General features: G+C 45.9%; 5 protein-coding genes and 1 long non-coding RNA gene across 83 annotated transcripts; 4 read left to right on the top strand and 2 right to left on the bottom strand.

Moving 5' to 3' along the window:
• The first annotated feature begins 6,674 nt into the window (after window positions 1–6,674).
• On the top strand, window positions 6,675–85,544 carry Ulk2 (unc-51 like autophagy activating kinase 2). Of its 22 annotated transcripts, XR_015630546.1 has the most exons (29): window positions 6,675–7,277; window positions 8,342–8,434; window positions 10,903–10,944; window positions 21,538–21,570; window positions 22,546–22,582; window positions 24,831–25,004; window positions 26,108–26,181; window positions 29,800–29,901; window positions 30,874–30,932; window positions 32,737–32,819; window positions 34,402–34,449; window positions 35,833–35,921; window positions 41,377–41,548; window positions 50,669–50,729; window positions 53,691–53,828; window positions 57,802–57,947; window positions 60,050–60,130; window positions 61,670–61,956; window positions 62,208–62,395; window positions 62,702–62,808; window positions 71,378–71,527; window positions 74,204–74,412; window positions 77,841–78,019; window positions 78,682–78,800; window positions 79,079–79,236; window positions 80,346–80,481; window positions 82,560–82,625; window positions 82,722–82,849; window positions 83,015–84,935. XR_015630546.1 is itself a non-coding variant. In XM_087571801.1 (28 exons), exons 1-28 carry the CDS (start codon window positions 7,188–7,190, stop codon window positions 82,778–82,780), a joined length of 3,180 nt encoding a protein of 1,059 aa, XP_087427927.1. In that variant the 5' UTR covers window positions 6,675–7,187; the 3' UTR covers window positions 82,781–84,935.
• Window positions 85,545–91,253: 5,709 nt separating this feature from the next.
• Window positions 91,254–126,311, top strand: Prpsap2 (phosphoribosyl pyrophosphate synthetase-associated protein 2). 50 transcript variants are annotated; one of them, XR_015630149.1, is made up of 13 exons: window positions 91,276–91,368; window positions 93,190–93,241; window positions 96,614–96,731; window positions 96,970–97,120; window positions 98,199–98,251; window positions 100,413–100,479; window positions 104,050–104,222; window positions 107,956–108,071; window positions 112,476–112,531; window positions 119,480–119,628; window positions 121,248–121,348; window positions 124,404–124,550; window positions 125,664–126,311. XR_015630149.1 is itself a non-coding variant. In XM_087569443.1 (13 exons), exons 4-13 carry the CDS (start codon window positions 97,002–97,004, stop codon window positions 125,820–125,822), a joined length of 1,110 nt encoding a protein of 369 aa, XP_087425569.1. In that variant the 5' UTR covers window positions 91,276–91,368; window positions 93,190–93,241; window positions 96,614–96,731; window positions 96,970–97,001; the 3' UTR covers window positions 125,823–126,311. The 50 variants fall into 50 exon arrangements, 41 of the variants coding, with proteins under 41 accessions (XP_087425568.1, XP_087425591.1, XP_087425584.1 ...); XR_015630146.1 differs by having other exon boundaries at window positions 93,045–93,241; XR_015630147.1 differs by lacking the exon at window positions 93,190–93,241 and adding an exon at window positions 91,756–91,891.
• An 8,097-nt stretch (window positions 126,312–134,408) lies between these two features.
• Slc5a10 (solute carrier family 5 member 10) lies at window positions 134,409–184,751 on the top strand. 4 transcript variants are annotated; one of them, XM_087571797.1, is made up of 15 exons: window positions 134,409–134,599; window positions 142,431–142,502; window positions 142,882–142,986; window positions 143,331–143,390; window positions 143,529–143,633; window positions 149,069–149,174; window positions 149,413–149,493; window positions 150,751–150,956; window positions 153,518–153,653; window positions 179,116–179,223; window positions 181,230–181,380; window positions 183,532–183,700; window positions 183,787–184,002; window positions 184,252–184,309; window positions 184,552–184,748. In XM_087571797.1, exons 2-15 carry the CDS (start codon window positions 142,488–142,490, stop codon window positions 184,662–184,664), a joined length of 1,629 nt encoding a protein of 542 aa, XP_087427923.1. In that variant the 5' UTR covers window positions 134,409–134,599; window positions 142,431–142,487; the 3' UTR covers window positions 184,665–184,748. The 4 variants fall into 4 exon arrangements, with proteins under 4 accessions (XP_087427923.1, XP_087427925.1, XP_087427924.1 ...); XM_087571799.1 differs by having other exon boundaries at window positions 184,421–184,748; XM_087571798.1 differs by lacking the exon at window positions 134,409–134,599 and adding an exon at window positions 137,239–137,542 and having other exon boundaries at window positions 184,421–184,748.
• Window positions 148,801–173,731, bottom strand: Sack1g (scaffolding CK1 anchoring protein G). Of its 2 annotated transcripts, XM_087569190.1 has the most exons (6): window positions 173,653–173,731; window positions 172,773–173,378; window positions 162,306–162,473; window positions 156,059–156,183; window positions 154,170–155,433; window positions 148,801–151,386 (listed from the first exon to the last, which is right to left on the bottom strand). In XM_087569190.1, exons 2-6 carry the CDS (start codon window positions 173,295–173,297, stop codon window positions 151,024–151,026), a joined length of 2,445 nt encoding a protein of 814 aa, XP_087425316.1. In that variant the 5' UTR covers window positions 173,298–173,378; window positions 173,653–173,731; the 3' UTR covers window positions 148,801–151,023. The 2 variants fall into 2 exon arrangements, with proteins under 2 accessions (XP_087425316.1, NP_001417231.1); NM_001430302.1 differs by having other exon boundaries at window positions 172,773–173,731.
• On the bottom strand, window positions 184,749–203,911 carry Grap (GRB2-related adaptor protein). 2 transcript variants are annotated; one of them, NM_001025749.1, is made up of 5 exons: window positions 203,770–203,911; window positions 196,371–196,468; window positions 193,329–193,451; window positions 187,578–187,746; window positions 184,754–185,757 (listed from the first exon to the last, which is right to left on the bottom strand). In NM_001025749.1, the coding sequence occupies exons 1-5, from the start codon at window positions 203,845–203,847 to the stop codon at window positions 185,572–185,574; spliced, it is 654 nt and encodes a 217-aa protein (NP_001020920.1). In that variant the 5' UTR covers window positions 203,848–203,911; the 3' UTR covers window positions 184,754–185,571. The 2 variants fall into 2 exon arrangements, with proteins under 2 accessions (XP_087429542.1, NP_001020920.1); XM_087573416.1 differs by lacking the exon at window positions 187,578–187,746 and having other exon boundaries at window positions 184,749–185,757; window positions 203,770–203,887.
• A 20,895-nt stretch (window positions 203,912–224,806) lies between these two features.
• On the top strand, window positions 224,807–230,981 carry LOC134480802 (uncharacterized). 3 transcript variants are annotated; one of them, XR_015631691.1, is made up of 3 exons: window positions 224,807–225,523; window positions 227,083–227,257; window positions 230,776–230,981. It is a non-coding gene; the product is annotated as an uncharacterized LOC134480802 (long non-coding RNA). The 3 variants fall into 3 exon arrangements; XR_015631692.1 differs by lacking the exon at window positions 230,776–230,981 and adding an exon at window positions 228,328–228,684; XR_015631693.1 differs by lacking the exon at window positions 224,807–225,523 and having other exon boundaries at window positions 227,209–227,257; window positions 230,823–230,981.
• The last annotated feature ends 17,548 nt before the right edge of the window (window positions 230,982–248,529 follow it).

The following is a 248,529-nucleotide window of genomic DNA, read 5'->3' as shown; positions in this document are numbered from 1 at the left end:
CCATTTTCTTTGTGTCTCTTTTGTTTAGAAATTTTGATACTTCAAATAGTTTATTTGGGAAACATGCTCTTTTGAATCTCACCAATGTTTGTTTACAGATATTCTTTATTTTAAACCCTTACAAAAACATCATAGCCTGTCTTGTGAAACATACTTTTCTGAGCTAAACTATATGACAATAGTAAAAATAAACCACTCATATTCGTGAGAAGAAATTACGTTTTGGGGTTTTTATTATTGTTTATTTGAGACAGGGCCACTCTATATAGTCCTGGAACTCACTGTGTAGACCAGGTTGTGAGCAGAGATTCACCTGTCTCTGCCTTGCTTAAAGGCCTGGGTCTTAAGCATGCCAGACTCCATTGGGGGTTTTTTTGCCTTAGGGTTCTTCCTGTGCACACTGACATTGTGTCTATGTTTCCTAGGCTGAAACTTATTATTAATAATCTCATTAGAAAATGTACACTGGGGGGGGGGTTGGGGATTCAGCTCAGTGGTAGAGCGCTTGCCTAGCAAGCACAAGGCCCTGGGTTCGGTCCCCAGCTCCGAAAAAAAGAAAAGAAAAAAAAAAAAAAAGAAAATGTATGCTGGGAATAGTGGAGCTCACTTGTAATTCTAACAGCTGAAGGGAGGATACAAGACAATCGAGGCTGTTCTTGAACTCTCCTGATCCTCTTGCCTCCACCTCCCAAATGCTGGGGTTCCACCAGCATTTGATGGGAGAAAGAAAGAGACAGACATGGATGAGGAAAGAGTATGTACACTTGGCTGCATTCCTTTTTTAAATTTTACATTATTTTGCATGTGATTATATGTATGTATGTGAGCACTTGTATGCTACCAAGTGCATGTGGAGGTCAAAGGTCAACCCACAGGAGTTAGTTTAAGTCTTCTACCTGGTAGGTTCCAGGCATTGAATTCAGGTCACTCCACTCAGCAAGCACCCTTACCTCTCTTAGCCCCTATCTAGGCTGCCTTCTTTTAACTTTATTACAATGGGCCTTTGTTAACAAGTTGCTATGCATATAGTCCTAATTAAACACTTCCTTAGCAGAGTTCCTCTGCTTTTACCACCCCACCTCTCCTTTTATGATGAGCCTAAAAGTCAAACTATATGTGCTATCTGCATGTGCTTGGCCTGAGGACACAGGTGTGATGAAGTTTTACATTAGGAACCCAGAGATGGCATGTTAATACTCTTGAAATATCCTTATGTTGGAATGTAACTTTAGTGACATGATATACAAATATCTTAAAAAATTCCTGTGTTAGAGCATTGGTTCCCAGCTGGAGCTAATCACTGAAAGGCAGATCGATAGTAAGAGCTCTGACCTAATCAATTGTTGGTCTGTTGATGGATGTTTAACTTGAATGTATTGTTATGGGAATTCAGTGGTTGCAGCAAACTGCTTTCTGGAGGCACACATGTGGGGATTGTCCCTAACCCTTCCCTCTCTCTTTCTTAAGGCATAAAGTGAGAAGCTTTGCTTAATGTCTTAGGGTTTTACTGCTGTGAACAGACACCATGACCAAGGCAAGTCTTATAAAAGTCTGGGTTACAGGTTCAGAGGTTCAGTCCATTATCATCAAGGTGGGAGCATGGCATCGTGCAGGCAGACATGCTGTAGGATCGGAGAGCTCCACCTCTTCTTCCAAAGGCACCTAGAAGACTGGCTTCCAGGCAGCTAGGACAAGGTTTTTAAAGCCCATGACCACAGTGACACACTTACTCTAACAAGGCCACACCCACTCTAACAAGACCATATCGCCTAATAGTGACACTCCCTGGGCCAAGCATATATAAACCACCACACTTATCTACAAACCCTTCTCTAGAAATGCTGTACCTCATCCAGAAATAATGGAGCCTCTGAACCAGGGACCAGGAACCAAATGCAGATCTCCATCCTCTGAAGTTGTTTATTGTGTTTTTTTTTTTTTTTTATCACAGTAACAGCTAACACAGGCAGTTTGGAAAGCTCTTCAATAGGACTTTCATGGGGTTGTGGATTGTATCCCAAGACAAAAACAGAGACAAAGATCTATGTACACAGTGCATTAGGTCAGCAAGTGTCATCTGAATAGAGAGGGGACCTGCAGGAATCTGTGCTGCTCCAGAAGAATATCCAGATCAGAGGAAGCATCCCAGCAGGCAGCATTAAACCCGGCCATTCTGGATACAGGCCAGGTTCTCTGTGACCTATGACCCAGCTGCTGAGCTTGCCTTTAAGGCCTTGATGTGGGAAGACTGAAAACCAACAGGGTCATCCCTTGGGCTTGGAGTCCTGCACTGAACCAAAGGAGAAAGTGAGCTGGGCACGTCCATTCAAACTCTGTGCTTTCCAACATGTATGCCATGTGTGACTGAGGAGCTACTTCAGGCTCCCTTGGAGGTGACTTCCCTGTCATGACACTCTGTAGCCTGGAACTGGGAGCTACTGAACCCTTTTCTCATAGCATCCTCAGTCGGGAAGCAGAGGATGACCAATGCTTGTGCTTAGCTGCCGCCTTCTTCATGCAGACCAGGAAACAGTGCTGCCCACTTTAGAGTAGGCCTCCCCTCTTCTATGAACCTAATCAAGATACTTCCTCATAGGCCTGCAGGAGGCTAATCTAACCTAGAACACACACACACACACACACACACACACACACACACACACACACACACACACACACACCATACCATACCATACCAAACAAACAAAAACCTACCTCAGTGGTGTGCCTAGAGGCTTGTCCCTGATTCCATATCCTGTCAGGTTGACAAGAGGTTCTGTCACACTTCCCCATTTCATTGCTTTCTACTTATTCAGATATCTTACATTGACTTCGGTGGAGTTTATAAGTGGTGACATACCCTTGGTATGTCTAGCTACACGAAGCTAAAACATTCGGGCTCAGCTCACTTTGGGGAGTGGTTGGAAAAGAAAGGGAAAATCCTGAGGGCACTGGTTGGGGAAGTGCCACATAAAGTTGGCTTTGATACCACTCTACTTTTTTTTTCTTTTTTGATGAGTTATTTTTTTATTTTTTATTAGATGTATTTCTTTACTTACATTTCAAATGTTATTCCCTTTCCCGGTTTCCTGTCCATAAGCCCCCATCCCCCATACAGGTGTTCCCCTTATCCACCCCCCTTACCGACCCCCAACCCCCCTGCACTGTGGGTCCAACCTTGGCAGGACCAAGGACTTCCCCTTCCACTGGTGCCCCAATAAGGCTATTACAACCTTTAAATAGTACTTTGAATATACTAGATAATATTCCAAGCAGTTTATACATTGAGTTCATCACTTCTTGGCCTTTTGGCTAAGATCAAGTGTACTATACAATGAGTACATTTCCCAATACTTTGTGTGTGTGTGTGCGCGCCATGTAGTATGGATGTTTGCGGAAGCCAAAAGAGGGCATCTGGTCCCCTGGAACTGAAGACACAGGTGGTTTTGAGTCACCTGCTGGAAATTGAACCTGGGTTCTCTTGCAAGAGCCTTAAAGGCTCAAAACCACTGAGTGGACTCTCCAGCTCCCATCATTTAAATTTCTAGACAGCCCATTGAAGTAGTGGCTGTCCTTATCCCCAAATTATAGAGGGGGACACTGACACTTCAGACTGAAATGGTAAAGAACTTGTACAAGGTCCTACAGCTTTGCAAATCCATATTCACGAAGATCTAGCATTCAATGAGAGTCTTTATATTAAATCTGTAGACTATCAACTGCACACTTTAGAGATAAGCTGCAGAATCCTTCAATGAGGTAAGAAATCCACTCTTCTTTTAAATGGAAGTGTAGAGTTGTTTAATTAGACACCTGCTTTTGAAGGCTCCTAATTTTCATGTTTAACACAAGCACCCGTGTTTGCAGGATCGGTGGAAGTGAGCAGCATGGGAACAGAAACCCAAAGCCCCCCATTTTGGGAGTATGAGGAAGGAAGGTGCCACAGCCTGGATAGAGTTTGTTCCTTCTGAAACTCACGGTAAATGTAGTCTCCCTAAGGAGAGCTAGGACCAGGGACTTCAGAAGTGAGTATGGGTCTGGGTAGTAATAAATGTTTAAAAAATCCCATTGCAGGGTTCCTTCCTTCCCGCCTTAGACCATTTATGTTCCAGGATAAAAGGCACACATAGCCTTTTCATTTTTAGATGTGTCTTAGGCAGCGCAATGGCTGGGCAACTGCCTGCCCTCCATATTGTTAGAATCTACCTTCCCATCGATAACCCCAAGCTATCACTCACGATTTACTGTGTTTCCTCTGAACTGCTCTCAGCTCCAACCAGGCAGCTCTCTGGCCCTTTGTCCCTGAGCTCTTCCTCTCCCTCCTGTACATTCTTCCTCTTCTATATCAGTTCCTTTCTCCTCTTCCCTCTCCTCTTCCTCCTTGTTCCAAGCCCAGGAAACTTAAACCCCTATGTCTCTTCTCCCCAGTTACTGGCTGCTGGCCTCTTTTTACCAACCAGAACTGGGGGACAGAGTCTCTCAGTATCTTTTGTGCAGACAAACAGTTTTGGGGGACCCAAATTAGCATTAGAATTCAAGGAGCATTGAGCAAACCCACTACAGTTCTGTCCTCAGGAACAGACAAACCAGTGGGTGAGGTTATTAGGTTAATATGTTGCCTTCTGGGTGGGTCTGCTATAAAAGTAGCTAGGGAGGGCCTGTGAGATGGTTAGGACACAGGTGCTTGTCATGTCACCAAGGCTACCTAACTGAGTTCCACCCCCAGGTCCCATATGGTGGAGGGAAAAACCTGACTCCTGCAAGTGATCCTCTGACCTCCACATAAGGGAGTGAAAGCACACACACAATAAATACATATATTTTACAAGGTGGTTAAGTGTTGGAGCTAGAACTCAGTGGCAGAGAACTGCTTAGCATGTGTGAAGTCCTAGGTCTGATCCTCAACACCTAGGAGAGAAAAAAAGGTCCAGCTTGCCTAGGTCCCTCATACTTCCTGGATCTCATGTTAGGATGCTTTGAGATACCTTGTGCCACTTCAGGACTCTGTCAGCAAGAAAGTTGTCACCAGATACAACCCTCTACTGTGGACAAGAACTACAAGTTTAAAAAAAAAAAGAAAAGAAAATCTAATTTACTGTTATGATTTGGGGTTTGGATGGTTTGAATGTGTTCCTCAAAGTGCTGGATGCTTGGACCTTGGTGTGGTGAGATGTGAATTGAATTGAGAGACCATGACATTGGTTCTTCTGAGAGTGAGTTGTTATTAAGGAGTAACCCTGGTCCCTTCTCAGTCTCGGGCTTCTCTGCCCTGTGATCTCTGTTCCATCATCCCTTGTGAAGCCCTTCTTCATGAGCTCCTTATCAGAGCTGGTGCTTTGCTGTTTGGGGTGTAAGCTTCCAAATTGTGAGCTACATAAATCTCATTTCTTTACAAGGTGCCAAGCCTGGGGTGTTTTGTTCTAGCAATAGAAAATGGACTTACCGAGTCTTTTTTTTTTTTTTTTTTTTTCCTTCTTCAGGAAAGTGGACCAGAAACATTGCTTTCAGATTCCTGACCTGCCTCAAAGCTGGAGGTTTTTAGGACCCCTCCTAGTTGTCAAGATGCGTTTTAGAGCGCTGGCTGGAGAGACAGCTCAGTGGTTTAAGAGCACTGGCTATTATTCTATCAGAGGACTTGGGTTTGATTTCTAATACCTACAATTGTGGCTCACAGCCATCTGTAATTCCAGTCTCAGGAGATCGACACCCCCATCTGACCTCTGCAGGCACCAGGTGCACCTGTGGTGCACATATATGGGTGCAGGCAAAACACCATACACATAAAAGTAAAATCTTTAAGGATGGGAGGAAAGGGGGTTGGGGGTTTAGCTCAGCGGTAGAGCACTTGCCTAGCAAGCACAAGGCCCTGGGTTCGGTCCCCAGCTCCGAAAAAAAAAGAAGAAAAAAAAAGGATGGGGGGGAAGGAGACACAGACAGACAGACAGACAGACAGACAGACAGACAGACAGACGGGCGGGCGGGCGGACGGACGGACGGACGGACGGACGGACGGACCGACGGGTTTCAGGGGCAGGCAATGAAATTGTGATGAGGTAATTAGATAGCAACATCCCCAAACCTGAACACACACTTAGGTGTGGGGTATGTATATTGTTTACCATGGTTTTGTAATGCTTCTTTGAGCAAAAGTTGACAAATCATTTTTCACCTGAACAATTGTAAAAGAGGAGGAAAAAAAAATCTGAGGCAAACTGGTAGTTCACTGGCGTGAAGAAGGTTGTCGATAGAAAGAAGATTCTAAGCCTCTTTTAGAAGTCTAGAGACCCCCCCAAAAGGCGCAGGTCCCAGTCACACCTATCCCTTCAGTGGGTTGTCCAGCAGCTTGCGGTCTGGATTTGAAAGGCCGCTCGCTGAGTTTTTGTCTTCTATGTCTGCACCCCCTCAGCGATTACCCCGGCCAGAGTTCAAGATCCGCCCCTTAGAGGGTGGCTTCAGGTCAGGGCGTGGCGGGCTCCAGCTAACCGCCGGCGCCGAGCCGGCCGCCGGTTCCTAAGCAGCCGTCGCCTCCCCGGCTCGCCGACTCGCTCCAGTGACTGCAGATTCGCCCCGGTGCCTGGCGCCGCGTCCCGGGGCGCGCACTCCTTTTCTCGGCGGAGGGAGCAGGACTGGGGTGCATCGTCCTACAAGACGCGCTGACGTCGCACTGGGCCGGTAGTCGGCGCGGAGCGGCCGGCGCGCGCGCGTGCGTTGGGTGCTCCCGCGAAGCAGGCAGGAGTCGCCGCCCCGGCTGTGCGGGTTCCAGGGCGGCGGCCCCTACACAGCAGCGCCGTGGGCGCAACAAGCCGAGGCAGCCGCACCTGCGGGGATGGCGCGGCCCCGGCTCTGCACCGCTGTCGGGCGCGCGGGTAGCTCCGGGTACGCCCTGTGACGGTGGCGGTGCCTTCGGCCGGGCAGCGCCCAAGTCGCTTGGCCAGAGCCCCGCGGCCGACGGCGGCCCGGGCCATGAGGAGCGGCCGGGCCCAGGCCTCGCTGACCCCGGCTCCGCGCGGCGACCCGTCCCGTTTCCGCTCCGGCCTCTCGGCATGAGTGTCCGTCCGGGCCCGGGGCCGTGGCTGCCCCCATCCCGCCGCCCGCGGGCGCGCTTGGGGCCCTCGGGCCGGCGGTGCTGATCTCCGCTCTCCGCCACGCCTGCCCACCCGAGCGCTCTATGTCCCGGGGGCGCGGCCATGGAGGTGGTGGGCGACTTCGAGTACAGCAAGCGGGACCTCGTGGGACACGGGGCCTTCGCTGTGGTCTTCCGGGGGCGGCACCGCCAGGTGAGCGCCGCCCGCCTGCTTGTCTGGTGCGAAGCCGGGGAGCCGGCGCCCTGGTTCGGGCCTCTGGGTTGGGCTCCCCGGGCCGGCCTGCCTTTGTGCTTGCTGTCACTGTCGCAGGGTTTGTTTTGGAGGCCAGAGCCGCTAGGCTGAGCTCCACCTACCGACGGGCGCAGAGCCACTTATGTTCTTCCCTGACAGTGTGTGCTGGGTAACCGAAGTGCTTCTCCGGGAAGCCACTGGTCCCGAAGCGACTAAGACCCCAGTGCTTGCACAGTATAATGTGCTTGTCCGGGTTGCGGGTTGCTGGACCTTTGTCCCTTCTCCCCCACACTGGGCTTTCCGGAGCTTGTCACCTTTACGGTAGATAATTGCACACCCAGCGGAAAACGGGCGCGTTTCCCGTTAGTCTGAAGCTTTCTCAGACTAGGAGGTATCTCGTTCCTCTGTGTCTGGGGGTGCCCTGTCGTATCCCTCCCCCTTTTGAGTTAGACCAACGCTAAGTGAGAAAGATAGTTAGACTCTAATAATAACAACATAGAAGCAAGTTCAAGCCTCAAAAAATATTTTCAAGCCACTGTTTCGCAAATAGGTCACACTAGGTTATAGAATCTAAAGAATTTGAGAAAGCACATTGAAACTGGAAATAAAAAAAAAAGCTTTGGTTGTTCTGTTTGTTTCTAGAGGACCAATTAAAAAGGAACTATTTCTTATTCATTATGAAATAACTTAAAATCCAGGAAAAAAATAAAAGCAGTGTAATCCAGTTCATTGAACTCTATCACTTCCCAAGTTTATTTCTCCATAAGTCTTATGCGACCGTAAACTTTTTTTCAACTGACCCTATCTGGTCTTTGTACTTACTACTTTTAGTGGCTGTGCAGTAGGACATTGCTTTGTACTGTGTGGTTTATGAAATCATTTTTTAGTTTGAGATTTGAGGTCTTTGTCATGTTTTCCCAGTACCATATATACATTGATTTGCTAAAAATATATTTAATAAGTTTTGTTGTTGTTGAGTTGTTTCTGTCATGATTTTCAGGCATAACACTGTTTTTCCGTTTTAGAAAACTGATTGGGAGGTGGCTATTAAAAGTATTAATAAAAAGAACTTGTCAAAGTCACAAATTCTGCTTGGAAAGGAAATAAAAATCTTAAAGGTATGCTATTTTAGAATACTATCATATTCCGAGTTAAAAGTTACCCTGAGTCAAAAGAGCATGTTGTAACATCCTTTGAAGTTTGGTAGCTGAATTAAAGTTTGGTAATTTTTAGTTGCTGTTCATTTTTGCTTGCCCCATTTTTGTTTTTGTTGTTGTTTTTAATTATTCAGTATTTTGAAGCTGTCTTCAAGGAATTTTTATCTGTTTACTTTGAGATAGAGTCTTGCTATGTGACCTTAGTTGACTTGGAACTCACTGTGTAGTCCAGGCTGGCCCCAGACTCAGATTTGCCAGCCTCTGCCTCTGGAGTGCCAGGAAAGATTGTATGTATGTATGTATGTATGTATGTATGTATGTATGTATGTATCTGTGTATCTATGTATCTATGTATGTATCTATGTATGTTTTTCAAGCCTGGGTTTCTTTATATAGCCTTGGCTGTCCTGAAACTCATTCTGTAGAACAGGCTGGCCTCAAACTCCTAGGTCTACTTACCTTTGTCTCCTGAGTGCTGGGATCAAAGGTGTTTACCACCACCACCACCACTGAGCTGGAAAGATTTCTTTTCATGTATGTGTGGAAGTATGCACATGAGTCCAGTGTCCAGTGGACGCTTTTGGAACCCCTGGAGCTGGGTACAGGTGCTAGGAACTTGAGCTCTCTGCCAGAGCATCAAGTGCTCTTAGCCATTGCGCTGCCTCTGCAGCTCCTTTGAGGCTCTTTTAAAGAATGTTTGTGACTCTCGACCAAACAGAGACTCTGTGAAGACTGGTTTTTAACTTCGTCTGATTTGAGCTGTTGTTGGAATGCCAGGCAGATTTAGTCGGTATGTTGTTCTTTCTGCCGATGTCCGTTATCATACACCTGTACCAGTAAGTTTTTGGGGAGCAACAAGAGAAATTGGTCCCCCCCCGCCTCCCTTATAAATAGAAGGGAGTTTTATTTATTTATTTTGCTTTTTTGAGACAGGGTTTCTCTTTGTAACTGCCTGGTCTCTCCTGGAACTCTGTAGACCAGGCTGGCCTCAAACTCACAGAAATCTTCCTGCTTCCACCTCTGCCTCCATAATTGTTCAAATCAAAGGAATGTGCCACCAGTGCCCAGCTGGAAGTTATTTTTTAGTATTATTTACTTTGGATTTATTTATTTTATTGCTTTATGTGTATAAGTGTTTCTACCTGCATGTATGTATGTATGTGCTGGTGCCCAGGGAGACCAGAAGACATTTGTTGGACTAGAGTACAGACAGTTGTGAGCTGCCACGTTTTCTCTGGCAATAGAAGCCAAGTCCTCTGTAAGAGGAGCAAGTACCCTTAACTGCTGAGCTACGTCACTAGCTCCAGAAGAAAGTTCATTTTTAGATCAGTTCACACCCTGTAGCATCGTCAAGATGAGATGCTTTCAAGAGGAAAACAAAAGAACCTGTGGTCAAATAAATTTGGTAGACTTTGTCTACTGAACATTTGAATAGTTACAAACATTCGGCTCACTAAAGAAAGGGACATTTCTACTGGTTTTTGTTTACTTAACCCAGTGTTTCCCATACTGATTTTTTTTCACAGAAACATCATCTAACAGCTGCTTTCCTCAAAAGTATTTTTGTGGAGGATTTTTGGTAAGAATTACAGTACTTGGGATTGGAGGAAAGGTACACCAGTTAAGATCACAAGAATTCTTTGAGCTATGAATTATGTTTCAGGCAGAAAAAGGTTTCTAAAAGCAAACATTGAAGACTAGTAGATAGTCTGCAACCATATTAATTATGGCATTTGTTTGACAAACAACAATTCTCATTAGGAGTAGCCGCTTTTTCAGAGGCCTAGTTCAATTGCCAGCATCCACATGGCAGCTCACAGCTAGCTGTTCATAGCTTCAGTTCCAGGAGCACTGACACCCTCTTCTGGTCTCTGCACCCACATGGTAGACAAGATAAAACATTTAAAAAAAAGAACTGTGGGGGCTGGAGAGATGGCTCAGTGGTTAAGAGCACTGAATGCTCTTCCAGAGGTCTTGAGTTTAAATCCCAGCAACCACATGGTGGCTCACAACCATCTGTAATGAGATCTGATGCCCTTTTCTGGTGTGTCTGAAGACAGCTACAGTGTACTTTCTTTTTTCTTTCTTTCTTTTTTTTTTTCCGGAGCTGGGGACCGAACTCAGGGCCTTGCGCATGCTAGGCAAGCGCTCTACCACTGAGCTAAATCCCCAACCCCTACAGTGTACTTAATAAATAAATAAATCTTAAAAAAAAAAAAAAGAACTGTGGTAAAAAATATTTAGGTCTCAGGTAAAGTCTGATCAGACACATTTATTTTTGTTCTGTTAGACTGACTTTTCTAAGCCATTAGTAAAGGTGTCATGTGCTACAGGTAGTATATGTGTGTATAGAAGTGAGTTTTATTTGTGTAGTAGAATATATTATCAGATTATATAATAATGTTTTAAATTCTTTATTTCCTTACCAGGAACTTCAGCATGAAAATATCGTAGCACTCTATGATGTTCAGGTACTTTATTTTGGATTTTCTTTTAAAGTTAAAATTTTAAAAAAGTTCCTTTCATGTGGATTTAAGTGAATTTTAATGGAAATTTGAAGCTCTCTTAATTCATGTGGAAAAGACGTACAGTTTGAATTACATTAAATTTTTTTTTAATCTTTAAAATTGCATCTATTTGGGCTGGAGAGATGGCTCAGTGGTTAGGAGCACTGACTGAGTTGCACAACTAAATGTATTAACAGTTGCAAATACACTGGGGTGGGTTTGCTTTATACTTACAGTTTACATCAAATCTAACATTTCTTTAGTGAATGTAAAGACTGTTGTAGTCCACTTAAAATTAGGTAAAGGCCTTTTTTTTCCTTATAAAAGCAGCATTTGTAAATCATAGAAGTAGAAGAAAATAAAGTTAATGAAAACAAGGATGCTGTACACATTTACTGTGTGTGTATACAGTGTTTGTGTTTGTGCAGTGATTGGCATAAAACATGCTTGAACTGTGTTTTATTTAGATAGGGAATCTGGATTCTAAGGTCAGTTTTTTTGTTTGCTGTTTTGAGGTGGAGTTTAAAGTCATCTGAGGCAAACTTTGTAGTCAGAATCATTTTTGGGAGTCTTCTCAAGAGATCTACTTTGGAGAGAAGTGGAGCTCTCTGATGTATAGTTAGTTTGCATCTCCAGGCTCTATGGCGCTTTCTGAAAGGTCCTGGTTTACATGCTAGAGCCTGCATGGCTAATGTGTTGGGTGTGAGCACAGGGACAGAACAGCTTGTTCTTAACATGCCGACTCCAGGGGAGACTGGTGCATATGGTCTGCCTTTCTGTCTCCTGTCTTACTTCATCTGGACAGTTGAATTCCATTACAGTAAACAGATGATTGGTTGATTCTGTTTTGTTTCTGGTGAAAACTTTTCTGTCTGTTTTTTAAATTATTGAGATGCATTTGTTGTGCAAGCCCTTTGAGTGGCTGCCATATGCAGTCATTATCCTGAACACAGCAATAAAAGGATGGGTAAGCTCTTGGCCTGCTGTGCTTAGCCTTAGTGGGTGATACAGAGTGGACCGGACCCTTGCTCATCTGTCACATCACAGGACAGGACAGACAACTAAACCTGGGCATCAGAGGTTTGCATTTTCCTTTTATACACAGTAATACATCCTTTCTGAAGATGTCTTTGACTTTGGGACTCGGAATGTCTAGCTCAAACACCATGAACAGTGTTAGAGACTTTGATTATAGAATATGACTGTTCTCCCCTCCACCCCCCAAAAATCAGTAATGTAAACTCACATGCACAAAAAATATAAATATCAGCATGACTAGATATAATTCACCTCTTCATTTGTGAAACTCAAAGCAACATAAAAAGAAAGAGCAAAAAATTTTCTCAAGTTAAACTAAATTCATATCACCATCTCTAACTGAAATGTCCCTTCTCCTCGAGCTTTTCGTGTAGCTTGTATCCTGTGGATAGAGGGCACTGGGTGGCGCAGGTTGGTGCCCAGTACAAAAACTGGTAAATGAAATTGACTCCTCGTCTAGCATGCTTAGAGGGTTAGAACATCCTGACAAGCAAGAACAAATTTACTTTTACTTAGATGTTTTTTCTCAGAAAGGAAAAACATTTTTAGTACAGGTTTTGTTTGTGGAATGAGCTATCATCAGAAGAAATATAAACAAAATCAAAGTCTTCAATCTGTGAATTCTAGGTGGCTGCATGAAGGGCTTTATTATCCATTTGTACTCCCAGAACTAAGGTATAAAATAAACAAGTATAACCTTTGGCTACCAAGTAGCCAGTCTCGGCCTGATAGTGTAGATTTACTTCTTTGATTCTGTCTGTCCATGAGGGAATAGTATGTTTAGAGACTAATAAGCTCCATTGTGTAGACAGGAGGGCCACTTCTACTGACCTTCATGTTTGGAGAGCTGTGTGAAGTTATAAGCTATGTATAAGCTGTTTCTGTTTAAAATATTTTTATATTTTTATTTTGTATGTGAGAGTTGTGGTGGGCCTATGGTGGTCAAATGACAACCTTCAGGAATTGGTTCACTTCTGCCACCTTGTGGATCTCAGGAATTGAACTCAGGTTGTCAGGCTCAGTGACAGGCACCTTCACCCACTGAGGTGTCATTGGCCTGAGTATGTTTTTATAGCGCCCACATTTTCCTTTCTTCATTCGTTTGCTTACATTCTGTCCTTTCCTTACCCCTTGTGAGGGCACTCAAACATATGTTGAGTACATATGATCTGCCCTGTCCTACGCTCACAACTTGTGACGGTGTTGTAGTGTAGAGGACACTTAGAGGAAACATATTTCCCTGTAATTATTATGTTCAAACCATCAACATTGTCAGAGTAACAAATTAGAAAAGAAATGACTGTTCTCAGATATAAACATTGTTTGGTGTATTTCTTTTAGAAATTTATAAATAAAACAGGTTAACCCTTAGTTTTTATACCTTTAACTGTGAGAAATAATTTATTAACAGTTTTTGTACAGAAAGACAATGTGTGTTTATCAAGTGCCTTCCCTCCCCATCTCTGTATATCTCTGTCTGTCTCTTCTCCAAGGTCCCTTCATCAGATAGGCAAGGCCAGTTCCCTTGGTAGCGAGCCCTGCCTGCTGTTCTTTCTTGCTGTACTGAGATTGTAAGTGTGTGATGTGTGGATCTGGGCTTGAATTCAGGTCCTAGAACCCGTAAGACTCAGATTTTTTTGAGTCTTACTATGTTGCTCTGGAACTCACTATGTATACCATGCTCTGCCTCTGCAGGCACGTTTTGTGACTTTTGAAAAGATGCAGAGAGAGTGACTAACGTGGGGAAAACCAGGGCAGCACGCGTAAGGGATGGTGATAAAGGGATGTCAAGGAGCATTACAGGCATTGATCTGAACAGAGCACAGTTGTTACAATTAATTGAACTGTATGGTTAAATAAGACTGTTAATGTATAGAAAGTATGTGTATTAAATGAAGAAGAGGGTGGTTGGCATTTATAGTGTCAAAAATACTTATAATACAAAAGTAAATTTCTATTTACGAAGCCACCCAGACTATGATCTGCTGTTACAGTAGCCAGGAATAACCTGAGAGCCCTGAATATAAGAAACCTAGACTAGAGTATTGTTTCTACAGCAAGCTCATTGAAGATCTGGTCCATGTGAACACAGTTACCCTCTTCACAATAACGGGCAGGATTGTACCCTACAGGATACGCAGAGATCGTCCAGTGCCAGGTATCCCTAAGGAAAATAGCACTAAAGATTATAGAAATGACATTATTTTTCTTCTTTCCTGTGATAGTCTATAGAAGTTGCCTGCAGGTTAGAGAATGAATTAAGAAATGTGGCAGAGGGGCTGGGGATTTAGCTCAGTGGTAGAGTGCTTACCTAGGAAGCGCAAGGCCCTGGGTTCAGTCCCCAGCTCCGAAAAAAAAGAACCAAAAAAAAAAAAAAAGAAATGTGGCAGAGCCAGATGTGGTGGTAAACATCTTTAATTGCAATACTAGACACAGAGGCAAGTGGATCTCTAGGTGTTTGAGACCACATAGTAGGATTCAGGACAGCCATTGCCGCGCAGAGTGACCCTGTCTCAATACAAACAAATGTTACAGAGGAACTGGAAGTTTTTCTTTTAATCTTTGTTAGTAAATTGCTTTCTGCTGCTTCTGTATCTTGCTGTTGTTTTCTCCATTTCTGTCTGAGTTATGTAAATTCTGCTACAGAGAACCACTTGGTCCTGCTGTCTAACTTGTAAAGAACTCATTTTTTTTTGTTTTTTTGTTTGCTTTCAAGAAAGCTTTATTTACCACATACATTTTAAGAATGCACTGGGGGCTGGGGATTTAGCTCAGTGGTAGAGCGCTTACCTAGGAAGCGCAAGGCCCTGGGTTCGGTCCCCAGCTCCGAAAAAAAAGAACCAAAAAAAAAAAAAAAAAAAAAAAGAATGCACTGTATGTAAATGAAGCGAGATCTAAAAAGCTTTTCAAATATGAAGCTAAAAACTAAACTAGTAGCATGTCTAAAACCCAAACTCTAAAATGTTTAAAAACATTTATATTAGTTTATTCTTATTCCTAAAAAAAAAAAAAGTTCACATTTCAAGTTATAAACTTACCTCAGTAGTGTACGTGTGAAATGGTTGAGAAACAAGAGGAACAGGTAAGATCACAGACAGCAGGGCCACTGGTGCTTAACTGGCTGCCACCAACACCTGTTGTTAAGGTAGTTGCCATGTTAAGTTAGTGCATATTTTTTCCTTTTACTATTACTAGTATTGTTTTTGAAAATATTTTTTTCCAGGCACTTGAAAAATACAGTAAGAACATGGGGTCAGCGTTCCATCTGAAGACTTCCATGTCAGTCGGTGGTGGCAGGAAGGAAAGCACTTTTTTCCTCACACAAGTCAAGGGATGAGAACCTGATGCCTTTAATGAGGTCCCTCATCCCCATGGGCCCGAGTGGGTGCAGCTTCTGAGTGAGCCCTCAGAACACCATACAGCTGCTGCTTTATGCCACGCAACAGGATGGAGGGATGCTCAAAGGCCTTAGCAGGCACTAGATAATTTTACAGAATAGTTAAATAAATATTTCTTATATATAAAAATCCATCCCATCAAGATAAGAGGAAGACATTTGGGAATCTCTTAATTTAAAAACAGAAAATTATTTGCTAAGGGCATGATCCTACTATTAATCCAGAAATAAGAGTTAAGCCTATTAGCAAAACTCTGGAGGGAAGAAAAATCTGATGGACTCTGTTATGCCATAAAATACAACCATGCCTCTGTTACCTTATCGCTTACTTCACATCCTGGACCGAGCCTTTTAAAAAGATGCAAGTTGGGTTGGGGATTTAGCTCAGTGGTAGAGCGCTTGCCTAGCAAGCGGAAGGCCCTGGGTTCGGTCCCCAGCTCCGAAAAAAAGAAAAAAGAAAAAAAAAAAGATGCAAGTTGATGTAATTCATAAAAGAGATGACGATATTATCATTTCACTGTATTTTACATTTACTGCCAAATAAAAGCCTTAAAACAGGCACAAAACCCTAACCCTGCCTCTGTGCATTTACTCCCCCCCCCCAAAAAAGCAACACTTTTAATAACATTGAAATAAAATGGCTGCATTTCGCATTACACTACAGGCCACAAGCTTTGGCAACACAGGTGTACGAGCAAGCATCAGAAGTTATTTACAAACTCCCTTAACTCCTACAGGTTCTCCTCTTGGATGGATATGCCCCCTGTTCGCCTACCAAATGCAGGGCGACCGAGAGAAACCCTGTTAAACACACACAGTGCTTCTAACATCCCTGATGACAACAGGCATCCTCTAGGAAACGCAGAAAGGCAGCGAGAAGCTAGACTTCCTGTTGACAAATCTTGAAGGTCTTGTCTATAGTCACATACATTCTTGGTCTCTAAAAACTCAGACTTCAAAAAAAAGCCAAGAACTCATTTTTTAAAAAATTAAATAATACATCTTTAGTGTAAAAACAATTCAAGCTGTCTAATAATATAAGGCAAAACAAGATAGTTTGTTCTTGTATCATTTACTTGTTGAAGAAACCTCTGGTGTATCTTATGTCTAGTTTTCTGTCTTATATTTATTTTACTTTGTGTGTAGACTTGCTTGCATTGCGTGTATGTGCACCACATGTGTGCCTGGTGATGGTGGTCAGAAGGTATCAGATCCCTTGGAACTGGAATCATAGGTATTTGTAAACCTCCATGTGTGTGCTGGGAACCAAACCCAGATCTTCTGCCAGAGCAGGAAGTGCTCTTAATCACTGAGCCATCCCTTCAGTCCCTGCTTTTTCCTTTTTAGTACATGTGTGCTCGTATACACACACTCGGCTTTCCTTAAAAACAATGGAGGTCCAGCCAAGGGCTTTGCATATGCTAGGACAAACTACGTCTCTAGGCTAGCTCTCTCTTCCTTCTCTTCCTCTCTTTCTTCCTCCTCCTCTTCCTTTTTCTTGTCTTCCTTTTCCTTTTCTTCCTCCTCTTCTTTTTTTAATTGACTCTATATTGAAACTATCTTTCCAAATCAGGATTACTTCATTAATTGTATATTATTTTCACCAAAACACTTCCCTTAGAGCCTCAAAGAAATGGAAAAGAAGACGTCTTGTAGTTTCTTTACCACATTGAAGTAGGTCTTACAGAGGCCTTCTTTAAGATGTCTGTCTGGTTGTTATGGGAAACACAGATCTTTAGCAGATACTGCCAGGGAATTGCTTCACACTCCTCCCAGCAGGTGTTTAAAGGTTCACTTGCTCCACATTCTTGCTAATTTTAGTTATTCTGGTGATTGTATTCAGTTAGCATTTTTAATTTTTTTTTCGAGACAGAGGCTTACATAGTCCAGGCTGGCTGCAGTCTCACTGTGTAGCTCAGGATGGCTTGGGACTGATTTCCTGCCTCTGCCTCTCAATTACCAGGGATTACACAGTGCACATCTTTGCCTACTTTCTAGTTACTTTTTTGCTTTTGTTTTTTTTGTTTTTGTTTTATTTATTTTTTAAAAAAGATTTATTTATTTTATTTGAGTACACTGTCACTCTCTTCAGACACACCAGAAGAGGGCATCCGATCCCATTACAGATGGTTGTGAGCTACCGTGTGGGTGCTGGGAGTTGAACTCAGGACCTCTAGAAAAGCAGTCAGTGCTCTTAACCGCTGAGCCATCTCTCCAGCCTTCTGGTTATGATTTTAATTAGTATTTTTCTATTGACTTTTGGTTCGAATATGATTTTAAATTTACTAAACAATTAAATATCTTTTTGAAATTTCCATGGAAGTTTCTTGCTTATACATTGGATTGTCTTTTTATTGTTTGTTAGAAGTCTTTTATTGGCATTACTTTTAGAGTGTCCATGTGTATGCACGTATGTGTGTGCCTTAGGGAGCCAGAACAGGACAAAGGATTCCATGGAGCTGGACTCACAGGTGGTTGTGAGCTGCCTGGCTTGGGTGTTGGGAACCAAACTCATGTTTCCTGTTAGAGGAGAAAGCACTTGTGATTGCTGAAACATGTTTTCCAGCTCTGTAAATAATTTATCTTAACCCTTTTGCCTTCTTTATGTTTATTTGTTTAGTGTGTGCATGTGCACGTGTGTCCATACATATGAAGAGGCCAGAGAACCACTTAAGATGTTATCCTCAGGAATGTCTTCATGCTTTGAGACAGTTTCTGTTGGCGTTCACAAATTAGGCCAGAGCCATTTGCAAGTAAACTTTTATAGCAAGCTCCTTTACCCTCTGAGCCATTTGCTGACCTCAGAAAATTTATTTCCTCTACATTTGATTTTTCTTACTTGCTAAATGTGTTTTCCACATCCTTCCTCATTTGTCAAGAGAGGACGGCTGCTGAGGAAGCAGGCGTGTGCCAAATGTTCCACGGTGGGATCTGTTGTTCAGTCTCATTCCTTAGCAAAGAAAAAATGGCATCACCACTTTAGGATAGGTCTATAGACCTTGGGATAAAAGAATTGAAGAATTGGGCATAATGTGGTGTTCATTCCCCCTGGCTGGGATTAAGGATGTGTACCACCACCACCAGGCTTCCATTCTTTTTGTCTGGTTCTCTTGAGAAATCAGGGAAGCACATTACCCTAAGTCACTGACTTTCTTTTAGATATAACTTCACCCTCAGGTCTAGCATTGCAGTGAGTGCCCGGTGGTGATGGTGGCGGCCCCCTTGATACTCACTGCTGGGGGGCCAAGGGAACAACTGGAAAGGGGCTACTTGACTTCCTGTCCTGATGTACCAGCTTCTATTTCTGCTGTGGGTGAGCTGAGACTTAAAGTTAGTAGTGAGTTACTGTAATGGTGAACAAAGAGAGGCTATAAATGCACAGTGGAATTGAGGAGGATCTTATCTGTGGTGCTGGAGATTGAACAAGGGGCTCATGTATGCATGCCAGCAAGCACTTCGTGAATGATGTACTCCTATGCCAAAGTTTGTATTATTAAGCTGAGCAGTCAAAATTGTTTGTAGAATGGTGTTAAGTTTTTCAGATTCTTAACTAACTTCTTTAGGTCTCTGTTGTAGCTGCAGTGTGGACAGTGTAAAGTCGCTTTCTGACTAGAGCTGGTCACTCCCTTTCAGATGCCCTCTTTTGTTTTCCCATGACTGCTTTGTCTTTGAATTTTGGATCTTGATGAGGTTAATTGCTGCCTGTGAAGTGTTGTGTTTTGAGTCATTTCAGCACTGGCTATGTTAAGCCATAGGGCCAGGTCAAAATTAGCATTGCCATTATTTTAAATGTAATAAAAAATAGCCATATATTTAGTCTCTGAATTAGTAACCAAGCAGACTTGAAGCTGTGTAAGTGTGACAGTTTGTAAAAATATTCAAATTAATTTTCTTAAATCTTTAAACATATTTTGTATACTGTAATAAGACATCTTGGTTTTACCAAAAATTCACTGATAATATGGTTGTCCTAAATAAGAGTTTGCTAGTGTTGCTAGGAAGAGAATAAGCCATTTTGCTACTGAACTCAAACTTTTCAGAGTGGGAGCACTTCTCTGAGGACTGAGTAAAGCCTTCTTTCTTGTTGACAAATGGTACCATCCGTTTTATTGTGGTTGGAGACAGGTCTTGCTGTGTTGATGAAGCCTTGAGCTTGTGGTGCTCCTCATGTGTCACTGGGTTTTTTTCTACTGCCTCTCGACATCCACAACACAAAGGTGGTTTATTCTGTAGTACCCTCTAAACAGATTGATAACTACCTCAGTGTCATCAAAATCAATTTTGGCTATGCAGAGCCGATGCTTAAAACATTGTCAAGAAGTTTAGAGCTGGAGGAATAGCATAGAGAGTCCTCAGACCTGGGTTCCATCCTGAGAGTGCAGTAAAATAAAAAGGACAAGACTCTTTTTGCCTGAGAATTCTAATTTTACTTTCTGATGAATTTTTCTGAGTTAAGTTTAATGATGAATGAGTGTATTTTTTATTAGCTCACCATTTTTTTAAATTGGATATTTCTTTACTTACATTTCAAATGTTATCCCCTTTCCTGATTTCCCCTCTGGACCCTCCTATGCCTTCCCTCCTCCCCCTGCATCTATGAGAGTGTTCCCCTGCCTACCCACCCACTCCCTCCCATCTCCCCACCCTGGCTTTCCCCTACACAGGGGCATTGAGCCTTCACAGGGCCAAGGACTTCTCCTCTCATCGATGCCCAATAAGGCCATCCTCTGCTACATATGCAGCTGTATCATTGGGTAATCCAAGCTTTTGGGCTAATGTCCATTTATGAGTGAGTGCATACCATATGTGGCTTTTTGTGATTGGGTTACTTCACTCAGGATATTTTCTAGTTCCATCCATTTGTTTATGAATTTCATGAAGTCGTTGTTTTTGATAGCTGCATCGTGTAGATGTACCACATTTTCTGTATCCATTCTTCTGTTGAAGGGCATCTGGGTTCTTTCCAGCTTCTGGCTATTATAAATAAGGCTGCTATGAACATAGTGGAGCTTGTGTCTTTGTTATATGTTAGAGTATCATTTGGGTATATGTCCTGGAGAGGTATAGCTGGGTCTTCAGGTAGCACAATGTCCAATTTTCTAAGGAACCTCCAGACTGATTTCCAGAGTGGTTGTACCAGTTTGCAATCCCACCAATGACAGAGGAGTGTTCCTCTTTCTCCGCATCCTCACCAGCATCTGTTGTCATCTGAGTTTTTGATCTTAGCCATTTGACTGACGTGAGGTGGAATCTCAGGGTTGTTTTGATTTGCATTTCCCTGATGACTAGCGATGTTGATTAGGTGCTTCTTGGCCATTTGATATGCCTCAGCTGAGAATTCTTTGTTTAGCTCTGTCTCCCATATTTTATTGGATTTTCTGGAGTCTAACCTCTTGAGTTCCTTGTATATATTGCATATTAGTCCTCTATCAGATGTAGGATTGGTAAAGATCTTTTCCCAATCTGTTGGTTGCCATTTTGTCCTATTGACAATGTTCATTGCCTTACAGAAGCTTTGCAATTTTATGAGGTCCCATTTGTCAATTCTTGATTTTAGAGCATAAGACATTGTTGTTCTGGTCAGGAAATTTTCCCCTGTGTCTATATGTTGGAAGCTCTTCCCCACTTTCTCTTTTATTAGTTTCAGTGTATGGAGTTTTATGTGGAGGTCCTTGATCCACTTGGATTTGAACTTCGTATAAGTTCATAAGAATGGATTCATTTGCATTCTCCTACATGCTGACCTCCAGTTGAACCAGCTCCTTTGTCAAAGATCAAGTGACCATAGGTGTGTGGGTTCATTTCTGGATCTACCTGCCTGTCTCTGTACCAACCATACAGTTTTTATCACTATTGCTCTGTAATACAGCTTGAGGTCAGGGACTGTGATTCCTCCAGTAGCTCTTTTATTGTTGAGAATTGTTTTCCTTATCCTGGGTTTTTGTTATTCCAGATGAATTTGCAAATTGCTCTTTCTAACTCTATGAAGAATTGAGTTGGAATTTTGACGTGGATTGCATTAAATCTATAGATTGCTTTTGGCAAAATAGCCATTTTTACTATATTAATCACTTTTTAACCTTAGCGTTTAGTTTTTTATGATGTTTATGCTTATTTTCTAGGAATTACCCAACTCTGTCTTTCTGGTGATGGAGGTAGGTATTCTACCAGTGTTGGCAGTAAGTATTAATGAAGTTGATTGGATGATTTAGATTCTACTTCATAAAGATTGTAACATTTAAGTGTTTTAACTAGATAACTTTATAAACAACCTTAACAGAATGGTTTAAATTCATTTTGAATCAATGTTCTTATTTTACTTTTTGTTTTTTAAAGCTAAAGTAAAGTTTTTTGGCTGGGCGTGGTGGTGCCTGCTTATAACCCCAGCAGAGGCAGGGATAGGAGATCTCTGTGCGTTTGAAGCAGCCTGATCCACATAGCAAGAGTCCTAGGACAGCCAGGGCTGTATAGTAGAGACCTTTTTGCAAAAATAAATAAATAAATAAATACATACATACATACATACATACAGTATGTTTTATTTACTTACTGTGTGTGTGCGCGTGAGAGAGAGAGAGAGAGAGAGAGAGAGAGAGAGAGAGAGAGAGAGAGAAAGAGAGAGAGAGAGAGAGAGAGAGAGAGAGAGAGAGAGGCTTTCTTTAGTTTACTTGGCTTTGGTTTTGGTTTTCAAGATAGGGTTTCTCTGTGTAGGCCTGGCTGTCTTGGAACTGAAGGCTGGCCTTCAATTAACAGAGATTTACCTGGTTGAAGGCTTGTGTCACAAAAGCCCAATTCAGGAAGACGGTCAAGCATTGCTCTCTACATTGTCACCCATCATGTTAGTTCTGGGGATTCAACTTAGGTGACAGGGCACCCTTACCTGCTAGCTCACTCTTTTTGTAACAAATTATTTTTAAATATAAAATGTTTTTGTTACTGTTTTTCTTTGAGACAGGTCTCACTGTGTGTTTTAGCTGTCCTTGAACTCAGAGATCTGCTAACCTCTGCCTCTCAAGTACTGGGATTAAAGAAGTATACTCCCTTATATATGGCTATGAAAGACTTGATTACAATCACAACAACAGCATCTTTTGAAGTTAATTAGCTTTTTTTTTTTTTTCACTTATCAGTATTGCAATGGTGGAGATCTGGCAGATTATTTGCAAGGTAATTTTATTGCTACACTTTCTTATTTGTGCGTGTGCGTGTGCGTGTGCGTGTGCGTGTGTGTGTGTGTGTGTGTGTGCGCGTGCGTGTGTGTGTGTGTGTGTGTGTGTGTGTGTGTGTGTGTGTGTGTGTGTAGGTACCCCATGGCACACATGTGGTTAGAGGAAAATTAGCGGGAGTACACTGTCCCCTTTCACCATGTGGGTCTCAGAATGGAAGTCATGTTGTCAGGTTTGGTGGCCTATACCTTTTTACCTGCTGAACCATCATCTCACTAACCCCGCAAGGTAAATTTATGTGTATTTATCAATGCTCAGTAAAAGGAGTACACTTAATTGAGAGGCATTTGTGAAATGCTGCCTCCATGTTCCAAACTTGTCTAGAAACATTGAATAAATACTGTGTTTAACTTTTAGTTATTTTGCTGACCAACTGGTTCTAAATTTCTAAACTCACACACAAGTATTAACCATTTTCTCTCTGACAGTGAGGAAGAGGTTTAGAGGAGAGGCTTTTCCCCAGGAGGGGAGAAACCAAATAAGAATTTCTTTTCTTTGCAAGGCACACCTGGCTTACCATTACTAAGCCATTAGTTCCTTTCATTTCTTTAAAAATTAAAACTGGGTGGTGGTGGCTGCCACAGGTGCATGCCTTTAATCCCAGCCCTTGGGAGGCAGAGGCAGGCAGGTCTACAGAGTGAGGTCTTGGACAGCCAGGACAACACAGAGAAATCCTGTCTCAAAACAGCAACAACAAAAACACCACCAACATCCCCCCTCCCCCCCCTCAAAAAAACCCAACAACTCATGAAGTAGAAGGGGAAGTTGGAAGAGGAAGGGAGGGGGAAGGTAATGAGGGGTGATAGGCTCTAAATCATTATGTACATATACAATCCTACATCAGAAATAAGACTCAACCCACAACCCACAGGTTGAGACCCCTTTGGGGGTTTGTCTTAGGGTTTCCATTGCTTTGATGAAAGACAAAGACCAAAATGCAAGTTGGGGAGGAAAGGGTTTATTCAGCTTACACTTCCATATTGCTGTTCATCACCAAAGGAAGTCAGGACAGGAACTCAAGCAGGTCAGGAACCTGGAGACAGGAGGTGATGCAGAGGCCATGGAGGAGGGCTGCCAACTGGATTGCTCCCCTGGCTTGCCTAGTTGGCTTTCTTATAGAGCCCAGGACCACCCTCAGGGATGCACCACCCACAATAGGCTAAGCCCACCCCATTGCACTAATTGAGAAAATGCCTTACAGCCAGATCTCATGGAGTCATTTTCTCAATTGAGGCTCCTTCTTTTCTGATATCTCAATTTAAAGAAGTTAAAAATAGTAGCAACAGTCAACTATTTTTTTTTTTTTTTGGTTCTTTTTTTCGGAGCTGGGGACCGAACCCAGGGCCTTGCGCTTCCTAGGTAAGCGCTCTACCACTGAGCTAAATCCTCAGCCCCAACAGTCAACTATTTTAAGTTTGGTTGTACATTGTATGGTAGACCTTTTGATGTTTCCAACTATTAAACCTACTGTTTCATATTATCACAACTACTTTGTAATTCAGCCTCATACATGGGGCAGGGCTTGGAATTTACCTCCTTACTACTATACCATGCTATTAGCCTGCAGTCTCTCTGTGTGCTGTGATAGTCACTGAATAGTGATTACAAAAGTGGAAACATGACTTAATGTCTTCACTTATGAGAGATCCTATGTGGGGCAGGAGTACTGTGGCCATGAGAGTTAAGGGAAGGTAACACTCTACATAGAAACCCCACAGTAAGGACACTGGCCACAGGTTCCACACAGGGTTTCATGAGCTGCTTGGTATAAAACTTGAACATTTTTCCTAGGTGTGACCAATGTGAAACAACTTATTTTTTGAACTAAAAGGGACATTTGCATTTGTTGAGCACCTCTTGTGTTCAGAGATGTACCATAGGAACCTTGACTAGTAAAAATAGCAAAGAAAAAAGGAAAAAGATACCAAAAATAAAATGACAAATCAGTTCTCGTTAACAAATCAGGTTGTTTTTTATTGTTTTTTTTTTTTTGTTTTGTTTTTGTTTTTTTTTTTTTTGAGAACTTTGTTGTCTATTTGGATTCTGCTCGTTATTAACAACAGGAGTACATGGGAGTCCCGGGTTCTTACTTGTTTCATGCCCTCTTTAGCAGCTGAATTATCTTAAAAGGGTGAAAGGTATTTGATTTTTGTCTGTTAAATTATTCGTGTGATTCCTTTTCTAACCAGCTAAAGGAACTCTGAGTGAAGATACTATCAGAGTGTTTCTTCATCAGATTGCAGCAGCCATGCGAATCCTGCACAGCAAAGGGATAATCCACAGGGATCTCAAACCACAGAACATCTTGTTGTCTTACGCCAGTCGAAGGAAGTCGAATGTCAGTGGTATTCGCATCAAAATAGGTAAATAGCCACTTCTGCTTCATGGAAAGGACATTTTTAAGACAGTACTTTTGCATCCTTTTAGTTCAGACTTGTTAGACTAATGGATTTTATTAATGCCGTTTTGAAATTGTTACAGGATTCACAGAGATCTGTTTAGATATGTGACTCTTTCTTAAGTCTAATAAGGGCCAAAAGCAGAGCCTGCTTCGCTCTCTGTGTGGGGACTGATGCAGTCAGTATACTTATAGACAGCAGGTTCTGATCCTGACCCTGCAGGCCTCACTCTGATGTCCAAAGGATCTCCTCACTCAGCCTTTGCCGGGCGTTTAGTGCTCTGGCAGTGTGCGAAGCTATTAGTAAAGAGAATTCAAATTCTCAATGTGGTATGATTGCTTAATGAGACCTACGTTAATAATTTATTGTAAGTAGTACTTCTGCTTGCAAAGATTGAGGATCCTTGGTTAAAAGTCAGTAGACTTACACAGTTGACTGTTGCTACTGTTTTTGACTTCTTTTTCTTTTTCTTTTTTCTTTTCTTTTTATCTTTATTAACTTGAGTATTTCTTATTTACATTTCGATTGTTATTCCCCTTCCCAGTTTCCGGGCCAACATCCCCCAGCCCCTCTCCTTCCCCTTCTATGTGGGCTTCCCCTCCCCATCCTCCCCCCATTACCACCCTCCCCCCAGCAATCACGTTCACTGGGGGTTCAGTCTTGGCAGGACCAAGGGCTTCCCCTTCCACTGGTGCTCTTACTAGGCTATTCATTGCTACCTATGAGGTCAGAGCCCAGGGTCAGTCCATGTATAGTCTTTGGGCAGTGGCTTAGTCCCTGGAAGCTCTGGTTGGTTGGGGTTGTTGTTTGTATGGGATCTCGAGCCCCTTCAAGCTCTTCCAGTCCTTTCTCTGATTCCTTCAACGGGGGTCCCGTTCTTGTTTTTGACTTCTTTAAATTGAGATATCTACTTGTTTTCTTTTGGTGGACAGATTTTTTTCAATAAACACTGTTTTTCACAGTTCTTTTGTGCCTTCTGTGTCTTACAGAATTATTTAATATATATATAATATATGTAAAGTGTAAACAAACTGTCATTTGTTCTTTTTTTTAACTTTGTGAAACAGCTGACTTTGGTTTTGCCCGTTACCTACATAGTAACACAATGGCAGCGACACTGTGTGGATCCCCAATGTACATGGTGAGTGAGAAGAACGTCTGCATCCGATCTGAACCGTGATTTAATTGTTGTTAATTATGTTAGCAATGATGAGGTCACACAGACATCTTACATCTTGCTTAGTAGACTTAAAAGTTGTTCCACATTTGTTATTGGGTTTTAAATCTTTTAAAATTTTATTATTTTGGGGCTGGGGATTTAGCTCAGTGGTAGAGCGCTTACCTAGGAAGCGCAAGGCCCTGGGTTCGGTACCCAGCTCCGAAAAAAAAGAACCAAAAAAAAAAAAAATTTTATTATTTTATGTGAACTAGTTGGTTTTTTTGTTTTTTTGTTTTTTTGTTTTTTTGTTTTTTGCCAGCTCAGAGGGTATCAGATCCTTTAGAACTGGAGTGTCGGGCGGTTGTGACCATGTGGGTGCTGGAATTGAACCTGGAAGAGCAGCCAGCTCTCCTAACTGCCGAGCTATCTCTCCAGCCCTGTTTTGTTTTGTCTGTCTGTCTGCCTTCCTTCCTTCTTTCCTTTCTTCCTTCCTTTATTTCTTTATTTAGAAACTGGGGCTCACTATGTAGCCATGGATGACCTAGAACCTACTTTGTAGATCAGGCCGGTTTAAACAATCTCTGCCTTCTAAGTGCTGAGATTAAAAGTGTATGCCACCATGCCTGGCCCTGGTTTTATAGTTAAAAATTAACTATTATAAAAATCCCTATGTATTGGTCATTTTGTTGTTGTTGTGGTGGTGGTGGTGGTGGTGATGGTGGTGATAAAATACAATGACCAAAAGCAGCTTGTAGAAAGAAGAGTTTGTTTTGGCTTATGGTTCCAAAGGGGAGCCCATAGTGGTGAGACAAACATGGCAACTGGCAGCTGGAGCAGGAAAGGAAGCTGACTGGTCACATTATATCCATAAACAGGATGAGAGGAGAGAACAGGAAGTGGAGTGAAGCTGTTATCACTCAGAACACACCTCCAGTGACACACTTCCTTCAGTAGTGCTCCACACCGAAAGTTCCCTAATCTCCCCAAATAGCACCATCATCTGGACACCAAGTGTTCAAACACATGAGCCTGTGGGAGACATCTCTCAATGAAACCACAACACCCTCTTAAATTCAACTGAAAATAAAATTTCAAATAATACTGTCATAGTATGCCTAAATGTGCAGTAATTGAGAATACTTATAAAAGCTCGACTTTAATCTCAGCCCTTGGGAGTCAGAGTCAGATCTCTGAGTTCGAGGCCAGCCTGGTCTGAAAGGTAAGTTCCAGGACAGCCATAGCTACACAGACTGACTCTGTCTGAAAAACAAAACAGCAACGAAATGAATGAAAACGTATGCCTTTCAGTTACCTCTGTTTTTATAAAATAGGCTTATCTTTTACATGATGTCTGTCTTAACAAGTTTTCTATATTGTAGAAGTTATTTTTTTTAGCTCCACACTTATGCTGAAAAATAATCTTAGCAATTTATCCTTTGATAATGTATAGTAGGTTATGAAACTTAGAAACTAGTGTGAAGTATTAAGCTTAGAAATAATTATGGAGCTGTAGGATTATATGAAATAAATAAATATGACTATCAGGAGAAAGAAGTGGGTGGATCTTCGAGTTTGAGACCAGCATGATTTACATAGCAAGTTCCAGTCCAGCCCAGGTCTCACAGTGACACAATGAGACCCTGTCTCAAAACAAAACAAAATTCCTATTTCAGTTCTAAGTTTGTACCCTCTAAAGTAAAATTAACTTTGAGTACTGGCAGATGTCTGAAATCTCAGAGTGCAAGAGATTGTGATGGGATGATGGTGAATTCCAGGTCAGCCTAGACTGATGAGCACGCTCAAGCCTCATAAGGTCAAAACATTTAGATTCTGCTTCCAGGTCACGAGAGCTAGGAATGAAAAGTCTTGTTTGTTTTTAATGAGGTTTACTTTTTAAACCACAATTTTATTGTTTATATAAAATAAACTCAACACTTTAATAGAATTCTAAAACTTAAGTATGAAATTAGGTCAAGATCCCAGCTTGGTAGCCTATGCCTTTAATCCCAGCACTTAGGAAGTAGAGGCAGGAGGAGCAGAAGTTAAGGCCAGTCTGTGTTGTGTATAGCAAGACTGTATCTCAAAAAAAAAATCTAGTTTAACCTTGATCAGAGTATTTTGGCTGATTATTAAAAAAGGTTGACCGGGCTGGAGAGATGGCTCAGCGGTTAAAAGCACCGACTGCTCTTCCAGAGGTCCTGAGTTCAAATCCCAGCAACGACATGGTGGCTCACAACCATCTGAAATGGGATCCGATGCCCTCTTCTGGTGTGTCTGAAGCTACAGTGTACTCGTATATAATAAATAAATAAATAAATAAATAAATAAATAAATAAATAAATAAATCTTAAAAAAGGTTGACCATCTGGGAATATAGCTCAGTGGTGCAGCCCTGGGGTTCAATGACCTGAACCATGAGGAGGGTAAAAAGACTCAACTGAGATTTACTAAGGGGGAGACAGGCAGACAGACAGATAGACAGACAGAATATGCATGTGTGCAGCAATTAAGAGCACTTACTTGTCGAGAACTGGATTCAATTCCCAGAACTCATATGTGGTGTCCATCCATCTGTAACTGCAGTTCCGGGGAAACCGACACCCTTTTCTGGCCTCTGAGGGCACTACACACAGAGCACATTAACACACATACAGGCAGAACATCCACAAACATAACATAAAATGGAAAAAACTTTAAGTCTACTAGGAACAAGTGTTGTGTATGCAAAATGGTTTCCCATTAAGTGTAGTTTATCTCTTTAGCATTTGTTTGGTTGATTTTTTGAGGGAGGTGAGTTTTATTTTGAGACAAGGTCTCTTTATGTAACCGTGGCTGGCCTGAAGTTTGCTTTGTATACCAGACTGGCTTTGAACTCATGGAGATCTGCCTCCTGAGTGATAGGAGTAAAGGCATGTGCCACAGCAATGGTGTGGTGTGTTTTGGTTTTGGTTTAAACTTGATGATGTTGACAAGCCAGTCAAAACAAAATGCTGTTGGTTTTTGTTTATTATTATTGATGAATTAGGGTCTCTCCCGTTTATGAGCCCCCAGCCTTCCAGGTGCTGGAATTACGAACACGTGCCTCTGCACCTGACCGCCTTTGCTTTAAACATAGTTTTCTTACTGTGTGTTGTATTATAGTTTGCTTTTACACAAGTTTTTAAATTATAGAAAAATATAGGGGATAATGTAATGTGTATCTACCATCTATATTTAACAAAACATTTTTCTGTTTTTGCCCTGATCTCTTAAGAAAAAAGATTTGGGTATCCAAGTCTTTTTTGACTCTTCCCTGATCCTAATTATATTCTCATTTCTCACCTTCAGGGATTTTCTGACCTGTGATTGGTATATATTTTTCTTATTACTAAAATACTCTAACTATATTTGGTATCCATTATAATATATAGACGTTTGTTTCTTGTTTTCATGCAACATTGAACTATAATTTTAAGTTCCTGGCAGTATCATTCTATAAGGGTAATATCACAGTATGTTAACATTTTTATTTAGTATGATCAGATCATTAACAGTGGATCAATATATGCACATTAAGGCTGTAACTAACACTGTTCATGTCTCTTGAATTTTTGTGAACAGGCTCCTGAGGTTATCATGTCTCAACATTATGATGCTAAGGCAGATTTATGGAGCATAGGAACGGTGATCTATCAATGCCTAGTTGGAAAACCACCTTTTCAGGTAGCCTGACTTTTTCTTATGTCCTTGGTTCTAACATCTTCAAATTTTGCAGTGGTCTTTGATTTGTTAAATAAGGAATACTTTAAAAGCATTCAGGCTCCTCTGTGGCTTACTTGATTCTGTTACAGTTAATGCTGTGCATGAAGTCTGTTGGATGTTTTCCCAGCTAGTGGAGTAGAGTCAGGGCTAGCAGCTTATGATGAGTGGTGATCAAAGCTCTATCTGCTAGCTTGGTTTGGGGGTCGTGGAATCCAGGTGAGGTGGGAGCACAGAAACCCTGTTTCTCCCTCTCCATTCCTGGTGCTTTGTGGGTGAGGGGGAGATATTGAAATTCTGCATCTGTGGTCCTAGTCTCCTTTTCCTACTAAGAGGCTGACCTTCAAAGGATACACCAGTTCATATTGTCAAGCTCTAACTTTTAGTTTCATTAATTTTTAACCTGAAAATTATAACAGTGAAATTATTTCTTTGTAAAAAGAAATCAGTAAAGCAGTCAAATTACTTTTTTTTGCATTCCCAGTGTGGTTTGTTTGTAGAGGCAGTCACTAATCCCAGCCACTCTTCCTATAACAGTGCTGCTGTTGTGGAGAGACAGTATTGGCAATAGACTTCTTTTTTTAGTCCCTGGAAAGTCATAAGGTAAAGCACATTTAGATTATACACAATAATAATGTACTTATTGGGTAGGTCAGGTAACCTCCAGAATGGCAGCTTTTCCATTTTATGCTCCTTTGAGTGCCTGGCCTATTGTACCGAGATGCTCAGCATTTGCATACCATCCCTCAGCATTTGCGCATACCATCTTAGAGGTTTTATCAGTCTTCTGTGCCCCACAATCCACCTGTAAACATCCATGGCCTTCAGCATCCGCAGCCACAGACATTCGACAGTAGGAACATGAGTGTCAATCATGGATTTGGAAGTTTTGCCCCTCTCTGTTTAGAAAGTTAACTTTTTCTTCTTCTTAAATAGGCTAACAGTCCTCAAGACCTAAGGATGTTTTATGAAAAAAACAGGAGCTTAATGCCTAGGTATGTGATTAGATTTTACTTAAAGTACACTAGGTTTTACTTTAGTTTTTTGCTTTTTTTTTAATTTACTTGGTTATTTAGATAAGAGTCTTCCTCTGTGGCCCCTTTAGACTCAAGCCCACAGTCCTCCTACAGGGAGGGGTATAACCATCATTCCCATCTGGTCGGGTTACTATTGTGAATACAGTGGTTTTTGTATTTTTGAATGCCGTGTTTTGTGCATTTCTCTTAATGAATCTTTCAATTTATAGTAATGTTGTAAAAAGGAATTAGAAAGGTGCTAACACATCATAAATACCTAGGTAGTATTGTATCATATGTTATTTATCTTTTTATTGGATAGTTTTTGTTTGTATTTTAAATTTTATCCCCTTTCCCAGTTTCCTGTCACATCCCCCTATCACATCCCCATCTCCCTTCTTCTATGAGGGTGTTCCCCCACCCCTTTCTGCCTCCCTAACCTGACATTCCCTTACACTGGGCTCCAGCCATGGCAGGATCAAGGGCTTCTCCTCCCACTGGTGCCCAACAAGGCCATCCTCTGCTACATATGCAGCTGGAGCCCTGGGTCTGCCCATGTGTACTCTTTGGGTGGTGGTTTAGTCCCTGGGAGCTCTGGTTGGTTGGTATTATTATGTGTTATTTAAGAGTTATTGTGTATTTTTCCAGTCTACTTTGTGGGAGTTCTTTACACATGCTTGAGAGAGAAAGTGTGTGTGTATGTGTGTGTGTACAGTTTAAGATAAATTACATTTTGAGTTGTCTTTTCTTTTCTTTTTCTTCTCCTTTTTAGATTGGCTCTTTCTGGGTAGCTCAGGCTGTCAGGGTGACCTCAGTTCAGCCTTCTGAATGCCAGAATTACAGACATGTATCACCATGCCTGGCTGCTTTTTTTAATTCTATATTTCAAATGTTCAACAGTGTGTTTATCCTTCTTGTTAGCTACATAGTCTTATAAAACTAGATGTTCTATCCTGTTTTCATTTTTTGCTTACTACAGCGTGAAAGTGTGGTGATCATACTCTACCATGCTTTTTTTTTTTTTAGAATTTTACTGGAAATATAATTGTTGAACTGACAGACAGGTGTACTTTCTTTTTCCTGTTTGATGTTAAAGTGTAAAGAGAATACCTTTTCTCATAAAGGAAAGAAGACCAATTAACCTTTTAATTTACATTTTTCTGTTCATTAATAGGGTTGGTTCATTTTTATTTGCCCTAATGTCTTTACTAGTTTGTGGTTCATGGCATGTATGTTCTTGTTCTTCATTTTCAGTTGTTTTCCTATTTTAATATTGGCCTTTGGAAATTATTCCATGTCAATTGCATTTATAATTAAGCTTTGCTCTCTCTCTTTTTTTTTTTTTTTTTTTTGGTTCTTTTTTTCGGAGCTGGGGACCAAACCCAGGGCCTTGCGCTTCCTAGGCAAGCGCTCTACCACTGAGCTAAATCCCCAACCCTTTGCTCATTTCTAGACAGGACTGGAGGAGGTTTTTTCTTGAGAGAATTTTATACCAGCTGTTGATACAGGCTGTGTTAGAACTGAGGCTCTGTATTGTAGCAGATCCTTGTAAATAAAGTGTTCAGCACATGCAGAGGTCTGTTCACGAGCTGTGCTGGTCATTGTCAAAAGGTAGTGTGGCCTTTCTTTCCCTCACTTGAAGGCATGAAGCTTTATCAGGTCTTCTTGTTCTAGATGGAATATTTGTGAAAGCGACTATAATATTTTTATTTATCAGAATGAAGGCAAAAATTATGTAGTTAAATACATATAAACTCACTACTTACACTGTCTTTTACTTCAGTATTCCCAGAGAAACATCACCTTATTTGGCTAATCTCCTTTTGGGCTTGCTTCAAAGAAATCAGAAGGACAGAATGGACTTTGGTAAGTAGTAATTGCAAGCTTTGCGTATCTTCTTATTTTGTATTTGCTGAAAAGATTATATAGATTGCTTTTGATTTATCCTTTTTGCTTTTGTTTGTCTTTTTGTTTGTTTTTGTTAAATTTTGTTTTATGGGACAGGGTTTTTCTGCATAGCCAACCCTGGCTGTTGAAGAACTCCCTCTGTAGACCAGACTGGCCTTGAGCTCATAGGATCCACCTGCTTCTGCCTGATGAGTGCTGGGATTAAAGGCGTGTGCCACCACCACCAGCTTGATTGACTCTTTTCCTTTCATTATTCTAATAAACATTCATCAAGTGCTTACTGTGCTCCAGGAATGTGGGATAGAAAAGAAAACCTGTGTTCTCAAATGATAGATAGTCCAGAGGAGGAAAGAGAGATAATGAATGAATTACAAACTGTAATTGTATGTCGTATAAAAAGTGCTAGGTACTGTGCAAAAATAGAAGGACAAGATATGGAATAGTCGGGGAATTAAAATTTAAATAGGGTAGTCCATACGAGTGAAGAGTCAATCAACCTGAGGTGTGTGGTACGGCTGTGGGAGGAGAATGTCAGGTAGAGGGAAGAATTCATGGGGGAGCTTTGAGCTGGGAGCATGAATGGAAGCTTGAGATCCTGTGAGGAGAATGGGATGGAAGTCATTAGAAGGCTTGAGCAGGGAAAAGTGACCTGATGCTTTTAGAAGGTATCAGTCTGGCTGTTTCCTTAGAACAGACCATGTCATTGGAAGTCCAAAGCTGGGAGGAGAGTGTAGCTCAGCTGGAGTGATGGACGTGAAGAATAAAGCAGTTGAGATCCAGACCTTTCTAGAGGCGGGGGTCAGTGTTTACTAATCGTTTGTTAAGGATCAGGTTAGAGTAACTCTGTGGGTTTTGGCCCAAGCAGCTGAAAGGATGGCCTCTCAGTTACAGAAATAGAGAAGCTGTAGATAGAGAGAACTGTGGGGACCAGAGGAGGACTGTGGTTACACTTGTTACTCCTACACTAACGACCACATAGCTAAGTGCAGATGTCAGGAGAGAGCTGGGCCCAGGAAAAGTCTAGGAGATGTTAGCCAGTGGGTGATAATTACTATCATGGCCTTTCTAATTACTACTTGAGTTTTAGTTATTTTCCTAATGGTTGTTTTGGGATTACGAGAGGTTTTTATCACATTTACTTTGTATAAATGGTACTTGCGTTCCACTAAGTGTGAAAACTTCTGTTGTGATTCTACCTCATCCTCTGCAGTGTGCTGAAGTTGTACACAGTACATTTGTGTCATTTAAACATGACATAGTCCACTGGCTAGTGTGTTATGTAGTCTTTTATCTTTATAGAAGGGTTGAAAAAGAAGACATCTAGCTAAAGTCTTACTATTAACATATACTTACCATTCCTCATATTAATATGGATTGAAGTTACTATTTTATATTTTTTCTGCTCTGATATATTTCTGTTTCTCTTTGCCTCTTTTGTGATCTTATTGGTTAGTTTACCTAGTAGTCAGTATCTGAGAAGACGTCTCTCCAGCCTTAGTACACTTCTCTTTAACGATTGTATGCTCATGTCTCATTACAGAAGCGTTTTTCAGTCATCCTTTCCTTGAGCAAGTTCCAGTTAGAAAATGTAAGTTCCCATTTTTACATACTTTTTTTTGTGTGTGTGTGTTCTTTTCTTTCAGAGCTGGGGACCGAACCCAGGGCCTTGCGCTTCCTAGGCAAGCGCTCTACCACTGAGCTAAATCCCCGACCCCCATACTTTTACTTACAGAGAGTATGCAAGCTAAAAGACAAAAAATAATATTTTGAAACCCAAAATTAATTTTAATGTATTATTCAAAATTCCTTAAGAATTCTCTATGTCTATAATTATATTTGTTCAACAACAGTATTTCTTTCTATACCTAAGTTAAACAGGATTAGTAACTGCTGCATTTTTATCTAAAATTTTTAAAATTATTTTTATGCTCTGCGTGTGTTGCATGTGTTGCATGTGTTGTGCGTGTGTGCGTGTGTGTGTGTTTTTTGTGTGTGTGTGTTTATACATATGTGTGTGTGTATGTGTGTGTGTTTATACATATGTGTGTGTGTGTGGTGTGTGTGTGTGTGTGTGTGTGTTTACACATACAGAGGACAACGTGTAGGAGTCAGTTCTTTCCTTCTACCATGTGAGTCCTGTGTGATCAGACTCAAGATTGTCAGATGTGGTGGCAGCACCTTTACTCATTACGAAGTCATCTCTCCAGCCCAACTAATGCATTTCTGGTTAACTCTTAACTTTTTAAACTAAAATTTAAAAGTATTTATCTTTGTAATTATTAAGTATGTCTTTTGTCTGTGTGTAGGTATGAGTGCAGGTGATCCAAAAGAAGGGGTTGGATCCCTGGGAACTGGAGTTACAGGTTCTTGTGAGGCAGCTGACATGGGCCCTGGGAACCAAACTTAACCCTCTTAACTGCTCTTGCATTTTATTTATTTAGTGTGGTGTGTGTGTGTGGTGTGTGGTGTGTGGTGTGTGTGTATGTGTGTCCGTGTCTGTGTCTGTGTGTCCGTGTCTGTGTCCGTGCATATGCACTCATGTGGAAGTTAAAGGACAACTTGGTTCACTCCTTTCACCATGGAGTCCAGGGATTGAACTCAGGCGGTCAGGTTTGGCTGCAGGCACCTTTACCTGCCGAGCCGTCTTCCCAGTCATTTTTCTTTTCTCCTCCTGCAGCCCCAATAGTGTTTCTCTGTAGCCCTGGCCATCCTGAGACTTACTTTGTTGACCAGGCTTGCCTCAAGCTCGGACGTTCACGTGCCTCTGCTGCCTGAGTGCTGGAATTAAAAGCATATACCACCACCCAACTCTTTTTTTCTTTCTTAAATGTTTTGTTATATTTTTGTCTCATCTGTGGGAGCACTGATGAATAGCTAAATGCAAACTTTTGGTTAAAACTAGGTTGTTGTCTAGACAAATCTGAAAAGCCACTACAGAGAGTGCAGTTCTTTTCCTGTCTTTCTTCCCCAGCTTGCCCAGTCCCAGTGCCTGTGTACTCCGGCCCTGGCCCTGGAAGCTCCTGCAGCAGCTCGCCACCTTGTCGCTTTGCTTCTCCACCAGTAAGTTGGGTTTTATTAGAAATTATTTCAGAGTTAGGGCCTTTGTTCTTCTAGTGGGTGTGTTTATGATGCAGCTGAGGTGTAGGAGAAAGGACATCAGAGTTGATCAGACAGTCCTGACTTTGGGTCTTTGCTCCCTTGCTGTGTAGTTTCAGGAAGTTTCCCTAGACCCTTCTCTTCTAACAGACATTGTTACTTCACCTCCTTGTGCCGTGTGGGGATTCAGTGATCCATGCAAACAAAGACTCTAGGGGTGGAGAGGTGATGACCAACTACTGTACACTGCCAAGGTTCCTTTTGCATAGGTCTGAGGAACGGAGGAACAGCCTTGGCACTCAGTGTCACTGGCTTCACTATGAAGCTCTTCAGCTAATCCTCTCATGGCTTTGTCCTCTTGAGTTTAGCTTCTTGATCCTCAAGGGCTTCTGAGACTCAGTTCATAACTTACCACTCTAGTCTCTGTTTTACCTAGCTTCTTTCTTTGTTACACTAGCCCTCCTTCTAAGTCTGTACCACAGCCTATGATCTTGAGACATTTTACGTTTGTAGGTACTGTGGGAGCTCTTGTGTCAGCTGTTGTATTGCACACAGTGTCCAAGTAGGCATGGAGTTTTGACTTCTGAGAAAGATATGGGAGCTATAAAAGAAGGCAACTGTGGTATTAGCCAGCTGAGACAACTTAAACGTTTAAGAGGAAGCGTCAGAGTTCCTGTACCCCATATTGACCTGGTAATGGATGAGTGCTTTAGTGCTTTAGTCTTTCTGAGCTTGTTGGTTTCTTCTGTGTGAAGTGAATGCAGCATACTTCCTGTAATATAACTGAGCATAAGCCCGGTTTGTCTAACACTCAACAAATTTACAAGCAGTGCCAACGACTGTTACTGTTTTCTTGAGAAATCTAATAACCAAAGCTGAAATAGATGTAAAACAAAGCCTGTTGCTAAAAAATGAGTTTTAGTTTTAAAATCATCAAAAAGGGGCTTGCAAGACGGTTCAGCGGTCAAAATGTTGGGTGTGCAAACATCAGGACCTCAGTGTAGACCTCCCACATCCATGTAAGATCTGGGCATGCAGACACACCGCCTGTAACCCCAGCACACCCCAGTTTCAGAACAGATTCCCAAGGGCTCATGGAACAGCCAGTCTAACTGAAACAGTGAGCTCTAGGTTTAGAGAAAACATGATCCAAAAGTACAGTAATAAATGATACATGAAGGAATCCAAAGCCAACCTTTAGCCTCCAAATGCACACACATGGACCAAAAATAAAAAAAGAGAAAAAAAAGAGCTGGAGAGTTGGGTCAGTGGATAAGAGCACTGGTTGCAGGGGTTGGGGATTTAGCTCAGTGGTAGAGCGCTTGCCTAGGAAGTGCAAGGCCCTGGGTTCAGTCCCCAGCTCCAAAAACAAGAACCAAAAAAAAAATAAATAAATAAAAAATAGCACTGGTTGCTCTTAAAAAAGACAAGGGTTCAATTTACAACACCTGCATGGTAGTTCACAAACTCCATGTTCTGTAACTCCAGTTCTGGTGGTTCCTATGTCTTCTGGCCTCCATGGGTATCAGTCAGTCAGTCAGTCAAGTCAGTCAGTCAGACAGACAGATAAATATCCATACAGATAAAACTTAAAAATAAATAAGTAAATAAAAAAGTTAAAGAAAAACCCCTGTTTCTTGTACAACCCTGCAATATAAACCAAATAGAAAAATTGCTGTGTTCATAAGGCTTATATTACATTTCTGTGAATTTGAAAATTTGATAAAATTTGAAGAAATGTTTGTTCCTGTGTCTGTCTGGAATACTTGGAGTGGGAGAACCAAGCCCTAGACATATTAGTTACTTATCTTACTGCCCTGATAAAATGCCTGGAAGAAGAAGTGTAAGGAAGGAAGGCTTTATTTTTGCTCACAGTTGTGTAGCTCAGGAAGCAGAGATGGCCATGTGACAAGCTATAGCCTAAGACTACTCCTATGGCCGACATTGTCAGCTAGGCCACATCTCCAAAAGGTTTCACAACCTCCCAAGACAGTGCCATGAGCGAGTGCCCAAGTGTTGAAACACTAGCCAGTGGGGGACATTTTACATCCAAACCATAACATTCTACCATAGGCTCATGGTCATCGCTTAATGCAAAATGTACTCCACCCAACTTTAAATGTCCCCATAGTTTTAATGTTCAAAACACTGTTCTAAAGTCAAAGTCTTTAAGACTCAAGGTGAGTCCCTGTGAAATGAAAAAAAAAATACGTTCAGTGCTTCCAACCTATACTGGTCAGGGTAAACATGTCCTTTCAAAAGGAGAAACATGAAGCTACATATGGAGGAAATGGGGTCCAGAGTGAGGCTGGCACTGTCAGGACACATGTCAGACCCTTCACTTCCGTCTCTTCATCTAGGGTTCATGGTGGTATCATCTGGGCTTCATCTCAAATGTCATCATTAGAACTTCACCTCAAAGGCTTCAAATGAAAGGCACAAGCCTCCATGTAGGGAACCTGACCTTCTATTCCTGGTCCTCAGCAGCTTCCTTAACCTTTCCATACACCTCCTCCCCTATTCACTCTTCATGGCCGTGCCTGAAAAACCAGTGCCGGCTGGGTAATGCCAACTCCAGTGTAGCTTGTCCCCTTAGACCTGAGCTGGAGTGACCTCTGAGTGTCTGACTAGCTGACCTGGGAAAATAGTTTTCTAGAAGGCCCTACTGGAATGGGACATCTAAGAGACTCTTATTATTCAGTTGCCCCTTTAATGGAGCTTTTCAAAACAGTTTTGTGTTGTTGAACCATGTAACTTTTCACAGATGTGATCTTGCCCTCCTGTTGCTTTTCTTACCTTCTACCTTCAGAATGTATGAGGTAAAGAATTTGAGTAACTGAAGATTAATGATTTCAGGAGACATCATTAGAAGTGAGGAGGGCTGCCTGCAGCCTAATATAGAGCACTTGGCTTGGCTTGTGTGCATGAGGTCCTCAGTTCTCTCCCTACCCCTGAAATCCACAAAATTAAAAATGAAGAGGTGGTTAAAAAATAAAAAAACAAACAAATAACCCAAAAAGTTGGGCATAGTAGCATACCACTTTAGTCACATAACTTGGGAGAAGAGGCAGACCAATCTCTGTGAGTTCAAGGTCAGCCTGGTCTACATAGTTGAGTTCCAGGACAGACAGAGCTACACAGTGAGACCTGTCTAGAGAAAAAAATAAAAAAAGGAGAGATAATAACCAGAGATTTGAGATAGGAAAAACAAAAAAAGAAAGAAAGAAACACGTTTATGTAAAAGTCAGAATATAGGGGCTGGGGATTTAGCTCAGTGGTAGAGCGCTTACCTAGGAAGCACAAGGCCCTGGGTTCAGTCCCCAGCTCCGAAAAAAAGAACCAAAAAAAAAAAAAGTCAGAATATAAAGAGAGAATAAAGTGTCAGGACCTGATCTGTGTCATGAGGATCTAGGAAATGGAATACAGAACAGCTTTGGATGCAAGAGAAGCATCACTTTGAACAAGACAAGGAAGGCAAGGTGGATGCAAAGGCTTTTGAACAGTAGGGGAAGAAATTGGAATTCTAAGTCACTGGCAGGAAATGACAGAGCAAGGCTCTTGGGTCACATCTCAGCTTCATTAATGTCTAATTGTGTAATATTGGGAAAACCACCTAACACTCTGAGCTTTTATTTTTTAGTTTATCTAGTTGTGAAATGGAATTCAGAATCCAGCTAGAATCAGAGCTGAGCAGAATAGTTAATGCTTGTAATGTCAGTCCTCATTTTCTCTTCGCTTTACTACCTTCAGAGTGTTCAAAAGGGCGGCAAGGAAATTTTTCATTATGTATGAGACACACAGAAGGACATGGGATTGTTTGCCACAGGTTCCAGCAAGAGATCTTGTTTCAGAAAACCAAGGTGAGGGAGCAGAGATGGGTCAGAGTGAAGAGCACTTGCTGTCTTTCCAGAGGATTTGAGTCAGATCGCCAACACCCATGCTGGGTACCACTACCTGTAACTCACTCCAGAAGATGTTACACCCGCTGCTGGACTCTGCAGGGATCCACGTGCACACAGTGTACACACATTAGCACACATACACATAAATCCAAATACATTTTTAAAGAGGAAGGTCAGGGCCAGTGGTACATGCCTTTCTTTTTCTTTTTCTTTTTCTTTTTTTTTTTTTTTTCCGGAGCTGGAGACCGAACCCAGGACCTCGCGCTTGCTAGGCAAGCGCTCTGCTGCTGAGCTAAATCCCCAACCCTGGTACATGCGTTTCATTTCATTACTTGAGAGGGAGAGATTGAGGGAGAGGTTGAGGGAGAGGTTGAGGGAGAGGGAGAGGGAGAGGGAGAGGGAGAGGGAGAGGCAGAGAGACAGAGGCAGAGGCATCTCAGTAAGTTTGACACTAGCCTTGTCTACATAGTTATAGGACAGCAGATGAATGGCTCTTGGTGAAAAACATCGGAGATTGACCTTTGATCTCTTGATACACATGCACTGCACACACCTTCACACATGCTCAAATGTGCACACACACACACACACATAAACATACACATAGAAACAAATGTGGTAAAGTGTTTCTGAGACTTATTTCATTTTAAATGACATTTAAAGACTCAGGAGAAATGAATTGGGGGTTTAAGGTCTGGATTTAAAGACCTTGATGTAGGACTTTTTTGTTTTTTCCTTTTCTGAAATACCAGTATTAAATAGACTTGTGGAGACTCGATACAACTTATACATGTGACTGATTTAGAACCACATATAAGGCATTTCAGTAGAGTTATCGCCAGAGTCTTTGAGCGGGCAGATGCCAAAAGATACATAGCGGTTTATGCCTAAGTTGTTGTTTAAATGTAATTGTATACTTCTCTTCCTTTCTTATCATATCTCACACAAACCACATCTTCCTTTAAATAACAAAAACAAAAGGAACACATCCATACTTGTAAGGTTGTTTAAATCTTTCTGCGAGCATAAACTTGTAGTCTAACAGACATTATCCATATTGATATGTCTGTCCTTGTACATAACATTGTTTTTGCTTTTCTGAGTGCAATGTTTTCTTCAGTATGTCTAGAACTTTTAATGCACAGTTTGGGGTTAAAGTCACTAGACATTATATATTTAGTCATTAAGTAAATAGTTACTTAGTGTTGCTTTGCAAGGCCATGAGCTGGGACTGGGGAGGTTGCAATGATAAAACACTTCTCCAAAGTTTCAGGTGAGGTAGATATGTACATGTGATAAATGCTACATTTTTAAGAATCATTCTGTAAATCTTCCTGCAAACATTTTAAACTGCTTTTCTAAAAAGAAAGATCTTCAGAAAAGTGTGTGTGTGTGTGTGTGTGTGTAAAACCTTAGATGGACATTTATTCCCACTTTTATAAAAGAAATATTCTTTAGACTATTCTGACTTGCACTTGATTATTAGGACAGTTTTAATTTTATGTTGTTAATTTTAGTCCCTTCCAGATATGCAGCATATTCAGGAAGAAAACTTATCCTCCCCACCATTGGGTCCTCCCAACTATCTACAGGTGTCCAAAGATTCTGCCAGTAATAGTAGCAAGAACTCTTCTTGTGACACGGATGACTTTGTTTTGGTTCCACACAACATCTCGTCAGACCACTCATGTGAGAATCTTTTCTACTTGTACACATTATAATTTTTAATTTACAAAATTTAAACCTCAATGTTACAACTTGTTGTGTAGGGCACCTTTACAAATGAGCATTTATTTAGTTTTGAATTCTCAGAATTTTATACCTACTTTTCTAAAATATGTCTAGTGATTTTCTATAGCATAGTATTTTTGAATTCTGAAGGTAATGAAAATGTTTAAAGAAATAATCTCACATTATGCTCACATCTAAATAGAAAGAAACAGAAACCAGCAGGATGAGCAGGTGTCTGTAAAGAGATGATGCGATTAGAGGAGTCTAAGAGTCAGAGGAGACTTCTTGTTTTGTTTTGTTTTGTTTTGTTTTGTTTTGTTTTGTTTTGTTTTTTTGTCTGAGAGGATTCTTTCCTTCTCCCCATTCGGACATCAGACTTGCACTTTCCCTGTGTCAGCCCCTTGAGTCCTGGGATTACTGTGGGTATGTACCACCATACTAAATTTTAGATCTGTAGGGAGTAAGTTTGGAAGGGAATCCAGGTTAAGTAAACTTGGCCAGTGCTATGTAGAATGGTGCAGAGTACCAGAAAACCCAGAGACAAGAGAAGTTAGGCAGAACCGTGTGCAGGGGAAACAAGCTTGCTGTGGTTGGGAAGGGAGTAGGCTCAGGGGAGCTAGAGCTTTGGTCCTGCTTATGTGTAGGACAGGTTGGCTTCAGGGCTACTCAGTTGTCCGTCACCCACTTAGTTTACTAGGTGCAGCTCCCAGGCACAGGCTTGGGTTTGCATTTGCCAGGTCATAGGTCCCAGCCTGAACAACTGAAAGGAAAAGGAAAACAGAGCACAACAAGTGTCTGTGCACTTTAGAATCAGTGCTGTAAAAACTAGGGAGTTACCTTTAACTGTCACCCTGAGGTACATGGTTTTATCTCATTACTAGAAGTGTCTTCGGGTTCCTATTCCTGCACAAACATCATGACCAAGAAGCAAGTTGGGGAGAAAAGGGTTTATTCAGCTTACACTTCCACATGCTGTTCATCACCAAAGGAAGTCAGGACTGGATCTCAAGCAGGGCAGGAAGCAGGAGCTGATGCAGAGGCCATGGAGGGATGTTTCGTACTGGCTTGCTCTCCCTGACTTGCTCAGCTTGCTTTCTTATTAGAACCCAAGACTGCCAGCCCAGGGATGGCATCACCCACAAGGGGCTGGATCCTCCCCACTTGATCACTAATTGAGAAAATACTTTACAGCTGGAGCTCATGGAGGCATTTTCTTATCTGAGGTTCCTTTCTCTGTGATAATTCCAGCTTGAGTCAAGTTGACACAGAAAACCAGCCAGTACAAGAAATAATAAAACTTTTAAAGTTATGAAATATTTCAAACAAAATATTACAGCAGAAACTCAAATCATCCCCATGGCATGTATGTGTCAGTATTCTCCTGTATTTATTTTAAACTACTTTTCCTACTAGATAGGAAAATACAAGTACATATAAAGTCTCTTGTCTCTTTTTAATATTTTTGGATCTGTATTTTTCCTGTAATTATTTTGATCCCTCGGTCTGTACCTGGATTCATAGAAAACATGGTATTTTTGTCTTTTCTCTGTTGATGTAAATGGTATAGAGTGTTTATTTCGATAGCTTTTCCTATTTTTGTTGTGGGCCTGGATGAATGTCTAATCATAGACTAGTTCTTCTTCTTTGGTTTTGTTTTGTTTTATTGTTTGGTGTTTCAAGACGGGGTTTCTCTATGTATCCCTGGCTGTCCATGAACTCACTCTGTAGACCAGGCTGGCCTCCAACTCACAGAGGTCCACTGCCTCTGTCTGGCTTCCTTGTCCTGGGATTACAGGCACATGTATGACTAGTTGATTTTAATGTTCAGTTTAACAGTATAACTAAAGCCCAGTTTGCCTATTTCCCTACTGATCTACATTAGGTTATTCCACCATTTTCAGAATTTCTTTAAACCAGGTGTCTTATAAAATGTTAAGTGCAGAGTTTTTCTGAACTATCAGTATCAAGGAGCTGTGCCTGTGACCTCTGTTGTGCTGCCAATGGTGGATTTTTATTTTCTTTTCACATTTTACTTTTTTTTATATGTAACTCTACCTGCAATTATCTTGTAGATCAAATAAAGATGGAAGGATCTGGTGATTATTATTTATTTAGTCTGCGTGCCTAATTCCTAGAGATCAAAATAATAATAGTTTTCATGTTCACTTGTCTATCTTATGGTACTCAGCATCGGACTTGGGTCGTCAGTGTTAGTAGCATACCCAGTTTCAGAATCTTAATTGGCATAAGCCAACATGATGATACAGCCTTCAATCCCTTTCAAACCCTTTACTTTCTTTATTATTTTTTAAGTGATTCTTATTTCATGTGTGTGAGCATTCTCTCTTCATGTATGAGTATGTACCACGTGTATGCCTGGCGCCCACAGAAGCAAGAAAAGGGCACTAGATTCCCTGGAACTGGAGAAAAGAGTAGTCGTGAGCTATATGGATGCTAGGAACATAATCAGGGCCTCTGCAGTAGTAACCATGCTCTTAACTGCCCCACAAATCCTCTTCTTAACCATGATTATACAACAAAATAGGATTGCACCAGGATATAAGAACTTGTACAGTTCAAACTCTGACAAATAAATAAACCCAGCAGAAAAATGCTAAATATTATAGAAGATCTTGACAGGAATCTGTTGTCTAGGACTCAGTGAACAATCAGCGAAGTCATTCCTGCTGAAGTTTGACAGCATCAGTCTGAATCTGATCTTTCACAAAGTCAGAAGTATTCTAAGTACAGAAAGAGAACAGCCAAAATTCTCAAGGAATCCAGTTTCAATTGGTGTCATAACTAAGGTCTTTTTACCTTAATCTTTCTACAGAAGGAATTCTAGGAAGTAACCAGTGCTAAGGGATTATTTACCACTTTCTGTGCTCTGCCACCCCATCCAGACTCTACAAGGGCCGTGGCTTTCAGACAGCCATGTAGCTCCTTCAGCCCTTTGTAACTGTAACCAACCTTACCGGGGAACATTGACTAGGCTTTATAGAGCAAAGCATTGGCTAATTCTACAGTAGAAATAAAGTCAATTAAGAGTTTATTTTGTTTTATTCTTAGAGACAGGGTCGCTTTGTATCTTGAAACTTGGATTTATAGACATGGCTGGCCTCACCTCAGAGCTCTGCCTGCCTTTGTCTCCCAAGTGCTGGGATTGTGTGCCACCATGAGCAGTTTGAAAGCTGTCTTTTAGCCAGGCGTACTGTGAGGCACACCTTGAATCCCAGTGCTTTGGAGGCAGAGGCCGGTCATCTGACTCTCCAGTAAAAGTAGGGGCTTATGGAGGACAGGTGATTAGTGGAGTTTTGACTGATGTCTGACTCACAGTAGGTCCAGTAGATCCCTGAACACATCCTGTGGTCATTTCCCCAGTTCCAGAATGTATAGTTGGGATAGTTATACTTAGAAATTGGCTGAATTCTGACATTGGTTGCCTGATCTGTGGAGTGAGGGCTGTTATGGTTGGAAAGACTAAATAGGAGCCTTTAGAGCTGCCTTTGCCAAAGAAGATAGTGAATCAAAAACAGTATTGTATTCCTGGAGGAATCGCAGAAATCACTGCCACTATCAAGGACTTGAAAGATGCAGGGGCAGTGGTTCCCACCACATCTCCCTTTAACTCTATCTGGCCAGGGTAGAAGACCGATGGATCATGGAGAATGACCATTGACTGTTGAAAACTAAGTCAGGTAGTAACCCCGTTTGCAGCTGCTGTACCAGATGTAGCTTCATTACTCGAGCAAATTAACACATCTGGTACCTGGTATGCAGTTATTGATCTAGCAAATTCCTTCTTCTCAGTACCTGTCTGTAAGGACCACCAGAAGCAATTTGCTTTCAGTTGGCAAGGCCAGCAGTATACCTTTATAGTTTTGCCTCAAGGATATATTAACTCTCCTGCCCTGTGTCATAGTTAGAAGGGCACTTGATCATTTGTCTCTTCCACAAAATATCACACTGGTGCACTATATTGATGACATAATGCTGATTGGACCAAGTGAGCAGGAAGTAGCAACCACTTTGGACTCATTGGTAACACATATGCGTATCAGAGGATGGGAAATAAGTCCACCATTCCTCGAGGTGACCAACCAGCAACCTGGTGGCAGGTTGACTACATTGGACCACTTCATCCGTGGAAAGGACAACATTTTGTTCTTGCTGGAGTAGATACCTGTTCTGGTTATGGATTTGCCTTTCCAGGAAGTAATGCCTCTGCCAAAACCCCCATTCATGGACTTACAGAATGCCTTATCCATCATCATGGTATTTCACACAGTATTGCTTCAGATCAAGGAACTCATTTCACAGCCAGAGAAGTGCTGAAAGAACCTGGCTCGAGTCTCAGGATGGTGCGCTCCAGGAAACACCGATCCCGGACGAGCCCCCAAATGAAAGATCCTGAAGAGAGACCCTTTAATTTCTAAAGTCGCGGGAAATCGCGGACCTCAGACACAGAGAGACCATTTTGGATGTAATAAGCAAAGGCGAGGTTTATTATGGAGATCTATTACGGGGATCTCCGGGTTGACACATATCCTGCGCAGGAGACAGAGGTGTCGACCCCGAAGCTCAAAAGTCAGGGGTTTATATAGGGAAGGCTAGGGGGTTTGGCGCGGTTACACAATTGGCTAATTTCTGGCGCGGCTATAAGTGATTGGCTCATTTAAACATGGCAGTGAGATTACAGCACAGCAGGAGAGTACGTATTGACTGGAGCGTACAGGATTTTAGAAGCTAGGGGCGTATCAGGGTTTGAAGGACATCTGGTTAAGGTGTAACTCTGAGTAAGCTGGGGGAGGTGCCCTTCTGCCAGATGGTTTGAGTCAGTCCTGATAACTCGGGCTGGTTCCTGCATACCTTTTTTTTTTGTTTGTTTTTGTTTTCTTTTTTTTTTTTTTTTTCAGAGCTGAGGACCGAACCCAGGGCCTTGTGCTTACTAGGCAAGATCTACCACTGAGCTAAATCCCCAACCCCATTCCTTTTCTTTATCTTTATGGTCTGTTAGTCCTAGCGGCAGGGCGGGGCTGCCTGGACTTGCTTTTCACAGTGTTTAGCCCTGAGTCTGTGAATTTTGAAACTTACTCTTTTAACTTCATATTTTTAAACCTTAAATCTGTATAATTTTCCTTTCAGTGCTACAGTGGGCCTGTGATCATGGAAGCCACTGGTCTTCCCATGTTCCCCATCATCCTGAAGCAGCTGGTCTGGTAGAAAGATGGAATGACCTTTTGAAGACGCAGTTACAGTGCCAATTAGGTGGCAGCAGCATGGAGGGCTTGGGCAAAGTTCTTCAGAAGGCAGTATATGCTTTGCGTCAGTGTCCGATATATAGTACAGTTTCTCCCATAGCCAGAATCCATGGGTGCAGGAATCAACTCACTATGGCTCCTAGTGACCCTCTAGAAAAATTTTTGCTTCCTGTCCCCACAACTAGGTTCTGCTGGCCTAGAAGTTTTGGTTCCAGATAGGGGAGTGCTCCTACCAGGAGCCACAACAAGCATTCCATTGAACTGTAAGCTCAGACTTCCCCCTGGTCATTTTTGGCTTCTAATGCCCTGAAACCAACAGGCTAAGAAAGAACTAGCAGTGTTAGGAGGAGTGATAGATCCAGATTACCATGGGGAAATTGGATTGCCTCTCCACAATGGAGGTAAGAAAGATTATGTCTGGAGTGTAGGAGATCCCTTAGGGCGTCTCTTAGTACTACCGTGTCCTGTGATTAAAGTCAATGGGAAACTACAATAGCTTAATCCAAGCAGGATGACTAAGGACACAACACAGACCCATCAGGAATGAAGGTATGGGTCACTCCTCCAGGAAAAGAGCTAAGACCTGCTGAGGTGCTTGCAAAGGGTGGAGGAAATACAGAATGTGTAGTAGAGGAAGGTAGTGATAAATACCAGCTAAGGCACCAGTTGCAGAAACGAGGATTATAAAGTGATATGAATGCTTTTTCTGTTTTATTTTGTTAAGAACACATTTTTCTCCCAATTTCTTTAACATCAGTTGGTATTTAAGTATTGATACTAAAAGAATGTTCCCAAGGGACATTGCGCCATTGTAAATTTACAAATGCATTTGGGATTGTACGAGGAATAGTAGTTGCATCATGCTAGGCGGCGTATTCATGACCTTGTTATTGTCTCCTGTGGACATAACATATTCGTGTCAAGTTGACAAGGGGTGGATAGTAGTGTCTATTCCTGGTTGTCAGCTTGACCATATCTGGAATGAACTACAATCCAGAATTGGAAGGCACCTGTGATCCTGATCTTGAGGTTGGGAGATACAAGTTTCTGACCTGGATCTTGGTATAGAGATCTTGAGGGGGTTGGGGATTTAGCTCAGTGGTAGAGCGCAAGGCCCTGGGTTCGGTCCCCAGCTCCGAAAAAAAGAAAAAAAGGAAGAAAAAAGAAGAAAAAAAAAGATCTTGAGGCAAAGTAGCTTTGAGTCGCAGGAGCTGAAGGCAAGGAGATCTCTGAGTTCAAGGTCACCTGGGACAAAGCAAGTCCCAGACAGACCAGGCATGGTGGTACCCACCTTTAATCTGGAACACACCTTCTGCTGGAGATTTACATAAGAACCTTGGAGGAAGGAAGAGTCTCTCTTTTTTGCCTGCCTCCCTGCCTGCCTCATGGGACTGAGCCACCACTAGATCCTGGACTTCCATTCACAGCTGCTGCTGACCATTGTTAGGGAGTTGGGCTACAGACTGTAAGTCATCAACCAATTCTCTTACCACATAGAGACCACCCATAAGTTCTGTGACTCTAGAGAACCCTGACTAAGACAAGATCTTTTTTGGAGGTTTTTTTGTTTTGTTTTGTTTTTTGTTTTGTCTTTAGTGATATAAAGTCCTAAAGTCACTTGAGATAACTTTCCCAATTGGATTAAGTTAAGTTACCAAGTTGATAAGTAGCTAAGTTATTTCCTTCATGTTACTTTGGGTTTCTGGAGATTATTTCTTATTTCTTTTAATTTAATTTAATTTTATAATTACATATAGTCAAAACTTAAAAAGGCAAAGTACTTTTTTTTTAGATTTTATTTTTAGTTATTTGTATGTGTAGGTGGGAGAAGGCTGTGTACATGCATGTAGTGCCTGAGGAGGCCTGGCTAGAGATAGGATCCCCAGAGCTGGGGTTACAGGCTTGTATGCCGCCTGGTGTGGGTGTGGACCAAGCCTGTGCTCTGGGAGCAGTGGATGCTCGTGCTCTCCGAGCACCGAGTCTGCTTAGCCTTGAGTGTACATTCTCGCCTCTTCTTCCAATTCGTTTTTCCACCCTGTTAATTGTGTCTTTAAAGCAGACTCCTGTCCTGCTCCACCGTGCTTTGACCATCGCTTTTATTTAGTCTCCTTTGTCACACTATCTGACACTAGCATATCAGGTACCCTGACTTTTGGGTGTGTGTTTGTGAGAGCGGGACCTGAGGTGCCAAATCAATGCAGCGCGTAGTTCAGGGTCCTTCACAGGAGTTTTTGTAACTCTCTTTTTTGTTCTGAACATAGGTTGTCAGAGTGGTTTATTTTAAAAATATATTATTTGATATATTATTATTAAAAATAAAAATATATTACTTGATATCTGAAGTGAGTGTAGCTGCTGTATACAGAGATGGATGAGAAGATCAGGAATGCCTGTGGTATCTACTACTGTATTCAGAAGAGCAATATCTCAGTCAACAAGCTGTTAAATCTGACAGAGGTTTAATACAAGAGGATGGGACGCCAACATTCTGTTGAGCTATACACTGCTTTATAACCAATTTATATATATTGTGAAAATTGTGTGGTAAAAATCACTCAGCCATTGAGAGACTCTTTCTCAAAAAGCTGAAACTGTAAGGCCACGCTCAGCCTGGTGTGGTGGACCTGACGTCCCCAGCTCAGCTGAGCTGGAGGGAAGGCGGGGCAGATCGTGACTTGGGAAGGATCCTTGAATCTGTGACTTTTAAGTGCGGGCAATGTAGTGAGGCACATCTCAACAACAAACAAAAAACACACACACACACACACACACACATGTGCATACACACACGTGCACACATACACGTGCACACATACAATTAATTATACAAAACTGAGAAAGAAAAGGAAATCATAGAACACATGGGCAAAATGATATTGGAAACAGTGCCAATACTTCTCAATGATCTATAGCAAGGAACCTGATAAAAGTATAATTCTATACATGGTAAATAAATAGTGAAGAAATATATAAACATAGGAACAATATGGAACTTTAACTCAAAAAAACGATCATGGGATGTGCTGAGCCGTGCCCAGCCACTGCCTACAAACAATCAGAAAAGAGGGTTTTTCCCAGGCCTGCAGTTAAGGTTCAGCCAAGAGAAATAAGTTCTCATGACTGAGTGGTAGATTTGTCTAAACTCATGAAGAAAGATGGAGCCAGGCAGCCAGCCGTGACAGTGCATGCCTTTAATCCCAACAGTTGGGAGGCAAAGACAGGTGGGTCTCTGTAAATTGAAGCCAACTTGGTCTACAAAGTGAGATCCTATTTACAAACAGACAAGGTGTAGGTTGGCTTGGAGGGAATGGGTGGGTCAAGTGTTGCAGCCTCTGTGTCTAGCTGGGTGCAGTTTCTGTGTTTCTTGTAGAAATTGAAGCATAAGAATTAGACAGACATGGTAGCCAACCCTAGCACTCACAAGGCAAAGGCCCACAGATATTGATGAGCTTGAGGCCGGCCTGACCTACATAGAGACTTCCAGGATAGTCAGATGTAGAAAGACATTGTCTCAAGAAACTAAAACAGGGCTGGAGAGATGGGTCATTGATTAAGAGCACTGTCTGCTCTTCCAGAGGTCCTGAGTTCAATTCCCAGCAACCACATGGTGGCTCACAACCATCTGATGCCCTCTTCTGGTGTGTCTGAAGACAGCTACAATGAACTATTATATATAAAATCATCTTTTTTAAAAAAAAGAAACGAAAACAACTTTCCCTCTTGTGTATTCAGATTATTTCTAAACCATCATTTTGGAAGAGATTATTTCCCTTTGAAGCATGTGATTATAATGTGATTGGTTGTTCTTTCTCCTCAGATGATATGCCAATGGGGACTGCTGGCAGACGGGCTTCAAATGAGTTCTTTGTGTGTGGAGGGTATGTTTCCATATTTTACTACAAGAGTTTCATCTTGGGGCGGGATGTGTTCAGCTGGTAGTGTGCTTTGCTAGCGTGCACAGAGGTGTCGGTTCCACGGAGGACCACATAAGTGAGTTCTGGGGCACACCATTGTAATCGTAGCACCTAGAAGGTTGGAGGGAAGCAGTTTAATTTTAAAAAGATTTTTAGTAGTTTGTTACTTCGGTGACTTTATTAAATTTTTTATTTAATTTTTGCTTACAATTTGTTTCTTTAAAAAAAATACCTTTTTGTGTTTCTGTATATAGTTGCAGTGCTAGAGAATAAATCTAGAGCCCTTCAATGATAAGCAAGTTCTGTACCACAGAACTATATTCCCAGGTCATCTTTTGGTTTTCATTTTAAAGACAGTTTGTAAGTTACCCAGGCTAACTTTGAACTCAGTCTGTAGCCAGGCAGACCTTAAACTGGAAACCTTGCCTCAGTTTCCTAAGTAGCTAGGATTTCAGGCCTGTATCACTAAACCCATTAAAACAACTTTTCCTTATAATAACAGATGCATAAAAATTGACCCTCTTAAGCACTTTGAAGCTTATAGTGAGAGGGTTAAATATAGTCTCGTTGCTTTGTAGCTTGGTTAACCCTGGCATTCACTGGAGTGACAGATGTTACAACCCAATTTCCCCCACTTCCTAGGAGTATATAGTTATTGATATATTGTGTGCCCCTCAACATTGGTTTTATAAATTGTGTGCTTTTGTCAACTAGATTCTGCACAACAATTAAAGCTGGATTTTTTTTTTTTTTTCGGAGCTGAGGACCAAACCCAGGGCCTTGCTCTTGCTAGGCAAGCGCTCTACCACTGAGCTAAATCCCTAACCCCTTAAAATTGGGTTTACAATTTTAGTATAGTAATGCAGAGCATGTGAATGTCCACATGCTTACCTACACCCTTATAGACTCCCCCTCTTTTTTTGAGGCAGGGTCTCTGTAGCTCTGGCTGCCCTGGAACTTGATTTGTACACCAGGCTGGCCTCAAGCTCACATAAATCCTTCTACCTCTGTCTGTCTCCTAGTGCTAGGGTTAAATGTGTGTGCCAACACACCAGGTCCACCTTTGTTTTTATGGCTTCTTATTACTGTCTGATGTCTTTTCAGTTTATAAGCCAGCCTTACTAACTGATCTTCAAAGGCTCTCCTGTCTTTCAATGACAACCTAAAAAAATAAAAAGTTGTCCTTTTAACATAGAAACGTTCTATAGGCAGTAAATCTTCTCTTTAAAAGGGGTCCGGGGGTGAGGGTGGGGATTTAGCTCAGTGGTAGAGGGCTTGCCTAGCAAGCGCAAGGCCCTGGGTTCGGTCCCCAGCTCTGAAAAAAAGAAAAAAAAAGAAAAAGAAAAAAAAAAGGGTTCGGGGAACTGGAGAGATGGCTCAGCGGTTAGGAGCACTGACTGCTCTTCCAGAGATCCTGAGTTCAATTCCCAGCAACCACATGGTGGTTCACAACCATCTGTAATGGGATCTGATGCCCTCTTCTGGTGTGTCTGAAGACAGCTACAGTGTACTTATATATAATAAATAAATATCTTTAAAAAAATAACATGAAGTCTTTCCTAAACATTTAAACCTTTTAAAAAAGTTATTTGTATATGCAAGCATTGTTCAGTAATGAAAAGTGTGTGAGTAAAATTTGAATATATTCAGAAAATATAAAATCTAATTAGCTCCTTCCTTTTTTTTATTTCTTTTTGTGGTTTTTCTAGACAGAGTTTCTCTATGTAGCCCTTGCTATCCTGGAACTCAATCTGTAGACCAGGGTGGCCTCAAATTCAGAGATCTGCCTACCTCCCTTTACCAAGTTCTGGGTTTAAAGCGGTACACGATCACCACCCAGCTATCAAAAGCTTCATTAATACAATAATCTTAGGTTATTAGAAGTATAGTAACAGTGGAGCAGTACATCAGAGGCACCTATCCCTGCCCCTAGATCATCCTCTGTGGTGTGACTAATGTCCTAAGTGAGCACCATCTCTGCCTGTGTTATGAGGGCGGGAGGTAAACAGCACTGAGATCTGTAGAGGCAGAAGACCTGCCTTCCTACTTCCCACACCTCCTCGCTGCTGACTGATCTGCGTCAGTTTGCAGACTGCAGCCGTGAACAGCAGTGAGCGAGATTGATTCACCTTACTCTTAAATGTGGGCCTCCTATTAACTGTGCTGGAGAGTTGCATGATTTAAATTCAAGCTGAAAGCTCCTTGCCAATGCTTGCTTCATTCTGTAAACTTTGTAAACATTCCAGTTATCCTTGCCTTTGTAAACATCCCAGTTATCCTTGCCTGTGGATGTCCTGTTTTTTACTTGGCATAAATTCTTTCTTGTATAGTAGTGAATAACAGGATGTGAATAGATGAAACCGTTTCACCAGATACTGAACTTTTCCTCTGGGTGTAGAGGAACTTTTTTTTTTTTTTAGATTATTGATGCATTTCTTCTTCCTTTTCCTCATTCTCTCATTCTCTTCCTCTTTTTCTGCGCTCTCTCTCTCTCTCTCTCTCTCTCTCTCTCTCTCTGTGTGTGTGTGTGTGTGTGTGTGTGTGTGTGTGTGTGTGTGTGTGTGTGTGTGTGTGTGTGTGATGTGCTTTTTCCAAGCAAGGCTTATTTTCTCTGTTCCTAGCCTGGGTCTTAGAGATCCGTCTGCTTCTGCCTCCTAGGTGCTGGGGGTCAAAGGTGTGTAGCACCTGGCCAGCTTTGACATAGTTTTTTTTTAGTACTCAACGTGTGTATGACTGCTAGGAGAGTTCTTGACAGATGTGAGTTTGGGTTACACTTTAAAAAAAAAAAAAAACAAAACAGGATTATTTCTTATTCACATTTTAAGTGATCACTTGCCTTTCTAGAACTTTCTCTAAATATCACTAGCAGATCAACTGAAAGAAAATTAGTCTGACTACTCTTCCTTTCTTAAATTATGGTGGCAGGCAGTGTCAACCTACTGTGTCACCTCACAGCGAAACAGCCCCAATTCCAGTTCCTACTCAAGTAAGGAATTATCAGCGCATAGAACAGAATCTTATATCCACTGCCAGCTCTGGTACAAATCCACATAGTTCTCCAAGGTAAGCCAGTGTCTTCCTTCTTGTTATTTGTCTGTTAGGTTCTGTTGTTGTTGTTGTTGTTGTTGTTGTTGTTGTTGTTGTTGATCGAAAGATTGTGATTAATATCACACACATGTGTTTGTCTAAACATGGAATTCCTGAGGAAGAACTAGGGCTGGAGATGCAGCTTAGTTATTTACGCTGACCTTCCAGGCACAGTTGAGCCCTTCGCTCACTTGCAAACACTGTGTGCTCTGTGGTGTACTTGTATAGTCTTGAATGGCAGAATGCCATCAAATGGTGAACTTTTTCTGTTGTTGTAAAGGAACTTTTATTTTTAGATTAAAAAAATAACTAGGCAAGATGGCACATTCCTTTAAACCTAGCCCTTGAGAGGTAGAAGCTAGAGGATTAGAAATTCAAAGCTATTCCTAACTCCATAGAGAATTCAAGGCCATCCTAAACTACTGGAACTCTTGTCTCAAAACAACAAAACCAGCCAATCATGGTGGTGTGTACCTGTCATTCCTGAAAGAAAAAAGCAAACAGAACTCCTGAGTTCAAGGCCAACCTGTGTCTGCAGGCCAATCAGTGAGATAATTTGAAATAGAGAGATCCTATCTCAAAATATGAGAGGGGGGGTTGGGGATTTAGCTCAGTGGTAGAGCGCTTGCCTAGGAAGTGCAAGGCCCTGGGTTCGGTCCCCAGCTCCGAAAAAAAGAACCAAAAAAAAAAAAAGAAAGAAAGAAAATATGAGAGGGAGAAAAAGGAAGAAGAACTTGTTTGATAAATAGCATTTCTAGTGTGGCAGGTCATAACTATCACCCAAACACTTTAGAGACTAACACAGGAAGTTTGACAATGTAAGGCAATCTGGGCTACATATCAGAAAAAATAGGAAGGGAAGTCTTTCAGCTTCAGCAGATTTTTTTTTTTCTTTTCTTTTTTTCGGAGCTGGGGACCGAACCCAGGGCCTTGCGCTTGCTAGGTAAGCGCTCTACCACTGAGCCAAATCCCCAACCCCTCAGCAGATTTTTATGTGTGCGTTCCATGAATAAAATAAAAAGATGTTCAGCGGTGACAGACTTCACTAAATTTCTGGAAAAGAAAGATGATGGAAGCCTACCTCCTCAGAGCAGAGCGAATGTATTCAGGATTCTGACAGAATGGGAATCACTGTATCCCATAGAGGCCTAAATCTCAGGGAACTCAGGTAGCACGGAGAAGGGAACTAGCCATTCAGTTCTGGCAAGTTGCTCTTACGCATCTACACACAATGAGGTAGACATTCTTCATGCACAGTTTCTGCATATGGCATGGCTTATTGTTGTACCAAAAGGTGACAAGCAAACCAAGTGTCTGCCAGCCTTTCCATATTTGATTGACTGTAGTCCCATCTACAACAGTAGAAAGCTATGGCGCAAGGTGGTGGTGCACACCTTTAATTTCAGGGACGCTGAGGCAGGCAGATCTCTGAGTTCAAGGCCCAACTGGTCTACAGAACAAGTTCCAGGACAGCCAAGGCTACATAGATAAAATATATCTCAAAAATTAAAAAACAAAAAAGAAAGTTATATGACTTCTATTCAAATGAGTAACAACAGAGCTAAGGCTGACACAGAGGGTATAGTAGAGAATGAAAAAAATTGTGAGTTTTGGGTCTGTTCATAGAGCCCGTGGGTCAAAACTTTGATAATAAGACTAGGGCATCGTTTGCTCTTCTCATTGTGTTAGTAAATGCATCGATGGTGAGGAAAGCAGAAATGAATAAAACTGCTTGTTTCCTAACAGAAATTGATAAATCGAGGTCGTAACCTGCATGTGCACTGTCTTTGTGATCTTTACCACCACATACAAAGGAGCAAAAGCTACTCTTTGAAAGTCACAACTCCTAGAAATATGCTACCCAGTATACTAATGAAGCATGTTTGTAATATAGTAAATAGTTGCCATAGGAAAAGCATTGCATGATTGGGTTGCCAGCTAAACTAGCCCCATTTTCACTGAGCATTCTTTATTTTAAAGAATGACAAGGGGTTGGGGATTTAGCTCAGTGGTAGAGCGCTTGCCTGGGAAGCGCAAGGCCCTGGGTTCGGTCCCCAGCTCCGAAAAAAGAACCAAAAAAAAAAAAAAGAATGACAAACTATGGTATAGGAATAGAGCAGCCATTTTGTCAGAAATGGACTAAGTTTTTTACTTGGAAGGAAATAATGAGGATAAATACCAATAATGAGTTCAAACAAAACCAGAGCTCTGGAAAACACACTCTCCACTGTCATGCTGACAGGTATTGTTAGTTTTTCGTCCCATATTTCTGTTTGATTGACAGTGACTTCTTTTAGATTTGTTTTATTTCTTGTGTGTATGAATGTTTTGCTTGCATGTATGTTTGTGCACCACTTACAAGCCTAGATGTTGGAGGTCAGAAGAGTGCGAAGGCGTGGATTCCCTAGAACTGGAGTTAGAGATGGCTGTCAGCTGCCGTGTGGGTGCTTGGACTCAAACGCCTGTCCTCTGCAAGAACAGAACTGCTCTTTGTCTTAAATTCTGAGCCATCTCTCTAGCCACATAAAATGGCATTTTGTTATAAATGTGGCTTTTTGATATAGTATAATGTGTCAGTGTTTGGATTATCTGCATAATTCAGTGAATCAGTATTGTCCAAATTGTGTTAAAAATTCTGCACAAGGGGTTGGGGATTTAGCTCAACGGTAGAGCGCTTGCCTAGCGAGCGCAAGGCCCTGGGTTCGGTCCCCAGCTCCAAAAAAAAGAAAAAGAAAAAAAAAAGAAAAATTCTGCACAAATTAAAGGTTATCCAAAGTGCTGATACTTTTTAAGTACAATATTATTCATGGAGAGTTTCCGATTGTATCTAACTCTTTATAAACCACTACTTGATGGCATATAAAAAAAAGTTCCGCAGTTATCTGAAAAAGCTACCAAAATACTTTTGCTTTTCTATGACATATCTGTGTAAGTTTGGGTCTTCATACACTTCACCCAAAACAAAATATTATATAACAACTTGATTGCAGAAATAATAATAAAAATTCAAATGTCTTCTATTGAGCAGGTAATAGAGATTTTTCAGAAGGATAAAATACCATATTTCCCTTTTATTTACTTTCTTGGAGAGTATGTTTACCTTTTGTGATCTTAGGTTAAATTTAATGTGTTATTTTTTAACCTAAAAGCTTTGTTTACAAATAGCAAATAGCAGGAGATAAGTTGATTAAAACTATCTGGAGCTAAGTTGTTTTCCAGAATATAAAAGAAACTAGACCTGAGTCCAGGCTAACAGTGATTAGTGTGCCACATGTCACTTAGGAGTTAAAAGCTAATGGTGCTTGGTGTGCATTCAGGGCATGGGTGAGCTCTGAAAAGATCCCCAGTAATTAAGAATGGTGATAACCTTCATAATAAGATAGAGAAGCACAAAGGATTGGATAGAAGAAAAGGGGAAACTTTCTTCCTCCTCCTCCTTCTCCTCCCCCTCTTCTTCCTCTTCCTCCTCCTCTTTCTTCCTCTTCTCCCTTCCCCTCTCCCTCCTCTTCTTCTCCCTCCTCCTCCTTCTCTCCTCCCCCTCCTCTTCTTCCTCCCTTCTTCCTCCTTTTCCTCATCTCTTCTCTTCCTTCTCTTCCCCTCCTCTTCCTCCTTCCACTTCTTCCTCTTTCTCCTCCTCCTCACCTCCCCTTCCTCTTTCTCATCCTCTTCCCCTCCTCCTCAGCTGCCTCCTCCTCCTTTTTTTATAATTAATTTTTTTCTGTGACCAGATCTCATTGTGTAGTCCTGGAACTCATTCTGTCTTCCTCAACCTCCTAAGTTCTAGAATTAAAGGCATGTATCATCACAGCTGCATTTTTTATTTTTGCTCCTTGTAATCATTATGTGTCTTCCACGTGGAATGCTGTCAGGAGTTAGCAGGACAAAAATATCAGAAATAAAGTTCTGTCCCAGGTCCTAGCAGATAGGAAGTAATTCTTTTTCTTTTCAGATCTGCAGTGGTACGAAGGTCTAATACCAGCCCCATGGGCTTCCTCCGGGTTGGGTCCTGCTCCCCTGTACCAGCAGACACAGTGCAGACGGGAGGACGAAGACTCTCGACCGGCTCTTCCAGGCCTTACTCACCATCCCCTTTGGGTGAGGAGAATTGAATGCAGTCAGTTAAAACCTGTTTCTTCCCTGTAACAAATCTGATAAAGTACATTCTCAAGGTCACGATAACAGTGCCTTTAAGCAAATTATAGAACATACTCTATCTGTTGTGCTGTATCCTTCTCCCAAATTCACCTTAAAATTCTCTGTATTTGAACCTGGGGGTGGCTTAGCAGTAGCTTGTCAGGGAAGCATGAAGACGAGTTCAGATTCCTCAGGACCACAAAATGCTGGATGGGTTTGGCGACCTACATGTAACTCTAGCCTTAGAAGGCCTCCCCTGTCAGGCTGGTAAGTTCTGCATTTGATTGAGAGACTGCCTAAAAGAATATGGAGGAAGAATAATCAAGGGACACACACGAGAAAAAAAGGACAAAAAAATCTCCAATCTGTATGATTACTGTTGGAAATATAAGAACGTATCTTTTTTCTCAAAAATATCCTCATCCTAGGGGTTAGTTTAAGCCCTGGATTAAAATACACAAAATGTTTCCCCTACTTAAGTAAGACGAGTGAAGATTAATTAAAATACAACAGCTCTGGATCACATTCACAAGAAGGTTGACAGCTCAGAGTAGGAATGTGTCAGCAGCTTTACACAGATCTTCCTACTTAGTGGTTGCTTAAGAAAGCCTGAAATAAACAATACTGGAAACTACAGCAAACAGAAAGATGAACTGCATTCTAAGTGAAGCTAAGAAGCATAATTCTGAAGTCAGAGTGTATAAGGGAGGCCAAAGTACCCAGGTCTGTAGTATCTCCTGCTGAAGTCCTGAGACAGTATGGAGACGGCACAGAAAGGCCTCATCTGTAGTCAGAGACCGGTAGTGGGTTTTTAAAAGTTTAGGTACTGAGGAGATGGCTCGGTGGGTAAAGTGCTTTCATTTAAGCATAAAGATCTAAATTGGAATCTCTAAAACTCATGCAATAGCAGTGTGCATCTGTAACCCTGCACTGGGGAAGGCAGAGCAAGGAGACACCAGGGGCTAATTGGCCAGCCACTGAGCTCCAGGTTCAGAAAAACAAATAAGAGAGTGAGAGAAGACAATGTCAATCTTTGGCATCCATATTTATATACCACGTAAAAGAAAATGTAAAGAGCCTGTTTTTAGCTAAAAACAAAAAGTTTCATCAGATCAAATCTTAGCCTCCCTTCACTCCTACAGGAACCATTGGAGCATGCTATGGTCTGCAAAGACAAGATCCAAACCTTTTTTGTTTTTAAGATTTATTTATTTAATATATATGAGTACACTGTAGCTGCCTTCAGACACACCAGAAGAGGGCATCGGATCCCATTACAGATGGTTGTGAGCCACCATGTGGTTGCTGGGAATTGAACTCAGAATCTCAGGAAGAGCAGTCAGTGCTCTTAACCCCTGAGCCATCTCTCCAGCCCCCTAAACCTTATTCTTAAAGCTGTAAGGGCCCATTTCTTTACTACTTGGGCAGAGCTTTTTTTTAATCGTAGACCTGTCTTCTGTTGTGTAAGCACTCTGAAAGCACTCCCTTGTTTATGGCAGTGTATGTTCATGGGGATGTGGGTAAGAAGGCAAGGAGATTGTATAGGGAACCACTGGTAAAGGCCAAGGGAAGAAGGGTCAAGAGACAGGGAAGGCTTTAGACAAGGTGTAGAGCTTGTTCAGGCCTTGGAGAGGAAGGGAAACTTAGGAAAGAGTCTCAGACTATAGCAAAGTGTAGAAAAGAGTCTTATCCAGACTACCAGAATAGCCCCCAGCACTGAGTTTTCAGATGGATTCCTTGACCTTTTCAGCAGGCATAGATTTATCATTGGTTGGTATCAGCCAGCAGGAGCCTGACCTCAGCACAAACGTGATATATAAGGACTACAGCTGGCCTATCAGCCAGCCCCATGGGACCCATTTATTCAAATGCTGGTACTTCTGCTTTACATACCTACTGTTGGGGACATTTATTTGGTTTTGGTTATATAATACTTCTTAAATCTCAGCCTTCCTTTTGCTGATTAGAATTATATTAATTATTATAGACTGAGCAGCTTGTGTGTGTTGTCCATTTCTGTCCTATATAGTTTTTAAGTAATTTTCATTTTGTTCCATTCCTAGTTGGTACTATTCCTGAACAGTTTAGTCAGTGCTGCTGTGGACATCCTCAGGGCCATGAAGCCAGGAGTAGACACTCCTCAGGTATGAAAACATTTTATAAGTGGATTTGAGTTATATTTTTTCCAGTCTTATAAAAAAAAACAGAATTGGTATGAAATAGTTCCTTTCCTATACTGTTTTTTTAAATTTTGGTTTAATGTTTTTAATATATTTAATATCTCCTTGTGGTTATAAGATTCCTTTATGATAATTAACCTTAAGAAAACAAGGGACTGGGTGTGTAGCTCAGTTTGTAAAGTGCTTGCCTGCCATGCACAGAGCCCTGGTTTCAGTCCTCAGCACCATATAAAGCCATGCCGCTAATCCTAGAACTCTAGAGGATTTTGAAGTTCAAGGTAATCCTCAGTTAAATAGTAAAGTTAGCAGCCAGCCTGGGAGATAGGAGACTGCGTAAAAAAAGAAAGGACAGACTTTCAGAAGTATGTATGTGCATGTATGTTTATTGTTGTGGTATTGGATAATGCATATTCCTGGAAAGGAACATGTAAATCATATACTATTATAAGTCAAATTCTACTGCATAGACATATGGACATATAAAGAGTTTAATAATTAGAGAAATTTCATATTATTAAAAAAACTCATTCTTTCTCTTTAATTTTGTATTTTCTTTAAAGTAACATTTAAGTAACTTTTTCTGATCATGATATTTATCACAAACTTTACTTTTCTATTTAAGTTTATTTCTCTAAAAAGTAGAATAATGTTTTAATGTCAGGTATAGAATGTGATCAAGCAGGAATGTTTCATAGCAAAGTTCCAGTTGTGTTTGTTTGTTTGTTTGTTTGTTTGTTTGTTTGTTTTTTAAAATGGGGTTTCTCTACTTAGTCCAGTCTGTCTTGGAACTCCTTCTTTACACCTGGCTGCCCTTGATCTCAGATCATTCTGTCTCTACCTCTAGAGAGTGCTAGGATTAAAGACATGCGTTAACATGCTTGGCTTTCAGTTAAGTATTTTCTTATGTTGCTGTAATGTTAGAGGTTTTTTTAGTCAGTTGGTTTTTTGTTTGTTTGTTTGCTTGCTTGTTTGAGACAGCGTCTTGCCGTGTAAAGACTGGCTTTGAACTTGAAATCTTCCTACTTTAGCATATTCTCTATGGGAATTCAAGTATACAGCACCAAAGCTGGCCTCAGTGGCTGGTTTAGAAAAGAATACTTTAGACACTAGGAACACTTGCATGTTCTTAACGCTATCAGGAATAATTTGGTTTGCAAGAAACTTAAGAAGATGTCTTAGTGACCTTAAAGCTAGTGGCCTTTGCTTGACAACAGCACAGTTTATATGGAAAAGAGATGCCTACTCTCCTCGGTATTTGCACTGCCTGCCCACATGCCTGCGTGTCTTTCTGTGTATGTCTCCAACAAGGTAAAGTACCAGAACCAACACCTGAGATTGTTCTATGATCTCCACGTGCACTCCCTGAGAGACTGACCAGTCCTCAGACACACACACACACACACACACACACACACACACATGCACACCAATTGCCTTTTTCATTTTCTTTTTTATCTCTGCACTTCTCTGTGGGTTTTAATGTTGTCTTCATTTTGTGGATAGGTTCTCCAGTGCCACAGACCCAGTCACCACAGTCACTCTTACTGGGTGCTAGACTGCAGAGTGCACCCACCCTCACCGATATCTATCAGAACAAGCAGAAGCTCAGAAAGCAGCACTCTGACCCTGTGTGTCCATCCCTTGCCGGGGCTGGATATAGTTACTCACCTCAGCCGAGTCGGCCTGGCAGCCTTGGAACCTCTCCCACCAAGCATATGGGGTCCTCTCCACGGAGTTCTGACTGGTTCTTTAAAACTCCTTTACCAACAATCATTGGCTCTCCTACTAAGGTATGTTTTATACATATGAACTCTGGTACTTTATGAAAGGGTTCATTGTGAGAATAGTTACAATTTTAGTGAACATTTACTGTTCAGAAAAGGAAGTTGAGCCTTAAAGAGCTTAAATGAATAGCACAATATTGCACAGATTATAAATAAAAAGCTGGTATCTGGATCAGCATCTGTCCCAAGTCTGCACTCAACGACCAGTGCACCATGTTTTCTGCATCATATTAACCAGCTTACATATGTCTCTTTAGACTACAGCTCCTTTCAAAATCCCTAAAACACAAGCATCTTCTAACCTGTTAGCCTTGGTTACTCGTCATGGACCTGCTGAAAGCCAGTCCAAAGATGGAAATGACCCTCGTCAGTGTTCACATTGCCTCTTAGTACAAGGAAGTGAGAGGCATCGATCTGAGCAGCAGAGCAAGGCGGTATTTGGCAGGTAAAAGACTATTCTCTCTTTAGCCTTTTACATGAAAACTAATCCCTACCTAAATCAATGCATTCTCTTATTAAAGCAATAAGACACATTAGTTTAGTAGGTGGTTTATGCCATGTAATTAATATCTACCATATACATTTGGAATTTATAAAAATTACAGATTTTTCCTGTAACTGCATAGAGCTCTTCATGAGTTTCTCGAATAAACTCTTTATTTTGGTTAGGAGAGTTTATTTATACCCTGATTTATTTTTCATCTATTTCTGAAAAAAGGCACCTTCTTATTCATGTCACTGTTCTCCTCAGATCTGTCAGTACCGGGAAGTTGTCAGAACAACAGCACGTAAAGGCACCTTTAGGTGGACACCAGGGCAGCACAGATAGTTTAAACACAGAACGACCAATGGATGTAGGTAAGAAGTTTTTCTTAGTTTGCTAACAGGTAATTTGTTAGCATATGCGTAATTTATTGCTTTATCACAAGCTTGGAGGCTGGCTTAAAACAGTACACATATTTTTATATAGCTATAGCTCTGTCATCTCTGTCATCTTTTCCTTCTCCTCAGTACCTGTCAAAACAAATCTTACTCAGTGCTCTGTGATGGGAAGGGCTTGTGACCAAAATGTTATTGTCAGTAGGAACATCCTGGCCATAATTAGCCTAATTACAGTATTCCCAAGCATTTCTTTTATAGCTGCTGAATCTCAGAAATATCCAGTTAGTGAGACCCATGAACCTTTCAGATTTTCTCCAGGGCTTAAATCTGTTGACACCCCTTTCTATATTATTTTGTGAGGTTTGAGTTGGACCTCTACAGGTACTCCTTGAATGAGACTCACTGAAACGGTAATCAATGCAAAAACAAGAAGGGTTTTATTGTTCCAGCACTGTGGGGCCGCCCCACTTTAAGAGAGAGAAGACTCTGAGCAGACTCTAACGGAGTTAGATACCTTTGATAAGGACAGATTTCAAACAATAAGGGCAGAATTTAATAACTAGGCAGGGTACTATTAGTGGAGTGAAGCAACCTTCAAACTGACCCGTGGTCAGTGGACCGTTTGGGACTTTCCAAGGGGGGTCAGTTGGGGAGTCACAGGTGGCTTTGTTTGACATTTTGGCTTGTAGTTGTTCCAGGAACTAAACTAGCTCTACCCTTCCTGGAAGGGAGGGGTCTTTGTGCTCAGAGGTTTGTTGTGGAATTTTCCCACTGGCCTTAGATTGACCCCAAACTCTGGCTCTTTGAATTTGAACAAACAATAAACAACAGGGAGATTCCATGCCCTAACCCAGTCTTGTTTACAATTAAATTTTCTGGGATGGATTCTAGGAATCTCTACATATACCTAAATTTTGCAATCTTTTATAACCTTATTTTCTCTGGTGATTTGGTTTTTGTATGTTTGAGTCAGGGTCTCTCTACATAGCCCTGGATGTTCCTCTAACTCACTGTGTAGATGAGTACTATTCAACAAAACTCACAGAAATGTACTTGCCTTTGCCTCCTGAATGTACTAGGATCAAAGGCGTGTTCTATTGTACCTGGTTCTCTATTGTCTTTATTGTATTCTCAAAAATATGTGGGCCAGCAAATTACCTGACTGGATTTGTTTTCTAATCAGAAAAGAACAACTCCTAACAACCATAGGATTTGATGTGTCCCTTCATCCTGTTCTTGCTTATAAGGTGTCTGCAGTACGTGTTATGTGCTTTAATCTAGGCATGTCCCGTTTACATGCATAAAGTTGGATATTAACTTTATTGAGACAGAATAATCACTATGCAACCCTGCCTGGCCTGAAACTTGCTAGATAGGCCAGGCTGATCTCAAATTCATGGTTATTCTCCTGCCTCTCTGCCTCCAGAGTTCTGGGATTGCATGTGTGTCACCACACCCAACCCTTGACCTTCTTTACTGCTTTCTTGTGTACTAGTTTAATGTCACATTTTGATATTTTGTTTCTTTTTTTCAAGACAGGGCTTCTCTGAGTAGCTCTGGCCATCTTGGGACTCACTCTGTAAACCAGACTAATCTCAAACTCGGAGATCAACCTACCTCCATCTCCTAAGTCCTGGGTTAAAGGCGTACTCCATTACAATCAATTTCAAATTCACACTAAGTTAATCTTGGTAAAGATAGAGGAACTTGCCCTCTACGGACCAATTCTCATTTCTCTATCAGTGCTATCATTGTTAGTTTACGTATGACATGATGTATTCTTTTCAGATTTTATTTTTTATGTATATGAGTGTTTTCTTGCATGTATGTGTTGTGTGTGTGTGTCACATTTGCCTGGTGCCTAAAGAGCCCAGAAGAGTGTGTCAGATCCTCTGGAGCGGGACTTGCAGATGGTTATTTTCCATCAGCCACTTAGGGCATCACGGCCACCTCTGACTTCAGCTTCACTGTATCCTCTGGCCTTCTGGGGCACCTACAGTGTGTGCACACACAGATATACATATAATTAAGAATAGTAAAAATATTTTTTAAAGTGAGTGAGTTTTAGAAAGGTAATTTACATTAGGAGCTCACTGCACTATTTTCTGATTTGCCATCTTTGGTTGTGTTTAGTTGTGTGTATAGATCTTTGTTTCTATCCAGTGTCACTTTGTTACTTAAATACAGCTTTGTCTCCATCTCCATTCTTGTGGTATTAGCAAATGTACCAGGCATTTGCTTATGTCACAGGTTGCTCTAACAACAGGATTGTTATTCTATTTTAGAATTTTTATTTTATGTTTATGAATGTTTTGCCTTCATGTATATATGTACACTGTATTTATGTGTGTTGCTCCTGGGTTTTTCTTTTTTGATGGCTGTTAGGTTGATTGGTTACAATTTCTTGGGTTTTTTAAGACAGTGTTTCTCTGTGTGTAGCCCTGGCTGTCCTGGGACTCAATTTGTAATCCAGACTGGCCTTGAACTCAGAGATCTGCCTGCCTCTGCCTCTCAAGTGCTGGGAATAGAGGTGTGAGCCACCACTACTTGGTGTAAGAAAAAGGGTTTTCATAAATACATAATTATATAGGTAAGAATTTTAGAATTTATTACCAAAATTATATGCATCTATTATCAAAAGTTAACATACGTCAAAACTTAAATACTAAAATCAACAGGGCTGCAGAGATGCTCAGCCGTAAGAGAACCAAAAAAACTTCTAAAACACTGAAAATAGCATACATGGAGCCACTTGGTTAAGAGAATCATAAATAAAGCATAACTGCATAAATTAGCACAGGGCCACTGCAGGGGTCTCACAGCTGCCTCTTGTTGCTATTGTGTTGTGCCTAAATGCCACAATTATCTGCTGAAAATGCCTCCTTACTCTAATAATAGTTTTTTTCTCCAATAAATTGTGTATCACAATACTAAGAATACTTGGAGAAAGGACAGTCTCTTCAGTAAGTGAGCTGGACCATTCTTTCTCACCATACGTGTAAAGTCAACACAAAATAGACCACGGATCTAAATTAAACACTGAAAGGCATTGTATAGGCAAAGAACTTTTTGGATAGGGCCCCAAAACAAGCCAGGAGTTGTATCAACTAAGAAGCCTGCACAATGAAAGAAACTTAATCTGACTGGAATCTGAAATTCCCTCTATAAATTCATATTTTCAATATGAATCTTGATAACCCAGTGGTCATTCTGTTTGTGGAGGTTCTGGGAACTTTGATAGGAGAGCACACCTGCAAGACACGAATCATGGATAGAGGTTCTTGGGGGGTGTATTATGCCTTTCTCCTTCCTGTCTTGCTCTCCACTTCCTGATCCTTGGTGATATGAACTGCCCCTATCACGTGGCCCCCACCATCGTGAACTGCTAAAGCAACTTGTAAGTGCTTATTATAGAAGGACGGTGGCTGGGCTGTAGCTCGGATGTAGCATCCTTCCCCAGAACTGTTCAACAGTCCCATTACTGGGAAGATATCCAAAGGAGATGAAATCACTATGGCAAATGTTTAGGGATCACTGTCCACAGTAACCAAGTCATGTAATCAACTGAGGTGTCTAACAAGGAAGAAAACATGGCACCGACATACATGGAATATTGTTTATAAAATAATAAGATAAGACCCTGTCATTTATGGCAAGAAGCATAGAACCAGATGTTGAGTATGTTGAGTGAAATAAGTCAGGCATAGATAGGCAAATGCCTCGTTTCTTAAGGTTGAGCACAGAGTGAATAGACCAGAAATCCTTAGAGTATAGGAAGAAGATAGAGAATTGGTACTAAAATGCAATTAGCACTAAGAGACAGTAGAATATCCATACATCCTGTGACGTGTTAACTTAACCATAGTCTTATTTTTAGATTTATTTATTTTATGTATGTGAGTACAATGTCGTTATCTTCAGACACACCAGAAGAAGGCATCAAATCCCGTTACAGATGGTTGTGAGCCACCCTGTGGTTGCTGGGAATTGAACTCAGGGCCCCTGGAAGAGCAGTCAGTGCTCTTAACTGCTGACCATCTCTTTCTCCAGCCTGTATACTGCTCTTTTGATTACATACTTTGTTGCTTTATCACTAAATTCCTAGACTCTTTAGTTCTGCTGAACTATCTACTGTTGAGTCTCTGTATCGAATTTGATTTCTGCTATTGTACAGTCATTCCTCCTTACTTGCCAGAGACTCATTTCAAGACTTACCACAGATGACTGAAACCATGGATACTGCAATACCCTTTTTATATGATGGAGTTTTTTTCCCCCATACATACATGGTAAAGTTTAATTTGTAAATTAAGGCTAGTATGAGTTTAACAATAACCAATAAGCAAAACAATAATATCAGTATATTATATAGATGGCAATATGCTACAGCACATACTCTTAATAGAAGCTATGTCAATGTGGTCTCCCTTGCACTCTCAAAATACTGTGTTGTCAGAGACTTGCCTTTCTTGTGCTAATGTGAGATGTACTTAAAGAAAGCACTTTAGTTGGGCAATGGTGTATAGGATTCTTTAATACTAGCACTTAGGAGGCAGAGACAAGCAGATCTCTGAGTCTGAGGCCAGTCTGGTCTACATGATGAGTTTCAAGCCAGCTAAGGCTACTTCATCATCTCCAACTCTCATTGTTGGTTGTCACTGTTAAGTAGCATTAGAGTTTTTTTGACTAAAACACTAGAATGACAGCTAGTGAGCAGGTAGCATATACAGGAAGGATGTGCTGGACAAAAGATGCTTCATGTCTTAGTGTATGAGTCTGTGATGTTGCTCAGAAGGAAAGCAATTCTACTTCAGAATTCCTTACTCTCCACTTACATTTACAGCCCAGTGAGTGAAAATTGACAGTGTTTTAAGATGATTTGAACAATGTGTCTGTTCTTAACAGTTTCCAGATATCAAGTGGTTATGTAAAAATAATTTTTCTTGGGCTGGAGAGATGGCTCAGTGGTTAAGAGCACCGACTGCTCTTCCCAAGGTCCTGAGTTCAAATCCCAGCAACCACATGGTGGCTCACAACCATCTGAAATGAGTCTGATGCCCTCTTCTGGTGTGTCTGAAGATAGCGACAGTGTAATCATAATATATAATAAATAAATAAAATGAAAAAAAAAACAATGCAAAAAAAATAATTTTTCTTCAGTATAGTTTTACTGCGGAGTAGGTCTGTGAAGGAAGGAGCTCTTCATGTGAATAATCTAGAAATTGTTCTTCTCAGTCACTAGGGATTGGGAAAATATTTTGAAAACAGCTAATCTGAGTGACCACTAATTTGTTTAGTTTTCTTCTATAAAAATTATATTGCATAATAGTTTTACATACACATGTTATAATTTAAATCCAAGTTATTGGTTGTGAAACATTTATTCCCTAAGGATGTTTACCACCCATCAGTTTTGAGAGTTCATGTTCTTTTTTCTCTTGAACTTTGTTAACATTTGTAATCACACATTTTTCTTCTTTAACCATGAACTCTCAGTTTGAGGCAATGAAAATTGTTGATAATAGGGAAAACTTCAAACCTTCCAAAAAATAGTAACATCAGTGGGTCTTAAAGTACAGTAATAAACATCCGTAAATACTTGTTTTCTGAAATATTGATCTCATATGTAGCCAGGGAGGACCTGAAATCCTGATGGGTTTACGTCCACTGCTCTGTGCTCACAGTACAGGAGTGCTCTGCCGTGCCCTGTCTGACCTTAAGTACTTGATGCAGTAGAAGCCTCACAGACATTACCCTGAATAGAGTACCTGCCTCATTTTCTAAATGTTTGAATGTTCTTCACAATTTCTACTGGCATTCGCTTACTCCCTGGAATATCGAAGTGCTCTCTAGTTCTGTAGTGCTCTCCTGTAGACAGGATGGGCATTGCAGGAACTTCCTTTTGTATTTGTTCAGGCTTCTTAGATTTGGAGGCTCACCACTTGAAAGTCATTACTCAGAGACTATATAGTTGAAAAGAAAGAAATCAGTTTTAAGTATGGACTTCAGAAGACAGAAGAGGATATTGTCCTCAAATCTGTTCCTTATGGGGCCTGGACAGATGGCTCAGCAGTGAAGAACACGTATTGCTCTTGCAGAGGACCCAGACTTGGTTCTCATCACTCACAGGCGGGCTCACCACTGTAATTCCAGTTCCAGGGGATCTCCATACGTTCCTGTATGCTTGTACATACAGCCAGGCACACATGCATAAAATAAAATAAATATTTTTAAAACAACATCTTGGGGAGCACAGTACAATCACTCACTGTCATATTAGGGAAGGGAAAGTTGAACGTGCAGTGATCAGGGAAAGGATGTGCTGTGCCAGCGTCCAGGCTTCATGCCCTCCTCCTTCTAGAGAACACTTGCAGTAACAATTAACCTTCCTTTTTCAGGCCAGTCTCTGTGATAAACATGTTAAATTCTTGCACAGTAAACAAAGTTCCACATTTAGTTAAGGAATAGGAACAGAAGGCTATGCGTGCGTGCGTGTGTCTGTGTCTTTGTGTGTGGTCATATTTCAGTGTTATCCAAAGTTGTTCTGTGCTCTGTACATGGAGACAGAAAGCTTCCCATCTGTAAGTTGTGTGTCTTTTCAGTTACTTTCTTTGAGATAGTTAACCTTCAGCTAAAGATATGGACTAAGGAAAGACAACATAATTAATTGTTTGACACTGAACTGTGCTAATTTCTTAGGCATCTTCAGTCAAAGTTGTTATCTGCCCAAAGTTAATGGGAGACTTAATAGCATACTGTTTAGCCTTTTTTCTTCTAAAACAGTATCCCTTGCTTTGTAGCTCTGGCTGGCCTGGAACTTACTATGTAGACGAGATTGTAGTGTTAGGAATTGAACTCACAGCCTTGTCATACTAGGTAAAGTGTATAGAGCATTGACTCTATCCTAACCTTTCAAAATTAGTGATTTATAGGGGCTGGAGAGATGGCTCAGTAGTTGAGAATGTTGGTTGCTCTTACAGAGAACCCAGGTTCAGTTTCCAGTACCTACATGAGAGCCCAAAACTGTTCCTAACTCTAGGTACAGGTGATCCAGCACCCTGCTCTGGCCTCCAGTAAGCTCCAGGCACATGTGCAGTGTACACACAGAAATCTGAACAAACCTCTCCTACACTTAAATAACTTCAAAAATCACTTATGGTCATGTGAAGGCAAGCCAAACTAGAAGTCTTATGTAGTTCCCCTCAGTTATAAAGTCTCTTCTTTCATGTTTGATATGTATTGTAAATTTGACTTTATTATTTGGTCCCATAAAGGTACTAATTTTTAGATGTCTGAATGTGGAAAGGCTCTGAACTAAACTTGCTGATTCTGCATGCTTTGCTGGATGGGGAACTTTTTACCAATCTCCATTTAATCCAAGCTCACCCCATCAGCCCCAGCCTGCTCAGCACCTGCTTTACCTGGGCTTCCTTTCTCACAGGTGTGAGGGTCTAGTCTGAGTGGACATACTTTGTTTAAACTTTTATGTCTTTCTAATCTCTGTTGTTTACCTTTGTGTTTTCATTGTCTAATTTTCTAATTATCAACAGATATAACCTGCAATTCAGATATTTTCTAACTATCCAAAACATTGAATACTGGGCTTTGGTGTGAATATTCACATAAATAGAAGAGAGGTATTACTCTAAATTCTTTTATTATGGAATTTTTTTCTGAGATAGTGTCTCATAATATAGCCCTGTCTGGCCTAGAATACTATGTAAACCAAGCTGCCCTCAAACTCCTGGAGATCTGCCTGTTTCTGCCTCCGAAGTGCTGGGATTAAAAATATGACACATCAGCCATTTGGTGGTGGTGCACACCTTTAATCCCAGTACTCAGGAGGCAGAGGCAGGTAGATCTCTAATTTCAAGGTTAGTCTGGTCTACAGAGTGAGTTCCAGGGCAGCCAAAGGTACAGAGAGACTTACCTTGAAAAAAACAAGTGTGACCCACCACTCCCGACTCTTTTAATTATATTTAAACTTTTTATATGTGTGTGTATGTATGTGGGCATGTACATGTCACTACATACATTCATGTTGAAGTCAGAGGAAAGCTTACCAGGGGCAGTCCTCCTCTACCCTGTGGATATTCGGAATCAAATGCAGACCATCAGCTTTGGCGGTGAGCACTTTCACATTTCACCAGCTCACTGACACTCTAAAATAAGTATTTTTCCTTGGAAATATTATATCGAATAATCTAATCTTAGAGTGAATGTCAGAATTCTAAAAATTAATATTAAATGGGGCTGGCGAGGTGGCTCACCAGCTAAGAGTGCTTACTGTTCTTACAGAGGATCCAAGTGTGCCTCTCAGCATCCACAGCTCACAGCTGTCTAGAACTCCCAACTCCAGGAAGATACGACATTTCCAGTCTTGGTGAACACCTATAACCATTTGCATATAATCTCCATTGCACACACATAATTAAAATGATAAAAAATAAATGTTAAAATTAATAAACGTCTGTTTCCTTATATTACAATTACATACAGGCATACTATGAATGTAATCTAATATCTGGTCAACTTTTTGTTGTAGCTCCAGCAGGAGCCTGTGGTGTTGTGTTGGCATTGCCAGCAGGAACAGCAGCAAGCGCCAGAGCTGTCCTCTTCACCGTGGGGTCTCCTCCACACAGTGCCACAGCCCCTACTTGTACTCACATGGTCCTTCGAACAAGAACCACCTCAGGTAAGACTCGCTTGTTGTAGTTCAGGACATGGTGTGACTAGTTCTGATGATGGTGTAGTGAATTAGACAAATCCCTCACTTCTCTAGCCTTTGCTTTCTGTCCCCATAAAGTGATTATAGCTGTTTACCTCCCTTAAAGAGTTATGTCAGAAGTAAATGAGGTGACATGTTAGGGAGGACTTTGTAAAGTTAAAGTAATATATACTCTATGTATATTTCCGTGTGTCTGTGTGCAACATAACGGTAAAATGTGACCTCTCCATGAAGAGATAGACGTGCGTGACGTGTTTGTATTCTACTTCACTCTTCAGACTGAGGTCTTATTTTAGCAGATCTAATAAATTATTGGAAAATATACTTTTTAATTTACTTATTGGGCAGCTCAAAATTGATCCCAAGGCTCTCCTACATGCTGGACAAATGCTATACCACTGAACTGCATTCCCAGTTTCCCCAGCCCCTTTCACATGGATAACCTCGAACCCCTGATCTCCTCCATCTACCTTTCAAGTGCTGGAAGTGCAAGCGTGTGACTTGACACCCTCAATGCACCACCATTTAAAATCATTTTGTATGCATGATTATTTTGCCTGCGCGCACGCACGCACACGCGCGGACACACACACACACACACACACACACACACACACACACACACACACCTTTCTTTTTGGGGTTTCCCAAGCTGGCCTTGAGTTTATTTACAGTGTAGTCCAAGCTGGCCTTAAGTTGAGCTCCTCTTACTTACTTTAGCTACTAGTATTACAGCACATGCCACCAGATTTGGTTTAAATTTTATTTTACTTTTGTGTTTCAGGTACCAGTGTTTGTACTTAATCCTATATTTTTAAAGTCATCCATATTATCTAAGATGTCTACTAATACTAAAAATTAAGAAAGTATTTGATTAAGGTTAGAGAGTTGACTAGTGGTTAAGAGCATTGACTACTCTCCCTGAGGATCCGGGTCTAATTCTCAGCATCCACGTGGTCTCTCACAAGTGTCTGTAACTTTAGTTCCAGTGGATCCAGTCCCTCTGTCCTCTGCAGGTACCTGCACCATGTGTGCAAACCCACATACAAAATTTAAAATAGTAGAGTCTTTTTTAAAGGTATTAAGAGTGAGTTTGAAATGATTGTGTCTTAACTATATGTGCTGTTTTCGTGTCCTCTGGGTTCTTGTATTCCTAATAAGCTACTAATCAGGGTACTTGTAAATTAGTAAGGGAAAGATAAGATAATGAAAGGTAGAGCTAAAGCATTATTTATAGATACTCAAAAATATTCCAGGCTAGCTAGGTCTGCCCAGAGTGACCCTGTCTCCAAACAAAACAAAACAAAACAAATTCTTCTTTTTCTCCTCCTTCTTTTCCTTCTTCTCTTTCTTCTTCTTCTTCTTTTTTTTTTTTTTTGGTTCTTTTTTTCGGAGCTGGGGACCGAACCCAGGGCCTTGTGCTTCCTAGGCAAGCGCTCTACCACTGAGCTAAATGCCCAACCCCCTTCTGCTGCTGCTGCTGCTGCTGCTGCTGCTGCTGCTGCTGCTGCTTCTTCTTCTTCTTCTTCTTCTTCTTCTTCTTCTTCTTCTTCTTCTTCTTCTTCTTCTTCTTCTTCTTCTTCTTCTTCTTCTTCTTCTTCCTCTTCTTCTTCTTCTTCTTCTTCTTCTCTCTCTCTCTCTCTCTCTCTCTCTCTCTCTCTCCCTCTCTCTCTCTCTCTCTCTCTCTCTCTCTCTCCCCCTCCCTCCCTCCCTCTCTCTTTCCCCCCTCCTCTCTCCCTCTGTCCTCTCTCTCCTATCTCTCGGGGGTAGGGGAGGTGTCTGACTATGTAGACCAGACTAATTTTGAACTCTCACAGATGCCTGCCTCTGTCTCAGAACTGCCTGGAGTAAAGACTTTGCCCCCATGGCTCAGCTGTATCAGCAGTTTTTCCAAGTATAAGTTCAGGGCTGATGTGGTTTAGTAGGAATGCCTAATGCTTCTTGAGAAAGCTGTGTGGCCAGTCTCAGGAGAACTGTAGTGAATAGTAGGTGTAGTGGCACCTACTTACATCCAGCATTTGGGAAGCAGAGACAGGCAAGTCTCTTGTTCTAAACCAGCTTGGTCTATAGAGAGAGTTCCAGGACAGCCAGGGATACATTGGAAGATCTTTTCTCAAAAAAAAAAAAAATGTTTATAATGTTTACACTTTGAAATTTCCATTCCTACTTTGGAATACTCATCACATAAAAATAATTTAAGAAGAATTTTTTTAGTAATAATTTGTAATACAAAAAAAAATCAGCAATTAAAGTTTTCCCAGATATATATACACTGTATACGTAAAGCTAGTAAACTACTGAGCATCAGCTGCATTTTTATACTGATCAAGTCTGTGAAGCATAGAGAGAGAAATATTGTGTATTATACAAATTTGTTTAAAATGGAGTGTGGAAAACTGGAGAGGCTGATTTCATCTTATTTACATGTGCATGTGTATGTGTGTATGTAAAGAGAGATGTTCGTCTATTTACATGTGTATGTGTGTATACAAAGAGATGTTCATCTATTTATAGAGCGAGGGGCCTGGGACTGTAAGTATCTTCTTTGTCACTTCAGTAGGTAATGTTCAGTAGTGAGCAGAGTGAGTGTGAAACCCTTCTGACTGACCGTGAACATGTGCTACGAGTATTTTTTCTTTGCAGTGGGGTCCAACAGCTCAGGAGGCTCCTTGTGTTCTGCGAGTGGCCGAGTGTGTGTGGGCTCCCCTCCTGCGCCAGGGTTCGGCTCCTCCCCACCAGGAGCAGAGGCAGCTCCCAGCCTAAGATACGTGCCTTACGGTGCTTCACCACCCAGCCTAGAGGGTCTCATCACCTTTGAAGCCCCTGAACTACCAGAGGAGACACTGATGGAGGTAGGGAAGAGGTGACAGGGATGTGTGAGTACATTGTTGATCTGATGTGAGTATCCTAGTGATGAGGTAAGAACAAACCATATCAAGTATTTCCAATTTCCAATTCCCTTTTTAGTTTAGTTTAGTTTGTTTGTTTGTTTGAGACATACTGTATAGCCCTGGATGTCTTAAAACTGTGTAGACAAGGCTGGCCTTGAACTTACCAGTGCTAGGAATACAGTTCTGCACCACCTATGCTCAACTCTGTTTCTAAGATTTTTTAAGGTTTTCCCTAGAAACATAACTTTTTTATCCTCAAAACTTATTCTCTTTTTTTTTTCTTTTTTCTTTTTTTCGGAGCTGGGGACCAAACCCAGGGCCTTGCTCTTGCTAGGCAAGCGCTCTACCACTGAGCTAAATCCCCAACCCGTTATTCTCTTTATTAGGTAAAAATAATGCATCTAAACATAAATTTTAAAACAATGCCAGTCTATGGACAATTTGACTAATGTGAAAGGAAAGTCAGTTTTCTTTAAGAATGTCATCTCTGTCACTCCAGTGGATGGCCCACACCTAGAAGTATATAGACAGCAAAAATTGGAGTTGGTGGATTATTTTTTAAAAAGTAGAAATGAAGATTGGGAGATAAGGAGGCGGGAATGGATCTGAAAGGAATTAGGAAGAGGAATCAGTGGTAAATATAATCAAAATACATTGTATGAGATTCTTAAAGAATTAAAAATATTAAATTATAAAATAAAAATAATTATGCCAACATGATGGCACGTATAGCAGGGTTTTAAGTTTGAGGCCAACCTGGGCAACAAGGTAAGACCCTATGTCAATTAATAGTAACAATAAGTCACAATACCAGGTTAGCCATTCACATAGAAATATCCCTGCTTACGCAGACTCGAAGCTTATACTCATAGATCAGGGCTTTCTCTCTGTGGATCCAGTTCTGCTTAAAAAAAAAAAAAAAAAAGCACACACTACGTGTCATCTGCCCTAAGGAGGATCTAGAACCACAGGTTGCTGTTGTGACTTTAGAGTTGTTCTTCTCAGTTCCTCCCTCCCAACTTAAGGACAACTGTGTTTTGGTGAGTATAGCCCAATACACTGTTATACAGCAGAGAGACCTAAGAGATGCGAGTGTTTTATTCTCCTGTCTCAGAGAAACTTGGAAGGCTGGGGGAGATGACTCAGCAAAGTGCTTGATGCACAAATACAAGAACCTGAATTTTGGTCCCCAGAACCCACATTTTAAAAAAGAAAAAGACAGACTGACATGGCATGCTTGTAACAACAGCCTTGAGTGAGTGGATTCCTGCCAGTCAGTCTGTCGGGATCACAGATTCACATTTAAGGGCTGATCCTGTCACAAAACATAAGGTATAGGCAGGGAGAAGGCTCAGTGATTTAGAACCCTTAAGACACATTAATGAGGACCAGAATTTGGATCCCAGCATCCAGGTTACAAACCAAGTATATCCCCCCCCCTTTCACACACACACACACACACACACACACACACACACACACACACACACACACACCTGTAATTCCAGTTTTTTGGAGGATGGGAACAGAGGGAAACACGGGGGCTTGCTGGCTTCAAGCCTATCTGAGAAAATAGGAACCCCAAGTTCAGAGAAAGACCCTTCCTCTAAAGAATAGGCAGAGAGTGGGGGAGGATGCCCAACATCCTCACTTGACCTCCATGTTCATGTAGAAGTGAGTGTCCACACATACATTTACATTCACAGACACCAAAAATACGAATAATTGTTTTAAAATACAAGTGGATACTGATCAAGGAAAGACACCCATACTACTCCTCTACCACACACATAGTAGAAAGAAATTTTTAGTCTTATTTGAGATTTTTTTTTTTTTTTGGTTCTTTTTTTCGGAGCTGGGGACCGAACCCAGGGCCTTGCGCTTCCTAGGCAAGCGCTCTACCACTGAGCTAAATCCCCAACCCCACCCTTATTTGAGATTTTAAAGTTCATTTATAACTAAAGAAGAAAATTTTAGAACAAACTTGTTTTGAAAGGACATCGTTTAGAGAGTCTCTCCATGGTCTCATCAATAACTAAGTAGGTCACAGAAAATCAGAGCTTTGTTGTGAATTACTCTTAACTAAAAACCACCCCAGAGGCTGGAGAGATGGCTCAGTGGTTAAGAGCACTGACTGCTCTTCAGAGGTCCTGAGTTCAAATCCCAGCAACCACAGGGTGGCTCACAACTATCTGTAATGAGATCTGATGCTCTCTTCTGGTGTGTCTGAAGATGGCTACAGTGTACTCACATACATAAAATAAATAATAAATCTTTAAAAACTACCCCAGGTCTAAAACTTCCTAAAATAATAAGTCAGTAAGCTCACTAAACTATAAGTATATGTAGCTCTTGGTGGCAACAGCTGTAATTCCTGTTATTCAGAGAGTTAAGTTTATTATTTATATGAGAGTGTAGGTGCCATGATGCCACATGAAGGTCAGAGGATAAGTTTTGGGAGTTGGACTCTGTTGAAGCAGGATCTATCTTGTTTCTGCTGCAATGTGTGCTCCTAGACAGCTGACCCATGGGTTTCTGGATGGTTTTCCTCTCTTTACCTCCCATCTCACTAGTGGTTCTGAGATTACAGATGCCTGTCTTTTTCCTCTTTCCCCTCATGGGTTCAGGAGATTAGGCTGAGGGTTTCAAGCTTGCAAAGCAAGTGCTTCTACCTGCCAAGCATCTCTATATCTGTGTCACCCACAGCCGTTCTTGTAGTCCTCCAGTTTTTAAAATTACTTTGTTTAATGTATAGGAATGTTTTGTCTGTGTTATATGTCTGTGTACCACGTGTCTGTTGTCCATGTGGGTGAAGAGAGGGCATCAGATGCCCTGGACCTAGAGTTACAAGTGTTTGTGAGCTACTGTGAGGGTGCTGGGAATTTACCCTCTGTCCTCTGCAAAAACCCATGCACTTACCCCAGAGCCATCTTCCCAACCCTCCCTTGCACTTCTTTTTTTTTTTTTTTTCTTTTTTCTTTTTTTTTTTTTTTCCGGAGCTGGGGACCGAACCCAGGGCCTTGCGCTTGCTAGGCAAGCGCTCTACCACTGAGCTAAATCCCCAACCCCCTCTCTTGCACTTCTGATGTCTGTTTGTCATGTTTTGTTTTACATACGTTGATTCAATTATTAAGGTTTTGGGTTAATTCGGTGGTATTTTTCTGATAAAGGCACAGTTTACAGCCTACTCATGTGGGTGTTGTAATACATGAAGACATTTCCAGATATAATATTTGGTTTGATTTGTATTTATTTTCTAACAGCTTTCTGAAATTTAAAAACATTGATTTTCTTTGAACATTCCAACACTCATAATATGGGGAAACTTTGTATATATAATACAACTAAGTTCTTAATGTAAAATTTTATAAAACACCTTGCCTTTGCAGCGAGAACACACAGACACCTTACGTCATCTGAACATGATGCTGATGTTTACTGAGTGTGTGCTGGACCTGACAGCAGTGAGGGGTGGGAACCCTGAGCTGTGCACATCTGCTGTGTCCCTGTATCAGATTCAGGAGAGTGTAGTTGTGGACCAGATAAGCCAGCTAAGCAAAGATTGGGGGTAGGTACCGCCTGTCGTTCATTTCCAGGTTCTTTATGGTTTCTGTGAACTTGCATCTTTTTTTTTTTTGGTTCTTTTTTTCAGAGCTGGGGACCGAACCCAGGGCCTTGCGTTTCCTAGGCAAGCGCTCTACCACTGAGCTAAATCCCCAACCTGTGAACTTGCATCTTAAACATAGGCATTGTTACTTGTTAGAAGTCAGGTCTCATTTTTGAAAGCTGCAAGAAAATATGAGTCGTTCCATTGTGTGAGATGTTAGTTAGCAAGAGTTTATTATACAACCTTAGCATTAGCTTTCTCCGAAAATTTACCACTGGAGACATTTGATGACCAAGAAGTTATACATATTTTTGTTTCAGTGTTCCCATAATATTCAAAGTTCACATCTACTTGTCCATACTAGTTCTTCTCCCTTCAGGAGTTAGATATATATTGAAAAGTCAGGAGGAGCCAAGTGTGTTCTACACCCAACGCTTGGGATACTAAGGCTGGGGAGTTAATAAATTGAAACCTGTCAGGGATACACAGGAAAATCTTTTCTCACAGTGGGAAAAACGAGGACCTAGTCCCCTGGAAAAGCGGTTTGGACGGTGGCCTGATACTTAGCAGGCTGAGCCTCTGGGTCCGTTCCCAGGATAACTCTGCTCCTGTCTCCGGTGCAGGCGGGTAGAGCAGCTGGTGTTGTACATGAAGGCGGCACAGCTGCTGGCGGCTTCCCTGCATCTCGCCAAAGCTCAGATCAAGTCCGGGAAGCTGAGCCCATCCACGGCTGTGAAACAAGGTACAGAACAGTTGGTGGTGTGCAGCTCCAAGGGTCTTGGAGTTGCGCCTTCCTGTCCGGCAGAGTCAGCCATGATCTTTTGTTTCTAATTGTTTACTGGTACAGAGAAGTCAGGAGTGCTGGACCAGCTTTTCTGTGCTGATCTTAGAACCTGGCCTTCCATCTTTTCCTTCAGTGACCGTGCAGTGTCACTTTCCTTCCAACAGTGGGAGAGGTATATGTCACTGTGCTACTTCTGGAAGAAATGAAAAATAATTCCCATTTCAACTTTGTTTCAGTTGTTAAAAATCTGAATGAAAGATATAAATTCTGCATCACCATGTGCAAGAAACTTACAGAAAAGCTGAATCGCTTCTTCTCTGATAAACAGAGATTTATTGATGAAATCAACAGTGTGACTGCAGAGAAACTCATCTATAATTGTGCTGTGGAAATGGTAAACCTTTCAATACTTAATATTTTATAACTATAATATTTCTCTCTGGGTGTCTTTTGAACTGAACACCTACTTGGAATGCTCTGACCTTTAAAAGTTCATATCCTGCTACGTGTGGTGGCACAGGCCTTCAATCCCAGCACATGGAAAGACAGAGGTAGATGAATCTCTGAGTTGTAGGCCAGCCTGGTCTACAGAGTGAGTTCAAGGACAGCCAGGGCTACAGAGAAACCCTGATTCAAAATAACAAAAAGCAAAACAGAACAAAAAAACAACCAAGAAAAGAGTTTATATACTACCCTTTCTCAAGTCCAAAGTGTGAGATGTATTGGACTTAAGTAGTACTTAACATTATTTAATCACTTTACTATAGTTTATAATCCTAGTGGTTGTATTTGACATTTTTATATTTCCTTTTAAACTTCATTTCTAAGGTATGTTCTTATCCTTTTATAGTTTTTATCTAAAAGTTAATATGTTTCTATATTTTCTGCTACTTAAGAAAGTTTGGCTCTGTAAAACTTAGAAAAAAATAGTACTTTGTTAATCCCCAAAATTTTAGGTGCTTGACTTCAATTTACTGACTTTACTGAACTATAGACACTTAGGAAAAGCTATCTTTCCATTTGTTAACTATACTGGATTTTTTTTCTATTTACTGTGGGAAATGGCTCTAAGAAATCTGTAACATAGGGTTATTAAGTATCTAAATGGAGAAGGTTTATGGACTAATGTTCTTACACCTTTTCAGTATAATAGATATCTCCCATTTAGATAATTGCACCTTTATTGTTGATGTACCCTGGCTTCACCTTGACGGCTACTAAATTAAATAGTTTTATGAAAAAGCTTTGGAATGAAAGTGACCGGAGTGTATTATTGCTCTAAACTATTGGCAGGAATGGTAATATACCACACCATACCACATTAAGACCGTAGGGATTTTATTCAAGGAATTATATTGCTTCTTTCCTTTCTGGATTTAGCTGTGACGTTACAGAGTCTTCCTTCTTTTCATAAAGTGTATTGATTGTAATATTTTTTAAAGTGCTTTGTCCATAGGGTTGGTATATCCTTGGAGTTCCAAATCTTTTGTTAACTGGTTCCAGGTTCAGTCTGCAGCCCTGGATGAGATGTTCCAGCAGACTGAAGACATCGTTCAGCGATACCACAAGGCAGCCCTTCTTTTGGAAGGCTTAAGTAAGATCCTGCAGGACCCTGCAGATGCTGAGAGTGTGCATAAGTGTAAGTGCTGGCCCGGCAGTGCCCCTCCCTCACCCCCACCCCCGCTCTCCACAGAAAGAGAACTCGGGACTATTACACAGAGAACTGAGGAGAGGGGCGGGAGGGATGGCTCAGCGGTTACGAGCCCTGACTGCTCTTCCAGAGTCCTGAGTTCAATTCCCAGCAACCACATGGTGGCTCACAACCATCTGTAAAGAGATCTGATGCCCTCTTCTGGTGTGTCTGAGAACTGAGGAATAACAGCCATAGCAGTTTTTTTAATTGTTTAGTTTTTAAAGAATTGGGTATCAGTCAGGCAATGGTGGTGCATGACTTTAATCCCACAACTTGGGAGACAGAGGCAGGCAGATCTTTTAGGCCAGCCTGGTCTGCAGAGCCACTTCTAAGACAGCCAGGGATATATAGAGAAAACAAACAGAAAAAGAATTGAGTATCATGACATTTAATTTTTTTCTTTTTTCCTTTTATTGGATATTTTATTTACATTTCAAATGTTATCTCCTTTCCCGGTTTCCCCTCCAGCACCCCCCCATCATATCTTCCCTCCCCCGGCTTCTATGATGGTTCTCTGCCCTACCTGCCCACTCCCTCCCGCCTCTCCACCCTGGCATTCCCTACACTGGGGAAATGAGCCTTCCCAGGACAAAACAAGGCCATCCTCTGCTATATATGTGGCTGGAGCCATCAGTCCCTGCATGTGTACTCATTGGTTGGTGGTTTAGTCCCTGAGAACTTTGGGAACTCTGATTAGTTGATATTGTTGTAGTTCTTATGGGGTTGTAAACCCCCTCAACTCGTTATTTTATTATTATTATTTTATTTTATGTGCTTGAATGTGTTGCCTACATGTATATCTACATGCTTGATGCCTTTGGGAGCTAGAAGAAGGTATCAGATCCGCTGGATCTTGAGTTGCAGAGAATTATGAGCACCATGTAAGTGGGAGGACTTGAATCCAGGGCCTCTAGAAAAGTAGCCATTGCTCTTAGCTGCTGTGATCTCTCCAGCCTTCAATTATGGGATTTTTCCAAATAATATTTGATTCTGTTGTTTCTCATTGCCTCTCTTCTTCCCCATCCACATTTGGCATTGTTCTGAGCAGCATGACAAAATCTCAAGTTGTCCTCTGCTAGCTGGGACATAAAGCATCCCCCTGTCCAGTGCACACTTGCTATGTGTGCCTCCTGCCTATGAGTCTCTTAGTAGCAGCGTTGTGAGGTAGGCTGTGTCGATGGTTCTGTGTTTGTAGATAGAATTCAATATTGTTTATAGTTTCGGGCCTAAATAGGGATCTTAGAGTGAATCCTTTGTGGGTAAAGAGCCCCTGAATTTAACAGATTGTAATTTGTCTTCTAGATGTAGAATCATACTGCCTGAGATGGATCTTGACTTTAAAAACTTGAACAAGTTATTAATCTTTTTGTGAGATGTTGACAACAGTGCCAGCCCTGTATGCTGTAAGGACTAGAGAGGCTTCATATAGAATATAGATTACTTTCATCCTTTATGTTGTCATCGCATTATTTGTGGTCAGGTTCTTGTTTAAGACTGTAGGGGGGGTTTGTTTTTTTTTGTTTTTTTTTTTTCTTTTCTTTTTTTCCGGAGCTGGGGACCGAACCCAGGGCCTTGCGCTTGCTAGGCAAGCGCTCTACCACTGAGCTAAATCCCCAACCCCGGGGCTTTGTTTTATTATTGAATAAAACTCTTTTAAGCTTTCTGGGTGTAGTAACCAAAGAATATTGTAAGGATCCTGTGTACTGCATATTTTATATAACTAGCAGATGGATGGGATACCAGAATGATACATAAACATAGATATATTTCTGTCTGTATGTATATGTGTGTATGTATATTTGTGTGTGTGTGTGTGTGTGTGTGTGTGTGTGTGTGTGTGTGTGCAGTGTGTGTGTAGTGTGTATATATATATCCATCCCTAGTATCTGGTATGAAGAGTTGTTTTTGTGGTTTTAGGACAGCATTCCTAAAGTTACTTGTACTTCTAAGCAAGGAGAGTCGTTGTGCCAATCTGAGTTTTCCACTGCAGCATTAACCTGCAGGTTATATCTGAACTGTTGCAGGTCAGAGGAAAGAAAGTATATTCATTATGTTCACCTTGGGGCCAAGACAGAGCAGGAACTATGGTGGTGAGAGTCATGATTTCCCCCCTTAGTTCCTCTGTCCTTGGGTTAGAAAACACAAATAGTTTTTATGATTAATGTCACTTTACATTTTATTTTTAGATAAATGTAGTATTGAAAGAAGATTGTCAGCGCTCTGCTGTAGCACTGCAGCTGTGTGAGGAGCAGGCTTGTCTGTGGACCAGCATAGAACAGGAGGTGCCTGACTGTGGACCAGCGTGAAACAGGAGGTGATACATTTGATTACATCTTGGTTCTGTCACCCATCCCAGGACACTGTGGTGACTACCAAAGAACAAACAGCAACTTAAGAAGGAAAACAATACAAAACTACTACATATTGTAGGAAACCTGCCTTATTGGAGAAGTCACTCCCTCTTTCCTTTCTCTTTTAGAAGCAGAAGCAAAAGAGTTGTCCACATGGCTCGAGTTATTAGAACCTGGCAAATAAATGTACCTTAGAACTAGTATCATAAGTACAGTTATTCTTGTGGATAATTAAACAGGAAACAAAGTGAGTGACCTCACTCAGCTCTCTGAGCTATATGTGAAAGTCCATGTTTGCTAAAGCATACACAAGCAAAAGAGTATACAGCTCATCCAGACAACTTGAGATTTGGGGTAAGTTTGCCTGAATCTGAGCGTGCATCTTTAAACAGCTCAGGAGAAGGAATTTTAAGAAGAAACAAGGTGACTCTTGGATGAACTGTGAAATCTTCAACTTGATCTAATGTGGACATGACGTTAATCTTCCAAAAATCTTTCATATTGCACTAATTTATTAAATAACTATGTATTGGATTTTGCAATTTAAAACTAACTGAGGCACAATGGACTTGTTTAAAATATTTTACTTGATTACATACATATGTCCTTTTCAGAGTTCATGTGTACTCTCCACTGAACTTGTAAATGGTCAGAACTTGCGTTCATGTGAGCCTTTGCATTTTTCTCACCTGCGATATATCTTCACCCACAGATCTTCTCAGTGGAAGTTTGAGTTGCTGATTGTTTGCATTTTTTGTTGTGCATGCAGAATGTTCATCGATTCTTGTGACCTTAGTTTTATTAAAGGCTGTTGATTTGGGCAGTATTAGAAAGCTATCATGAATCAAGAAATACTCTTGAGAATTTTATAGGGCCAAATCAAAGTGATGAATAATGGCTTGTTAGTGATGTGGAGTTTCTACATAAAATTAGTAAGAAATGAGGTTTGTTTTCCCTTAGAAAAATGGGCAGCTCTCTCCAGACTAATGTGTACTTCTCAGTGTTAACCCTGAGTTCACAAATAGCTGGTCATGGCAGATCAACATCTCCCCAAGAATGGTTTCTATGTTGTATATTATTTGGTTTCTTTTACTTACCTGCTTTAATACTTGAATAAACCATTCACCGGTTTTAATCTTTTTACTTCAAAACTTTGACATAATGACCTGCGCTCTGATAGCTGCACAGAAGCTCTTTGGCACCACACTTACTTTAGTGTGCTGATTAAAGTTAACAGAGAAAATGGTTTTCATTTACTTGGTGAACAAAGTAATGTAATTTTTACATTATTTATCTGTATGAAATTCTAGCAGTTAATTTGAACGTTTATGTATAGGATGTTTGTATTTTTAGGTCTTTACTACGGTGTTTCTACCTCTCATTTGTAACTGCATTATCTTCAAACCAGGTAAAACCCACTGAGTCGTTGTGGAATAGTCTTTTTAAATTGCTTGTACAAATGTATATCAAGGTTAAATAAAGCTGACAGTGTTTTTAGGGTACAGTTGGGGTGATATGAAGTGGCTTGTCAAGCCAGATGCTTTTTGAGAGTGGGTCGGAAACTTGGTCGTCAATATTCTTTGCCCTGCTCCAGGATTTAAAACCCTTGGTGACTGTCATACCGGCTCCTGCAGACAGACTGTACCCCTCCTTATACTAGTGATAAAATGTCTTCTGTAATTTTTACACTAAATTCTTTCATGTTCTCTTAATCACCCTGTTTATCTCAGTTGGTTTTCCAAGTAAGCAGATGTAGTTGGCCTCCTCTTCTACACTTTTTAAAAATATAATATCAACAATTTTGGAGAGGATGAGGTTGGTGTAAAGTCAGGAATAGGCGAGTGTTGAAACTGCACTGTTACTCTCAAGCTCTTCCTGTGTGACCAAGGTCTTGTGGGTGGTGTGAGAAGCAGCGACATCTCAGCAGTGGAGAGCAACTGCAAACTCTTGAATAATGGTTCTGATATCCTACCATTATCAAGGCCAATTGTTTAAAGAAATTTTTGCCTTGATTATAGCAATAATAAATAAATGCTTTATGTTTCTGTATTTTTATTTCATATCATGTATTTCATAAAATGGAATTAGACAAGTTCACACACTCATGGGTCAGCACCTGTATTCACATCCTAACCTGGAAAATAATTGACCATGAAAATGTAAGTAGAGGAATTATGAGTGAATTGGTTTTCTTGCTATGTGGATTTTCTTTAACTGTCACATGTTGGAGATCTGTTGTTGACATAATTACTTCCTACAGCCCTCACGTGCCCTTTTCTCTACTAGGAAGAATAGCAGCCTCACAGGAATCAGTTATAGGAGCTGGTGTAGCTCTCGTTAGTTTATTTATAACGGTAGAAGGAAGTTGAGTTGAATGCAGAAGAGATGCGGACACAGAGTAGGTCCTGGATGCATCTATCGCCCGGGTTCCTATACATCCCTTCTGCATGGAGCTAGTACTTGGTGTCCGTTTCCTGCAGCACTTCAGGTAGAAAGAATGGCATCCCTCTTTCCAACTCATCCGTTTTCTACTCCCTTCTCTACCCAGCTGGCCCTGTGAAGTAGCATTTCTCCTGCTTGGGAATACTGTGCTTAAAACTGCTGATACACAACTTTAATTATTTTGAGAACATTCAATAAATGAATGAATGATTTATTTTCCATAGTACAGTGTTCACTGGTTCCCACAAGAGGAGCTTTTCTACAGTCCAGCATAAGAACCGTGCTCGGTTAGATATGACCTGTCAGAAATGGCCTTTCGTAGTCTCTGAAGAACAAAGAAGAGGAACCTGAGTTGGGGCAAATTAGTCATGAGCTTGTGGACTCAACTATGTGAAAACCCGGGAGGAGAAGCACAGAATTCACTTTAACTATCCTTCATCTTTGTCTCTGAGCAGTAGTGCTCAGAGAACTTGTCTCGTACATGCACCCAGTTCTAGATGGCATTTGGCCGCTCACTGAGCGTTCTGAATCATTGACTCAGCAGCTGTGCAGACTTTTTTTTTTTTTTTTTTTTTTTTTTTTTTGAGCTGTGGACCGAACCCAGGGCCTTGTGCTTGCTAGGCAAGCGCTCTACCACTGAGCTAAATCCCCAACCCCCAGTGCAGACTATTAAGTCGTTCCCAAGTCCCCTTTATCCTTTGTGAACCCTGGTGAGAATATTATCTTTGAGTGAGGAGTCAGAAGTTCCAGACACTGTTTTTGGCAGGTAAATCAGGAAATTGGATCTGAAACAATGGCCCTAAAAATGCATGGCCCTAAAAATGCATGACCCTAAAAATGCAGTGCTACTTAGCATGGTAGCACCATCTTTAATCCCAGCAATGGGGAGACAGGTGGAGCTCTGCATATCAGAGACCAGTCTGGTCTGTAGAGTGAGTTCCTGGACAGCCAAAGCTACATAATAGAATCTACCTCAAAATAAAAATTAAAGAATACATTTAATAAACAGTGCCTATGGGAGATGAGGGTAGATCCATGACAGAATCACAAGATTTGTGCCAGAACACTGACACCTGTATGTGATTACTCAGAAGCTCTAGATGCTCATTTTGGGACAGGGTGAAAAATAATTTAGCTTTGTATTTGTTTGAAGCAAGGGCAGGACTCAGTGATGTTACATGTAATAAGAGAATAAGAGCCTGAGAGACTTGATATCACCCTACCGAAGATTTCTAGTCTTCTGAAGGGGAAAAGTAGATGGAGGAGTGGTGGCAGCAAAGACAATGTCTAGCTGTATGTGTGTGCAAAGGGGAACTAGGAAATGAGTCTTCTTACTGGGAATCATGGGAGTAGTGATAGGCAGGCAGGAACCAGCTAGAGCTGGCTAATCAGAGTGGATTGGTTTTTTTGTTTTTTGGTTTTTTTTTTTTCTTTTTCTTTTTTCTTTTTTTCTGGAGCTGGGGATCGAACCCAGGGCCTTGCGCTTGCTAGGCAAGTGCTCTACTGCTGAGCTAAATCCCCACCCCCTTTTTTGTTTTGTTTTATTTTGCTATTTTTACTTTCTTTGTGTTTCGCACATATAAAACAGTTAACTCTCCATTAAGAAAAGGGGTACACTTGACACTGTAGCTCTGTGAACTGAAGTCCTCAGAGGAAAGATCTGGGTAGATAGCAATCAGAACTTCTTGATTATGGAGAGCTGAAATGTTGGAAAGCCAGAACAAAGCATCTTGGGTTTTATTAATCTTCATTACATCCTTGCCAATATCAGGACAAACCTTTTGGAATGCACTAAAGTAAGTGGACTACCAGCTTCCTCAAGTCAAAAGCCAAGAATATCATGAGACAGCATCTGAGATCAACAAGAGCACAGATTTCTCCTCTCTGCTATCACCTGCTTAGCTGGTGATCCCACAATGGATTTGGTAAATACTTTGATTTATGACTTTCTTTTGTTCTGCAACTATAAAAGGGTCGTGAGACCATTTCTACATCCATGTTATTCAGGGAAACATGTAATCACGTTCCTGGGCCACAGACACTCATGTTTGGTTGAAAATGAATTATCCCTTTGTGTTTTAATATCGGCAGTGTACTTGTGCTAGGCATTTCTGGGTACTGTGAAATAGTGCTTGGCAAGAGACCAAGAACATTCTCTTGGGGCTTAGATTTGGGTAGAGTTAGTTATCCCATCACTAACTACAGACCACCAAGCCCACTCCAAAAATGCCTCATAATCCAAAAACACTTTGAGCACAGAAAGGATGCCACAAATGGAAACTTTTACACCATGAAACTTTGTTTCAGACCCAAAATTATATTTATAATATAGTACTGTAGTTGACCATTGACCACCAGTCAATGTAGGTACCTCTAATGGGAGTCTGGGAATTAAAGGACAAGAACAAGAGAAGGATCAAACAAAGTTCTGATCAAGGATCAACTTTATTGCAAAGCAGCAGGCTTATGAAGGCAAATCCATAAGCCCCAACCATGCCAGCAGCCAGAGGCATAGGTTTCCATTTCTCCACACAGGTCTCTTATCAGGCCAAAAGTGGAACTCCCAACTTGGGCAGGGAAGACAAGTAAATTCTCTGTTTAGACCTGAGCCTGATCTTAAAGTATCTCATTATGTATATGCAGATTCCCCAAAGTCCAGGGGACAAAAAAAAAAAAATCAGAAATCCAAAACACTTCCCAAACATTTTCAACGAGGGATAGTCAGGATGTGGACAATAAGCAGCTGGGTTGGGCTCAAAACAGGGATTGTTTTATTTGAGAAGGGAGTGGTAAACGGTCTTCTCAAACAGTCTCAATAGTGTTTGGAAGACTTGGTCGGGGAGGGGACTGAAGAAGGAAGTGAATGCCTTCTGGGCAGGAATGGAACACCAGCTGTGTCTTCAAGGTTGAAAACCAAGGGACACTCGCTTTGGAAGCAGTCCAGGTAGAGTTGGCTTCCAAATTCTACATAAACTCAGCTGGGCATGGTCTCTATCCTGCTCTCTGTTCTCTTTGAGTCCTTCTCAGATGGTCTCTTTCCAGGCATAGAAAGAAAGGTGGTGGATCCAAAGTGTGAGCTGAAGGGAGCAAGCTCTACTATAGGCTGGGAGCAGCGCTGATGCTTAGTTGCCCAGGCTTAGCAGTGAACCTGTGAGCTGAAAGGTCTAACTTCTACTGATTGGCCAGTTCCATCTCCACTGCAAGAAGTGTCTGGTGGAGTCAAACCTCCACACCATGAGGGTGTGTCCCAAGACAGAAAGTCCAACAAATCCAGCACTCGAAAAGGTCACAGGTTGAAGGTCATCCTTGGCTTCCATAAAGTTACAGTCCAACCTCAGATACATGAGATCCCTTCTCTGTCTGCCTCCTTCCCTCCCTTCTTGTTTTTTAGAGACAGGGTTTCTCTGTGTAGCTCTGGCTATCCCAGAACTCCCTCTCTGTAGACCAGGCTGGCCTCAGCCTCACAGACCAGCCTCCTTCCTCTGCCTCCCAAGAGCTGGAATTAAAAGCCTGCACCACCATCAATGGTGAGCCAGTTTCAAACAATCATCAATCAAAAATCATGTACAGGTTGTATTTATGTTTTTAGGAATACCCATGTCTGTAACTTTTTTTTCAAATCTTATTTTTAATGATGGTTCTTAAACACTTTAACCTTCCTTGTAACCCCCCACCCACCAGAGGTAGTGGAAAAGAAAGGAGATGCGGGGGAGAGTGGACCTGTTTAGAGAGGTTCTAGCTGTACCAGCAAGCCAAAGCTCTGTCTCTGTCACTCCATGGAGTCCTATTTGTACCCTCCAAACATGTGTCTTGCCTCACTATGGCTCTTGCCTCAGCACCTGCATTCGTCAGCCTGAGTCCTTGGAAGTGGCAACAAACAGCACACTACCAGAAGTTGTTTTTGTGTGTTTCTCTCTATGGAGTCCCAACAAATGGAGCTACACAATGTAAGGCAGACCCATATATTCATGTTGTTAGCAAAGAATCCTCCATCACATGCTTGCTTTAGCAGAACACCCTATCTCTTAGGTCCTCTTCAGTGAGACATTCCTTCCTGAGTCTGCCTTGGTCTTTACACCTATGTCCACTTTAACAAAATTTTTGTTTAGGCGTTTGCCCCAGCAAAACACCATCCAATTGACTTCCCAAAGAGCCCTTGGATTTCCACGTCACATACTTAAGGACAATTGAGACAAAAGAGGGATGAAGCTGTGCATGGCAGAGTGCATAAGGTCTGGACAGAGGAAAGGGAAGGAGGAGATGTAAATTACGTCATAATCTCAATAGTTAAAAAACAATTTTAGGGTTGGGGATTTAGCTCAGTGGTAGAGCGCTTGCCTAGCAAGTGCAAGGCCCTGGGTTCAGTCCCCAGCTCCGAAAAAAAAAAAAAAAAGAAAAAAAAAACAATTTTAAATTAATGCCTAAGGAATACATTTGAGTAAAACTTATAAAAGGTTCTGTAGATGTTGGCTTTGACACAGAGGTCAGCAAGAAAGGGCTATTCCGGAGGGCCAGAACTAACTCAAGAAAAGGTAAACTAGCCTCTGAACCTGCAACATCCCCATCATCCCTACAGGACTGAAATTCTAATCAGTCACTCAGACACAGCTTCTTTCCAGTTTTCATGCACAGCTCCCATGAATTAGCTACCCACATGCCCTCCTATGAATTTAACCATCCCCAGCCTTCTGATAATTTAATTCTAGGTGTCTGTGCACTCTCCAATATGTCTCCTTGTGTATGTCTCACTTGTGAACTGGAAGTGCAGGTATGGGAATCCTTAAGTATACACATGGAGCAAGGCACTACAGGTAGCGCCTGCCCATTGCTTTGTCACTGGAAGCTGAGAGTTCCCACAGCAATTAAATGGAGATAAGTCTTATCCCATTTCTGAAAGTTACTGTTAATATATATTAATATAAAACTTAAATACATAATAAATGTCTTGATACCTGGCATGTGATACGTGTTTGTTATGTTATAAATAGTAAGGGATCACCATATTTTAGGTATAAAGAATTCAGCAGTGGGCTGGAGAGATGGCTCAGAGGTTAAGAACACCAACTGCACTTCCAGAGGTCCTGAGTTCAACTCCGAGCAACCACATGGTGTCTCATAACCATCTGTAATGAGATCCGATGCCCTCTTTTGGTGTGTCTGAAGACAGCTACAGTGTACTCAAGTACATAAAATAAATAAATCTTAAAAAAAAAAGAATTCAGTGATATATCAACAGCAACCAATTTGCTGAATGATGGGCACACTTTTAATCCTAACACTCGGGAGGCAGAGACAGATCTCTGTGAATTCCAGGTCACCCAGAGCTACAAATTCTTTTAAAACAATTTTTAGTAATTTTAATTATTTGTATGTGTTTATGTTTGGGTATATGTTGTGAGTGCGGGTGCTTGAGAAGGCCAGAGACATCAGATCTCTTGGAGCTAGAGTTACCGGCAGTTGAGAGCTGCCTTACATTGGTTCTGGGAACCAAACTCAGCTACTCTGGAAAAGCAATATACCACTTAATTATGAGTGATAACTGCGCATCGACTCTATGCCAAGAACCATGCTGAGAGGTTCGCGGACTTCTCACTCCTCCCAACCCCAGGGGATGGGGTTACTGCTTTCATCTCTTTCTCAGAAGAGGAAATCGGGCTAAAGAGGTGACTTGCTCAAGCTTGCAGGACAGTAAAGACTTGAACCCAGCCAGAACCTATGAATTTCAACCACACTTCTGACCACACCCACTCTAATTCTCCCCACATTTCCTCGCGTCTGACCACGCCCACCCAAGTGGGCCACGCCCACAGCATCAAATGCACCGCTTTCCATCCCACCTTCTCCCCCACCCTCGACCACGCCTCTCGATGGCCTCGCCCACTCCAGTCAGTTGCCCTCAGGCCCCGCCCCCAGCCTCGCACTCTCGCACGACTTTCTCGCGCTTGGAGTCGCCATTTTGCTGTAAGACGCTGTGCGGAGCTCTGAGCTCTTTTCCTTCGGCAGCCGAGGCTGCGGCGGGCCGGGCTGGGGTCGGGACCAGGTAGGCGGGCGGGAGCCGCGGCGGGCGGACGGCGGGCCCCGCGAGCCCGCGCGGTGCCGGGCGGGAGCCGTGACCCTTGTTGCTCCGGGCGAGCCCGGGGCCCCGTGTTCGGCTCTACCGGCCTTAGTGGGTGGATGATTGTGCTCCATTCAGACGGAGGAGGAGGAGGAGCCGCAAAAGATACTGTGCCCGAAAATATTTTCCTCAATCTGTACATTGTTGATAAGGATTTATTTTTCTTATTTTGATATTGACACAATTTGGATGTTTAGCATTTGTGAGGAATACGAAAATACTGAACCCAGTTTTGAGGCCTGAGGAAGTGCGAGTTCTAATGTTTTACGGTTTCTTTTTTTTTCCCCTTGTGGTGCTGGGGTCGAATGCAAGGTGAAGAAGCAATGCTAGCGGCCTGCCATTGACCCATCCCATGCTCTAGTGCTTAACAATTTAAATGCACAAATAAAAATAATGCACGCTGCTGAGCCCCACTATAGGAAACCTTTCTTGTCCTTTAACTGCTATGGTATGTATGATTATTACCCAATTTTTGCAGAGATATGCACATTATATTCATTAGCTACTCTGAGGTTTAACATAGAGCCAGTGTTTCTGCTCTTAAATAATCTTGCAGTTTGTAGGGCTTGGTGGCATACCTCTTAATCCCAGAGGCAGGTAGAAGGATCTTGAGTTCGAGGCGGCCAGCATGGTCTGCATAGCGAGTTCCAGGCAAGGAGGGCTACAAAGTCATTTTTTTAAAAATTGCATTTATCATCATTGATAGCTCTATACTTGTGATAAACTCCACACCAAAACATAGTTCTGTGTTCTTTCTTTGGCATTTAATATGTATCTTCTTTTTCTGAATAAGGTATGTTTGCAATAGACATTTCAAGATTTGGGTATTTGTCTGATCCTGTTGACTGTAGTTCGTCAGTCATGCTCTGTGTGACTGAGAATTGTGCAACCTATTGTTGTATGCAAGGAACTGTACTGCAAATCAGACTGCTACCGCACTCTGTCCTTTAGGGGCCACTGTTGTGAGGAAGATGCTGAAGGAGAAGCTTTTACCTTAGTAAGATTTTGTTAAAAAGTCTGGAAAGTAATGTTAAACCTGTCTTACTATTAAAAACCTGCTTCCACAGGTGTGGGGACTGGAGAGCTGGCTGGTTAAGAGTTCTAGCAGTTCAAGACTGGGTATGAGTTCTAGCATCCACCCACATGGAGCCTACCACCACCTCTAATGCCAGACCCATAGGATCTGACACCCTCTTCTGGTCCAACATGTGGTGTGCAGACAAAACACCCATACACATTAAATGAATAAAGTTAATTTACTTCTCCATATTTAAAATAGTTTTAGATCTATTTCCTGCATCGCCAAGTTGTCACAAACAAACAAAAAATGTGGAAGAGCAATGTAGTTTTAGCTCTGCCCTGCAGTTTCCCAATTATTTTATTTTGGAGATGGGGGGTTTCTCCTCTGTGTAACAGCACTAACTGTCTTGTAACTTTTTGTAGACCAGGCTAGCCTCAAGCTCATAAGAGATCTGCCTGCCTCTGCCTCCTGACCACTGGGATTAAAGGTATGTGCCACCATGCCCAGGCCTCAGTTTATTTTGTACTTTTTATCTATTTGTTGTTAATTAACTAATTTGTATATTTATTGGTTTTCCAAGCCAGGGTTTCCCTGTGTCAACCTGACTGTCCTGGAACTTGCTCTGTAGACCAGGCAGGCCTCCAACTCAGAAATCCACCTGCCTCTGCCTCTCAAGTGGTAGGATTAAAGGCACCAGCACCACCTGCCTGTACATTTTATTTTAGTGTTGGTGACTGAACCCAGGCCTGCAGCACAAAGCATCCAGTTTTCACTAAGGTACACTTCTAATCCATCTCATCAATGCCAGCTTTTTTTCCATGCTGGAGTTGGAACCCAGGCCCTGTGCATGATAGGCAAGTGCCCTACCACTGAAGAAGGTTTTCCAGGAGTGAGTTAATGAAAGTAACTCCTGTATCCTTTTTGCTAACAAATGATTTTCGGTTGTGTTTGCAAACTGTTGTCCCTGAAGTGAGGCTTTGTGCAGCACATACTGTTGAGCCTCTGCAGCCTGGACCTGGCGTTTTGGTGGAGAAGCCATTTCCAAGCCCCTGTCTTGACTGTCTGGAAGGTCTACAGGTCTAGGCTGTGGCTCAGGCCTGTTGTATAACTCACAGCTGCCTTCCTCTAGCCATCTCTAGAAGGGTTGGGTACACAGTGGATGCTTTAGAGGGGAAACAGCACAGATCATGCAGCTTTATCATCTCTAATATGAATGTCGAAATACCCCGGTGCTAAATGTATCTAAAACAAGTGATCTTCATTGTGGAGACCTCTTCACATTGTGGAGACCTCTAAAGACCTGACAGCTTGTCTCATTCAGAGATGAATGTGATTTGCTCTTCAAAAGGTCTTGAGAGTCTCTAGAAAAAAGATGTGTTTTCGCCCATGCATAAATAACTTTCATATTCTAAAGTAAGTTTAGGTTAACATGAAAACACTTACAGGGGGAGAGTGGGAGCAGTCTCTGTGCTTTCCATTTCACAGGGAAACTTTGTGCTGATGAGCACCAACAGCTAGTGATTCTTAGCCTGATAAGTAGCACATCTAAGTGGGAGGCTGGTCTTGGTGGCACATAAATACCTTTAATCTCAATATTTGGGAGGCAGGTGGATATCTGTTAGTCTGAAGCCAGCCTTGACTTGGTAGTGAGTTCCAGGCCAGCCAGGGCTACATAGAGAGTCCCTGTCTCAAAAAACAAAAACACTGTTGGAATTTCTCAGTGGGAGGCAAAGTGGAACTAGAGGCAACTCTTAGAGGTGAGTGGCTTGTGAGTTGGGCAGTCATAGTGATTGTCCATGCCCTGCCTGCCTCTGATGTTCAAGGGTGGGCTTACATGAGGACGTGGCATGGAGCCCAAGGCCTGCCTGGTGCTGGGCAAGCCGCCTGCTGTTAAGCCATACTCCAACCCTCAATGTCAGTTTGACTTTACGAGCTGTGGCTCTGCATTCAGCTTAGGAGACCAGGCAGGCTGTTATGTTCATCTGAGCCACAGAAGGAAAGGCTTCAGATGTCCTAGAGGAGCACATGGAGAAGAGAGCCTGGGCCATTGAATGAAGAGTAGGATGTTTCCTTTAAATCTTCAAGGAAAGAACCATAGGCTGCAAGGAGAGGAGGACCGGTTCTAAGGTAGAATTTGTGGTGATGGGCCTCAGAGATGAGGGCTCCAGGTCTAGGGACTAGAATCCTGTAGACCTAGCAGAGAAAGGCTAAAGTAAAAGAACCCTTCCTACCCTTAATACTTTATACTGCCCAGGTCCTCTCAGGGTCTCTTGTATTGTTATTTAGGGACTTCTTATTTGAAGTTTATAGAGTATAAAGAAGTGACCACCCAGGCATTTTACTGAATTTAGTAAATAACCAAGACTTTGTGAACTGCTGTGTGGTTGCTGCAAGCCTCCACTGTGTCCCCTGTAAGAACAGTAATTGCTTCTAACCCTCCAGCCATCACTACAGTCCTGCCAGTGCAATGTTTCTTTTCTATCATCCCATTTTTTGAAGCTAAGCCACATTCTCTGAAAGCAAGGATTGAAATACTTGTTGCAGAAGGGACAGGATGAGTGTTTAGGCTTTGTGGCTGTGCTCAGCATATCTAGAAAGGATAGTGAAATGGTCCAGGCTTTGGAAGGACTGGGCTTGACTGAGTAGTATCTGTGGACTCCTGGTCCACAGCCACTTTTCACAGTGTGTGCACCAGCGGACTCCTTAGTTGGTTGGCCATATAGACGTTTGTTTGTGACTTGTAAGCTTCAGAGAAATTGCTCCGTAACCTGTGTTGGAACCCTGGGCTTCTCATTTAGAATATCCCTTAAAAGCTGCTCTGTTACAATGTGCTCTCCTAGCCTGATGGTAGAACTGCACCTAGCTACCTAGGACTAGGTGATCCCCTGTGTGTATGCATGAAGCCTGTCTTGGATGATGATCCACTGACCACAACATAGCAGCCACACTGTGGAAGTTGAGGCAGCAGTTAGGAAAATAGAATAGCTCATCCCGTCACTCAAGTTGTTTGAACAAGCAACTTAACAGATATTCACATTGATACTCTTTCGAGCTAGAAGTATTGAATATGTTTTTCCATATTTCTGTAGAGTTCAGTGTCTAGTGTGTGGGAAAGGCCTGCAGCAGTCTGTGCACAAAGTGAAAGAACCCTAATTGTCAGGGGAGGGGTCCTGGAAGAGCCAGGCCAGTGCTGGCGGATTTAGCCTTCGTGGTGATGTCTCAGGTTTTACTAGGGAGATGTATTTGTTTGGGGCATAACAAATATTTTAGTTTTTTTTTTTAAGATTTATTTATTTATTATATATAAGTACACTGTAGCTGTCTTCATGCACACCAGAAAAGGGCATCGGATCTCATTTACAGATGGTTGTGAGCCACCATGTTGTTGCTGGGATTTGAACTCAGGACCTCTAGAAGAGCAGTCAGTGCTCTTAACCACTGAGCCATCTCTCCAGCCCCATATTTTAGTTTTCATAATAAAATAAAACAGTAAAACAAAACAAAACAGAGCCAGATAAGCCTCCTGAGAGCTGGCCAAGCTGAGTAAACACAGAGAAGACAGGATGTGTACACTTGGATAGTCCCATCTTCCACCCAATCTAGCACTCTCCCTGTGGGAGGAGGATTCTTAGCCCAGAGAGGCCAGGCCCTACTCTTATCTGCCCCTTGAGGACCACTTCCTTCAAGGTTATTATCTAGTCAGCCTTGTCCCAGTTGAGGGGAAGAAATATGACAAGTTGAAATTTTTACTTATATTGTTTTTGTTTTGTTTTGGTTTTGAGACAGTGTCTCACTATAGTTCTGACTGTCCTGGAACTCACAGTGTAGACCAGGCTGGCCTTGAACTCACAGAGATGCCTCTGCCTCTGCCTCTCTGCCTCTCTGCCTCTCTGCCTCTCTGCCTCTCTGCCTCTCTGCCTCTGCCTCCTGAGTACTAGGATTTAAAGGTGTGCCCTGACCAGGTGCTCTAAAGCACAGAGCCACCTCCAGGACTTACAAGATGCACTTTAGATGTGGCCCAGAGCTGCTGTGGGGTGGGGGTGTGGGGAGCAGGTGTTATAGAAGGATCTGGGCCATTTATTCTTTGTTTAAGGATCAGCTAGTCCATGTCCTTGCTAATGGCTCTGCCATTTTTCTGTGTTAATCCAGGAAGAATAACAGAGAGGTTAACAGAATACAGGATAACAGGAGAATAACAGGAGGTTGTCCATAATTGACTTTAAGCAGCAAACAGTAAAACACTGAGCTCTTCAGCTCCGCCTTTCTTGTAAGTTTATTATTTATTCCCAGTGGGTATGGTATGAAAAGTAATGGAGTTGTGTGGTGCCATTTGCAATCTTAAATCCAAGGGTTGTACTTGCCCATACTGTATCTCCCTTAAGATAAGAGCCACCATTTTGGTGGCAGCTCTTTTCCTTCTGCTGACATCATTCTTTGTTTAAAACAAAATCTGCTCGGGTATATTTTATATATGATAGTCTTTTATCTATACTTTTTTTTTCTAGGCTCTTAGAATTGGAACGCCAAGAAGGTTTTGATGTTTTGTGTGGCGCCTCCTGAATTAGAAACCAAGATGAACATAACCAAAGGAGGCCTCGTGTTGTTTTCAGCAAATTCCAATTCATCATGTATGGAGCTTTCAAAGAAAATTGCAGAGTGAGTTCCAGTTTTACTATTCAAATCCATAGTCGCTATGTGTGGTAATTTTAAGTGTGATAATCAGACTAGCAGTGATTATCAAATCCATAACCAGGTCTAGCTGATGTGCATGGCATCTGAATATACTCAGCACTGCAGTGTGTGAGTGACCACAGCTCCCAGGAGTGTGGTAGGCACAACCATAGATCAATTATTGTCTAGCAAGCAGGGATGTGTAGTATATGAGGATAGCTTACAGCTTATAGTTTAAACATATACCAGAGCCCTGCAGTGCATAAAACCTTGATGTGAGTATTGTGAGTTAATGTCAGCAGGTCAGTCAAAAGCTTTCTTTTCATTTGATTTACATTTTAGTGTGGGAGCCAGCAAGCTCGGATAACTAACTAGGTGGTTTCAGGTGGTAACAGATGCTAGGAAGAAGGCAGTGAGCCATAAGGATGGGTGTAATAGTCTGTCCTAGCTTAGGTGCTCAGGCACCTTTAAACCAGGGAATGTCTAAGAACTGAGAGACTCAAACAAGCCGTCCAATGAGGGTTGGTACAGAGCCCACACCGCTCTGCAGAGGGAGCAACAGGTTCCAAGGCCTGTTGCATGTAGTAAAGAGGTTGGTGCCTTGGGCTGGAGAGATGGCTCAGCGGTTAAGAGCACCCGACTGCTCTTCCAGAGGTCATGAGTTCAATTCCCAGCAACCACATGGTGGCTCACAACCATCTGTAAAGAGATCCGATGCCCTCTTCTGGTGTATCTGAAGACAGCTACAGTGTACTTATATATAATAAATAAATAAATCTTTAAAAAAAAAAAAAAAAAAAAGAGGTTGGTGCCTGTAGGGAATGTGGGTAGTAGGGCACGGAGTACTAGGATATGGCCCATGAAGCAGGAGAGACAGATTGCATAGGCCTTGGGTGGTCATGGGGTGGAGGTAAGGGTAGGCAACAAACAGATATGGTATAATATTTACTTTATTTCATAATAGAATGACTTTTATCTTTGTCAACTTATAAGTCATCTTTAATAGTAAAGATGTTGGGTCTATTCTGTTGCCTTCTCAGCTTTTCCCCTTTCTCTTCTCTAGGCGGCTGGGGGTGGAGATGGGCAAAGTGCAGGTTTACCAGGAACCTAACAGAGGTGAGCTTCCTTGGACATATGTATTATGGATCTTCTTGCAGAATGTGGTGTAACGGGTCATCAAGTTATCCTTGACTGTCAGACAGACTCAGTCATCTAGTCAGTTCTGAAAGCAGGAAGTCAGGCAGGCCAGGTGGAGGAGTGTTGTTTTCAGTCCTTACTATGCTGTATAGAAATATCCCTGGTGCAAGTCACGTGGTTTGATTGATGGTTCTTGGGTCTCATTCAGTAAACACTGCATAAGTATAACTAGCTCCTCAGCTTACCTGTTGGTTGAGATCGTTTTGCCGTAGGTAACATAAGTCCTGTGTGCCTGTACTTTTAGTGTTTAGGTGTGTGGGCATGCCCAGGACTACACACGCCCACGCTGCATGTGCTGCATTGTTGCACCCAGGACCTCATGCATGCCTACCTACTGAGCTGCACTCTAACCCCAGCTGGTTATTCTTTATCTCCTCTAAGACCACAGGTTGTTAATTCCTTAAAATGTTGCTAGGACACAGTTGTAAGAAAATGTCATTTAATCTTTGGTATTTCTTTAGAATGGTGGGTATTCTTAGTGAAATTATTCTAGCAGGGGGAGTGGCAGCTTATATGGACATGAGAATCTTACTCTTTATTCTTGGGCAGTAATAAATGGAATAATCTCTGTACTTGACACCTTTTGACACATAGTAGGTGCTCATTAAACACTCGTTCATTCTCTTCACTACAGGAATTCATCTAGTAGTTAAACTTTAAAAAGCTGTTTCTTCTTCCTTATTTTCCTAAGATGGTGGCTACAGGACAAACTGTGACTGAAATCCGGGGAGGTTCTTTTCTGGGAGACTGGATGAGGGAGAGCTGTAGGAGGAGTGGGGCTATGGCCAGGTTTATTCACTCCCAGGCTCAGGAGTAATGGGGTAGAAAGTCTTTGGTTTATTGCAGAGGAACTAACTTCTGTATTCCTTACTGTTTGTACATACTGAAAATCTGGGTCAGAGATAGATACAAGGTCCCATGAGTAGCAGTACAAGGATTTAAATCCAGATCTTTTGTGTCTAAAACTCATTTGTAGCATCACACCCCATTCCTTTGCAAGTACACTATTTTTTTTTTCTAATGATTTTGTTAGTTTAGAATCAGTGCCTTACTACATAGCCCAAGCTGGCCTTGAACTTACAATGTGGCCCAGGTCAGCCTCAAACTTTAGATCTTCTTGCCTTAGCTTCCTGAATGCTGGTATAAAAGTGGCTATCACTACAGAGCACAGAGCCTGCTAAGGCATTCTACCACTGAGCTACATGTCCAGCTTGCAAACGTTTTTAATGAAAACTTTCAAACATATGAACTAATTGAGAGAATAGTAGTACCATGATTGGCTGTATTGATGTCTACATAGGTTTGGTGTTTTGCTCACTAAATGTGTTGCATTTGAAAGTAAGGTACAGACATCAAGACACAATCCTTAAATAGCTGGCCATGTCTCTGACATAAGTTCTTGCACATAAATAGAATACTTTAATCACATTTCAAGAAATTATCTGCTATAATTATGATTTTTGAAGGCTTTCTGTTGTTGCTAGTTTTATACGATTTCTGTCCTCAAGTGATTGGGGTTTTTAAAATTTTTTTAAAATTTTTTTGATTTGCTTTTGTTTGCTGTTTTATGAATCAGAGTTTTATTTTGTAGTCCAGGCTAGCTTCTAATTCTTCTATCCTCCTGTCTCAGCTTCTTGAGTATTAAAATGGCCAATGGTGACATGATTTCTCTGTGGATGTAGAGCCATACCTCACCCTGTGGTTTTCCTCTCGTGTTGATGTTGCAGTCCTACCCTGTGGATTGTTCCATTGTTGCTAGGGACAGTCACCAGAGCAAGGATAGTTAGCGGTCTTCTTTTGTCCCACAGCATACTGCGCTTATGCCTCTGTTCTTGTTGATGCTGGTTGCGTGATTGAGTACATCATTTCTAGGCTGTACTCTGTGACACAGCAGACACTACTTAAATGTGAGTGGAGAAGCCCAGATTTGATTCAAAAGTATGATTAATGGTGACATGTCAGTGCGTTCTGCTGTTTGTTGGTAGTTCTGGGTTTCTGTATTCTTTAAGGTTGAAAATTAATGCAGACTTGTTGAATGTTTTAAAAGTTTGAGCTATATCTTTCCTTCTTTTCCCTTTAGAAACACGAGTTCAAATCCAGGAGTCTGTGAGAGGGAAAGATGTATTTATCATTCAGACCGTCTCGAAGTAAGTGCTTTCTCATTGCCTCTTGAGTGTGCCTATCAGAGCCTGAGGACAAGTCCATGCAGGAGAAGGTAGTCTTAAGGTTGCTGTGCTCTTGCTGGTCTTTTAAAAATCATTTTATTTGAGAAATCAGGACAACTGAACCATACCATTCTCTTGGGTGGGTGATGGTGGTTCTAGTGGAACCTGAGCCACTGTGAATTCATGACACTAGGAGAACCAGCTCTTTACCATTGAGCTGTGTCTGCAGCCCTCTTTGCTAGTTTTTCTAGTGAAGCTGCTGACTTTTTGTCCCTCTCTCCTTCAATCCCTTCTTTGTTTTGTTTTTAAAGAGGTAAATAAAATCTTGCTATGCTTCCAGTCCATCCTTAGATTCCTAGTATCAAGAGACTTCTCTACCTCAGCCTTCCTAGGTAGATATCACTGTGCCTGCCCTTTTTAGATTAGTTTCTTTGGGTGTTTATTGTTGGTTGTTTTGATAGTCTTGTTTATCTCTGGCTTCAAACTTGCTATGTCACCGATAATGACAGATTGCTGTGTGCCCCTATGCTCATTGCTGAGGATTTACCCAGGGCTTTGTGCATGCTAGGCAAGCACTCTGCCAGCTGAACTGCATCTCCCTTTCTGTTTTGTTTTGTTAAATGTATTTTTTTTTCTTTTTTTCGGAGCTGGGGACCGAACCCAGGGCCTTGCGCTTGCCAGGCAAGCACTCTACCACTGAGCTAAATCCCTAACCCCTAATGTATTTCTTTTTATTCTATGTGTATGAGTATTTTGTATACTGTATGTAAATGTACTGCATGCATTCCTATGGAGACCAAATGAGGATATTAAGTCCTTTGGAACTGGAGTTAGGGACAATTCTTGGCCATCTCTGTTGCTGTTGTTGTTTTAAGGTTTTTTAATTTAATTTTACCTTTATGAATATTTTGCCTGTATGTATGTACATGTCCCACATGTGTGGATCCTTACAGAGGCCAGACAAGAATATTAGGTCCCCTAGAACAGCTGTGCAGTGTCACATGGGTGCTAGGAACTGAACCCAGATCTTCTGCAAGGGTAACAAGCAGTCTTTACCACTGAGCCAACTCTCCAGCTCCCTCTTCTGTAGTCTTGATGAGGGGAAGTAGCAAACAGTAGAAGCTCTTAAGGATAGACTATTTTTCTAGTAATCAAGAATCATGCTGGTGCTTAGTTTCTGTGACAGCTGTCCCTGTCTTTGGGCTCCACATAGGACATTGAGTTCTGTCTTGCTAGGTTGCAGAAAGTGCATGCGCATCAGGATCCTCTTCCTGAGATGCCGAGAAATAGATGAGGATTTGATGGTGTCACATTCAGCTGCTACTTCATTGTATTGGTTGGTTGACTTGGTGATGGGTTGATAGCAGTGGTGAAGATCAGACCCAGAGCCTCCTCTTGGGTAGGCATTGCACCACTGAGCTGTACTGCCATTCCTTCATTTTAGTGCCAACTAGTTTAAGCTGGAAAAACCTAAGACAGATTTTTAAATTAAGAAAATTCCTGGGGCTGGAGAGATGGCTCAGTGGTTAAGAGCACTGACTGCTCTTCCAGAGGTCCTGAGTTCAAATCCCAGAAACCACATCTGTAATAGGATCTGATGCCCTCTTCTGGTGCATCTCAAAACAGCTACACTGTACTCATATAAATAAAAATTAATTAAAAAAAAATTTAAAAAAAGAAAAGAAAATTCCTGCCCATTAACTGACATTTTCTTGTCATCCCTTTGCTTATCTAAGTTAGTGGTAGTAAGCTTGTTTGGTGCTCCTGATTCGTTAGCCTCAGGGTAACTTTGTACTCATTGCAGGTTCCCCTGCTTAGCCTTCCTCACAGAATGCTTTTCTGAAGTTATTTTAATTCATCTGGGATCAGGCTTGTTCAGTAGTAATAGAACCTTCTCATCCAAATGTTGGTATTCAATTATTAACAATATTTGTTGAATATTTGCAATAATGGGGGTCCTGCTACATGTGTTTTCATGCTTGGAACAGTTGATGATCTGGTGAACACAGAGAACATGATAAACCAGAAAAGGCAATGCATGCCTACAATCCAAGCACTCAGAGGCTGAGGCAAGAGGATTATTAGTTCCAAATTAGTATCATCTGCAAGGTATATTAGCCCTGTAGCCAGCAGGCTGTGTGCATCTGTGGCCCAACACATTTACAGACATCAGTATCATGTCACAGTGTCACTACATAGTGAGACCTTCTTCAGAGGAAACAAAACACAAAAACAGAATCTGATAGATACCAGGTACACCATAAAATGATAAGTGCTATGTGACATGTAACACAGAGGAAGGAGTGCTAGGGCTGTAACTCACCGGAGAAAGCTTAGTCGTCTTGCATTCAAGAACCCCTAAATTGAATCCTCAACATTGCTGAAGGTTAGAAAAGATGATGGGAGAGAGTTGGGATGATGGTTGTAAGAGGGCAGAGGGCAGACAAGGTAGGCCTCAGTGAAGAGGAGAGCAGTGAATGTCTAGGAAGGCTTGTGGAGCAAATGTCTAGGGGAAGAGTGAAAACAGATCATAAAGGGCCTGGGAGGCCCTGTACATCCCTTAGTGCTGGCACCGGCGCTGTGGATGAGAAGAGGAACTATTTCGGGCCTTGGGACTTTGCTCTGACTACCACTTTAAAGAACAAGATGCTCTGTTTGGAGTGTAAACTGAGGGCCCAGTGGGAGGCCCAGTGGACGGGGTGGTAATAGAACGGTGAGATTCAAAAGCATGTGAAGAGTGGAATCTAGCCACCTTTAAGCTCTTGCAGAGTAGCCTAAGAACAGTGTGGTGAGCGAGAGAATAGTCACAACTTTTCTGATGATGTAGGCATTTACAAGGAATGACGGTTCCTTTAGTTAGATTTTAACATTTAGACGGAAGTGCCTACCAACAGCTAGTGAGATTACTTCTGAAGGGGTCTTGGGCTGGAAATAGGCCTGTAAGAGTGGCCAGCATTTGCAGAGGCTGAGAGGTAAAGGGTGACAGGAGGAAGAGACGAATGAATCTTTGGCAGGTAGTGGGGGAACCAAGAAAGGAGTCAAAGGAAACAGAAGGAGACAGGGACATTGTGCCCCTATTGTAAGCACAGCTGAGCAGCCTTAGAGGCAGCAGAAAGGCCAATGAATTTAACCAATCCATTGTTGGAGGCTGTTGATAAAAGTCAGGGAGCTGTTTTGGAGACCAAAGCTTCTTTGGAGTGTATATAGGAGAGAAAAAAAAGAAGAGTGGGACTGTAGACTTCTCTCCTGAGATGTCCTACAAAGACAGGCAAAGAACTGGAATGATGAGAGACAGGAAAAGTGAGGAATGATGGTGGCACTGGTCCTCCACAGAGTATGGTAGGGGATGGCAAATAGAGTATAACTTTAGAGCGTTGTGAAAAGTTCTCTGCTGCCTAGTGGCTGAGAGCATGTGGTGTGGAAAGCTGTCTTTTGACTCTCTCTTTCAGTGGTCTGGGAGAAGAGGGATTTGTCATTTTTGTGTCTAATGCTTTAAGTGTTATCATAGTCAAAAGTAACATACTAATGTCTGATATCGTCCATGGCTTTCAGGGACGTGAACACCACCATCATGGAGCTCCTGATTATGGTATATGCATGTAAGACCTCTTGTGCCAAGAGCATCATTGGAGTGATCCCCTACTTTCCTTATAGCAAGCAGTGCAAGATGAGAAAAAGGGGCTCTATTGTCTCAAAATTGCTGGCTTCTATGATGTGCAAAGCTGGTAAGAATGTCTGTTTGTGTGTTTTCTTTGATTGTTTGTTTGAGACAGGGTCTGACCATATAGTCGTGGCTGTCTTAGAACTCACTACATAGACCAGACTGGCCTCAAACTTATAGAGATTTGCCTGTCTCTGCCTCCCGAGGAGACTAAAGTTTGTGCACCACCATGGCAGATTTGTTTTTGATCTTAGAAATTTCAAAACATTATCTTGACGAGAGTTCTAAAGATAGTACAAGTAGTGAAACAGATAGTTTATACAGTGGGCTTCCTTTCCCAGGAAAGATGTGCTGGTCACCCAACAGCTAGCTGCCTGAAACCCTGGTGCGCCTGCCCCACAGTACCACAGTGGTACATTTCACACCACACCTAAATGGCAGGTACAGCACTATGCTAGGGGAAGAGAAGGACATCACAAGATTTGGTTACATTATTCCTGGTGACATGAGATTTAAACTTACCAATTATTTCTTTCTGGAACTTGTAATTAAGTGTTTTTGGATCATGGGTATCTGAAATTATGAGAAGTATACCACAGGTAAACTGAGGTCTAGTTTAATTAGAAAACTATAATTTGCTAATTATTGGAATTCTAATTATTTGAATTGGGATTCTGCTTCCAATTCACTAAAACACAAATAATAACAACTTCTGTTATATTTTTTCCTGAATTACTTGTTATATCATATTTTTTCAGTCATATTCAGGTTTTGAAAGGAGAAAAATAATTTTGAACCTTACTTTTAGACTTTATTACAGAAACCATTTTCATTTTACAAATAGTTCTATTTTATAAACCACGTTTATTATTTTCTGTTAAACATTTTCAGGTAACAGCCTAAGTATTTTAAAAAAAACATTTTTATATTTTTAAATTAGTTACAGGTTATTATGTGTGTAGGTCAAGGAACAACTTTGGCCATCTTCCTCAGGTGACATCCACCTTTTTTCTCATTGGCCTGGAGCTCTCCGTGTAGACTAAATAACTTTGCTTCTTTCTGTTTCTCAAAACCTCTTACCTTTTCCCTGGTACCCTTTTAGTTTCATAACCCATACCTACATATTAATATATACATATATGTAAGTATTAAAGGGTAGGATCCACATATGAGAGAAGACATGCATATTTGTCTTTCTGAGCCTAGATTACTTTCTTTGTTCAATATGATTTTCAGATTAATTTTTTTACAAATTTAATTTTTCTTTATAGCTGGATAAAATTCCATTGTGTACATGTGCTACAATTTCATTATCTATTCATTTGTTGATGGGTATTCTGTTTTCTTGTGATTGTGAGTAGAACAGCAGTATCTGTAGATATGCAAATATTTGTGTGGCAGAGCAGAGTCCTTTTCATATCTGCCAAGGAGTGGTTCAACTAGGATATATGGTAGTTCTTTTTTCTTTTAATGTGTAACTGTATTTTGCCTATGAATTATGTCTGTGTGCCACATGGTTACAGTTCCCTCAGGCCAGAAGAGGGCATTGGATCCTCTGGAACTAGAGTTCCAGCTGTCAGTTGCCATGTGGTTGCTGGGAACTGAACCCAAGTCTTGTAGAGGAGCACCCAGTGCCTTTAACCCCTAAGTCCCTTCAGACCCTGATAGCTCTCTCTCTTTAATTTTGTGAGAAGCCTCCACATTGGTTTTCATGGTGACTAAGCAAGTTTATACCCCACTAGCAATAGTGTTTCTCTTTCCTCTTGTCCTTGACAACAATTATTGTTATTTGTTTTCTTGGCGATTGTCATTCTAACTAGGGGGAAGTGAAGTCTCCAAGTAGTTGGGCAGGGGGTCTTTTGTTTGTTTGCTTTTTTTTAAGACAGTCTCACTAAGTAGACCATGCTGGCCTTAAACAGCACTTGAAGAGCTTAAAGGAATGCCTCTCACCACATCCAGCTCAAAGTAGTTTTAATTTATGTTTCCCTGATGACTCAAGATGTCAAACACAAGAAAATATTTGTTGGCCATTTGTATGACTTCTTTTGAGAACTGTCTGTTCAGTCCATTCACCTACCAAATGATTGGCGGTTTGAGGGTTTGGTTTTTTGTTGTTTTTTTTTTTTTTTCATTTGTCTTGTGTTTAATTTGTTCATTTCTTTGCATTCTAGATAACACCTTCCCTACCTAACATGTAGCTAACAAAGGTTTTCTCCTGTAGGCTGACTGTTCATTCCACAGCCTAAGAATTTTATATGTGTTTGTACATACTTTAGCAGACGTCTGTGCTGTGTGTGCTTGTGTGTGAGTGTACATGATTAAAGGAGGCATACATCACAGAAGTTTGTGCAGACCAAGGACTGAAACTTCCCCAGGTCCCCGCTTCTTACAGATACTTACTAGAGAATACATTTCCAAAGTAGCTTTACAAAGAAGGCAGGAACAAAACACAGCTTTGAAAAAATATAAATTCTAGCAGCCTCAGCCCTGGAGAACCATATTAGTTACTTATGTTATTGATGTGATGGAACATCTGACAAACACAACTGGAGGTAGAGAAAGTTTATTTTGACTCACAGTTTGAGGTACAATCCATCACATCATAGAAGCCGGACCTTGAAACAACTCATCATACTGCACTTGCAGTCAGGAAGGAAGGAATGACAAATGCTTGGCTCGGCCAGCTTCCTCCCTGTGCAGCCCCTGACACAGCCCAGGGTGTGATGTCACCCACATTTATAATGAATCTTCTTGACTCAGTGTAATCAGAATAACCCTCACAGGCATTCCACGTGCTACTCACTCACATGTGTGTCTCCAAGACTTACCTCTAGGTGATTGTAGATCCTACCAAGTTGACATTATTAACCACTGAACCCCTTTGAAACACTGACAAGCACTGACAGAGGAAATAGGCTAGCTCACTGAATCTTCTGGAAGCTTTCTCCTTTCTCTTACAGGCTTGTTCTCAGATGGACCACACAGGTTCAGCTTCTTACTCTTTTGGATAGTACTTCTTCTTAAATGTTCCTGTACCTTTTTTTTTGGTAATCATTTTAGATGTCACAGTGTGGGTGAAGAGGTCTTGGTATATAAAGCTGGGTTTTGCCATCCCTGCTAAGGAAAATTTCAGGAGATGCAATCTGCTGTAATAATAGCACTTCTAAAAATATTTCTTTGTTAAGATTATCTGCTGTTTCTGTATTTTAAGGGGGGGATGATGATGATGATGATGATGATGATGATGATTTGCTTATTTGCTTGTTTGTTTGTTTGTTTGTTTGTTTCAAGACAGAGTTTCTCTGTATAGCCCTGGCTGTCCTAGAATTCACAGTGTTGACCAGGCTGGCCTCTAATTCAGAGATTCACCTGAACTCAGAGGTTCACCTGCCTCTGTTTTTCTGAGTACTGGAATTAAAGGCATGCACCACCACTGCCTGGCCAAAGGTTTTATTGTTATTTATGTGTGTGTGGGGGTATGTGCACATGTATGTAGCTTTCTAGAGGACAGAAGAGGGTCTCAGCCTTTGGAACTGTATTGAATTGCAGGTGGTTGCAAGCCTCTTAGCATGTGCACTGGTAACCAAATCTACGTCCTCTGCAGTTATTGCTGAGCTGTCTCTCGGCCCCACTTCTGATCTTCACATGGAAATGTAAATCATACACCTAATGTTACTAAAATTATAAGCAGAGGTGCCAGGTCTTCATGATAGGACAGAGTTTGCTTGGTCATTGTTATATGGGTGTCTTAGAGCACTGTGGTACTGTTGACCTGTTTAACTTGCTTATATTTGAAGGTCTGACTCATCTTATCACTATGGATTTACACCAGAAGGAAATCCAGGGCTTCTTCAATATTCCAGTGGATAATTTAAGAGCCTCCCCTTTCCTGTTACAGTATATTCAAGAAGAGGTAAGCTAGCTCTAATTTTGTAAATATTCTGGGATGATACTGTTTCTGTTTCCAAAACATTTTATATTCTGCTTAAAGAACTGTTATGCGAGGTTGGGATTTAGCTCAGTGGTAGAGCGCTTGCCTAGCAAGCACAAGGCCCTGGGTTTGGTCCCCAGCTCCGAAATAAAAGAAAAAAGAAAAAAAAAAAAAAAAAGAACTGTTATGCTTCGTAAGTACAAGTCTCTAAAATACCATATCTGTAGTTTTTTTTTTTTCACTCAGCTCTTTCCCCAACCCCCGAATTTTGCTTATGTGTGTGGCTGTTTTGTTTGCATGTAGGTATGTGCACCATGTGTGTGCCTGGTGCCCATAGAGGCGAGAAGTGGGCATCAGCTCCCCTAGAAATGGAGTGTGAGCCCCTCCAGGTGGTGCTGGGAATTGCATCCATGTCCCCTGGAAGAACTAGCAGTGCTCTTAGTTAACACACCATCACCTTTTCACCCCTCTCCTTATCTCATTGTCTTATGAGTTCCTCATTGCTGACTTTCTCATCCATTTTTCAGATTTCTCATCCATTTTGCTGGCCTTTTCCCCTGGTGTCTCACTTCATCATCCCTCTTTTGTTAATTTCTGGAGAAAGATTGTCTCTTTAAAACAGTCTCTGTTTTCACTTAAGCTGACCCTTTGTTGTACCACGCAGAGGCAGATCTAGTCCATGATCTTACCCAAAGGTTTCCAGAATTTGTTAGTCTTATGAGTATTTGCGATCTGCTAATTCAGGAGCCTTTTACATGTTTGGTTTATGCTACGCATTGGTGTTTTCTTTTAGGAGCTGCTGTTAGCACATGAGTGTTTCTCTGTAGTCACTTTCACAGAGAGCTTCATTTCTCGGTAGCGTATTTAAGGGCAGCACTTTGGACCTTTCTAAAGCATGTTTTTGGTTGATAATCCAGGTCTTCCTCATGGGGCCTGGTTTTGGTCCTTTTGTCTTGCCAGTGGTTCTGTCTGGTTGGCTGTCACCTTTCTTTGGCAGGGTTGATGTGTTTGGTGAACAAATAAAGGCATGGCTTTGGTTACTTTCCTTGTTTGCTGTGACAAAAGGGTCTGACAAAAGCAGCTAAAGAAGGAAGGGTTTATGTTGACCCACAGAGTTAGAGTGCTGTCATAGTGGGGAAGTCATGGTCCACCAGAGCATGAGGCAGCCGCTCATACAGCACTCAGTCAGGAAGCCAAGAGGCGAATGATGCTGCTCAGCTCATTTTCTCTTATTAGTCCAGACCTACTCCATCAGTGCCACCTTCTTCAGGGTGAGTCTTCCCTCCTTAATCAAACCTGTTTGAAAATACTCTTGTAGACATACCAAAGGTATATCTTTGTAATCCACTTATGTTTATAGTCAAGATAACATCACAACCATTCATAGTGAAGTGATTTAGAAATGTTACTGAAAAGAATATCTGTATGTTTTATATTTAAGACACATTAAAGCCAGTAATTAAAGGTAATGTGCCTGGCAGTGATGGTGCATGCCTTTTATCCCAGCACTTGGAAGACAGAGGCAGATTGACCTATGTGAATTTGAGGATAGCCTAGTATACAGAGCAACTTCCAGGACAGCCAGGGCAACACAGAGAAACCCTGTCTCAAAAAAACAAAAAAACCAAAACTATAGAAGATGGATGGATGGATGGATGGATGGATGGATGGATGGATGGATGGGTGGATGGGTGGATGGGTGGATGGGTGGATGGATAGATGGATATTCATTCAATTTGTTCTATTTACTGATTTATTTTGAGATGGGCTTCTATTCTGTTATGGGAATCAAGTAATCCTCCTGCCTCAACCTTCTGAGTGTTCACATTGTACCTGGGTGTAACTTCTTATTTTTTGGGAGATTGGTACTTACTGTGCAGTTCAGGTTGGAGTTACTGCACTTGGCTTTTGTCTTGGCCTAAACACTTGGCTTCTTACATAATCCTGTTCTGGGCAAATTGGCTCTCTCCTCCCAGATTTCCCTGGGAGCTCATTTCTCCTGTTGACCAGCTACTGAGCTACTGTTTGGACTAATAGCTTCCTCTTAGATTTCTTGGTTCTTTCACATCAAACCTTGATCTTTGTATTTATAATATTTCCTGTTTTACCCTCTGAAGACACAATGAGCCTGTTTTTATTAGAGTCCTTTGGTTTTATTAAGGGCTTTGTTGGCTGCTGTGCTGTCTCTTGGAAGGGTGTGATATTATTTAATGAGGCAAAGAAGTGCATGAAACAGTTCAGAAAAACTTCTGGCTAAAACGAGGTACTTAAATGAAAACAAGGTTCCTTCCTTCCTTCCTTCCTTCTTTCCTTCCTTCCTTCCTTCATTCATTCCTTTCTTGCCTGAGAACACTGGACAGGTGTGTCTTTCCTCTACGCGCAAGTCCAATTAGCATTTGTGTGTGTGTCTGTGTGTTTTATTCACTTTACATCCCAATCACCCCGCCCTCCTCTGTTCTCTGTTCTCAGTCTTACCCTCACAAATCCTGCCATTGCTCCCTCCCCTTCTCCTTAAGAGAAGGGATAATCATCATTTTTGTTCCTTTACTGAGTAATTGTTATCCAGCAGGCCTTTGGATACTGCAGCCACCTGTGTTAAGATTCACAGTGTTGGGCCTAGAGAGAGTTCCCATGTAAGAGCACTTCTTCCTCTTCCAGAGAACCAGTTCCCAGCATCCACAAGGTGGCTCACAATAGTCTGTACCTCCAGTTCTGGGGGATCTGGTGTCTTCTGACCTCTGCAGTACCAGGCATGAACATGGTGCATAGACATACATGTAGGAAAAACACGTGAGGAAACACCAATGGGAATGTTCTTCAGTTGTCATTGGCACTGAATGGATTGGTTATTTCTCAAGAATAGTTTGAAAATCCTGCCAAGGGGCTGGAGAGATGGTTAAGAGTGGTTAAGAGCACTAACTGTTCTTCCAGAGGTTCTGAGTTCAATTCCCAGTGACCACATGGTGGCTCACAACCATCTGTAATGGGATCTGATGCCTCTTCTGGTGTGTCAGAAGACAGCTACAGTTTACTTATATATAATAAATAAATAAATCTTTTAAAAAAAGAAAAGAAAATCCTGCAAGGTGAAGCCAGAAACAAAAAACTGCTTCTCTACTTAAAGATGGTTCCTTACTGTGTGTGTGGACACGAGAATGACATCTACCCTAATCACCATTAGCACTGAGTGCTTATGTTTTCAACAGTGAAATGATTTCCAAATTGGATGATTATTTAGTTGCTTGGTTTTGTTAGTTTGTTTATCTTTTGGGGGGCAGTCTCAGGTAACCTAGACTGGTCTTGGAATCCTGATTCTCCTGCCTCTGCCCCTTGATTGCTGGGATTGTGGACTTGCACCACCTCACTTGCTCTGCTTACTTTTAAGCAGTTTGTTTGCTTAGAGATGGGTCTTAACTGTGTAGACCAGGCCGTCCTCAACTCAGGGAGATCTGCTTGCCTCTGCCCACTCTATGCTGGGATTAAAGGTACTAACACAACTGTCTGTCATTTTGTTTGTTTAATAAGCCCTTTTATTAAGAGCAATAGGCTAACTGTCCTTTCACAGATGGCTTTCCTCAGCATGGAGTGATTTTGTCATCTGTTTGAACCACAGTATTTTAGAATATGACATTAACTTGGATTCAGGCTCAGTGGATATCTTTCTATTGTGAAATTACATTTAATGTGGGATTCATGGAAAGTATTTATTGAAACAGATTCACACCAGCCTCATAGACAATTGGGATTATAGGCACACACCATCACACCTGGTTTGCCTCTGTTGATTTTTTTGTTTGCTTTGTTTTAGAGAGAGGGAGAGAGAGAGAGAGAGAGAGAGAGAGAGAGAGAGAGAGAGAGAGAGAGAGAGAGAGAGAATGTGTGTTATTTGTTCAGTGACTTCCTCAATTCACCTTGCTTTTTGAGGTCTCTCACTGAACATGCAGTTCATTGCTTAGCTAGATTGCCTGGTCAGTGTGCTTTAGAGACCTGCCTAACTCCACTTTTTATACCCATCCCCCACCCCAGTGCCACTCCCGTGCTGGGGTTACAAACACAGTCTGCCATATTCAGCTTTTGTGTGGGTGAGGGATGGGCAAGCTCAGCTCATCACACTTGTACAGCCCTCAGCTTAAACTGAGCCACATTTCTACTCTCTCTGCTAACTTTTTTAAAAGAGCTCTTGGTCTACATTACTGGGCTTTCCTATATAGGTAAAAAGTATTCATATTGAGAACATTTTCATCTTTATTTCCCAAAGGAAGATTTTGCTTTGAACTTTTCTTTTTGGTGAAACTTTAAGTCAAATGATAATTTTGAATTTGAATAGTAAAATGATAATTTTACTATTTGTTAAAATAGTAACCTCAGGCCTCTTGTCTGTCACAGATCCCAGATTATAGGAATGCAGTCATCGTGGCCAAGTCTCCAGCCTCAGCCAAGAGGTAGGTGGGACTGCGTCCCCACTGTATAGATTGGGCTGCAATGATTCCTGATCCCCCTTTTCTTCCATGGATTAATTTAATATTATCCTGTCAACTCTAATGTTAGATAGATATTTTAGTTTACTCTTTTTTTCTCCAATCTCAGTTTATGACTGCCAGTCATTTATTTCTTTTGTTTTGTTTTGTTTTTTGTTTTTTTTTCTGAAGCTGAGGACTGAACACAGGGCCTTGCGCTTGCTAGGCAAGCGCTCTACCACTGAGCTAAATCCCCAACCCCCATTTATTTATTTTTTAAAAGATTTATTTATATATATGAGTGCTCAATCTACATATACACCTGCATGCCAGAAGAGAGTATCACATCCCTTTATAGAAGATGATTATGAACCACCATGTAGTTCCTGGGAATTGAACTCAGGACCTCTGGGAGAACAGCCAGTGTACTTTTAACTGCTGTGCCATCTCTCTAGCTCCCAATCATATCTTTTAACCAGAGTCATCCCATCTGGGGAGTACTGACCTAGTGTGTCCACTGTTAGTCCATACCTGTCAGTAAAACTCTGCTTAAAGTAAGATGTCTCAGAGGGTAAAGGCATTTGCTGCCAAGCTTGACCTGAGTTTAATTCCTGAGACCCATATGATAGAAAGAAAAACAACTCCCATTAGTTGTTCTCTGACCTCCATACTCCTCCACCCAATGCTAAATATAAATAAATAGTTTGGGGATTTGCTGTCGTTGTTGTTTTCTGAGACAGGGTTTCTTTGTGTGTAGCCCTGGATGTTTTAGAACTCAATTTATAGACTGGGCTGGCCTCAAACTCACAGAGACCACCTGCCTCTGCCTTCTGAGTGCTAAGAGTAAAGGTGTGTGCTACCATGCCTGGCAGTAAAGGTAAATTTTAAAAATCCTACTTAACCTACTTTGTTTACTGCTCAAAGACTTTATTGACTTGTTAAGAGACTGTCCAGCTGGCAGGCCATGTTAGCATGCAAGCCCCTCCCTCCCTCCCTCTCTCTCTCTCTCTCTCTTTCTCTCTCTCTCTCTCTCTCTCTCTCTCTCTCTCTGTGTGTGTGTGTGTGTGTGTGTGTGTGTGTGTGTGTGTGTGTGTAGTGACATTTAGCTCAGCATCTATAGAGCAAGCCAGGTTTTGCCAGGGGTAACTGGTAATTCCTAATACAATATAATAAATAATGTAGTCCTTTTACTAAAAGGCAAGAAGCAAAGTGGTATGTATGAAAGGTCCAGGGAATGTCAATATGGAAGGATGACATTTTTTTCCATGTAACTTATACATATCCACCAATCATTTTTTGGTTTTTGTTGTTGTGTTATTGTTGTTTTTGACAGGATCTCACTATTTAATCCAGGCTGGCCTCCTACTTACAGAGATCCTCCTACCTCCACTTTCAGTGCTTGGACTAAAGATGTGAGCTGCCATGTGCAGCTCTCTACCTATGCCTTTTTAAAAGATTTATTTTATTATATGTATGAGTGTTTTGTCTGAGTCTACCACCACTTGCATGCCTGGTGCCCATGGAGGTCAAAAGTGGGCATCAGATCCCCTGGAACTGGAGTTGTAGGTGGCTGTGAGCCTGTGTGGGTGCTGGCAGCTGAAGCTGATTCTCTTCAAGGGCAGCAATGCTCTTTCTTGCTGAGCCATCTCTCCAGCCCCGCTCCTATGATCTTTAATCATCTCTAGACTGTATAACTACTAATACAATGTAATGAATAGTGTTGTTCCTTTGTTAAACAAGTCAAGAAGCAAAGTGTATCCATATCTGTATTTCAATATGAAGGCCAGTGGTTTTCTATGCTTTCAATCTCTGTAAAAGTTGGATCCACAATTCAGACCCTGAGAGACTGGGAGGACTGAAGTCTTTTCACAGTCCATGGCTTTTATAGTGCATTTATGGTTAAGTACAACTGCCACCTGTTGTAAGGCTTTATCCTCATAGAAAATCACCCTGTAGCCACTAAATAAGCACCCATCTTTCTCGTACTGCCCCTGGGCAGAAGCAGACACACATCTGTCTGCTTGTTTAGATTTGCAGTCATAAGTATATGGCCTGTGGCTAGCTTTCTTCACCCAGCACCATGTCCTGGAGGCTCATCTACATGTGTTGTGTGACACCTCTCCAGTAACTACCAGGGACAGTGGTTACCGGCTGAAGTGATGTCAGCTTTTTAATTTGTTATTGCTACTGTTATTTCAGTGTTGGGAATGGAAGTCAGCATCAAACATGCTAAGAAATTACTGAACCACACCCTAGCCCACAATACCAGATCATAAATATTGAGGTATTTAGTAATTCTTATTAAAATATTCTCTCTGTTGTGATTCATCCCCTTTGCCCTGAGCTCAGACACACGTGTACAGAGCACCTTTTCGGTTTACCAGGATAGCACAGCCCTGCTCCTGGGAGAGCTCGTTACATTTTTCTTAGAAATGTTAATTCATTTCTTGATAGAACCAAGCCTATAGTAAATGGCTTTTTTAGGTGTGCTTGAGAAGTTTCAGTATCACAGAACAGTTAAGGTGCCTTTCTACTGTAAAAGGCCTTGTGTCTCTTTATAAAAATGCTCCTTGGGGTTGGGGATTTAGCTCAGTGGTAGAGCACTTGCCTAGCAAGCACAAGGCCCTGGGTTTGGTCCCCAGCTCCAAAAAAAAGAAAAAAAAAATGCTCCTTAACAGTGACTGTGCATGGGCATAGGCTTCCTGGAATGAGTGCTGGCACTTTCCTCACCTGAGGAGCAAGTGGGGATGCTGCATTTGTGAGGTTTCTGCCTACCCCACCCCTCCCCCAATCCTAAGAAACCATTTCCTAGCTTTATTCTTGTCTGTTTAAATGCACTCCCCCTTCTGAGATGGTACTGAGAAGTCAGTAAGTCTCCCTCCCCTTTGTTTCTCTTTAGCTATTTTTGTAAGCTTGTAAATGAAGCCTGTTTTTAATTGTTATTAATGTTAGAAAAGCAAGACTAGAATTATTGGGTCCTGTGCCTGTAATAAAAGGATAGAAGACCCAAGGTCCCACAAGCGGAGTCTGGCCCAGTGGGAAGGATGGACATCCTGTGTGGCCAGGGAACTAGTGAGGCAAGGTCTGTAGCAGTGCATGGAAGTGGGTAGGTAGGAGTTAAAAGATGACATAAACCAAAGACAAGACTGTGAGGTGCTTTCTTGATTGATGCGAGAGAGCCCAGTCTATTTTGGGTTGTCCCACTGCTGGGCAGGTGGCCCTGAGTTGTAAAAGAAAGCAGCCTGAACAAGGTAGGGGCAGCAAGCTAGTAAACAGCACTGCTCTGGGGTCTCTGCTTGAGTTCTGTCCTGGCTTCTCAGTGTTGGTCTGTGATCAGGAAATATAAGCCACATGAAGCTTTTCCTCTCCAGCTTGGTTTTGATCTTGGTCTTTGTCATAATAGCAGAAAGCAAACTAGGACAGTGACATAGCGTGGGAAACTGAGTCTTTGAAAGAAAGCTGAAGGGGCTGTGTTAATAGAACATTCCAAAGAATGAAGGCGGTCTTTTCACAATGAGAAAAGGTCACTTTTCAGAGAGAGTGTGGTAACTGTAATCATTTTGAACTAAGTAGCAGGGTTTCTTTCAAAATACAGTAGCTGTAAGGAGCAAGGCTCTCCTCAGGGATGGTCAGCATCTCACTCCTCCTCTGACAATAATCAGCAAAACAGAGCATCAGGAAGGCCATAAAGCACCAGGTCAGCCAGGGACTCCAGACTGCATAATGGACATTCTGTGCTGTAAAGCAGGTCTTGAGTTTAAAATGATTTAAGTTGGACCTGGAAAAGTGGCTCAACACTTAAGAGTACTGGCTACTTTTCTAGAGGACCTGGGTTTTATTCCCAGAACCCACATGGCAGTTCATAAAAAGCCTCTGCTGGCCTCTGTGAGCAGTAGACACACATGTGCACATACATACTGTAGACAAAATACTCATACACATAAAATTAAATAAATACATCTTTAAAAAAAAGTATACAGAAGAGGTGTCTAAGACTCATCCCTAACTGCAGTTCAGGGAATCTGATTGCCATCTCCTGCCCAGGCACTGCACGGTGGTGTACAGGTAGGATTGTGTACATGAGCCACCACAGCCGTCGAGGTCTAGATTGTAATGGTGAGTTGTGTCACACATTTATGAGAGACCAATGCTAACTTTATAAGGCATCAGCAGGCACATTCCCCTTTTCTAAGGCCTCCTTCACCCAGATAGCTGATAGCTCAGTTAACAAAGAAGTGACGTTCTAAAGCACCTTGTTAGAAAACTGAGTGAACAGTGTATGAAAGTTGAACACATCACACCCTTTGAGCTTGTCACTGGAACCTGAGATTGGCGCACCAGCTTTTGAAGGTCTATGAATGCCAGTCACCTTGGTGAGGAACAAGAAAGAGAAGCCACATGACTCAAAGATTTGACAATCTAGCTGAAGTAAACTAAGAATAGAAGGGAAATTTTATCAGATAAAGATCTGTAAACAACTGATCTGACATCCTAGTGGTGAAAACTGGTGCTGTTCCCCAGCTCTAGTACAAGATGGATGGCAGTATCTGTCCTTTTCCTCAGACTCAGATAGCACTGAGGTTCTGGATGGTCAGCTAGGAACGGCCAAGAGTGGGTATGGATACAAGGGTATGGTTTGGGGGCTGGAGAGATGGCTCAGAGGTTAAGAGCCCCGACTGCTCTTCCAGAGGTCCTGAGTTCAATTCCCAGCAACCACATGGTGGCTCACAACCATCTGTAAAGAGATCTGATGCCTTCTTCTGGTGTGTCTGAAGACAGCTACAGTGTACTTATATAAAATAACTGAATAAATCTTTAAAAAAAAAAAAACAAGGGTATGGTTTGATCACTTATATAGGACACATTCACTTCAGTAAGCTTGTGAGATAAAAGCAGGAAGCTGGAGGATCTCTTTGAGTTTCAGGACAACCTAGGCTACATAGTGAGACCCTATCTCAAATCTAGCACCAATGTTAGTCAGCTCACAACCAGGTACTCAGAGAGAACACTTCCAGAGATCTGACTCCCTCTTCTAGCCTCCCTGGGCAATGTCACTAATGTGCATATACCCACAACAGACACATCTGAACATATAATTAAAAATAAAATACTTAGTAATTAAAAAGGAAGAAATGGTGCTTGGTTTCCCATCAATAAGTAAATAGATAAAGAGCAATATATCCATATACTGGTAAAACTATAACATGGCTGAATCTCCACAATACATTGAGTGAAAAAAAGTAGGACACTAAAGGCATACTGTGATCAGCGTGCATGAAATAAGTTAACCTTGCCAGAAGGAGAAGCTATAAAGGGCCAGAGACTGTACTTGATGTTAGTAGAACAGTTTATTGTCATAAGTGCATTGATGTCAGTATGGACATGTATTTGCCACATTAGAAGAAATTATTTAGAAAGCACGAATCTGATGAATGTATAAAGATCTTTCAGAGGTAATGAAGTTGTGTGCTTGGAGTATGAAGTTTCTTTGTAAAGCTTTAAAAAGTTAATATGTAATACCTTAATGAGTCTTTAATGGGCGGTGTTTCACATGGTTGATTCTCCATGAAGTTTCAAAGATAGCATTAGCAACTTCGTGCTGCAGCAAAATTCCTTAATCAGAACTTCGATGTGGTTTGCCCTGGAGTTATCTGTATTTTGATGCTAATTCCACTGCCCCAAGGACAACTGCCTAGTCTGTACTCAGTGACTTCACCAGAACCTTCTCCCCATTGAATTTGTAAAATACAGGTGAGGGGCAGGTACAGGATAGAAGGAGGCCTGTCATTGGATGAAAGGAAGGATGGGCGGGAGAGAAGTTTGAAGGAAGAGGAGGAGACTAGAACAGAAAGAAAAAGAAGAGATAGTAGGGAGAGGGAGAGAAGCCATGGCAGGTGATGTTAAGATTCCACTCTGTGGGGCTGGAGAGATGGCTCAGTGGTTAAGAGCACCGACTGCTCTTCCGGAGGTCCTGAGTTCAAATCCCAGCAACCACATGGTGGCTCACAACCATCCATAATGAGATCTGATGCCCTCTTCTGTTGTGTCTGAAGACAGCTACAGTGTACTTATAAATAATAAATAAATCTTTTAAAAAAAATTCTGCTCTGTGTATTTACAGGTTGTTGTTAATGTTCTTAAGGGATGGATGGTACTGGGCTTTGTATGTTTAGGTGGGCAATTACATCTTACCAATTGGGTCTAAGGTCATTGTGTTGTGTGGTCTTTCATGTGTAGATTTAAGTGTAATGGAGTGTGTGGCAGCTGGTCTGGGTTGCCTCAGAGTTGGGATGTGTTTCTGGCATGGAAACCTGCCTTGGGAACTAGATAGGGAGAGAGATTGCTGACGGCTCAGAGAGAGGCCTTTGGCAGTGTGATACGGGATGGAGTGGAGCGGGTGAGACGCTTTGCTGACTGAGAATTAAGATATCCAGCAGATATCTTGGGGCACTGAGGTGCCGGACCTAGCTAGGTAAAAGACAGCCATACTCTTTTTGTTTTTTATATTTTTACAACAACAGAACTTAGGTTCTGTTTGGCTGATGAGAGATGCTCACCTGTGGGCTCTACACTCATTCTCCCTGAGTCTGAAGTGGTCATTCTCTTTTGTTTTTGTTTGTGTTGGTTTTTTGTTTTGGTTTGTTGGTTTGGTTGGTTGGGTTTGGTTTATATTTGGTTTGTTTGTTTGTTTGTCTTTCTGTGTAACCCTGGCTATCCTATAACACATTCTGTAGACAAGGCTGGCCTCAAACTCTGAGATCCACCTGCCTCTGAAGTCCTGTGATTAAAGGTGTGCACCACTACCACCAGGTGGTCATTCTCTGTTGAAATTACTCCTTTGGGAGAAACATTTTGCTTATGTTCTTTAGTGTTTTGCCTGGACATTGGCAGGCTGCCTCCTGGTTTTTGATTTGTGTCTAATGTTCTTTGCAGGGCACAATCTTTTGCAGAGCGTCTACGCCTGGGGATCGCAGTGATCCATGGAGAAGCACAGGATGCTGAGTCTGACTTGGTGGATGGCCGGCACTCCCCACCAATGGTCAGGAGTGTAGCTGCCATCCACCCCAGCCTGGAGATCCCAAGTAAGAATCCACAAGTACCTATTTGCCACTATTCTCTGGGCTGCTTGATTTGTGGAGGGGATATTTTAATATGAATTATTATTATTATTATTATTATTATCTTTTGTTACATGCTGCATGTGTACAAATACTCACAGATGACAGAAGATGATGTCAGATGCCCTAGAGCTTGAGTCCCAGGATATTGAGAGCCACCTGGTATTAGTACTGGGAACCAAACTCAGGTCCTTTGGAAGAGCAGCAAGTGCTCTTAACCACAGAGCCACCTCTGCAGCCCATGGGTTCTCTTTGGTGTGTGTAGTCACATACACATGTGTGTTTTCAGACACACATACACATGGAGGTCAGAGTCCACGTTAGATATTTTTCTCAGCTCTTTGCCTTTTTATTTGTTCTTGAGACAAGGTTTCTCACTGGTCTGGAGCTCATATTATTTCAGCTTGGAGATTATAAAAACACAGAGCTACACCCAGAATTTTTTTTTTTCTTTTTTTTTTCCGGACCTGGGGACCGAACCCAGGGCCTTGTGCTTGCTAGGCAAGCACTCTACCACTGAGCTAAATCCCCAACCCCCCAGATTTTTTTTTTTAACAGAGGTACTGGGAACCCAAACTTGGTCCTCATTTGATAATTTACTCATGAAACCATCTTCATATCCTCCCTTTTAACTTTTTGAGTTGGCAAAAGCTGATAATTCCCTTCCTGGTTGAATTAAAATAACTGTTAGCCTTTGAATCATAGGACCCAAATTTAGGGAAGACCAGGAAAATGGCCAGCTATTTGGATTCATGTGCGTTGCCACTGGGAGCTGCATGCCTCTGTCCAGTGCGTGTATCTCAGCTGGCGTGGGCAGGGGCTTTTTTGTTCACAAAGCTGGTCAGCATTGTGTTATTTGGAATGCAAAGTGCTGGGAAAGTTTTATGTAGTTAGCATAGGGTAAGTCTGGCCAATTAATGTTAAATGTATTTCAAAGTATTTTATTCTTTTGGGTACATGTCTGCACAGCTAACTTCACCTCTCTAAATATTTAAAACGGCTTAGAACGAAAGAAAACCTGGAACGCCAATAAATAAAGTCAGAGCACACACCTGTCTGTCTTGCTAAGTAGTCTGCATGGCTCCCCTGCTAATCCCGACGATGCGGTGCCTTTTGTTCTCTTCTCGGCTCACATACCCAATGCCATATGGGGCAGCATCGCTACATGGGGATGCCCTTGACTTGTTCCTACTTTTAGGCAATACTGTTGGGTGTCATGTTACCTGGGAATTTTATACTTGTCCATCCTAATTGAGGAAGTTCCTTTCCCTTCTAAGTACTGGAAAGTTTTTTGTTTTTGTTTTTTATAAGACATTAAATTCTTTTTTGTTGTTTTGGGTTCTTTGAGGGTTTTGTTTGTTTTGGGGACTGGGGGTGTTTCGTTTGTTTGTTTTTTTTGAGACAGGATTTCTCTGTGTAGCCCTGACTGTCCTGGAACTCACTACATAGACCAGGCTGACTTCAAACCCAGAGATATGTCTGTGTCTGCCTCCTGAGTGCTGGGATTAAAGACACATGCCACCATAACTGGCGACATTAACTACTTAAAGCCTTTTAAGTCTTTGTTCTACCTTTGAGCATAGGCACTGAGGTGTGTGTTTCATTCTGACCAGTGCTGATTCCTAAAGAAAAGCCCCCAATCACAGTTGTTGGTGATGTTGGAGGAAGAATTGCCATCATCGTGGTACGTAGTTCTTTATTGTTACCACCGTCCCTCTGTTGACTTACCTGTAATTGTGTGCATAAAGACTGGGTCAGGGGGCTAAGTATCATGTTCGTTGGTGCCTTGTGCTAGATGTTAACTTTGGCCCCAAACAGAAAAATTAATGGTTTAAGAAAAATAGTAGTTTCTATATAGTTACATGAATATGGTACAGCTGTTGGTTTCCATATTTTGGGAAATTGTTTTTTATGGTTAGTTAAAGTGAAGGACAAAGTTGACTATGGTTTTAACAGATTGGCAGTTAGGGTCGTAGTTGAATAAAGCCTTGGATTTGGTCCCTAACATCACAAAACCCAAAGCTCACATCATTCCATGCACGCATTCTAAATGAAACACTGAAGAATGGGTCAGGCAGCTGTAACTCACTGCTTCCCTGGACAGAGAGCCAGGGGCCGTGGGCCTTCCTAGCTTTCCCTGCTCTCTTTCTCCTGCCAGAGCCTGTCATTAGCCTGAGAGTGAAGTTCATGATATAACTGAACTTTACAGTCTACCAAGAATGCTTTCTGCTTTTAAATGTAAAGGACATTTGGGCATTGGGGTTGGACAGCCTGCTCAGTGATTAAAAGCATTTGCTGTTCCTGCAGAGGACCCAGATTTGGTTCCCACCACCCACATGGTCTTAAAACTGTCTATAACTCTAGTTCTAAGGAATCCATTACACACAGGCAAAACACTTGTACACATCTATAAAAAAAAATAAAGACTTGAATGTATAAGTAATGTGTCTGTGCACACGGTGACTTTTGGGCCATGCTGTGGTTGATCCACGTAGTGGTGCCATGTCATGTGTACTTGGGATGCAGTGAAGACTGTTTTGGTCTTCACTACTAGATAGTGTGTCATGATACCATATAGCTGATGCATCTGTTCTTCAGATTGGACAGTTTTCAATTTTTCTGAATTCCCAATAATACTGCTTTGAACCATATACCGTTTTCTGGTGTGTCACATGCACAAGAGTTTCTAAAAGATAGCTGGAGTAACTGGGTTTGAACGTATTGTAACAGGCTCCCACACCCCATCATCCCATCATAGGTACCTTGTATTTTTAACTGTTGTTTGGTGATTTTTGTACCCTTTTCAGGGATCCCCCATGTCATCCCAGAATTAAGCTGCCTGCTAGTTTATTTCAGGACACAAGGTAGTGGCGGAAGGTGCAGATCCAGCACAGTGACTGCAGACTTTGTTCTCCATATCAGCTGTGCTTTCTTTTTCCTCTAATCCTGATGGTTGAACCCAGGGCTCTGTGGGTACTGGGCAAGTATCTACATTGAGCTACGTCTCCAGCCCTCTTTATTTTGAGACAGTTGCTGAGGATGGTCTTAAACTAGTTCTTCATTTCAGTCAGAACTTCAGCTCACCTTCAGCTTCCCGCTACGGCCTCTTCAGTAGCTGAGAATTCAGGTCTGTAGTGTTAGAATTAGGTTAGATATGCTTTTAAAAACCAAACAGGGATCGGCTGTTGAGATGGTTCAGCAAGTAAAGGTGCTTGTCACCAAGCCTGATGACCAGAGTCCCCGGAGCTCATGCCAGTTAAAAAGAGGACTGCCACAGATTGTCCTCTGACCTCCTCCACATACATGCTATGGCATATGTACACACGCTTTCACACATGCACATGTGCACACTAACAATAAATAAGTTTTTTAAGGGCTAGAAAGATGGCTCAAGCTGCTGATTTCACAACATGAACACCTGAACTTGAATCCCTCATAAAGTCGGGTAGTGCATCTGTAATCTCAGTTCGTCTGCAATGAGATGGCAGGGAGAGACAAAAGTCCCAGAAATCATGAGGCAGCACATGCAGCAGTAGAGACCCCACCTCATACAAGGTGGGCCATGAGGAATGGTACCTGTAGTCAGACACATGGAAACTCAAAAAGTTTATAAACCAGCATTTTATTTTGGAGTAGTTACAGGTTTACAAGAAGTGTGAGATACTGTGCAGGGAGGTCCTGCAGACTCTCGACCAGGTTTCCACTCTATGCTGGCTCGCTTTTATATTAGCTTGACACAGGCTAGGGTCATTTTAGAAGAGGAAGCCACAATTGAGAAAATGCCCCCACTACATTGGCCTGTGAGCAAACTTGTAGTGCATTTTCTTAATTAGTGATTTAATGTGAAAGGGCCCAGCCCACTGTGAGTGGTGCCATCCTGGGGCAGGTGATCCTGAGTCTATGATAAAGCAGCCTGAGCCAGCCATAAGGAGCAAGCTGGTCCGCAGCACTTCTGTGGCCTCTGCCTCAGCTCCTGCTTCCAGGTTTCTGCCCTGCGTCCCTCAGTGATGAACTGTGTTGTAGAACTGAAAACTGAAGTAAACCCTTTCCTCCTCACGCTGTCCTTGGTATAATAGTAATACATGCATGCTATGGCGTGCACACAGACAGCACACTCATAATACAGGAATAAATAAACAAAAATAATTAGTAGAAAAGAACTGTTAAACTGACTGGTGTCCATTATACATTTTTTTTTCCCCCAGGCTGGCCTTGAACATAAAGTTTTGATCTCCCTACCTACCTCTGCCTCTTGAGTTCTGGGATTAAAGATGTAACCACCATGCTCAGCTTTCATTATACTTTATTTTTATTTATTTATTTTATGTACTTGAGTACACTGTGACTCTCTTCAGATGCACCAGAAGAGGTCATTGGATCCCATTACAGATGGTTGTGAGCCACCATGTGGTTGCTGGGAATTGAACTCAGGAAGAGCAGTCAGTGCTCCATCTCTCCAGCCTCCTCAATGTACTATTTTTACAGACCTTCATACATGGGTTGTGGTTCTTGTACACCCATACACATACATATACACAAATAAATATGTATAAGTGAGACGTTTTCAAAGACATTTCTTAGCCAGGCAGAGTAGTATGGGCTTGTGTGTATTCCCTGCTACTCAGGAGACTAAGTAGGGGAGAATCACTTGAGCCCAGGTATTCAGGACACCCTGAACAACATAATAAGATAATAAGGCAAGTGTTGATGTGCCTTTTGTATGGTCTTTGATTTGATAGGATGACATTATTGATGATGTGGACAGCTTTCTTGCTGCAGCAGAGACCCTAAAGGAAAGAGGTGCATATAAGATCTTTGTGATGGCAACTCACGGCTTGTTATCCTCTGATGCTCCCCGGCTGATTGAAGAGTCTGCCATTGATGAGGTAGCAGGGCTGACATGGGGGGGTCTGGATCCTTAACAGCAGAGCAGGAACAATTATAAGCTCATTTTAGCTTAGAATAAAAGATGCAAGCCAATTGGGTAGCATTGGAGATGCTGACACAGGAGTCTTGCCATTAGTTCAGCATCAGTCTGGGCTACAGAGTGGGACTGTGTCTCAAAAAAAATTAAAAAGAAGAGGAATGCATGAAAAGTGCTTGTGCTTGCATTTCATTAACTGTGGCTTTCCCATTTGAGTGAGGTAAGGCCTGATTCAGCTTTGACTGTATGCTGGGCACCCAACTGGTTTAAGAGAAAATGTCCCCTGTGAGCTATTAACTACACACTCCCTCCTAGTCCCTCGTTGCTTTCTCTCTCTTTGAATTTGTCCGTGTGCCCATGTCACACTGTGGTCTATAATGAAGTGTGCCTCAACATGCTGCCTCTTCCTAACTTCCTAATAACTCATCTATTTTGTGTGCGTGATGCGTATATATAAATGTACACATCATATAGAGGTCAGAGGACAATTTTCAAGAGTTAGTTTTCACTGAAGCTATGAAGAAGAGACCCAAATCCAGCCCCACCAGCAGTGAACAGGGGTTCCATTTTCTCCAGGTCTCACCAACATTTGTAAGTGTCTTTGGGCTATAACTGCTCTAAGGAGTGTGAGGTTATCAGATTTTTTTTTTTTTTTTTTTGGTTCTTTTTTTCGGAACTGGGGACCGAACCCAGGGCCTTGCGCTTCCTAGGCAAGGCCTCTACCACTGAGCTAAATCCCCAACCCTGAGGTTATCAGATCTTAAAGCTACAGCAGCTTTTCCTGATGGAAACCAAAGCTGTGGAGATGACAGCAGGCCTCTCATAGGGTGAGCCTCAGGGGCTCCAGGCTGCAGTACACTTTTCAAACAAAGCCATGACACTGGCTGACTGGGTGGTTTTATTTTTTTCTTCCTGTTTTTCAGATTTGGCTTTGCTCTGTTCTGTTGTATTTGTTCTGTTTGTAGTACTAGCCCTGAACCTAGATGTTCACACACCAACGAACACTTTACCATGAGTTACACCCCAGTCCTGAGGCTGCTTGGCATCTGACGCTTTTATTTCTTATGATGCACAGGTGGTGGTCACTAACACGATCCCACATGAAATCCAGAAGTTGCAGTGCCCCAAGATCAAGACTGTGGACATCAGCATGATCCTCTCAGAAGCCATCCGCCGAATTCACAACGGGGAGTCCATGTCCTACCTTTTCAGAAACATAGGCTTAGATGACTGAACAGTTCTCCTATGGCAGAACTCCCACAGGTCAAGTGGGAGGCCCAGCATATATGCTGGAAGGCCCATGCCCAGCTAGATACTTGACCCTCCCTTCCTGACATCTTCCTGATTGATTCCTGTGAAGGTACAAGGACCAGCTTTCTTAATGTTGGTTTAGGTTTTTGTGAGTTTGGGGGATAATTTTTATAACAGAAAGACCTCCTCTTAAATAAAAGAAGTTAAAACCTGATTGTTTTTAGTGTAACCATTTTAAATAATACACTTGAGTGAGATTTTTAAGCTCAGCCTTTTTTTAAAGTTGCTTGATCCAACTGTTCAAAAAGTTAAGTAAAATGATCTGCTGTCTACTGCCTACAGTCAGAAAGGTACTGTTGGTTCCAATACATGATCTTTTTAGAAACGCTTTTATAAAGGGCATATAGTGTATGTGGCTGTATTTATTTTCTGCAACTAAACAAAGAATAAAACCTCATGTTTGATTTTTAAACCTCTGTATGTGGATGGTTGTTCTGTAGCTGGAATGGACAGCCACCGAAGACCTGAGTTCCTGGGCTACTTTTTCCCTTCAGCATCTGAGCTCTGCATACAGTGCTTCATCTGGTGAGGCAGTTCTTACTCCTGTGGGGCCTCAGAAGCCCTGCAAGTTCGTGATGCACAGTCACTTAGTTGAAATAGTAGTGAGGCTCACAGCCTTCATCAGAGGCTCTGCAGTCCCTTCTGCTCTCTTCAAAGTACAGCCAATTCTCAGACAAAGATGTAATAAGTCACACTGAGTGATGAAGTTGGGGCAGGGGTAGGGGTTGGGAGTCGGGGGCGGGGGTGGGGGTTGGGGCACAGAAGGACTAAAAACTGTCTGACTTAAGGTTTCAAGTTTAGATTTCTGTTTTGAAGCAGAGTTCAGAAGAGGGCATTGGATCTCCTAAAACTGGAGTTGAAGCTGTTTGTGAGCCACCATGTAAGTGCTGGGAATTGAACCCAGGTTCTTCGCAACAGCAGTGGATGCATTTCATCACTGAGCTATCTCTCCAGCCTCTGAAGTTTGTAATTCTGTCCATCTTCCTTGTGTCATGGAACAGGACTGACCCCAGAGTGTTAATGCCCATAAATACATCTTTGCCTTTCTTGTCCTGGAAGGAAGAAAAGAATCCCACACTTCACAAATAAATAGGTAGGGCTGGGACATAGCTTCCTGACAGCTGCTGGAAGAGCTTTGGGAACATGGTGTCCCCATATGAGGAGGCTGGGGTGTGGTTGGGAATTCAGTTCTGTGCAGAAGCCTCAGCTGTGACTGTCCTTCTGTTCTTTGACTTTTCTCATGCTCCGTTTAGAGAGCATGGAGGTCACTGGCACTTCACTTTGAATAAGGGTAGCACTTTGTATTGGTCTTGGGTGTGTAGGTCCTGCTGGCTCTTTAGACTTCACCTTTATCTGTAAGGGAGGACAGGTCACAGTGGATGTTGTTTGAGGGATGTACTTCCCAGCACTTACAGGTAGGAAATTTCCTGGCTTGCTCTGGCCACTGAGGTGCCAGCCCTCTGATCCTCTAGGTGTCATCCAGGAAGCAGTCACATTGACAGGATGGGGGTAAAGGAGGATGAATGATGAAAGATTGCCTCAGGGTAGAGAACTAACAGACCTCAACATCTGCTCTAGAGTAGCACAAAGTAGACTCCAGCTGCCATAGGGGTATCAGAGAGCCAAGAGCATGGAGAAGCTTTCCCAGAGGTATCAGAATAGGAAGGGCATGCAGGTTCACACTCGGACACACAATGTCTAGAGCATTGTGCTAGAGCAGACAGGTCCTAGAGGTGGCCTGTGTTTATGGTTAAAGTGCCATGGTGCTGAGAGCCATGGGACGACGAGCAAGGAAGACCGATCTCGCCCACTTACTTCCCCTCTCACAGTAAACCTCTGCGACTAATTTTCTCATTTCAGAGTTTCCCAGAGTAAGCTTGGCAGCCAGAGGTGGTGTGAATTTGAACTCTGAAATTCTGTAACAGAAAAGACAGGTTGGACATGGTGGCACATATTGTAATTTTATCACCCAAGAGTTTGAGGCAGGTGTGTTAAGAGTTAAAGGCCAGTCTGGACTACATAGTGGGATCCAGACTTGCCCAGGATGGGCCAAGGGTAGGGGGTGGTCATGGTGGTGGGAGAAGTGGGAGTTTTTAATTTATAGTGACTGGTGGCATCCTTTGACAAACGTGTTATAAATGATGCGTTTGCGTCATCAAGAACACAGGGTGTTACCGAGCACCATGAGTGACTGTAGAGGTAAAACAGTTCAGCCATCGCCACTTGGCTTTCAATCTCTTCTTTGCTCCAAGTCCCCACCCCCATGCCCAGCCAAGTAGGTGTGAGAGTGGGGACCCCTAATGAATCTCGAGTTAGTCCACTGGATGTAGAAGTAACTCTACCTCCCGTGGGCTGTTTGAGCCAGGAAATAGCATAAGGTATGTTGACTTCTAGCTTGCCCCTCCATTTGCTCAGAGTGGCCAATTTCATTGAAGATCTCAGTGAAAGGCCTCTGGGCTCTATCCCCTGAAGTATCTCCCACTCTTGTTTTCTTACATTGTCTGTTTATACATCTGAATTCCGTTATTCTTGGATGTAAGACTCAGGTGGTTTTGGTGACCATCAACAGCTTAGCTCTCCATTTCACCATTCTTTAAGAACCCCACAGAGACTGCTGAGGGTGTGCTGGGTCCACTTCTGCTCTAAGCTACACTTTGTCTCCAAAATGGTTTCTAAGCACCTCGCCCTCTCAGCCCATGGCCAGACCCGCTCGTCCCTGCAGAGAGGTGACTGCAGCCTCTTCCCAGGGCACCTGCTTGCCAGTGGTACCCTGCTCTCTCCCTCTGCCCTGGCTGGGCCCTCTAGAACTCTCATGGAGCAGCACAGCTGTTGGTGGGTGAAGGAGTGGCCTGTGAGGAGGACATGCAGTTGTGGTTTGGTTCCTGGCCTGCTCACCTGCTTCATCTCAGACTTTTACCTCCTCGGCCTGGGGATTTTGATGTGTGGTTTGAGGTTAATTTTTAGCCTGTGGGTTTTCTAGTTGACTCACTCTGTCTTCTATGACCTGCTGGCTCCTTCTAGCTCCTTCCAGTACTGGGATTTCTTCCTTCCTAAAAATAGGATAATGACTTCCTAGTCAACTGTTCTCACATTACAGCTACAGGCCCAAGTTTGACCAGGAAAAAAGCCTCTGGCCAGATTTCTCACAGCTCCTCCCTTTCCTAGGCTCTGACTGACTCCTGTTCTATTGCTCCTGTTTCACACTGAGCAACCTGACAGTTCACTTTTTCTCAATTTGAACAAATTAACTCCAGATTGTTTTAGAAAAGGAACCCACTATGATAATACCTCCCAAATTCTATGTGGACCCCAAGTTCAATCCCCTAGTCTCCAGGACCTAGAGGGTCTTACCAGCTGCCAGCCCTTTCTGTCACCCTGGCTATCCCTGCTCCCTAATGGCAGTTAAAGACTCTTCTGGAGGAGGAATGAGGCAGTAGTTAAGGGATCCTTAGGCACTAAGGGTGGCTCTCATCGTGGTTGGGAACTGGTCATTGACAGGCAAATGTCCCTTGAATGGACAAGTAATGCTGGACTAAGAATGTATAAGACGGGGTTGGGGATTTAGCTCAGTGGTAGAGCGCTTGCCTAGCAAGCTCAAGGCCCTGGGTTCGGTCCCCAGCTCCGGAAAAAAAAAAAAAAAAAAAAAAAAAAAAGAATGTATAAGACAAGTGGTTTCCTTACTGGGTTGGTCCACTGCGTACTTAAAAATGATCAGTCTTGGGGTTGGGGATTTAGCTCAGTGGTTGAGTGCTTGCCTAGGAAGCACAAGGCCCTGGGTTCGGTCCCCAGCTCCGAAAAAAAGAAAAGAAAAAAAAAAAAAAAAAAAAAGATCAGTCTTGGGCAGCAAGATGGCTGGTGGGTGCAGGTTTGATCCCTGGCCCCCACATGACAGAGCCAATTTCCACAAATCATCCTTTAACCTCTGCATACATGCCATGGCATACACGCATAGATGGTGCATGGGTGTGTGTATATACTATATAAATAAATACATACGTGAATGTAAGCGTTTTCTAAACAACCTCAGTTTCTAATTCCCACCATGAGATCTGTAAAATGCCACTGGCTCTGAATGTTAATTATCTAACACTTTAGGTCCCAAATGAACAGAACACAGCACGGGTCAGCCTGCTTTGACCATGCACGCAGCCGAGCTGGAGCATACCCAGCAGTCCCTCATGGCCTCGTTTTACCTGCTTGTCTGCTTTGATCTAAACCTGAACTTTGTCGAGTGGCAGGCTGCGTATCTAACCTTTGGATGGTAATTAATATTTATACTTAAAAGTTAAAAAAAAAAAGTTGCCAAGTTCTGTGACAACTGTAACGAAAACTGCTACCCTTAATTGAACACCACTGTATGCCAGGGGTTGTCCCAACTCATTAACTTTATCACTGCTCCATGTTTGAAATACAAGGAAGCTGGCTCAGAGAAGTGAAGGACTTTGACACCAAGTATTAACCAAACATCCATGGTGCCTGCATCTGCATGCAAGTTGTACTAAAGGCCCTTAGGGCCAAAGCAGGGTGCTTACAGCTCCTGTCCCCCACACCGGCAATCAGACAATTAGAAAACCAGAAGGAGGAGATACATTCAACATGGCCACTTCGGGAAGAGGTCCAGTAGCACCCGCTACACACACTCCAGTCCATCTTCAGGATCCAACATTGGAGTCTGTTCAGATTTAGTAAGCTTGCTTAGATCAGCAGTCCTGATCGAGGGGTCTCACAAGTGATCTCACAAGTGATTTCTTTGGAGGACAACTTCTCCAGTGCAGGCTTCAGCCTTTTCCTTCTCTCAGGATGAGATCCCTGGGGGAAATTCCAGTTTTTTGGGGCCCATTGTCTCAATAGTCTGATAGGATGGGATGCCAGATTGGTCAGGAAGTTCTTAGTTGCCCACCTGAATGTGATGGTGAGATACTGAGGCTGTGACCCTATGGTTACGGAACGCAGAAATCAAGCTGGAACCAAGCTGGATGCTCCTTCCCTGCCAGCTAGCTCTAGTGGCAGAAGGTGCCGCTGAGGAAGATAAGGTAATGGCCCCCAGGGAGGTGGGTCATTCTCATTGAAGTTCCCACTCCCTCGTTGAGTTACCCGTGCTTCAGTGAATGACCTGCCACCCACACTCCTTCCTGCCGTGGACATTGGAGGGTGGTGGAGATGGGAATGACTAACCACCATCCGTGCGTGGTCCTATGAATGAGAAGGACCCTATCGTAGACTCATGGGTCTAAATGCTTGGTCTCCAGTTAGTGGAACTGTTCAGGAATGGCCTTGTTGGAGGACGTGTGTCACAGGTGTTTTCATGGCCGTACAAAAACCAAGGCAACATGTATGAAACAGTAACAAAAAAAAAAAAACGAGTTTGGGGATTTAGCTCAGTGGTAGAGCACTTGCCTAGCAAACGCAAGGCCCTGGGTTTGGTCCCCAGCTCCGGAAAAAAAAAAAAAAATGATTAGATGAAAAAAAAAAAAAAACAACCCACATAAATAGTTGCCAGTAACTCAATAACCTAAAAGAAAGTATTAACAGAATTAGTGAGGGCTGGTGAGATGGCTCAGTGGATAAAACACTTGTCACGCAAGCCTGGCACCTGAACTTGGTCCCGAGAACTCGTGTGAAGCTGGAAAAACAGAATCAACTCCACAAGTTGTCCTCTGACCTCCACGTGTGTGCTGTGACATGCCCACCCCGCTCATCTTATACACACACAATAATAATAAAATTCTAACTGACGGGGCTGGGGATTTAGCTCAGTGGTAGAGCGCTTACCTAGGAAGCACAAGGCCCTGGGTTCGGTCCCCAGCTCCGGAAAAAAAAAGAACCAAAAAAAAAAAAAAATTCTAACTGACAAGACTAGCTTATCCACTCAGCTATGGGTCCCACACAAATGGCCTGTGAGATAACTCTAAGTAACAGCCCCTCAGCTGCTATAGGTGATCCACCTCAGCTCCTCTCCAGTACACAGCTCGTCCCACCTCACCTAGACCAATGTATTTAATAAACCCTCCTCTGCCTTTTTCTGCTTTCCTGATAAATTCACTTAGCTCTGTGCACATCATCACCAACCTGGTCCTGTGCCCTCTTGGCCCTTGAGGTTGTAACATTTTTTTTTTTTTTTTGGTTCTTTTTTTCCGGAGCTGGGGACCGAACCCAGGGCCTTGCGCTTCCTAGGTAAGCACTCTACCACTGAGCTAAATCCCCAGCCCCCAGGTTGTAACATTCTTAATTTGAAACATCTCCATGAAAAAAAAAAAAACGGTCTTCACAGGGTCCCTTGCTGGCCTGGAGTTTACTTTGTAGACTAACTAGCCTCAAATTCTCTCCTCCCTCCCTCCCCCCCCTCACGCACGCGCGTACACACACACACACACACACACACACACACACACACACACACACACACACACAACACACCCCTCTGCCTTCCAACTTGCAGGTGCTGAATTCAAGGCAGGCACCACCATGAGTAAATGTTAGCTGTGTTGAGTCTGGGCAGGCCTAGCGAGCTAGGCTTGGATGCTTATCTTCAGTGGGCCAATTAAACAGCCAAAAAGCAGAGAAAATGTGTTTACTGTGGCCACCTGGGAAGAGAAACAAAAGGAGCTGTGATACTTCCTGGCCCAAGTCCATCTTCCAGGGGGCCTGACAGGTTTAGGTTTAAAGAGAAAACAAGAAATAATGCATAACTAAATAATCCTGCTCAGGGTGTGGTCCCATCCATCGCTGACCCATTGTCTGGGCTACGTTGTCAGAATGGTAGGCTATCTCTCCTCTCCTATTTGGTTCCAGGCTTCAGCTTCTTCCTTTTCTCTGCATGAGACTTCTTGGGAAATTCCAGGGCGTAACATTGCAACAGAATCCTTTGTTCACACCTTCACTGAAAGCCTGTGATGGTCCCAAGCAGGAAGTAGGAGAAACCTGGGTGGGTAAACAGTTGGATCCTCCTCTTAGTTACTGTGTGACCCTCATTGGGTTCCTTACTGTCTCTATGCCTTGGGTAATCGATGATGTGGTTTGAATGTGCAGTTTGCCCCATAGGCTCATGTGTTAGCTGGTGGTACCACATCGGGAGGTTGCAGAGCCTTGAAAGGCTGAAGCCTGTCTGACGGACAAAGGGATAGGCTTAGAGGACACTCCATCTAACTTTCCATCTAACATTACAATGGGACCAGCCTCAAACTGCCATGCCAAAGCTACAGGCACCATGCCTCCTCCATTATGAGTCTAGGCTGAAATAAAAGCTTTTCTCTATGGTGCTTCTCGTCAGGTATTGGGTTACAGTGACATTTACCAGAGAGTTGGGAGTGTTGGGGTGGATAGGACCTGGTATACAGTGAACACTCAGTGATGATGATCGTGGACCTGGGCTGGCCCCCAGGGTCCCTACTGAGCCCTTGAAGCTTTGAAGAAGAGGCAGAGATGATGAGGGCTGAATTGTGGCCACCTGGACTTGAGCACCCAAAATCTCAGCCACTGCATCAGCAATGAGAAGGTAAGCCAGGCCGGAAGGGCCGCCAGGAGGTTACAGCCCAGCAAATGCAGGTACTGCACACAGGTGAAGAGTGGCATTTAGCAAGTGTCACCTGTCCGGGTTTGATGAGTGAATGAAAGGGGCGGGTTTATCTTCGCTGCCTTTCATCAAGACCCTCCTTGGGATTCTCTAAGCAGAAGTTAGAACCAGCCTGAACTGGCCCAGAGGAGCTCCAGCATGATTGAGGGTTGCTCACCTGAGCCAAGGCAAAGACTGCAGTCTTACAGAATGCTCAGGCTGTGTCGGAGCATGAGAGGTGATGACGGTCTTACCCTTTGTCCTCTTCCCTCTGTGCAAGCCTGCTTTGAGTCCTAAACATTCCAGCAGTTCAGATATGTGGCTTGTGTGTAATGAGAGGATCTTCCTACCATTTATCTGTTGTCTCCTATCACCTATTATCTACCTATCTATAACCTACCATTAATCTATCCATCATCTGTCTGTCATCTATTCACCCATTATCTATCAGCTCCCTATCTATAACCTATTAATTACTAATCTACCCATCCATCATCTATCTATCAATTGTCTATATCTATCTATCCATCCATCTACCTACCTATCCATCCATCCACCCATCCACCCACCCATTCATCCATCCATCCATCTAATCTATCTCTATCTATCTATCATCCCATCATCTATTCATTATCAATCCTCTGTCTGTCTCTCTGTCTATGTATCATCTGTCTAGCCATCTGACATCACTTGTTGTCTGTCTGTTAGAATCCAGACCAGCCTTCTGCTGAGGCCAAGCTCACCTGCAGCAGCCTGTTTGCTCTGGAAATGTCAGTCCCCATCTTCAGAGCCTGTTGGTGGCTTTAACTCCCTAACAGACACCTCAGGTTCTGTGATGTCAGGAGAATAACAGGTGTCGGCCTCACTTACCCAAAGGAAGTGTGCAGACCTCAAGTTGCCAGGCTTTGGGATGACGTCAGAGAGCAACAAGAGGCAGCAAGCACATCTCTCACTAGTATAATGGGCACACCTCAGCTAGATGTGCCCCTCTTCTTCATTCTCTGCAGGCAGAGTTCACATTCTCTCTTGGCAATTCACCACCTACCTCTCCTCTTCTCTGTCACCCACAAGGGAATCAGAAGCACCCTGACTCCAGGGAACCTCGCCCTTCTTCCGGGACCTGTAAGGAGCGGCCTCTCCTCTGCGTTGTGAGTCTGAAATGTCCTCAGAGCTAATGCCATGCAGCTGCCCACTGGCCTGTGTTAATGTGCTGATGGTAATGTTTCTGATAAACCTCTTACCCAAAAAGATAGTCCACCTCAGTGTCCCCCTGGAGCCCAAGCCTCTTTCCATTGTCTGTCTGTCTGTCTGCCTGCCTTTTATCATTTAGCTCTGTCACTTACTTTTTAGCCTGCAGAGCGAGTTTTCCATTCCACTGCATGAAGCCACCTGCCCTTTTCCCTGGACGTGATATCCCCAGCCTACAGGCCCCATTATGCCCACATTTCCTTGTCTGGGAAGCTGTGGAGGGAGTATTTCCAGAGCCCTGTTGTGCTCGGTCTTGCTCAACTCTTTGTGACTATTCCCTGTAGGTACAGAGAGGCGGTTGACTGTAGCAGGAGCAAACAATACATCCATAGATGAAGCACAGTCTGGCCTTGTGCTTAGCTTACAGAACATTGCGGACTTGTTAGCACAGGGCTTCCAGCTCTTTCCCACTCATCTACACTGTGTACAGTCAGACCTGTGCCACAGTTCCAGGACACTTAGGAGAGAAAAATCCTTCAGATGTCTCCCCACCAAAGCTGTAGCTGTTTCCAGCTTGGAGGAAACTGACTAGAACTCCCTCGTTCACTTCAGGTGAGGCCCTCTTGAGAAGAAGACTGGTTAACAAGGCCAAAACTCCCCAGCCCCTCTCTGAGATGACCAGAAGAAGTTCTCTCGGGTCTGAATTCTCTAGTGGAGGGGTTCTTCCTCCTCGCCTCCATGCCGATCAACCTCAAAGTGATCACGCACCCTCCCTCCCATGTGAATATGCTCCCCTCGGCGGTGAGGTCTAGAAGCCACACCTGGCCTGCCACCACAGCCTTTGACATGGTCGTGCTTGTCAGCTGCACCCTGGGTGGGTGCCAGTTATACATTCGTCTTGCTCTGGTCTCGGCCCCCATGCTGATGACTGACTCATTCAGAAAGTGGTTCTCATGAGTTCAGAGAACAGATAGATGGTTCTTTGGTTTGACCACATCCCCAAACCTCACTTGTTGGAAACTAAAACTACAGAGTCAGGTGGAGAATTTAAGGGGTGATTAGGGTATGATTGTCTGATCAACAGGTTACTCAAGAGTGGGTCTGTTTTCAAAGGCTGGCTGTTACCTCTTGGATACATGCCTTTGCCCTACTTCTGGAGTTTTAGGGTTGCCCACCAAAAAGAAGGGCCATTCTAGATGTGTCCCTCTAACCAGCTTCCAGAGCAATGGGCTGCATGTATCTTCATTCTTTCTTTATCAACTTCCTAGTCTGTGGTATTCAGTTTTAGTGACAGAAAATAGACTGAGAAGCACATAGCTTCTCAGTGAGGTGGGGAAGTCCTTGTCTTTCTTGGACTGAGTTGACCAGAAGGGCTGTGTCCTGTTTCATGTGTGTCAGTGTGGGTATGGCTGGGTACAGGTGTTGGTATTCTGTCTAAGCTCTGCCCCGTAGTTGCCTGGCAACAGCCAGCTGTGCCTGACTATAAAGGGGGCTGCTTGACACCTCCTCTTCCTCTTGCTCTCTTACTTCTCTCTTTCTTCTCTCTTACTCTTCTCTTTGTTCTTGTCTCTTCCCTGCTCTTCCCCTCTGTCCCTGACCCTTCTCTCTACCTGCCCTCTTCCCTCCACGTGCTCATGGATGGCCTTTCCTCTCCTCTCCTCTTCTTTTCTCATTAAACCTCTCCACAGGGAACCATGTTGGCTTGGTGTGTTCTGTCCGGGCATGGGCCAAGACTTCTACCACAACATTAAACCCTAACAACAGGAGCAAGGGTGTCATTTCTTGAGTGTTCAAATCCTTCAGGGCAGAACAAGCAAATCTGTTTTCTTTTTGGAAGTTTTCTTTGACTGGAGACAGTCAAGATTATCTATCAGTGCCTTAGTTGTGCTGAGGAGAGGTGCCAATGGCTGTTGGTCCAGCCACTCATGTAGACGAAGCAGACGCAGTATCTCAGTCACTGTTTGACCAAAGCAACTCTTATACAGGAATACATTTAACCGGGGCTGGCTTGGAGTTTCAGAGTCAGTCCATTATCATTGTGGCGGGAAATATGGCAGCAAACACAGCAGTGGAGCAGTAATTGAGAGCTACATCCTGATCTAAAAGTAGGAGAGAGACTGGGCCTAGCACGGGCTTTTGAAACCTCAATGACGTATTTCCCCCAATAAGGCCACCTCTAATCCTAAGCTTTTCCAACAGTGCTGCTCCCTACTGACTGGACCTTCAGATATATGAGCCTTTGAGGGACATTCTTATTCAAATCGCCACACTCAATAAATCTGGATGTCGCCCAGCAAGTCTTTCAGATTGGTACGAGTGGGTATTTGGTTCACAGACACTGCAGGCAATCACTTGCTCTGAGGCCAACTTGCAGTAGAGTGGAGACAGAACCATTTAAGTCTGCTGAAGCCTGCGCTCAGTGGAAACTCAAATGTCCTGTCCTGGTCTTCTCCTATACAGAACAGTTAACCTTTAGTCTCTCTGCTCAGAGTTGCCAAGTAGTGGGCTGGGTGAGATTGCAGGCCACGTGTTCCTGGTGACAGCAGCTCACTCATTAACACTTCTGGAAGGGTTTCGTATAGTTAAACTCCAAATACTTCACAGAGCACGAGCCAAGCGACTGGGCAGAGCATGAGGCAGTTGCTGAGCACTAATGTCCCTGGTGACCACATGGCAGGCCTTGGTGGAGTTCCAGTAAAACCAGAGCCACCACAGCCATCATACTGAGACCCAGTTCTACGTCTACAGGGAACTTAGCTCTGACCCTTGAATGGTGGGGACAGACAACTTAGCCTTCAGTCTCTGTTTCCTTGACTAGACAGATATCATCGACACTGTGTGGTGGCTTGGATCGTGACATGGGAGCAGCTACAGAATGGGAAGGGGTCCTTGGCATTTGACAGGTATTGGCCCAAGCTGGAGTGGTGGATAAATGGATGGCCGACTCTAAAGGTCAGGCCTATCTTGCTGTCTAGAAAAATGGTAAATAATGGTGACAGGACTTAGGGCCTGGCATGAGGATTCTCCTGGCATTGTCAGGAGCCACCATCAGCCCACTGACTCCAGAGACAAACGTGTCCCTCAGGGAAGTGTCCCCAGAGGTGAGGCAGCCATCCTACTGCTCCATATTCAAGTAAAGTAAATCTAGGTGGTGCTAAACTGGCATTTCACCCAGAGCCGCTCCTTTTCTCTCCCAACCCCCTCAGAGCTTAAGAAGGTTCCTTTCCTCTGCCCGCACTCCTCCCAGATCACCCGAGTTCCTGCCCCCTGGGATTCACCTGTCACTGCAGAGCAAAGGGGGATCTATCTGCTTTTTGAAGCAGTCCCTCCCTGTGGGCTGCAGTTGTCACTTTCTCACTTGGTTTAATGATCAATTAATTCTGCTCAGAAAGCCCTTTGCAGCCTCCCTTCTCCTCACTCCCTGGGCTGGGTGTGGTACTTGCTGCAGGATGGCTGACAACTCCACTGGGGACATCCATGCTCCAGGATCCCAGCTGAGCACCAGTGACATTATTGTCATCTCTCTATATTTTGCCTTGAATGTGGCCGTGGGCGTATGGGTAAGAACCTGTGGTGGCCCACTGGGCTCTCAGGCAGAACTGGGGCCACCAGCGCATCCCTGGGTGTGTGTGGGACTTATTTGGTAGCCTGCTACCGGAACACTAGAATTATGGTGATTCCCTAGCTGTGCCCAGAATCCAGAAGTGGGAGGGTGTTCGAGGCTTGGAAACTCCTGATAGCCCTGCCCTGCTCAGGAACTCCGGAGCTCAGTTTCTCAGACAGGCGATCAAGCCAGCAGGAGATCCATTGACAGCAGACACCCTGCTGTGTCCTAGTCAGGCCATTCCCTGTGTACCATCTACCCTACCCCCAACCTCTGGGAAGCCCAGGCTTGCCCATAGATAAGAAGCCAAAGCAATGGGGGTTCGACTTACTCAGGGTCCGTAGACTGGGAGTGGGCCCTTCTTGGTGTCATCTTTTTTTTTTTTTTTCTTTTCTTTTTTTTCCGGAGCTGGGGACAGAACCTAGGGCCTTGAGCTCGCTAGGCAAGCGCTCTACCGCTGAGCTAAATCCCCAACCCCTCTTGGTGTCATCTTGATGCCAGTCCTTAGGGCGCTCCTAAATGGGAGTCGGTGAAGCAAACCAGCCCTGTCCACCCCACCGCACCATGTTCAGGTCAGTTCCTTGCCTCAGCCTTGGAATCTGAGGTTCTCTGTAGGAGACCGTCATCCCTTTCTTTCTTCCTATAACTACTGTCCCAAGATTAGAGCCTGGGAAATGAGGGAGCAGACATGTTCACTCAGTGTCACAGGCAGAGACAGCACCTACGCCACAGCGTGAGATCTACCCAAGAGGCCTGGTGAAGTCCATTTGACCTATAGTAGTGGTAGCACCAATAGGACTGTAGTGGTTAGTGATATGGACATGGTGGTGGTGGTGATGGTGGTGGTGGTGATGGTGGTGGTGGTGATGGTGGTGGTGTGGATGGTGGTGGTGGTGTGGATGGTGGTGGTGTGGATGGTGGTGGTGTGGATGGTGGTGGTAGTGATGGTGTGGTGGTGGTGGTGGTGGTGGTGATGGTGTGGTGGTGGTGGTGGTGGTGGTGATGGTGGTGGTGGTGGTGGTGGTGGTGGTGATGGTGGTGGTGTGGATGGTGGTGGTGACGATGGTGATAGTGATAGTGTGGTGGTGGTGGTGGTGGTGGTACGGTCAGAGTGGTGTGAGTGGCAGCACGAATACAATTTATTATGTGATCAGATGCTAAATGACTAATGGCTCGTTATGGCCATTATCACAGTTGGGTTCATCTCTTATCCCAGCTCTGCTCTTTTTTTGTACTTTTCAGATCCTGCTTTGGTTTTGTTTTGTTTTAATTTTTATTTGGTTTTATATGAATGGGTGTTGCGTCTGCGTGTATGTCTATGCACCACCTGCTTGGTGTCCATAGAGGCCAGAAGAAGTGTCAGATCCTCTGGAACTGGAGTTATAGATGCTCGTGAGCCAATACGTAGATGCTAGGAATTGAATCCAGAGCTTTGGGAGGAGCAGTCAATGCTCTTAACCACTGAAGCCCATGTGTGTGTGTGTGTGTGTGTGTGTGTGTGTGTGTGTGTATGTGTGTGTGTGTGAGTGTGTGTGTGTGCATGAGTGTGTGTGTGTGGTGTGCAGTGTGTGGTATGTGGTGTGTGTGTGTGGTGTGTGTGTGTGTGGTGTGCAGTGTGTGGTGTGTGTGTGGTGTGTGTGTGTGTGGTGTGTGTGGTGTATAGTGTGTGGTATGTGGTGTGTGTGTGGTGTGTGTGTGTGTGGTGTGTGTGGTGTATAGTGTGTGGTATGTGGTGTGTGTGTGTGTGTATGAGTATGTGTGTGTGGTGTGCAGTATGTGGTATGTGGTGTGTGTGTGTGGTGTGTGTGTGTGTGTGGTGTGCAGTGTGTGGTATGTGGTGTGTGTGTGTGGTGTGTGTGTGTGTGGTGTGCAGTGTGTGGTATGTGGTGTGTGTGTGTGGTGTGTGTGTGTGGTGTGTAGTGTGTGGTATGTGGTGTGTGTGTGGTGTGCAGTGTGTGGTATGTGGTGTGTGTGTGGTGTGTAGTGTGTGGTATGTGGTGTGTGTGTATAGTGTGTAGTAAGTGTGGTGTGTAGTGTGTGGTATGTGGCGTGTGTGTGTGTGTGTGTGTGTGTGTTTTGCAAGGTGATGTCTTAGCAGCCCTGTCTTTGGTGGCATTTACCAACCACATGCTCCAACCCTCTGTCAAGTTTTACTAATTCTCATAATACCTCTAATTTCCTGATCAATAACATACCTTCTGTAACCTTCGATATTATTGATATAATAAATTATATGGACAGGCCATGTCCATATGTGACAGGGAGCTTGTGCTCCCTCTGTCCACTCCTGGGACATTCCTGGTGCCCCTCCTCCTGTCAGACCTCCCTATTTCCCAAGACACGGGACTGAAATGAGGCTGATTAGTAACCTGTCATGGCCTGTTAGTGTTCGAGTGAACACAAGAGTTGCTGATTCTCACTCCAAATCAAAAGCTAGGAATGATTAAGCTCCATAGGAAAAGACTATAGATATGAGGAAAGGCTCCTGACTGAGTGACTCCAGTGAGCTGAGGGATGCAAGAAAAACAGCTTCTTTCTGGCCAGATCAAACCAGTACAGCCTTGCCTTGAGTCAGCAAAGCCCACCTTCTGCAGAACACCTACAGCCCCTAGCAGCCACCCCCGGCAGCCTTCCAGGGACAGGTAGGTAAAGAGGCACTGTGCGAGCGGGAGGGCCTGGGCTCAAAAGCCCAGAAACCAGCCTGGTGGTGGTAGTGCACACCTTTGATCTCAGCCCTCGGGAGGTGGAGGCAGACAGAACTCTTGAGTTTGAGGCCAGCCTGGTCTACAGAGTAAGTTCCAGGACAGCCAGGGCTACCCAGAGAAATCCTGTCTCAAAACAAAACAAACAAATAACAAAAACAGACCCTGTTCAAACCATGTACCCATGAGACCAGTGCTCCCGTGGCAAGGAGATGGGAGACAAGGAGATGGGAGGCAAGGAGGAGAATCCCAAAAGTTCACAGTCCAGCTACTGGTGTCTGCAACGCTGCACCACAAGCGATCTTGTCTCAAACAAAGTGGGAGATGAGGACTGACACTGGGCCTTGTCCTCTGACCTACACACATGCGTGTGCACATGCACACACATTGATTTAAAAACGAGATGCACGTGCCCAGGAAGACGCAGCAGCAGATCTGAATGGAGAGTTTGGACCAGATGTTTCAAGTGACAATAGCTGCACGCAATTCTCATGCTGAAGATTTGACGCAAGGGGGAGCTGTTAAAGAAACAAGGGACAAAGTGACTGCTTTGGGGTCCCAACAGGCCAGGCTGAGTCAAAATGGAGTCAGTCAGAGGGCTGGAAAGATGGCCCAGCAGTTAAGAGCACTTGCTGCTCTTCCTTGGGTCAGCCACATGGTGGATCACAGCCATCTGTAACTCCAGTTCCAGAGGATCCAATGCCATCTCCTGGCTTCTGAAGGCCCCAGACATGCACATACAAGACATACATACAGGCAAAACACCCATACACATAAAATAAAAATAGAAATCAAAACAGAGTGGAGATGGTCACCCTGAAGTCCCGCTTCCCCAGTGTGAAAGCAGCTTCTTCCCTCAGCCTCCAAGACATCAGAAGGAAGAGGTACTGCCGCCCGCCAAATAGGCTAGTTTCCATCTGAATGCTAAATACAGTCCCCGCCGCCTTGTTCCTTGCACCAAAAACCTAAAGTAACCCAAGTTCCTCACTCTTGCCCTGCCTCGAAGGGGCAGTCAGTCACTTCAGAGTTGACAGTTTAGAGGTTTTGTTGCCTTTTTTTTTAACCATCTGTAAAAACAACCCCTCTTTCTTGACCAATAGGAATGGCCATTCTGCCATAAGAAAGTGAGGCAGCCCAACTCTGAAACAGGAAATAAACTGGAAGCAGGTTAACTGTGTATCTTTTCCTGTCTGAGTAATATTCCACTGTGTGGACTTTGTTACTTCATTGGTTGCTAGGCTTTGAGTTGTTACCGCTTTGGGCATTTTGGATAATGCTACTGTGAACATTCCGTGTGTGTGTGTGTGTGTGTGTGTGTGTGTGTGTGTATGGCGTGTGCGTGTGCGTGTGTTTGTGTGTGGACGTGTTCTCTCTTTGCGGGTCACATGCATTGCGATACTCAGACCGTGGAGGGGCTGCCAAGCATTTGCCAGAGGCAGCAGCATCCTACATTCTCTGCAGTTTCTGCCTTTGCTTTGCTTGCAGACGGCTTGTCGGGCCAACAAGAACACAGTGAGCGGCTACTTCCTAGCAGGCCGGGACATGGCTTGGTGGCCGGTGAGTTCGCCCATGTTCTCACCTCTCCATTGTCCACAGGGCTGACGTCATTGGGATCTGCATCCCTGGGACTCTATGTGCCTCGGTCAAGGTCCCTGTCCAATACCAGCTCAATGGAATATGCCTGGGCTGGAGGAGACCCCCAAGTTGGCTGTGTCTACGTTCTGTAAAGGGCTTTGGAGTCTGAAAAACTCTGGGTTTTGTTTGTTTGTTTTTGTTTTTGGCCTTGTGGTCTACCTATGGGTACACCTGAGCCTGGGATAGGTGGACAGGGTATGCTTCCCCTTTAGACCTGCCAGGCTAAACACCTGGAGGAGGTATTTCTGGTCCAGGTGGAGCTGCTCTAATGGACTCACCATGATCTTTCTTCCTCCTGCAGATTGGAGCCTCACTCTTCGCAAGCAGTGAGGGCTCTGGCCTCTTCATAGGATTGGCAGGCTCGGGCGCCGCTGGAGGCCTGGCTGTGGCAGGCTTTGAGTGGAATGTGAGCCTCAGAGAATGGGCATAGCCCGTGGGAGGGCTGGGGTAGAGGGTGCAGCCACATTGACTGACCCCTGGATAGTGTGACTCCCAGAATGTGTATCAGTCAGGGTCTGCCGGACTGTGACAGGTAGCATTCCACAGCAAGCTGGTCTGCAGATACCAAAGGCTGGGCAGCCCGTCAGTCCAGAGACATCTATAAGAGGGAGAAGTTTCCAGCTTCTCACAGCAAAGCAGGAGGGGCTGGGGGTAGCCTCTGCACTACTAGTCTCTGCCACATCTTGCTGTGCACCAGGGCAGGGCTAGGAGAATTGTGCCCACAGACCTCCCATGCCTCTGTCCTCACAGGCCACATATGTGCTTTTGGCGCTGGCATGGGTATTTGTACCCATCTACGTATCTTCAGAGGTGAGTCTCTTCTTGGGGCTATGCCAGAGGCTGGACTCTCACCAAGTTGGGAGGGAGAGGCAGGACTCTGGATGGGGCTAGCCTTCCCCGACACTCACCTTTGAGAGCACTTAGCCCTCATCTCGTCTGCCTCCTCAGATTGTCACCTTGCCTGAATACATTCAGAAGCGCTTCGGTGGCCAGCGCATCCGCATGTACTTATCTGTCCTATCACTGTTGCTGTCTGTCTTCACCAAGATATCGGTGAGCTGCCCCCAGCCTGCTCCTGTATGGAAACTGTTAGGATTGGGGGTTGGGTAAAGAGTTTGGGAGGGACCTTAGAGACTAGCTCATCTGGCAACTTGTGAGTACACCAGCTAGGGAAACCGAGGACCAGGGAGAGATGGTCACTTGGGCACAATCTCCTGACGCCCAGCTGGGCAGGAGGGGTAGGGGGGATGAGAGCGGCGCTATTCTTCAAAGAGAGCAAGGCCTGACCGCTAGAGGGAGCCAAAGACCTCATGGTGCCTGTTAGTTCCATGCTCTAAGTCTCTCTGGGTCTCCTGCCTGCCTACAGCTTTCTCTTAGGACCTGGCCCTGAAGTATCAGAAGCAGGAAGCTCACTTCCAATCTTAAAGTAGAAGCTCAGGGCCTGACTGGTGCAAGCACCTGGTTTTACAGACAGGGAACCTGAGGCTGTGGGGAAGGTCAGTGGGCTTCAGGGGAGGCCCCGTAGTTGTGGTAGGCCCAGTACGATTCCTCAGGGTTGCCTAACCTCCATCGGCAGGCTCCTGAGAGGAGATAGAACTGAGTCATCCACTGAGGGCGCCTGCCTGGCCTTATGCTCTGCCTCCTGTGGAGGTCGGGACCTGGGGAGGTGGATGCTGACTGTTTCCCACAGCATCAGCCATAGCAGAGCACAGCATTTCCTAGATGTTCTCAGACAACATGAGCTTCCTCTCTGTGGGGATTGATTCCTCTCCAATCTGGGGTTTGAGTTGAACCATCCCTCTTACCTCCACCCCCTTTCTCCCCAAACCCACCTCCTGGAAGCCAGGCAGAGTGAAGAAAGCCTGCTTCTGGCCTGCCCAGGGCCCACCCTCCAGCGGGGGGTGGATGGATGTATACAGAAGACAGGCAAAGCCGGGGCTCAGATGAGAATGAGATGGGACTGAACTTCAATGGAAAAAAGGACGTGACAGTCACAGGGGATGCCAAGGAAAGAGACGGGGCCACAGAAGAGGTGTCTGGGGGCCATCGCTAAGGACATTTTCAGGGTGGGAACCTCTGAGGAGAAGCTAGGTCAGCCTTGAGAGGTGATGGTGACTGGGGCACACCTGCAGGCACGTACTAACATTCATAAAACCAGTCAAGTGCCACATATGCCTCTGGGACAGACAAACTGCTCTGAAGGGCAGCGGTGGGACAGGAGACTGCAGCCTTAGGCTGGGAGAGGTCAACGAGACCCAGAATTGGTGGGTTATCAGCTGGGGGTGGCCAGGGCCAACTCTGCAGAGTCTTTCTCAGAAGGAGAAAAGGAAGTGGGCTGAAGCAGGGTGGTTCCTTTCCCATCTAAGACCTTACATTGGGCAGGACTTCAGAGGGCAGAGGGACGCTCAGTGCGTAGGAGGGGCCTTAGAGACAAGCTCATCTACCAGCTGCTGAGTCCTCCACCAAGGTTATGGTGACCAGGCCAAGGTTAGCTAAGATCCAGGTCTCTGTCAGAACCACAACAACCAGGATGTGGCTTCAGACTCTGTCTTGTGGGTGACTCCGAGTTACCAGCTGTAAATGGGGAGCAGTCACGTCAAGGTCCTGCCTCAGCACCAGGCGCTGCCCGTGGAGGCTGAGAGGAAGCGGGAGGAGGCACTAATTGCTGTGCTTGGTTTGGGAGAGGCTGGGCCCGCCCTGGGTCTTGGCTTCAGAGTGGAGCTATTTGAAGTGCGTGGGCCACACTAGGCCCAGACACAGAGCCCAGGAACGCCCTGCCTGTCTGTACAGCCTGTCCAGGCAGAGGTCACGGGCCCTCCTGCTGCTGTTGTTCAAACTTGGGCACCAGCACGCAGATCGACATGGCAAGTATGGAAAATCACAGCCCGAGCTTGGAGCCAAGAGTCTGAATGCCGCTCCATCACTGTGGGGCTCTGGGCAAGTCATTTAACCTCTGGAAGATGGGGAGGTGAAGCATGACACTACTTGCCCCTCAGCAAAGGCTAACCACGGCCCCCAAGGTGATCCATCACACCGCTCCTGCTACCTCACTGACCTTACCTCTCCCTCTCCCCAAGAACTGCACACCGCACATCAGCCATATTGGCCTCCATACTCTTCCATAAACACCTCAGGGCTCTGCACTTGTCTCCCCCAGTCGCTCTTCTCTGGTTATGCATGCCCTACCATCACCTCTCTGGATCCTCACATCTCTCTGGTTGCCTCTTTCTCCACAGGTCTAACTCCCTTACTTTCTCTCCCTCTTTCTTCCTTCCCTTGACATTTTTTTGGGATTATGAAAGTTGGCTTAGAAAGTCATAGATGAATGTAGTGATTCATTCCTACAATCCCAGCATCTGAGAGGCTGAGGCAGGAGGATTGCTGTGAATTCAAGGCCAGCCTGGGTTACAGAGTAAGACCCTGTCTCAATAAGTCAAACAGAAAGGGGGGCTGGGGATTTAGCTCAGTGGTAAAGCGCTTACCTAGGAAGTGCAAGGCCTTGGGTTCGGTCCCCAGCTCCGAAAAAAAGAACCAAAAAAAAAAAAAAAACAAACAAACAAAAAAAAAAAACAAAAAAAACAAAAAAACCAGAAAGGATATGTTCTCTCTCTCTCCCTCTCCCTCTCCCCCCCCCCCTCTCTCCCTCTCTCCCAGTGAGTGTTATTGTGTGTCCATCCTGCCCTTAGGATGGATGGAAAAAACAGCCAGGAATTGGCTCCCACCTCCACCCCTCCTTTGTTTTCCCCTGTGGAGGTCTAGAGAGTAAATTACTTCAGCACTGAGCACCACAGCCTCTGTCCTGCCAATGGTGGACAGCAGTGCCATGGGATGGGATAGGTTCAGCCTATAGGCTTCTGCTCCATTCTCTAATCTAGGGGAACATGCCACTTGCCATGTGCCTACCATGTGCTTGGGTGTGGGTGACCAGGCCAGCCCTGAATGCACTTTGCAGACAGACCCTGCACACAGGATCCTCGTGAGGAAGCAATCATAGAGGTAGAAACAGAAGAGCCAGTCAGCCTGGGTCTGGAAGCCTAGACTTCTGCCCAGCAGGTGCAGGCACCCACTCTCTCCTTGCACAGGCAAGCACAGGCAGGGCAGCAGGGCTCACAAGGGACAGGAAGGGAGAACCAGATGGGTATTTGGAAAGAGTCCCCAGTGGCAGCAGCAGGTGAGAGGCAGAGTACAGCAAATCCAAGCAGATCCTCTCTCCTCTGTGCTGCCTTACTCAAGGTCTCAGACAGGGAACACGTGACCACCAGAGGGGGTCACAGAAGTTCTGCGCAGTTCCACAGAGGAGCACAAGAGAGAAAAGGAATAGGTTGGCAAGAAGAGGACGCAGACTAGGGCCTGAGCCTGGGATGGCCCAGCCTCCCTCACCTCCTGTGACACAGCATGAGGGCCCATTTCCTTTAGATGGAGGTGCAGTGTCTCCATGAGCACTTCAGCTCAGCGCTGTGAGCCCAGTGGAGCTGCCCTCCCCATGGGGGTCTCCCTCCCTCTTCCCACCCCTCCTGTGCAGTAAGTGCAGGGTGTGTCACAAAGCAGAGTGGGGCTGAGCTCAACACTGTGCTCTTCAGGGGCAGCCCAGCCAATGGGTTCCTCCCCAAGAAGCTCGAAGGTCCAGGGTCCTGCAGCAGAGAAGGTTGGCCTCATCTGCTTCCTAAGCAAGGCGACTGCTGTTCCACATTGACAGCCATCTGCTAGAGGCTGCGAGCATTAGAGGAGCCACCGAACATGTGACCCTCAGGATGGTGCCTGGCACACAAATGTGTCCCCACTATCAAGGCAGGCAATATAGGAAGAGCTTCCTGGGGACATCTGGTCTTTGAGAATCAGGTGCGTACAAGGCTAGGCAAGGAACCCTTGTTGAATTTGGCAAGGCACCGCAGTGTTGCTGGAGAAGGGGGTTGTGATTGGGTGAGTGTGGGTCAGTCAGAGCCCACTGCAGCAGGAGCAGAGGCCTGACTTGCCTCAAACCTCAGAATGGCCCTTTCTTCGGCACATGGATGCCCAGTCCTGTCCTTTGGGCTGTGTCTCTGAGTTTTGCTGTGATGGGCAAGTTCCTCCACTCTCTTGGCCTCCACCTTCCCACCTGTATTTTGGGGAATGAGGTTAGACTCTGCGGCTTCCCCCAGACTACTAAGGAAAGTCGGCACAAAGGATAGTAAGTCCCAGGGAGGGTCCTCATCTTCTGGACCTTTAATGCCAAGCTAATGGGTGACAGGTTGTTGGAGGGAGGGGCTGCAGGATGAAAGGCTGAGTGCTTCTGACTGACTGTTGGAAGCAAGTTTGCTCCACTCATCCTAGACTATACCCACTGGTATCCTGCTTAACAAATAAGGACAGTGGTGTCCCAGGAGGGAGGTAGCCTGCTCAAAAAGTTCAAGGTGGGGCCACGTAGGACAGACCTAGGTCCCCGTAGCTATTAGTACAAGGTTGAAGCTTAGGCTAGATGGTGTTCAGATAGGCCTTACCAGTGCCCTGGGTCTCCCCTAGGACAACAGTCCTTTCTGGATGATGAGCAGGGCCCTACCCTATACCTCTGTGCTAATCCCTTTCATCTGATCCTATAGAAGGCAGGGAGGCTAGCTATGAGTGTGACGTGGTATAGTGGCTCACTGCGGGGAACCTGGGAGACGGGAAGCAGAGAGCAGACAGCTCGAGGCCCAGGGGACTAGAAGCTGAGGCTCAGGGGTAGGTAGCACAGTGCTGGAAGTGAGTGGCTAGGCAGTGGTGGGGAAGGGGACTTTTGGAATAGCTGGCTCTCCAGCGGTCTCCTGTATCCACCCTTACTCCTGGCCAAGTCTCACCTGGAAACACCAGGTGTACTACATATCTGGCTTTGAGGAAGTCTCTCCCTGCCCCAAGCCTCCCCCTCTTCGGTCACACTAAGTAGGGTCTTGAAGAGTCCTTTCTCCTCCAAGGTGTAACATTTCTGCTCAAGCTGAAGGCTGACCTCTCCTCTCTTTACCTATATCACTCTGTTCCCCAGAACACATGCTCAAAGCCAAGGGTCCAAATGAAAGCAGAGACCAGGTTAGAATTTCCAGATGGCTAGGTTTCTTGGACGTTTCTGAATCCTTGAGCAAGCAGGGAAAGGTGTGAAGAGAGATGGGCATATATCTCTATGAGTCTCTGAGTTCCTCTTGGATGAATCCTTGTCACTTGTCACGGTCCCATATGGTCCCCCAGGTAGAGGCCAAATTCAATGACAACATTGCTCTCTGATGGGCACTGGCCACTTTGAATTTTATTGTGACAATAACATCCGCCATACATCTGAACATGACACACAACTGCCCACAGCCAGTTCTCTTTCCCACCCTCAACCACCCCACCAGGTAGTGAACAGCTGGGAGAGGGGTCTCGTTTCTCTTCCCTGGAACACCTAAGCCAGATCACAAAGCCAGTGAGTACAGCACCCCGACTCTGAGCCCTGTAGCTCACTGTAATGTCTGTCTTGTGCTCAACTCTGCTTCCCCCAGATTGACCTGTACGCAGGAGCCCTGTTTGTCCATATCTGTCTGGGCTGGAACTTCTACCTGTCCACCATCCTCACGTTGGCAATTACAGCCCTGTACACCATTGCAGGTACGGGTCCTGAGGACCCATGGGGAGCCAGCAGGGATGTGTGCAGGAGAAACCTCACAGCATGGGGAGCCCGATGGTGACCAGTTCACAGGTGGTCGGGTGGGGATCGGGGGCCTGGCTAACAGCTCTGGTACTTTGGTGCAGCTTGCCCATCCGCAAGGACAGGCCCCACCAGCAGCTCCTGTGATGAGGTCAAACTCTCCTGGGACACTCAAGCCAGCAACCTTGTTTCTTGCAGGGGGCCTGGCCACCGTGATATACACAGATGCCCTGCAGACGGCCATCATGGTGGTGGGTGCTGTCATTCTGGCAGTCAAAGGTGAGGTCTGGGGACTGGGCGCGGGTGAGCTGTCCCTGCACCTTGAGCTCTAAAGGTTGGCTGCTGGCTTCCTAGGCTGATGGGCTGCTCCCTCCTGCCTACAGGGGTGCAGTGGGGAGGCGCTGACTAGCCTCCCTCAGGGCTGGGCAGGCCCCACAGCAGGCAGCTGTGCAGCACACAATTAGCAGACCACAAAACTGCTGAGGTGTTTCCTCCAGTGCTTAAAATCATGTACAGAGTCCCAGGAGGTGTTGCTGTCTCCTGCCAGACAAAAGCCTGCAGGGAGGGAGGTGTGCTGGACAGGTAACACTAGTTTAGAAACAGACAAGGGAGTTCTACTCATGCCCTAGGAGGGAGACAGCAGGTAAGGGAGGGAGCAAAATAGGTCTCAAGGTAGGTAGGTGGCTTTAAAAGTGAGGCCTCAGCTCAGACTCTGGGCCTCTGTGGCAGAGTCTGCCTCTGGACCTCCACTGAGATTCCTGGTAAAATAGACCCTGGCCTACTGAGACTCCTAGCTCCACACCCTGCAGGGAAAGGGGGCCTGGGAAGATGCCAGAGCTGCCCTACTCCCAGGTGTGTTCCTCCCTGGGTAGCAACTCCTGTGTGTCTAGGGCCTACTAGAGATGAAGGGACCTAATGGTCAGACACAGGCTGGATGAGAGGGCAATGACTACAGACACAGCCAGGCCAGGGCTGGGCCTCGCACCACCCAACCCTGAGGTAGATAGGACACGTTCTGGACTCAGAGGAAAGACCCCTGGTCTGAGCCCTACCTGCTAGGCCTGCCGTAAGGCTCTGAGGAGCCTCTGCCTTCCTTCCTGTGTCTTGGAAGGATGGGACCACAATGCCTCGTGAATGCCAACGTGAGGATAGTGAAGTCACAGCCTTCAGAAGTCCAGGTCATGGATTCAATGCTCAAACACAAGAAAACCACTTCTACCTCCTTGAAGGGCCAGTCCAAAGACTGGCAGAGAACCCCATACCCGAGGCCAGCAGGCTTCCAGAGACTAGCCATGAATCCTGCTGGCCAACAGGACACTGTGGGCCCATGTGCAAAATGCTCATTTAATAGTTATTTTAAATACAAATAAAATACTCTATTTCACTTTCTTTCTTTTTTATAACCTCAACCCTCCCTGGAGCAGGAAAGATGAGGTAGGGGTTCCAGTTTGATGCATGAAGTTATCTGTGAGGTGAGGATGGGAGGAGCCTGGGAGTCAGGGCCACCCAAAACCAACCCTGTACCCAACCCTCCAGCTTTCAACCAGATTGGTGGCTATGAGCAGCTGGAGGCGGCATATGCCCAGGCCACCCCGTCCAGGACCATCCCCAACACCACCTGCCACCTGCCTCGAGCAGACGCCATGCATATGTTCCGGGACCCCTCCACAGGAGACCTCCCATGGACTGGGATGACCTTCGGTCTGACCATCATGGCCACCTGGTACTGGTGCACTGACCAGGTGAGCACCAGCATTGCCCGCCCCCACCTGCTGCCCCCTGGAGCGGGGTTGGGGTCCATCTTGGCTGCTAGGGTTCCTTGTGGTCTCGGGCCCTGCGCTTAGAGTCGGATGGGACCCACTGGCTGCCACCTGCCCTGGCCTTTAGGTGCTTCGATTGGGACAATTTGGAGTAGGGGATTCCAAAGGGACTGGGATGTTCCTCAGTGGCCCTGAGCTCTGCTCGGAGGCGAGTGTTTCTGGTTGGCCTTGGGCTCCCAGGATCTGGTAGCATTCTGGGTGTTGGGCTACCCTTGGGCTGCCAGTGGTTGGGGCCTGCTGTTGCTGGGCTTGCTTTCTTGGAAGAGCTCTGGGTACCATCAGCAGCAGGCCGGTAACGGGGAGGCCCTGGGGTCCTTGAGGTAGTGCTTCCATGTCGGTGGAAATGCTGGCCCTGGAGAGAAAAAGGAAAGTGAGGTCCTGAATGGCGTGGTGGGAGGGGCTAACAGGACTCTTGCTGCATAAACCAGACAGAGCCTGGTTTGCCTCTGACACTCATCAGAGGGTTTAACCACTCAAGTGCCTCAGTCTTCTCATCTGTAATATGGACTGGTTCTTCCCTGTGTGGTTTGTGCTCCATTCTATCTATCAGCAAACATGGTTAGATATGGATAGAGGACCAGAGCAGGTTGTTGGTGGCAGTGTTTCCATCTGAGCCTGGATGTCCAATGAGGACTGAGGTAATTCTGACTTCTCCTCATCATGAACCTCCAGATGACCTCAGATACCCACTTCCCTTCTCTGGGCATAAGGGATCAATGCTGCCCAGCCTGTAGGCAGCCCAGAGACATGGAACAGGGAAGGGCCCTGTGATGGGCACAGGTCCACTGATGATCACTGGTCACTAGATCACCAGTCACGCTTAGCCCATCATAGGATAAGTCAACCAAGCCATGGCCAGCAGCTAGTGAGGACTGTGACAGTTTATAAAGTGTCTTGTGCACACACACCTGCCTCCCTGAGTCCAGCAGGGTCAGCTCCACTCACAGGCTGAACATCTAGGCCCAGAAACAGTCTTGAAGTGTACCAAATGGATTTCCAAAGGTGGGAATCTATATGGGCTGGGAGGTGACAGAGCACTGGGGAGCCTTCATTTCCACATGGTAACCTGTTGCTCTCAAGCAGGGCTGCTCTCCTCTGGGACCCCAGATCCTGAGGCTCCCATCTGGCCTTTACCTCCTGCCCAGGCCTTTCAGGTACCTTGTAGCAGGCTCTACCCTTTTCTTTGAGCTCTGTGGGCCAACCCAGGAGGATGAAAGGCAGTCTGGAGGGCCTGCTAGATTACATGAGCCCCTGATCCCTGCTTCCTCTTGCTTCCTTCCACTGGGCAGGCCCAGCCTAGCCCCACATCTCTGGGTAGAAGAATGCCATTCAGAATTGTTCCCCATGAAGGCCAATGAGTCAGCAACTATCCTGCCCTCTTGGCTGAGTGAGTGCACATAAGGACCCCAAGAGGTTTAGCAAAGGTCAACAAGGAACACAGAAGATGGTGGCGGTAACCCATGTTCAGATCAGGGGACGCAGGCCTGAAAGGTGAAATGGCCAAGCCAGGGATGGGAGTGCACGCTTCCCCAGGAGGGACAAGCAAGATGGGGAGTCAGGGAACCCTGTACTGTTCTCATTTCACTCACACTCTGAGACACCTGGGACAACAGCGTCTGTCACAGGGCCAGCCACTGTTCAGGGTCGGGGTTAGTAGCCACATGTGAAGGAAGAGAACAGGACAGCTACTTCCTATCTGTGTGTCAGCTGTTGACAGTGGACAGAATAGCACAGGAAAACAACACATTCCAGTTACACCTGTATAACCCAGGGAAGAAACTGCCATCAGAACATCTGCTCTACCCAGTGACCCAGACATTCTGCAGGTGCTGGCCCCACAAGGCTGCAGGGAACCTTTGTGAAGCAAGGTATATCACAGATACAACCTCACACCTTCTCCAGAACCAAATCCAAAGTAGCAGCAAAATCAAATACCAGATCTGAGAGGGGACTCAATTGTCCTATTCATGTACCCATGGCCATCCTGCAGATCTGGAAACTGAGGCCATCAGGATCTACCTAAGGTCCTCAGAGGAGACGGTGCTCTCGGGCAGCATCTAGCAACCCTCACTACTACTGAAGTACAAGAGGCCTAGGGTTTAGGGCTCTGCCTGTCATACAGTCAGTATCAACTTCTGCTCCCAGGATTTATGTCAGTGTCTGTGTTTAGGAGGGTCAGGGGTGTGTGTGTGTGTGTGTGTGTGTGTGTGTGTGTGTGTGTGTGTGTGTGTGTGTCTACCACACCCAGGCCTCCCTTGGCTCTGACACACAGCACATGTAGTAGGAGACTGCGTCCCCGGGATGAGGGGAGCAGATGGGCGCTCTGGTGGGGTGTCAGCTGTGCTGGCACACTGGCTGGTCATCTTAGGTGGTCTAGGGATAACACTGCATCTGCCTGTGTTACCTCGTGAGACCCACAAAGGAGATGCTGATACAGGTATGCCCAAGGCTGAGAGTCTTCATCTCTTTTCCCTGTACCAAAGGTTATTGTGCAGCGGTCCCTGTCTGCCCGGAACCTGAACCATGCCAAGGCGGGCTCCATTCTAGCCAGCTACCTGAAGATGCTTCCCATGGGCCTGATGATCATGCCAGGCATGATCAGCCGAGTACTGTTCCCAGGTAGGATGGGCTCTGTGGCCATGCCTGCGGTGGCAGGACACCCAAGGCTTTAAGGATTTAGTCTACAAAAGCCACGGTGACAAAGGAGGGATTTCCTCTTGCCCAACATGGAGGAGAAAGGGATTCTTTGTGTCCTTAGGAGCACAAAGAAATCTATAGGGAGGTGGCTTAGCATAGAGTCCAGACAAGGAGGACTCACATCTCTGTGACGAGGCATTAAGCCTAATCTGCAAAACAGGATCTATACCTCTACCTGGTGGGACGTATCAGACCCCGTAGCTCTGGGTATGTGGGAGCTGTGGACATGTGTTTTTAGGTTGTTTGGGAGACTCTAGGACTGAGAGTCCCTAACCTACTAGTGTCCAGCCACATGGCCCTGTGTATTTCCACTCTTCCCCATTCATCACCTGATGTAACGAGGGTGTCACTGGACCCAAGGATACAACGTCCCGGGACATGGGCATTTGGGCTCTTGGGGTAACTACACAACACCTGGGGAAGAGGGAAGAGACCCACCTGAGCCTGCCTGTCCACGGGGCGTTGTGCCTGTATCCTTGATGCATCTATGTCTTCTCTGCCCCGACCCTGAGCCCACAGGGGGCCACTCAGGGGTCCACCAAAGGTTCCTCTGGTTACATGAGGGGCACTCAGCTGTCGTCGGGGTGGGTGGCTTGGTCCATTGGCCACCTGCTCTGAGTGGCGCCTTTGAAGAGGTACTGACCGCTCCCTCACCTCAAAGTACTCATCTGACATAGATGAGGCCACTGAGGGTCGCCGGTGGCCAGGGCCAGGGCCAGAGCTACCCGAGAGGCTGTCCTGGTCACTGAGGGTCACATAATCGTCGTCATCCTCATCCTCATCCTCATACAGCCCATTGGGGAGTCCTGTCTCCAGGTCATCAGGGTCATCCTGGGTCACAGGTAACTGCTGCTGCTGTGGGACCTGGCTCTCGCTGGTTGTGCTTGGTAGCTTGGGGTCTATCCCGTTTTGGGGTGTCTCCTTTTCTGGGGTATCCAGGGCCCAGCCAATATCACTACCATCCTGGGCAAGTACACTTGCCACAGGGACTGTCCGGGGCTTAGGTACAGGAGCCTGCGGTTCAGAGTTCCCCTGGGAGAAGCCATTCTCAGCTGGGACTATATCCTGTGAGTCCCTGGGTGCTGGGGGAAGGCAGGGTTCTGGGCAGGGACGAGCCCCCTGGCTCTGCTTCCATAGCTGGTGCTGGGTGCTGGCATGGGCCGTGTCCCGGATCTTGATGCGGTTCATCTGGTTGGGCTGAGGGTTCCAGATTTTGGGATCAATGATGTTGATGTAGCCCAGGATGTCACTGCCGGGCTCTGGATCTGGCTCCACCCATGTGGGCAAGTACTCAAACATGTTGGCCCTCTCCAGGTTGAGCAGCCCTGGGTGGACAGGCGGTAGCAGCTCAGAGAGATCCCCTGGGCGCTCAGCCACTGCAGGGCCCCGCAGCCCAGGGGGTCTCGTAACTTCCTGTTTGTCAGAGGAAGTCTTGGCAATCTCGTCCACGCTCTTGGCCTTGACAAGTGCATACTTGGGGTTGACGAGCTTCTTGGCCATGGTACCTGTGGGTACCAGGGGCACCACAGACGGTAGCACAATGGGCTCTGGCTCTGGCTCCTTCTCCATGGGGATGTCCTTGAGGCTGACACTCTGGGACATAAGGTACAGCTCCTGGAACTGCCGATCAAACATCTCGACCACCTGACCAGACAGCACAGAGATCACATTCCGATCGGTCCTTGCAGCTGACCATGTGAAGCTACAATATAAAGGCAGGATAGGTGGTCAGGTACAGGGCATATGTGCCTCCTGATTTAGCTAGGGTTTGTCAGACTGGTCACTGGGCCCGAGGATAAAAATGCAGGTGGCCTGGGGTAGGGCAGGGGTCAAACCTAAGTTTGGGAGCCTATGCCTAGCTTTTCCCCAGCAAACCCCTGGGGCTCTTCTGGACTACTGAAGGCAGCATGACAATGCCCACTGCAGCCTTGGGCACCAGGACTACCCAACACAGTGGCTGTCACTGGTGTCTTTGCTGTCATCAATCCAAGAGTGACTGTGGCAAATCTGCCCTGTCTTGTGATGGTGCCAAGCTGGCTCTGGCCCTGGAGATGGCTCTTAGAGTGACTTTGTAGAGGTCTTGAGCAAATTCACTGTGACCTAGCCCACCCTACCCCTGGGCCAGTGACTGTATGGGATAGAACAGCCTGCTTAGAAAGGCTTTCCTGCCTGCCTCCAGAGACAGTGGGTGGACCCAGCCCTGCACACAGCTCAGCAGTTTTGGGAGCAATGAACTGGAATAACCAGCATGTCACATGCAGGGATTAAGGGCAGAAACCAGCTGCAAACCAGAGGCCAACTCCTGCCCAGTCACAGAGGAGAATCACCTGTAGGAACCACACACAGCCCGATCTCCATCCACAAACATGAACTTCTGGGCCAGGACGCCCTTGAACTTGGTGGCTGATCGTGTGAAGAACTCGGTTCCCCCGCTGCTGCGTACCCTAAGATTCTGTGTTGGGAGACAGGGAGGCAGAATTAGACAATGGCAGGCACTGGTTTCACAGGCAGGGACAGCAAACTGTCCAGAGCCTGGAGTCAGTCTGTAGGGAATGAGGATGGGGAATGAGGTGTGAGGTGGAGAAGGGTAGTGTACCTGGATTGTGGGCCACCCAAGGGGGATGGAACCTGGGTCTTACACTTTAACACATCCAGGGTCTTCCAGGATGACTGACAACAGTCCTAGGCACTCAGGGAAAACTCTTTCTCTGGAGATGGGGCAGGACTGGCTCCAGGGTCAGTCTTATAAACGGTCAACTTCAGTCTCTATCACACAACCAGGCTTTGAGCCAGCAGGGGAAAGCCCTCAGAGCCCAGAGAGCTCATAGGTCCAGAGAGAAAGTAGAGTCACAAACTGCTGGCCTTTTTCTTCAGTGCGCACCTCCAGAGCCGTCCAGAGCCTGGGTGCTCCAGGACCCATTGCTGAGTGAGGGGAACACAGGAACAAGGGAAGGCTGACTGAAATGTAAGCATCGAGGGACTGCTAAGGCTCCCCAAGAACAACAGCATGGGACCTACGGTCCATCTGGCTTAAGGAGCACTGCTTCCTGACTGGTCTACTGACCTGAAGCTCACATGGTTGGGAGCTCTGGATTCAGACATGGGCTGGTGACACAGTCTTTGTCAGACTGAGCTGTGACTTGCCTGTCTGCTCTCTATCCCACTCAGTGGTTTAAGTCACTAACTGCCCATGTGCTCTTTTGTTCACTGACCCCTGCTGAGGCCCCCAGTGGCAGACAAAGATGGCAGTGACAAGGGTGCTACTGTGGAGGTGGCAGTGAGGCAGTGAGTCAAAACAACAACCTGAAATGCCCAGAAGCACAGGAGTGAATGAAGGTATGGGCTGGGAGGCTCCCAGAAAAGTATGACGTGGACAAGGTAGGAGGGCAAACGCCCCAAGGGAGGGATGCAGAGGGCAGGCAGCGGAAGAGCAGGCTGTCTGCACTGCTGGGCCTGACTCTAATGAAAGAGGCCCTGCTTGCTTTGTCTGCGGGCAGCAGGAGCGATGGAGGGCTCGAGAGAGTATACGCTAGACCTGTGTATCAAAAGCAGTGCTAGCATGTGGGGAGGATGCACACGTGAATGCGCATACAGGGGCAGAGAACAGGGAAGCTGGCACACACAGGGTGGTGGCCTGAGTGGCATGCCACCCACTACAGTCTCCTATCTAGGGCTTCCTATTCCCAGACTCCTCTGGTGGCTGCAAGTACTATCCACAGAAGTAGACAGGGGTGGCTCTGGGTGGGTGCCCACATGATGTCCACCCAGCTGTGGGGTGAACAATTACTTGTCTTGTTGGGCCGTCCTAGAGGGCAGATAAGCTGTTTCCAGGGCCCAGCTTACTCTGGCCCCACCTGTCCCAGGCCTGCCCACAGCCAGCTCAGCAGGAAGCTGGCCAGGGCCCAGGACAATTAGCACTCGTGACTTTGTACCTAACACACTGCATGCTCAGGGACCAGAGGTTAGAACAAAGATCTTAGAGGCTTTCCCTGTCACCTGTGCCAACCACAACCCAGCTCTGTGGCGTCCTGTGGTCTCACCATCCAACACTGTGTGCTGGGGCCATGCACCTCAACTAGGCAACTAGCCTGCATACTTCTTTTGCTGCTGTCTGTCTACTCACCCCAAACTTTTGTTATTATGAAGGGCTCAGAAAGCCGTAGCTTTCATCTCAGAGTAACTCAGCCATGTGAGAGGCAGGCCTGTGACCTACTGTGGATACTAAATAAGCCCATGGCCCTCTCTAGGCTTTAGTTTCTCTGTCTGTAGAGGGGGATTGGCACTGAACCCATCAGCTTTTCCACCACTGGGGCTGGGTAGCAGGCAGGGGCTTGCATCAGACCCCCCACCCTCTGCCTCCTGGTTCCTGGTAGCCTCACCCCATGGGCCTGGCCCAGATGAGGTAATGTCTCAGGTGTCTGGGCTCGTGTGAGCAAAGGTGGAGGATCCTACAAAGCTACATTGTCTCATGTCCTGGGGTGCCCCTAGTTGGGGATGGGCATGCCAGTGAAGGGTCCTTAGACTCTTTCAGACCTCCATGAGGCACAGTGGAGTTAGGTGGGGCAAGGCAGAAAGTGGAGGTTAGTCAGGCTGCTCTGGCCCAAAGCTTGTGGTGGACACAGAGCTGGGGTCCATTGTGCTGTCTCCATCACTCTAACCAGGGCACTCTGGAACTCTGGACTATGTGACTCAGGCACCATACACTGGCTGAGCCTCTCCACACCTCAGCTTCCTCACTTCAGTATGTGCCTGTCTACCTGGGACACCCACAGCTTGAGGGCTTAGGGACCTGTAGGGAGTTATAGAAAGGATTGAGTTCTCAGTGGGGACACACCAGGATACAAACTTTGTAGCACATCTAGGACAGCCTGGACTGTTCAGGGAAAGCAGAACTATTAGCCAAACCTGGTGGCCAGCAAGGGAGGCGATGAGATTTTGTCTCTCAGTGTGATGTAGCATATGACACTCCTGACCTTAGCAGGATCAAAGTAGTCAGCCATGCCTGGACCACCGGAAGTGCCAGGAGATGAGCTAAGGTAGGAAGCAGAGCAATAGCTCACCCTGTGCCTCTCACCCTGACTCATGAACAGGCATGGTAATCAGTGGGAAGTGCCTTGTGAGCTGAGACTTACCCAACTCTGTGCCTTGATGTTAGTGCTCCAAGCCTTTCCCTAGGATGACTGACATGGTGTGCTGGGTCACTGTCGGGCTGAACTGACACTACGATGCTTAATAACAGTCCTGTCTCTACCTACTCAATGCCAATAGTACTCTACCCTCACTCAGGGCCAGCCCAGATATAAGCCCCTGCCATATATCCTTACCCATCATGGCCCCAGCCATAGAAGGAAGGACATGGTTTACTCAGGAAGGGACAGGGGCTAGGGTCTAGCCCCCCTTCCCCTCTACCCTCCTCAGCAACCCCAGTTAGAGCCTGGCAGGACACAGCGTTGGTCTTGGGCCCGGTCGGGTATCCCTAGCATGTGTCTTCCCACGGCTGTCAGATGGCTTGTGTTTCCTTGCTGGCTGTGTAGGCAGCTCAGGTGGCTGCTGGTTTTTCCAGTCTGCCTACACAAGCCAAGGAGCTTTGCCCACTGACAGGTCTTTCACAGCTGTGGCCTGCCTCCCACTGGCTCATGGGGACCTCTTAGCATCAGGGTCACCCCAGTGTAAGACCTTGTCACTGCCCTGGCCCTATGATCCTGGGAAAGGATAAGGTCAAAAGGCTAGGTACTCTTTTCAAAGCCTACTGTCCATTTGTATGTGGGGGATTCATGTCCTTACTGCCTTCAGGGCCAGTAGATAGCAGCCCACACATTGGAAGAGGCAATGCATGTCAGTCCCCTTCATGTGGGGACAGGGAACAGGGTCAGTCCTGGTACTAACATAACTGCTGGCAAGATAGGACTGCTCCCACCAGACTACTACTGTGAAAAAACTGGAAGCCACCTGGCACTCAAAACACAGCTGGGGAGTGTTAGAAGCATTGTCCCTAACCACACAGGGTCAAAGGAACCTCTATCTCCCTCATGCCCACCACAGTCCCCTGTGCTCTGCCCAACAGCCCAGTCAGGGGCTGGGGAGATGGCTCAGCAGTTAAGAGTATCGACTGCTCTTCCAGAAGACCCGGGTTCAATTCCTAGCACCCACATGGTAGCTTACAACCATCTGTAACTCCAGTTCCAGGGTACCTGATGCCCTCATATAGACATACCCACTGGCAAAACACCAATGTACATAAAATAAAAATAAGTAAATTAAAAAAAATAGCCCTCCCAGAGTGAAGGCATGGAGATAGGCCCATTTCACACATGAACAATGGAAGCTCAGAGCCATTAACTACCTATGGTGTGATGACAGGGCACTTGATGCCTGATACCCCATTGTCACAAATGTGACCCTGCTACAGCTACCTGTATCTTGGGCCTCCAGGCTCTGGGGCAGGTTGGAACAAGGCTGGGATAGGGCAGTGGGTGGCTGAGAGCAGCCCATGGTTACCAGCATAGGAAATGATCCTGAAACACTGAAACAGGCCCAGACCCAGCCAGCCTATGGCAGGGAAGTTGATGAGGAGGGCAGTGACACCTGGCAGGGCTGTGCTCACAAGAACCTCTGACCACTTACCTAAAACTATGGTGAGGCTGGTATAGACAAGAATTAGGAAGCTGGGGTCACTCGCCCATGAAGGTGTCCGGCTCCTAGGATCATGTCTTTTAGACATGGTCACCTTACCAGAAAGGAAGGCAATAGGGTGGGACTGGACAGGCTACTGAATCCAGCAAGCTGCCCTCCTGCGACAGTTGAAGGCTAATAGGGTAGGGCAAGCCTCCCATAGCCCGTCTTAACACCAGGCTGTCAGCTGCACACCTCCTCAGTCTTACTATCCTGAATTGTCACTCACAAGCAACTCTAGGTGCCAAGTCCCACAGTGGTCAGTGGGCAGGGGGCCCATGTGAACGGCACCAGAGAATTCTGAAAGACAGTCTGTAATCTCCTTGTCGCGCCAATCTCTTACTTATCTTTCTGTGAGAGCCTAGTCTGAGCAGTTACAAGTGTCTTGGCTCAGACACCCCCACAAAGCCATAGGCAGAGAGCCTTACAACCACAGAGCAGAGTCCCACTGCTTCCTAAGTCCTAAAGCTCAGAAGACTCCAGAAGAGGAGGCACTAAGAAGTCTCTACTGACACTCTGGGCCAGGGCCTCCTAGCAGCCAACCTTGGCACCTACAGGTCCCATCTCTTGTCTGCCTCTCTTAAGAGGGTGATGTGTTAAGTGACATATGTGTTAATCACCACCAGTGTGTGGCAAATGCATGGAGTGGGCACCTTCCTGGAGCTCCTGGAGATGCCACTGGTCCACAGAACAGCCAAGTCCCCAAGTCATCTTTTTTGAACTTGTACACAATGGCTCTTTCTGGCATGAGCTGTCTGCCACCCCAGAGCCATTTCCAGGTGCTAATTACATTCCAGCAGGTATGAGGCTTAGGGTCAACCTACCTGAAGACCACATGAAGAAGTGCCTGAAATTAGAGACTGGGTAGCACAGCAGAGATCTCACACCCACTTGAAAGGCTCCGCAGGGGGCCTTGACAAATGCTGACAAATTACAGGTTCCAAGCCCTGCCACTGTCACCAGCCTTGTGTGCTGACCATCTGGAGTCTGTTCCAACCACAGGCCTCCAGCCTGGGGCACTTGGCCCTCATTTCTAGTTTATTGGCAGTGAGACCCAGCACATTTCTACTGTTTCATCTGCAAAATGGGAATGACAGCTCTTGCCACTCAGGTTGTCGGTTTTAATGAGTTAAACTATGGAAAATGGCTTGAGTAGTCACAAGCTGTGAGAGACCAGCTGGTTCTGCAGACTTCTCTATACTCAGGGACATGTGCTGTACAGAGCTGACAGGGGATCTTAGTGGAAGAGCTAGTCATACTGGCGGATTTACCTAGCCATCAGACTGATGAAATCTCGGAGCCCAGCATGGTAGGCAACAAGACTTCAGACACAGCAAAGCAAAGCTGGGGTACCAGGCGTTGGCTTTCTCTTCCCCATCTCCTTCCACTGTGCCTTCTTGCTCCAAAGATCTACCCACTCTGCTTACACACGGCAAGTCCATTTCAACCCTGACCTTGGATAAAGGTGTTTCCGTGTCTGAGCCAGACCCTAAAGCCAGTCAGCAGAACTGATGGGATGAACTGGGGCTTAGCCCAGGAAGGACTTCCTGGGGATCAGAGCTCAGCAGGTGATATGGTCTGAGCTGCCTGTGGAGGCAGGGAGCACACATCTGTCACCAGAGGTATGCAGGCAGACAGGAAACCTATGTGGCATGGGTAACACAGTACCTGGCAGGCGCTCTGGCACCTGGTTGAAAGCATTAGATCTGTGTTTATCTTATCTGCCTGTTAGGTAGTAAGTATCTTATCCCTCAGGGCATTCAAGTTGTGTGACCACCTGGCAGAAAGCTCCAGGATGACTGAACTCTGTTTGGTATAAGGCACTGTCTACAAAGCAATGTTTATTGACTGACTAAATGACTACCTGCCCTCCAGCTGCCCAAGCAAGGGCTGACAGCTCACCTTGAGGTGCCCCAGGTGCATGCGGGCCCGCTCACACATGTGCAGGAAATACTTCACGTTACTCTCATCCACAATGATGTACACAGCCACCTTCCTCTTGAAGCCGGCATCCAGCAGGTCCTTGAAGATGTCCACGTCAGTGAACATGTCCATGACCACAGCTATCACCTGGAAACAGGAAAAGACTGGATAGTTTACCAGCACAGCAATGAGGACAGCACCCTTACTCCTCCCAAGCCACAAGCCTATGAAAAACCTAGTTCCAGAGTCCTCCAGGTGGAAGGAGTGGGGAGGAATGCAGACATGACAGGAGGGTGCAAGGGTGAACCAAGATCGGGGCAAGGTCTATGTCACAGTTCCACATGTTCAGCTGGTCCTCAAGGCCTCCTTCCTCAGACAGGTTGGGATTCACAGACTGGTGCTGCCACCAGGAAGGTCCGGTGTGGCCCTGAGCACAGCCAGGGGTTCAGTCCAGGAACCTGCATTGGTACCCTCCTGGGTCAGATTCAAGAACAGCTACACATGCGGCCCTTCCCCACTCCTGGAGATGCTGAGACAAGCCAGACGTGGTCACATTAGGAAGAGGCCAGCAGATGGCATGGCCACCAACTCAATACCTTGTTTTAGTCCTGGGCTGCTGTAGACCACAGCAGGATGCCTATCTGGACCAGACTGCACCCACATCAGCATGGGCTCTACCTGTCATTTGACAACTCCTAGGCCCACCACAGGTAACTTCCACTCTCCCACACCTAAGGGTGGGGCTCCAGAGGTCAAAGTGTATCTATCCACACCTAGCCCACCCAGAGAACCAACTGTCTCAGTTCCCCACCAACCAGAGGACTGGTGTAGCACTCACATTGTGGACCTGGCCCCCAGTAGAACATAGTAACAGACCAGGGATGCTCCCAGCTCAGGTGACAGCTCCCTACACTACCTCTTCCTTCACACTAGCAGACAGTGCCTAAGGAGCTTTACAGAGAGAAGTCCCACAAGTCCTTGGAGAGCCGTGACAGTGGCCTACCACAGAGCTGAGCTCAGAGAGTACTCAGCATCTTCCTTCAGTGAGATCTGTATATGCAAGGTAACAAGAGGCTACCTGGAGCCTTCTGGGGACATGTCTACACGCTCACTAGCAGTGAGCTCACTAGGCTAGCCCCTACAGGCCCATCTGGTCTCCTCCTGAGCCTCTGGCTCCTGCTGATACCTGCTGCTCATCTGCCATGAAAGTGCAAACTCTGTCCTGCAGTGAACTTGCTGCGTGAACCTAAGTTAAACCCTTAAATAACTATAGGCTCTTGTTTTCTCATCAGCAAAACATGACTCCATTCATGGGAAGCAAGCACACTCAGGGCAATGCACATCAAAGACCCTAATCCAAGGGGGTCCTCAGGGACCCCTACGTGCTGCCTTCCTCCCAGGCAGCCTTGCCTCTGATGCCTGACTCCAACAAACAACAAGGTGAGATCCCAGCACAGCTGGGCACACTGAGGCAAGTTGAAGCACAGTGACTACTCCCTGCTCCCAGCTGTGTTGTCTGGCCCTCCTTTGACCCGTGGTCTTCAGGGCCTGGTGGTACTAATCTGCTTGGAATAAAGGGAGTCAGGAGGCTGAGCCCTAGGGATCCTAGTCTTCAGAGGACAGCTACTTTCCATCTCTTAGGGGCTGTCTGGTGGCAGAGTGGGCATAGGGATGATACTGGCAGGGGTAAGTTAGAGGGTGATGTCAGCATTAGATGAGGAAATGCTTTTCACTGCGGAGTGGGAGGGGTGAGGTGTGAAGGAGGAGGACCTAAGAGTGTCCTGCTCAGCAACAGCCAGAGATTTCTGGGGAAGACCACGGGCAGGTGGGCTCCTGATGACCCTGGCGGGTAGTGACCCCTCCTGATGACTCTGGGTGGTAGTGTTGGGGAGGGTAGCTGGAGGGAGATGTTCCAGGGATCTCCATGCTTGGGATCCCACAGTGTCCCCTTGGTTAGGCCACTCCTAGGCAGGCAAACAGTCTCATGTACTGCCCTGGAAAGAAGCCTGACCTGGCTGGCTGGCACACTGATCTCTGGAGGTTCTCCAGCCCATTGCACCCCGGATCAGTCATAGCTGGTTCCAAGCTGTGGGCACCATGGCAGAGTAAGATGTGCCCCGGCAAGACAGGGACCTGGACCAGAAGTCACAGGCTGCCAAGATGGACTTGTTGGGACCCGTGCCCTGAGGCGGATCCCTGAGAGGGCCCCCTGGCTGACTCTGGCTCTCTATTGGTGTTGGGCTCTGACCCTAGGCTGGTGGGAGGAAGACTAAGCAGCTCTCAGCTAATGTCAGAGGGCAGAGCTGCCTGGTACTCCTGGAGTCTGAGATGACACTGGAAATGGAGGTGCGCACAGTGCTTTGGTACGTGGGGCAATGCTGGGAGATTCCCCACCACTACCTGGCACCTCACATCTTGGCCTATCCATGGTCAGCTCACAAAAGTTCCTTGAGAGTTCCTGAGACATGCTAGGTTATATTGGCTTTGTAGATGGGAATGTGGAGGCAGGCAGTGACAGAGGCCAAAACAGGCCTGCCCCTGCCTTGCTCACTCTTCACAGCCTAGAATGTCTAGGGTTCACAACTCCTAACATCAACGCCATTACCCCTAGATCCTCACAAATGCTGCAATCAGCACAAGAGAGGACCCTGAAGCACCACACCTCACAATCAACTAATTAATTCCCTGTTCGGATGGCCTGGCTCATTTGTGACACTGAGAGTTCATCAAGGGGTCTCGAGACTGTGCAGTTCTCAGGAACTTTCATCTATCAGTTAGACAGGAGGTGTGGCCCTGGAACTCCTGCGGTGTTCAAGGCCTGGTACTAGCCACCTGCCATCTTAGGCCCCTTCCTTTCCACATCTGTGAAACAGGATGGTGGATAAGCTATCAAAACCTGTCCTTAGGGTTGGGGATTTAGCTCAGTGGTAGAGCGCTTGCCTAGGAAGCGCAAGGCCCTGGGTTCGATCCCCAGCTCCAAAAAAACAAAAAACAAAACAAAACAAAAAAAAAAAAAAACAAAAAACCCTGTCCTTGCTCAGTCCTTGCTGAAGCAGCTGCATCCCAGAACTCTGCTCACAGTCCAGTGGGGTCTATATAAGCTGGCTGGAGCATTCCGCCATGTCTATAGAGTCTGAAAGGACAGTTTGGTAGCTGCTCTTCAAAGAAGCTGTAGTCTCCAGCCTTACCAAGTGTTGACACCAGCCCATGGTTCCCAACACCCACAGTAGCTTCTTCTAGGCTCCTTGTGCCTCCAAACTTCACTTAGAGCAAAGTGTCCTCATGGGACAGTAGATGGGCAGGTTTTCCCACAAGTGCCAGAGAGGAGGGATGGGTAAGGCAGCCAGCTGATCCACATATAGTTGAAAACTACTGGGGTACTGGCCAAGCCTCTAACACACCTCTCCTGAGAATTCTGACCCCACTGGTTCCTTTCCCTCAAAACACCCTGTCTTAAGCCTTCCATCCAGGCTGTCTCCAAAGTCATTTGATGATTCTGCCCATCTTCGGAGAGCTGTTCACAGCTGGCAGCTGGGTAGCTCATGGTGGAAAGAAGCATGTAAGGCTGGGAGAAGCCCCAAAGGGACAGCTAAAGCAGCATGTGGTCCTCATACAGGACTATGGGAGGCTCATGCCATCCTAGATAAGACAGAAGCCATACTGACACATGAGGCCTGTGGGTAATCTGCAAAAGGACATGCCTAGGTAGTAGGCAAGGAGGTCCTGAACCAAGTTTAGGCAAACTTCTCAAGAGCCACATGTAAACAGCCTAGGCTCCCTATCCCAAATGCTTGGATCTGTCCATGTGGCAGACAGTGGCACTATGGCAGGAAATGCATCTGTATTCCAGAAGTGGCACAGTTGGGGGTGGAAGGTTTGCTGTGGTCACTGAGCTGCTCCTTCCTAACAAGGGTAAGAGCAAGACTTCACTGTGTTCAGCTGGGCCTGCTACAGAAAGAGTGACAGAGAGAGGTTTGTCTGGCATGCTGAGGACCTGGGTTCCATGCATAGCCTACACCCCCCCCCCCAAAATTTCCAAGAAATTTCACTGCATTTTACAGCAAAGTTCTAAAATATTTAAAGGAACATATATACACCAGCAGCCTACAGCACAAAGTCCACTGTATCTATACTTACTAGAGGATTACTGTACAAAGAAATGGGGAAATAAGACTCACTGAAGGGGCAGGGCAAGGTGGCACACACCTTTGATTCAAGCACTCAAGAGGCAGAGGCAGAGGCAGGCAGAGCTCTGTGAGTTTGAGGACAGCCTGGTCTACAGAGTGACTCTGCTTCAATAAATAAGTACAAGTATGGAAGAAAAAAAAATCTAACATGCAATGAAAATATGTCCTTTCAGACTCTACAGGCATGGCGGGATGCTCCAGCCAGCTTATACAGCTGGATGCATTCATAGTAGGCTAGATATCATGGAAGAATAGTAAGTTGTAGGCACGGCAGCACCAAGTATCCAAATGTCACATAGAAGGAGACTGAAGAAACAGCAACCCATCAGCACCTGTGGTAAGCTCCAAGAAGTCTAACAGAGGGAAGCTGTCATCTCAGAGAGAGAGATTAGAAACATCCCTGACTAAACTTCTTCACTTCATAAGAATGGAGGTCCACAGACTCATTGACGCACCCAGAAGAGATGGGAAGCTGAAGCGCATAGAACCAAATCACTCAAAAAGCAGCAAGTTAGGCTCTTACGAACAGCCAGGAGGAAAAGACCACTGCCTATGGAGGGACCGAGCCCAGCTGACAGCTCACCAGAGCCGGTGAGAGAAGAGACAGTCAGCAACATCTTTCAAGCACTGCATGAAAACAAACTGTCCACCTAGAAGTAGATGGCAAGGGAAAATGACTTTCAAAACCAAAGGTAAAAGAATTCATTCTGGGGTTGGGGATTTAGCTCAGTGGTAGAGCGCTTGCCTAGCAAGCGCAAGGCCCTGGGTTCAGTCCCCAGCTCCGAAAAAAACAAAAAAAAAAAAAAAAAAGAATTCATTCCTGACAGGCTATGCATGGCAGCAATCACCCCTGTGTATGTTAAAGTTGAGGCTAGGGGACTGTAGCCAACTCCATGGTGGGGGCCCAATGCTTCCCTCTCTCAGTCAAGGCATAAAATGGAGCCAGAAGAATGACTTTCCCATCTATCTCGTATTCTAGTAGTGGGGCAGGGAATCTTCTTGGGATGAAGGGGTCTGATCCAAACCACAGAAAGAATAGCAGGCCACCAATATTCACATGTAGGAAACCAGAGTGTCATACTTCCTAAAGACATAGTCACAGTCCAGGGCCACATTCTCCCATTATCAGGATCTTGTATCTTTCCTACCTCTGACTCCATGCCGCCATCTTCCAGAGCCCACTCTATCCTGAAACAGACCAGCCTCAGCCTGCCCAACTCTGCCCTGCCTTTCTGGGTCACTTTCTCACTCCAAGACTCAGTTTCTCGGGGCTGGGGATTTAGCTCAGTGGTAGAGCGCTTACCTAGGAAGCGCAAGGCCCTGGGTTCGGTCCCCAGCTCCGAAAAAAAGAACCAAAAAAAAAAAAAAAAAAGACTCAGTTTCTCTACTTGCTATGGTGCTATTAAGATAGGGTGGATCTCCAAGTACTTCTTTTTCCAGTCTGAAACCCAGCTGCTCTTGGGGCCATGCTACCTATTAGAAGGAAGCCTCGTTAAACCAATTAGGGGATGGCTTCAGCCAGCAAGTCATAGACAAGAAGCCATGCTGGTCACTCCACAGGCCCTGAACAGAGCCCAGGGGTGTGAGTGCTGTTCTGAGACTCCCTGCACCCCAGGAAGACAAGCCTTCTCTCCTTTCCTGAGGCTTGGTGAAGCTGAAAACAGTGTTGTAGCCATGGAGAGTGTTGGTGACAGTGACAGGACTGCTCTGTGTGGCTCCTGGTGATAAAGATGGAGAGAGTGAGGGCAGAGGCCTGGCATCAACTGGACGCAGCTTGGCACCACATACCACGAGACCACATAACACGCTGAGGGACAACTCATGCTCTCTTATGGTCATTTAAATCTCACCTGGACTTTGACAAGCAGGTATGTGTCTTACTGAGGTCGGCCCAGTACAGTGGTGAAGAACTCTCAGGCTTTGCCAGAGAGAGGATAGAACTGGACCGGAGTCTGCCTGACACTAAAGCTGGTCCTTCCCACACCCACATCGAGTGTACCCTGAAAGTTGCCAGCCTGTCTGGGGGCTTGTCCAATGGAGGTCAGCCATGAACCCTAGTAGTAGACAAGTGGCAGGCAATCTAGGCCTTCTCTCAATCCAGAGGATGCCCTTCGGTTTCAGGGTTAACTTTCCAGACTACCATGCCCATGAGCTCCACAGAACATAGTCCAGGCCCTGCCACACCAAAAACCCAAAGTTCTATCCCATTCTGTGCCTTGCTCTCATCTATGATATGAGCAGGTGGCAGGCTCCTCTCCTGGAATAGCAGAAAGGCTCCTTCCAGGCAGGGCACATCGCCATTAAGATGCAGGCGCTTGCCATGGGGTGGGGAACCTTGGAGAAGTCTGGAGCCAACACCTGGGATTATGCTATCTGATGGCTCCCACCCCGACAGGTGTGGCCTGGCCCAGGGCAGGAGCTGCCCCAGCAGGCAGAAGGCAGCTCCTGGCCCATAGGAACTTGTGTTGGGGGCTATTTTGGTGCAGTCATGTGCCTCCAAATAAAAAGGACACACCCTGAGGCACACACTGCTAGATGTTGTCTGTAGACACCATTGTGCTCACGACTTGGACAGCAACACCATTAGACAGCATACATGCCCTTACAATACTGTGGAAGGCATTCAGGCCAGTAATGACTGAGCCTTTACAATGTGGTGTGTGGCTAGCCTGCAGTGGTGAGAGACATGGTCCCTAGGACTGGACATAGATCTGGTTCCCCGTTCCAGGCCCAGCGTGACCAGCTCTTCTCCACCTCTGGCAGCCCAATGTCTAGGGCCCCAGGAGCCTGTGAACATGCTTTCACTGCCCTGAGCTAAGCAAGCAGGGAGCACGGCCTAATGGATTCCCTATGGGATGTAGTCACACAGAGCCTGCAGTCCAGATCCTCCAGCTCTCAGTTCTGAAGCTTTGGGCAAGTTGCTCACCCTCTCTGAGCCCCACCAAACCTTGAATTCCTTCTGCGGACAATGGAGGCAACACCTACTTTATGGAGCTATAGCAAGGATTACACAGAGCAGGTAAAGTGCCTGTTCAGCACTTGGCATATAGTTGCTATTTAATAAATGCCTCATTAAGCTGCCTTTATTCTCCAGGAGCCAAGTGGCAGGCCTGGACTCCTGAGTGTGAAGGCAGGGATCTGACAAGAAAGATGTGAGGTCAATCGGGCATCATGAAACTTAGCTCCTCTTTCTTCTTGCTGTGTGGCCCTGGGCAAGAAATATAACTTCTCTGGGTCTCCATTCATAAGCCCTGGCTGGAAGACATAAATCTGGATCTAGTGCAGGGCCATCACCTGACACCTTAGCTTCCTTCTGTGTCTTCCATAGTAACTTGGGAAGGTATGACACATGATGCCCAGGGACTGGTAGGGGTTAGTCCCTGTCAGGGTGGGCACTGGGACCTGCTGGAAGGTCCTCTGACTGAGGCCCAACCCCACCCAGCCTCACCCTCTGGAGGCCACTTGCTCTCATCCCTCCCAGGCGTGATGCTACAGGCCTCTGGTATGCAGCTGGAGCCCAGGGGAGGTTCCTCCCAGCCTAAGGTTGGGGGAGGGTTAGGAGAGGGCAAGCAGGGGCTGCCTCAGAGGGGAGCTCACTAAGACTGGACAGCAGTGCAGAGAGCATAAGCTCAGGGTCACACAACCAAGAGAGTATGATGAGACCCCACTTTTCCCTTGTCCAGGTGAATCTAGGATCTAAACAGCAGGTGGCAGGACAAAGGGGACCCTTTGCAGTCCTCCATGCCTGTTCCCACCTCACAGACAGAATGGCCAGGGCCTAGGGAGGAGCCAGGACAGTCCAATCCTACAGCGGAGGCAGCACCAGGGCCTATTCTCACACTCCTGTCTCTTTCTAGTCAGATCCTTTCCATCTTCAGGGGAGGGAGGATGCAGCAGAATAATCCTGACAGGAACACGGCCACCAGGGGTAGCTGAGGTGGCAGTGAGCTGAGTGTGTGCTGTGTCATTTCCTTGCCCCAGGGTCTGTCAGTTGTGCTGACTACTGGAAGAGTGACTCAATGCCAGCAGCCATGCTGCAGAAGCCCCCACAGAAAAGGGCTAGTCAGCAAAACCCCCATCCCAACTCTTGGATGCTGGGGTTCCCCTAACATTTGCGTAGGGTGAAAAGGGGAGGTGGGTGAGAGGGGACTGTGATGAGAGATAAGACAGAAGAGTCTGAGGAGCAAGGGGAGGGCAGGCAAAGCGCTCTGTCAGCATCCAGTGGCGTCTGGGCCTGCCCCAGGAGGCTGGGAAGCAGTGGTAAGGAGGTGAAGACTCAGGCCACCTAGGTCAGCTGCTCCTCCCAGGTCCTGCTTGTCACTGCCCTGCTACCACACTCCTGGGTAAGGAAGGTCCCAGAGTGCAACAGGCCTAACTGACCTTGGGCAGGGATGGCTAAATGAGTCTGGCCTCAGTTTCTCCGTGTGAAAAAAGAGGCAGATAACACTACCTGAGATTATAAAGTGCTCACACTCCACGGAAGCTATTGTTACAGCCTACCTACGTATTGTGTGGGCCCTAAGACAAAGATCGGGGAACAGGGACTCACACAGGTCCACAGGGGAGGGGCCTGGACCAAGACAGCACAGTGAGGATGTGAACCAACATCCTGTAAATGGACATGTCCTCTGTCAATTGAGGATCCTATGGGACTCCCTGCTGTGGGGAACAGGCTCCAGGTGTAGGAAGCAGAGGGCAATGCCTCTCCATGGTAGGCAGTAGGAAGTCACCCACTATGGTGCCAATGGGGCTCATGCTAAGATCAGTGTCTCCTGTCACCATAGACAGGTGCCATCAATAACCTTGGAGGAATGAAATTGAGCGCAAATGAAGCTATGGGTCTGCAGGGAGTGGGTACGACTCAGCTGTGGGCATAAGGATGTGGCCAGGAAGCCCTAAGTGTACAGCTTGGTCCCAGGCACCCCTATCTGTCCTTATCACTGGCTGGCCCTATGTCTGCAGAAAATTAGAGCCTGCAGCTGTTCCCAGGCCGATCTGGGAAGTGGAGGCTGCCTCCTCCCTGCTGGGAAAGCACTAACACATCAGGTTCCTCATTCAGAGTCTTCCTCCCTCCTCTCAAGGGACTGGGCTCTGCCACAAGTGGGAGTCACCCCAGGCCCTTTTAGGGGCAACCGATTCCCAACTGTTCTCAGGTGTCCAGAGGATTACTCAGTCCTTCCTCCTCCCTGCCACCCAATACTCCACCACCACAATGGTTAGAGACACAATTCGTACCTACAGACTAGAAACCCTCAGCTAGTGGCCCTGTGGACAGAGCCTCCCCTCTGCTGGAAAGCTGAGCCAGGTTTCCGCGCCACCTCAGCTACTGACCCACTTTTGGTCTCTCTGCCCAAGAGCTCCCCAGACCCTGTCAGCCAGATCAGTCCCCAGGGTGAACATCTGGCCTTGTATACTGACTGCCTCATTCTGGGCCCGGACAGTGAAAGGGTCAGACCCAGCTAGGAATACTCTCACTATCACCTGAAGACAGACCTGTTCCGGATACATCACAGACTGCTGGGCTACCTTGCCTGTCAAATCAGGCATCCGTCCACTCACAGTCATGGCCACCCAGTTTATGGCTCGGTTGTCTGTACAAGCAGTGTCTACTGCTTCTCAAGATGTGCGTCAGTGTGTCAGTGTGGAGCAGTCACCCAAAGCCAGGGCACTGTACAGTCCAGTCAGTGGCTGTCGGCTAAGGGAATCAGCACAAGGCCTGAAAAGCCTCTTGATGGGAAACTACAACCTAACTAGACACCCTCACTCTTCCAATGGGTGAGAACCTTCAACAGGTAACACCGGGTTCACCCAGACTCTCTGGCCTGGACAACTGCTGCTACTGCAGCACTCAGAGAAAAGCTTGGAGCAACACACCAGCCACTCAGCACAGCTAGGAAGCAGGCAGATTTTCTCAGGGCTCCAGACCAGCTTCTGTGTCTCTCCCCGAGACCCCTGCCAGCAAGCTCATCTATGTGTGCAAGATTCTATCTGCTAGTGGATCTGAGATGAGACAAGGGAGAGTGGGTGAGAGAAAGCCCGGATTCCTCCCACACAGGTCATGCATTGCATTCGGGGACCTCAGAAACACTTCAGGACACAGAAGCCCATTGAGCCTGGAAGCCCAGTGCCACCTGACAGAGGAGGTGGATATTCAGCTGTTGATGGCTGAAGGAGGAAACCAAGAGGCCAGTCAGAGGTCCTGGGGCTGTCTCGGTCTCCATGCGTGCTGGGTGAATGGGGTCTCGCCGTGGAGCCTCACCTTCTGCGCCTGGCTGACCATCTTGCGCACCACCTCCTTGATGTGCGGCTGCCCGTCAATGGGTGGCTGCATGTAGACGCTGGCCCGGGTCACACCTCGGTAGGCAATGGTGTCAGGCCAGCCTAGGTCTAGCTGCGGGATGGAGCGGTCCGACTTCTGGGGCCAGTACTCCAGCGAGGGCAGCGGTTCGGCCGTAGCTGGGGGCCCGCCTGCCGCACTGGTATCCTCGCTGGCATCCACGCCTCCGTTGTCCTGGAGTTCGGAGCGGCGGCCCGAGACCCGCGGGTCCTCAGAGCCCGGATCGTACACCTCGATGGCCTCCACAATACGCGAAAGCTCCAGCTCCGAAAGAAAGTCGCGGATGTTTTCGCGCTTCAGCACCTCGTAGAAGGCGTCGCGACCCTGGGCCACCAGGGCCTCCAGGGCCAGCCGCTGCTCCTCGCTGTAGAAGAACTCGGGCTTCGACTCGCTGGAACGCCAGTTCACGTGGTTGTCGTCCAGACACTGCACCTGGGAGAAGGCCATGGCGGCCCTCGCTGTGGGAACGCGGCCCGACGGGCACCGCGCTCTCAGGCTCCGGGGCCTCGGCGCCTCTGCGAACCGCACCTGAAGGATTCAGCAGAAGACTGCGGTCGAGGGTCAGAGGGCGGGGGCGTGGCGAGGAAAGGGGCGTGACGTGTGATGTGGGCGGAGCGAGCCGTGGGGAAGGAGCCGGAGCCGTCCAGGGCAGCGGTTCGCCTAGGCGTCTCGGGATCCGCCTGAGGTTCGCGGAGTCCTGGGAATAAGCTGGGGTTCACAGGGAACCTCGCCCTAGTCAGAAGTGAGAGCCGGGACGCAAGCCCAAGTTGGGCTCGCAAACCCGGAGGAGGGACTTGCTTACCGAGCCGGTGGCGCCTTGCAGACCGGACGACCTGAGGAACCACAGGCGTTGGTGGCAGCGGGCTGGACCGCCGGTGACTAAGGGCGGTCCTGCCCACCCCTCTACCTTCACCTGGGGTCACGTGCGGCCCCGGGGGCGGGGCCGGAAGCTGATTCATCTCCCTCAGACGGCGCAAGGCTAGACAATTTGCTGCCTCAAGCCGCACAGAAGCCTTCCTCCGCCCCCAGTCTTGCTGGCGATCCTGGCCCATCTCTAACCCAGTTCTGTCTTGCAGGTGGGATGTTCAGCTGTCCAGTTGTAGACGGAAAGTTAGGTTGGGTCATGGGCTAAGGCCCGACTCCACCCCAGCTGCTTCCAACTCTTGCCCTCCGCCCTGTGCACTGAGCCGATACAGATTAGTCCTGAGCACAGCTGCCTGGTGGGATCCCACCTGTCATAACCTGGCGCACCTCACATGCCCGAACCCTGAAAGGACCAAGCTGTGCTCAGACCGGCTCTTGGCTGTCCCCCAGTAATGGAGAGCGTTGGGTCCACATCTGAGGGCAGGGTGTCAGGTGCAGGTTGGCAAAGCCCATTAAGCCCTGCAGAGAGAGGGCTCCTTCCTGAAGCTTCTTGTTTCAGGACACCAGGCCAACACTGCCCTTTCTAACCCACCTACCATCTCTGGGCCAGGATAGAGCTGTGTTTGAGTCCCAGTGGACCTTGGCCTTGACCTACTGAGGGCTGGCTTATGGCATCATTGTATATATCCCCTCCCCACAAGACATGTCCTCATTGGCCATTTTCCTGTGTGGCCTCCTTGCCAAGCAGCCACTGCCTTCGAAGCCTAGTTAGCACCCTTGGAGTCCTCATCATTAATCCGAGGCCCAAACTCTTCACCCCTAAGTCCTCATTCACAACATGCCCTAAGCCATGTGAACACTGTGGTTTCATACCTGCTCTTCTTGCTTGGCACACTTGCCTGACTCAGGCACATGAATCACCTCCTTACCCGCCTCCCCCTCCATTTCCAAGGAGCAGAGTGAAGCAGTGATGTGAGTCTTCGACCCCCAGCAAAAATGAGCTGGCCCTCAGTTCATCCTCTTGTTCTTACCACTGCAGAGTTCCTGGCTTTGTTAAGGAACCTGGCACTCTGGCTATGAGACTTTTTATCTGGCCCACTCTTGGTCAAGACACAAGAAGCTGTAAAGAGTGAATGGGGAGGCTATTAGTGCCTTTGGCCAGTTCTCCCAGTTTCATCTGATGTGACTGTCTTTGCCATCAAAAATTGTTTAGGCCATCCACAGAGCTGCATCAGATCTCACCATTGTGTGTGTGTGTGTGTGTGTGTGTGTGTGTGTGTGCTGGGGAGGGGGTATACAGCCTTGTCACTATGTATAGATTTGTTTATCAACCATTACCATCAAGATGTGCGCACCTGTAATCCCAGGATGTGGAATTCTTGGCAGGATTACAGAATTGCAGGCTTGAGGCCAACCAGAGCTAGCAGAATTGTGACACTGTAGAGCCCTTACTTATTAGAACTAAGCAGCTAGGTTCCCACCCCAACCCTGGCAGCCATTTTCTATCTCCTAATCCTGTGAAAATGACAGTATCATTTGCAAATTTCCAGAGCGCAATCTAGAGCTCTGGGCCATCTTCTAGCCCCACCAACAATGGGAATGTCTTCCATGTGGCTAACACATGCTCATTGCCACTTACATATTTTATAGGATATTATCACAGTTGTTTACTTATTTATTTTGCAGTTTGAGGGAAGGAGCCTAGCCTTTCATATGGTAGACAAGCACTCTATACTCCAGTGGTTTTATTGTGCTATAAACTGTACTCCTGACAGCTTTTGTTGTCCTAGTTAGGGTTTCTATTGTGCTGACTGAAACACCATGGCCAATAGCAACTTGGAAGGTTTATTTTCCTTATACTTCCAGTTAACAGTCCCTCCTCCAGGAAAGTCAAGGTAGGAACTCGGGGCAAGAACCCAGAAGCCAGGATTGAAGCAGAGACCGTGGGGGTACTACTTACTGGCTTACTCCATGTGGCTTTCTCAGTCTACTCTCTTAGAGAACTCAAGACCACCAGCCCAGGGGTGGCACCACCCACAATGGGCTGGGCCCTCCCATCTTAATCACTATTTAAGAAAATGCCCTGCAGGCTGCCTGATCTTATGGAGGTATTTTCTCAGTTAAGGTTCCCTCTTCTCACCTGATTCTAGCATCTCAGGTGTCTGCCTGCCTTCTACGTGTCCTCTTCCGTGAGGGTCTGTCTGTAGCTTTGCCCATTTCTTGATGACTTCCTTTCTGTTGCTGAGTCTCCAGCACCCTTAGTGTAGTGTAGATGCAGAGTCCTTGTTTGCCATGTGGAGGGTGTGTGGTCTCTCCCAGTCTGCAGCTCGTCTCATGGCACCGAGCAAAGGCTGTGCATTCTGATGTCACTTCGACAGTTTCTCCTGTCACCCATCATGCTTTTGGTATAGTGTCAAAGAACTTTTGATCTAGCCCCAAGAGTTTGATCTGTTGTTAATATTCCAACCTGTGACCAGTTTTGAGCCGAGTTTACAGAAGATTTGAGAGTTGAGGTCAAGGTTTTGTCATATCCGGGAGGAAACAGCCTTGGAGACATTAAAGAATTACTCGGCACCATATAGCAAGGGTCTGGGAAAACCAGTTTCCAGCTGGAGCCCGTGTGCCTTTTTCCAGCACCTACTAGCCAAACGGCATCTGAGCAGGCTCCTGGAGATGGGCTAGGAGGTACAAGGTGGAATGTACTATCTTGATGACCCTTTAAGGCTGTGTATCTGGCAGCTCCCTTAGGAAAGGGTCATTCAGTTGGTCAACAAACTTGGGCAACATTTGCCATGTGTTGGCTGTGCTAGGCATGTCTGAAGCCCAGGATTCTCTCAGGACCTCATAGCCTCAGTGTGATGGGGAGTAAGACTTGTAAGTAAGTTGTAAGGTTGTTGGTGCTGAGGAGGGGAGAAGCCAAACATCTGTGAGTTCAAAGGAGTGAGTTTAAATTCTTTAGGTTTATGAGGAGGGAAGGGTGATCCAAGGAACAAGAAGTTCAGAGATGTCCCTAAAAGCCTGGGTGCTGGCTGCTGTTGGAGAATGAAGGTGGTCAAAGGGCCAAGGGTCATAGCTCCATCCTTGTGACCCCCTGTGGAGTATGGGGAAATGAAGTGGAAACTTGTCAGTTGTGTTGGATGGTGTTTTGCTGAGGCAGACACATGAAAGAGTGTTTTCATGAAGAAGACACAGGTGGAAGAATGTTTTGTTAAAGCAAACATGGGGAAGGACACATGATGTTAAGAAGGACCCAGCAGACCGTGGATGGCGCTGGATGGTATTGGCATGCCTTACCATTGTTTATTGGTCATTGTCTGTTGGGACTCCATAGAGAGGAATAGATCAAAACACTTCCAGTGGTGTGCTGGTGGCTTCTTGCTGCTTCCAAGGACTTGGACTGATTGGCAGAGTGGTGTAAACTGACACAGACTCACGGTTTTGCTAAGAAAGACTCACGTGCTGAGGCAAGACCCATGGAGGACACGTGATGTTTGAAGGATGTATAAATAGGACCCAACAGATGACGATGAGGGGCTTGGCTTGCTTGCGTAGCTAGCTTTGCAATTCTTCTTGGTCTTGAGCCTTTGCTGATCTTCACTTCTTTGAGAGAGGCACAGTAAAGAACGCTCCTGCTATCCTTGGTGGTCCTGGTTCCTCCTGCTGCTTCAGGCCGATTCTGCTGAGGCCTGGCTGTCTCTGCAAGGTAGTGATTCGGTGTTGATTCCTGTTTGCTATCCCGACACTATCAAACTGGACTGCTGGTATATGTGTGAAGTGTTTGTGAGTGGATCACGCTACCGCTGATGAGTCCAGTGAACTGTACTGCCCGTTTCCTGACAATGCAGATGGGATTGGTTCCAAAGAACCATTTCTAAACAGGTCCACTGGCCTGTACCCTAATAACCTTTCCTTTCCACTACCTCTGGGGGGTGGTGGGTTAGAAAGGAGGTTAAAATATGTAAGAGCCGTTATTAAAATTAGAGTTGAGAAAAATTAAAGCTTACAGGGACACCTCTCAGGATGATGCTCAGGACAAGCTATGGGGAGAAGAGATAACATCCTGTCTCCCAGAACCAAGTTGGACTTGGCACTGGCCACAGGGAAGGAGGATTGGGGGAGGGAGTTCCTGGCTCTGGTATGGCACCTTGCAGGATGGACAGATGACCTGGTAAAGCAACAGTCTGCAGGAACCCCCTGGCTGCAGAAACCAGAACTCTTGCTGGCTTCAACTGCCCTAGAGGTGGCACTCTGGGACTCTATCAGCCTCTGCTGCTGTCCAGCCCCAAGTATCCAGAGGAAGAGCTCCTTGTGAGGAGTCGGAGTCAGGCACAGTGAGCTTGGGGGATCCCCTTACCTGGCTTTAAGAGTCATTATGTGCTGGGATGCTGTTTCTTCCTCCCAAGAGGGTTGGGTTCTCCAGTGGCAGAACCAGCAGGGTTGGGCCAGGATGCAAATCTGTCTATGAGGTGAGTCCCAGGCCCATGAGGTCTCAGGATCTTCCACAGAGTCCCAAGCTCTCTTCTGGGACTGTATGTGTCTCGGGCATCTATTTTTTTTTCCTCAGTGCTATAAAACTCCCCAGGTTAGGAGGTGGGAGAGAGTACCTGATGTCCTGAGAACGTTTTTCTCCCTTTTCCGCCTTAGTCCTTCCTCCCTCCTCCCTCCTCCCTCCTTCCTCCTCTCACTTACTCACTCTTTCATTCAGCAAAAGTTCAGACTGCCTCCTCTGTGCCCAGCCCTGGGCTGGGCAATGCCCGGAACTTGAGATGATTCAAACTGGTGTCTGCCCTTGGGGTGCTCCCACCCTGGTGAGGGAGGCATAGCAAACAAACGAGGAACTGATGTTGGGTATCAGGAGCTCTAGGCAGGTGGACAGGTGGGGGCAGTCAGGAGCCTCAGAGGAGGAGCAGGAGATAAACGAAGGTGGCCATGGGTGTTAATAGGACAATGGCACACAGAGAGGAGAGCCTGTGTCTGTAGAGATGTGGAAGCATTCAAGAGCAGGGTGTGTACCAAAAAAGCATAAACAGGAAGACGTGGCCCTGGGAGCTGGGGTGCTAGGCAGAGGCTATGGGTGGTGCGCTGCCCCATGATATGCAGGTGCTCCTTCTACCTCTACTTCCCACTTTAAGAGACTGGCAGTGGATGGGTGGGTGTAGAGGCCCCAAGCACTAGCACGGGGCCATAGGTAAGGCATAGCACCAGGCTTGGGAACAGGAAGCAAGGTGAGGGCCAGTAACGGAGGCAGCAGCAGGGACGATAACCAGGGGCCAGAGCCCTGGGTACTGGCTCTGGGAAACTGAGGCAAAGAGTCAGAGGGGCCACCAAGCCAGCTCAGGCTGGTGTGGTGTGTGTGTGTGTGTGTGTGTGGTGTGTGTGATACAGGGATTATTTCTCACAGATGATGTGGGCTGTGTTGTACCATCCGAGTGTCTACGAGCCTGTGGGGCTGAGATCGGCTGCTCCAACATTGCCTACCCAAAGCTGGTCATGGAGCTGATGCCGATAGGTGAGTGTCTACATCGTGTACAGAGGAAAGGTCCCAGTGAGTGGGGGTTGGAGTTGTGGGGTTCACTCCGTATCCTGCACGAGTCCCTGTGCCATCCAATCCACCAGACAGAAGCGCCTAAAAGCCCAAGCTTCCCACTTCCACTCTTCCTCCTTCTTCAGACCCCTTGGCTGGGCCCATCTTCTAAAGGTGGGGAACTTGGGGCTGGAGAGATGGTTTGTTGGTTGAGAAGATCCTCTTGCAGAGGATCTGGGTTTGGTCTCCAGCACCTATATGGAGACTTACCCGTTAACTCCAGTTCCAGTGGGTCAGACCTTCTCTACTGGCTTCTGAGAGCCCCTGCACATGCATATGATAGACATAAACCTAGGCAAGAAAGTATGTCTACACATAAAAGAAATCAGTCTTAAAATAGGAAGGCTGGCTAGGTGAGGTGACAGAGAGCATATGTGTCCCTTCTGCAGAAAAAATGCCTATTGCCTTCTCATGACCTTAAACTTGGGCCCAGGATGACATGCAAATGGAACTGCCCTGCTTACTCCTTTGAGATCAGGAGTCCAGGACCCTGAGCACCCATATTTACAAGAATGAGCGCCCCCAAAGATTCCTGTTCCAGTAAGAAGAGCCATGAGCAGGCTTTGGCTTTTCCCATAGTTCTTTGTGGTAGCCATGCTAATCAAGCATTGGGCAGTGAGCTCCCCAGCCTAGGAGGTGTGCAAGCAGAGCAATAGCCTAGGGTTGGGGGCAGTTTCACCGTAAGCCCAGATCTATGAGCCCTATCTGGATGCTGAGGTCCTTCCTTCCTCCCTTCTTCCTTCCCATAGGGCCAACCCCAGATGTGGTGGATACACACACCTAGGAATAGACCTTGGCTCTGCTATGTGCCAGAGGAGTTATGTAGAGCATGTCACTTCTCTGCTTGGCGCCTGATGTCCTCACATGGGATAATGAGTCTACCCACCTAAAAGGTTGCTGCCAGGATTAAGTCTAATGACACAGGGACATTGCCTGGCACAGGGCCTGACCATACTGTGGACTCCCACCTCAGGCTTCCCACTTCCCCTCCCATACTGAGCCAAGGACTCAGCCTAGCACTGACATAAACTTGTTGGGTCTCTAGTCCTTTCTAGGCCTTGAGCTCCCTGTCTGAGAAATGGGTACAATAAACACCAAGTCCATCCACTTCCTAAATACCAAGGAGGACAGGGCAGGTAAATGCTGGGGAAAACATACTTAGCTCACTTTCCTTTGGGTCCCATCCTAGCCTGCCTGAGTAGTGAACACAGTAGGTCATAGGATACCTGGAAGTCATACTGCAGAACTGAGGTCAGGCTGCACCTCCACCACCCCTTTCTAGGAGTGGAAGGTAGAGGCAAGGCTTCTGTCTGCTGAAAAGGAGGGAACACATAGGAGGCGACCAGACTGAGCACCTCAGCACTGAGTGTTCTGAGCCTGGTGGAGCCCATAAATCACAAAATGGTGCCTTGCCTAGCCAGGGACCTCTCACTCCCAGGAAATAGTAGGGTGGATTTCTTATGCCCCTCCACCAAGGCTCTTTCCCAGAGACAAGAAGTAATCCACCATGCCTGCTGGAACTTGCTGTGTACAGGAAGTGGTGTAGCAGGGAGTTCCAGAGAGTAGGTCACTGTCCGTCCAGGTGTGGCCTTCCAACACAGGGTCCCATGCTTACTTCCCCTGGCCCACCATTCTGCCCCTGTCACTGAAACTCTTAGGCTCCCCACTCTCAGGCAGGTCAGATCCTCCCTCCAGTGAAGTTGGGACAAGAAAAGCGGTTTGTCAGTTCAGGATCTGCAAAAGGTAGACACCAGAACTGAGAACAGCCCAAGCACTGAGCAATTACTTCCGGGCTTCAGGCTCCACTGCCCTTTCAGAAGCCTCCCACCCCTGCCATGGCTGCACCTTGAGTCCTGCTCACTCCCACTATCCTCTGCTTGCCCCCTCCCAGCAGTGCGGGGTTCACAGTGGGGGCTCTGTTCTGTCCTCAGGTCTTCGAGGCCTGATGATAGCCGTAATGATGGCTGCACTCCTGTCGTCCCTGACCTCCATCTTTAACAGCAGCAGCACACTCTTCACCATGGACATCTGGAGGCAGTTTCGGCCCGGTGCAGGAGAGCGGGAACTGCTGCTGGTGGGACGGTATGGGAAGGCAGGCAGGGACTTCCACACTACTGCCTCTGGGGTCCTCACCAGATTTGGGTTTTGAAGGATTCATAGGAATTTGCTATGCAGGGAAAGAAAGAGGCCAAAGTATCTGGGGTACATTTGTTATCCTGAGCTGACCCCCAGTTATAGGAGTCAGCTTCCCCAACTACACCAGAGATCTTCCTGAGCCTTCTGGTTTGCTCAAGCTACCCTAAATGAATCCCAGAGCTAATCCTCAAACTGGTCACACCCAGGCCACAAGGGTGCCCCTGCCTCAGGCCTCTGCCGACCTGCTCTTTCCTCCTGCCACTCAGTTTTAACTTCTATGGCCTCTGCTAAGAGTCCTATCCTCTTTAGAAAGAGCACTCCTCACTGTGCTCCAGATCACCGCCAGATACCTCCCTCAAATGAAGGACCATGATATGTCCAAAGGAGCCTCCCTTCAGGACGCTGCGGCCCTACCCCTGTGCTTGGCCCGGTGTGTGGTGGGACAGGCCAGGGCAGTGGTCACCCAGTGTGCCTGCTCCTTTCCCACTAATGAAGCCTTCCTCTTGGAGCCTGGCTGCCAGGCCTGGGGCAGGGGCTCTCCCAGTAGTTGCCCTGTGATGCAAGGCAGTCAGCTTCTGTGAGAAGAGCCCTGTTGGGGCACGCCTGAGAGCCTGGGAGCCCGGGTGTCATGAGCTCATCTGCAGGCAGAAGGCCTCTGGCTTTTGTAGCAGCTCAGGTTCTTATCTACCAGATCTGGTCACATGACTTCTGGCCACCTGTTTACTCGGGCCTCTCTGCAGCTGCTGTGTGACCAGAGGCTAGTCCCTCAGAGACAGCTCTTTCCTCGAAAGAAACCCCTTCAGATTCCCATCTCCTGGGCACTCAATCTGGACATCTCCCTGTCCCACAGTGGGCACCCCATTCTCTGGTTTGGGACCGTAGTGGCCCTAGCAGCCTGGCCAGTGGCCCTCACACCTCCTGTCTCCCCGGTCTCCCCGAGGCTGGCTCTTCATAGTTGTTCTTACTGTAAGCCCTCGGAGAGCTGTCGCAGGTAGCTGAGTTGGGGTGTTGTGGACGGACAGCGATGCCCTCTTCTTTACTTACTTCCCTGCTGCCCCATTCTGTCTCTTCCCTTAGTTTTGTGTCTAGCTGGGCAATATGGAGGACTCAGGTCCCCCTCCGCCCCAACACATACTGCGCTAACCTAGGAGGGATTGAAGAACGTGCCCCTGGAGGCTGTTTTAGGAAGAGGCAGCAGCCTTGAGTCCGTAGTGAGAACACAAGGCCCAGGAGCTGCTAGGCCCTCGGGCTGGAGGGTGGAGGGAGTGTGGTGGAGGCCCCTGGCTTTGAAGAGGCCACGCCCAGCCGTGCGCCAGTCTAAGGGTTAATTAGCCTCAATCAAAGCGGCACCTCCTCCTTCTGCCACCCTCTCTCCCCCCAACCCCCCCCCACCCCGCCTGGCTAGATGCAGACCCACCCACCTGCACACAATTCTCAGTCCTGCATGGTGCAGGCTTCACCCACCATACTTCTGGGTGAGGGGGGAGAGAATTCAGCCAGGTGGGAATGATTCCAGCACTAGTAGGGTGGTTCAACCTTCGAGGACTCACCCCCGCCAAGGCTCCCAGACCCACACTGCCCCTGGGTTCTCTCAGGCGTGGGGTGAATGGGAGGGGGTGAGTAGCTGCTTGCAAAGCCAACTCCAAAGTACCACAACCCTCCAGCAAGGCCTTTGGAGGAGCGAAGTGCCCGCAGACCACTAGTGATTGGGGTCACCCGCCAAGGAAGGACTGAGGGCAGAGAGCCAAGGGCTGGGATGGTGCTGTTTCCGCCAAGAAGTCAAAAGATCCATGAGTGTTCTAAGTCCCTCCAGGCTGGCTCAGATGGGAGGGCCACTGTGTCATTCACTGTCCCCAAATGCCTGATGAGCTCAGGAAAACTGTGCGGGACCCAAGTATGCGCATGCCTGTAGATGTGGCACATAGAGTGGAGAAGACAGGAGCAGAGCTGAGTGACTAGCAGGGAACCATGACAGGAAAAGGAGCAAGAGCTACTAGTTCTCAGAGGGATCCAGAGGCAGGTCTTGGGGAGCAGGGCAGCGGCGGGGACTGGGGGTGGGGTGCAGAGCTGAGGCAGGGCTGGCTCTGCTGCCTGCAGGCTGGTCATCGTGGTGCTCGTCGGTGTGAGCGTAGCCTGGATCCCGGTCCTGCAGGGCTCCAACAGCGGTCAGCTTTTCATCTACATGCAGTCAGTGACCAGCTCGCTGGCGCCCCCTGTCACCGCCATCTTCCTCCTGGGCATCTTCTGGAGGAGGGCCAATGAGCAGGTGGGTGGCACAGACAAATTCATAGGATTCCCTTAAGGGTACCCTGCAAGTCCTTTGAGATCTTCCTCTGTCTCTCCTTTTCCCAGGGGGCCTTCTGGGGCCTGATGGCCGGGCTGCTGGTGGGCGCCCTGAGGCTGGTCCTGGAATTCCTGTACCCGGAGCCCCACTGCGGCCAAATAGATACCCGGCCATTCCCCCTCGGAAGCATACATTATTTGCACTTTGCTATCGCCCTCTTCTTCCTCACCTGTGCTGTAATGGCCGCCGGGAGCCTACTGAGCCCGCCCCCTCAGCAAAGACAGGTGAGGCAGTTCTGTCTCCTGATCCCAGTTACCACAGGCCTAGTTCCTGACCTGTCTCTGTTGGATTCCTGACTGCTTACATCCGGCTCTCTGCCCCTTTCTGACTCCAGATAGTCCCACGGTTGACTCCTAACCCTTCCTGGCCCAGACCTTTGTCTTTGTTTGAACTAAGTTTCCTTCTTTAACTGGCCAGCATCTTCTCTAGGGCTGCTCTGTCCTTACACATCTCTTGTGCCTCTTTCACTGCAGATTGAAAACCTCACCTGGTGGACTCTGGATCCGAACTGGTCCTTAAGAACTAAAACAGGTAAGTGGGTAACCCTGGCATTATTCCTCACCCCACCCCAGGCTGGGGCTTGAAGTATGGACACTGAAGTATAGTCTTCATCCCTCACTGGCCTACCTTAACCTCCTCTAGGTGATGGCCAAACACCCCAGAAACGTGCTTTCTGGACCCGCGTGTGTAATGTCAATGCCATCTTCCTCATGTGTGTCAACATTTTCTTCTATGCTTATTTTGCCTGATGCCGCCATCACACCAATGGAAAGGAGGGAGCTTCAAGTCCTCAGGACCACCTTCCTTCCTTGGTTGGACATGGAGGCCCCAGGAAGCAGAATGTGCCCACAGATATACAGTGGGCCAATACCAAGTGTCTGACTAATCCAGCAGACATGGAGCTCTGAAAATATGGTGGAGAATCATTTCAAAAACAGCACGAAAAAAGTCAAATATGAGGGAGAAAGAGTGACATCCACTGGTAAATGTTTTATTTTGAATATGGCAGGTACAGGTTGGGAGCTTAGGGTATGCCAGGCTCATAGCTTGGAGGGTCTTAGAACAGCCCTGGACTCACCACAGAAGTTCTCTCTCTGTCTCTCTTTCTTTCTCTGTCTGTCTGTCTGTCTGTCTGTCTTCCCCAAAGCCCACCAGGCCTTGCCAAGTCTGACTCAGTATTCCCAATCTGAAGGTGCTCTGACTCTGGGTAGCAGCAGCTCAGGATTCCTCCATGGCCAGGCACCACCCCCTTGCACTGTACATTCACTTGATGCCAGCTGTCTGGCTGTTCCTCCTGAACCTGCATAGCCAAGGCCTCCAAGCTGGGCTCTGCCTGTAGCCAACAGGAAGGGACCCACTGCATTGCTTCCATGCCTATCAGGCCTCTTCCAACAGGATTCACCTCTATATAACCTCATTCCAATGCTGGTGGGCAAGGCCAGGAGGCCCCAAGCTGTTGGAGTGGGAGGAACTTTGTACTCTTATGGAAGTTGACATTGCTCAGGGCTAAGCCAGTTCCCAGTAACTTGCACAACCTGAAAGGCCTTTGGAAGATGGGCAGCAGATGGCTGCTCAAGGGAAGCACTTTCTGAGCTGGGCCCAAGCCATTAGCAGTTGGTCCTCAAGTCTGGAGAGGATGGGCCTTGTCAATGGCAGGTGATAGCACAAACCCAGAGACCAATGGGAAGCAGTCAGGCCAGAAGCCTCTGCTCCCAGCCTGGTGGTGACCAACATCGGTCCTGGTTAGTGTGAAGAATCTGAGCCCAGAGCATCGCTCCTCTGGTCTTGTGGGGTCACAAGTGTACCGGTTGCACATAGCTCCGTGGGAAGAAGCCCAGGCGCCCGCCTGCCCGGCCCCGCCACCAGTGTGGGTCCTCACACTCCACAATTTCGACAATGTCACCTCGGCGGAGGCTGAGCTGAGATGGGTCCTGTGCCGAGAAGTCAAACTGAGCCTGGGCAAAGCAAGCCCGGGGCGGCTGTGGAGAAATAGGGGGCAGACTAGTCAGTGGCCTTTGGAAGCAGCAAGCTGTCTGTCCCTAGAAGCCCCACAGGAGGAGTGAGCTCCTACAGGGAGGAGTGGAGGCCATGGACCCTCTGCTGCTCAGGTAGCTGTGTGGAACTTAAGTCCTAGGCCTCAGGTGGGACTTGGTTAGGCTCCTGATTCTCTCTGGGTCCTGCTTCCTACCTTTGGGCCCACATGCACGTGGTAACTGATGCCAGACATGGAGGTGCTTCATGGCTTAGAAATTGCTAAGGAGAAGTTTCTGCCACAGCCCCCTCAGGCTTTTGAGAGTGGGAACCCTGCTCCTGCTCTCTGCTCTCGGGTCTGGGTCTTGGACGTGGCATCGGCTCATCTCTACCTCTTCGGCCCCAGTGTCTCCCCTACTGTCCTTGCCAGGCACCTGCTGTGCCCTGCACAGCCTCTCTGCCTCTGCTGAGCCTGCAGAACTTCAAAACCTGATAGCATCACTGGGCTCTGCCCAGGAAGGAAGAAGCTCACCCTGGCCCCTGCCAATAGGTGACCCCAGGGCTCTGGCAGAGCTAGTACAGGGCGGTATGGGTCAGCCTTTCCCTTCTACCAGGCTGGCCTAGGTGGTAAGCAGGAGGAGTCGAGGTTTGGGACACTGAGTCTCAGAAACCAAGAGCTTCCAGCTGACCTTAGCTCACCAGGCTGGGCATTGGAGCCATGTAGGCACTATTAGGGGCTTGGGGTCTCTGAAATCACAGTGTATCTCTCCTGGTAAAGCAAAGCCGTCCTACTGAACCGAAGGAAACTAAGACCCAGCTAAGGGTTGAAATGACTCACACACACACACACACACACACACACACACACACACACACACACACACACACACACCCAAGCCACATAGCAGGCTATCAGGAAAGAGGAGAAAAACACAAGGCCTGGTTGTACGAAGTTGGACAGCCCTCCTCAAGCCTTGGCTGGAGTCGCACTCCCCTCCCTCTCCACAGCGCTAGAGTTCAAATATGTCCAGATCTTGATTTGCCCGAGCCTCTAAGCAAAACACAGCGCTGGGTTAATAACCTGGCCAGCCGGTGTCATCATGCTAATGAGAGTGAGAGCTGCTGCTGGCTCCTTGATGAAAGGGCAGGCTGCTGGCTCCTTGATGAAAGGGCAGGCTGCTGGCTCCTTGATGAAAGGGCAGGGGTGGATGGATCTCCCTACATGCCAGGCCCAACCCAGCCTTGTCCCTGTGGGTCACACTGCCCAGATCCTGTACAAGTTCAGCTCCTCCTCGGGGAACAGAGACCAGGAGTTCCCATGAGCTGGCTCGCTCTCAGTCTTAGTTTCCTCATCTGTATAACGGGAGGAGCGAGGTGCTCCTACTTCAGAGTACCAGGTTCATCCCAGCAGTTGGGAGGCTCAAGTAGGAGGGTCACTATGAGATCTCAAGGCCCATCTGTTCTACATGGTGCATCCCAGGCCAGCTAGAGATACAGAGAAAGACCGTGCCTCAAAACAAAAATCCTGAAGCCAAAACCCAAGTCAGGGTGCATAGAGCGGCTCAGTGTGCGGGACTCAGCAGGTGTCCATACATGCATTCAGTAACAAGCATCACTGAGCACCTACTGCACACCCCAGATGACTTCACTCTGTGTTGGCCAAGTGGAGCCTCTGCACCGTCCCCACCTTCTACCCTGTCCTTCCCCCTTGGCCTGCCCTGTCCTTGACTCCTGTAGGGACCACACTCATGTCACTTTGGCGACCTGGGCTCCTGGGGAAATGGAAGGAGGTGCCCCGCAGACCCAGGACGTCTAGTCCTGTCTTTACCTTGATCAGCGGCTGCTCATCACACAGGAAGATCTGCCGCCTCTTAGCGATGGTGGTGGTTCGGTAGAAGTCAACCAGCTCGTTGAGGGAGTTGAACTTCTCCTCCCACAGGAAGTACTTCCCCGAGGCCTCTCGAAGCACTTTGAAGTGCTGCACCTGGTCGCCATAGCTGCGGGGAGGGGGACCCAACACCTCAGACCTGCCCCCACCTTTGGAGCAGGCCCCGTTCTGGGAAGATCTGGAGTCAGAGGAGGCAAAGATAGCAGGAGCCATCCTGGCATCGGGATGTGGGACTCAGGGTACGGGTGCTAGACAAGGCCCCTTCCTAGCTGTGTGGCTTCAAGCAAGTCATTTAACTTCTCTGAATCTCTGCTTCCGTGTAGAGGTAACAGTTCATTCAGATAAGAAAGCTGAAAAAATGTTGGCTGGCTTATTGGCATCACTGGGCACCTCTGAGTCCTCTCTCACCTCTTCAGCATCCCCTCAGAGTGTTGACGTCCTCCCTCTTCCCCGCCTCCCTTCCCCTTCCCCCCTCAGTCCTCACAGTACTCTTGGGATTGAGTCCCAAGACCATCCTGACTCCCACCAGACTGTACCTATGAGAGACACTCAGATCTTCTGAATATTCCATGTCCTCAAGAGACCTCTACGGCTGCCATTGCCTTCATGATAAACCCATGATAAATCCTTAGATTCAAGGGCTGGCTTCTTGTCTTTGCTGGCCTCTCTGACACCAATAGCCCCTTTCTTTGCTCAGCCTTTCCAGCCAATGCCACCAAACTCTACCAAGTCCCAGTCCCTCTAAACCACCCTGTTATGGACCTGTCTGGGCCTAGTTAACGACCTGTTGCACACCAGGACAGCCTGCTAGCACGAGTGAACAGAATGGCAGCTATGAGCTCTGGGACCCCTTTCCTGTCACAGGGTGGCTGGTCCTGCCTCCTGGCCCAGTGCACAGTAGGGAAACTGAGACCTGAGTGCAGCCGCAACCTGTTCAGAAATCCACAGGAAGGATGGGTGGGGCTGCCTCTCATCAAAAAATGCTCACAGAAGCTCTCTGATTGATTACTGGAGGTGACAATGGCAATTGTCACTCCCATTGGGACAATATGTCCCAGATACTCCAAATGCGGCCTGCTCCCAGGGCTGTGTCCTCCGGAGAGACCAACCCCCTCCTGAATTCTGTAGCCCCACCCCAAGGCCCTCGGTCTCTCACCAGCCCCAGGGCCGGGCTGCTTCATGGAGTTAACAGTGGGGATTTAGGATGAAGGCAGCACTTGGAATCCGAGGACACTCCCTGCCCAGCCCAGTCTAAAGTCTGGAGAGGGCATCAGCTCACACCTGTAACCCCAGCAGGGTTTGTAAGTCCAGTTTGAGGCCAGCCTGGACTACATAAACAAGCATCTCTCTCTTGGCCTTGGCCTTCCAGTAGGAAAGAATTCTTGCATTCCTACTCATGCTCAAGTCCCTGATAAACTGCCCCGTTCTGGAGAGCCAGTATCACAATCCTCGTCAGGGTCAGGGTTCAACTTGGATCCCTGCATCCTCACTGATGAGACTTATTGCTCACAAAATTCATAAAGGCTTGCATACAGGCACCAGAATGGAGGGACGGAGCTCCCCTGAGGGTCCAAACAGCTCTCTATGCCTTCACAACCTGGATCAAAGAGCCACCCTGAGGGCCGCTCACCACAGACTTTGCTGAGGGCTTTTCCATGGGGGCTGGCCTTGAGCCAGTCCTACCAGCAGCTACAGCCTAGCTGTGCTCCTTTGGAAGGGCCAGTTTCCCCCAAAGGAGGCTTCGGCCAGAGGCTCCACCAACCCTGAGACTCAAGCAAAACTGCTATGAGCTGACAGAACAGTGCTTGCAGTGACTAAGCTACAGAGGCTGAGGGTTGGCAAGGGACAGTAGGTCCCCCTCTCTGGCCTCAGCTGTAGCTGCACAGGGAGGGGTCATTATGAGCAGCAGGGTGATTGTGGCTAAGAGTGCAGAGACCCAGAACGGCAAGATAGGGTGGGGCAGGGCAGGTTCTGGACTCCTAAATACCTGTTCCTCCATAAACAGCCCAGAGCCTGAGGCTTGGAGAATTTTGCAGAGGAATGCTCTTGGATCCCATGGGAGAACAGGGGGACAGGGCGTGGGGCCAGGAGTTCTAGAACTTTACAACCTGTCAGCTGGGACATCTTCAGGGCTGGGCAGTGTCACAGTCAAAGCTATATGTGACTTGTCTTGTTCTTTCTGCCCAGAGCTGCCCCTGTTTCCCAGCTAAGGAGGGCTGTCTGTGTGTGTGTGTGTGGGGGGGTGTCAGTCCCTCTATGTCACCATCCCACACTGCTCATCAGGACCCCCCTATCCTCCCCCCCCCCCCAATCCCAGAGCTGAGTTCTGGAGAAGCGGCAGCACTGGACTCCTGGTGTCTGCAGTATATCCTAGTACACTGTCTTTACCTATTCCCCCTCTGTGGAGGTGACTGTCTGCCCCTTGCTGGGCAGCACTTTGTGACCCTGACCCCAACCCCCACTTCGACTGTGCTGTGCCTGGTCCCTGCATCAGAAAACTCAAGGTCTTAGTCAGGCCAGTCTCGCTCAGCAAGTTTTTCCTGCCTAGTTCTAGCAGCAGCAGCTAAGAGGGGAGCCAAGGTTAGGTGGGCAGGAACCCATGCTCCCATTTTCCCAGCCAAGGCTCACACTGGGCCAGGTCTGGGCACTCACTGCTCTGCCCATCGGGGAACAAAGGCAAGCAGCACACACAGGGAGGACAGGGAGGACCTGGGAAGGTCTCTGCGTTTCAGAAAATGGTCCGCCAAGACACAAAGCTCAGTAGCAAGTTTCTCACCCTTTCACGTGTCAGCTTCCTTACCTGAACACTGGGCTGGGGCAGCCACAGCCTTGATCATTTTCCCCAGCCCCCACTAGGTCCAATCCTGTGCTCTTCATCACTGGAGCAGCACTCAGTGAACAAGGACCTTTATCCTATTTTGTGATGGCCCCAGAAATAGGACCCAGTTCACAATGGGTGCTCTGTGTCTGATGGTATAGACAAGTGTGTACTAACCCCAAGCCACCCAGGGCCAGAAAGGAAGCAGGACACTTTAATTGGAATCAATCTCCCATCAGCCATGACAGAAGAGTCTTAGAGGCCTAGATGGGATTATGAAGGGAAAGTTAGGCAGACAGGTGCCAGCCAATGGGCTCAAGGGGTCAACTCTCTGAAACCTGCTGGATGAACTGGATGTGACTATTGGCATGGTTCAGCACCCAAGGCCCATAAAACCACCTGTGACAACTTCATGTGCCTTGGCATGAACTCGTGGGAGGCCCATGCCAGGGAGGGTGGAGGATTCCTATACTCTATGTTGTCAGGTTGACCTCGGGATCACAGGTAAGGTATGACCACCAAGAGAGGACCAGAGCCTGAATGAAGTCATACATCAGTCCCAAGCAAAACCAGCGAGAGACCAGGGCTCCCAGTATCTCCAACCAGTTTGTCTTTCAGAGAGCCCTGGGCAAGAGCAATGGGGCTGCAAGTGGTCTCTGAATAGGGAGCTCCTCTTCAAGTCCACCTTGGGCCACAGCTATACAGTGTAAAAAGCTCTGTTCACACCAATGCCTACCTTATGAACCTTAAGCTGAGGTTCCCAGGATAACCTGCCCGGATTTCAGGGCTAGGGAATATCCGAGCTGGGACTCACTCCTGTTCTAGGAGTCAGTGTCAAGATTCCTGGCCCAGCCTTGGAGGAAGCAAGGGTGGAGATGGCCACCTGGTGGCCCTAAGTGCAATCTCAGGGCCGAGCTGTGGAAGCTCTGGCCAGCCAGGTCTAACGTGGGTGGGTGCCCCATGACTTCTTGAGAAGAGACTGGTGGGTGCGTGCCAGGGTTTCTTTGCTCACCGTGCGTTGGCTGAGCTGGCCTACTGTAAAACTCTCCCAGAACACTGCCACTTCCCCTTCTGTTAACATCTAAACAGACCTCACTGTACAACCTGATTGGATCTTCACACATACTGTTTCCTGTGTCTGGCACCTTCAGACCTCGGCAGAGCTCTCACGCATGCTTAAGGCCTGGCCCTGCTGCCCCTTCTCCTCCTGGAGTATGTCCTCTGTGGACTTCCTTCTGCACCTGCTCATGGTGGAGCTTCTGGGTCTATGTCTATCTCACCATGCTTCCTGGCTTCTCCCATGCTTTCCGGCAAGAAAGCTGGAGAAGGTGTTGGGGGGGCCCTCCTGGAGTAGCCAGCGGCTGCTGCATGGTTACAGTGGCCGCTGAGCAACTGCAGGAGACAGAACATGTGATGTGTGGCCTTAGAGCAGTAGCCCACCCTGGGGTCAGCCTTGCAGCTCCACGGGCAATCGAAGCAGAAGAGAGGAACGGCAGGGTCTTCACACACTGCTCTTAGCCGAGGTATGTCTGTTATGGAAAGCCACTGGCCAGAAGTCAAGCCAGAGGTCAAGCCTGGCCTGGGAGCAAGCATTCTTGGAGTCATCGATAGGGCACACCTTCCTCTCTCCCTTTAGCACAGTAGCATGTTCCATTCCACTCCTCCAGGCACAGTCAGGCACAGAGTCCTGAACCATGTCATTAGGCCCTGACCTCACTCTCTCCCTCCGAAAGTCCCTCCTTCTCACAGCCATCGGGAGGGGGGGGTGCTGCTATGGATGGAACTTCTTCATTCCCTTCCCCCCTCAAAGCCCCTCATGGTTCCCTACTGCTCTGAGAGAAAACCCAGGCTGCTACCAGTCCGTGTGGCCCTCCTCCCTCTGAGTGTGAGCCAGGCGGGCTCCACACCTTGTCCCTGCTGCTCCCGCCATGTGGCTTTGGGGTCCTTGCACAAAACATCCAGAACATCCCACCTTGGGGCTTTGCCCCACAGCTCCCTCTGCCTAGAAGTCTCCCCTGGGCACCAGGCAGAAGATTCCCTCCCAGCTCAGAGACCCTTCTCTGATAACCCCTCCCCCAATAATGTGTTTCCTTGTTTTCTGTCCCCACAGCACAGCCATTTTTGTCCCCTCTAGTGTTGTTTCCCCAGCTACAAGCCAGCCTGGCCCAACTTAGAAGTCAATAACCTGCCAGGGTTGGCAGCCAGGGGCTGACCCTGCTGCCCTAAGCCACCAACACCAGCACCCAAAATGCTTTGGCACTTTTTTTTTTTTTTTTTTTTTTTTTTGGCCAGGCACTGTCTTATACGGTCTGAGTTCCTCCCTATGGAGTAAATACAGCATTCTGCTTTAGGTCTACTGACTCATTCTTACAATGACCTATTTTATCTACGAGGAAACAGGCTCGGCAGGGTTAAGTAACTGGTCCTGTGCCACAGGGCCACAAAGTGACAACATCAGAATTAGAAGTACCTGGCCTCAGAGTCTGTCCTCTCAACAGCACCATCAACAACACTGTCATCAAGTGGGACCCTGTCAGCAGCACTTTCTAGGGACCCATCGGGCATCCTCTTTTTTTTTTTTTTTTTGGAGCTGGGGACCGAACCCAGGGCCTTGTGCTTGCTAGGCAAGCGCCCTACCACTGAGCTAAATCCCCAACCCCCCATCGGGCATCCTGCTCCATCAACCGAGAAGCCTCCAAGCTCCACTGCTGATCAAGCAAAGAGGTCTGGCCCTCTGACTGCCACCCGAGGCTGCACCCAGGCTGCTCTCAGAGGGTCCCTGTGCTGAGACCACTGTTTGCTGAGCCCTTTACCCAATCAGTGGCCCTGCCAGGCCTCCTCCCCACCTCCGCCCACTCTGCCCTGGAGCTCACTTCACAGAAACTGAGAACTCGCCAGGGGAACTCTCGCTTTCCCGGATCAGGAAGGCTCCTAGGTGGTTGCGTTTCATCAGAGTCTCTTCAGCCAGCTGTCGGGAAATCCTGCCTGAGTACCACCTGTGGGGAGAAGGGACAATGTCAGCAGGTATCCGTTAGGTCCGGTTGGTGGGCCTCATTCCCTCCTCAGTGGTATCGCTGTGGCCATTTTACCCGTGAGGAAATTGAGAAATGGGGAAGAAAATCAAGGTCACCTAGGAGAGGCAAACCAGAGCTGAGGCAACCTGCCCCTGCTGTTTCCTACCAGGCCAGGCAAACCCACACCCAAGATAGAAAAACTAGAGTCAGGCGCTCTGACAGCAGGCACGCCTCAGTCTGACTTGCAGAGGAGATTATCTTTCCTTTTTAAGATTTATTTTTTATTACTTTTTAAATTACATGTATTATATATAGGGGGTGGGGTATATGCACGTGAACCCAGAGAGGGCGTGTGGTCTCCTAGAGTTGTAGTTCCAGGGGGTCGTGAGCTGTCTAATGTGAGTGCTGGAAACCAAACACGGGTCTCCTGCAAGAGCAGCGCGCACTCTCAAACTTATTTATTTACTTGTGGGCACATACATGTTCAGGAATGTACATAGTACATATATGTAGGTTAGAGGACAACATGTCAGTTCTCCCCTTCCACCGTTCGAGTCCCGGGGGCTGAAATCCAGTCACTGGGCTTGTCAAAAAAAAAAAAAAAAAAAAAAAAAAAAAAAAAAAAAAAGCGCCTCTAATCACTGAGCCATCTCGCTGGCCCAGTACAGAGTTTTAAAAGTTAAAAACCGTAAAATTGTGCTAGGGTGTGAGTCAGTGGAGTGCTAGCCTGGCATGTGCGAGGCTCCATAGAGGAAGGGTTCACTTGCTTGAAGGACAGACAGTTGAGGGAAGTTCTAAATCTCAGTTCTCACCACTCCACCTTTTTGACTCTACCATGTTGCTTCTTGGACTGGGGTAGAAACTGAAACCCAGGGAAGACTGGGGTCTCCTGTGAGGCTGCTTAATGAGTGTGAGGTTTACCCACACACAGCTGCCCTGGCAGGCTTTCTGTCCCTCTCAGGAGGCTCGTGAAGGGCCTCCACCAGCAGCTATAATCCCAGTCTACTTCTTCAGTGGTCCTGGACAAGCCGCCCAGTCTCTCTGCTGGTCTATAAGGTGATGGGTTTTATTGCTGTTTGCTTCTGAGACAGGATTTCTCTGTGTAGCCTTGACTGTCCTGGAACTCGCTCTGTATACTGGGCTGCCCTCAAACTCAGAGCTCCATCATCTGCCTCTACCTACCAAGTGTTGGGATTAAAGGCGTGTGCCACCACCACCCAGACTATAAGATGATGTTAATAGTTCCCCCTAGGCAGACAGTGGGCAGTTATAGGAACAGCTGAAGGTGTTTCTTCTTGCCGCTTTCACAACATGCTTCATACCCCACCTCCCACACACCCCTGGGCTTATTCTGTCATCCCTGGCAAACTTCTCTTTGACCCTCCAGACCCAGGGGCTTTGGCTGTTGCTGAGGAGCCCTCCCTGCCCCTACAATCACCTCACTGCCCTCCAACTTCACGGAGAATATTGGGTCTGCATCTCTAGGTCCAGGGGCAGAGGGCATCCTGGGACTCAGGGGAAGAGTAGGCCTGACATAGGCAGAAGCCTTCTAAGACTATAGCCCCCTCTCTCCCCACCACCACATTCAGAGCCTTCACGCCCAAGAGGGGGTGGCCCTCACAGCTGTTTTGGGCGAGGGAAGGGCCTAAGATGACCAAACTGGGCCAGTACTCAGCAGGCCCCTTAGGATCTGGTGAGGACCAAGCACAGTCAGGTGGTTAGACTGCCTTCCAGACACCAGGGGCTTGGGTTCCTTGACTCTTGAGAATCCTGATGAACCCTCCTCTGTCCTGGCCCCATGACAGCCTGACTGAGGAGGCCCTGGGTCAGGTCTGTTTAGCAATTCAACCTCTACTGCCTTCCAACCTCTGCCTTAAGCCCTCCCTATGGCCACCCAGGCCTGAGCTCCTGCATGCCCCAGACCTCGCCTGGCTGGCTCACAGGAAGCATGCTATGTTTTGTCTCTTCATCTGTGTCCTCCTCCTCCTCCTACCTCTGGGTGGTGGTAGTGGTGGGGTGTGTGTGTGTGTGTGTGTGTGTGTGTGTGTGTGTGTGTGCGCGCGCGCGAGCGCGCGCGCATGTGTGTATGGGGGGGGGGGGGTTTGCCAGGCAGGAAAGCCAGCAGAGTGGTTAGGGATGGGGACCCAGAACAGGGCTATACACAGCAGAGGAAGCCAGAGGTGGTAATGAGGTGGTAGTGGGTTTGGAAACAAGCAGAAAAATGACAAAGAGGAAATACCCTTTGGGTTCCCCCTCCCTGCCCATCCTGTACCTCCTTCCCTTCCACCCAGCCACACAGCACAGCTCCCACCTTCGGACTGAGCTCCACCCCTGGCCCAGCACCCCCATGGCTCTCTGCTTCTCCCCTGTACTAAAGGTTCTGCACATCACTTTCCTTGCCTCCTTCTGGCTTCTGGCTTCCTCCCTCTTTCCACCTTCCCCCCCAAATGCAACCATCTCCTATACATCCCTCAGCATCTCACTTATTGCCACCTTTTCTGAGAGGCACCTTGATGCTGTCTGCCTTTCTACGTATACTTTCTGTGCCCTGCGTATCCCACAGTTCTGATCCCCTGTCCTTGTGTCTGGCTCCCTGGAACCAGACCAATAACCCAGATGCCATTTAAGGTCTATCCAGTTGGTGTTCAAGGATCGTTTAGCTGCCCAGACTTTCTGAGAGCAATACTGGATGCCATCTGCTAAGAGCTTGACCTAGGTCCCAGGCCTGAGACATCTGACCCCAAACTGTACTTCTAGCCTATCCAAGTCCCAGAGCAGTCAGCCAGTATCCATCTTCTTGGGGTGTGTTGTACCCAAGGCCATCCCAAGCAGCTTGGCTCTGGCAAGGCAAGGTGGGGTTGCATAGCCTCCAGGTGGATGGTGGCAGTGGTGACTACTCACGGGTGTGGCTTTACACGGATGTAGTTCTTGGGAACAAAACCCTCGGCTCCTCGGAGCTCGGCCTTGTACCAATTCTGATCATCGTCCATGTTTAGGATCTGCAGAGAGGAGCAATATGTTTACTTGGCTGCCTGCTGAGGCCATGCTGTCTGCAGCAGCTCCCAGGCCTTTCCCAGAGGACAGAGCCCTGGATGAGGACCTATTTCATCTCACAGGCCAAGTAGACATCTACAGGAGGCCTGTGCCTCCTGGTGAGACAGCTGAATCTGGGCAGGTCTGGGGTTAGTGTATGGGCACTGTGGCCTTTGTACTCTTCCATCCAGACTCCTCTGGGCCTCAGGGAAAGGGAGCAGACTTGTGCTCCTTGGTTCTTGACTGACCTGTGTTTGTAGGAGCCCAGAGCAGCTAATCAATGGCCACTGAGGTATGATATGATATGATGCATCAGAGAGCTCCAATAGGTGGCTACCTTGGGTCACATGTATTTAGTGTTTGGGATGACAGTGAGGATCAGGAACAGTGGGACAAACAAAAGATCCCATGTTCAGATGAAGCCAATTCCCAGAGTCAGGCCCAAATGCTTGGGCCCCACAGATCTCCTCCAAGTCTGTGGCCCTGTCACCCCAGGTGAAGTAGCTGGAACTGGGTGGAGAGTCACTGCGTGAGCCACTGAAGGGTAGAAAGCAGGTCTAGGGAGGGGGCAGTACCCTCCATTCCATGGGTATGTTTGCCCTGTGTCACTCCTGTTCTCAAGCAAACTGAAGAGGCTGATATCACCAAGCACTGTTTCCCACACAGGCTTAGAGAAGGAGTGAACCTGGTCAGGGCAGCACAGCATACACGGACCCTACAGTTAGTATGGTGCTTTGGCAATGCTGGTCTTGGGGGCCTTGGCACACTGGCTTTCACCCTACTGGACTCTGCCTTGTCCCTAGAACCAGGCCTGAGGCCCTTCTCTGGTTAGGAACAGCTTGCAGAGCTGACTTGTCTCTGCACCAGGGCAATAGAAACGGGGAAACTGATATGTCTATATGTCTGTATGATCTGCAAGTGAGAAGCAGTAAAAGGATGGACTTGTTCCTCAGTCCAGTCCTGAGCTCCCACTCCCAGGGAAGCACTGAAGCCAGGCTGAGCCCTTCCTTCCTTCCTGGCCTGAAGAAGGTCAGCAGGGCTGGACAGAAGGAAGCAGATAGCTGGACAGATGGAAGTGGGTAGCTGGCTCAGGAACACTTTCACTCTAAATGAAACAAAAGTTCCCCAGTGTGCCAGCGCTCAAGAAAGAAATCCTAGCCAGTGCACTTGAACTCTGGCTACCTCCATTGTCTCCAGGGATTTGGCTCCAGCACTAACTCCAGACATTAACTTGTCTGTTAATGGGCATAGCTGTGGCCAACTATGCAGGTCTCATACTATAGTTCCCACGTGACCACTGTGTCCCTAACCCGGCCATGTGCTGTTCTGCCTCCATCCACCTCTTTGTGCAGACCAGGGATGCGTCTATGCTACCCTGCTGAACTCTTACTGTTGGTGGAGCCCTGGACCTTTGGAGATGTGGGACACACACACACACACTCTCTCTCTCTTTCTCTCTCTCTCTCTCTCTCTCTCTCTCTCTCTCTCTCTCACACACACACACACACACACACAGATACACACACACACTCTCTCTCACTCTCACACACACACACACTCTCTCTCACACACACATACACACAGATACACACACACTCTCTCTCTCTCACACACACACAGATACACACACACTCTCTCTCACACACACACAGATACACACACACTCTCTCACACACACACAGATACACACAACACTCTCTCTCACACACACACACACTCTCTCTCACACACATACACAGATACACACACTCTCTCACACACACACAGATACACACACACACTCTCTCTCACACACACACAGATACACACACACACTCTCTCTCACACACACACACAGATACACACACACACTCTCTCTCACACACTCTCTCTCTCTCACACACACACACACACACATACACACACACACACACACACGGGAGATGCCTGATTTACAGAAAAAGAACAGCTAGTTTAGTGACCCATGCCTGTCTCTCCAGCACTTAGAAGGCCAGGGCAGGAGGATTTCAGAGTTCCAGGTCTGTTTGGACTACATGGTTAGCCCCTGTTTGTAGTTCTCCACCCTTCAACAGCAAAAGGAAAAGAAAAAGAAATCAATGATGAAAAGATAGAGGGGCAGTGTCCAAGGTAGAGAGAATAGGAGGACAGCCAGGGCAGAGACTTTGAGATGGACCCATCTATGACTCCTTGAAAAGAGGACATGGGTTTGAGGAGCATTGCACTAGCTCCATGACAGAGGGGAGGGGCGGGGAGATATGCTCAGAGTCCAGGCAGAAGTCCAGAGCTGGAGGGATCCAGGGAGGCTCCTAGGGTGCACAGTGCCATCAGCTTCCCAGGGAGATAGCAGTCTGAGTCCCTGGGACAAGCTATTCATGGAGGGGTGTGTGTGTGTGTGTATGTGTATGTGTGTGTGTGTGTGCGTGTGTGTGTGTGTGTATGTGTATGTATGTGTGTAAGAGAGAGAGAAGAGGGGGAGGGAAGGGAGGAAGAGAGGGACAGAGGAAGGGAGGAGAAGGGAAGGGAAAGGGGGAGGGGAGGGGGAGGGAGCACAGCACCATGTTTCCTAGAAGGACATGCCTGCCAAAGAGGACCTTCATCCCTGTTAAGAGTCACTCAGGGCCACACGTCCTGAGAAAGCCTATGGTCTAGGGGGTTTCCACCTACATTTTCTGAGCAGCACCTGGAGAGGAAGTTGTATCCCACCTGCAAGCTGGCACCACTTGGTGTCACATAGTAACACCCACCGCAGCCCAATAGGGCAGGGGCTGGACACCAGCACACAGTGTAGCCCTGGCCAGAGAGGAAGAGAGCTGCAGTACACAGGGCTGTAACGTTTCTAAGCTAACAACAGCAGGGAGAGACTAAAGTGAGGAACGGAAACACTCTGGGGTCAAATTCAAAACGATGCCAAAAGTCTCAGAATGACGATACTGAGTCGTAATTGTCACAATGTGTTAACAAACTGAAATGCATAGGAAGTGTGGTTGGGTGGTGGTCAGTAATAATGAATCAGTCCAGTTCATCGTGACCGTGGCTGGCAGCTGGCAGCTGGCTGCAACAGCGGGGACATCCGCTTTAATCTGGGCATTTTTCCTGCCAGTCTGCACAGGTCTAAAGCATAGCCAGTTAAAATCAACCCAAAAGGGGTTGCAGAAGCAGCCAGTGCAAAGACCTTGAAGCTAGACCTAGAGGGAGTGTTTGCCCAGGATGCACAAGGTCCTGAGTTCATCCCTAACACCGAAAGAAAAAAGGGCCGGGCTCCAGCACTGAAGAGGTAAGGCAGGAGGATCTCTACAGGTTTGAAGCTAGCCTGGGCTAGTGAATTCAAGGTTAAGCCTGGACTTTACAAGGAGACCTTGTCTCAAAAACAAGAGAGAGGGCCAGGGAGATGGCTCAGCAGATAAAGGCACTTCCTGCAATGCCTGATGGCCTGGGTTTAATTCCTGGGACCCACATGGTGGCAGGGGAGAACTAAGTTCTACAAGTCGTTCTCTGACCTCTACAAGTGCACACACACACACACACACACACACACACACACACACACACACACACCACAAAGTATAATTTTACAAAGAGAAAGAAACATGCAAATAAAAAGAATGTGATTTTTGTGTGGACAGCCCTGACAGTTTTGTATGCGATTTCAGGTGCTCTGGGATGGGGACAATGGGCTTCAGCCCCACCCCCACCCAGCTGGTGCTGAGTCCCTCCACAGAGTAGTAGGTCTGCATACTCAGCCTCCTCGGTACGGTGATCATGGCTGTCCCACCACGCCCACTCAGGTTCACTTCTGTACCTAATTTGTGCTGTGTGCACCGCCAGAACGCCAGCTGCATAGAGGTGGCAATCCGTCTGCCTGGCTGTTTGCTTTCTCAGGGTTAGCTGGAGTCTAGACCTGGACCTGGGACCTGCTGTTAGATGCTTCGGAGTCCTGGCTGGTGGAAGAAAGTCTGTCTGGTTATAAAGGGAGTTTCATACAACCGATTGTTTTTCATTCATTCACTTTCCAATGCTATCCAGGCAATCGCTTCAACATCAGGAGTTCTGGGGCTACAGGGACATGTTATCCGGCCTAATGCAAAAATTAAAATTGTTTTTCTTCAAGACACAATTTCTCTATGTGTAGTCCTGACTATCATGGAACTTGCGATGTAGACCGGGCTGGCCTCAAACTCACAGAGTTCTGCCTGCCCCTGCCTCTCAAGTGCTGGAATTCAAGACACATGCCACCACCACTTGGCTCCTACTGCAAATATTTAAAGCTTTTTATGTTTTTAAGATATTCATCTAGAGGGATTGGGGATTTAGCTCAGTGGTAGAGCGCTTGCCTAGGAAGCGCCAGGCCCTGGGTTCAGTCCCCAGCTCCGAAAAAAAGAACCAAAAAAAAAAAAAAAAAAAAAAAAGAACCAAAAAAAAAAGATATTCATCTAGAGCAATGGTTCACAACCTGCAACCCCTTTGGGGGCCCAACGACCCTTTTACAAGTTCACCAAAGACCATTGGAAAACAGATATTTATATTACAATTTTCAACAGTAGCAAAATTACTGTTATGAAGTAGCAATTATGAAAATAATTCTATGGTTGGGGGTTACCACAACGTGAGAAACTGTATAAAGGGTCGCAGCATCAGGAAGGCTGAGAGCCACTGACCTAGATCATTATGGCACTTCACCCGCCTGCCACCCAAACAAGAAGGCACAAACCTCTCCACACTCAGTAACCTTGGAGGTTTTGTTGTTGTTCTCAAAAGCAAGTTGTTTTTAAAGTAAAGTAGCGCTGGATACAGTGGTGAACACAGTTGGGTACAGCGTGAGAGAGGGAGAGCCAGCCAGGGCTACATTGTGCAATTTCCACCTCAAAATAATAAATTATTTAAAATAAAATGCAATGAAATCACACAGCGTGGGCAGCAGACATCAGTCTCACACTGTTGTTGATACATCTGGGCAGGGACCCATTCACATTGTCTCTAGCAAGTTTCTGTTTATGTCTCTTGTCTGTTTTTCCGTGTGTGTGTGTGTGTGTGTGTGTGTGTGTGTGTGTGTGTGTGTGTAATCTAGAAGCCATTTAAAGCCAGGAATAGTGGCAAGTGCCTTTAATCCCAGCATTTGGGAGGCAGAGGCAGGAAGATCTCTGAGTTCAAGGCCAGCTTGGTCTAAACATAGTGAGTTCCAGGACAGCCAGGGCTACGTGGAGAAACCCTGTGTCAAAAAACCAAGCCAAACAAAACAAAACAAGACAAAAAGAGTTCTTTTCATATTATTGTCATTTAGGTTAGGAAGTTTTTCTTAGTCTGAGTTACTTTCAGGTCTCTTCTGCTCATCCAATAGGCCCAGACTCCTCTCTTTCCTCGCACACTTTAGTCAAACTCTTCAAACAGGTCAAGGTCCTGCTTTGAGAAGCGTTTGGGAGATCTGTTTCTGGACTCAGTGCTCCTTCTCCCCCAGGCTCTGGGCTTGGTGTTCCCTCTCCCCGAGGCTCTGGGCTCAGTGTTCCCTCTCCCCGAGGCTCTGGGATCAGTGCTCCCTTTCCCCCAGGCTGTGGACTCAGTGTTCCCTCTCCCCCAGCCCTCTCCCCCAGACTCTGGGCTCCCTCTCCCCTAGGTTCTTTGCACAGGCTGCACAAGCTGCTCTTTCAGTCCCCAGGTTTCCACACCTCTTTTGAGAAGTGCCCCGACTTCCTCACCTACAAGCAGCCCTCCCAACCCTCTGCCTCCTGCCTCGCTACCCATGCTCTGGTATGAAGCTTGGCTAAGCCTGGTGCCTATCAAAGGAATGAAGGGGGAAGCTGCTTCCCAAGGTCTGCCAACTACCCATAACCCCCTGAGCCTGACATGAGCCTCTTTTTCGTTCCTTCCACTCCCTCGCTGGAAGCCGACTATGCAAGCTGCTCCTACCTTGTGCTTTCAAGTCCCCACTGTCACAATTTCTGATGCGCAGATGGACCTCTTTCTCAGTAGACTCTTGGCAAAGTGATTCCCTGCTTGTTGGGAGGTTGTGAAGGGGGACACTATCACTCTGCACGCTAGGTACCCCAGGGACCTCACTGGTCCCTATGAGCTCAGGCCAGAATCTTCCACACGGCATCCCTACTTCTTGTGGGCTAGCTACCCTCTGACCTCAAGTGTGTGTGAAACATATACCCCATACCGATCTCCAGAGTAGCTGAGGCCTCCGAACTAAACTTGGATCTGGACAGAGTCTCCCACCCCAGGCCTTTCTGAAGACAAACTGATTGAGTGTGCACAGGACCCAGAGCCAACAGCTTAGGTAAACATAAGTACCAGCACCTTAGCTCAGAGAAAGGAGTATACAAAGGTATGCGACTGCTTTAGATCCATACCAACCTTTGAACCCCAGCTTAGAGCTTTAGACACCCAAGGGACTGAACAAAGACAGGCCCAAGAGTTAAAGCAATGGAGGTTGGCTCACGCTACACTACACACAGACAGACACCTTCCTGAGCCTCCCTCAACCAGGTAGTGGTCTTCCACACCCAAGAACTCCACTCTGAGCCTGGGACCCATGCACAGGATGGCTCTAAAGAGTCTGTCTCCATGCTTGAGTCTTGGGGCCAGGGCTCAGGGTAGTCGACACCTAGCCCTGTGCCTATTGCTCCAGGGGAGGGGGGTCATTAGAAGGGCAGTGGAAGGCACAGGATGAGCTATTAGCATCCCAGTGCCCATGATTCAGCATGGCCACTCTCCAAACCTTTACTGCGGCCCCTGGGTTCTCTTGTCATATGCAAACTTTAAGTTTCCCACATTCTGTGTATCTAATGACTTGGAAGGCCACCACCGTGATTCAGAGTGGCCCAGGTGAGAGCCAATGAAGTGTATCGTTCTATTTCCCCTTCCCCTCCATATTGCTTAATCCCAGCTATTTCAGCCCAATTAGATTAGGATGTCTGCTTATTTAAGACTTCCCCTCTCTTTCTCTCCCCCTCCCCTTAGCTCTCATTCTATTACTAATCTCAAAATTTGTCTTTTAAACTTCTTATTGAAAAAACAAAACTAGAAAAGTGTGGGACTGAAGCAACTCCCGCCAGGCCCTGTGGCGGCTGCCTCAAACTCTCACAGTGACCCCAGAGGAAGGATCACTAATAAACACTATTCCAATTTCCTATATGAGGAAAGTGAAGAGGGCAGAGGCAGCTAGCCTGAGCCTGTCCCTCACAGCCCGAGCCACCAGGACTATCTGGGGCACTGGTACCAACCTTGCCAACCCCGTTGGCCCACTCAGCCCAGCTCCAGCCCTCTATACCTTAAGCGTGTCCCCCTTGTTGAAGGCCAGCTCATCACTCTCGGTGGCCTGGAAGTTGTAGAGGGCCACGGACTCCATCCCACTGCCCCTGGGCTTCAGCCGAGGACCCAGCAGCTACAGCTTCCTGCTTCCTGCAGTTGAGGACCACTTCCTTTGTTTTGAGTATTTGTTCTTTTGAAGCTGCAGCCGGAAACTGCCCGTGATGGGGGAGAAACAGGAAGCAAAGACATGTCACTCTTGTCTTAGCTCAGAGAGCGGTGTGCTCACAAACCCACTTTGGCTGTGGGGGAGTCCCAGTGCCCCCATTACTGGATGATGCAGAGCCGGCTCGTGCTTGGCCTCTGTCTCTCGGCCTCTACATTTCTTATTTGTCTTAAATAGGGTTTCTATTGCTGTGAAAAACACCAAGACCAACAGCAACTTGGGAGGAAAGTAGGGTATAGTCTATCAGGAAAGCCAAGGTAAAAACCTGGAGGCAGGGGCTGAAGCAGAGACCACAGAGAAACAGTTTACTGGCTTGCTTCCATGGCTTACTCAGCCTACTCTCTTATACACCCAGAACCACCTGCCCAAGGGTGGAACTACCCATGGAGAACTAGACTCTTCCACACCTTACCAATCATTAATCAGGAAAACGCCCCCCCCCCCACCAAGCTTGTCTACAGGCCAATTCTTTCTTTTTTTTTTTTTTTTTTTTTTTTTTTTCCGGAGCTGGGGACCGAACCCAGGGCCTTGCGCTTCCTAGGTAAGCGCTCTACCACTGAGCTAAATCCCCAGCCCTACAGGCCAATTCTTAACTGAAGTTGCCTCCTTCCAGATGATCCTGGCTTGTGTCAAGTTGAAAAAAAAATCTAACCAGGACACTACTGGCACTTATAGAGATTCCTAAGCACCCACCACCTCAAACCCAAATTCCAGCCCACGTTCAAGACCCTTCCAACCATCTCCTCTCACCTGCTCCACACAGCTCCCTCAAGTACCCTCTTGGGTACTTCACCAGGCTCTGCCCCCTGTGGTGGGCACACCACCCTTTCCTGCTTGCCCAGGAAGCTCCTACTCACCTATCAAAACCTCACTTGTAAGGCCCCAGTTCTGCTTTAAACATTGGGAACCACCTGAGCTATCTGTAGTTTATGGTCTGATGGAATCACAACTAAATCATGGGATCGTTAAGGGCTGTGACATTGGTGCAGACAGCAGTCATCTGTAAACTCCAGTTTTAGAGGCTCTGTCCCCCTCTTTTGGCTCCTGTGAGCATCAAAAACACATGTATGTGCACAGACATACATGTAGTCAAAACATTCATAAACACACACATAAATCTTAAGAGAGGAAAGGCAGACTTTTAATACATAATATATATAAATAAAAACAAACATGTATATATAAATACACATATGTATGTTTGTTTGTGTGTGTGTCTGTCTGTCTGCATGTGATTTTTAAAGGCATTTCTCTGTGTGTCCCTGACTGTCTTAGAACCCGCTGTGTAGACCAGGCTAGTCTCACAGAGATCCACCTGCCTCTGCCTCTAGAGTGCTGGGATTAAAGCTGTGTTCCATTATGCCCAGCCATGCTTTTATATTTTTAAAGAGCATTCCAGTCTAAAATTTAATTAATTTAAAAAAATTAGAATACGAACAACTAGGTATATCAGACTGACATTGTTGAATAAATGCATTATTAATAATTCTCCTCCCCCTTTATTTCCACCCCCTCCCCAACCCCTCCTTCCTGATTTCATGTTACATGTGAACCCCTCTCTTCCTCAGAACCTCTTTTCACTCTCTCTCAGCCTCCTTTGTAGTGTTTTAGGCTTTACCTAAATTTCCCCTCATTTGGTACATGCATTCTTTATAAACTATAATCCACATACGAGAGAGAACATGAAGCTTCTCCTTTCCAAGCTTGGGCCACCTCATTTGATGTTTTCAGTTTTCTTTGAAGATGAACAGATTTCCACTGCGTATGTGCCACACTGTCATGACCTGGGCATCATTTGACATTTGTCGGACATTTAGACTGATTCGATATGAACATCTAGGCAGACTTTGTTTCCCAGCCATTGTGCTAAAGCAGCAATGAGCGTGGATGGACGACATCTCTGAGGTAGGCTACAGTCCTTTGGGTACGTGCCCTAGGGCATTACGGCTGCATCATACAGTGGTTCTGATCTTCACTGTGAAACCACCGTGTTGGTTTCTTTAGTGACAGCCCCAGTTCATTCTCCCACCAGCAGTGAATAAGCAGTCCCTTTTCATCCACATCTTGCCAGCATGTGCTGTCTGCTTCCTCAGTGATGACCACTCTGAATAGGGTAAGGTAAGATAGCAAAGTAGTTTCAGGATTCATTTCTCTGATAGTTACAGATGTTGAACAATTTTTTATTTGTTTGTTCTTTTCTAGACAGGATTTCTCTGTGTAGCCCTGACTGTCCTGGAACTCACTATGTAGACCAGGCTGGCCTTGAACTCAGAGATTCCCTTGCCTCTGCCTCCCTTGAGTGCTGGGATTGAAGGTGTGCACCACGCCATCCTGCCCCTCATCCAGTTCTTACTTACATGTAGACCTTGACGTTTTTTCGCAGAAGTTTCAGTGGTTTTGGTTTTAAATCAAGGTCTTTGATCCAGGTTAAATTGATCTTATGTGGGGTGGAATATATGGATCTGATTTTGTTTAATAAAGGTAGACATCTAGTTTTGCCAGTGACATTTGTTGAACAAGCCGTTTTACACATGGCTCCTGTATACATTTCTGTGTCTAACAGCATAGCTGCAGGTGACAACTGGAAAGCCACAAATGGGACCAGTGGGCACAGGCGAGCAGGTGAGCATGGCCTGGCTCATTCTTACAGCTCATATTCTGAGGGTTTATGAAAATGTGAGAATAACAACCTACTCTCTCTCTCTCTCTCTCTCTCTCTCTCTCTCTCTCTCTCTCTCCCTCTCTCTCTCTCTCCCCCTCTCTCTCTCTCTCTCTCTCTCACACACACACACATACACACACACACACACACACACACACACACGATGGGGACAGCATGGAGTGATGGTCTGCTTCTTGAGGCCCAAGTGACCCATCCAGCCTCCTCAGGACCGATGCCCTTGCCCACAAGCCACAGACTCATGGCGACAGGAAGTTAACCTGCCTCTTTCTGCTTCACTGTCAGCCGTGGCTTTCTAGCCTCCGAACAAAATAGCTGGGGGTTGACACTCACCGCCCCAATCTGATATGGAGAATGCGTCTCCTGCAGAAGTCGGGGGACCCTAGGCTACTAACTGCACTTGGCTAAGGCAACGTGTGAGCATAGCATCGGCTCTTCCCGAGAGGGGGAATGCTGGCTCAACTCTCAGAGATCCTGTAGAACCCTTTGATTTGCACAGCCTTGAAAAGGGATGGCCATCAGCAGCTGGTGAAGAAGTAGCTACCGGCCCGATCCACTCACCAGCCCTGAGCTCTGTTTCCTACTGTCTCTCAATTCCTCCTGAGCCTCTTCCTCACAGTCATCTTGGATTCCTCGAGCATCTGGACTGATTAATGAATATCCTCCCATAAGTCCATAGGACAGACCCTAAGGGAGGGTAGTTATCCACCATGCATGACCATCCCCTTGAACAATAATAAAGACTTCTTGGACTGCTTGGCAGAACCAGAGCTACACGTACGGTCAGACAAAGCACACCTTGCCAGGACTGCATGAGGAAGCATGGGTTTTGTTTCCTACCCCCTTGCTTCCTCTGTTTAGCCTCCTGAAAACAGACAAGGCCACTGGACTCTTTATCTCCTCTTTCAAAAGTGACTACAGTGTGAAAAGTCTCTATTTTTCACTGTGCCCCCCCCTTGTCATATTAGTACCAGGTGGCCAAGCCTGATTTGTTGAGGCTGCCTGAAGTCCAGGTTTTTGCCCTGAAACCTCAGGTTAGCACCTTTCTGTGACATACTGGGTTTAAGTTTTGCCCCCTACCGCTAGGACGATTCAGATCTTCATGAAATTGACTGGGGCCTGTGCATCAGTTCCTTAAAGGCAAACTGTTTAACGTATCCATCAGAAAATACCCCAGTATCTACTCCAGGACAGTTTGGCACCACCTTATTGAGAATGGATATATGCAGAAGCCGACTAGTCCAGCCAGTGGCCCTGTGATGTCACAACTCAAAATGTTCTTTCCAGAATATAACAAAAGGATGCATGACCATGAGGAGGCCCAAAACACCTGTGTACCTGCACGAGAGAGCCCTAAATCTACCCTCTGCTTGCCAGGCAACTTAGCAAGTAGCACCGCCCCCTGACCCACCCTGCTCCCCACGACCACCACCGAGAGGCAGAAGAAGGGGGCCAGAACTACCAGCTTCCTTACTGGAACCATGAAATAAGGCACTTGTGACGCACAAGCTTGGCTAGACAAGTCCACAGACAGAAAGGGAGCTACCACGGTGATGTAACCACGGAGCCGGCTCAGGCGCACATGGCCTCTGGCAACTGACTGCGCTTTGCCTCATTTTAATACCATCCCTGTCTTTAGCCTTGCAAAATCTCCTGCCCACCCTCGCCACACCCTGTGGTAAGCACTCAGGAGGCTGAAGCAAGAGGATCGTCACTGTTGAGTTCAAGGGCTGGCTGAGACTACAGAGTGTCTCAACAAAAAAAAAAAAAAAAAAAAAAAAAAAAAAAAAAAAAAAAACTAAACAAAAGAAGCAGGCATCACAGTACAAGCCTGTAATCCCGGGAATAGGAGGTGGCGGCTGCATGGGGACCAGAAATTCGAGGCCAATCTTAACTATGCAGCAAGTTCAAGGTCAGCCTAGACTATTTGAAACCCTGTCTCCAAAAGATCACAGTAAAACAACAAAAACCCCCTGCTCCCAGCACACATCTTACCCATGAAGCATCTGGAAAACCCCATGTAGGAATAGAAATAGAAAGTAAACCCCATTGGGGGAAAACCCTACCAATTCTTGGAGTTCCCCACCTTAAATCACACATACCCCTCCTTCCATGTAAGTTTATCTATCATGTGAGCTATCTAGAATTCCGAGGCCTCTTGATCCTGGAAAGACTGCACACCCGCTTTGGGCATATACCTTATCTGTGATAAGCTTCTACTTTGCTTGTCTCTGAAGTGCCCCCCACCCACTGTAGGGGATTCTCTGTGTAGCTTTGGCCACCCTGGAACATGCTCTGCCTTTGTAGCCTCAAACTCACAAAGATCCACCTCCCAAGTGCTGGGACCAGAGGTGTGCGCCCGCACCTCTGAATTCATTGACTGAGGCAAGAAGTCAGGCATGTCGGCAACAGCTGGAGTCAGAGACACAGTTCCACATGGCTACCTCGGCAGCCTGAGGAGCCTGTCAGAGGCCTCCCCTCAAGGGGAGCTGGAGTTCAACTGCACACCAGAAAGGGTTTCAGGACCAGCCAGTGTGAAGCAGAGCCATGGTTCAAGAAGGGTTTGTTGGGGGTTGGAGCAATGGCTCAGTGGGTAAGAGCACTGACTGCTCTTCCGAAGATGCTGAGTTCAAATCCCAGCAACCACATGATGGTTCACAACCGTCTCTAATGGGATCTGATGTCCTCTTCTGGTGTGTCTGAAGACAGCTGCAGTGTACTCATATATATAAAATAAATCTTTTTTTTTTTAAAAAAAGGGTTTGGGGTTGGGGATTTAGCTCAGTGGTAGAGCGCTTGCCTAGCAAGCACAAGGCCCTGGGTTCGGTCCCCAGCTCCGAAAAAAAAAAAAAAAAGAAAAAAAATAAAAGAAAAAAAATAAAAAAAGGGTTTGTTGGTGTTTTACGTGTGTGTGTGTGTGTGTGTCCTCATGTGTGAGGGCACAGATGTGCCACAGCACACATGTGGAGATCAAAGAACAATCTCAGGTGTTGACCTACCTAGTTTGAAGTGCAATCTCTCTTGTCTTTTGCAGTTGGATGCTCTATGTGTTCCAGACTGGCTGGCCCACCAACCCCTGCAGGTATTAGGGGTTAAGGGTGTCTAACTCTGCTTCTTATCTCCACAGGAATGCAGGATTTATAGACACAGAAAACCATACCTGACTTTTACACAAGTTCAGGTCATCAGACTTGTGCTGCAAGCCCTTTTACCACTGAGCCATCTCATCTCCCTGGCCCAGGAAAAGGATTTTGTTCCATTTTAATTGTTTATGTATTTTTAAAGTGTGTGTGTATGTGTGTGTGTAAGTGTGTGTGTGTGTGTGTGTGTGTGTGTATACATGAATGCAGGTGCCCTTGGAATGCAAAAGAATGAGTTGGATCTCCTGGAGCTGGAATTATAGATGCTAGGAACAGAACTGAGTTTCTCTTCAAGAGCACTGTCCAGGGGTTGGGGATTTAGCTCAGTGGTAGAGCACTTGCCTAGCAAGCACAAGGCCCTGGGTTCGGTCCCCAGCTCCAAAAAAAAGAAAAGAGAAAAAAAAAAAAAAGAGCACTGTCCAGTTCTTAACCATCTTTTGAGCCACCCCCCAAAGGTTTTAAAGTGGATTTAAGAATGGGGGATGTCTCCATTAACATAATTTCCTTCTACCTCATATAATACTGTGGGCTACATCAAAGTCTTCAAGACACAAGACCTTAGGAGATGCTCTAAGTCCAGCCATAGCAACTCCCACTTTGCTCCGTATTGATCCATGTGTGTTCTGTGCTGGTATCTCAGTGGTTTTGGAGTTACTTTTAAAACCCAGGAAAGGAATGTCTTCCTAAATTGCACCTCACTGTTGTGGCTATTCTGACTGACGTCTTCCCGTCTCCACTTCCCCAGCACTGGGCTTACAAGCACACCCTACCCATGCCCAGCTCTTTACATGGGTCCCCTGCCTGTGCTATGAACATATCACTGACTGGGCTCTCTCTCTGGCCCCTAATTCATTAGGGTTTTAAAACCAACTGCCAACTTCCTCAAAGACGGACATGAGTCTGGGGAGCACACCATCCTGTGAGGCGCTCACCTCCCCGAAAGTCTTCTTGTCTGCGGGATGTTTGCCCCGTAACAGCCTTCTTGAATTTTAACACTTTTTGTAGGTCTTAGAGTTTAATTTTTGTGTTTCGCTTGCTAGATGTATTCATAAATATTTTATCCTCACCATTACAAATAGAATGCTCTTACTGGGCCGTTCAGATTACTCATTGTCGGTGTGTAGAAATAAGTTTGGCTTCTGTACGTTGATCCCGCAACCTGTGACCTTGCCGAATGGCCTTGCACTCTTCAGTCCCCATATATGTGCCGAACTTCCCAGGGTTTTCTAGATATAAGAGAATAACCTCTATGAATAGAGATAATTTTACCTTTTCTTAGGTGTTCCTGAAATTATTTATTTCTCATGTTTGATTGCCCTGGCTAGACCCTCCAGCACAAAGCTGAGTTGAAATGGTAAGAAGAGACTTTGTTCCTGGACTTGTAGAAAAAGATCCCTTCTTTTACTACACAGGATGCTAGCTCTGGGCTTTCTGTAAATGCTCTGACCATCATGCCTGACAGCTGATGTCTTCCCCTGCTGAACCATCCCACCAGCCCTTTTCATCGTTTGAAAAAACCTTTCTCAAAGAATATAGGCTTCCCTAGTTTACAGTGTCTCTGTGACTCAGCCAACCTTCCCTTTATACTGTACTGATACAATCTGTTAAATGAACTTCATATGATGAACCAACCTTGCGTTCCTGGGAGAAAACCTTCTTGTTGATACTGTAAAAGCCTTTTTCATATGCTGCTGGGTTTTGTTTGTATCTTTTTGATGGAATACAATACTTGGTCCATTAACATTTAATGTTATACAACTGGGTGTGGTGCTGTGCAGCCCTCAGAATACTGAGGCAGGAGGATCATGTGTTCCAGATAAGCCTGAACTGCAGCGTGAGACCCACACCAAACGACCACTCACATATTTGATATAACTGAGTTATATCAAATAACTTTACTTGGTCTCCAAGATGGCTCAATGTTTGCCTCTCCACTATTCTTTATGGCTTCCTTTTGACTAATGTAAACAATGTAAGATTTTAATTCGTACACACAGACATACACACATACACAGACACACATGCACACATAAATCACACACCCACATGCACATAACACACATTCACACAAAGACACATGCATAAGTCATACACACACACATACACATACACACATGCAGAAGTCACACACACATGCACATACACACACATTCACACAAAGACACATACATAAATCTACACACACACACACACACACACACACACACACACACACACACATATACAGAGTCAGAGGACAAGTTGGTTTTCTCCTTTCACTACATTGGTCTCAGGTTGTCAGACTTGACAGCAAGCCACCTTAACCTGTTGAGCCATCTCACTGCCTCTCCTTCTGGTTTTTCTTTCTTTTCTTTTTTCTTTTTCTTTTTCTTTTTCTTTTTTCCTTTCTTTCTTTCTTTTTTTTTTTTTTGACCTGCTCCATTTCCGGCCTGGGCCGGTTCACCCCTCCTTAGGCAGCCTGGTGGTCCCCCACTCCCAGGAGGTCACCATATTAATGCCAAACTTAGTGAGGACACCTGAGAGGCATAGCATACTATGGCCCAGAACTCCTAAACTCAGGTGATCCTCCTGTCTCAGCCTCCCGAGTAGCTGGGACCTAACCTCAGGCATGCACCACCGCCTGACAGGGTTTCACTCTGCATCCCTGGCTAGTCTGGAATTCACTATGTAGACCAGGCTGGCCTGGAACTCACAGAGATCTGCCTGCCTCTGCCTCCGAAGGGCTGGGACTGAAGGAGCGCACCACCATACTGGACTTGCTCCTACACTTTAACTTACCTGAATGGGCTTCTGATTTGTTTCTTTGCAACCAGTGAAACCAATAGATATAAATATTTAATAACACTCCCTTTCCTTTGTGTGGGTGTTTTGTGCGTATTATTTCTACTAATGTCACACCACAGCTACAGTGCTATGCAGCTCACCTCTCCTTATTGCTTTAGCTCTATGTGGACTTCCTCCTACCAGCCCCCTTGGTGCTGACATTGACAAATGTATTAGGGTTCCGTATGTTTAAGGTCCAACCATGTGTGTGTGAATATATGTGAGTAAAGGACAGGAGAAAAAAATGTACTTCTGTATTAGTTACTTTTCTATTCCTGTGATAAAACACCATCAGCAAGATAACTTATAAAAGAAAGCATTTGATTTGGGCTTATGGTTTTAGAGGGTTAGAGTCCATGATGGTGGAGCAAAGGCATGGGGGCAGGGACAGCTGGAAGCTCACATCATGATCCACGTGTGTGTGTGTGTGTGTGTGTGTGTGTGTGTGAGAGAGAGAGAGAGAGAAAGAGAGAGACAGACAGACAGACAGACAGACAGACACTGGAAATGGTCTTTTGAAACCTCAAAGCCCACCCTCAGTGACTCACCTCCAATAAAACCACACCTTCCCAAACATCAACTGAGAACGAGCATTCAAATATATGAGCCTTCGGGGGCCATTCTCATTCAAACTACCACATCGACCATCGTTTATAATTACCCATACCAGTGTCTTTCAGCTTTGTGTCTCTCTATCTCTATCAGTATCTGTCTGCCTGAGTTAAGATTGCTATCCGGGGTCACTGGCTTCTCTCCTGAAGCACTTCTCCAATGTTCCCTACAGACCAGCTGTACTCAGTACAAACATTCATCTGGGCACATCTTTATTTCACCTTCATTTTGGAGCGACAGTTGTGCTAGATGTAGGGTTCCCAGCTGTCCCCACTGAGCACTCACCCGTGCCATCTTTCTGTCCCCTGGATTGGTGCTGACAGTCAGGGATGAGTCTACGGGGCTCCCTGTAAGTAAGGACTCTCTCTCTCTCTCTCTCTCTCTCTCTCTCTCTCTCTCTCTCTCTCTCTCTCTCTTTCTCCTCTGACTTTCAGCATTTTGGCCATCCCCTCTCTTTGTAGTTTTTTTTCTCTCTCTTTTTTCTTTTTTCTTTTTTTCAGAGCTGGGGACCGAACCCAGGGCCTTGCGCTTCCTAGGCAAGCGCTCTACCACTGAGCTAAATCCCCAACCCCTCTCTTTGTAGTTTGCGTTGCTCTCAGACTCTGTCCTCACCTGAATGTAGAGGTTACTGCTCCTCCAGTACATTCGAGACGTTTGCTGTCATTACTTATTGATTACTTCCCCTTCTCCTTTCTCCACCCTTTCATCTGATAAGCTAATTAGGGATGGGATAATAGATGGCACCTTAAATGGTGCCCATGTTTGTCTGAAGCTGTCTGCATTTCTGCTCATTCATTGTCTGTTCTTAGCTTGTATTCTCTCTGTATGTGTCTCCCTATTGGTCTCTGACTCTCTGTCTCTCTGTCTCTGTCTGTCTCTGTCTCTCTCCATATGTGTGTGTATACATATATGTGCATATATATATATATATATATATATACACACACACACACACACACACACACATACATGACAGTTGTCCTGTCTATAGGACTCCCAGCATGCACCACTGCTTTTGACTCTCTGTGCTTAGACTCACACGCTCTCCCTTCTGCTTATCCAAGCCTACTCACAAGCCCCAAGTCAAGTTTTCATTTCAGTTGCACTTTCTCTTTCATCTCCGCTTGGTTCTTTTCTCCCCATTTACTGATGTTCTCCACGTGACCCGATGCTGTCTTCAAATGCTCCTTTACTTATGTATGCTTTGTTAAAGAACCCTTTCGTTCTGGTGACATGCACAGGGCAATGGCTACTTAAGGCTCTGTCCCTGAAAAGTCCAGCATTTGATCCACGTCGTGGACAGTTCCTGCTGTCTGTGTTTGGCCCAGGCTTTCCTGTTGTGTTGGGTTCTGTGCTTTAGAGCATTTTAGTTGGGAACAATAATTCTAGGCTTGCTTTGTCTCCCCCGGTACTTGCTATTATTGTTTTCTTATTTACGGAGCGGATTATTAATTCCTCAGCAGGCACAGCTTTGGCTAGACTCACAGAGGCCCCGGATGAAGGTGATTTTGGCAGGGTTCCCTGTCTCTTTCCCTGACTACGAGCAGCTGTTAAGCCCCCACTAACTGCCATTTCTAGAATGCTCTGAGTCATAAGCTACTCTACAAATGAGTCAGAAAAACCTGCCTTCTCTGAAGGAAGAGTGTCTGAGGTCCATGCTTGGCTGCTCCTCCTCCTCCTCCTCCTCCTCCTCCTCTTCCTCCTCTTCCTCCTCCTCCTCTTCCTCCTCTTCCTCCTCTCCCTCTTCCTCCTCCTCCTCCTCACTTCATACAGGCTAGGCAAGTGCTCTATTGTTGAGCACATCCCCAGCCCCTTGAATGCAGATGGTTCTGGACTTAGAATGATTTTCATGGGTTTTTCAACTTTACACTATGTGAGAGGACACCTTTGCAGTAGAAACTGCACTTTGAGTTTTAGCTTTGGGTTCTTTCTGGGCTGGAGACTTGATGCCCAAAGAGCATTGGGAGCTGCTCCCAGTCAGCCCACAGTCAGGAAGGTGAGACTGCCCACTCCACAGTGTGCTTTGTTGTCAGTGTCTCAACAGAGTCACTCCATTACAAAAGAGTGATAGAATGAGTTGGAGGGTTTTGCCTAACTGTCCACTAATGTAAATGTTTAAGGTGATTTAAGTGTCAATGCTTTTCTTTTCCTTAAGCCATTGTAAACATGCCGTGAGTTGGTCTGGTTGGAATGTCCTGGGGTCTTCATTTCTCCATTCACGATGATGACAGCTCCCTAAAACTTTAAAGGTTTTCTCTGCTTCTCCCCAGTTTCGGTGGGGAGCAGATCCACAGAGGGCCTCACGTTGCCTGCCAGAAGTGGACCTCGGGTGATGCAAGGTTTAGTCTTTTGTTTGTTTGTTTACTGCTTATACAGAACAGTTCACACAGAGTTTAGCACATATAACTCAGGCTAAGAAGTCTCTGGGCTGTGAGATGGTCCAATCACTAAAGTGCTTACTGCACAAGCAAGAGGACCCAAGATCTACTCCCAGAGCCCACATAGAAACATTGGACAAAGAGGCACACACCTGTAGTCCCAGTGCCCAGGAGGGAGAGACAGGAGGAGCTGCTGGCTAGTCAGTCTAAATGAACCGTTGAACTCAGGTTGTGATAGCTAGCTATACTGTCTACTAGACAAGATGTCCAGTAACCTTTGTGATAGTCTGTAGGCTACGGTGAGGGATTTTCTAGGTTGGGTTTATTGAGGTAGTTAGGGAAATAGCTGGAAGGAGTCCAAGTCTTTTTCTATCAAAGGATTGATCTGGAATGGAAGCTTCACAATATGACTCCTCCTTCTTGTAAAACCTTGTTTACATGAAAGTCTTATGGCATTCTGAAAACTTGATAGGCCAGGATGGGGGACCCTTTCCCCAAGTTCCTTCATTTTCTTAGCACCACTTTTTTAAAATTACCCAACCTCCAAACACCATGAGGTCAGACCCCAGCCAGTGAGGAAGACACTGTATTCTCAAGGATAAAAATCTAGCACATTGGGGTTGGGGATTTAGCTCAGTGGTAGAGCGCTTGCCTAGCAAGGGCAAGGCCCTGGGTTCGGTCCCCAGCTCCGAAAAAAAAGAAAGAAAGAAAGAAAGAAAGAAAGAAAGAAAGAAAGAAAGAAAGAAAGAAAGAAAGAAAGAAAAAGCTAACACATTTCCTGTCTGGTGTCCTTGCTACTTAACAAAGCAGCGCACCTTTTTTTCTTTTTTAATCATAAAAGCTAACTCATCATCTTGCTCTCACTTTGCCCACATGTTGCGGCATCAGTGGAGTCCTTGGATCCCAAGATTTAACTTCCAACAGATGGGGAAATTCACCATAACTGCTGAGCCAAATGAAACAGAAAAGGGAGCTGACACCCAGCCCAGCATTCCACATGCTCCACTTCCTCACCGTGGATGGGACATGATCAGCTCCCTCCCTTCCAGCTGCCAAACCATCCCAGCATGATGGACAGTATTCTCTGGAACTGAGCAAAATTCAACCCTCCACTCGTCGATTTTATTGGTAGTTTATTGCCTCAGTGAGACAAGTAATTATCTACTTTCCTCCAGAAGCAAGATGAAAGACATTGAGGAAAACACCAGGCTTCCACCTCTAGCCTCCACGTGTATGCTCATGAATACTTGCATGCACAAACACGTATATACGAATATGCACACCCACACTCAAATGTGTGCATGCACGTGTACACACACACACACACACACACACACACTCACATACACTCACACACATACAAACCTCTGGTCTGGTAAGATGGCTCGGCAGTAAAAGCTATTGCTGCATAAGTCTGGGTAAGCTGAGCTCCATCCACAGACCCCATGGGCATTGTCCTCTGATATTGTCCTCTGATCTCCACATACACGCTATGACACTCATGCACCTCCACTCACACACCTGTCATGTATACATACAATAAAAAAATGTTTGTGTCTCTCTGTCACCACCCCACCACCACCTCTGACTTATCCCTGATCTCCTTTGTGGTTCTTGGGAGGGACTCTGCAGAATGATCCCATGCTTTTGCCAATCTGGATGCTGAAAGCTCATAGCATGGCCTCTACACAGGTCATCGTTTAGTCTAGTGACTGTAGAGCTTCCGACCTCATTGAAATCACAGCCTGCTTCCCCGTGGGCCAGCCGGGCTTCTACTGGAATGGAAGGTGGGTGAGTTTTCTTGGTCTGACTTCATCCTCATGATGCTCTTCTCACACAGCCAGTGCTGACTCAGGGCGTCTGGCTTCCTCTGATTTTTGCAATAGCACAGTGACTTACCACAGCACAAGCTGTGCTCTGCGCTCTGGAGCCCAGGTTGTCTCTCTGGAAAGTCAAGGTAGTGGTGATGTTGATCTGTCTAACAGATTCAGCCCTGCTTCCTTCTCCAGTCCCTGGCCACTCCTGAATTCCTCAGCTCTCCCACCACCTCCGGCCTCCAACCAGAGCATCTGGCTCCTGTCTGTCCTGTGTCAGAGCTTCCTCCTAGAGTGACGCCCGGCACCAGAAGGCCAAGGCTAGGAAGTCTCAGAGGAAACCAACAGACCTCTAGCCCGACAAAAACCAAAGAGAAAATGGAAGGAAAAGGAGCTTCTCACCTGTGACTCTTGCCTCTGAGAATCAAAAATTTATCGCCATTGACAAAATTTGGCATGAAGATTGCCCAGAGAAACAATATTCTCTTATTATAGAGATATTCAAATAAGTATCTTGAATAGCAATGAAACATAATTCAGCGAAAGCGTGTTAGATCTTTGAGTTAACTTCATTCTTTTCTTTCTTTTTTTTTTTTTTTTTTTTTTTTTTTTTGGTTCTTTTTTTCGGAGCTGGGGACCGAAACTTCATTCTTTTCTTAATTGGGAAGCCTGTAGCTTTCTGAAACTTTTGCAAATGAAATTACAAACTTTGTTTATAGTCAAACACACATCTTCACTCCCTTGGAACTAGTTCGCTAAGCAGTCCTTTAGTTCTTATGCCTGTGGTTTGATTTTTATCAGCCTGCGTTTCTGTTCAGTGCAACTCTGAAACCACCTAGGATCTCATTTATTAGAAGGAGGAAGGGAGAAAAGGAGGGAGGGAGGGAGGGAGAAAGGGAGGGGGGAGGGAGGGAGGGAGAGAGGGAGAGGGGGAGAGGGAGGGTGAAAGGGAAGAGAGAGAGAGAGAGAGAGAGAGAGCGAGAGAGAGAGAGAGAGAGAGAGAGAGAGAGAGAGAGAGAGAGATTGATTCTTACAAACTCTCTAAACAGCTGGGTATGATGACTAATGCCTTTAATCCCAGCACTGGGGACAGAGAGACAGGAAGACCTCTGTAAGATACAGGACTCAGGACAAAAACAGAGATGACTAGAGCCAGATGCTCTGCCTGGAAGCCAGAGGCAGTGGGAGAGTGGAGGAATTCAGGAATGACTAGAGGCTGGAGGAGGAGGCAGGGTTGACTCTGCTAGACATACAGTACCAGTTCCAGCTTGATTTCTCTTAACTTAGTCTACAGAGTAAGCTCCAGGCCAGCCTGAGTTACATGGTGGGATCTTATCTCAAATAAAATAAATTATTAAATTTGGTGCACTCCTTTAATCCTAACATTCAGGAGGCAGAGGTGGTTGTCCTCAGGCCTCCACACATGCACATGCATGCACATGTGTGCACATACATGATTAAAAGTGAAAAAGTTTAAAGGGCAGCTCCATCCAGCCATCACCCGAAGCAGAGAACTCACTGAGATTTTCGGGTCAAATACCAGTCACCATCCATGGTTAGAGAATATTCCAAGTCTGGGTCAGGAAGTGAGCTGAGAATCTAGCCCCACACCTAATGTCCATGTGGTAGTTTGAACCAGAATGAACCTTCTAGGCTCATATATTTGAATAGTTGGGCCCCAGTTAGTGGACCTGGAATGTTAGGGTCAGGAACTCATATGAGCTTGGAGAGCACAGGTACTGGAATAGCCAATCAAAGCAATGAGCCACAAGTAGTAAAGCCTCCAGTCACTCCAGCCACAGCATAGGCAAGAAGCTAAAACTAGAGAAAGTGTCACTGCCCCCTTCCTGTTTCCTTCATGCAATGGGGCATGTGGAGAGTCAAGAGAAACAGCAGGTTGGGGATTTAGCTCAGTGGTAGAGCGCTTACCTAGCAAGCACAAGGCCCTGGGTTTGGTCCTCAGCTCAAAAAAAAAAAAAAAAAAAAAGAGAGAGAAACAGCAGTCCCAAGGGTATGTCACAGTGGGAGGAGCCCCATTAAAGGCTAATTAGAAAGTATCGTAGTTCTATTTCTCTTGCTGTGATTAAAAAAAAAAATACCCTGACAAAAACCAGCTGAGTGGAGAAGGGGGTTGTTGTTGTAACTCACAATTCCAGTTTACACCCAGGCAGTTATGATGCACACCTTTAATTCCAGCAGTGGAGAGACAGATCTCCATAAATTCAAGGTCAACCAGGTCTACAGAACAAGTTCCAGGACAGCCACAGCTACAGAGAAACCCAGTCCTCAAAAACAAAACAGGGGCTGGGGATTTAGCTCAGTGGTAGAGCGCTTGCCTAGCAAGCGCAAGGCCCTGGGTTCGGTCCCCAGCTCCGGAAAAAAAAAGAAAAAAGAAAACAAAACAAAACAAAACAAAACCAACAACCAATGGTTTGCAGCTTAATCGTTGCTTGAGATAGCCACCATATCACATCCACGGTCAAGAGCACAGAGAAAAGTAACTTATGAATGCTTGTTTTCAGGCTTTCTTATGACAAGCTCGGTTTTACACTTTTGTGAGACTCCCTGCCTAGAGAATGGTGCCACCGACAATGGGCTGGCTCTTCCCACCTCATTTAAGACTTGACCACAAACCAACCCGACATAAACAATCCCACACTGAGACTCTTCCCAGGTGATTCTAGGTTGTGTCAAGTTGGCAAAGCGACCCATCCCTACTGTCTTTATGCACGCAGATATAGGTAGGGCACTCAGACTGGCAACACCCTGGGTTCTGAGTCAGAGTCGAGAATGTGTTTATAGGGTTTTTCCCCTCCTTCGTAACAAGATACCACCAGTGGAGGTGCCTGAAGAAGAGAAAGACAAAGGAAACTGCTGCTCTCATGCAAAGGACATAGAAGCGGCTGTGTGGCCACAAGGTCTTTGACATTGGCCCGGGGAAAGGACACACAAAGCCCCGACTTGTGGGGCCATGTGCCGAGGGCAGCTGCCCTCAAGTCATGCCCAGGTAAGCCTGTGCGATTGTCACTGTCTGGCTTGTAAGATTGGAGCCAGGAGCCTTAGTTGTAACCAGAATGCCACCCAAGTACCACAGTAGCACACAGGTTCCTGACCATGAAGGAACCTCCTAGAATCTGGTAGTAGGAAGATCCCCAAGGGAGCTAGTCAGTGGTGTCACACACCTTTAACTCCGGCACTCAGGAGGTAGAAGCAGGTAGATCTCTGAGTTCGAGATAAGCCAGAAATATACAGAGAAACCCTGGGGAGAGGGGCATGGGGGTGGGGGTCTCCAAAGGCCCTGTGGTTAAAAACCTTAACCCACTTAAGGCATTACTAAGAGGCGATGGCATCTTTAGGGGTGGGGCCTGGGGGAATGTTTGGAACATGTTGTCAAGGTAGTAATAGGATTCTTGTGTCTTCTTGCCTGTTTGTCTCTGGTCATGAGGTGAGCAGTTTGCTTCACCGAGGGCACCTGCCATTACCTTGCAGCCCCTTACCAGAGACCTGAGAGCAATGGGCCCAGCTGAGTATGAGTGGGAACCTCCAAGCCAGCGGCTGTCACTTCAGTTCCTTCCCAGGGGCTGCGGGCCACCTCCACCTCCTCCCGAGGTCCAAGGCAAACAGGAGTTCCCCAAGGTTCACTCTGGGGAACCAATGGGATTATTGGGCTTCCTTATAGAACACAGGTGAGGGTTTACCTACCAGATGTGAGAATTTCTCTCTCCCAAGGCCACATCTGGAAAGCTTTTACCTTCCAGGATGAAGGCTTCCCCATAGTCACATAGATAGAGCCCTGCTCCCATCGGTCCTTGTCCCCACCTCCCAGCCCCAGGCCACTTGAAATTGAGACAGAATAATATACAACAGGTGATAAGTGACTGCTGGATACTCAGATGAGGGTCTTGGGACCCCCCCATCCCTCCATGAGAGAGTGTAAGCAGTCAACCAGACCCGATGGAATGACCTTTGCAAGAGGTCATAGCCGAACTCATCCAAATGATCGTTTCTTGACTTGGAGGTCAGCCACTCACAGCTGCCACGTTCTTTCTAGCCCCATCTTCTACAGGGGTCCCTAAGCCATGGATGGGGGGACATAGATGACTGACAAGATTTCCCCTTTGCCTTTCTATCCACTCCCCTGTCTCCAGACCATGGTGGTTGGGGGAATCATTGGTATTTCTCCTACTACAAAACACTGGAGCCCACGGTTGTCCAAGTTCCCAGTCTATTCAGAACGTTGGGTCTGTCTATAACCACGTGTCTGCTGTTGCACTAGCCGACCCATCTTGTCTGACGTTTCCATCGTGAAGCATGTGGGATCCACTGCTGAGTAGGACTTTGGGGCTTAATTCTCCCGAACATTCTTAGCTGCAACTTCTGGCACTTCAGGGAGGGGAGACTTTGGACCCAGGCCTAGCTTTATCTCTCCAAGTCAGCAGCCAAAATGTAAAGCCTTTTCAGCAATAGGATGTTACCATTCACATCTGGAATGGAGCCCACTGTGGCGATAGCCTTTGTGTTTTAGGGCTCCTAGGGCCTCTGTGGCCAACAACTCCTAGAGAGGTTACCTGTTCTTAACACCGGCATTCCCAATTGACCACCTTGCGACTTCTGGGTGTGTATTCTTTAGCATTTACAGGCATGGAGCTTTGCAAACTTACCCCTATCACTGTGCCTTACCCAACCATAAAGCTCCCGAGAATTCCACAGGAGCACCTGGTCTTTACTCCCATTGTGAACTAATGTCCCATGCTGGCTTCTTCAGGTACACTCACATGCCTCTTAAATGAGTCTACAAATCTGCAAAACACTCAAGGTTAGCCTTGTGCTGTCTTTATGCAATAAAACCTTTCTACACAGGATGGGCAGACCAGTGATCCGATCCCGACCCACCATCCCATAATGAGTAGTGAGACTGTGGAGACAACCCTGGTGAAGCACGTGAAAGTCGGTTGTCACCTGCTTTAAGCCGTGTCAGGCGATCACAGACGTTCACTAAGGAGACACTAAATCAAACATAAGCAAAGTCTAACAGCTAGGCAGACTTTATCCACTGGCATCAGCTCTGCCCTCCACAGAGCCATGTTGGGTGCCATAGCATGGACAGGAGGCACTGGCTTAGCCTCCACAACCCTCAGGCACGCTCTCTGAGTGGTTGCACTTCCACACCCATGTGGACCTCCCTTTTTTTCTCCACCCTTGTGAACTTGGTGGGACTCTCAGAGAGCTCAGTCAGACTCAGGGGTAATGGCAAATGAGATTGGCTGTCCCCTGCTACACCTGCTGCTCAGACTGGTTCCCTGGGTCAGAGAGGCTCAGGCTTGGCTGTCGATACAGGTGTTCCCTCTCCACCCCACACGCCTTGCTGCTAGGAGAGGTCCTGGCTGGGCAAACCATTTCCTATATCCTTTTACAGGAGAGAAAGGTAGTCTTCTCTGGCTGGAGGGTGATTGCCTGCTCCTGGGCCAGGCTTGCTCTTCTGTACCCACGCTAGTTTGTTGTGCATGCCTTCTGTGAAGTGTTCTTCTGGTTTGAACACCTTCCAGGAGTTCATCAACACAGATTCTGGGTTTCTGCCACTTTTTCCCCCCTTAGGAATTTGGGCTTGACACAAATCTTGCCACACTGCCTTTGAATAATCCAAACAAACCTCTTTCTCTGCTTTTCATTTCTCCTGTCTCTAGGTGGTTCTCACGCTTTACCTGCACTCTTTCCATGCTGCTCTAGGCCACTTAGCCCTCCAAAGCCTTTCCTGCTCCACCAAAGGGCTCCACAAAGCTCCTAAAACTCCATGCCTGTCTCCAGGGCCTGGCTGATCACGTCTTCCTTAGTCTCTGGTGAGCGCCATCCTCTCGGCCCTGTGACAGGGCATCATACCTCGTTCCCTCTGTAGTCCTGTCCCTCTGCCATTGCCCTCCAGCCCCTGATACCTATGGGGACCTTAGCTGCTTGTCGACCTCTAATGGCTCTGTAAGAGACAGTCCATCAGGGAGTGGTTCCTTGTACGCCTCAGGCTATGCAGCTCCCTCTTATGGGTCCCAAGGAGGGATGTGAGGCTATGACCTTCCGTTCCTCTGCTTCTGCAGCTCTCATACCGATCCTGTCTGTCCCTGCATCCCGTAACCTCACAGGCCAGGCCGTGAGAGAGTCTTTCATCAATTGTTTAAAGCCTTTCCCTAATTCCAGCAATCCCAGTGTTGAGTGTTCTCTGATTACCATGGACGCTCACACTAGACCAGTGCTAAGACCCTGTCTGCATGCTGGTTCTTGGATCTTCTCCTTCTGTCTATCTGAAGTTGAACTCATGGGGTATCTTGTTTTGCTTCTAGATCATTCTCCACCACCCCCCTCATTGCTACCTGACTCCTCCCATGGGTTCCAGGTTTCAGGGTCCCACAAATGGCTCTGTATTGCTGGTGTAATCCGGGTCTTCTTGTCCTTTTGGCCCTTAGATGTAAAAACCAGCAGACTAACAACGCCTCCATTTCTGTGTGTCCAATTTACCTGCTAAGTGGGAGGCCAGTGCTGGAGCCAGGCAGAGTTTCTTTCTCTCCAAATTTCCTCCTTTATACCCACCATGCCCTCCAACCTGCTGCCATCAAATAGATCGCATAATACCCACTGTGGCGGTGGGTGTTGCAGGATATCTGATCACACCGTGAACCCTGAAAAGGCTATTTACTGAAAAAAAAAACTGTTTCTAGTGTGGTATGGCTTAGCCCTTAGTATACACCTTTAATCCCTCTGGCTGGAATACAGACATGCCCTTAAGTACACACCTTTCATTCCAAACAAAGAAGGTAAAGTTAGTTTGTAGAAGGAAGCACCCATGTTTGAAAGTGATGTCTCAGTGTCAGACAAAGTGATGACTCAGAGAAAAATTTGGCAGAATAGGATATGCCCAACTCTTAGGAGAAGAGAGAGAGGAAGAAGAGGCTACTAAAGGGAAAGTGGCACAGAGAGAAAGAAAAGAGGAGGAAGTTTTATCAGGAGAGTTGTCCAGAGACAGGTTGAAGAGAGAACAAGCTAGACACAGGTGAAGACAGAACGAGCCAGAGAAAGAGAAGGACCCAGAAGATTAGAACAGATTTCCAGAGTTAGTCTGAGGCCAAGCAGAGCAATTCAGAGGCTGAGAGGGAAGCCAGGTTGAATCAGTCAGAGAGGAGTTTGAGCACTCTTACGGAAAAAAAGGGCAAATGGGGCAGAAAGAAATACAAAATGTACAGTTTGAAGGGTAAAAAGAGCACCAGGAAATGGAATGTTGGAATCATGGCATACACTGAACAGATGAAAAGATTAAGAAATGACCTGTCTTCAACAGAAACACAGGAAGGGTGCTGTTGGGGAGGACTCCGTCCAGCTAAGCTTCCAACTCATGAGAGTTTCAGACGGAAGAATTTCCTGGTTCTAAAAAGCAGCGACAAACGAAAGCTGCTACGAGCAAGATCCGAAAGCGGGCTCTATACTAAGCCCGCATCTGAACTTGGCAATGCGCTTCCGGTGTTAGCTTCACGAAGGATACCGGAGTAAACTGGCTGAGGCATCTTCCGCTGCCACAATTTCAGAGGAGCCTCAGAGGCCAAGCGTGTGTCAACGGAGTACGCGCATGGAGGCCCTGAGAGATCGTTTCAAGAAGCCGTAGAAGTAAAGTTTGAATTGCACTGAAGCCCCCTGGGTTACTGAAGACGTCAGAGTCGTGAGATACCTGCCGAAGAGAGCTTCATATGCGGAGCGGAAAAGGCCAAAAAGAAAAAAGCACGTTGCAGGCAGTGGAGCTGTAAGGTGGAGCCATCTAAGCCCTCGGGCATCAAACATTTATCACCGGAAGTCAGTGTTTATCCCCAGCGACTGTCAACAGTAGTGACTACCCACAGACCTGCACAAGACTGGGCACATTAATTTCCTATCATGGATGTGGGAGGGGCTCGTAACGTCCCACTCCAACCCTCCCCAAGGATTATAAAAGTGGTTAACAGTTGTTGAGAGATTTTTCTTCAATGGTGTAGCTGCCCATAAGCCACCTACACTTCTGTGAGTTACTCCTTGCCCACGCCACTGGAAGCAGCCCCAATTAAATTCAATAATTCACCAAGCTGCACTTGGGTGAGTTGTTTGTACGTGTGGTCGTCTGTTGTTGTTTGGTGTGAACATGTGTTTGTTCACATAGAACAAGGTCACAGGGCCTAGGAGGCAGGAAGAGGGGGAAATTACCACAGAGTTTGCTTACATTTTTGTATTATTATTATTATTATTATTATTATTATTATTATTATTATTATTATTTTGTTGTTGATGATGATTTGAGACACAGTCTCTCTACATAGCCCTGGTTATCCTGAAGCTCTTCTTTTTATGGACCAGGCTAACCTCAAACTCACAGAGATCTACCTGCCTCTGCCTTCTAAGTTCTCAGGTTAAAGATGTGTGCCACTGTGCCCAGCCTACCCCCTTTCTTAGACAGACTCTCACTATGTAGACCCCTAATATCCCTGACTGGCCACAAACTTGTAGAAATCCACCTGCCTCTACCTTGGCCTCCAGGAAGCACCCCTCACCCAGCTTTTTTTCTTTCTCTCTGTGTTGCCCTGGCTATCTTAGAATTCACTGTGTAGGTCAGGCTGGCCTTGAACTCACAGAGGTCCACCTGCCTCTGCCTGCCCGCGCTGGGATTAAAGGAGCACACCACCTGCCCAGGTCTTCTCAGTTACCATATTATCATAGTTTACCATGGGAGGGTACCATAGTGTGCCCCCTTATATCTTACAGCTCTTTGCTCTTTTATCATAGTTGGTAATCAGTGTGTATCACACAGGCTTCCCTAACATCTTATAGTTAATCTTTTATCACGGTATAAACTGATATTTTTCAAAATCCACTTTAATAAGGATTCTTAAAAGCTTTAACCTCCCTTCTAGCCCACCTCCCACTAGAGTTAGTAGAAAGGAGAGGTTTATAGGGCAAAGGGGAATGTGGGCCTATTTAGAAATAGTTCTTTGGGGGAGATTACAATCTCTTTGTCGGGATATCAGCAGTTGAGTTCACAGGAATCAGCAGCAGCAGCTCAATCCACTCTCAAACACCTGTCACAGTGAATGGCAGTTCATCCAGAAGAAAACTCGGGGCTCTGCCAATCGGCCTGAGTCCCTGGAAGAGGTCAGAAGCCCCTGCAATATCACAAGAAGTTCTTTGGCAGGTTCTCTCTACGAAGTTGTGATTAGTGATGATCAGCAAAGAAGGCAGGCAAGGTGAACCAACACCGCAGTGTTGTTATTGAAGACCAGCGAAGAGTGGCAGGGTGAGCTGCAGCCTCGTCCACTGTCTGTCGGGTTATCCTTATACCCTGTCCAAACATTACGTGTTCTCTCAAGCATCCCCTCTAGCAAAGCATCCCATGCCCTTTTCCCAGGCCGCTTCCAGAAAAGCACCATGTGTCTGCTGTCGGCAAAACATCCTCTCCTAAGACAGTTTCCGGGAAAAACATCACGTGACACAACTGAGTCTCCAAAGAAACCAGAAATGTCCACTTCACCGTGGTTCCTAACGGAGGGTACCACAGAGCCTCCCTTTTATCTTACAGCCAGCTTCTCTCTTAGCATAGTCGGTGATGGCAGGTGTCACGGAGCCTTTCCTTACGTATTACAGCTATTATTCTTGAATTACAGCTGTCCGTGCGGGTGCCCAGGCGATTGAAGCTTATGTCTCATGCAAGCGCGCCCTCTAGTGGTGGCCAAGCTGATGGCCGCTCCTTTGCTACAGTCGACTATTTCTACTTCCCTGCTGTCCTGTGAGGGCCATCATCAGGATGAAGTCTATCCCCAGACCTCCTTGAAAAAGCAGGTAAGCCATAAAGTCAGAAACGTGTTAACAGGACTGGGGGCGAGTACTGAACTCACGGAAAATCACTCCAAAACTCAACACAGAACACAGTGGGGCCGTTATGTAGTATTACCAAAGTGAAAGACCTCTAAATTTGTAAAGACCGTGTAAAAAGCCAGTCCTGGTTTTTGTTTTTGTTTTGTTGTTGTTGTTTTGTTATTCTTTGTGGTCATGATAATTATCTAAATTTGAAACAGTTTTCAAAAAAACAAAACACTTCAAGGAGTTGCTGAGTTTCCCCTCAGTGTGTCTCAGCCGGACAGGGATTCTGTAAAGTCACCCAATTCTGCCTGCTTCGTTTGCCTGTTTATTTGAAACAGGGTCTCATACAGTTCAAGCTGGCCCAGAGCCCACTGATTCTCTTGGCTCTTCCTCTCCGTGGCCAGACGTGCAAGCTTGTGCTGTAACACACAGCTCCCAAGTATTAGAAGTAATCTCCATGCCAAACAAAGGAACACATGAAAACAGCAAAAATATCTTGGCAAGGTAATGTGCTTTTTGCAAAATGAGTGTGTCAGGGCCTAAGTCAGCTTAGCAGCAATGGGGGGCAACATGGCTCTTTTACTCCTGAGGTAGGCGGTGACTGTAACTCATGGAATCGACAGGAACTGGAGTTCATAATCTGACATGATTGGCTAACCAGCAGAGGAGAAGAGGGAGGCCCAGGAAACACAAGTCCTTAGCAGGCTACCTGTGGTTAAAACAATAGAAATCCAAAACATGTTTTTCACTTAAAGAATTGAATCAGTTACTTTTCTTTCTTCTTTTTTAAAACACTTATTTACTGTCGTGTGTACTGGTGTTCTGCATGTCTGTACATGGATGCCAGACCCTCTGGAACTGGAGTCACAAACGAGGGCTGCCATGTGGGTACTGGGAATTGAACTCAGGTCCCTTTAGAAGGGCAGCCAGTGCTCTTAACCGCTGAGCCATCTCTGCTGCCTGTGTTGGCCATGTTCCAATTGTTGTAATAAAGCACTGTGACCAAGCATCTTATAAAAGGAAGGGTTTGTTGGGGCTTCTGGTTCCAGAGAGAGACGTGTCCATCACCATCGCAGTGGCAGGCAGGCACGGGGACTGGAGCAAGGATCCTGAGAGCTCACAGCTTGACCCACAAGCATGAAGCAGTTAGAGCAACGAGAAATGGTGGGGATCTTCAAACTCGCAAGGTGTGCCTCTGGCGACACGCTTCCTCCAACAGGGCCACATCCCTCAAAAGTTCCGCTGCCTGGGGAGCGTGTGCTTAGATACAGGAGCCTCTGGAGAATGTCCTCACTCAGACCACATCTTATGGCGGCACAGTGAAACGGAATCTAAAGCCTAGGATTTATTCTGTTTTATTTTCATTTTCTTAATTTCCATGAAATAAATTCATTTTAATTCCTTTATTTGCGAAATGGTAACTCAGTAGGCTGAATTACTGTTTGTGGCCCAGAATGTGAGTACTAGTGTCACACTGGACCCCATAAGCTAAAGACAGCCGAATAGCCAGTTGTGGTGGTGGGTGCTTAGAGTCATAGAACCTGGAAGGCTGAGGCAGGGGAATCATGAGTTTGAGACCATCCTGGGCTACATAACCAGACCCTGTCCAAAAAAGGGGAAAGTATTAATTTAAATTTTGCAGTAGCGTCAGGGCAGCTGGGGTGGCTTCCTTTCCAATGCCACAGACACCTCTTGATCCTGAAATCTGATGCCCACATAGAGGTGTACAGCAGAAGCCAGGGGTAGTCACATTAATCCCGGGCTCCACACTGGAAGCCTGGTGCTTTTGGGGGTTCATCTGGCACAAGGGGCAGCTTCAAATAATACAAAAAATATAGCCCTTCACATGGGCCAGGCCAGGAGCATGACTTCAGTGATACCTGGAACAGAGCTGGGCACTGCCATATGGATGTACATGCTAGTTTTAGGTCAACTTCACATGAGCTAAAGTCGCTTGAGAGGAGGGAACCTTAATTTCTTTTAAAAAGATTTATTTATTTATTATATATAAGTACACTGTAGCTGCCTTCAGAGACACCAGCAGAAGGCATCAGATCTCATTATAGATGGTCAGGACCTCTGGAAGAGCAGTCAGTGCTCTTAACCACTAAGCCATCTCTCCAGCAAGGGAACCTTAATTAAGAAAATGTCAGGTTGGAGAGGTGGCTCAGTGGCTGAGAGCACTGATTGCTCTTCCAGAGGTCCTGCGTTCAAATCCCAGCAACCACATGGTGGCTGGCAACCATCTGTAATGGGATCTGATGCCCTCTTCTGCTGTGTCAGAAGACAGCTACAGTGTACTTATATATAATAATTAAGTAAATAAATAAATAAATAAATAAATAAATACTTTTTTTTAAAAAAAGGAAGAAAATGTCTTCATGGAGCTAGAGAGATGGATAAGTGGTTAAGAACACTGACTGCTTTGTTCCAGAGGTCCTGAGTTCAATTCCCAGCAGCCACATACTGTTTCACAATCATCTGTAATGGGATCCGAAGCCCTCTTCTGGTGTGTCTAAAAACAGCTATAGTGTACCAATATACATAAAATAAGTAATAATTCTAAAACAGAAAGAGAGAAAATGCCACTTTTGATGGCATCTCTGGGCTGAGAGAGTCCTGTAAGAAAGCAGGCTGAGCAAGCCACGAGGAGCAAGTCAGTAAGCAGCCCTTCTACATGGCCTCTGCATCAGCTCCAGCCTCCGGGTCCCTGCCATGTTTGAGTTCCTGTCCTGACTTCCTTCAGTAACGAACAGTGACGACGAGGAAGCCAAATAAACCCTTTTCTCTCCAACTTGTTTTCCAGTCATGGTGTTCTATCGCAGCAGTAGAAACCCTGACTAAGACAGTGCTTGTCCACTGTTGTGATGTTCTTAAACTTGACAGAGCAAGGTCATAGATGACCTACCAGGAAAGTACGATCCTGTTGTCTTACACCAGTCTGCGAGACTATTCAAATCTGGCTGTGCAGACCAGCCCAAGTTAAACTAAGCGAAGGAGTGAGCGCCCCTATGTTTGAGCCCCACCACCCTATCCATAGCTGTTAGCAGCTGAGTGAAGCTAGGTAAAACAAACGTTCTGGACTGCAGTCATTTAAAAAGGTTCACTGTGGGCTAGAGACATGGCTCAGCAGTTCTTGCAAAGAATCTGAGTTGGGTTCGAAGCCGCTATACTGGCAGGCTCATAACCATCCAGGGGATTTGGTGCCCTCTACTGGCCTCTGTGGGTACCAGCATTCATATATGTGTGTGTGTGTATTCATATATGTGTTTGTATGTGTATGTATATGTATATGTAGTGTATGTATATGTCTATGTGTGTGTGTATATGTGTATGTGTATATGTATATGTAGTGTATGTATGTCTGTGTGTATGTGTGTATATGTATATGTGTATGTATATGATGTGTATGTGTATATGTATGTGTATGTGTATATGTATATATACACACATGCATACTGAAAACAAAATATCTTTAAAAAATACATTAATAACAGGGCTGGAGAGATGGCTCAGTTGTTAAGACCTCCGACTGCTCTTCCAGAGGTCCTGAGTTCAATTCCCAGCAACCACATGGTGGCTCACAACCATCTATAATGGAATCTGATGCCCTCTTCTGGTGTGTGAAGAAGACAACTACAGCGTACTCACTCTACAGTGTATTCACATACGTAAAATAAATAAAAATCTTTAAAAAAATACATTAACAGGTTATCTTGGGATCTGCTTTCAATCCCAGCCTTCTGAAGGTAGAGGTAGGTAGATCTCTGAGTTCCGGGCTAGCCTGGTCTAGATAACAAGTACCATGCTAGCCATGTGAAACTCAAAACAACAAGAACAGCAAAAAGAAGCATTCCTGAGTGGGTGACCTCTGCTTTGCGTAGTTTCTACTCCACACCCTCCCCTGTGGGCTATCTTCTATTCCCAACCCTCCCAACTGCAGAGGTCCTGGGGCAAAATGCTAAGCCTAGCAAAAACGATACAAGAAAATAAGAATGCATTAACTTAGAATTTCAGGCAAACAAACAAACAGAAGAGGAGATGGAGGAGACCTGAAACCCAAGACAGAGCACTGACCCCAGTGCTGAGGAGGACATGGAGCACGGAACCCCAGGACCCCAGAAGTCTTTGTTGGAGCTGTGACTGCGAGATGGTGCAACCACTTTGGAGGACAGTTTCACACAGCTAGACAGAACGTTTCTGTGTCCTTCAGATTAGCATGCTGAAGCTCTTCCCTCTCCCTCTTTTGGAGAGACTTTAAGGGGTCAGTTAAGGTAAAACAAAGTCACAGGATCAATCAGACCATCTCTCCTCCCTCCCCTTCCCACCCCTTTCCCTGTGCCTCCCTTCCTTTCTCTCTTCCATGGGAGGATGAGTGGATCAGGCAGTCATCTCTAAGCTGAAAGAAAAGAATTAGCATGAAACCTGCTTTGCTAGTCCCTTGGCTTTAGAAAGCTAGAACCTAGAACTGTGAGAAAACAGTGTCTGTTGTTTAACCTGCCCAGTGGGTTTGCTATGGCAGTCCACACTAAGTCAGGCAGATCCTCACAGAACTCAACACACCCTTACCATATGGCCCAGCAAGCCCAGCCCTTGGTATCCGCCCAAATGAGCTGAAAATGTATGTCCACACTGAAAATGTTTGCCCACATGAGAACCTGCAACATGGATGTTTACAGAAGCTATGTCCACATTTGCCAAACGGGGAAACGACCAAGATGTCCCTTGGGAACAGCACAAGTAAAAATCTGGTACAGCCAAACAATAGGAATTATTCAGTGCGAAAGAGAAAGGGAGCCAGCCATGTCCTCCACCAGGAGGAGACAGACATAAGGAAACCGATACATGTATCAACACATGAAAGAAACGGTCCTGAAAGGCTGTTAACACATGATTCCAACAACAGAATATTCTGGAAAAGATGAGCATCCACGGATGGTAACAAGATCAGCGATCGTCTGATCCATACTCACATGTGAACACGCATTAAATGTCACACAACTCCTCAGAAGTATACACAATTTCTGTGTTTCAAATAAAAATAGGAATATGCCTATTTTTTTAAAAAGATCAGTGATCACCAGAAGCTAGAGGGAGGGAGGAGCAGGCATTGACTTCTAAGGCAATAGAATTGCTCTGTGGGCTATTGCAGTGGTGGAGACCTGTCCCTCTGCACCCACAGACTGTACTGCAGGGAAGAAGTCTACTATAAACCATAACTTTATTTAACAATTACAGATTATTGCTAAATTCTTTTCCAGTGGAAGACATAAACCCCTTCTCCTAAGACAATCTGAGGGACGACTGATTCCATCAGAGTTCACTCTCGAGAACCAATGAGATTATTGGGGTCCCTTACAGAGCATAGGTGAAGGGTTATTTACAAGGGTGTGGGAGCTGCACCCCGCAAAGGCCACACATGAGAAGCCTTACTCAGCAGGGATGAGATCTCCCTTTATCTACATAGACGAGACCCACTTCTCCTAGAGTTTCCACAGCCTGTATACACTAACCCCTCCCTGAGGCGATGTGCAATTGAGTTACATACAAGAGGTGTTAGGGAGTTGCTGGATACTCAGGTGAGGGGTTTGTGACACTTCCATCCCGTCAAGAGAGGATGTAGTAGTCACCAAACCCAGCTGAGACAATCCTTTCCCAAAGGGACACAGCTGAGCACCTCAGGATGGTGGCTGCTTGGCTCAGAGGACAGTCACTCACAGCACATATAAACATTTACTAGAGCTCTTTCCTCCAGGCTTGACAGGATCACAACACCACACTGAAGCAGAACAGCTGTGAGACCAACAGGAAATCAGGCCAAATGACAGCCTCTCCTGGGAGGCAGGGCTCACAAGGCCTCTCTTTCCCTAGTATCAATTGTTACCATATAATAAGAAAAAAAAATCTGGTTTGGAAATTTCTGTGAGTTTTTTTTTCTGTTGTTTTCTAAGAGTTTTAGATTTTGTGGGGAGAGGGGCACAAAGGTCTTTGTGCTTATAGACATACACTAGGGGAACCTGGAGTGTTAAGTACACAGGGTTGCTCCTTCAAAGGAAGAGATACAAAACCCATTTTCCACCCAGAAGGCTGGAGAGGACATGCTTTTTAGCCTGATAACTTTTGAGCACTCGATCTATGTAGCTGGAGACTTTCCAGTACCAGATCCTCCACTTACCCCTCTCCCCCACCTCATAAGCTTGCTTTTCTCAGTCAATATAAAGAACCTGTACTTATGAAAGGTACCACACACACTTTACAAAGAGTTTCAATGTAGTTCCCTCTACATTTAGCTTACCCTGTTTCCCAGAGAAACTTAGGGATACTTTGTTGGACAGGTCTAATTGAATTAATCATCAAAAGAATAGTTTTCACAAGATTGTGCTCTGCTGAAATGTGCCTAAAATAAACTATTCTGTTTCAGAATATTTAATCACATTGTGAACCTGGAGACTGTGAGCTGGAAAAAACCTGTTTCTTGTTGTGGTGCGGCTCAGCCCTAGCACACACTTTTAACCCAAGACCTTTCTGTAGACAAGAGCTAACTAAATACAAGGATAGGTCGAGAGGCAGAAGCAGCAACCAGTTGACAGGGAGTGAACATAAGCAAACCCAGGAAAGAGTTCCTCAAAAGGACAGTTTTCTATTCTTGTTTATACATAAACTTATGTATAAAGGAGGGCCTCTGAGTTGAAGAATATTTGAGACAGTGTGGAGAAGGAGAAGGAGTTTTTTCCTTCTGGGACGGCAGTGGAGTAGGAAGGTCAGCTCAATGCTTTCTCTGCCTCTCTGAGCTAGCAGGCTTTCACCACAGCATTTGGCTCCTGAGTTTTCCATTTGTAAGTCGAATGTTTGAGATTCTGTTTTAAAAGCAACACAATCGGGGTTGGGGATCTAGCTCAGTGGTAGAGCGCTTGCCTAGCAAGCACAAGGCCCTGGGTTCAGTCCCCAGCTCCAAAAAAAAAGAAAAAAGAAAAAAAAAAAACAACACAATCGGCGTCAGACTCCTGAAGTTTGAGCCAACACTGGCTACTGAGTTATGTGGTGCCAGACTGCCTTCTTACCTCCTGTAGCTTGTCACTTTGCTGCACACGAAGGTCATAGAGACTCCTCGTACGTGTGTATGTATGTGTGTGATATGTGTGTGTACATGTATGTATAGAAGAACACGCACCCCCAGAAGCCAGAAGTGAAAGCCCAGTGTCTTCCTCTGTAACTCTCTGCCTTATTTTGTGAGACAAGATTGCCTGTTGAATCTGGGGCTTTCTGTTTCCACTAGACCAGCCGTCCAGCAAGTACTTGGGCTCTTTGCCCCTTCCAGCTCTGAGGTTACAGACACAAACCACCACTCTGGACATTTTTTTTAAAAATACATTTATTTATTTTGTTTTATGTGTCTGTATGTCCACCATGTGCATGTAGGAGCCCATGCAGGTCAGAAGAGGCATTGGATCCCCTAGGGATGGAGTTATGAACACTTGGGAGTTGCCGTGTGGATGCTGGGAGCTGAACTTGGGTCCTCTGTAAGAACAGCAAATGCTCAGCCATCCCTCCAGCACCCTGGGCTTTTGCTTGGGGTCCACACACAATGTCCTCACACTTCTGAAGCAACCACTTTACCAAGTCAACTGTCTTTCCAGGTCTTAGATTTTGTCATTGTTCTTATTATTACTTTTTTTTAGATCTTAGATTGTTTTATGCATATAAGTGTTTGCTTGAAAGTATATATGTGTGCCACAAACATACCTGGTGCTTAAAAAAGCCAGAAGAGGGTACTGGTCCCCTTGAAACTGGAGTTACAGGTGGTTATAAGCCACGATGTGGGTGCAAGAACTTAGGACCTCTCAATCACTTAGCCATATCTCCAGCCCCTGTTTTAAAACAAACAAACTTATTTTAAAAGATCAGTTGCATACCCACATACAGACACACACTCACATACATTGTGCTGCTGAGTTTTTCTGTGACAAGCTAGAGTCATCTGTGAAGAGGGAACCCCAACTGAGAAAATATGTCTATCAGACTGGCCTGTAGGAATGTCTGTGGGGGCATATTCTTAATTAATGATTGATGTGGGAGGGCCCAGGCCACTATGAGCAGTGCTAGCCCCAGGCTAGTAGTCACAGGGGGCAAAAGAAAGCCATGGAGAACAATCCAGTAAGCAGCTCTCCTTCTTGGTCTCTGCCTCAGCTCCTGTCTCCTGGTTTCCACCTTAAACGCCTGCTCTGAATTAATGATGCATTCAAGTGTGAGTCAAATAAACCCTTTCCTCCTCAAGTTGCTTTTGGCCTTGGTGTTTCATCATAGTGACAGAAATCAAACTAAAACACACATAATTAAAAATAAATCTTGAAAAAAACAATAAGGTGGAGAGTGTCCAAGGAAAACACTCTTTGACCTCTGTCCTCCACATACACACACACACACACACACACACACCATTTATTAAACAATTTTAATAAAGTTATGTGACAATTCTTACACCCTTAAATTTTTAGAGCAAATATTTGTGCATATGTGCATGTGTGCATGTGCTTTGAGAAAGTCTGCAAGTGCAGAAGCTAGAACCTCTTGTTGAGGGTGAGGACTGATGGTTTTTTTTCTCCATATTATTTCTGTTTGTTTGTTTGCTTGCTTGCTTGCTTGTTTGTTTGAGACAGGGTCACTCTTTGTATGTAGGCCAGGCTGGCGAGTTCTGACTGTCTCAGTTCCCTGAATGTTGGGATGGAAGACATGTACCACCATGCCTGGCTTTCCCATTCTATCTATTGTCTGTCTGTCTGTCTGTCTGTCTGTCTGTGCATGCGCGCGCGAGAGAGGGGGCAGGGGCACCCTCTCTGCCACAATGCACTTACGCAGGTCAGAAGACAATTCCAGAATCCATTCTCTCACTAAGTCATCTTTCTAGCCTAGATTTTTTTTATCTAAGTGCACTTAAAAAAGAAAAGAGAGATGGCTCAGCGGTTAAGAGCATTGACTGCTCTTCCAGAGGACCTGAGTTCAAATCCCAGCAACCAAATGTGGCTCACAACCACCTGTAATGGAATCTGATGCCCTCTTCTGGTGTGTCTGAAAACAGCTACAGTGTACTTTTATATAATAAATAAATCTTAAAAGAAAGAAAGAAAAGCTCTTTCTAATTCTGTCTATGGAATGGAACTCAAGACTGTACAAACGTTAGACAACTTCCAACACACCGCTTTCTCTTTGCCCTTTGATTTTCTTGTCTTTCTAACCCTTCTTCTAATCAGTTTATTCCTTACTATCCTACCACCTCATGAGGCATCATACCACCCTCATTAGGCACCAGCTAAATAAAACTTCCTTAAGTTCCTTTCACTAAGTAGAGAGCCCGATCCTTTCACAGGCTCAAGAACTAGGCGGCCAGGGTGCGCCTCACTCTATCACAGCGGACTGTCTGACTCTGCAGGAGCGCAGAGGAAAGCAGCGTGCGCGAGGACGAGCACTTTCCTAGCGACGTGCACACAGCACCACCGCCCTTCTGCCCTCTTGCGGCAGGTACCTTAGGCAACTCCAGGCCTCCCTCCCGCCGCGGTTCTGGATGCTCAAACCAAAACCCAGCCCAACTCAGGCATCTGACCACCCAGGCAGAGTTTGTGCAGTAGTGTGTGCTAGCTGTAGGCAGGGTGGGGAAGGGTGCAGACCCCAGCTCTCCAGTCCACAAAACCCCAAACTCCCGGAGACCCAGTCTCCAAGTTCCCCAGTTTTCCTCTCAGACCTAGCCCCCAAGCTCTGCGGAACCAGCACCCACTCAGACCCAGGTCCCAGCGTTTGCCGCCCCAGCCTCCCCAGCCCCCCAGTTCCCCAGCCCTACAGTTGGCCAACACTCCTAGTCCCTCTGCTCCCTAGTTCCCCAGTTCCCGGTTCCCCAATCCCCTAGCCACTGTCCCCGCAGCATCTCAGCCTCACAGCTCTCTAGACGCCCCCACCTCTCCCCAGTCCTCCCCCATCTCAGCCCCCAGCACCGTAGGGCGCGGTCGCGAAGGCAGTTGGCCAGGAGCGGCCAGCTGGGGGCGCCTCTGTCTTGCTTTTTCTGCGCTCGAGAATTTACCACCCCCGGAACTCGTAAATTGTTCTTCCATTATCTGATTTAAAATAAAGTGCGTATGTATCTATTTTTAAAAAAGAGCTCCGAAGGGTCAGGTTCACTGAGGTAACAATACAAATAAGTACTGCCAACAAGAACAAAGCCAAAGGCTGAGGAGCCCGGCCTCAGAGTCGAAGAAAGGAGATGGGCAAACAATCGGACAGCAGGTTTGATTTCATTTGGGGGTCAACCCTCTGTCACTGAACTGCACTCCAACCAAAGACGGCAGTTTTTCAGCATATCGGTTCTAATTTAGATGCTCATGAAGAAACCAATGGCCCCAAAGTGAGAGAGATTGTGTTCAGAACAAAACAAGAGATACATAAAAAATGAAACAAAAACTCAGACCATATACCCTACATACCCTTAGTTTTACAATACCACCTTCTTCTTCTTCTTCTTCTTCTTCTTCTTCTTCTTCTTCTTCTTCTTCTTCTTCTTCTTCTTCTTCTTCTTCTTCTTCTTCTTCTTCTTCTTCTTCTTCTTCTCCTTCTCCTCCTCCTCCTCCTCCTCCTCTTCCTCCTCTTCCTCCTCTTCCTCCTCCTCCTCTCCTCCTCCTCTCCCCTCCTCCACCCCTCTCCTGTCCTCCTCCCCCTCCTCTCCTTCTCCTCCCCCTCCTCCTCCTCCCCCCTCCTCTCCTTCTCCCCCCCCCCCATTCTAGCATTGAAAAGTAAGCAGATGTAGTTGTGCATGGTGGTCTGTGGCTTTAATATCAGAGCTGGGAAACTAGAGGCAGCTTTTTCTGAGCTCCCAGACAGCCTGCTCCACAAAGTGATTTATAGGCCAGAGCTACATAATGAGACCCTGCCTTAAAAATAGATAGGTAGAAAGACTATGCATGGACTGACCCTGGACTCTGACCTCATAGGTAGCAATGAATATTAGTAAGAGCACCAGTGGAAGGGGAAGCCCTGGGTCCTGCTAAGACTGAACCCCCAGTGAACTAGACTGTTGTGGGGAGGGCGGCAATGGGGGGAGGGTTGGGAGGGGAACACCCATAAGGAAGGGGAGGGGGGAGGGGGATGTTTGCCCGGAAACCAAAGAATTATTATTAAGTATTAAATAAATTAAAAATAAATAAATAAATAAATAAATGTAACTACAAAAAAAATAAATAAAATGCAGAGTTCCACATTAAAAAAAAATAGATAGGTAGGTAGGTAGATGGATGGATAGATAGATGGATAGATGGATAGATAAAAGACATAATTATAACAAAGTAATAAACATGCTTGTGGCTGTATGGTAGGAACTCATACTTTATACTTCTGCACATGTTCAAAAATTGCTAATTTAATGAAATTTAGTCTTGAACACCTGTAACCCCATCACCTAGACAGCCGTGGCAGGAAGACTGATGCAAGTTCAAGGTCAGCCAGGGCTATACTGAGAGTCTCTCTCTCCAGTACATTAGTTTCACAGTTCACGGGGACAGAATCTGTAGGAGACAATGCAGGGTTTGAGAGAAAATTAAAGTTGTCCTCACACCATGATGTAACTAACAGACTGAAGGAACATTTGGAAGAAAATGCCAGGTCAGCATATGCCAAGTGGTAGATAGAGCATGTACTTTGTACCACATGGGACCTTTGGCCTCATCCCCAGTGCCCCAGTGACCCCTCAAATAAAACAGAACTGCTTTCTCATTATACTCCAGCCACTCTCAAGATGGCACTATCAGTATCCCCTCCCCCTCCATGCATACACATGAACACTATCCCTGCATTAGTAAGTCTGTTAGCTTTTGGTCACTGTGACAAAATAACCTGAGAAAATCAACTTAAAAAGAGGAAAGGTTAATTTTGACTCACAGTCTCAAAGGACCTGTCGTAACTAGCATTGTACATCACAGCCAAAGGTGTGGTGGATAAAACTTAATCTCGTGGCAGCCAGGAAACACCCCAGGAGAGGACTGCAGCTCTAATATTCTCTTCAAGGGTGTGGCCTCAATGACCTAACTTTCTTTTAATGGGCCCACTTCCAAACTTCCCAATAGCACTATAGTCTGGGGACCTTTCACACATGGGCTTCGGGAGACATTCCAGGTCCAGATTCCACAGGAAGGGAAACTAAGTATACTGCTCCTAGAATCTCAGCCCGCTGTACTTGTGGCTGTTTAGAGCAATAAGAACCTATCAGTGCCTCAAGAGAGTCAGGCACGTCAGCAGACACATTCACAGCCGGTCAGTAGAGGCAAGGTGGGCCAGGATTTCATCCTGGGCCACATAGTGATAGTGAGACCAGCCTGGGATACAGGAAAACCTATCTAAAAATAAACAATAACAAAACAACCACAAACAAAAACCCCCAAGAGAATCAGCAGCTGCTGGAAAGAGATGCCACTTTGGGAGCACGTCCAATGTATAAGGCAGAAACACCCATGTGGGGTCTGAGGCTCCCAGATCCCAGCCAGAGCAGAGCTTCTAGCCAGTAGCTAACGAGTGTTTCTTATCCACTCCCACTTCAAAAGCACAGGAACTCGGTTAAACTTATTTTCACACTAACAATGAATAGTTCCTTAATGTAACTATGTAGCAAATGTCTGGAATGTTCCTACTCATTAAACAAACAAAAACAAACTATTCGTGGTTTCCTAACTCAACTTGAGTTCCCCGGTCCTGCTTGGTTCTGCTTTGTAACATTTGGCACACAGTTTCCTCTGCAGAGTAGTAGGACTCAGCCCAGATAAAAAGCAAAAATTGGGGGTTGGGGGGAGTCACACACTCTTGTGCTAGGGGCAGTTCCTGAGTGTTGATCTCCAGTGTTTCGATGCCAGGCTGATAGCAGACTAGTTCCTCCTGGGTGTTCAGCCCCCTTCTGCCTGTCTGCAGCCCATTCCTTGGTCTCCACTGGTTTCCTAGGGTCACTTCTGAAAAAAAAAAACAAAAACACAAAAAACAAAAACAAAAACAAAAAACCTTCCTTGCGGGTTGGGGATTTAGCTCAGTGGTAGAGCGCTTGCCTAGCAAGCGCAAGGCCCTGGGTTCAGTCCCCAACTCCGAAAAAAAAGAAAAGAAAAGAAAAAAAAAAAACCTTCCTTGCACCCGAATTCCTGTGTCAAGGTCTGTTTGTGATGAACCTTCTTTGAGAGAAGGGAACTATCTAGAGGCAGTGATCACAGCTCAGGTTCACTGAGAACTTCTAGATGCATGTTTCAGGCCTGGTAACTCATTCCTCACCAACAGCAGAAAAAACTGAAGCACAGAGGCCAGCTGACTCCACATGGGCAGCATTCTCAGCCAGGAGGAGGTAGGAGACAGGAGGATAGGTCAGAGGCTCTGCTTTCTTTCATCATGTACCACTTTGGAGCTATTATCAACAGTGGGGAACGTTCTAGCAAATCACTTGATGCCCGTGCTCACACACTCCTGTGGGCTGGCTATGAGGCCCTAAAGAGTGGATTTCCCTCACCACTGCCAAGCCATTTGCCAAGTGATTACATAAGACAGGCAAGTCTGTTTTGACTTACATTTTATTTTTGTGGCACATCCTGAATACCTGTGAGCCTTTTGAGGAGGGGTAAGGGCAGGTTCTGACTGCCCATGCTGCCCTGGAACTGGTAACCCTCATCTGGGCCTCCAGGCTACAGGAGTGTAGGATTTCAGGAATGTCCCATGGAGCCTGGCTGCTGATGTCTACACACTCTTTTCATTGCAGTGGCTTAGATTGTCTTCCCCTCTGGCTTCCCCTCTGACCTCACCTTCTTGGCAGCTTGTCTTGTTTTGTATTCTTCCGGTTGTATTCTTTTGCTTAAAGCAGGGCCTGGTTGCTAAGTGTGCCTCCACATGCCTGTAATCCCAGCACAGAGGAAAACTGAGGCAGGAGGCTGCATAGCAAGGCCCTTTCTCAGAAAAACAACAAACAACAACAACAACATCAAAACAACAACAACATTAGAAAGACCTTGTACATTCCAGAAGCATTAGGCTGGGTAAACCTGATCAACCTCTAAAAGTGGCTGTGGGAGTTGGGGATTTAGCTCAGTGGTAGAGCGCTTGCCTAGTAAGCGCAAGGCCCTGGGTTCGGTCCCCAGCTCCGGGAAAAAAAAGGAAAAAAAAAAAAAGTGGCTGTGGCTGTGGGCAGAGACCTTGTCCTGAGCAGGAAAAGGGTTCACAACCAGGCTCCTGTCACGGTCCTCTAGTGGGCAGAGAAGGGCAGGAGAGCAGAGTGAAGGTGGAGGCAGCTAGAAGGAGCAGGACCCAGGCTCCGGTCTGCAGTAGCCAGATGTACGGCTGGGGAAGTTACAGAGGGAAATGGTTTTGCACCCAGAAACAGTGATGGCGATTGGCTAGTGGAGTTTTGTGCTGACAAGCCTACTGTGGTGACACTCTCTAAAGGGTGAGAGGAAAGCAGGGAGGGAGCTAGTTTCCAGAATGGCAATGGCAGGAGTGGAATGGGGGACAAGAGGTCTGGGAATGACGTGGCAGGAATCTCAGCAATTCTTTTAAGAGCCTCAAGAGTGGCTGAAGCCACTCCAGAGTTAGTGTGGACAGGCAGCCTGAAAGGGTTGGTTACACCCGACCTCCAAAGCCAAAGGAAGAAGGGAAACCTCAAAGGAGCCAAGCCTCACAGGGGAAGGGGGTAGCTCTGCACAGCACTGTACAAGGTGTCCCCACCATAGGCAGGAGGCTGATGTCCTTACCTCTCCAGAGCCCTCCTGCAGTCTGTCACGCCCCCACTGCTTGCCCGGGGCCATGACCTGGTCCTACGCACTTACTTGTGGCCTGTAGCATCCGAGTCAGATATTAGGTGGGGACAAAGCAGCTCATAGCAGTCACTCCGGAAACAGTTGTCGGACAGATATTCTCCACTTACAGGAGCAGAAATGAGTTCAGAAAGAGGCAATGACTTGTCCCAGGTCACAAGAAAAAGAAGGGAGGAATTGGGCAGGGAAATTAGGGGCTGCCAGGCTGAAACCCAGAGAGAAAGGTGTAGGTGAGCAGTGGGCACAGGATGAGGAGACCTCAGGAGGTCTATGGGATGTGCTTTAAGGCTAGATAAGTCTGTCCCTTTAGGCAAAGCTGCTGCTCTGGTCCTGATCACCTCCCAAGAATGCAAGTAGAATTTGTTAACAAACGTGCTTCTTTATCTCTACTGCCCACTGCCCACTCCAGCGTTGGTTTTGAGCTAGGACCAGGCTCCTCGCCCCGGGTAGATTCTGCTCCTCACTCGCTCTGTCTAGAAGCTTCTATCTCCCTGACTGGCTCGCGCTCACACACGCTCTCCCCTCAGCTCTTCCCTCTGCAGCATCCTGGCAGCTCTTTTACCCTTTCATTTTAAGCTAGCATTCTTACCTTTAAATTAACATTTTACTTGTGCGTGCATGCGTGCGTGCGTGCGTGCGTGCGTGCGTGTGTGTGTGTGTGTGTGTGTGTGTGTGTGTAAATGGTATGTATGTGTTTGGGTATGTATGTGCCCACACCGTGGGACATGCGTGGAGGTCAAGGGACCACTCGAAGGAGTCAGTTCTCATTGCACCATGTGGATGCCTGAATTCAAACTTAGGTCACCAAGCTTGGTGGCAAGAGCCTCGGGCCACTGCTACCTGGCCACCCTAAGCTGACTTTTTTTTTTTTCTTTTTTCGAGCTGGGGACCGAACCCAGGGCCTTGCGCTGGCTAGGCAAGCGCTCTACCACTGAGCTAAACCCCCAACCCCTCTAAGCTGACTTTCTTATGTGTCTATGCTGCTCCCCCACCTCATGGCCCAGTCAGGCTGCTGCTGCTGCTGTGACATGCTGTCCCTATGCTGTCCCCATGCTGTCCCCCATGATGCTCTCCCATCTCATGGTTGGAAAAGAACGCTCTTGATGTCATGCGAAGAAGCACCCAAAATTAACCTGATGAGGCATTTCTTTTTGCAAAAAAATAAATAAATAAATAAATAAAAGGGGGTGTGTGTGCCATGACCTAATCTGGGTTAGCAAGCAGCAAGCGAGCCTGGTGGACAAGATGACCTCTATCTTGCATCCCTATAGGAAAAAAAATTACATATGAGTCTTTTCTGTCAAGTATTATAAAACTTGGTGTTTAGAACAAAGAATGTGAATTTTTTTTTCTCTCCGTCTTTTTTGTTTCAATCACACCACCCTGTGTTTACACAAAGGCCCACTGCTCTATTCTAGGAATTTGATGGCCTGGTGACCTTTTCCTCCTTGGGGCAGTTCCCCTTCCTTCTTGATTTCCTGTGTCAGAGTTCTGTGTGAGCTCCAGTGTGTCAGTCCTGTCACATCTGGATAACACCGTGTCCTTGGTCTTCTACCTCTTCTGGCTCTTAGAATCTTCCCACATCTTTTGCAAGGTCCCTTAAGCCTCGGGGGAAAGGTTTGAGAGCACATCCCGTTTAGGACTGAATGCTCCAAAATCTCTCCGTCTCTGTATCCTGTCTCCTCATGGCTCTCTGTGTTAGTTCCCATCTACTGCCAGAAGCTTCTCTGATGAGGGCTGGGTGAGGAACTGAACTGTAGGTGTAGGAGTATGTCATTAGGATCCATTGTATTCCTCCGTTCCTGTCCTTTCCCTCGACTTGACACAAGCTAGAGTTATCTGAAAGGGGGGGGGACTTCAAATGAGAAAATGCCTCTGTAAGATCCAGCTAGCTGCAAGGCATTTTCTTAATTAGTTATCAAGAAGGGAGGGCACAGTACATTGTAGGTGGGGTCATCCCTGGGCTGGTGGTGGTTCTGAGTTCTATAAGAGAGCAGGCTCAGCAAGCCATGAGAAGCAAGCCAGTAAACAGAACTCCTGAATGGCCTCTGCATCAGCTCCTGCCTCCAGGTGCCTGCCCTGTGTGAGTTCCTGTCCTGACATCCTTCAGTGAAGTGTAAGCCAAATAAACCCTTTCCTCCCCAACTTGCTTTTGGTCATGGTGTTTCATCACAGCAGTAGAAACCCTGACTAAGACAGATCCTTTAGCAGGAACCTATTGTATTGGGTTTTCCTCTGGGCCTGTGATTTATCTAATCTCAGGTTCTTGGCTACTTTAGCAATGTCACCTACGGGTTCCACCTTGTGGAGTGGGCCTCAAGTCCAATAAGATCTATGACACTTGTGCTGCTACTGCACCAGTACATCTTACAAGCAAGAGAATGCCCCAAACAAAGTCTATAGACTCTCAAGAAGGGTTCACAAAAATATCAGTCTATTTACTCCTCCTGCTTCTTCCTTTGGCCTCCAAGTCCGATCTGCTCTCAGGCACTTTGATGACTATTGGAATGGCTAAAATCAGTGTGAGGTTCTTAGAAGGCTTCTAGGGAGAGAGAAAGGGAACTCGGCCATCATTTAACTTTTACATCAAAACAATAGTGGGCCTGTCTCTCTTGGCGGTGGGTAGGCGCTGCAGTGAACCAAGACCTGAAGTCTTATATCTGGGCAACATTTTTTATCAAGAAAGAAACCATTAGTGAGGAATAGCTGTCAAAATAGCATCTAACATGGGTTTAAGCCTAATGTCTGGGGAATATGATCCCTTGGACTGCTAAAGAAATATACAGGGGCTGGAGAGGTGGCTCAGTGGTTAAGAGCACTGACTGCCCTTCCAGAGATTCTGAGTTCAATTCTCAGCAACCACATGATGGCTCACAACCATCTGTAACGCATGAATGCCCTCTTCTGATGTATCTGAAGAGAGTGACAGTGTGCTCACATACATTAAATAAATACATCTTTAAAAAAAAGGAAAGAAATATACCACTTGTCTTAGTCTTTGGTTATACTTGCCTAATGCATGCTTGAGGGTTACAAGGACAAAATTGGTACTCTTTTTGTACTGTGAAGGCTAGTTAAGAATCTACTTCTCTAGGGTCACTTGGCCTGAGAGGAACCTCTGGCCCCCTATCTCTCCTTTGACCTGTTGTTCCATGTATATGAGGATCAGTCAAAAGCCTTGCTTGACCTTGGTTTTATTTGGAAGCACTGAGGAAAATCTTTTCTTTGTATTGACTTTCCTATTTGTAGACTGAATGCTGGTAAGAGTTCACTGGGTAGGGTCTCCATAACTTCCGAGAAAAAGAAAACAAGTGACTCCCACAGTTATAAGGCATTTTCTGGAAGTACCCAATAGTCCCCTGGAACCTAGCTGATCTTGGAAATGCCAAGGGACAAGATACGCTCCCTTTTTAAATTGTTCTGATCACAATAGCATAAGCTCCCATATATGCTTATTGAACACTGAGAATGTGGGTTACACCATGTTGGTGTTTTCCATTGCTGTGTTATCGACAGATAAAACTGAGGCCAATTAAACAGAGAGGGTAAAATGAACTTTGATTGGTCGCACATTTTTGTCCTTGTAATTGTTTGACAAGCAAACCAACAAACCCCGTTGGTTTAAGCAGAACTTTGACATCAATGTATTAAATTTGGACCTTGGAAAGTTTGATATCGCATCTGCGAAGTCTCATCTTTTATATACATTGTATAACTTGCTCAGACCTTTGTAACCTGCTTAAGTTTCCCAGCTTCTTTCCCCATTCTGAAAAAGCATCCACTTATCTTAATGTTCATATAGAAGTCTTCTTTTACTAGAAAAAAAAATCCCATTTTCCTTCCTTCCAGGTCGTGGATGAGGTGTTACTGAAGAAGTGTGGGTGACCTTGAAGTAATTATGCTTGGAAGTCTTCATCCACTATGGATGATGGATTCCCCAGAGCTGTTTCAGTGGACCCCCTCCTCCTAGTCTTTCCCAGTCTTGGGTCCATATGCAATTAGGGCAGAACTGCATACGACTGACTGGGAGCAGAGGCTGCATAAGCCAGTGAGTATCCTTACTCCGTCCTTTCACACAGCAACCAATTAGCCCAGCAGGCACAGTCACTCTGATGAAGATGGCCGTTGTTTGGCTTGAGGCCAGTGTTCTGCATTGCCATATTTATAAAGGAAGGCTAAATCCAAGGTCCATACATAGGATAATGACTCAAATTAATATTACCTGTATACAGACTTAAACTTTGCAGCCTTTTAAGTGTCAAGGTAAAACACAAGACAACCAACATCTCTTTCAGGGCTGGATTACTAAAGGGACGGGATCAGTGGTTAAGAGCAATGCACAGTGCTCTTGCATAGGACCTGAGGACCCACATTAGGTGGCTCATGATTGCCTGTAGCTGCAGCTCCTGAGGATCTGTCAACCTCTCCTGGACTCTGAAGGCACCTGCACGCTCACATGCATGTCCCCCACACAAGCCACACATATATACATAATTCAACATAGATCTTTCTGAAGTCTTTTTTTTTTAATTTGTACAGTCCAGAGGAGAATGACCTACTACAGCTATGCTTTTGGTTTTGAATGAGTGTAAGTAGCTCATAGAAAAGACAGAAAGCACCAGCACACAGCGGACATCATTAAATTGGTGTTAAATGACCCAGCAGAACTTAACTAAGAAAACCCTGCTAAAACTATGATGCCAGAATTACTAGTGAGCTACTGTTAGGCAGAGGACCATCCCCCCTCCATAGCCTCTGACAATAGTCTTTTACTTTATCATCATCGACAGCAGCAGCAACCTAGAGAATCTGAGACACAGAACACAATAACATTGAAAAGAGCTTGGGAAGGGATAGCATCCGCCTGTTCTTGTCCTTAGTCTAACTGTGTCACTGTAACTGGAAAGGGTGAACAAAAGTAAGGCTGCCCAGGGCTCAGTGTGGTAGGAACAAAGGGAAAACTGGAACAAAGGAGTGTCAAGAAGGAATAGGATGTTCTATCTCAGTTAGAGGGGAAAAGTCTCAGAAACACAGCAGAAAGAGCCGGTCTTCAAACCCAGTGAAGCCCACATCTTCAGCCTCCCACACAAGCAGACTGGTTTCTCTTTGCCTCTGGCTGGTGTGGCTGCCTACTGGCAGCTTGTCTAGTGCTTGGCTGGGTCCTGGAAACCTGACTGGATGTAAAAGGTTATTAGGCAAGACAGACACAGAAGAGTAAAGCTGGATTAAGTGGGCCATGCACTCGGATGGAGACGCACAGGCAGCAGCCTGAGTGCTGAGTGAACTTATATATACCATCAACAAGGCAGACGAACTAATCTCAGGAGGGCATCTGTAGGACAGCAATCTGGGGATGGGGTGATGATACAGTCATCTGAATCAGGAAGCCATGGTCAGTATTTTGTGCAAGAACTGTCTTTAGCAAAAGGTCAAACCTTAGTCAACATCCATACTAGAACACAGAAAGTCCTTGCCATTCCCCTGAGCCTGATCCAGGAAAAACCTTGCCATTTCCACGAGTGCCAGACTCCCTATTTGTTTGCTAGGCTGGTTTGCTTGTTTGATCGTTTTGAGACAGCTCTGGCTGTCCTAGAACTTGCTCTGTAGACCAGGCTGGCCTTGAACTCAGAGACCTCCACCTCCCAAGTGCTGGGACTAAAGGGGCACACCACGACTGCCTGGTGACATTGGTGCTCTTGACGTGGCTGTGCTCATGACAACAATACACATCCACTCTGTTCTCCACCTCTGGTGATTGATCTGTCCTTTGGGTCTTGGTTTATGTCTGTGCTTTACCAGAAGTTGACCCTGGCCCACTGTAAATTCTCACAAGCATCCCAGGTCTAGCCATCTCAAGGCATTAGCTCTTATTAGTAGCTGGCTAGTGCTGGAGTCATATGGCTGGGAAAACACTTTACTCCATACCAGAAACCAGTAAATATATCATGCAAAACAAAGTGTCAAAAGTCCAGAAAAGGGGGACTGGAGAGATGCAGCTGTGGCTAAGTGCACGGTTGCTCTTCCAGAGGACCTGAGTTCAATCCCAAGCACCCACATGGTGGCTCGCAACTGTCTGTAACTCTAGTTCCAGTGGATCTGGAACCTTCACACCAATGCACACAACATAAACATTTTAAATTATTCCTTTAAGTCCAAAAAAGGCAGTAGAGGTCTGGTACTGCCTCTTTTATTTTTTATTTATTTATTTTTTTTCGGATCTGGGGACCGAACCCAGGGCCTTGTGCTTCCTAGGCAAGCGCTCTACCACTGAGCTAAGTCCCCAGCCCCCTGGTACTGCCTCTTAGTCTGGTATAGAAAATGCATCAAGTTGGTCACTAGGCAGTACAGCTTATTCTGGAGTTTCCTCTGGGTCTCCCATTTCCATGATTCCATTAGACATCAGAAAGCTGAAAATTCAGGAGAAGAGGACTAGACTATGTA

This window comes from Rattus norvegicus, chromosome 10, assembly GCF_021556685.1.
Source record: "Rattus norvegicus strain SHRSP/BbbUtx chromosome 10, alternate assembly SHRSP_T2T, whole genome shotgun sequence".
Taxonomy (NCBI): domain Eukaryota; kingdom Metazoa; phylum Chordata; class Mammalia; order Rodentia; family Muridae; genus Rattus; species Rattus norvegicus.
The sequence above is the reverse complement of the archived record's forward strand: the minus strand, read 5'-3'. Positions and strand labels throughout refer to the sequence as shown.

What these genes read in the sequence shown, in the direction of transcription:
- Prpsap2 (XM_087569442.1), top strand. Translation starts at nt 97,002, where the DNA reads ATGTTTTGTGTGGCGCCTCCTGAATTAGAAACCAAGATGAACATAACC. An exon ending in TTACCAGGAACCTAACAGAG is followed by an intron (nt 98,252 to 100,412) that starts GTGAGCTTCCTT and finishes TTTTCCCTTTAG; the next exon opens with AAACACGAGTTCAAATCCAG. An exon ending in TTCTATGATGTGCAAAGCTG is followed by an intron (nt 104,223 to 107,955) that starts GTAAGAATGTCT and finishes TTATATTTGAAG; the next exon opens with GTCTGACTCATCTTATCACT.
- Grap (XM_087573416.1), bottom strand. Translation starts at nt 203,847, where the DNA reads ATGGAGTCCGTGGCCCTCTACAACTTCCAGGCCACCGAGAGTGATGAG. An exon ending in ACAAGGGGGACACGCTTAAG is followed by an intron (nt 196,469 to 203,769) that starts GTATAGAGGGCT and finishes TCCTCTCTGCAG; the next exon opens with ATCCTAAACATGGACGATGA. An exon ending in ATCCGTGTAAAGCCACACCC is followed by an intron (nt 193,452 to 196,370) that starts GTGAGTAGTCAC and finishes TTCTCCCCACAG; the next exon opens with GTGGTACTCAGGCAGGATTT.
- Sack1g (NM_001430302.1), bottom strand. Translation starts at nt 173,297, where the DNA reads ATGGCCTTCTCCCAGGTGCAGTGTCTGGACGACAACCACGTGAACTGG. An exon ending in TGGTCAGCCAGGCGCAGAAG is followed by an intron (nt 162,474 to 172,772) that starts GTGAGGCTCCAC and finishes TCCTGTTTCCAG; the next exon opens with GTGATAGCTGTGGTCATGGA. An exon ending in CCGTGGACAGGCAGGCTCAG is followed by an intron (nt 151,387 to 154,169) that starts GTGGGTCTCTTC and finishes TTTTCTCTCCAG; the next exon opens with GGCCAGCATTTCCACCGACA.
- Ulk2 (XM_087571801.1), top strand. Translation starts at nt 7,188, where the DNA reads ATGGAGGTGGTGGGCGACTTCGAGTACAGCAAGCGGGACCTCGTGGGA. An exon ending in TCTGGCAGATTATTTGCAAG is followed by an intron (nt 22,583 to 24,830) that starts GTAATTTTATTG and finishes TTTTCTAACCAG; the next exon opens with CTAAAGGAACTCTGAGTGAA. An exon ending in CAGCTAAGCAAAGATTGGGG is followed by an intron (nt 78,020 to 78,681) that starts GTAGGTACCGCC and finishes TCTCCGGTGCAG; the next exon opens with GCGGGTAGAGCAGCTGGTGT.
- Slc5a10 (NM_001107007.2), top strand. Translation starts at nt 138,089, where the DNA reads ATGGCTGACAACTCCACTGGGGACATCCATGCTCCAGGATCCCAGCTG. An exon ending in AGCCCTGTACACCATTGCAG is followed by an intron (nt 149,175 to 149,412) that starts GTACGGGTCCTG and finishes TGTTTCTTGCAG; the next exon opens with GGGGCCTGGCCACCGTGATA. An exon ending in CATGGAGCTGATGCCGATAG is followed by an intron (nt 179,224 to 181,229) that starts GTGAGTGTCTAC and finishes TTCTGTCCTCAG; the next exon opens with GTCTTCGAGGCCTGATGATA.